The sequence below is a fragment of the Pinus tabuliformis genome, chromosome 6, assembly GCF_031772625.1.
Source record: "Pinus tabuliformis cultivar Carrire ecotype Pingquan chromosome 6, CPIR1, whole genome shotgun sequence".
In the NCBI taxonomy this organism is placed as follows: domain Eukaryota; kingdom Viridiplantae; phylum Streptophyta; class Pinopsida; order Pinales; family Pinaceae; genus Pinus; species Pinus tabuliformis.
Genome location: NC_142292.1, coordinates 61,760,690 through 62,049,047, shown reverse-complemented (window position 1 = coordinate 62,049,047; position 288,358 = coordinate 61,760,690). Strand labels below are relative to the sequence as shown.

The window sequence follows — 288,358 nt, the reverse complement described above, 5'->3', positions numbered from 1 at the left end:
CTTAAAAATTGAATCATATTCAAGTTGTAATTCCACAACTTGATTTGTAATATTATCGCTCATTTCGCAGTGGGAATTCCACTGCGAAATCTTCTGGCATAATAGTTCTTTCTGTTGCAAGAGCTGGGAATTGAGACCAAGTGTCTCTGTGATAAACTCTTCAATTTTGGGATCATCTTTATGCAGTTCTATTATATTCTGTAACTATTTTTCTTTACTAGCCAAACTGCTTTGATGTACCAACTGCATCTATTGAAATTCTTGTTGAAGTTTTGCCAACTATGTTTCCACTTGTTGGTTGATGCTGTCTTGTTGTAATTGTTGTTCCAAAAACAAAATCCTATCTTCTTTTTCTTTAAGTAGTAATTGAACCTCTGCTGCCTTATCAATAGTTGTTGAAGCGTATGCACCTGCGACCTGTGAGATCCTAGCGAGATTTGCGATGGATCTGTAGAGGGATCTTTCCAAACAACATCCAGAGGTTCATCCTCGAGAGCGAGCACAGAATCCAACTTTCTTTTCTTTCTTTGCCTTCTTACAACAGGTTTATGTTGAGGGCTGTAGAATACATCTAGAGGAGGAATTTCCTCTATTCTTAGTACAATCTCAGATGAGGGAGCAATGGGAATGTGCTCCATTTCCTGAGTGTTGACAACCCTTTCTATTACCATTTCCGTGGTCGCCTCTTTTGGATTTGTTGGTGGTTCTGCGCTTTGTTTTTTTGTGTTAAGTATCTTATTAAAATTTTCCCATTCCCCTTTTAGATCAATTATGGGCAAATTTGCTTGCTTTGTGAGGGGATTTGAGGCTTCAGCTTGTTTTACAGACAAAATCTGCTGATCAGACCTTGTTGTAGACTGAGTTGTGTCTTTTATTGACTCTTCTCTTTTACTGTGTTCATTCTCGGATTGATCGCCAGACTTTTCTGCTGATTCCTTTTCAAAACTTGTTTTGGACTTCTCTTTTGAATCCTCACTTATGCTAATGCTAGGAGTAGGATCTCTTATTGGTTCGATGAGTAATTGGTCCAATGGGACCTTAGATAACCTATTTTTTTGTAATTTTCAAAAGTTTGGAGACCTTCTTGTTCAAAAAGAATTCGGGTTGTATGTTGAACCTCTTTGAAGGTGTTTTTCTGCAGGAAAACATCATCAAAGGGATCTTTTTCATGAGTAAAAACTCATATTTTAACCATTGTGTTAAAATCACTTATAACACCAAAGGGATCATATTGCCTTCCTGGGAAATTGGGTAGTTGTAAAGATAATACATTATTAACTTCTTTGAAAGCATGACTTAAGTCATGCAATGCAAATGCTTCACATGTTACAGGAAATTGAGGCCAAATGGCCTTCTTGGAATCTTTCAGTATTTTGCTCATTCCTCCCTCTCCGCATGTCTGATAGGCTATCTCCCTATCCATCAGTTTGTCTGGGACGTAAAAAGGTAGCACATGGGGTGAAGCAATGTTGCCAAACACTCTGATATATGTAAACAATTCTTCCCCAAACCATCTCACCATGGGGAGAATATCTACTTCAACTTCTTGGGAAAACCTTGGGGCATCTCTGTTGTAGATATTTTTATGGATAAGGAGTATAACTCCGTGACAAATTTTGAAGAAATGTGGCACAAAATTTGATTCCCACATGCCTTTGTGATAAATTTGAATGGGAAGTGGATTTTGAACCATCCACTTCCATCCCATAACAGGAAATTTGGAAACAAAACAAATAGCGTCCATAACATAGGCGCTCATAAAAAATGGAGGGTAAACCCTCGAAGCAATGCTTTTTTTCTTCTGTATTCTAAAATTGCAGTGACTAAATTATCTGACAGGATTTGGGCCCAATTCATTATTGTGGCATTGATAGACGCATCCACTAGTGGTAACCATTCTGATGAAAATTTGTTGTTGTCTGGTTTACCAAACACTCTACATAACATAGCAGCAGCAAAACAGTAAGGGGAACAAAGAGAGCCAGTGGCATACATACCATTTTTATCTTTTTTGAGTTGTTCCTCATTGTTCGACCAACGCTTCGTGCATTCTGCCAAGTCTTCATTCTCCGTGGTGAACTTCTCGACAAATTGCTTGTTGTAGATGGTCTAGGGTTCTAGTAAGTGGTACATGAGCCTCAGATTTTCTGTAGTAAATGACCCCATGACTTCCTAGCTTGCCATCTTGAATTATTTTTCGGATATGTCTACATCATCTATAATCCATTTCACCATGTCGGTGTAGGGGAGTACCTTTGGCCTTGCAGCAATGCGGTGTAGAAATGAGCATGCAAGTTCAGTTAGGGATGCATCAAAAGAGCCGCATCCATCCACTGTAACTGTTACTTCCATAATTCTCAGTTGTTCCTCCTCCAACAACTGATACATAGTTTCCCATGTAGATGTCCCTGCATCCCGATTACAGGTAGTGTCTGTGAACAATGGGGTCATCTTTTACTTATCAGACATGGGAGTCTTGTCTTTCTTCACCATTTCTTCGTGTGTTATGCTCTGTGTGTTCTTCCTGAAAGTTGCAAGCAAAGAGAAAAATATGATAAAAATGATAGTGAATGCAGAAATAACCAACAGAAGGACGAAAATAAGGTGATGGGAGGTCTTTAATTCTGAATCACATCAAAAGATATCAACTTGCGTCAAATGGTCCTTTACACTGATTGATCTGAATTTGAAACTACTTGTAAATGGTTTGCAAGGTATTCAATTCAGATATATACATATTTAAAAGATGTCCATGTCTTGCAGAAAGAAAACAAATGAAAATTTCAGCTGTTCATGACCCATTTAAGCATAGCAGATTTATTTCCTTTTACTGTTTAACACACTAAAACGAATTTGTTCTGCAAAATAAATCAACCACAGATGCAAAAGAAGTTGATAAAGCAGTTCACCCCTCTTGGGCTACGTCTGCTGGGTCCAAAGCTCCCAAATGAGCCTGTCCTTGTTTTAATTAAATGCTCAAATTGAATATATAGCTGAATAGAAGCATCTATAGGTGGAATAGATGGTAGAAACGGATTCAAAACACTTGAATCCTTCAGGATTGACTACTGGTTCACCTCCAATGGATACCTGCAACCCTATACAGTCTTCCCAATACTGGGCCCTAGTGGCTCCTAGAACTTTCACGGCTCCAAAACCTCTGCAAATGACCTCAGATGGCTGTAAGACCTACACCAATGGCTTCATAAGGTCGAAAATACCCAAAATCAAAAAAAAAAATGTCCAAAACCGCCTTTCCTAGCCAAAGTTATGGCCAATTAAAGTTTCTCCAGTCTGCCCCTAGAAAAACTCCAGCTAACTGTAGTTGGAGGCCAGATAAGCCCGCCAATTTTGGAGGTCCGCCAATTCCGCCACCAAATCTGGCCTGACCACCGGATTTAACTATCTGTCTTTAATGCGCATGTGAACGGTTTACCTCGGATTGCGCGCTGGTGGTTAGTGTGCTGGCGGTTGGGGCTTAAGCCCTAGGTTCTGGGCCCGAGGTCATATGGAATGGGGGCTGGCCCCCTTCAGGCCCCGCCCAAACTCATTTTAAACTTTAAATACTGTTTGTTCCACCCATGTAATAAGAGCTGCTCCCGTGGCCTAACGGTAAGGCGTGGGAGTGTTGTAATGTAGGTTGTGTGTTCAAACCACGGAACTCCCAAATTTTTAAACCATATGCACATACGCTTGCTGACGTCACCCAGGGCCACGTGGCAGCCTCTGGGCCTGCCACGTGGCAGCCTATGATTGGTTGCCGAAAAGGAATATTCCCTAGAATATTCCAAGGAATATTCTATGGAATATTCCTTTTTTAAATTTTTTTTTTTTTTTTTAAATTCAAATTTCCAATGTTACTGAGAAATTCTTCTTTTTGCCATAACTTTCTCATACGGCGACTGTTGTTCGAACCGTTCGTGGCGCCAGAATTAGGAGGACGAGCACTTTTCATTCATTTCACTTTGAACCAGTTCTGAGCATTTTAAATTTTGAGCATTTTACGACACTTAGGACATGAGCACCTGATCACGCCTCCCCATTGGGAAGCTTTTGGACCCCAAAAGCCTTCAACTACCTGTTAAAGAGGTGACGGTACAGCTCCCTCACTCTGTCCACCTCCATCCACTTTGCCTTGTTCGGTTTGCTGCCTTTGAAACCAACCCGAACATAATCTACACTGCCCCTCCTTGAAGTGTGTGTCCTTCTGTCAAGGATTGTATCTTCTTTCAGCTCATCTAAGAATTCTGGCGAGAAATCTTCTATAGATGGCAGCTGAATAGCACTTTCATGATCAGCAATCAAAGGAGGTTCATACAAACGTAAGTTCTCCACATTGACAACATAATACATTTGCATGTAGGAAGGCAAATCTAATTGAAAAGCATTATTTCCAACCTTCTTGAGGATTTTGAATGGACCATAACGAATAGGCTTCAGCTTTTTACCTTCTCCTTGCATCCCTTCCTTACTAATGTACAGCCATACCTCATCCCCTTCTTGAAACTTGTGATCGACTCTATGCTTGTCGTGTATTTCCTTGTACTTGCCTTGACTCTTCTCAAGTTGTTCTTGAATTTGCTGATGTATTTGCTGAATTCTTTCAATGAATGAACAAGCTTTGTCAATATCACTATGTCCCTCAATGGCAACATCTTTCTCAAGAATGAAATCAAGAGGTGATTTTGGCAAGTAACCAAAACAAGCTTCAAACGGTGAGGTGTTTGTGGAAGAGTGCTTGGCACGATTGTAAGCATGTTGTATGTAGTGCAAATGTTCATCCCAAAGCTTGGGATGCTTGCTGCAATAACCTCTCAAGAGGTGCACAATGGTTCTGTTCACAACTTCTGTTTGTCCATCTGTTTGCGGATGGAAAGCAGTACTTTTCTTCAACTTTGTGTCCATCATCTCCCATAGGTTGGACCAAAAATTCCCCACAAATCTGGAATCCCTGTCACTAATAATGGAAGTAGGCAAACCAAAGTGAATCCATACATGATGAAAAAATAATTCAGCAGTTTGTTCAACAGTTATAGTTTTCTTACAAGGCATAAGTATACACATTTTGCTGAAACAATCAACTACTACATATAAATAATCATGCTGCTTTCTAGATTTTGGCAAACCTCCTACAAAATCCATAGAGATGCTCTCCCATGGTCTAGAAGGTACCGGAAAAGGAGTATACAAACCAAGCTTCCTATTACTAGGCTTGCTTGTAGCACATAATGAACATCCTCTTATGAACCTTGAAAAAGAATCTACCATGCGAGGCCAATAGCAATACCTCTGTAGATGTGCAACTGTTTTGCTTACCCCAAAATGGCCAGCAATAAGAGAAGAATGAGCTTCTCTTATGACATTTATTCTCTCCCCCTGTGGTATACACAACTTGCCCAAATGAAACAGCAAATTGTTATGCATGTGATAGTCATTTTCCTCTACATGATTCCCTTTACTCAAGTTAGCATACACATCTTTAAAGTCATCATCAGATGCATATTGTTCTATATAACTATCATGTACAATGGAATCATTCTTAAGTAAAGTAACAACACCAATAATAGGCCTTGAAAGCATATCAACAACTTTATTCAGAGTACCTTTCTTGTACCTTATTACCAAATGGAACTGTTGCAAGAAACCCATCCATCTGAAGTGTCGTGACTGTTGTAACTTGCTTTGTGATTGCAAGTACTGTAAGGGCTGATGGTCGGTATGTATAACAGTTTCTTTGCCCATCAAATAGTGTTTCCACTTTTTGACGCTTTGTACCAACACATACAACTCCTTATCATATGTAGGATAATTTACAACGGCACCATTAAAAGTTTCAGAATGAAAAGCAATAGGCTTACCATGCTGTAGAAGAACTGCACCCATGGCATAATCACTAGCATCGGTTTGTATCTCAAATGGTTGTCTCAAATCCGGTAATGCAAGGACCGGAGCTGAACTAATCTTCTCTTTCAAAGATTCGAAAGCTTTTTGCTGCTTGCCTCCCCATTGGAAAGCATGCTTCACACTTGTCACTGCATGCATAGGAGCTGCTATAGAAGAGAAGTTAGAGATAAACTTCCTCCAATATTGAGCTGCACCCAAAAAACTTCTTACCTCTGTTATGGATTTGGGAGTAGGCCAATTCACAATAGCCTCTATTTTAGCAGGATCTATTCTCAAAGCACCTCCTCCTACTATGTGTCCCAAATAAACCAAAGAAGTCTTTCCAAATTCACAATTTGACATTTTAAGAAATAACTGATTCTTCTTCAAAACATCAAGTACTTTCCTAACATGCATGACATGATCTTCTCTAGACTTGCTGAAAATTAAGATGTCATCTAAGTAGACAATAACGAAATCATCAAGAAAATGACGCAAGACATCATCCATTACCCACATGAAAGTTGCAGGTGCATTGCACAAACCAAATGGCATCACAAGCCACTCAAAGAGTCCTTGTTTGGTTTTAAAGGCTGCCTTCCAAATGTCACTTTCTTCAATTCTTACTTGATGATATCCACTACGCAAGTCTAACTTAGTGAAATATCGAGCATCTTTCAACTGGTCTAGCAAATCATCTATTCTTGGGAGTGGGTAACGATTCTTTACCATTATCTTGTTCAAGGCCCTGAAATCAACACACGTACGCCAAGTGCCATCTTTCTTTGGAATCAATACAATCGGTGACCCACATGGCGAAGTACTTGGCCTTATGAAACCCTTGTCCAACAAGTCCTTGATTTGCTTCTTTATTTCAGAATTCTCCATAATAGACATGTGGTACATGCCTATGTTTGAAAGAGGACAATCTGGATGCAAATGGATTTCATGTTGAATCTCCCTCTTAGGAGGCAAACTTGTTGGCTCCTGAAACATCTCATGATATGCATCAACTACATCATACAGTTTTGACTTAAGTTTTGGATCACCATTGTCAAATGACTCATGATTCACACCAACCTTGGGCTTAATCATAAGAAGAACAAAATTCTTACTTGAATTGACCAGCCTTTTTACCTATCCTGCATTCACCATCGCTATATTTGTCTTCTTGCGATGAGCTCTAACAATGAACTCCTTGCCATCTTTGAAAAGATGATATTTGTTTTCATGGCGATGAAAGATAGCTTTCCTGTCAAACAAGTAAGGACTTCCCAAAACAATTCCTGCTATATCAAAAGGTACCACATCAAGTTCAACTGTGTCAATAAAATGTGCAGTAATTGCAAAGCGCAATGTGCACTTCCTTGAAACTTGTAAATTTGCATCCTTGCAAATCCATCCAAGTGGATATGGCTTCGGATGTGGAACGGTCTCAAGTTTAAGCTGCTTGACCAAGTCCTCTGATATAAGGTTTGCTTGTGACCCACTATTAAAAAGTGTGTCAATTTTAATATGTTTTGAAATCACCCTCACATGAAACAGTTCAATTCTTTCTTCCTCATTAGGAGCTTGTACATGGCAGTTTGAGGTACTAGTGCTGGCTTGAGTTTCAATTTCTTTTCCCTTCAAGTTTTTCAAACCCATGGCTGCAATTTTGGTTTCATCACCTAAATCATCCCCTAAATCTTGTGGTGTAGATGTAGTAGCAGCAGTTTTCTGTTTCCCTTTGGATTTGTTAGATTGAGGTCTTTTTTCAGGATGTAATTTCCAACAGTTTTTCTCCTCATGGCCTGGTTTAGAACAGTGTTTACAGATCACCTTCTCACTCTCCTGTTTGATAGATGCATTCTTTTTTCCCTTTCCCTTGGAGGTTTTCTCTTTGTTTTTCCCCTTGGGGGGCTTGTTTCTACCCTCTTCAAATGTGTTTTTTCCCCTTGCCTCTAAATGTGTAGCTTGGACACAAACCTCGTCCAGGCTAGTAGGGTTAAACATCAAGATGGTGTGTCTAAGGTAGCTATGCAAGCCACCAATGTATTTCAGCAAGGTTTCCTGGGTCTGTAAATCTACCCCTAACAAGAGAGCTCTTCTCCTGAATTCTTGGGTGTAGTCTTGGACACTCTGACCCTTAAGTTGTCTGAAATTTTGCCAATTCATAATGGCTTTCTGCATGTGAGCAAGAGGATAAAACTGTTTTTTAATGGCTAACATAAATTCAGGCCATGTTAAGGTAACCTTACCAAATTTCTTGATCTCCTCTTTAGTCTTGGCCTCCCACCAGACCAATGCTACTCCATCCATTCTCAAAGAAGCCAACTGAATCTTTGTGGCATCATCATGCATATTCTGGATCCTCAAGTAAACTTCCAACTGCCTAATCCAGTTGTCAAGCTTTTCTGCATTCACTTCTCCATTAAACATAGGTAATTCGAATTTTACATCAAGCTTCAAAAAAGGACTTTTTCCAAAGGATCTATGCTTATGCACAGAAGAAGAAGACGAGGATGAAGAGGAAGAAGGTGACGATGGGGGTGGTGGATCACCATTACCTCCATGTCCTTTCTTGGAATGATCATCATCCTTCTTACCTCCTGAAGAGCCCTCTCCTTCCTGTGGATGTTTGGACCCTTCTCCAGCCAATTTCTCATTTCTTTCTTGATACAATATCCTCACCATTTCAGTGAGGTCCAAGAAAGCCTTTCTGAAGACTCTTTCTTCTTCTTTTGGATCCATATCTGCAGGAATTTCTCCTTCATGTGCAGACATTCTTGAAGCTTCTGCTGAGACTCTTGAGGGTGAAATTGAAGGTGGAGGTGATGGCTCTCTGGCCTTCCTTGACTGAGGATTCTCTCGTTCTCTAGTCAACTGTCCTTCCCCTCTTTTAAGTTTCAACCTGGTAAGCATCAATACTTGCAAGACAGTTAGAAGATCTTTGCACAAAACCCTGCTCTGATACCAACTTGATCTGAATTTGAAACTACTTGTAAATGGTTTGCAAGGTATTCAATTCAGATATATACATATTTAAAAGATGTCCATGTCTTGCAGAAAGAAAACAAATGAAAATTTCAGCTGTTCATGACCCATTTAAGCATAGCAGATTTATTTCCTTTTACTATTTAACACACTAAAACGAATTTGTTCTGCAAAATAAATCAACCACAGATGCAAAAGAAGTTGATAAAGCAGTTCACCCCTCCTGGGCTACGTCTGTTGGGTCCAAAGCTCCCAAATGGGCCTGTCCTTGTTTTAATTAAATGCTCAAATTGAATATACAGCTGAATAGAAGCATCTATATGTGGAATAGATGGTAAAAACGGATGCAGAACACTTGAATCCTTCAGGATTGACTACTGGTTCACCTCCAATGGATACCTGCAACCCTATACAGTCTTCCCAATACTGGGCCCTAGTGGCTCCTAGAACTTTCATGGCTCCAAAACCTCTGCAAATGACCTCAGATGGCTGTAAGACCTGCACCAATGACTTCAGAAGGTCAAAAATACCCAAAATCAAAAAAAAAAATGTCCAAAACCGCATTTCCTAGCCAAAGTTATGGCCAATTAAAGTTTCTCCAGTCTACCCCTAGAAAAACTCCAGCTAACTGTAGTTGGAGGCCAGATAAGCCCGCCAATTTTGGAGGTCCGCCAATTCCGCCACCAAATCTGGCCTGACCGCCGGATTTAACTGTCTGTCTTTAATGCGCATGTGAATGGTTTACCTCGGATTGTGCGCTAGTGGTTAGTGTGCTGGCGGTTGGGGCTTAAGCCCTAGGTTCTGGGCCCGAGGTCATATGGAATGGGGGCTGGCCCCCTTCGAGCCCCGCCCAAACTCATTTTAAACTTTAAATACTGTTTGTTCCGCCCATGTAATAAGAGCTGCTCCCGTGGCCTAACGGTAAGGCGTGGGAGTGTTGTATTGTAGGTTGTGTTCAAACCACGGAACTCCCAAATTTTTAAACCATATGCACATATGCTTGCTGATGTCACCCAGGGCCACGTGGCAGCCTCTGGGCCTGCCACGTGGCAACCTGTGATTGGTTGCCGAAAAGGAATATTCTGTGGAATATTCTTTTTTTAATTTTTTTTTGAAAAATTCAAATTTCCAATGTTACTGAGAAATTATTCTTTTTTCCATAACTTTCTCATACGTCGACCGTTTTTCGAACCGTTCACGGCGCCGGAATCAGGAGGACGAGCACTTTTCAGTCATTCCACTTTGAACTAGTTCTGAGCATTTTAAATTTTAAGCATTTTACGTCACTTAGGAAATGAGCACCTGATCACTGATCTTAATCGTTGTTTTAATAATTGACCACTAATGAACTGTTATGCTTAACTTTTATGTTCATAAATTTGCATCGAATGTCAGAAAGTATTTTCCTAGAACCCTGAGCCCTTTGAGTTGTGATAAAAACGATTTGCGATTTGCTTCGCAATATCGCAGATCGTTATGTCGCAAAAATCGTTTTTGTTTAAACCCACTGCTACATGAGCTGCTGCGATATGTGATTTGCGAGAAGCTATCGCATTTCACGATATTTGCTTATGCTTTATCAAGTAGCGCCACACGTTTGAAACTGCGATGCGATAAGGTTATAGGATTTTATGATCTCGCATTTTCACGGATCGCATTTTCAAGGGGTAAGTTTTATAAGGGATGTCTGCCGTAACTATTTTGCGATGCGAGAATAATCTTTTTCAAAGCGGGTTTTTCAAGGTTTACTTAAATATTCACGACTTTCCGTTATAAAGTTATTCTTAGGCCTTTTGATCATGTAACGCTTTTTATAAGAAACTCATCGTTTGTGAAATTTTATGCGCTTAAAGTATGAAAAGGTAAATTTCCATGTTTTAGCAAGTTCCACTTTGACATCTTATTTTATTCTAAAAACAAGAAAGGCATGATTAAATGCTAAGATTTGATTTTTTGGAAGGGTCCCCATTTATTAATGTTTTTACTAACACTAATAAAAAGGGGGGTTATTGATAGGCACAATAGCCAGGCGAATGATTTGAGAGGTTCATATATAGTTTAGTGGGCAGATAAACCAACTCAAGGTCGTTGGCCTGTTGGTAGGTTGGCAAATTAATTGGAAATTGGGTGGGGTTCAAAACTTGCCCACCCTTATATTGGCATGTGTTTACATAATTTTGAACCGAAGGAATCAATGTTTATAATATATATTTTGTTTTTGTTGTGTGGGTGCCTGGGGGGCGGGTTGACCAAGCGGGTTCGAGCCTCGCTGCCCACGCAATAAGTGACAAGTGGATGGTGGGGGCCGAGTCCACCGGTGAGCAGCCCACCCCTTATATAACATACAATATATATATATATGGTGGGGTTCGACAAGGGTGGTGAACCACCGACCCTTTTTGGTTTTTTTGTTTTGTTATATATTTAATATAATATGACCTCCGGCGAGGGTGGCATTCTGCCACCCCTATTTTATAATTTTTTTTGTTTTTATAACAAAAATGGATCATTTTTAAATTTGTTGAAAATAAGGTTATTGGGAAAATTAACCATTCGAAGATTTCACTCATCCGGTGGTCAGATTTTGTGTGCCATGTCTCGACCAATTTGTTCCCTCCTTCAGCATGCCACTTGTCCAACTTTGACCGCAAATATATGGAGCATACGAACTCGGTTTTGAGTGTCATTCACACCATTAAAATTAGGGCGACAAGCACTACGATCTGGTCTTGGTTGCACTTCAATATGAGGACTTTTATTTTTGAGCTTTTCCATAGCCACTGCTGAATCTGAGCGTCTCTGGAGCCACCTAGATCAGTTTGAGAGGAAAATGTGAAAGAACATGAGAAATTGACAAAATGAATTGTTGAATAATGTTGACTCCGGCCACTTACGAGCCCAAGAAAGTATTTGGTACTGCAAATGTCTTTGTTTTTGTTCTTATCCATTAACATATTCAAATACTGCTTGGTCGGTTGTATAAGTGAAAATAGCTTCTTTCGTTTATCTGGTACTTATTTTTTCTCGCAATCTCGCCTAAATTTTCAATTTGCCACTCGATTCCCAATTACCGATTGTTACTATTTCTCATGTGGAAACTACTACATACGACACTCTTAATAAATAGTAATTGAAAATATCAAAGCCAACGTTTACTAGAATTAATGGAAACAAAAAAAAAACATCAATACTCCAAAACCATCTTGTCTACTTACTGTGCATTTTGTTCTTGGTTTAATATCATTGAAATACGTGTCATTACAAACAAAATTTTGCAATACAATATAAGACCATTGTCTATTTATTCTACGTTTTGAAAGGTTTTTCGATGCATTTTCAATTTAAATTGCTCAAAATCTACTAAGGATTTCTTGGAACCAAGAATTTGGGTTGAAATTTCTACACAATGTGAGTCTCGCATAGGTTTTCGAAACGACTAAATCCATATATGTGGCAAAAAATCTTATTTTAAACAACATATATAAGATTTGTGACTATGATAATTAGCTTTGCAACTGACAACTATAAATGTAAACAATGGCAAATAAATATTCTACGCAGGCATGCTCAACTACCTCTACCACGATCTGATTTGGTATCTGAATTAGTCCCCGCCACTAAATCGTTTTCGATTCATTTTACTTTGATATTGGATTGCGAAAAACACTGAAGGGAAGTTGATTTACAAACAATCTGATAGATCACTGTACAAAGCTAATTGTCATAACGTGTTCCAACTAGCTGCCTACACATTTTCCCATGATTTTTGACAAAGGTTTTTGTCTACTAATTCTATTATTCATGACTTAGGAGTCCAACTCTAGTAGTTCTTACCACCATTTTTCTTATCTGTTACAGGATGTAGATCCAATTTAAATACTTTTTAACATGTTTAACACTTTCAATGAATAGAAATTGAGAGTACCAAAGTGAACCTTAATAGTAAGTGGTAAAATAAATCTCGAAAATCGAAAACTATTTTGTTCTTCTATCTTGCTAACCATTATTGTTTTAATATTGTCAATATATGTGTACTAAGTACTAGGTATTTATGAAATAAAATAAATCTAAATTCATTGTAATGATGCGCACTTTTATATGGCTCATACTACTGTTGATTCATAAGAAAAATGCCTAATTGATCAGGTCAAAAAATGCCAAAACTTTTTACATTTAATCTCGTAATTAAAGCATTTAGTTATCTATTTTATTGACGTTAAAGCGTATCGACAAACATTGGCATCAATTTTTGCAATCGAGAAATGTATACGAAGCTATGAAATGCATGGCGTAAATGTTCTTCCGCACAATAAATGACTCGCATAAGTAAATCTAATAATACAAATTGGAGATTTGTTTAGCCGCATTTCCCATCCTAACCGCGCATACCAAAAATGTAAATTTGGTTAACCAATATCTATTAGCATAAAAATGTTGTGTGGAACAAATTTGCAAATAGCTTAACGTCTATGAAACATGCAAAAGTTAATTGTATTCGTAATTTTTACTTTGCGGAAAACAAATGTATTGAAAATGTCTATGACGATATAGATTCATTAGAGGACACAAAACTTTTTGTCACTAGTATAGATACTCAGAAGTGCACACAACTGGAAAAGATTCACAGTCTGCACACAATTATTATTATGGTTATTAAGTAGATTATGCGGAGTGTGGTGGTCCACACAATGAAAACTTCAAAGCTTCATTCACATGTCGACACAAGACCATTGGTTATTTTATAATTAATAGATTGTGAAAAATGCAAAGGTTCTTAGAATAAAATGTTGAAAGCTTCTCTCGCACAATGGATTTCCTCTGCAATCCTACACATATGCATTTGTGTTATTTTAAAACTATACATTAGTATACATATTTTAATTCTTTGAAAATCATGTTTCTAGATTTGATATTTTCATGTCTGTGTGGTTTTTTTGTTCAGTCCACACGTCGGTACATTGAGTTGACACATGCGCAGGGTGCATAGTCGGCGGATTGAATACTAAGAGGACTGATATTTAATCGCAACAATGTTTTCTACTAATTAAAAGACATACACGGAGCATTTAAAACATCAATACTAGCAATGATTTCCCTATTTAAGACGCTTTAGAAATCGATACGAGCATAGTATTTTATTAATATCCTAAAACCCATTCTATTTTAGTTATACAAAATCTCTTCTACGAATACAATGTTAATGTTAATGTTAATATTGGAAAGTTTGGGTTTATTGAATGATCAAAATTTAGTTTAATGCAATAATTTGCAACTGCGAATGTATGGAAATGCACAGTAGTGATTTATCTCGGGGTATGTATGGGAGAACTAAGATGTAAAGAGAACTTTATTTAATTTAACTATCAAAAAATTTCAAAATCGTATTATTAGTTGTAGATCTCTCATTTTATAGAGTTGTGAATGTTTGCAGACTAAATGATGTGCAGATGAATGTTATTATTTTTCATTATGCGAAGCTTTGACTGTGCTGAGGATGAAATTAATGTTAATTTATTATTATAACTTTGCTTGTGTAGAGATTTTGCTATGCAGAGAAGGAATGTGCAATAGAACGAGAGTGAAAATGGAATTTTATCCCGCATAGATGAAATTAATTTTAAACTATTTTGTATTACAAATTTTGAATTAATATTATTATGTTTCATTGTACAAAAGTTTTTTTGTGCGAACTGTTGGGTATTTTTAAATGGAGAATACCAAAAACCAAAATTCAAACAAACACCACAGAGGTAATGCTCTGTTTCTCTGCCTCAGGATCTTTATGCACAGGGAAGCTTTTAAATAAAATTACTCAGAACAGAGTATTACACAGCCAGAAAAACATTTTCTATTGCTTTTAAAAAAAAACTGTTACAAACTTCATCCTCTTTTACTGTGAGGGATTTTCCAAAAACAACATTCAACCAAAACTCTGTTTTCACCTGAGAAATTACTGTGCTGGGTTTACTGCTGTAAAACCCCTTTTTACATACACAGTAAAAATTTCATTACATTCACTTATATAAAGAAGGACACACTCCATGCGCTCTTTCACTTCTTGTTTTCCACTGCTGTGGATATTACAAAATCAACTTCTAAACATTCCTCTGTTTTTCAATGTCAGACAAACATTACATCCTTGTTCCAATACATCGCACTGCTGTGCACAAAATTTTCATGCGCTACCGCGCGCAGTCACAATACACACAAAACTTGCTGGAGCTCTGCGCAGCCACTACTCCATTACATTCTTTTCCCTTGCTCTCTCTTGCGCATACCGTACGCAGCCTCAATGAGCATCACAAAAAAAATACAACTCGCGCAGCAACTACTCTAACACAGCCACAATATATTGTTATATATTAAAACATACAAAATGCATAGTGCGTATGCACAATGCACAAAAACTACCTACCGTAGACTCTTTTCTACGACATATATATATAACATACATAAAAATATATATAAAACTATACGCCCATACCCATATTAATGGGTCTCCACCAAAACTACGTATATAAAAAATATATGATAATGTGCCCATAACCATTTAAAGGGCGTTCACCAAAAAAACTACGTCAAGCATTAAAATCATTAACTCTTCCATTCTCGGCGGTCAACCAATAGCCTTTTACTCCACGCAAAATTAATTCGCTGCATGCCCGTATGCACCTTCAGAGATCGACGGTGGAGATCGATGGAACTGATCGAACGGCTGACAAGAATATCGGGTGGCCTTACCTGACTAAACGATAGCACCTGAGAAATGACATTTGCTTATGTCATGTAGGTGACACGCGTCGCCTCCATAGTTTATCGGAGCCCTTGTGTACGAAAACTGCCTGCTGCTGAAAGCGGTCCGATACGCACCGAGGTGGTTTGCTGGTTTGGCTCCGGCGGTTTTGGGTGCTGCCGTATTGTCCACGTCCGCCTGCATGGTGTTGCGACCTGCAGTTGGAATTACCGTTCCAACACTCCCCTTTAATTTCAACTGCTGGGCATTCAATCTTACCCAAACACTTCCTCACATCGAGGGATTCTCCAACTGCTGTTACAATAACATCTTCCTCACATAGAGGGATTCACCAACTGCTTCTGATGCAGTTCCACAAACAACAAAGTTGTCTTCCTCTTAATAGAGGGATTTACCTGAGACTGTGCTTAAGAGCACCTTCCTCATGACAGAGGGATTCACCATAACAATGTGCTGAAGAGCACCTTCCTCATGACAGAGGGGTTCACTATTACAATGTGCTGAAGAGCACCTTCCTCATGACAGAGGGATTCACCTGTTATATAAAAAAACATCTTCCTCTTAACAGAGGGATTTACCAAACAATGCTAAAGAGCATCTTCCTTTCAACAAAGGGATTCACCAAATGACTGCTTCAAATGCAGTTCCAAAACAAACAATCATTGCACTGCTGTGTGTGCAAACTCATTACAATGTTCTCCTATGCTGATGCATATTCTCTGCTGCACTGTTGTGCCATCTTCTTTACTGTGTCTACCCCACACTGTTGTGTCTACACTTGCACTGCTTCTGCACTTTTCAAAGACAAAATACTCTGTCTTTTCTGGAACAATTACACTGTCCCAATTTACAAATTTACACTGTTGTGTGTAAACATTTCTTACACTCACTGTTGTTGCATATATTGCATTTCAATTCAATGAACAACAAATTCATTACATTTACCTTTACTGCTGTAAGGAAAATTTCTTTTGCATGTGCTGCTGTTCAAAACTTCTTGCTGCTGCATTTTTCACATTTGCATTTCTGTGTGCTTCTCCTTCTTGCTATCATGCTGATGTCCATAACTTCTTGCTGCTGCATTTTTCATATTCACTGTTGTCCATACCCATAACCATAGACTGTCATCCCTAGGTTTTTATTTGCTGCTGCGCTGCCTCTGCAATTTGCACTGTCGCTGCCTTTTGTTTCATCATACTGTTGTGCCCATACACTAACTCCTGTTAACACGGGCTGCCCCTGTTCCTTTTTACACCCTTGCTTCACACAATCTTCATCTTCATTTTTTTTATTTACACAATGCACTGCTGTGCAATTCCTTTCATTTTTCTGCTGCCACACATTATCATTCACCCATGTGCATTAAAAATCTGTTGTCCCTGTTTTTCTTTATGCGTTTCTTTGCATGCTGCATTGCATATGAAGAAAAAACATTACATTTTTTTACTGCTGTGTAAAAAAAAATTCATTGCATTCTCAGCCACTGGGCATTTATGCTCTGCTGCGTTTTGCCTTCTTCTCATTTTCTTCTCACTGCTTTGCATTTTCATTCCCAATACAAAACATTTCATCTGCTGTGCATTACACTCACTCTGCTGTGAGTATATTCTCTCACATTATATAGAAGGAAACTACCTTCCATTGCTATGCATTTCAATGCATGTACTCCATAAAAAAAAATTCAAAACTGTTGTTCATTCTAATCCATGTGCTCCAAAAAAAATTTCCAAACTACTGTTTTATGTTCTGTCTTCCCACTGCTGTGAGGGTCTTCTTGCTTTGCATACTCCTTATTGTGCTGCTGCACTTTACATTTGAGCGCTGCCCCTTTTCTTCTCTGCTCTTATGGCAGATTTGATTTCATGTCTTTCCTTTATAAAAAGAAGTCTTCATTAAAGAATGACTGTTAAGACAGTTCAATTACAAGCTCCCCTTTATTGTGTGCTTGTCTTCTTTTGGCAGATTCTTCTCAAAATAAATTTAGATCCACTGGGGAGTTCAAGGGGTTTTCAAATTGCCTTTCCTTCCTTCTCCATACTTGTGTAACTTTCTTCTTTTGTGTGGGTCTAGCTTGCATAGGAGCCCATCTTAAGTTACAGTCACGTGCCATATGCCCAATGTTATGACACTTGAAGCATTCAACGTTGTTTATGAATAACATTTCATGATTTCTTCTAAAATTGTTTCTTGGAGGTTGTCGTAGACCACAACATCTATCTCCATGAAATGCTCTACAATCTTTTGCCATATGACCAAAGTTTGAGCAAGCATAACAATAACCATAAAATGAACTTTGGTACCTGTGAGATGGAGGTTTCCTTGATGCACTTCTGAAGCCTTGCTGCCTTGAGATCCTTTGATGATCACCATTGCCTCTTGCCTTCTTGCCATCAGCTACATTTCTTCTTGGAGCTGGTTTTCTACTTGGAGCAGGATCTCTTCTATTGCAGCCTTCATTTTTCTCCTTGCCTTTGCTGGAACTAGGAGCATCACCATCTCTCTCTGGCTTCTTCACATCTCCTTTGCTTAAAGCATCCTCATCCTTGTTTGAGGGTTCAGCTACATACCCAAGTCCTGATTTATCAGATGGAGATCTGTGATAGCTGAGCATGTCATCCAAGGCTTGAGAGCTCTTCATGATTTTGTTCATCCCTTCAACCTTTTTCCTGAGGAGGACAATCTCTTCTTCCAACTGTTCACATTCATTACTTTTCTTTGCTAGTTGTCCCTCAGTTTCCTCCTTGCTACGAGTAGCTTCAGCTGCTACTATTTTGAAGGAGATAAAGTCTGTCTTCATTTTGGAGATTTCTGCTTGACTGCTCTCCATTTTCTTCTCAGCTTCTTGTGCCTGCTTCCTGGCCTCTAGTAGTTCGGACTTAAGGGAGGAGACCTCTACCTTGTATTGTCCAATCTCTTCTACAAGCTTATTCACTCTCTTGTGTCTTTCTTCAAGTTGACTTGTCAAGGCATCTGCCTGCTTCTTTGCTTTGTTCAACTGATTTGTCATGGATATGACTTCTTCATGATGTTTCCTCTTGCATTGGTCAAGCTCCTTCTTCAGCTTGGCAAGTTCTTCATTCCTTTCTTTTACTTGAAGCTTGACGAGTTCAAGCTTTTCATTCTCAACTTCTATGATGGGTTCTTCTTGACTCATTGTCATGGTCAGTGCTCCCTTTGCATGAAGGTCATGCAGTCTGTCCCATATATCCTTTGCTGATGAATATTTTCCTAGATTCTTCTTCACAGAATCAGGCAGTCCATCCAAGATAGTCTTTGTTGCTTGTGCATCATACTCCATGGATTCTTTATCCATCTTGCTGTCATCAATCACTAACTCCCAGACTTCAATCCCCTCAAACATTAGGAAAGCCCTCATCTTTATTTCCCATACATCAAAGTTTCCATCAAACTTTGGGGTTTCAAATAGAATGTATTCTAATGGATTGCCTTCTAGTTTAGTAGAGGAGGAAGACACATTTTTAACAGGCTTGGAGGCTTTCTTCTTTGACCTTGCCATTCTTAACTATTTTTCAAATCCCTGACTATGTTTTTAAAATGCTGACTGTATCTTCAACAATAACTCAAAAACTTGAGAAATACCTGAATCCCTTTGGCTGAAACTTCACACTGTTGGAGAAGCTTTCTCTGCTGCAACAAGAATCTTTCCTTCAGCTTCTTTGAGCCTTCAAAGAGCCTGGACTAGCTCCGATACCACTGTTGGGTATTTTTAAATGGAGAATACCAAAAACCAAAATTCAAACAAACACCACAGAGGTAATGCTCTGTTTCTCTGCCTCGGGATCTTTATGCACAGGGAAGCTTTTAAATAAAATTACTCAGAACAGAGTATTACACAGCCATAAAAACATTTTCTATTGCTTTTAAAAAAAAACTGTTACAAACTTCATCCTCTTTTACTGTGAGGGATTTTCCAAAAACAACATTCAACCAAAACTTTGTTTTCACCTGAGAAATTACTGTGCTGGGTTTACTGCTGTAAAACCCCTTTTTACATACACAGTAAAAATTTCATTACATTCACTTATATAAAGAAGGACACACTCCATGCGCTCTTTCACTTCTTGTTTTCCACTGCTGTGGATATTACAAAATCAACTTCTAAACATTCCTCTGTTTTTCAATGTCAGACAAACATTACATCCCTGTTCCAATACATCGCACTGCTGTGCACAAAATTTTCATGCGCTACCGCGCGCAGTCACAATACACACAAAACTTGCTGGAGCTCTGCGCAGCCACTACTCCATTACATTCTTTTCCCTTGCTCTCTCTTGCGCATACCGTACGCAGCCTCAATGAGCATCACAAAAAAAATACAACTCGCGCAGCAACTACACTAACACAGCCACAATATATTGTTATATATTAAAACATACAAAATGCATAGTGCGTATGCACAATGCACAAAAACTACCCTCCGTAGACTCTTTTCTACGACATATATATAAAACATATATAAAAAAATATATAAAACTATACGCCCATACCCATATTAATGGGTCTCCACCAAAACTACGTATATAAAAAATATATGATAATGTGCCCATAACCATTTAAAGGGTGTTCACCAAAAAAACTACGTAAAGCATTAAAATCATTAACTCTTCCATTCTCGGCGGTCAACCAATAGTCTTTTACTCCACGCAAAATTAATTCGCTGCAGGCCCGTATGCACCTTCAGAGATCGATGGAACTGATCGAACGGCTGACAAGAATATCGGGTGGCCTTACCTGACTGAACGATAGCACCCGAGAAATGACGTTTGCTTATGTCATGCGGGTGACACGCGTCGCCTCCATAGTTTATCGGAGCCCTTGTGTACGAAAACTGTCTGCTGTTGAAAGCGGTCCGATACGCACCGAGGTGGTTTGCTGGTTTGGCTCCGGCGGTTTTGGGTGCTGCCGTATTGTCCACGTCCGCCTGCACGGTGTTGCGACCTGCAGTTGGAATTACCATTCCAACACTCCCCTTTAATTTCAATTGTTGGGCATTCAATCTTACCCAAACACTTCCTCACATCGAGGGATTCTCCAACTGCTGTTACAATAACATCTTCCTCACATAGAGGGATTCACCAACTGCTTCTGATGCAGTTCCACAAACAACAAAGTTGTCTTCCTCTTAATAGAGGGATTTACCTGAGACTGTGCTTAAGAGCACCTTCCTCATGACAGAGGGATTCACCATAACAATGTGCTGAAGAGCACCTTCCTCATGACAGAGGGGTTCACTATTACAATGTGCTGAAGAGCACCTTCCTCATGACAGAGGGATTCACCTGTTATATAAAAAAACATCTTCCTCTTAACAGAGGGATTTACCAAACAATGCTAAAGAGCATCTTCCTCTCAACAGAGGGATTCACCAAATGACTGCTTCAAATGCAGTTCCAAAACAAACAATCATTGCACTGCTGTGTGTGCAAACTCATTACAATGTTCTCCTATGCTGATGCATATTCTCTGCTGCACTGTTGTGCCATCTTCTTTACTGTGTCTACCCCACACTGCTGTGTCTACACTTGCACTGCTTCTGCACTTTTCAAAGACAAAATACTCTGTCTTTTCTGGAACAATTACATTGTCCCAATTTACAAATTTACACTGTTGTGTGTAAACATTTCTTACACTCACTGTTGTTGCATATATTGCATTTCAATTCAATGAACAACAAATTCATTACATTTACCTTTACTGCTGAAAGGAAAATTTCTTTTACATGTGCTGCTGTTCAAAACTTCTTGCTGCTGCATTTTTCACATTTGCATTTCTGTGTGCTTCTCCTTCTTGCTATCATGCTGCTGTCCATAACTTCTTGCTGCTGCATTTTTCATATTCACTGCTGTCCATACCCATAACCATAGACTGTGGTATCAGAGCATGAGTGCAAAGAGTGACTGCAGAAAGTTCAAAGCCATATCCAATCCCAGTTCTCACTTATCAATTTTTTATGTTGTATATTGCAGTTGCTTTTACCAGATTTCAATATTCGTGTTATAACATATTATATCACACAATCATTTTAATGATAACAAAGAACACATAAATTGTTGAAAAAAATAATCTAATATGAAAATGCAGAAACTTGGAATTCATACTTAGCATCCAAGAATTAAATAATGCTATGCAATACCGTTAATACTGATTCAGTAAATCCATACATAATCACTTTATCGCAAAAAAACGCTTAATATCATTTACTCTGATTTATTATGCAATAATTGTTGAATGCAAATATATCGATAAGGTTGTAGCTATCAATATTATAAAATACTCTTTACAACATTTATTCATTGAATTCAAGTATATATACTTATTCTAAAAAAGAGGCATTTAGCATTTGATGGAATCGTCCTGGAGTGGAGAAAAACCTATGGGTTTCAGCTAGAGATGCTCGTGATGTTGGTGGCAGTCCTGGTGCTAGTGTTTCTCATGCTGATGTAGTTGGTGTTGGTGTTTTTGGTGCTACTGATGAATAGATCGTATCTACATGTAACTAGTACGAAAAGTTAGTCATAGATTGAGGATATGTGTAGAAAGTATTGTCAACGAATTAGAGAGTAGGCCAGAGACCAAATGGTGCTTATGCAAATGGACTTGTTTTCATTACTTTCATCTTAGATTGAGAATATTTCCCATGCTATTTCTTGACTAAATACTTTGTGACTTATTTCTATTACATTGTGCTTATATGAAGATGCAATATCGAGATGGACGGTCAATTTAATTGAGTTATGGGTTGCGGAGAACTATTTGGTGTTAGCTTTCTGAAAATGGTTAATTGTTCTTGAAAGCAACACTGAAATGCACAAACAAATTCATAAACATAAATAGCTCCGCATATGCCACATTTGCAAACTTTGATAAACACACGTCAATTGCAATGTTCAGTGCAAAATTGCTAATGTTTAGACCATTTGAAATACTAACCTTTTGCAATTTTATTTTGATACTCGTGATTTTTTTATACTAAAGCTTCATTGTACAAAGATTTCATTGTACCCTTTGAAGAATGATACTATTATTATTTATTTGAAGAACTGAGTTCATTTAATATTTGATAATAGGAGTACAATTGACGAATTTGCAATCATCTAATCCTAAATTGGCCAATAGTAAGACAAGTTTACATAGTGAATGTCTTGAATATGCATTAGTTCAGTGAATAATTGACAAAAAAAATTGTATTTATTGATAAGATAACTTTAGTTAATCAAAATAGAACGTGACCTACGATATTAATAAAATAGTGTCTTGATATCGATTTCTAAAGCATGTGAAACCTATTAATCATGAAATGTAATTGTATCAATCAGACTATATCAAATTGGAATTTAAGTGAAATAAATATGATCTAAAATAACCAATTTCACACTAGTATTTTTTTACTAAAGATCAGGAAAATCAGTACTAGCAAAATTGATGATGATCACAAATTAATGATACCATTAAAATTGATAATAATTAAATGTCATTTTAGATTTTAGATGTCAATTTGTGATTTAATTCGCAATGATGTTAGGTCCTTTGTATGGTGGGGGGTGGTTGAAAAAATATCGATTTAATATCATTATGTTTCCTTTTGTGAAGCCTTACTATGCAGATGACAAAGGATGTGCGAGAGAATGGAGGCCATTTGAATAGGCGACGATGCTTTGACATTGACATTGTTATGTTACTTGCTCTTGCGTAGAGGTGGTGGTGCTCCGACTTTGGCATTGTTATCGTATTGTTCCTACTTTGGCCAATTATGGCATAATTAGCACGATTGGGGGAGGGCAGGGGGAGGGTTGGAAGCATATATTTTACTATACAGAGGATGGGATGATTCTAGACATTAGATGTCAATTCCTATTGTATGTGAAAGCAATTTGTTAATGTTCATTTTGTATAGTTAACATATTAAAGAACGAAGTAATTTGCAATGATTGGTCAATGCTACAAGACAATATTCAAACTAGAATTTGATTTTTTTATATTCATTTATCGAATAATGAGTGCATTAGTAATTTCACATTTGTCATTTGAGCTTGTACGCAATATTAAATAAATTATGTTTTCAATTCGTGTAATGAAAAAAAAATTGTAGTAAAAAAATTATGCAAACCATACTATGTATGAGTCAATTAAGCACTAATTTGTATCATGCAATGTTTAGTCTATGTGTGCATCGGATACGATTAATTTGTTTTTTTTTTTTTTTGTGGGGGAGGGTGGGGGGGGGGGGACATTATTACAGAGCACTCTACGAAAAGTCTTTAATAATAACGAAAAACAAAAAGCATATTCTTACGAAGTTTTGCAAAAATATCATTTAGCAGAATTGCAGATAAACAGTAAACAAATTCAGACTTAGAACAGAGTAATCATTATTTGTGCCTAAAAAGTCTTTAACAATAACGAAAATAGTTATATTAATAATAATTGTATCCAAATTCAAACGTTAATTACCATAGCTATGATTAAAATAAGCATCAAATATGGAATATATTTCTGACAACCAAAAACAATTCCCATCAACAAAAGAGAAACCATCTTCGAATTGTTCACAAAATAGGTAAACAGTGTCAGAATTTGAAAAAAACAATTAGTTTTTAACAATAAGGTACAAAATTGGAGTAACAATAACACTAGATAGCTACTCACGATAGTTATTCTATTCATAGTAATACTTTTTCTGATATCCTAGTTCACTAGCATATTCACGATGGTCATTTTGCTTTTTTTGTCTCTTCAACTTTTCGCATCTGCATTTCGAAAAAATAGCAAAATTGTTATGCAATCAATTAAACACACCTAATAAATGATAATGTAACTCTAAAAGAATGCTATTTGCAAAAACAAAGGCATGTGCAAATGAAATCCCATATGTAAACCACTTAAGAAATTTTGGGCACAAAAATAGCACTTGATTCCTAAAGAATTTATCAAAAAAATAAATTGCATCCAGAGATTGACTTAGTTCATAATAACATATACAAAACCTGAACATTTCATCGCTAGTAAACAAGAAAATGAATATTCCAATGTTTAAGAAGACTCATAATATGTAAAAGCATATATCTTGATTGTTTCACAGTTAACTATTTTTTGTGTTGTCGACTTCTTGAAACAACTTCTTTAGCTTTTCCTGTATGCAATATTTCATAGGAGTAGTTGTAGTTTCCAGTTAGACACGTTGATTGAATATCTCTTTCTCAATATCCCTTGCTTCTCCTTGCAATTTGACAACTAAAGAAAATTTATGTTTATTAACATTAACAAAGATAATTATCCATTCTCTAATGTCTTGCATACGAAAATTAGCTATATCATCGAATTATGTTTCCTTTGATTGTTTCAGCTTATCCAATTCAACTACTAATGTTTCTCTCGAAATTAATACAGGGACATATGTTATACATGGACCATTCAAATTCTGCACAATCTGTACAACCTTGACATATGCATTTTCTCTTCGAACATACTTAAGACATCGAAATTAGAAATGAACTTGCTCAACATAATCATAACTGTAATATAGAGGGTTATTCATTGTGCAGAATGCAGTAGTGTGGATCAACTATAATGAAAAGTTTCTTCAGATCCTCGTATTCCATGGAATGAAATCTGTGCAATTTTGAAGACATTGTACTAGTATTCTTTTATTAAGAGATGTATGTCTAATATCTGAAACTATTTTCAATTGTTCAATTTCATTTAAAGCAACAACACAACAATGAATATAATAGAAAATTCGAAAGCATATCTATTGAAATTTATAGAAAACAATATCATAACATTATATAGAATCTGATTCAGTAACAACTATATTAAAAATCAAATGTCAACGACCATAGCCTTAATTCAAATATCCACGATATGATATTCAAAACATAGTCATAAAAGACACAGTCACTGGTGCAGGAGCATCCTGCTTTAGAAAATAATTGTATATTTGGTTGACTTAAGGGGTGTGATGTTTTAATTTATTTGTATATTTTTTTAATAAATTGAGTGGAAAATTTGTGTGTGAGGTTTTAATTGTAAATACTCTCAATTATGAGAGAATATGACTGATAATAGACTTGTAAATATCTCATAGAGATCTTAGGGATTAGGGGATCCTTGAATAGAGGATTAGTTGAGTAAATTGTGGAGTTGGAGGATTTTTAGGATTTAGTTGAGAAATCTATGGAGAAGATTATTGATCTAGAATGATCCATAATCTTCTAGTTATTCTAGTTATCCTATAAGCCTGAGATCAATAAAAGATGTAGAGGGTGTGAGTGAATAAGGGGAGGAAAATAATTTCTATGCAAATATTTTATTAATGAATTATTTTCAGAATCTATGAGCAGATGTTTTGGTATTATCTTTTATTCTTTTTGTGTAACCTATGGCTAGATTTACAATTCCAAGAATAGTGTGAAAAGTTGCAGCTTTGCTGCATCAAAGTGGTATCAGAGCCATTGACTGTTATTATATTATTGAATTGTAAAAAAAATGTTGACTGACATCACTGCCTATACGTTGTTGATATTAGCGCTGCAATTGAGAGCGTCGTAATGACCTGCAACAATGAGATGAATTACTATAGAATAAATATGCAGGTATTGCGAAACCTGTAAGAAGACTGTGTTGAAGATCTGGCTGTGGAGAAACGCGTGGAAACCTGAACTGCGTTAAATATCTGATTGATGGTGGAGATCAAGCCGAAATATAATTTGTATTTCTTGTGCTTGTGGTGAGTGTGGAGCTGCAATGACCACATGTTTTTTTATGCAGCAAAGGAGTTGTGATGGCCGAACTGCGTTTTTGCAACTCGTGGAACTGTATTACGTTTGTTTGCTAGGTTTAGAATCGGGCTTCTGAAATTTTTCTGTTGGCTACCGCTGTTGTAAGGCACTACTAATGTGGAAACTGGTGAACCGCGACGAACTAGAGTCTCTTTCACGCTCATAATCCATGGCACGGACAGTGCTGAAGGTTGCTGAAATAGACCGAATGCTTATGAAGAACACATCTCTATTATCATGGCGCTGCCTAGATTTGAAAACTTCGAATCCTGTTAAGAAGAGAAGCTCAAAGGTTTAGGATTTGTAAGCACTTGTTTCTGCAATTGGCTGTGGATATTGTGTGTAAATGTGTTAGAAAACCTGCACAGATGAATCTAGCTAGTAAACGTTGAACACACAGCTTTGCAGAGCAAAAACACTAAAAGAAAATCGAAAGAAGAAAAGAATGATACATTCGAAAATATGTTACAGTGCTCACGATATAGCATCACTGGGTGAAGATCCCAAGGTAATGCACTATAGTGGTGATCAATGAGAAGACTCAACACCTACAACAAGTTCCGGAGATAACTAGTCAGTTGCGGAGTTAAAGAAGGAGCAAATCAAGGAGTAAATCATGCAAAAGGAATCTTGCATGCAATCCCATGCTCTAACTAAGAGTCCGCATGTAGGTGTGTAGTAGTTCCAACATGCAAAAGGAATCTTGCATGCAGTCCCATGCTCTAACTAAGAGTCTGCATGTAGGTGTGTAGTAGTTCCAACACCCCCCCTGAACACCACTATGGGGAAAAATAGAAAATGGGCCCTGGCAACTAAGGCCAAAGGTCACCCAAAATACAGTGCAACTTGTACTAAAATTGAGGAAAGAGGGAAAACCTCATGGGAAAAACCCCCCCTCAAAATAAAAGAGGAAGAAAAGAGGAAGAAAAATACAGTTGCTAAGCAATCGTGTCCTTCACTCCAAGACGATCGCGCAAAGAGCGAAACTTCTGCTCAGTGAATGTCTTGGTGAAGATGTCTGCAGTCTGTTCTGCTGAAGGACAGAACTGCAAATCAATGACCCGATCATGTACTAAGTCTCTGATGTAGTGCATATGGATCTCTATGTGCTTCGTCCGCTGCCGCTGTACTGGATCCCTGCAAAATTTGAGAGTGCTCTGGTTGTCACACCAGATGACAATGGGCTGGTGGAACTGGACGCCCAACTCAGTGAGGAAGTGTTGTAGCCACAGAGCCTGAATGGTGATGTTGACTACTCCTCGGTACTCAGCCTCAGCTGAAGAGAGAGCAATAGCAGCCTGCTTCTTGCTCGACCAACAGATAGGGCCAGATCCTAGACTGAGTGAATATCCGGATGTGGACTTGCGATCAATGTTGTCTCCCACCCAATCAGAATCTATGAAGCCAAGGAGATTCAATGCAGTGCCTGATGTATAGTGAATCCCGAAGGTGATGGTGCCCTGCACATATCGGAGGATGCGCTTGTTAGCATTCCAGTGTAGCTCATGCGGCTCCTGCATGTATCTGGAAACAGCCCCTACTGCATATGAGAGATCTGGTCTAGAGTGGGTGAGGTACAATAAGCTCCCCACTAGCTGTCGGTAGAGAGTGCTGTCAACTAATGGAGTGTCACCTCTATCCTCAAGGCGGACCCCAGACAGAAAAGGAGTCGGTGTTGGCTTGCAGTCAGTCATGCGAAATCTCTCAAGGAGATCCCGTGCATACTTAGCCTGAGAGAGTTTGATGCCGGTGGCTGATCTCAAGACCAAGAAAGAAGTGTAATGGACCCATGTCCATCATCAAGAACCTATCATGCAAGGCCCTCTTGACTGTAGCAATGGCTGAAGTCGAGCTACCAGTGATTAGGAGATCATCTACATACAAAACTAAGATAAGAAGAGAATCATGTGTCCTAAGCATGTAAACATTCGGATCAGACTTACATCTTTCAAAGTTTTGTGATAAGAGAAAAGAATCCATCTTCGCGTACCAAGCTCTCGGGGCCTGCTTAAGGTCGTAGAGAGATTTCTTCAGTCTACAGACCAAAGATGAATCCTGAATGAAACCATGTGGCTGCTCCATGTAGATCTCCTCAGATAGGTCTCCGTGAAGAAAGGCATTCTTCACATCCATCTGATGTACTTCCCACCGTTGGGCAGCCGCAATGGCAAGTGTAAGGCGTATGGAATCCATCTTTGCTACTGGAGCAAAGGTCTCGTCATAATCAATGCCATGCACTTGTTGGAAGCCTTTGGCTACTAGCCTTGCTTTCCATCTGGTGATTTGCCCATCTGCAGCACTCTTGGTCCTGTAGACCCATTTGCATCAGACAAGTTTCCTTCCTGAAGGAAGGGGGACCAGATCCCAAGTCTGGTTCTCGAGGAGGGAGTTATACTCCTCCTCCATGACGGACTCCCAAGATGGATGCCCAGCAGCCTCAGCATAAGACTGTGGATCATAACACTGAACCAAATGACAATGCCAGGAGGGCGATGGTTCAGTGACAGTGAGGACAAGAGGAGGCTCAATAAACTCTGAGTTAGTCCTCTGCATATTAGAATTATCCCCCACAAGACCATTTCTAGCAGCTGGTTGGTCTTGTGCATATATCTCACGTAAGCTCCTTGTTCTCTGATTTATGACAGGGGAATATGATTCACTGCTGGAAGCCCGATCTGGGCTTGGATGTGGATCATCATTTGCATGCACTAGATTTGTATCTGAAGACTCTGTCTTTGCATCTGCATGCTCTTCCTCGGCATCTGCATGATCTGTATCTGCATATGAGTGCACTGAGTCATCATCTTGGACATGAGGTAGATAAAAAGTGTCTGCATGCGGCGCTTGAGGTGCATGCAAGAGACTTTCCTCAAATTTGAAACTTCGCTCAATGATGAGCTTGTCCGTAGAGGGAATCAGGGGTCGATATCCCTTCACACCATCAGGGTATCCAACAAAGACTCAATGCTCTGTGGATCAAGAGATTTCTTCTTTTTAGAGGGGATCCGGGCCCATGCTCGAGAGCCAAAAACACGGAGGCGAGTGACCTCTGGTTTAGTGCCGCTCCAAGCCTCAAAGGGGGTCTGATCCTTGACAGACCTATGAGGAGATCTGTTCTGGATGTAGTTAGCACAATTAAGTGCTTCGGCCCAAAGCTTATGAGGCAGTGACTTGGCATGCAACATGCAGGAAGCCATCTCTTTGAGAGATCGGTTCTTTCTCTCAGCAACTCCGTTCTGCTGCGGAGTGTATGGAACTTTGTACTGCAACTGTATTCCGGACTGAAGGCAAAGGTTCTGAAGTGTTGTGTTAACATATTCCCCCCCCCCCCCATTGTCTGTACGGAGGGCTTTGATCTTTCTCTCTGACTGTGTCTCAACTAGTGCTTTGAAATCTTCAAAGTGCTCAAAAACTTCATATTTGTTCCTGAGAAGATACACCCAAGTATACCGTGAGAAATCATCAATAAATGTAAGCACATACCTTGCTTTGTTGATGGAAGGATGAGGAAAAGGCCCCATGAGATCACTATGGATCAGATCTAGAGGAGAGGATGCTCTGTGAGTCTTGCCGGTGTCAAACTTTTCTCTGGGATGTTTGCCAAGAACACACCCTTCACAAACTCCTTTGGAGAAACTGATATTTGGCAAGCCTTCCACCATCTCATTCTTGCTTAGCTGCTGCATATACCTGTAATTTAAGTGACCAAACCTCTCGTGCCAAAGCCTACTACTATCATCAACATGTGTAAGCAATAAGGGGGATTCAGATTCAATAAATTCAGAAAATGTGTACAGTCTGGCTCCATTGTTTACCTCACCAGTTGCAATTTTGGCGCTGCTATGTAGATCATATATGTTCACTACATCTGGAGTGAATTTCACTCTCTTTCCGGTGCCGGAATGAGTGATCTGATAAACTGAAAGCAAGTTTACCGAAAGTTTTGGAACATGAAGCACATCTTCAAAGCTTCCGTGTAAAAGTTCCACTCTACCTTTTCCGGTGACCTCAATAGGTGAGTCATCTCCCATGAGGATGGGAGGTCCTTTGCATGCATCCAAAGAGGAATAGACTTCCTTTGCAGCAGCCATATGATGTGATGCACCAGAATCTATAATCCATGCATCAGGAGAAGAATTAATTGCAACTAAAGCATGAAAATTGTTACCTTTCCCATGTGGTGGATCCTCAGTTTTCTTCTTGGCGCCCTGAGGGATGTGGTCCCCAAGGTTGTGCTTCTGAAGGATTTCTGCCATTTGGTCAATTTGTTTCTTCATGCAAGAGGATTCTGGATGGAATCCTCTTTGACAGTAGGTGCATCTGTTTCCTTTCTTCCCTTTCTCATTTCTCGAGCCGGAGGAGTCATTGAAGGGCTTGGTGTACCCTTCCTTCTTTGGATGGGAATGTGCTTTTCCGTTGTCTTTTTGCTGCTGATTTTTCTGATTTGAATCAGATCTGTGATTTTTATTGTGGCTGCCATCACGCACAGCAAGTGCATGTGCTTTTGGAGGTTTGATTTTCCCCATGCCAATGAGTTTATCTTGCTCAAAAATAAGGGACTCCATAAATTCTTTGAGAGAAGGCATAGTGTAGGATTTACCTGTTGTGAACCTTATTGAATGAAATGTAGACACAAAGACGGAGTATTCCGGTCCGAGCTTTGACATAATAGAGAGAACTTGGCGACTCTCCTCCTTGGATTTGTCAATTCCACAACCCTTGAGTTGCAGCAATAGATCATTATATTTGGTGAAGAAGTCTTGAATTCTATCATAGTTCCGTGGATCCAATGATAGCAGCTCCACTTCGAGCAGATGTCCTTTCATCTCATCCTGTTTCCCGTAGAGATCTTCAACCTTTTTCCAAATCTCATTGGGAGTATTGCAGGCAAATAGATGAAACTGCAACTCTGGAGAGATGCACATGCATATGGATCCGTGGGCCTCATCCATACGGTTGAGGTACTTGGATTTCTCTATGGCTGAAGTGGGTTCCACTTATGTAGCCATGGTAATCCTGTACAACGCTTTATGACGAAGGTATCGAGCCATTTGGTCCTTCCATTCATGATAGTTGTACGGTGTTAGGATCGATGCTTTGGAAAACTCCATTTTTCTGTCAATCTTCGATCTCCAAGCTGTAATACTTGCAAAATAAAGTACTGGTGCGCCTTTTATCTAGCAACTTGTGGGATCTGATACCATGTAAATGTGTTAGAAAACCTGCACAGATGAATCTAGCTACTAAAGGTTGAACACACAGATTTGCAGAGCAAAAACACTAAAAGAAAATTGAAAGAAGAAAAGAATGATACATTCGAAAATATGTTACAATGCTCATGATATAGCATCACTGGGTGAAGATCCCAAGGTAATGCACTATAGTGGTGATCAATGAGAAGACTCAACACCTACAACAAGTTCCGGAGATAACTAGTCAGTTGCGGAGTTAAAGAAGGAGCAAATTAAGGAGTAAATCATGCAAAAGGAATCTTGCATGCAATCCCATGCTCTAACTAAGAGTCCGCATGTAGGTGTGTAGTAGTTCCAACATGCAAAAGGAAGCTTGCATGCAGTCCCATGCTCTAACTAAGAGTCTACATGTAGGTGTGTAGTAGTTCCAACATTGTGAACCAAGCTTCGGAAGCGTCATCAATCTAACACCTCTTGCATCAGAGCATTACAATACTTTTCTTCGACATCACAATCAGTTAATTTGGTGGAAATCATTCCAAATTTGGTCGGACTGAGTTCACAATGTGAAGTTTTGCGTCGTTGTCAAAATGATTGGGTTTATGTTTGCATATCTGGTAGTGGGCTTGGTCACGGTCCAAATCAAGGCTTGTGCTCCTTGTTGATTTGAGCAACTTGCCAAATATAATCAGCACTTACATAATTGAAGAGTGCAATGAGATTGAAATGGTCTTATTCCTTTGGTTTCCATAGCAATCTAACAAATTGAAATCAAATACGGATTAGGAAAAGACCATATCTCCAGTTTTCAATTTGGGAGTTATATCGTTATCCATGGAGAACCTCTTATTCTATGCTTTGATAATCCAAATTGTGTGGATGTGATAAGAGTATGAGATTATTGCTGCAAAATATTTTGAGAATATTTTGCGTGTAATGTGTAGAGGTATGCGTTGGTGTTTATATTATGTGCAACATAGTTAAAGGTTTTTTTGGAAAAAATGGAATAGAATTTGCAGAGAAGTGAAGAAAGTAAGGATTAGATCTTAAAATTAGTGGCGCAGTGGAAGCGTGGATGAAATCATGGAGGATCATAGAAAAGGTTCTAAAGGTAAGATGAGTAATGAGGAGCGTGAGCATGAGGTTGCAGTGATAAAAGTATAGTTGGATGTACTAACGAAATGGCTACAAGAGAGAATGAATGAAGACCAAAGATATGGATGGAGAATAAGAAAACACATCAAATGGAACCTATTGCAAAAGAGATGGAATGCCAAGTTGATAAACGAGTTCAGAAAACTTGAACAAAGACATATTGCTTTGTTGGAGAAGGAGAGACTCAAAGGAATTGAGTCACAACAAAAAGGATTTGTTGAAACCAAGAAAGTCCATTGTGAAGGATTGGTGCTTGAAGCATCAAATGTGACCGAAAAGTCTTGTATTGTTCAAACTGATAACTTGTTTATGTATGCAGGCATGGTATCAAATGAGGAGTTTGTTGCTAAACCAAACTCAGATCAAAGGATCAATGAATGGGAAAAAGAATTGCAGCTGCTGGAGGAATGGTTGAAAGCACTAGCAGGGAAGAAAAATCTTGATGAAGGCTGCAAAGAATCTGCAACAGAGGAAGAGAAGGAAGAAGTTCTTCGTGAGCCTGAAGTAAATGTTTATTCTTCATTCCATGAAATTGAGTTTTCAGATAAGGAAGCAGAAGTAAAAATTGATTACATATTTGAACCGGAATAGGGAAGAATCTTTGGAGAAGATGCTGGAAGAGATTTGATGCCTGAAACATCAAATGAGGCGAGAAATCTTTATATTTTAAATTTTGATAATTTGTATAAAGATTTTGTTACAGGTGCAGAAAACCCGTCTACTGCTGATGTGAAGACAGAGGAAAGAAATATGACAATAGAACATCATGAAGGAAAAAGACTGAAGGATCAGCAGCAAAACAGAGTTTGGAATCCTGGAGGTAGCAAGTCATTGAGACTTGTAGCTGTCACATTATTACAAAAAAGTGACAAACCTCATAGAAAGAAGTCTATGAAATTTTCCTACATCATGTTGGGTTGTGTTATATTCTTTCCACGACTAAACGGAGGGTTAAAGGGGGTGTGGAGCCCCCTTTCGTTGCGTCAATTGTGGGGGCGGGGGGGTTCATAGGGGGTTTGAGGTGTACCTGTAACCCCACTTTACGGGGTCCGAGGAAACGCCCCAAAAAATTTTGGTTTTGGACCCTATGTTAGGATGGGCGGACCCACCTATGGTTTTGTGCATGTTTTTCGCACATGTTTTTGGACGCGATGGTTTTCGGTCCATGGTATTGGATGCTTTGGCATGTATAAATATGTATTATAACATTGAAAGGAACATAATGAAAAATCAAGCTGGTAGTCCCGATTTTGGGATTCAGGGGAAAATCTCTGTGTATATGTGTTCTATGTGTTATGCTCTCGCATTGTTTATTTTTTGTGTTTTAGAATTCGTATGCAAGTAATTTTTGCACGGGGTTAAAACCTACACATCGGGAGTCGGATGCAGGAGCATCCTGCTTCAGAAAATCATTGTATATTTGGTTGACTTAGGGGGTGTGATGTTTTAATTTATTTGTATATTTTTTAATAAATTGAGTGGAAAATTTGTGTGTGAGGTTTTAATTGTAAATATTCTCAATTATGAGAGAATATGAGTGATGATAGACTTGTAAAGATCTCATAGAGATCTTAGGGATTAGGGGATCCTAGAATAGAGGATTAGTTGAGTAAATTGTGGAGTTAGAGGATTTTTAGGATTTAGTTGAGAAATCTATGGAGAAGATCATGGATCTAGAATGATCCATAATCTTCTAATTATTCCTATAAGCCTGAGATCAATAAAAGATGTAGAGGGTGTGAGTGAAGGAGGGGAGGAGAATAATTTCTATGTAAATATTTTATTAATGAATTATTTTCAGAGTTTATGTGCAGATGTTTTGGTATTATCTTTTATTCTTTTTGTGTAACCTATGGCTAGATTTACAGCTCCAAGAATAGTGTGAAAAGTTGCAGCTTTGCTGCATCAGTTACTAAATAGAGTTGGAATTGTGTAATGAAAAATGTAAAGTAATGTTCTTGTTCTAGTGGAAACTTTGATTGCACTTCAATAAACCTAATACTAAATAACGCATCTGCAATAACAAAAAAAAACAATTTATATGTAGTAATTAGCAAAGATCATCATAACATATCAATAAAGCTAAATTAAATAGGTAATGTGAATAATTCTTATGCTAACAAGCAAAACACATAGTTCTCAGGAAATACTATCGATTCCGACAACCATTAGAAAAACCATTCCTAATAACAAGCCCCCAGACAAAATGGAATGTTGAAAATTTTGAAAATACTTACACTATGAAAAACCATTTTCCATGACTACAACTCTTCTAGATGTGTTACGAGTCAACGACTTGTTGAAAAAATGCCTCTAGCATAGTTTTAATATAATCTTTGTCAGGAGCAACTGTAATTTCCATTTTCACGTTTTTAGTGAAAATCTCTTTTTCAATTTTTCTTACTTCTTCTTGCACTTGAGAAACAAAGGCAGAGTTATCCTTACTAACTTTAGTAAAAGAAATTAACCATGTCTTAATGTGTTCTACGGTAAAATTAGTGATGTTATCAAAATCCGTTGTCATTTCCTATTTTTTCTGGTCCAATGTAGCTTTTAACACGTCGCTTGAAATTAATTCATAATCATGCAAGTTGCATGGACCATCTAAGCATTCTACAATTTATGTTTCCTCGAGGTAGGCGTCATTTCTCATCTTACCTAGCTTACCATAGTCAATAATGATATCCTCAAGTGTACGGGTCCTCTCCTCCCATCCAACTTCCAATTGCTTTATTCGATTAGCATCTATAAGTTGTTGGTTTTGCTTCTCGATATCAGAGAGTAGTGAAATTTTTAGCTAAAAGTAACTAAATCATTGTAATAAAATCTCGTCTTCCATAATATTAATGTTAACCAAATTCATAAATGTTAACGGCTATTATTGCAAAAGCGTTAAATCGAAAACTGCTTTCCATGCATCACTAATAACATCTAATATTTGACTTTTGTTATCGATGATATATTATTTCACTGCATTAAGGAGATTTGAAAATTTGTTAAATGCTTGTAGTGTTGTAGCAGTAGAACTTGACAATGAAGATGGTGGCATTGCCAGTGGATTCATTAACAAAGGAACTTGATTTATAGTGTCTTCTAGTTCTTTTAATTTCTTCTTTAGTCGTATATTTTCTGCAATCACTTTGATAATAGATTGAGAAAATGCATCACAACTATATTGTTGCAATATCATGAGTCCCGTCGTGTCAATGTCAAACAGATCAAGATCTACTTGTCCTTGACATATAATCTTTTTATTATCAACTTTTACCTTTTCAACTCTCAAGTTTTTGGTCACCTTGTCATATTTCCATTTTGCAATGTCACATGAATTTCATCGAAAATAATGTCATCTTCTTCAATTTGCTCCATTATCTTCTGATTCTCTGCTAAACAAGTAGTAACCCACTAAGGTGGTACATTGTTATCATTTTCCACGTCTATAGGTTATTGAATGATTTCTCTATTTACAGAAATCTTGGACTTGGAAATATGAGCCGTATGCACTTTGTCTAGAAAGTATTTGTGAATATTCTCTTCATCATCTTGATGATCTAATAGCTCACCATGAATCTATTTTCTAGTACCAGGGTATTTTTTTCCTAGACTCGAGGATGAGGTTGCACTGGTAACTAGTGTGGAAGTTGGAGATTGTTGTGTAAGATTTAGGGCTTTTGCCTTTGTTTTTATTCCTTGTTAATGTTGGTATCTTGAGCATCCATTTCCAATATCTGATATTTAATTCTCCACTAATTTTATAAATTATGTGGTGTGTAAACATATTTTGAATTAGGCAAAGATTTAGACAAATTGTTTTCTTGCATATTATGAGATGCGAAAATTGCATTGGTTCTTTGTTTGGATGAATTTAGGTTATTAAGGAAAAGTAAATCCAAATATAAAAGGGAAAAGAGAAATCAATAATAAATTGGTAAAATGAAATGTGTGTTGCATGTGATAAACTTGATAAGATCTAATGACTATTGCATGTGCTGAAACATTTGCTCGAGTTCCTGTGTTCATAAGATGTGAAAATAACAAATAGAAAACCTTAGACAATTATGTAAATAAAGAAATACATTTGTGATCCGAATCCCTTCAGCTACCAGAATTAACCAAGATCTTTTACTCTTGTGATGTTAGAAGAATTGCATATGAAAGAGTGTTGAACAACCACATGTGCATGCTTTAAGGAAGATAAAACATAACTACGACCATCAAATCAAAAACACATACACATTGATAACAGAGTTCACCCAGTGTGGGTGACGTCTCTGGGCCCTGGTGTCAAGAGTGGGGAGGCCACTTCATTAAATGTTGCAAATGATAATGATGTACATGGCATAGTCTTTGTCATTACAAGGATGAATACCCTCAACTAGAGTGGCATGTCTCTCCACGAGACGTTCTCCCTATAATAACTCTCACTCAAATGGATCTTCTTTCAGCATGACAAGCTATAAAATCTCACAAGATATGGCATACAAGTATCCCTCAACATAATGGTAATCAGGGATCTCAACAAGAAAAAAATCATCTCAGCAAATCAGAAGAAAAGCATGGTATAACTGCATCATATACCTCCACTCTCGAAGATGTCCCAAAAATTCAAATCTAAGCTACTGAAATGGATTGCACCACTAAATTCCTGGCGATGAATGGTGCAAAATGGAATGCAAAATTGTCTAATTCTGACACCGTCAAATTTTGGACCTTCGAGAATCTTAAAGATTCCCCCAAAGATTCCTTCATGAAGATGGCCAGAAAATTCGTTGCTCGAATGAAGATTCTGAGCACACCACTGTGCTCCTTGCGAAATTATGTGAAAAATGACTATAAAGTTGACAACATTATGCCTCGATAAAAACTTAGCCTCTCAGGGAATCTTTAAGATTCCACAATATTCTTTAAAGATTCCTTGCTGCTGGACCCATGCATTTATGTTGCTCAGATAGAGATTATAACTACACAGTTGGACTCCTGGAGAGAAACGTGCAAAAATGACTATAAGCCTGACAAATTTTGTCACTGGCACCTCTGGCCCTCTAAGGGAATCTATTTGGCATCTTAACATATTCTCTAGCTCATGGTTCCGCCCTCCTGCAACACATGGTTCTGCTCCTGGTTATGGTTCCATCGCTCAGCGTTCCATGGGTCAAAACTTCTCTGTTGGCTAGTGTTGAAGGCTCGAAAAATCAGGACTCCAACAAGGGGGATAACCACCTAGTCCGGACCTTAAGATAGCTTCTTTTCCGTATGGAATAGTGGCTCTGACTAGGGATGATGGGACCAGTTTCCCAATCTATTTATGATGTTTGTACTAACGGGATGATGTTTGTCTTTTTGGGGTTTTATGGGGTGAATACTTGTTCTAAATCTAATTTATCTTCTAACATATGCAATCTATCATAATCAAAGAAAGCATCTAACTTTAAAACTATCCCGGGAGTAATGTTTACATATGCGATCTAAAATGATTTCTAAAAGCGATTGATAATGAATATCATTCAATCACAATAAGAAGAGAATTCATTTGAAAATGATTGCTTCATATAAAATGTTAGCCGAAACAATATGAGAAATATATCGCATAAAGAGTCATTCACATATTAAGCATAAAGAGTAAGTCATCACCATACAAAAGTGCAATAATGATAACTAAACATTTAAACTTTTATACGTAAATAACTGAAAATGATTTATTGCTTGACACACAAGTAAAAAGGATTAAGAGATAAAAGTACCATTTGTAATACGTCCTACTCATGAGCTGCAGCAATATCGATCTATCTTCAAATCACTTAACATCCACTAAGAGTACAAAAGTGCAATTTTAGTAGCGGATATCAAACTCAAATAGAAAATAAATCTCGTTCCTTTAATTTTATCAAAACCTCCTCAGTGGGGGGCAAAATGCATGTTCTGAAGAATGTTTTTGATAAAACTCTGGACCCCTCTCTAAATGCATGAGAGGGGTTTAAATACTACTCTATGAAATCTAAAAATAAATATTACAAAAATAGATGAGGAGGTTTAAATGACCTGCCTCATTTTAAGCAAAAATAAACAAAAACAAAAACAAACTATCTCTATGACTAATCCTGCATTTGATTCTTTAGATCACAAATATCTAGCATCAGTTTTAAGAGTGTCGATTGGCCGACTTTAGATTTTAGATGTCCTGCAAATACGGCATTGGTGAGAGTTGGCACTATTTTCTCGGCGGAAGTCATCAAGCACTTCAGGGTCATCCATTGGCTGTGTGGCTTCACCAGGTACTACCAGTATGCTTCCCAATTCAATCTGTTTACCTGTTTAATTGCCTATGCCTTTTCCTCCACTACTTGTTTCCATACTACTTGAAGCTATTGTGCTTTTGGAAGAAAACCAGGGGTAGTTTCTGCCACCAAATTAGCCTTGTGTAGATTTTCATTTACGCATTCGATGACATTGTTCGTTGTTGCCGCCGCATCCTCCATTGCCTGTTTTGCCTCCTTTAGCCGAGAATCCCATTTCGTAAATAAAATCTCTTTGTGCGATTCATCAATTTTGGGCATGTCTTCTCTTTTCCCTTCTTCGGATTTCTGCCAGTTTAAGAAGTCTGAGACTTTCTTAAAAATTGAATCATATTCAAGTCGTAATTCCACAACTTGATTTGTAATATTATCGCTCATTTCGCAGTGGGAATTCCACTACGAAATCTTCTGGCATAATAGTTCTTTCTGTTGCAAGAGCTGGGAATTGAGACCAAGTGCCTCTGTGATAAACTCTTCAATTTTGGGATCATCTTTATGCAGTTCTATTATATTCTGTAACTGTTTTTCTTTACTAGCCAAACTGCTTTGATGTGCCAACTGCATTTGCTGAAATTCTTGTTGAAGTTTTGCCAACTGTGTTTTCGCTTGTTGGTTGATGCTGACTTGTTGTAACTGTTGTTCCAAAAACAAAATCCTATCTCATTTTTCTTTAAGTAGCAATTGAATCTCTACTACCTTATCAATAGTTGTTGAAGCGTATGCACCTGCGACCTGTGAGATCCTAGTGAGATTTGCTGATGGATCTGTAGAGGGGTCTTTCCAAAGAACATCCAGAGGTTCATCCTCGTGAGTGAGCACAGAATCCAACTTTCTTTTCTTTCTTTGCCTTCATACGACAGCTTTATGTTGAGGGCTGTAGAATACATCTAGAGGAGGAATTTCCTCTATTCTTAGTACAATCTCAGATGAGGGAGCAATGGGAATGTGCTCCATTTCCTGAGTGTTGACAACCCTTTCTATTACCATTTCTGTGGTTGCCTCTTTTGGATTTGTTGGTGGCTCTGCGCTTTGTTCTTCTGTGTTAAGTATCTTATTAAAATTTTCCCATTCCCCTTCTAGATCAATTATGGGCAACTTTGCTTGCTTTGTGAGGGGAGTTGAGGCTTCAGCTTGTTTTACAGACAAAATCTGTTGATCAGACTTTGCTGTAGACTGAGCTGTGTCTTTTATTGACTCCTCGCTTTTACTGTGTTCATTCTTGGATTGATCGCCAGACTTTTCTGCTGATTCTTTTTCAGAACTTGTTTTGGACTTCTCTTTTGAATCCTCACTTATGCTAATGCTGGGAGTAGGATCTCTTATTGGTTCGATGAGTAATTGGTCCAATGGGACCTTAGATAACCTCTGTTTTCTATAATTGTCAAAATTTTGGAGACCTTCTTGGTCAAAAAGAATTCATGTTGTATGTTGAACCTCTTTGAAGGTGTTTTTCTGCAGGAAAACATCATCAAAGGGATCTTTTTCATGAGTAAAAACTCTTATTTTAACCATTGTGTTAAAATCACTTACAACACCAAAGGGATCATATTTCCTTCCCAGGAACTTGGGTAGTTGTAAAGATAATACATTATTAACTTCTTTGAAAGCATGACCTAAGTCATGCAATGCAAATGCTCCGCATGTTATAGGAAATTGAGGCCAAATGGCCTTCTTGGAATCTTTCAGTATTTTGCTCATTCCTCCCTCACCGCATGTTTGATAGGCTATCTCCCTAGCCATCAGTTTGTCTGGGATGTAAAAAGGTAGCACATGGGGTGAAGCAATGCTGCCAAACACTCTGATATATGTGAACAATTCTTCCCCAAACCATCTCACCACAAGGAGAATATCTACTTCAGCTTCTTGGGAAAACCTTGGGGCATCTCTATTGTAGATCTTTTTATGGATCGGGAGTATAACTCCGTGACAAATTTTGAAGAAATGTGGCACAAAATTTGATTCCCACATGCCTTTGTGATAAATTTGAATGGGAAGTGGATTTTGAACCATCCACTTCCATCCCATAACAGGAAATTTAGAGACAAAACAAATAGTGTCCATAACATAGGCGCTCATAAAAAATGGAGGGTAAACCCTCGAAGCAATGCTTTTTTTCTTCTGTATTCTAAAATTGCAGTGGCTAAATTATCTTACAGGATTTGGGCCCAATTCATTATTGTGGCATTGATAGCCGCATCCACTAGTGGTAACCATTTTGATGAAAATTTGTTGTTGTCTGGTTTACCAAATAGTCTACACAACATAGTAGCAGCAAAACAATAAGGGGAACAAAGAGAACCAGTGGCATACATACCATTTTTATATTTTTTGAGTTGTTCCTCATTGTTCTACCAATGCTTCGTGCATTTTGCCAAGTCTTCATTCTCCTTGGCGAACTTCTCGACAAATTGCTTGTTGTAGATGGCCTAGGGTTCTGGTAAGTGGTACATGAGCCTCAGATTTTTTGGAGTAAATGACCCCATGACTTCCTGGCTTGCCGTCTTGAATTCTTTGTCGGATATGTCTGCATCATCTATAATCCATTTCACCATGTCGGTGTAGGGGAGTACATTTGGCCTTGCAGCAATGCGGTGTAGAAATGAGCATGCAAGTTCAGTTAGGGATGCATCAAAAGAGCCACATCCATCTGCTGTAACTGTTACTTCCATAATTCTCGGTTGTTCCTCCTCCAACAACTGATACATAGTTTCCCATGTAGATGTCCCTGCATCCCGATTACAGGTAGTGTTTGTGAACAATGGGGTCATTTCTGACTTCTCAGACACGGGAGTCTTGCCTTTCTTCACCATTTATTCATGTGTTATGCTCTGTGTGTTCTTCCTGAAAGTTGCAAGTAGAGAACAAAATATGATAAAAATGATAGTGAATGCAGAAATAATCAATAGAAGGACGAAAATAAGGTGATGGGAGGTATTTAATTCTGAATCACATCAAAAGATATCAACTTGTGTCAAATGGTCCTTTACACTGATCTTAATTGTTCTTTTAATAAATGACCACTAATGAACCGTTATGCTTAGCTTTAATGTTCATAACTTTGCATCTAAAGTCGGAAAGTATTTTCCTAGAACCTTGAGCCCTTTGAGTTGTGATAAAAACGAAATTTCGATTTGCTTTGCAATATCGCAGATCGCTATATTGCAAAAATTGTTTTCGTTAAAACCCACTGCTACATGAGTTGCTGCGATATGTGATTTGCGAAAAGCTATCGCATTTTGGGATATTTGCTTATGCTTTATCAAGTAGCGCCGTGCGTTTGAAACTGTGATGCGATAAGGTTATAGGATTTTATGATCTCGCATTTTCGCGGATCGCATTTTCAAGGGGTAAGTTTTATAAGGGATGTCCACCATAACTATTTTGCGATGCGAGAATAATCTTTTTCAAAGCGGGTTTTCCAAAGTTTACATAAATATTCACGATTTTCCGTTGTAAAGTTTTTCTTAGGCCTTTTGATCATGTAGCGGTTTTTATAAGAAACTCTTCATTTGTAAAATTTTGTACGCTTAAAGTATGAAAAGGTAAATTTCCATGTTTTAGCAAGTTCCACTTTGACATCTTATTTTATTCTAAAAACAAGAAAGGCATGATTAAATGCTAAGATTTTATTTTTTGGAAGGGTCCCCATTTATTAATGTTATTACTAACACTAATAAAAAGGGGGGTTTTTGATAGGCACAACAGCCGGGCGAATGATTTGAGAGGTTCATATATAGTTTAGTGGGCAGATAAACCATCCCAAGGTCGTTGGCCTGTTGGTAGGTTGGCGAATTAATTGGAAATTGGGTCGGGTTCAAAACTTGCCCACCTCTATATTGGCATGTGGTTACATAATTTTGAACCGAAGGAATCATTGCTTATAATATATATTTTGTTTTTGTTGTGTGGGTGCCTAGGAGGCAGGCTGACCAAGCGGGTCCGAGCCCCGCTGCCCACGAAATACGTGAAAAGTGGATGGTGGGGGCCGAGTCCGCCGATGAGCAGCCCACCCCTTATATAACATTCAATATATATATATGGTGGGATTCGACAAGGGTGGTGAACTGCCGACCCTTTTTGGTTTTTTTTTTTGTTATATATTTAATATAATATGACCTCCAGCGGGGGTGGCAATCTGCCACCCCTATTTTATAATTTTTTTTGTTTTTATAACAAAAATGGATCTTTTTTAAATTTGTCGAAAATAAGGTTATTAGGAAAATTAACCATTCGAAGATTTCACTCATTCGGTGGTCAGATTTTGTGTGCCATGTCTCGACCAATTTGTTGCCTCCTTGAGGATGCCACTTGTCCAACTTTGACCGCAAATATATGGAGCATATGAACTCGGTTTTGAGTGTCATTCACACCATTGGAATTAGGGCGACAAGCACTACGATCTGGTCCTGGTTGCACTTCAATATGAGGACTTTTATTTTTGAGCTTTTCCATAGCCACTGCTAAATCTGAGCGTGCCTGGAGCCACCTAGATCAGTTTGAGAGGAAAATGTGAAAGAACATGAGAAATTGACAAAATGAATTGTTGAATAATGTTGACTCTAGCCACTTACAAGCCCAAGAAAGTATTTGGTACTGCAAATGTCTTTGTTTTTGTTCTCATCCATTAACATATTCAAATACTACTTGGTCGGTTGTATAAGTGAAAATAGCTTCTTTCTTTTATTTGGTACTTATTTTTTCTCGCAATCTCGCCTAAATTTTCAATTTGCCACTCGAGTCCCAATTACCGATTGTTACCATTTCTAATGTGGAAACTACTACATACAACACTCTTAATAAATAGTAATTGAAAATATCAAAGCCAACGTTTACTAGAATTAATGGAAAAAAAAACATCAATATTCCAAAACCATCTTGTCTACTTACTGTGCATTTTGTTCTTGGTTTAATATCATTGAAATATGTGCCATTACAAACAAAATTTTGCGATACAATATAAGACCATTGTCTATTTATGCTACGTTTTGAAAGGTTTTTTTGATGCATTTTCAATTTAAATTGCTCAAAAAGATTTCTTGGAACCAAGAATTTGGGTTGAAATTTCTACACAATGTGAGTCTCGCATAGGTTTTCGAAATGACTAAATCCATATATGTGGCAAAAAATTTTATTTTAAACAACAAAATATAAGATTTGTGACTATGATAATTAGCTTTGAAACTGTCAACTATAAATGTAAACAATGGCAAATAAATATTCTACGCAGGCATGCTCAACTACCTCTACCACGATTTGATTTGGTATCTGAATTAGTCCCCGCCACTAAATCGTTTTCAATTCATTTTACTTTGATATTGGATTATGAAAAACACTGAAGGGAAGTTGATTTACGAACAATCTGATACATGAATTTCTAGATCACTGTACAACGCTAGTTGTCATAACGTGTTCCAACTAGCTACCTACACATTTTCCCATGATTTTTGACAAAGGTTTTTGTCTACTAATTCTATTATTCATGACTTAACAATCCAACTCTAGTAGTTCTTACCGCCATTTTTCTTATCTGTTACAGGATGTAGATCCAATTTAAATATTTTTTCACACGTTTAACACTTTCAATGATTAGAAATTGAGAGTACCAAAGTGAACGTTAATAGTAAGTGGTAAAATAAATCTCGAAAATCGAAAATTATTTTGTTCTTCTATCTTGCTAACCGTTATTGTTTTAATATTGTCGATATATGTGTACTAAGTATCAGGGATTTATGAAATAAATTAAATCTGAATTCATTGTAATGATGTGCACTTTTATGTGGCTCATACTATTGTTGATTCATAAGAAAAATGCCTAATCGATCAGGTGAAAAAATGCCAAAACTTTTTACATTTATTCTCGTAATTAAAGCATTTAGTTATTTATTTTATTGACGTTAAAGCGTATCGATAAACATTGGCATCAATTTGTGCGATGGAGAAATGTATACGAAGCTATGAAATGCATGGCGTAAATGTTCTTCCGCACAGTAAATGACTCACATAAGGAAATATAATAATACCAATTGGAGATTTGTTTAGCCGCATTTCCCATCCTGACCGCACATAACAAAAATGTAAATTCGGTTAACCAATATCTATTAGCATAAAAATGTTGTGTGGAGCAAATTTGCAAATAGCTTAACGTCTATGAAACATGCAAAAGTTAATTGTATTCGTAATTTTTACTTTGCGGAAAACAAATGTATTGAAAATGTCTATGACGATATAGATTCATTAGAGGACACAAAACTTTTTGTCACTAGTATAGATACTCAGAAGTGCACACAACTGGAAAAGCTTCACAGTCTGCACACAATTATTATTATGGTTATTAAGTAGGTTATGCGGAGTGTGGTGGTCCACACAATGAAAACTTCAAAGCTTCATTCACATGTCGACACAAGACCATTGGTTATTTTATAATTAATAGATTGTGCAAAATGCAAAGGTTCTTAGAATAAAATGTTGAAAGCTTCTCTCGCACAATCGATTTCCTCTGCAACCCTACACATATGCATTTGTGTTATTTTGAAACTATACATTAGTATACCTATTTTAATTCTTTGAAAATCATGTTTCTAGATTTGATATTTTCATGTCTGTGTGGTTTTTTTGTTCCATCCACGCGTCAGTACATTGAGTTGACACATGTGCAGGGTGCATAGTCGGCGGATTGAATACTAAGACGACTGATATTTAATCGCTACAGTGTTTTCTATTAATTAAAAGACATACACGGAGCATTTAAAACATCAATACTAGCAATGATTTCCCTATTTAAGACGCTTTAGAAATCGATACGAGCATAGTATTTTATTAATATCCTAAAACCCATTCTATTTTAGTTAACTAAATCTCTTCTACCAATACGATGTTAATGTTAATATTGGAAAGTTTTGGGTTTATTGAATGATCAAAATCTAGTTTAATGCAATAATTTGCAACTGCGAATGTATGGAAATGCACAATAGTGATTTATCTCGGGGTATGTATGGGAGAACTAAGATGCAAAGAGAACTTTATTTAATTTAACTATCAACAAATTTCAAAATCATATTATTAGTTGTAGATCTCTGATATTATAGAGTTGTGAACGTTTGCAGACTAAACGATGTGCAGATGAATGTTATTATTTTTCATTATGCGAAGCTTTGAATGTGCTGAGGATGAAATTAATGTTAATTTATTATTATAACTTTGCTTGTGTAGAGATTTTGCTATGCAAAGGAATGTGCAATAGAACGAGAGTGCAAATGGAACTTTATCCCGCATAGATGAAATTAATTTTAAACTATTTTGTATTACAAATTTTGAATTAACATTATTATGTTTCATTGTACAGAGGTTTTGTTGTGCGAACGATGGGGTATGCGCGGGAGAAGATGAGTGCAAAGAGTAACTGCAGAAAGTTCAAAGCCATATACAATACCAGTTCAAAGCCATATACAATACCAGTTCTCACTTATCAATTTTTTATGTTGTATATTGCAGTTGCTTTTACCACATTTCAATATTTGTGTTATAACATATTATATCACACAATCATTTTAATGATAACAAAGAACACATAAATTGTTGAAAAAATAATAATCTAATATGAAAATGCAGAAACTTGGAATTCATACTTAGCATCCAAGAATTAAATAATGCTACGCAATACCATTAATACCGATTCAGTAAATCGATACATAATCACTTTATCGCAAAAAAACGCTTAATATCATTTACTCTGATTTATTATGCAATAATTGTTGATTGCAAAGATATCGATAAGGTTGTATCTATCGATATTATAAAATACTCTTTACGACATTTATTCATTGAATTCAAGTATATATACTTATTCTAAAAAAGAGGCATTTAGCATTTGATGGAATCATCCTGGAGTGGAGAAAAACCTATGGGTTTCGACTAGAGATGCTTGTGATGTTGGTGGCAGTCCAGGTGCTAGTGCTTCTCATGCTGATGTACTTGGTGTTGGTGTTTTTGGTGCTACTGATGAATAGATTGTATCTACATGTAACTAGTACGAGAAGTTAGTCATATATTGAGGATATGTGTAGAAAGTATTGTCAACGAATTAGAGAGTAGGCCAGAGACCAAATGGTGCTTATGCAAATGGACTTGTTTTCATTACTTTCATCTTAGATTGAGAATATTTCCCATACTATTTCTTGACTAAATAGTTTGTGACTTATTTCTATTACATTGTGCTTATATGAAGATGCAATATCGAGATGGACGGTCAATTTAATTGAGTTGTGGGTTGCAGAGTACTATTTGGTGTTAGCTTTCTGAAAATGTTCAGAGAAAAATGATTTTGTGGCAATGTGGAGATGTTGAAAGTTTTTGGCATTGTGAAACATTTTCTAAGTTGTTATCAATATTGTAATCTTTCCTTTTTGTGGCATATACTTATATTGTCTTTCATTTACAAATGCTTCCAACATTGTTAATTGTTCTTGAAAGCAACACTGAAATGCACAAACAAATTCATAAACATAAATAGCTCTGCATATGCCACATTTGCAAACTTTGATAAACACACGTCAATTGCAATGTTAATTACAATTGCAATGTTCAGTTCAAAATTGCTAATGTTTAAACCATTTGAAATACTAACCTTTTGCAATTTTATTTTGATACTCGTGATTTTTTTATACTAAAGCTTCATTGTACAAAGATTTCATTGTAACCTTTGAAGAATGATATTATTATTATTTATCTGAAGAACTGAGTTCATTTAATATTTAATAATACGAGTACAATTGACGGATTTGCAATCACCTAATCCTAAATTGGCCAATAGTAAGACAAGTTTACATAGTGAATGTCTTGAATACGCATTAGTTCAGTGAATAATTGACAAAAACACTTTTATTTATTGATAAGATCAATTTAGTTAATCAAAATAGAACATGACCTACGATATTAATAAAATAGTGTCTTGATATCGATTTATAAAGCATGTGAAACCTATTAATCATGAAATGTAATTGTATCAATCAGACTATATCAAATTGGAATTTAAGTGAAATAAATATGATTTAAAATAACCAATTTCACACTAGTATTTTTTGATTAAAGATCAGGAAATCAGTACTAGCAAACTTGATGATGATCCCTAATTAATGATACCATTAAAATTGATAATAATTAAATGTCATTTTAGATTTTAGATGTCAATTTTTTATTTAATTCGCAATGATGTTAGGTCCTTTGTATACGGGGGGAGGGGTCGAAAAAATCTCGAATTAATATCATTATGTTTCCTTTTGTGAAGCCTTACTATGTAGATGACAAAGGATGTGTGAGAGAATGGAGGCCATTTGAATAGGTGACGATGCTTTGACATTGACATTGTTATGTTACTTGCTCTTGGGTAGAGGTGGTGATGCTCCGACTTTGGCATTGTTATCGTATTGTTCCTACTTTGGCCAATAATGGCATAATTAGCACAATTGGGGGAGGGTTGGAAGCATATATTTTACTATACAGAGGATGGGATGATTCCAGACATTAGATGTCAATTCCTATTGTATGTGAAAGAAATTTGTTAATGTTCATTTTGTATAGTTAACAGATTAAAGAACAAAGTAATTTGCAATGATTGGCCAAAGCTACAAGACAATATTCAAACTAGAATTTGATTTTTTTATATGAATTTATCGAATAATGAGTGCATTAGTAATTTCACGTTTGTCATTTGAGCTTGTACGCAATATTAAATAAATTATTTTTTCAATTTGTGTAATGAAAAAAAAATTGTGGTAAAAAAATTATGCAAACCATACTACGTATGAGTCAATTAAGCACTAATTTGTATCATGCAATGTTTAGTCTATGTGTGCATCGGATACGATTAATTTGTTTTTGGGGCTGGGGCGGCGGTGGGGTGACATTATTACAGAGCACTCTACGAAAAGTCTTTAATAATAACGAAAAACAAAAATCATATTCTTACGAATTTTTGCAAAAATATCATTTAGCAAAATTGCAGATAAACAGTAAACAGATTCAGACTTAGAACAGAGTAATCATTATTTTTGCCTAAAAAGTCTTTAACAATAACGAAAATAGTTACATTAATAATAATTGTATCCAAATTCAAACGTTAATTACCATAGCTATGATTAAAATAAGCATCAAAGATGGAATATATTTCTAACAACCAAAAACAATTCCCATCAACAAAAGAGAAACCATCTTCGAATTGTTCACAAATTAGGTAAACAGTGTCAGAATTTGAAAAAAATAATTAGTTTTTAACAATAAGGTACAAAATTGGAGTAACAATAATACTAGATAGCTACTCACGATATTTATTCTATTCATAGCAATACTTTTTCTGATATCCTAGTTCACTAGCATATTCACGATGGTCATTTCGCTTTTTTTTGTCTCTTCAACTTTTCGCATCTGCATTTCGAAAAAATAGCAAAATTGTTATGCAATCAATTAAATACACCTAATAAATGATAATGTAACTCTAAAAAAATGCTATTTGCAAAAACAAAGGCATGTGCAAATGAAATCCCATATGTAAACCACTTAAGAAATTTTGGGCACAAAAATAGCACTTGATTCCTAAAGAATTTATCAAAAAAATAAATTGCATCCAGAGATTGACTTAGTTCATAATAACATATACAAAACCTGAACATTTCATGCTAGTAAACAAGAAAATGAATATTCCAATGTTTAAGAAGACTCACAATATGTAAAAGCATATATCTTGATTGTTTCACAATTAACTATTTTTTGTGTTGTCGACTTCTTGAAACAACTTCTTTAGCTTTTCCTGTATGCAATATTTCATAGGAGTTGTAGTTTCCAGTTAGACACGTTGATTGAATATCTCTTTCTCGATCTCCCTTGCTTCTCCTTACAATTTGACAACTAAAGCAAATTTATGTTTATTAACATTAACAAAGATAATTATCCAGTCTCTAATGTCTTGCGTACGAAAATTAGCTATATCACCGAATTATGTTTCCTTTGATTGTTTCAGCTTATCCAATTCAACTACTAATGTTTCTCTTGAAATTAATCCAGGGACATATGTTATACGCTGACCGTTCAAATTCTACACAATCTGTACAACCTTGACATATGCATTTTCTCTTCGATTCTCAATGTTTTCATATTCATATATAATGTTGTCCATTCTTTTGATTCTCTGAGACCATGCAACTTTGAGTTGCTTCATTCGAATAGAATTTGGCAGTTCCTGTGTTTTTCTCTCTGCATTAGAAAGTAAATTAAGTCTCTGTCTAAAAACAAACATGTCATTCTTCATAAAATACCTGTTCTTTTTTAGATCACATTGAATGCACTCATCAAATTACTTAGTTTTTTGTACCAAATGCTCCAAATCAGAAGTTTTTTTCCATTCATGTTCAATGATTTGCAATCATTTGCATATATCATTGATAATATGTGTTTCCACCACATTAAGGAGATTGATAGATTTAGAAAATTTGTGTGATGTACCACAAGTAGAACTCGCCAGCAGTGTTGTCTATATTGCCAATGGAGACATCAACGAAGAACATGGATTTAAAGCATATTCTAGGTCCTTTATTTTTATTTTTAGTCTCAAGTTTGTTGCTTCCTATTTACTAAGTGACTTTGTAAGCAAGTCACTAGTAACTTGATGCAGCTTCATGACCAATGTGGTTGCAAGTCTAGACAGATCGATGTGCATTTATGTTTGGTCTAAAACCTTTTTTCTTTGAAGCTTTATTTTCTCAATATTAAATTTTTTACTACCACTCTCATAATTTGCATTTTGCAACATGATAGAACCGTCATAAAAAATAATAAATTCCTCCACAATTTGCGCTATTTTTTTTCTTATTTTGTGCAAAACAAACACCAACCCAATCACGTATCACAATGCCATCAACTCCTACATTTATAGGTCCTTCAAAGCCTCTTGTTTTCATATAACTTTTGGAATTGGTTGATTCACGAGTATACATTTCTTCTGAGATAAAACTTCGATCAGGCTCTTTGTCCTTCTTTCTAGTTGATAGATTATTGTGAATCAATTTCGTATTTTGTAGTATATTTTGTCCTTTTTTCACTTGAGCATGAACTCATATTAGTATCGTTTATGCAATGTACAAATTTCTATGTAGAAGTACTGATACTTGATTCTTTGGTAATTTCTTTAGCCTCTATGATTAGCTTTTGATTTCCAAGAGTATCGTTTATGCAACGTAAATATTGCTCTGTAGAAGTACCGATACTTGATTCTTCTGTGATCTCTCCAAAATTTATGATCAGCCCATGATTCTTTGTTGATTCATTTTGACTTTTATTGCTCTGCTCTCTAATTTCTAGAAACGTGTTTCTGTATCCAATTGTTTCCAAGTGCATGCCAAATAGACCCTCCTCATCAAAGGCTTTAATTGCTTCAACTTTACTTAAGGATAAAGGATGCAAAGTATATGCGAGCTTTGTAGCATGAGACACATTATTCGTTGTGATTTCTCTAATAGTAAACAACAAAGGGATGGATTCTTTTGTCTTTTTCTTTTGAAATATAGTTAGCCAGTCAAGGTATTTCCTACAAACTTCGACAACAAAATACCTGTCTATAACAAATTTCGGCAATAGCGACGACTTACCTTGAAATCCATAAATTCTAATTAGTGTATTACTTTCTTGTTCTTCATGAATACCTTTTCCCCATAGAAAACATGTGCCTATGCATATATTCGATGAGGCTCTTGTCTAGTTATCATGTAATTGACTTATTTCACGAAAAAATATCGAATTAGACAAAATTTAAAGAAGCATTATGCTTCCACAGTATAGGATACCAAAAATGCATTGGTTATTAATTACATTGAATTTAGGATTACATGGAAAACCACAAAAGCCATCACTAGGAATCAAAGCTACTATGAGATACGCCATCATGAAGAACTTTTTGGTCTTGGATAAATTGGCCAAATGAGAAGCTAATTCATTAGAAATGATACCAGCCTAGTCAAATACACAATCCTTTTTGTATGTGTGATAAAGCATGTAGAGAATACATATATGACATTTGTTGTAGTTTCTTGGCCCATGACACGTGCACAAAGCCAATAGAAGTTCCTAAACAATCGTTTAAACAAAGAGATATATAGAACAAAAAAATCGTAAGGAAATTGGTAAATTTGTGAAAATAAATCTCCAACAGCTTTAGCCTTATCTGCTTCTGACATTAGAAAACTATTTACTTCAGACAATATTAAGCGCATAATAGGTTCTGGTAACTTGAATATCCATTTGAATGTGTTCACATTCAAAGAAATCCTTTTTATTGGTAGCATAATTGTTCTTTTTTTAATCAAAATAATTTGTGCACAAATGAACAATTTCCCTAAAATTAAAAACTTTTGGCACACATGCAACATTCGCTAATCCACTAGTCAAAATCTTGTTATTGTTCTTTTCTTTCATTGGTAGATTCACATGACGCTCATATGCAATCGACCAATGAAATTATCATTGATATGACCAAGTTAATGGTATCAGTGCAAATAGATTCTTTGCTTTGTTTGCTAACCATATTTGTTATCTAGCTTAAAACACTTTCTCAATCAATAACGCTTTCAATACTGCTGAGATGTACAATTTTTTTGACTCTGTATATAATCACTAGCTCTTACTACTGCAAATGTGAAATCGGCTCTGACTATTACAACTGTGAAATCTGTTATACAGTACATTTATCAATAAATAATGATAGAATATATCAATGCCAATGTTTACGGAAACCAGTGAAAATATATCTCGAAATTCCAAAACCATCACATCCATTTATCACACATTTTGCTTCTGCATTAATAGAATTTCTTTGTAATAATGATAAATAGCTTATAGGTTATTGATAATATTTATCTCCAAAAAAATGTGCTAAGTTATCCCTACTACGAAACGATTAGGTCGTGTGACTAGTTCCCACTACTTTATCATTGCCAACTTTGAATTACAAATAACCTGACACACTGACTTGAAAAAGCTCAGACATGCATGCATTTTGATTAATCATTGCAAATTGCCTCGCTCTATTATTTGTCAACCTAAATAAAGGTTAGTTCAAAAATTAATCGCATTTTTAAAAATTCCATGAATGTATGGGAAAAGTGTCACGCAAGATGGAAATATGTTGAAAAGATATGCAAAGTGGCTAGTATGTACGGAGAAAGGAAGATGCAAAAAAGACAACAACACTTCCGAACAATGCTTATGCATTTTTCCTATCTTTTGCAATTGTGCAACCAGTAATTAGCATAAGTTATAATGATATAATTAACAAATCTAAACTATAAAATATTGAAAAAAACTAAACGAGTAAAAAAAAACAAATAAAGATGTAAGAATATTTATACTTCGAGAGTACATACAAGTTTTGCAATCTACGATTATTATTTCCTTGCAACAGAAAAATTAATTACTTATTCATTTTGGACTATGTGTGAGAATAAACAAACCAATCTACTGTTACAACTTATACGAAAATAGCTAAATTTTAGAAAAATCTATTTTATCATTTATAGTTTCTTATGAATTTTACTGCTTCGAAACAAAAAAACATATAGTTTGTTGATTCTTACAATCAATCAAAAAAGTGTAATGAAGCATGAACTGCATCATGATCACTCTAGTACGAATATGAAATATGAACATGACATTGTTGAAGAGGGAAATTTTTCTAAATGTGATCAATAATTATCTTATTCCAAGAAACAAAGTTCCTTGTTAGTTCTTGTAACTGTTCGCATTGCATATACTATAATTATTGTTTACTTCATTTGCTATTTGAATTGATGTCAATATTGAAGTATCCAATAAGTACAAAAATGTAATCACTAGGTGCGAATTGTGCCCTTGCTAATCTCTTCAATGATTGCCGAAACAGTTACAAGTAGTGCAATATATACATGTATTATGCATATCCGACATTGGAAAAAAAATTTGGACAAAACAAGTTCAATTTTGTTATTGTAAACGTTTTTTGTTGATACAATTTCTATGTTTTCTTGTATTCAAGTAAGGACTCCATGAAGACAATTTGATATGTTGAAATTGAATTTGTGAAATTCAATATTAGATGGTGGAAATTTAAATGTGTTTCTTGGATACAAAGAATCATAATATTCATTAAGCCTTCATTGCACACAATGTCATTCACATGAACATGTACACTTAGTGTATTCAAACTTGCAATTGTTAAAGTATTTGCATTTGCTATTGGCTTCTCTATATACCCTAATTTCCATGATGCTTCAGTTTTTAAGCGTTTCGTTTCTTCCATAACTTTTATTCACACAAAAGTTCTTTTGTGTTAGTTTTTGAACAAGATATAATGATTCCATCATTCTAACATGTGACATTGTTGTGTAAACTAGTCCATGTGTGGTTATGCCAATTGAGTCAAATGAAAGTCCATTCAACGTTAAACCCTATGATCGATGAATTGTTCTAGGACAAGCTAGTTGTATAAAAAATTGTTCGCGCGCTATAGTTGTAAATCTCTTGCTATGACATGTTAGTGGTTTTGAGACATGTAATATCAGAGTCCAAGTAGATGAAAATTTTTCGTCATACAATTCACGATACTTGTTTCTTTAAATTTTACCGATATATATATTTACAAAATCTATCCATAACACATCAACATTCTTGTTGCTTCTCGTGTATTTTTTGCATATTTCATCCCCGCCATTAACGATGCCATCTTCTATATTATAGTTCCCTACATATAGCTCAACAAGAACATTGCATTTGATAAGGATTCTTGATGGTATTCTCATTTTTTCTTATATGATACAAAGCATATTTCTTTACTGTGAGATTCATCAATTGCATCAAGAACTATTATCTCTTCACTTACATGTGACAACATGTTTTGTTATGATTTTGTACATCTTTGTTTCTGTAAAATAGGTATGGAAACAATGGGTCCAGTGGAGCAGGTCTATGGCAATTATCATTTATATATTTTATGTCTTCATCAAATTGTTGATTTACTCACATTTTATTAATGATTTTAACAAATTTGTTATATTTTTTACGCAATTTGTAGCATTTGACTTTGTCTTTGCAAAAATCATAAACTGGTTTTTCGCCTCTTAAAATTGGTTTCTAAAAAAATAGAGAATCTTTGATCGGTTGTGCTTGGAACAAGTCACCCAAAAATATTACATCAATATTTCAAAAACAAGCCAACAAAGTATGCATATTTCCCATAAACATTTGTCAACTTTGTATAATAATGTTGAACCTATCAAAGATGCCTCATTAATCAACATAACACGCAGTTGTTTGTAATGTTTTTTTAATGTGTCTAATTTTTCACCTTTAAGCAGAAGATATTCCAATTTGTTAAATGGTAAATGGAATGAAAAATGCAACATTACACCACCTGCATTGAATGTTGCCATTCCTTTATAGGTTATTACGATTCCTTTTAATTGAGTTGGGTCATACTCAAACATGTTATTGTACAAGCGAATTAGAGACTAGAATATTGCTATAACAATAAATGTTTTTCCAACACCCACACCACTTGTTACAAGTACATACAATGGGTCATTTGGATTTTTTATTTTCTCATTCATTATTTCTTTCACTATCTTTTCGTGTTTTGGGTTAATTATTCTCGTTCATAGAATTATGTTTCTTCTCGTACTTGTCGCTATTTTACAAGTTGATAAGGTCTCTCAACAATTGATATTGCATTTCTAGCCTTTTGCAAATATTGAAAATCTCATTCGATGTCGTATTCTTGATAACGTTTTTCATTGTCTATTTCTTCATATGGGGGTACATTTGTTTCAAACAACTCTCTCTCTTTATTTTCAAGCTTAGTTTTTACCGTATCAATATCACTCCAAGTTATCATTGCTCCATTCATGAATTTTCATTCGTTGCATTTTATCATTTTTTCAAATAACAAATATGCATTCTCCCAACTCAAATATTGTTCCTTAAAGATATTTTTCTTTTCAATACGATATGGTACATACAACATTAATTGTTCTCTGTAATAGTTATCATCATTAATATGTTTATTTATTATACTTTACGTACCTTATAAAACATGGTCTCTTAGTGTTTCCTCCTTTTTTCCTTGTAGTGTATAGCAGGATATGAATTCCGCTAAATATACACATTCAATGTTTTTTTGTCGTTCCACATAGTGATATAAAATTGATAAACATGCTATATTTTCTTAATCATCCGGTTCAGGCTTTAGGTCTCTTGGTTTCTTTAGTAAAAATGTTTAATCATCTATTGTTGAAGCATTAATAAATATACATTTCCTTGAACTAGTATTAAGTGACATTGACAACACTATATATACAACTTGTTGTGTAGACATTTGTTGTAAGTTCAATAAGCTCTTCCAAGTCTTTCAATTGCTTCTATGATATCTCCATCATTTTTTTGGCATTCACTTTGCAAGTGTTTAAACATCGATGCCATTGTTTTATCTAGCTTTGTCATATATGAACTACAATAAGTAGTTGTAGCATATAAGTCAAGTACAAATTGAGCATCGATATTTTCACCCAAGATTAATGGAATATGTCGAGTAAAGCTATTATTCCATATGTTTGTTGGTTCTCTTTTCAACAAAATTGTTCTTCGTTCCAGAGTACATGAATTCCATGGATATAATCAGATTCGGTCATAACTATTTTCTCCAGAAAATTATCAAATATATATGTCTCATCATGTTCTATATTCTCTAGTGCATCAAATATCATTCTTGCATTCACCTTTGTCTTTTTGTTATCGAATTCCATAGGCTCAAGTATTTGCGTCCTTGGCATTGGTGGGATTGGAAAAATGAACTTGCAATGCATCTATTTGCCTTTCCTACAAGTGCTTGTGTGATGATGATGTTAAACATTTTTCAAATTCCCAGGTAGCTTAGTTGAATCACAGGACATGTGCTTGTCAATGAAATTTTTTATTTTAGTATTCATGCTTATTCCATAGATGGGAGCATTTTTTATCCATAATAATCCATGTTCATGTTGGCTTCCTTGATTTTGGAATTTTGTTACAAAGAAATAATCAATGACCTCACCAAAGTACTTGGACTCATGTAAAATTAACTAACATAGAGCATTCATTATACTTTTGTAACATTGTACACGGGTAACGTGGCCATTCCTTATCAATGTATAGATATCATCTTCCTCTATTTCGTTTTCAATTGATAGTTTTTTTTCAAGATGTCTTTGTTGCAAAACCTTTACTAAGGGCTCCCAAATATGTTCAACACTACTAAATGAAAAAAAGAAATTCGGTGGACCTAATTGTGGAATCATTGCATATAAGTTCTTGTGCAAATTTGAAAAATAGTCCGGCGATGTCCGTATTCATCTAAGATCCATATAGGCAATGTTCGATTCAAGAATGTGTTTCAAATTTATTTTTGTTTTAACATATTCAGCTATTGGTTTTTTTTCCTTTTAACTATCCTTTTCTTATACGAACCAAAATACAACAGAATACTTGATTGAGGATAATTCATACTATTTTGTAAAACGAATTCATTATATGATACACAAAATCATGATCTTAATGCAAAACTTCACATCAAGCAATATCGTGATATGTAAAGTTTCTCATAACATTGTCTAATCATTTTTTGCCATAAAAAATGTGGGAAAATCTCATCACTTTTGAATACCTATCTCTAAATATGCCCAGGGGCTTATAGCCTTCACCTAGAGCAATGCTTATTTGATTATTAAAAAGTTCATAAATACTATACAAGTAGCTAAATACATGTAATAGTTTTTTTGTTACCAACTCTTGATCACAGTAATCACTATCATCATTTCTTTTTGTATCCACTTTTATCTCACATGCATATGCATCTTTGTTTTGATCAAATACTTGTTTCCAATTTTCATTTATTCTGACATTCTCTAGTTTATAGAGTTGAGTTTTACACAATCGTCTCAATGCCTTAATGATTTTATGAACATGTATTCGGCCAAAAATAAATATGCTCTTAAACACTACACATCTTTTAATTTCCACAACCACTATACCACATTCATTTATGTCACCCGGAAGTGAAATTTGAATTCGAGATATGTCAGAAGGTACATTGACTAGCTCACTAGTCAATGTCAATTGTGGTTTTCTAAAACGTTGTCCAAGTACCCATATTTGCAAAAAGGGTAATCTTAATGATATCAGTATTCCTCCAAATCATAAAGTTATTTCACAGTGGAAATTTGTCTACTACATATAATTTTCTCTGGAACTGAAAAATTGATAACTTTGTCATTGTCTAGTGTTTTTTTGAATTTTTTGCACATACACTTGATTTTGGGCATATTGTTGATTTTTGTTTCTATGACATCTCCTTTAAACCAGGTTTGATTGCATATTGCACAGTCATAAATAGGAACATCTTGTATTTTCTTAAAATATCGTTGTTCAACCACTGTATCAAATGTATAATCAAACATTTGTAACAATTATTTATGTTTGTTCTAAAATACGCTATTCTATATTGACTTTCACTGCTTCGATTGTCTTGTAATTCGACTTTTTTCCGTAACATTATTGTTTCTTATGTATTTTTTGAGTTCATGCAATGAAGAACATGGTCTCTTGCTTACATTGATAGGCTTTGTGTTACATTCCTTAGTATCCTCATCAATGTCCATGTTCTTCGAACTAGAATTTATTGGCTTGCATAGTTTTTTAAAAACACTTGTGTCGAGAAAATCCTTGTTTCTTATATGTTTTTTGAGTCGATCCAATGATAGTCGTGATATCTTGTTTGCATTGATAAACTTTGTGTCAATTTGTATGCCATTTTCATTCACTTCCATGGTTTCAAATTCATTTATATTAACGTCACTATGTTTTTTTGGGTTATTCTATACATTGCTCTTTGTTAATTATTTCAATAGGACATGCACTGTTTTTTTCTTGCACTATCTCTTTTAGAGGTTCATAATGCAAATGACCTATACTCGTTCCAAATTGCATAACATGTAATATCGTTGTGTCTTTATCAAACCTGCAAAATTCAACTACAACAACTAGAGTCTCAACAAACCATATGCATATAGTTATGTTCAAGATATACTGTATCCAATCATAAACAAAAAGGCCATTGTCTATCTTCCATTTTTCATATGGCAGTGCTAATTATATAATGTATCATTTCCAATGTACTATTCCAGGAAATTGTATTATTGCATGTTTGTTTATGTATTTTTCCATGCAGTTTAATGTAAATGAATCATTATGCCAGATTCCATTGCAGAAAGTTTGCACAATTATGCATCTTAAATAGGCAATATCATATTCATTCTCCATCAATTGGCATATTGTTACAAAATAGATTTCACCGTAAATACTCTTAAACTTGGAAAATCTCTTAAACATATGTCTACCCATGTTTTTTTCTATGTGCATGCATTCATGTCCAGTTTTTGCGTACATTGTTGTATTTATTATATGTTCATGATCAGTTCCTATTGAACAATTTTTATTACACATAGGTGGTTCGAAATGTCCATCAATTGAACTTTTGTCGTGGAACAATATCTCATAACTTTCTTTGCATAATTTTGAATTAAAATGCAAATAGTTTTTCATTGTTTCCTTTGACCAAAGTCTTGTGGGAATTTTTAGTCAGTTTGATAACCAATGTATACAAAATATGTCCTTCCAAAGTCCTCGTTCTTCCCCAACAATAGTATTTGAAGTTGATTTTGTCTTCCTTTCCAAGTAAACAACGAAGGGTATTTAGACCGTGCATTTATATTAATGCATATATATTCAATTCACGTTCATAAGATAATATGGATTCAGTTTTCCCTTCATGTAAACAATTTTTAAAATGTTATATTGTTCCTTCACACAACTCTGTTGACATGTATCTAAAATACAATAGAGTTCACATAGAAGTGGCATAGTATCGAATAGGCAATCCCCCACAAGATATGCAATATTTTTTAAACGAAATAGATTATGTTGCCTTAGTATTGCATCCATAACATTTATTTCTATAATAGAAAAATGCTTGTCAATTGATGCTTTAGCAATCACACTTAAAACATGCTTGTTCATTGATCCTTTAGCAATCACGCTTCAATTTTTTTCTAAATTCATTATGAACTAATGCTCAATTATAAGAACAACATAAACAATGCACAAAAAAATGAACAAAATGATATAGAGAACCAATTAGCATAAAAAAATTGTTTATGAATGAGATATAGAATCACAATACAAATGAACCACAATGTACCTGATACAGATATCGTAAAATCTATACTTGTTTCCAGAAATAGATAATGTGAATATTTTTTATGCTAATGAGAAAAATTAAAGTTCTTAGAACATACCATCTATTCTGAAAATCATGAGATAAACCCTTCCTAATAACAAGCCCCCCAGAACTATTCAAATGTGTAAATTGGCAATATGCATGCCAAAAAAGAATGCATAATCAACATCTGGCCAATGCAATTATCGACACATTACTTCCAAAAAATAATGCATGATCAAAACTTAGGTAATACAAATACCGACACATTACTTGTTAAAGTTACGCCAAAAAACCTTCATAAAACTTAGACCTTTTGATTTATCATTTGCACCGGAGAACAAGTGTGAGCAATAACAAAGACAATCTTTCTATGACAACATTCTACACCTTCGCATTCATTCTCCCACCACATAGTTCTATGACACAATTTCCTTTCACATAATACTGATTTTTAAACAACTGAAGTCATCGTCAAACAAATCTCCAATTAATATTATTATGTGCTAGAGTCGAGATTTTGTAGAAATATGGCACAAGTGCATGGGATACTTACACCATGGGGCCTTAAAAATCATGCAGCAGATTACCACTGGTCTCTCGAAATGCACCCTTGACCAACATGATGTATGCAAGGGATGCACACTAGGGAAATATGTCAAATCCACTTTCCAGGCCCGAGATAACAGAGTTAGAGCAATCATCGAGTGAGTCCACTTTGATGTTTGTGGACCATGTTCTACAACCTCTACAACAAAGAACAAGTACTGTGTGATTTTTGTTAATGACTTTTCTCAAAAATGTTGGATCTTCTTCATAAGATAAAAGGATGAAGTTTTTTTCCAAATTTATTGAATTCAAAGCATTGGTTGAAAAGGAGTCTGGTCAGAAATTGAAAGCCCTGGGAAGTGACACTGGAAGAGAATTTGTATCTATCACCTTCAAGATTTTGTGCCAAAGAGGGTACTAGAAGAGAAATAATAACACCTCATAACCCACAAAAAAATGGGGTGGCTAAAAGGAAAAACAAAAGCATAGTGGAAGCATCAAGAATCATGTTACATGGTCAAGGGTTGTTGTTACATCTATGGGAAAAAGCATGCAACACAACAATTTATTTGCAAAATAGGAGCCCTCAAAAAATACTTAGCATGATCACACCCAAAGGAGTTTTATCTGGGAGAAAGCCACATGTATCCCATTTTCAAATTTTTGGAGCTACTGTGTATTGTCATGTATCCAAGGATAACAGGAAGAAATTGGAGTCTACGACAGGGATGGGAGTCTTTGTAGGATACACAAAGACACCACATAATTACTAAGTGTATTTTCCCTCACTCAAGGTGACAATGGTGAGGAGAATAGTCAGATTTGACGAGGAGAAGGCTTTGAGATGCTCTCTAGAGTGAGCGTTGAGTATTCCACCAGAGGAGGAGCTTCTTTGTAGGATACACAAAGACACCACATAATTACTAAGTGTATTTTCCCTCACTCAAGGTGACAATGGTGAGGAGAATAGTCAGATTTGACAAGGAGAAGGCTTTGAGATGCTCTCTAGAGTGAGCGTTGAGTATTCCACCAGAGGAGGAGCTTCTAACTCCAAAGGAGGAGCCTCATACAGAGCTTCAGGATGTTGTGGAGTAGCCACATGTGGAGGAGCAGACAGGAGGCCGAGTGGAGGCACCCACTCAACCAGAATCTTCTAGAGAGGGGAGGAAGAGAACCAAATAACAAATTGGTGCAGGATGCACGGGAGCATATGGGAGCTCCTACATCTTTGCATAGGCAGAGGAGGTAACTAGACAAATACACTAGTTATATGGCTCTCATCACAAAACTCGTTGAGTTAGAGCATTCCATTTGAGGAAGTGGTTTCTCAATTAGTGTGGTTGATTCCATGGTGGAGGAGTATGATTCCATCATGAAGAATAGTGTATGGGAGGTGGTGCCAAGACCATAGAACAAGTTAGCGGTTGGTTCCAGATGGATTTACAAAGTGAAGCATGCAGTTGATGGCAATATTGAGAAGTATAAGGCCAGATTTGTCGCCAAAGGCTTCTCTCAAGTAGATGGTGTTTAAATATGGTGATATAATTGCAATTGCTCAAGAAATTTAATCTAAATCAAGAGACACAATTCTACTCTATTATGTGTAGATTAATTCACAATTTAGAACAACATTTGCAAACATGCATCAATCACATATATAAGTATACAGATGTATCTACGGGAAACCAACTAGTAAAAACCCCTTAAGCCTACTTGCATTGATTAGATGAATAGAGAATATATTACAATTGCTAGCTCTAGCTCTGAGATCAACATTCAAAAAAATAATTGTACTTCTCTCTGCTCAATGAGAAGCTCTGACCTAGACTTAGTCAATTTTTGCCCCCACCTGAGCTCCTATTTCCTTATGCAAATCCTGAGGAAATTATCCCCTATTCTTTAGGAATTTCCTCCAAAATTATTGCACAATTCCCAAGGATTGATCATTGATTGAATGCAACACCTGTACACTCAAGACTAGTCTACAATTGATGTTACACTACCTTGGAATCTCCACCGCGGCTGAGAAATTTGAATTCCTTGCATGCATGAGCTATTTTTCATTGATTTATCAGTTAGCTAGATGATCTATGAGTTAGACTGTTGTCCCACTTCACAACTGACCTCCAACTAGTTCTATTAACTATTAGCACTAGTTTAACTGAGTGCAACTATAAATAATTGAACTAGATTACTACAAATTAGTAATCAACACATGCAAACTGAACTCCAAGCCCACTCAATCGAATTTACTGAGCTAGTTGAGTGACAAGAGCCATGTAAACTCAGTTAACTACCTCCAAGTTGTTTGCTAATGTGGAAATTTCAAATTTTCTCAATTGGACAAAGGTTAAGTCAAATTGAGCCTTTCTTGCTACACTTCTCAACACTCCCTCTTAGCAAGAAAGGGATTATCAACCACCCCTATCCTACACCTGCGGAATTCGAACTTCCCTCTTGACAGAGTTTTTGTTAAGATGTCAACATTTGTTCCTCTATCAGAATATATTGTAGTAACATTATCCTCCTCTGCACACAATCCCGTAAATGATGATACCAGATATCTATATGCTTGGATTGATCATGAAATGCCAAATTCTTAGAGATCTTGATGCAAATATAATTGTCATAATAGATCACCGTTGGATCCATATCCTAACCAAACAGTCCCACAAGTATCTTTCTCATCCAAATTTCCCCACATGCTGCTTGACTTGTAACCATGTATTCAGCTTCTACTGAGTTGAGCGCCACATACCTCTACTTCCTACTATACCAGGAAATTGTTGTGAACCCAAAACTGAAAATTCCACCTGATGTACTCTTTTGGTTGGATGGACTCCCTACCCAATCTGCATCTGTGTAGCCACACAACTTCACTACCTCTATTCGTCTTTACCATAATCCATACTATGTTATGAAACCAGCTCACAAAAATATAGAAAAGATAGATGAACACCTTAGAAATAAGCCTCTTCGAGGGGGAAACCTCCTTTACATTACACAAATGAACAATTCTTAGATGATACAAAAGACAAGAGCTCCTTTCTATATATAGGAGTCTAAGGGGTCATAATATAATCAAAGTCGACATAACAATAATAATGTAAGGGCACGATAATAACAATAGTGGGCTTCTATGGGGCACATTAATAACAATATGGGGACTACATGGGCACAACAATACAATAAGGGGGTTGTACTAATAACAATAAGGGGTTACACTAGTAGTATAGGGACCTAACATGTCCCTCTCCTTCAAAAAATGTTGTCCTCAACGCTTGAGTAGTTCTTGATGATTCTGTATAAATTCTTGTCCTCCCATGTGGAATCTTCAGCATGTAAGTTCTTCCACTTGATGAGATACTCTGAAATTTATCTATTTCATAGCTTTCGATTTCTTGGTTCTGTGACTGCTTCAGGTTCCAATATGATTTTTCCTTCCTTGTCAAGTTCTCGCAATACTGTTTGAACTGGGACCTTCTGCAACTTTTGAATGAGTTCCCACTCCTTTGGGCATATGGATATCTGTAAGGCCTGATGTTTGGAGGAACACTTCCTAGAATCAAATGAATAGCATGATCATGATCACGAATAGGTGGGAGGCCTTTGGGAGTGTCAAATACCTTGGAATTATTGTCCAAAACGTTTTGGAGATCTCGAGAAATACATGATTTCGATGTGGGATCCTCTAGTGAACATAATTGTGCAATTACGCCCCATTGTTCTTTATTTAGAAGCTTTGTCATGCTGTTAGAGTTTATTATCTTTCCCAGTTTCCCTTTGATGCCCCTCAATTCAACTTCCTTTCCTTCCCAAAAAAATTTCAAGAAAAGTTCTTGAAAATTAAACGTTATCGTACCCAAAGATTGTAGCCATTGGACACCTAGTAAAACATCAGCACCACCCAATGGAATGGAAATCATTGGGCTATTCAATACATATTCTCCCATGGATAGCTTGATATTATGGCACTTTCCAAAGCAATTTATGGTTCCTCCACTTGCAACCATCACTTGACACTCTGGTGATGGATATAGGAAGCAATTCAATTCCTTGGCTATCTTACAATGAATAAAATTATAGGTACTGCCCGAATCAATCAACACTATTACCTTTTTCTTCTTGATATGTCCTTCTATATTGATAGCTTGAGGAGTGTCAATTTCTTCCAATGCATTACAAGATATGGTCAGGTTCATTTCTTGATGCTCGATGTGATCTTTCACTTCTTGAACATTTTTCTTCTTGACATGTCCTTCTATCTTGATAGTTTGAGGAGTGGTAATTCCGGCCAATGCATTACAAGATATGGTTGGATTCATTTCTTCTTTCCCGATGTGATCTTTCACTTCTTGAACCTTTTTCTTCTTGATATGTCCTTCTATATTGAGAGTTTGAGGAGTGGTAATTCTTGCCAATGCTTTACAAGATATGGTCGGATTCATTTCTTTTTTCTCTAGGGTTGGTTCCTGCTGTATATCCTCTTCTTTTGATGTTTCTTGATCCTTTTCTTCCTCTTCTTCATAATCTATGTAAAATAATTTCTTCTCATCACACTTATGACCTTTAGTGCATTTGCTATCACAATTGTAACAAAGCCCTTTTTCTTTTTTTTTCTTGTGGTGTAAACCTTGTAGGCTATGGAAGGCTAGGAGAAAAGACAATTCCATAATTATAGACGTGAGTGGTGGGATTCCTTATTTCCATAATTTCGCTTTCAATTTTTCTTGCCCACCTAAATGCCTTCTCCAATGAATCAGGTTCCCAAAAACGAACCTCATGTTGAATGTTATCCTTTAAAGTACCTATGAAGACATCAATCCTTTGCTTCTCTGAAATATCATTTACCCTTATATTCAATTTTTGAAAATCCTCAATGTGCTTTACCATTGAACACTTTTGTTTGAGATTTATCAATTGGCTAAAGAAGGTGTTTCTCTTTGTATCCTCATAATGTGCTATCATTTCCTCCATGAAAATTGACCACGTAACAAGTGGTTTACGAGAACAAAGCCCCTTATACCATAAAAATTGATCCAGTTCTAAATATGAAGATGCAATATGTACCTTTTGTAACAATGGTACACCATGTAGATCAAAATATTTCTCCATATGTAGTATCCAATTTAGTGGATCCTTGCCATCAAACTTCCTCATCTCGTGTTTTCTTGATTTTAGGAGCTCGAACTTGAAACTACTGTAACTCTTTAATTTCAGATCTTCCAGTTCTAAAATTGCGATCAGCAGTAGCCCTCTGCGTCCTCTTTCCAGTGCCACCAGTCTGATCGAAATTGGATTCTCCAAGAAAGAGTTATGCACAATCTCCCAAGATGACCTGATTATATACCTTTTCAGAAGAGTGAACTTGTATGAAGTTCCAAGTGTCACTATTTTGACCTTCAAATATGAAAAATATATACAGGAAACTATAGTCCGTCCTCTTTCTGTAACTTCTTACGAAATTTCAATCTGATGCTCAAAGAGAACGTTATGACGATTTTCCCAAGGTCACATGTTTGGGACGTAATTCGGGAGTCTACAAAAACCCTAAATTCCTCAGATCATATGTTCGAAAATATAGTGAGATAAGATCTAAAATTTGGACCCAAGGTTCAGACAGAGTTCTTCTCAAATGGGTTTTTTTCAGGTGCTGAAACTTCGTAGAGAGAGAGTTATAATGAAAATTCTACGATGACCTGTTTTATATGAAATTCTGGAGCTTGCAAAAACCCTAACTTCCTCAGATAATATATCCTAAAATATAGCGAGATAAGATCTAAAATTCGGACCTGAGGTTCAGCATGATTTCGTCTCAAATGGGTTTTTTTTTAGCTTCTGAAACTTTGTAGTGAAGACGTTATAGCGAAAATTCCACACTGACCTGTTTGAAGAAGCGAAACCCTAGAATCCAAAGCTTTGATACCAAATGCTATGAAATCAGCTCACAAAAAAATAGAAAAGATAGATGAACGCCTTAGAAATAAGCCTCTTCGAGGGGGCAACCTCCTTTACATTACACAAATGAACAATTCTTGGATGATACAAAAGACAAGACCTCTTTTCTATATATAGGAGTCTAAGGGGTCATAATATAATCAAAGCTGACATAACAATAATAATGTAAGGGCATAATAATAACAATAGTGAGCTTCTATGGGGCACATTAATAACAATATGGGGACTACATGGGCACAACAATATAATAAGGGGGTTGTACTAATAACAATAAGTGGTTACACTAGTAGTATAGGGACCTAACATACTAGGTAGTGTCTCTCAGGTACCATAAAACATGCTTAGCTGCCTTCCAATACAATTTGGTCACCCTAACCATAACTTGGCTCAACTGGTTGACTGCATAGCACATATCTAGTCGTGTGTTCACAATATACATCAGTGAACCCACTAGTTGTCGGTAAATGGTAGCATCAACCTCTTCACCTGAAGTGGCATTCTCCTTCTTCTAGTTGGTCGCTAGAGGCATCTCCATGGGCTTACAATTGTCCATGTGAAATCTCTGCAGTATCTCAGTGGCATACTTGCCTTGAGACACAAACAATTCCCCATCACCTTGCCATACTTCTAGCCCGAGGAAGTAGTGCATGAGACTCATGTCTTTCATCTCAAATTCCCTTGCAAGGTCCTCCTTGCAAGAGCTGATCAACTGCTCATCACCTGTCAATATTAAATCATCAACATATAAAACAATGATAAGCAATTTACCTTCTACCAAAATATGATATAGGTTCGCATCCGCTTCACTTTTGGTGAAGCCCAATCTAGTGAGATAACTATCGATTTGAGTGTACTGAGCTCGTGATGCTTGTTTGAGACTGTATAATGCTCGCCTGAGTTTGCACACATGAGACTCCAGACAAAATGTCTCAAAACCTTCTGGATTCTCAAGGTACACTTCCTCCTCAATAACACCATTGAGAAATGTTGTTTTTACATCCATCTGGAGGATCTTCCACCCCATCTGCGCAGCCAATGCAAGAATTGATATAATGGATGAATACCTTGTTACACGAGAAAATGTTTTCTCATAGTCAATTCCCTCAACTTGAGAGAATCCTTTGGCCACAGATATGGCTTTATACTTCTCTATGCTTCCCTTTGCTACTTGCTTAACCTTGAAGATCCATCTCGAACCCACAACTGATTATCTACTGGTCTTGGGACCACTTCCTAAACATTTTTCTTTATGATGGATTCATATTCTTCCACCATTACATCAACCCAAACTAGTTTCTCAACTTCTTCTCGAAAATAGGATGACTCAATCTCTACAAGCTCAGTCATTAGAGCCATGTAGCTAGTGTACCTCTCAGGTGACCTCCTTTTCCTACGAAAATTTCAAGGAGCTCCCATATTCTCCCTCTCGTCCTATACCAATCTGTCAACTTCCCTGATTCTCTTTCTACCTTCTCTAGATGGTTCTGCTTGAGTGAATGTCTCCACTTTGCCTCCTCTCTGCTCATCCATTGTGGCTGCTCCATAAATTCCTGAGGCTCCTCCTTTGGAGCTAAAAGCTTCTCTTCTAGTGGGATTTGAAGCTCCCTCTCAAGAGAGAATCTCATTTCTTTCTCCTTATCAAAATTTACATCCCTTTGCACAACTGTCATTCTAAGGGAAGGTAAGTACACCCAGTAATTATGTGGAGTTTCAGTGTAACCCACAAAAATTCCCAACTCCATTGTCAGCTCAAGTTTCTTCTTCAAATATTTGGAGACATGGAAGTAAGAAGAGGCTCCAATTTTTTTGAAATGAGACACATCTGAGCTTCTCCCCGAGGAAGCCTCCTCCGGTGTAATCATACCAAAAATCTAATGAGGACAACGATTATGCAAGTATACTTTTGTGTTACATGCCTCTGCCCACAAATATAGTGGCAAGCCTTGGTCATCTAGCATATCTCTTGCAACTCCGACATTGCTCTGGTTCTTTCTCTCAGCTACCCCATTCTGTTGTGTGTTGTGGGGACCTGTCAGTTCTCTTTAAATTCCTTCTTTGGCACAAAATTCCTTGAATTCATTTGAAGCATACTCACCTCCATTGTCGCTCCTGGGAGCCTTCCCCTTCTTGTCGGTCTCTTTCTCAACTATTTCCTTGAATTCTACAAATTTTGAGAGTATCTCATCCTTCTTTCGCATGAAGAAGATCCAACACTTTCTTGAGAAATCATAAATAAAAATAATATAGTATTTATGTCTGGTCGTGGAGGCTTTCAAGAAGGATACACAAACATTAGAGTGGACTCTCTCCAAGAATGCATTTTCTTTGTTGTCTCGATCATGGAATATGGATTTTACATACTTCCCCAAGGTACAGCCCTTGTAGATATCTTGTTTCTCAAGTGATCCTTTAGGGAGGCTAGTGGTTGTTTGCTGCATAATTTTAAGGGCACCATGGTGAAAATTACCAAGTCTTTTGTCCCTGTTGGACACCTAATCCTCTATGGGTTGGTGTGGAATGTGAACAGCCACCGGAGTCCAAGAGACCTTCGGATATGGAATCCAGTGGTCACACAAATGTACTATAAATGTATATCATGTCAATAAAAATGCATCCAATGCTTATCATTCACACTTTGTGTTTAACATGGTATCAGAGCGGGCAATATCCTGCCCTGCTCATATTTGAGCCACTTATGGCCTTTCTGTGCAGGTCAATTCTTCCATCTATTATTTTGCTTCCATTCTCAGCCTGGCATGCAAAACGTTCCTCCTTCCATTGCTTTGTTGAATGAAATAACTAGAGATTTCTAATCCTTCTGCAACTGGTGTTGTTATCCCACAATAGAAGTGTTTTCTTTGCTTAATTTGGTCATCCCTTTGTTCAGAAAATAAACCGTTCTGATAGGTCTGTGGATTCTTTGTCTACCTCTCTATTCCTCTTCTTTGTTTCTGCAATAGTAACGTTGGTAATTTCATTGTGGTTACTCTCTGTGCATGAATGAATGGCTACATTGAATATTTATGTTGCTCGGTTGCCGCTCTTACCACTGTTTGTTGTCTAAACGCTTGTGAAGGCCGCTTGTGAGACGGACGAATGGAAAAGAAATTAAGCTAAATCACCATCATTCTCCACTGCCATGGTGTGGCATTGAGGGAGACGAAACTGCATTTGAAGCAGCTGAAGTTCTCAGTGGAATCCATTAATGTCCAACAGACCAGGAAAAAGAATCTCAAGCTTCTTGAACTATGGATTTTCACCACCTCGTCGGATTTCCTGTTTGTAGTGTATGCAGAAGTATCTGTATGGTTGAGCATGTTGTGGTAAATCAAATTATTCCCAAGACTTTGGTTGCATCCTATGATCCCACAGAGAATTACATTTGTCGTTACTTTTGTTAGGGTTCACATTTAAACCTTCTGGATAACAGAGTTGTATGCAGTCACCACATTGCGCTAATTTTATTTGAAAAAAAAATAAAATTAATATTCACAGATTTTCTAGCGCTGAAATAAATTCACCAGGTATTTGATTCTCTAGCACGATGGACTATCGAAACGCACTACTAACAAGGGCTTGAGTAATCCATTTCCCATATGTTTCTCCCATACTCCTCTTGCTGCTCCCATACGATTGCTCGTCGATACCTCCCAGTTTTGAACGCTGCTCGCAAGTTATATTCCATGACCCTCCTCTATACTCTGTTAGATCCCATCGCCTCCCTTCACCTGCATTCACACGCAGTCCATACCTTGGCCCTCGACATATGCATTGCATACTCAACCTCGAGATACATAATGATATATGCCTATAAATCTATTGGGTTATTGCTAAATGTGTCTATTTATATGTCAAAACATTGGTGTTTGAATACTTCTTTTTTCCAGATGCATGTCCTCGTCGAGTTTGTGTATAGGATCCGATGTTAGGATTGAAGACAATGGGGAAGCCATGCTTGAGCTCTTTCACTGTGCTTCGACGTTATTGTGCGATCCCCTACTTACCACACCATACTTAGTGTGCATACAACCAGGATCAAACATCTTACTGTGTATATTTACTCATCATACTTCCGACAACATCTTACCTCCTCTGCCTTTTTTCCATACTCTGCCTCCGCCATCGACTCCAGAAACCAATTATAACCCGCCTTCCCTAATGCGAGAACCACGTTGAGACGAGAGTTTTTATATTTCAATGAGATTATTTTCAGGAAGGTGTGTTGGAATTAGCAGAGCAGCCAACCTGGGTAGCATATGGGACAACGTATAATACAGAGTTGAATTTTATATGCGTGTTACTTCATTCTTCATGAGTTGTTTATATTGTTGCTATTGTTTATAAAGTTGTGTTGTTTATAGAGTTTGCATATACCAATATAATTGATCTGTTTGGCACTAGTTGTTAAGATGTTTATAGAGCTGCCATATACCAATATAATTGATCTGCTAGCCACTAGTTTTTAAGAAGAGATGTGAAGGTTTTCATAAGAGGAATGTGCGCTTCAGTGTTAAAAGGTATCTTTGCAAGAATCAGAAGAAGATTATTTACTAGTTTGTTGGCCAACATTTCCCTTATCAGCATTAGCATTATCACATGTAATGAGTTATGTTCAATATATGCACCATTGAGAAGTTGAGACTCCTCATTTCATAAGCTTGAGCTATTGAGAAAATGACCAAAATTACTGAGGTATTAGAGTTCTTGAAAATTCTAATACATTCCACTAATCATGATACAATGAAAATCAACAAGAACACTCTTTGTGATATTAAAACCTGTCTACTGAATACATAGGAAAAATAGATTTTTTGGAGCTTGAATCTCAGCTTCAGTGAGAAGATTTACAGCGGTGGAGTCATCATTCTCAACTTGTTTCTGTTCAGAACATCAAAACAGACTCCCATAAATAGTAGGTCAATAATGTTATAGTTGATTCAAATCCAGTACCCAATGAAGTAGCAGAGTTACATGCAGATGCAGAAGTTCAATTTTCACTTTCTAAGCCCATAATCAAACCTTGGGAAGAACTTTTCCATAACAAGCATAGAACTGGTCTTGGATATGACAAGGATGTGTCCTTTCATATTCCAGACTATTCCAAGCCTGTCAAATTTCAGAGAGCATGATTTCTTCATGAAACTTCACCTTCACCTGTTCCAAATTCGGCTCCTTCACATTCGCAGTCAAAGTTGTTAAATGCCAACACTGTGACCAAGTTGGCCATATGAAAGATCACTGCTTTGATCTTCATCCATGTGAGCACTATCATAAAACCACTCATTCTTCAAATAGATGCTTCAAAAACAAGCCTCCAGCAAGAACAAAGATTCATCTTGGATGGATCGCTTCTTGGCAATGGACATCAACAACCAAGAATATATTTCAGTCATATGTCAGAACTTGTTCTAGAATATTGAATAGTCTTGTAGTTGAGTTTTCTCCATCATCTCGCCTTGTATCTAATAGGGGGGAGTGATCGTCATCTACAAGCTTCAAAGCCACATCAAGCAAGCTTGAGCCATAACCTGCCATACCAGATTCAGAGTTGTAGCCAGAGACAAAGATGCCCCTGAGCGTGCCTTTAGTTGGTGATGCCTCTTCAAAGAATTATGGACACTTCCTCTAGCAGAAGACTTCAGCTTCTTGCCAGTTTTGGAAGAGTTCCAGGAATTGCATTCAGCATTCCAGAGTTGTTGGTCATCCTTAAACCATCACAGGTTGAGACCTCCCTTTTCAAGTTGAGATTCTCCCTTTTATGCAGGGTAAGACCTCCCTTTCATGGTTGAAGGTTTCCCTCTTCAAAACATCAGGAGCACTTCCTCTAGCAAAATATCTTAGCTTCATGCCAAATTTGGAAGAGTTCCAGGAACTGCACTAAGCATTCGAGTGTTGGTGGTCATCCTTAAACCACCTCCCTTATACCAACATTTCAGAGAGCACATTCAGCCTAGTGTTGTCATGTATTTTTGCATATTTTGTATTATATATATCTTCTTGGACTCATACATACCCCTTCGGATTAAGGGGGGGAATGTTGGACACCTAATCCTCTATGGGTTGGTGTCGAATGTGAACAGCCACCGGAGTCCAAGAGACCTTGGGATATGGAATCCAACGGTCACACATATGTACTATAAATGTATATCATGTCAATAACAATGCATCCAATGCATATCATTCACACTTTGTGTTTGCCATGTATGTGTTTAACAGTGCCAAAGTTCATCAACATCTCAACTCTACACTTTCTCTGCCTTACAGTTTAATGCAACACAATCTTCCACACTAAGTTTGTACAAGTTCTTCACATGAACCTTGATCTACTTCACCTTCTTGTAGCTATGTTTCTCATAAATATTTTCTCTTTATTGAAGATCACATCATAGCCATGGTCTTCCAAAACTGCTCCAAAGATGAGGTTCTTCTTTAGGCCTAATACAAACATGAAATCTTTGAGACGAAGAGGGGACCTCAAATCCCTCTTAAAGGTTGTTCTACCAATATTCGTAGCATTGTACCTTCCATCATCGGCAAGCTCAACATGAATTTGGAGATCTTTCTTCTCTAAGCCACTAGAAAAATCTCTACACCATGTCATGTGGAACAAGGCACTTGAGCCCAAGTACCACAAACTCCCCATCGCAGTGTTGTCCATGCATGCGATCAGGGTGAAGTTTAACTCAAATTGTGAAGCCAATCCTTCACCTGCTACTCCTCCTTAGTTCTTCTTTCTAGACTTTTTGTGTGGACACTTCGTTGCATAGTGCCCGAATTCATGACAATTGAAGCATTTCATTTTGGACAAGTCTTTCTTCTTGATTTTTTTGATATTTCTTTCCTTTTCCATTCTTTCCCTTTCCAACCAATGCAATTTTTTCTTCATCCTCTCCCTTGGATGAACTTCCATCTCTGGTATTTTGCCTGATTTCTTCTTGTACCAAATTAGACCATATGCGTTCCCAATTCAGTAATTTATCCCTTCCATTCACAAAGTCCTGGTAGCTATGCTAGGATTTTGGAAGGCCTAGAAGAACTAGGCTCACTACATCATCTTCTGCAACATTCACACCAATCCCTCCAAGCTCATCCCAAAATTGTGTAAATCTGGTAAGACACTGCAGAAAAATACCATTCTTTTGCATCTTAATGTTTCGAAATTTGTCTTTGAGGGCCCAGTTTTCTATGGTCATTGTTATTCTCGAATAGCTCAGTCAGTGCCTTCCACATTGCGAAAGGAGTTTCTTTCCCATGGATATTTGAGACAATGTGATCTCTCACTCCCTCTAGGATTATTCTCCTCGCCTTGGCTACATCTTTCTTCCATTGTGCTAGGTTATGGGCATCAACTAATCTTGGTTTTGGAATGCCTGTCTTGACATATTCCAACAATCCATTATCATCAAGCACTGCCTCCATGCAATCCTTTTAGGAAATGAAATTTGAGTTGCCTTCTATTGAGGCCTCGAAAATTGTTGCATCAACACAGGGGGAAAACGACCCGATCTGGACCTTAAGCCAACTCCTTTTCCATTTAGATAGTGGCTCCAACTAGGGATAATGGGACCAGTTTCCCTATGAAAGGTTATTGAATGAAAATGTAATGCATATAGTGAAGTGAAATAGATGGATTTGCAGTAATGAATTAAATGGAAAACATATGCATTAATCTACTCTATAACCTGGGATTGTTTAACATTTATCTGGATGCGATCTATAATGATTTTCCTTAGTAATGACAATATAAATTGCTCAAACACTAATGGAAATAAAAATATTTCAAGATTATTACTTTGATTAAATAGTTAATGTGATATGTGTATAACTCATATCGCATTCAGAATATCAATGCAAATTGCTTAACATGTAAAAAAAAAGCAGTGGCAGCATGATAAAAAATGAATACATGTAACATTGTTTTTTAAATACCATGTAATAAGCAATCTGAAAAGATAAATTCATTATCTACTTATGAACAAAATAGAGGTACAACGATACAAATACTAGATGCATGTTGCTTAGCTCATAAAAGAAATAGCAGTAGTTTAGTCCTTCTCACAAAGATGACTTCGGGAGTACAAAAATGCAACTTCTCAAAATTCTTTATGAAAATTCCTAAAACAATGTTAAAGTCTGTTTGTGAAAAGTATGAAAGTACAGTAGTGAGAGCTTTCGTAAGCCTTTCTTCATAAAATTACGGACCTTAATTTCATACAAGAAGTAAGCTTAAATAGTAGAAAAACAACTGAATCTACTGTTCAGAGCGTTTAGGGCATTTAAACAGATCCCTTCAATGCACTTAAAGAAAAACAGTTTTTTGGTAGCAATTTTCTGAAAGTGATTTGTTGTCTTCATCACTTTGCTTGTTCCATGGGATTGTTTGGATGCTTGTCTGTATGTTTCAATTGAACTGACACTTATCAACACAGTTGTCCTCTTCTGTCATGAACCTGAACAAGGAAAATAGGAATCGATAAGCTAGAAATAAATGAGATTAATAAGCAAGTTTTATTTGAAACAAATCACTTTTGCAGGAAATCAGGAAAAATGTAGAGTCGTAATAAATTCTGAACATAACCATCATGGAGAGGAATGCAGAGTGATGTGTGTGATAAGAGAGGTAGACTTTACTATTTTATTGTAAATCGCAATCGCTTTTAGACTAGGGGTAGAACTTAGAATAATCTAAAAGGGGGCTTTCTTAAAACATATCGCAATCGCAACATCGGGAAGGTGGATGGCTTGTTATAAACCGTGTCCTTTTAAAATTTGTGATTGTGAAATCCTATGGTGACGTGGAAGATGTTGTGGCAGTGGAAACGGTCTTATTTCATATTGCAATCGACTTGAGCAGGAGTCTTTGGAACATGCAACATGGCTTAGTGAATTTTTTTCAGAGGGGGTTCGAAGTGGTAAGTGGTTTGTGAAGAGGGGAGTCCGAAAGAACGGAGGAGTAACACGTAGATATAGGGCTTGGATGGAAAAACCACTTTTCGGACCCCCCCTTGAGAAACTTACAATTGAGTGCAGGGGGGTCCGAAATCTTATCTATCGTTGATCTGGGCGAATTAGATCTGAGCCGTTTGTTTTATAAGATATGTCTAGATTTTTTGTTTTATCACAATTCGCATTCGGAGTAGAGACAAACATGACATATGGTTTAAGTCCAAAAAGACTTGCGATTCGCGATGTACGGGATGACGTGGAAGATGATGTCACATGTGATGTGGATATGACGTCAATGATCGCAATCACAATAGATGGTGTGGAGCGGGGTAGAACCTTTAGACTCTTTACGTTGGATTTTAATGAATCGCAGTGAATAATCCCCACGGGTCTGGCTATATCGCATACCGCAAATCGGTTAAGGCAGGAGACAAGAGGCAAGATGTTTGGAAACTGTGATAACCGTGAATGTGAGATTGTTTATGAATTGCAGTGTATAATCCCATCGGGTCCGGGCTTAATCGCAATCACAATCGGTTAAGACTAAGACTTAAGTTCTTTGGAACCTTTTGCAATAGTCATGGACGTGGGGAATTTATGAATTGACATGTATATTTTCCCATCGGGTCCAGTCTAATCACAATCGCAATGGAGTTTGGCAAAGGGGTCTTGAGCCTTTGGAACTTTGTTTATTATGGGATGTGTGATGCAGGGTATGGCAGAGAGTCAGAGTTTATAAATATTTTGACCTTTGGGAATTAAAAAAACTCCGACTATTTTGTTTTTTATTTAAATAACCCATATTGTTTAATACTTAAGGTTTTTTTTAAGCCTAAGTATAGTTTTAGTCTCAGGGGCTATTAAAATTTGGTTTTTTGGATAATCAAGGTTTAATACTTGGGTTTTAATTAAAAATCCTAAGTATTAAACTTTGATTATAGGATTTTATTAACATTTTTTTATGTTGATTTTTTATTTTTATTTTTATTTTTTGGCTTTTTAAGAAAATAAAATCAAAGGCTTTTTAAAACTAAAGGGTCCCTATTTTAATATAATAAATTTCAAAGGAAATTTATAATATATTAAAATGAGGGTTGTTCAACAATACAACAATTGGCGATTCACTGGAAGAACCAATTCTCTGATAAATGAAATTTTCCAAAAATTCAGTAAAAATAATTTAAGAAGTGGAAACTACTTTTCGAAACATCTAGATAAATAAAATTACTCTGACTATAAAACTCATTAAATTGTAATTTCTTTTTTAAAAACCTTTTGTGAATGAAAAACACATATTTACTTGTATCAGTCATTAATCAGTTTATAGAAATAAAGTAGGGGGCCTTTTACGACTTAGTTTGTAGTGTACCAGTTTGTCATAGGTAGAGCTACAATTGCCAGCAGGCATTCATAGCCTCGACACGGTTACCTTTTAACCAACAATGATCTAGTGTCCCATCCATTTTATTACAGGTAAATTTTATTTTTCTTTTATTTATTTATTCATTTTTTATGTTAAAAAGCCATTGTCATGGTTTGGTGGCCATATAACAACAATGCCATTCACCAATAATAATCAAATTGAACAAGTTGGCTCATGATGAGACCCCTTGCCTTACAATTAAAAATCGTAAGCCATTACCTTGATTTGGTGTTCAATTGGTTGAAGTCAGTTTAATTGGTTCCATATGAATATGGTAAGAAGGTTCGTGATGAGACCTCTTATCTTTTTTAGATTTTTTATATTTTAGAATTACACTCTAAAAATTCTTCTTTTTTAATGGATGGGGAGGATCATTGACTCTTTAAGAGTTTTGGATGACAAATCCGAGTTGAAAGTGTTTTAGTCGTAAGACGGTCTTTACTTTTTTAAGCATAACCTTTTTTGACTGAAACTAGAGTAGACGGATATAATTTGTGATGTTTTTAAAAGATTTTACAACTTAATGGAAAAGATTTCCAGAGTTCTATAATTTTTATCTAATTTTCAATTTTGGTAACCACCTCTTAAAAAATTCCTACCTTCAAATTGAAAAAATTAAAATAAATTCAAGAGATGTTTGAAAAGTCAATAGAGTACTATTTAACATTTTATTACAAAATCTATAAAAGGAAAAATAAAATGCAGCGGGATGTACAATGGAAGTGATTTTACAATTTTTTTCTTTTTTTTAATTCCTAAGAAAATAATTTCTTTAAGATGAGCACATTTACAGGAAGTGAATCTCTCTTTCCTGATAAATCTTGAAATATAAATGTAGATGGGCTTATCTATTCAACAATCTGAAATGGACCAAGCCATAATTTCTTAAATTTGGTATGCTTTCCTTTTTCTTCGTGTGCTTTGTTCCATTTGAAAACTAGATCTCCAACTTGGAAGGATATTTGTGTGACTAAACTTGCATCAAAAGAAGCTTTCTCCATCTATTGATGTTTGGTGTGTGTGAGTTTTCCTTTTCCCTTTCTTCTTCTAGTTTTAGGATTTGTGAATTTCTTAATTGCAAGGAAGAAGAAGGTGTTTCTTCAATAAATTGAACTATGGCTAATGAAGGAAGAGCTAAATGTGATGGAATGATGACTTCCTTCCTATATACTAAGTTGAATGGAGAAGTGCCTATAGAGGCCTTTTGAGTTATCCTATCATCCAATAGAGCAAATATTAAATCTTTGTGCCAATTTCTTCGATTTTGATATACAGTTCTTTTGATTATTCTGAGGAGATTTTAATTAGTGGATTCTACCAAACCATTTCCCCGGGGATAGTAATTAGAAGAATATTTGAGTTTAAAACCTCTCCTAATTGCAAATTCAATCATACTATTACCCGAAAAATAAGATGCATTATCAAATATAAGTGCAGAAGGCAAATCAAATCTTGTAATGATAAATTGATCAATAAATTCAATAACAAATTTAGAATTGACTACCTTAGCGGAATTTCTTCCAACCACTTAGTGAAGTAATATGTAGCAGTCGTATTATATTTATGTTGTTTAGAAGAATGAGGAACGATCTCACCTATGATATCCAGTCCCCATTGTTCGAAAGGTTGTTCGATGTTGACTGGCTATAGAGGCAAGGCTGGTTTTCATTGTCTTCCAGAAGCATTTTGGCATGTTTTACATTTCCTCACATATGCGTGGGTATCTTTGAAGAGAGTGGGCTAGTAGTATCCAACATGTAATATTTTGTGTGCAATAGTATCTCCTCCAAAGTGTCCACCTGCTGGTCCATCGTGAAGTTCCTGCAAAATTGTTTGTGCTTTAGACTTTTCAAGGCATCTTAACAATATGGAATCATAGTTTCTCCTAAATAACATGTTATCAACAATCTCATAATGACTTGCTTTTAATCGTAAAGCTCTTTTTCTTTTATAATTGAGTTCGGGAGGAGCATATCCATTTTTAAAATAAAAAATTAAATCAGCGTATTGGGACTCAACATCAATTACACTTACCTCATAAATACGTTCATTATTACTTATGTCTCCTTTGGCTGGTATGTTGGATTCTCCTGTAAGAAACTTGCAGAAACCTTGCCCTATGACAATTTTGGCTGGTTTTATTTCAATATCGTACTCCTGTAGAGTTGTTACCCAATTTGCTCTCTTTTCTCTCAAGTCTTTCTACATTAGTAATTGTCTCACTGCTAGGAATGGAACTATTACTTTCATGTGTGTTTTTAAAAGAAAAGGCCTAAAATGCTTCACAGATTTATATACAACAAATGCTTGTTTTTCTACTTTTGAATAATTCAATTCAGCACCCTGAAAATTTGAACTGAAAAAAGATATGGGTTCTTCAATTTTTTGATTATTAATTTGTGTCAAAACAACGGCATAAGATGTTGAAGAAGCAAAGGTATATAAGATGAAATGATTGGAGAAATTCAGAGTATTTAAAGAAGGAGCATTGATAATTGTGTGTTTGATTAAATCGAATGCTTGCTTTTCATGATGACCCCAGTTAAAAATTGTGTCTTTCTTAATCACTTATTGTAACGGAAAGATAATTTGTGAGAAATTAGAGACGAACCTTTTGACAAAATTGATCTATCCAAAAAATGATTGCATGCTTTTTTTGTTATATGGTGGAGAAATTTCTTTTATTCTATCAAGGTCAATGTAAATTCCATTTTTTGACACAATGAATCCTAAAATTTTCCCTTCACTAAGAGGGAAAAAAAAAGAAGACTTTTTCAGTTTCAATGAAATCCCATATTTTCTACACCGTTAAAAAATTTGTCTTAAGTCCTGCAAATGATTACTTATGTTCTTTGAATAAACAGTAATGTCATCTAGGTAAACAACAACTGTTTTGTTTAACAGACCTTTGAAATCTATATCCATGGCTTGTTGGAAAGTGGCCCCTGTGTTTACTAAACCGAATGGCATTTTTTGGTAGGCATAAGTTCCCCATTTAGTTCTGAAAGTAGTCTTTAGCCTATCATCTGGGTGGACCATGATTTGATTATATCCTGAGAAACCATTAAGGAAAGACATAAGTTCGAAACCAACCACTAGTCGTAAAATTTGTTCCATAGTGGGTAGCAAGAAATTATCCTTTCAAATGACCTTATTGAGATTCCTAAAATCTATACAAATGCAGATATCACCATTTTTCTTCCTAACAGGTACCAAGTTGGAAACCCATCTTGAATGCCTAACAGGAAAAATGATTTTAGCCTTAAGGAGTTTATTCAATTCTGTTTTGATTTGATTTTCTAAGTTCAGATGAATTTTCCTTAATTTTTGTTGGACAGGTTTATCATTAGATGTCATCGGAATTGTGTGTTGAATGATGGAGGTGTCAAATGTTTTGAGATCTTCGTAACTCCAAGCAAAGATATCCTTATACTTTTTCAACAAATGAATGAAGATAATATTTCTTCAGACGAGAGACCAAGTCCTAAATTGATCTCCTGAGGTTTAAGATCTGTCCCAAGATTTGTTAATTCAAATCTAAAAGTTGAACTCTGTAGTTTTGAATTAGTAACTCTTTTAAATCTGAATTTCAAATCATAAAGATCCTCAAGTTTTACTATAGATTTGGATATAGTATTATCATCGATTTTCTGTTTTAATTGATTGTCGTGTTCATCCTCATCAATTATTTGGTCATCGTATGAATTTTCAGAAGTTAAGAAGCTTAAAATGTCTTCATCGTCATTGAATACCCGCAAGTTGGTGATATTATCAGGAATGGATGGCCTAACGGTTAACTCTACATGAAATCTACCGGGACTGTAATCTTCGGATGGGATCAGTTTTGATGCAACATTAGCAAGAAGGTTAGCGCTGACATTCTGAATCCTAGGAATAGCAGAAATGTTAAACGCTAAAAAATGTGAAGTGAGAGACTGAACCAATGATTGATAATGCTTCAAGTGTGTAGAGATACAATGCATCATGTTTCTTACTTGTTTAACTACAATTTCTGAATCTCCAAAAACTTGAAGGTATTTAACGTCAAGGCTAATTGCTTTATACATACCTTGGACCAATGCCTCATATTCTGCAATATTATTTGTGCATTCGAATTCCAATCTGCAAGTCAGCATTGTCTTCACACCTTCAGGATTAATCAATATGCAACCTGCTCCTGCACCATCACTTGATTTTGACCCATCAAAATACAATGTCCAGAATAAAGAATTAACTAGTGGTTTTTCTAGCATATTTACACATCTAGAAAATTTCGTCTCTGAAAAATTTTCAATTTCAGAAGTTACATAATTATTCAGAAATGGTGACGTTTGTGCTTTAAAATTCTCAAAAAATGATTCAGTAGAGTAGTTTCCAAGAATGTTGTTATTAAATGCTACTGCTTCATTTTCATCTTCGAAATCTATTACTGAATGTTTCATGTGTTTTCTTCGGTTGATTCTAATTTGATTCAGATTTCCATTAAATGGGAGGCATAGGTGAGACCAATCAATGGAAAATTAACCGTGTAGTTTTTCTGACCAATCTCTACTAAGAATTAAACTGTAGAAATCTGGGATATCAACAATAAGTATATCAATTATTTGGTAAACTTTAGGATTCGAAGATAATCTAATAAGAACTGAATTCATTTCTCCTATGACTTTGACTTTTGTCCTATCAAGTTGCACAATGTGAACTGCAGTTTTCTCGGGTGACATGTTCAATTTTAAAAAAATTGAATACGACATTATATTCGAAGAAGCCGCTGAATCTACCAAGTAGTTATGTACATTTTTATTAAATATTTCAAAAGTCAAAAGAAAAAGAGGGGTATGTGAATTAGATTTATCACCTATAAGAATAGCATCATAGGAATCGAATAATGAATGACCAGGAGGTTTACCCATTCTTTTTAGCTTTGGATACCACAGTAGCAGGAACAGTCAATTATTTGAGTAAAAATTTATGTTGTTGTTTGAGTTTAGTGAGTTCATGAAGGAAAATGTTTGCTTTTATTTTCTTCATATCCTCAACTATATTATACTCAATAGTATCTGAAACTACTAAGGTTCTAGGTGAATATGGAGAATTGGATGAAGACGGAATTACTTGGGGAGAAGTGGAAGCGGATTTTTTAATAGAAACTTTATCTTTAGCATTTGAAGTTGAAGATTTCTATTTTTGGATTGGTTGTATAGGATCAACTAGGCCTTTACTTCTTGTGCTAACAGGTAAAGCTTCATATTCATTTTCACTATCATAAATAGGAAGAATAAAATCCCACATTCCATTTAACTCAGCTATTTATTCATCTTGGGATTCATCAGCAGAAAATGCTATCTCCTCCTCATCTTCATCATCAGTTTCTACATTAGAAATGGTGTTTGGAGGTTGTGGATTAGGTGGCTGATTTCTTATGAATGTTCTAAAAGGTTTTTTGGAAAAAGATTCAACTACTTGTTTTTTGATCTCTACCATCTCGTTAGACAAAGTTTTAAGGACTTGTTGCAAGCCTTCAAGATAAAAGGGATCTTTAAGTGCTTTCTTTTTAGATTCATCCTTAAATGTAAATCTTTTTAATTTTTTGTCTTCCTAATCCTTTTTCTTTTCTAGTGCATTTATCCCCTTCTCTACAAACACAACTTCTTCCATAATTTCCACCAAGGTATTTTTATTAGCTCTATCTACAAAAATTGCTATATTAGAAGGAAGAGATGAAATATACCATTTAATTTGTACATCGAAACTAGGTCTAGAAGTAGCTGGGATTTTATTTAACAATTTATTAAATTTGGAATTGAAATCTTTTATCTTTTCCCCTGAATTCGTTTTTAAACTGGAAAGGTCATTGATAAGAGACGTGTTTGAGTGATCATCACCAAATTTAGTCAAAAAAAGTTCTTCAAAAATATCCCAACTAGTAATAGAATTGGCTAGTAATGAAAAGTACCAAGGCCCTGCTCATCCTGTAAGAGTGCACGGGAATAATATAACAAAAATGTCTTCTTCATATACCTCATTAATATTGATGGCTAACATATAATTATGAAGGTGCTCTTAAGCAGGCAACCCACATCATGATTGAATTTGGGAAGCCATCTTTCAGGATGTTTTGGCAGAGGATGAAGTGGTACTGGCATTTGAACAGCTCCCGGATTGGACCAGGGTCTAGCTGCCATTATAACAGTTGGGGAGGTGGATGTGATGAAAGAAGAACTGGCAGCTGTGATAGTACTGCTTGAGGCAACACTAGTCATTTGTGTAGAGGAAATGGAAATAGATGAAGTGATCGGTAGAGAAAAAGGAAATGTAAAAGGAATAAATGGAGATGTTTGTGAATGAGAGAATGAGGTAATCTCACTAGTAGGTGTTTAGGAATCTGATGCAGCAGTTTTCATTTGTTGAGATTGAAGTGGAAATTCAAATGACGAGATGCCAAGTTTTGCACTTTGGGACTGAGTCAAAACACCAGTTCCGTGAAAAATAGAAGTAATACTTCCTTCAGAAACTTCGGATGATTCAGGATTTTCTGCTGAAATGGAGATGTCTTCCAATTTCTTTATCAAAGTTGTAATTTCTGGTGATTCTGGAGTATAATCCACAAGGATTACCTCAGGAATTATTCTAGGAGACTTGGGATGAGATTGTACAACTTCTAATCTAAAAGTAGGAGATTCTAGAGGGATTTGGAAGTTGTAGGAGATTTGGAAGGGGAATGACTCTTGGAATGGCCTTCTGTTTTTGGATTGGAATTTATTGTTATTCATAGTATGCAGGCCCTCCTTCTAGCACCAAAAAGTGTTGAGGCCTCGAAAATTGCTGCATCAACACAGGGGGAAAACCACTCGGTCCGGAATTTTATGAAGAAAGGCTTACGTAAGCTCACACTACTGTACTTTCATACTTTTCTCAATAGAACGACTGGAACATTGTTTTAGGAATTTTCATAAAGAATTTTGAGAAGTTGCATTTTTGTACTCCCGAAGTCATCTTTGTGAGAAGAACTAAACTGCTGCTATTTCTTTTATGAACTGAGCAACGTGCATCTAGTACTTCTATCGTTGTACCTCTATTTTGTTCATAAGAAAATAGTGAATTTATCTTTTCAGATTGCTTATTACATGGTATTTAAATAACAATGTTACATGTATTTATTTTTGTTCATGCTGCCATTGATTTTTTTTAAATGTTAAGCAATTTGCTTTGATATTATTAATGCGATATGAGTTATACACATTATTTTGATTAACTATTTAACCAAAGTAATCATATTGAAATACTTTTATTTCCATTAATGTTTGAGCAATCTATATTGTCATTTACTAAGGAAAATCATTATAGATCGCATCCAGATAAATGTTAAACAATCTCGGGTTATAGAGTAGATTAACGCATATGTTTTCCATTTAATTCATTACTGCAAATCCATCTATTTCACTTCATTATAAGCATAACGCATTCATTCAATAACCTTTCATTGGGAAACTGGTCCCATTATCCCCAGTCAAAGCCACTGCCTAAATGGAAAAGGAGTTGTCTTAAGGTCCAAACCGAGTGGGTTTCCCCTTGTGTTGACGCAGCGATTTTTGAGGCCTCAACACCTTCCAAGGAATATTCTAATCTTAGTCCATTAAAGGCCATTCTCCCAACTCTAAGGAAATCTTCCTACATTGAAGCTGCAAATTCGAACCTCTTGAGAAACAAATTCGAAATTCTTGTTCTAATGTGAATCCCACTCTGATACCATGTAGAAATATGGTGATAGAATTGGAAATGCTCAATGTTGAGTTTTTGGGTAGCATCGGATGTGCTCTAGCTCCGAAATTTTGTGGAGGGGCTAGAACACATGAGATCTCCAAGACCCAGAAATCGTTTGGTGAAATTTCACACAGATTGTATTTTATTAAAATAGTTAATATTTTTAATGACGTTCCTAAGTCTAAACTAAGGAAAATAAAAATATTAATGGGTATTAATGAAAATATGGGTGAGAAGCTTCAAAGAGATGAGGATCAATTCTAATTTCATCTTAGCAGTTCATTAGAGATTAGATCGCGACCTTTGATTCATCAATAGGAAAAGTATAAGAGTTGGCTTGAGGATCAGTTGGAGATACACTGGGTGAGCATATTGATCAGTTAGTTCGCTTTTATGGGGTGTGGTTTGTTGAGAGAATCGAACCAGTGATCTATTGCAGTGAGAGGAGTAAAAGTAGAGAATTGGATCAGAGAGTAAGTTCCAAGCCAAACATTACATAGAAGAGAGGCAGCTTGAGCAGGAAGACAGCGTAGAGGCCTACGCAGCCCAGGAGGGGCTCACGGTGCAGAGTATTCATCATTAGTCCAAGATTTTGTTGGGGAAGCAAGGTTCTGAGTCAAGAGGGCTGAACAACAGACTTTGCTTAGCAAATCGATCCAGCATAAGGGGTGACCTAGTCCTCTAGAGGCGAGACGCAGGCCCACACAGTGATTGCGTAGAGACTGCGCAATGTTTGCCGGGAGGGTGTCAAATCACTCATTGGATCAACTGTGACTTGGGGAGAGAGGTAAACCCTCGTATTTATTTCTTGCTACCATGATTTTTCTATAATGTTAGCCGGTGTGAGAGGCAACCTGTTGTACTCAGATTCTGCTTGCTTAATAATACAAAACCCTCTATTTGTTGCACCAATTTTCCCAAGTTGGGTTTTTCCAGGGACGTGTTGTCCAAAAATAATGGTGTCCCTTGTGTGTTTGTCTCATCTATTGTTTTAGTTTATGATCTGTATGTAAGTGTGGTTTGCAGTAGCGTTTTCATCACTGTTTATGAAATTAAATAACTTGTTGAATGAAATAACAAGTAGGAGATGCTAAACCAATGACTGTAATAGGATTTATGTTTGTAAGATTCAGAAATTTTCACATGGTATCATAGTGATTGCAAATCACAGGACACTGAAGCCATCAGTTGAGTGACAACGTTGTTCCAAAGCTTGAAACACAGAGGAAGGGTGATGCAGTGCAAAAGAAGTGACGTAGAGGCTCACGTAGTGCCTGCGTTAGCATTCTAAGCTAGGAGAGGGTGATGCAGTAGCCGGGAGGAGCCCACGCAGTAACTGCGTCAGCTCTCTGGGCAAGCGCAGAAGCAAAGAGGCGAAGATCAGGCTCACGTAAAGCCACGTCATCTTTCTGGACGGAAAGGAGTGACGCAGTGGCCATGAGGAGATGATCTAGCTCACACAGTGACTGTGTAGAGCCTAAGGAGCTCAGATTCTTCAGTTGCTAGGGTAGAGGGTGTTTAGTCAGTTTAGTGTCCTAAATTGCTTGCATAAATTATCAACCGAGGTTTGTAAGCTGATGAAGTGTAGTGCACTATATGTGCTTAGTTAACCCTTCTTACTTCGTTGTTTTGTATTTTTATATTGTTTTGGGGGTTTATGTTCTCTGATTCCTAATGATGTACAATCTAAACTATGAGAAACTAAATCTAAACTTCCTAAAGGTGAACCAAGAGTTGAAACTAGTCAAAATATAATTTAAAGAAAGGAAAAATAAAGCATCTGTCCTATCTCGTCATTAATCCTAAATCATGAATCTAATTCTTAAAATTAAGGGTGAAGTTGTAATGCATGTTGAAATAAATACAGAGAATGAAATCAACTGAAGTACTTCTAGTTACTCTAACCTTCAATTTTGAAGGATAACCTTCTTGAGATGGGATACAAGCAACTTTCTGTACTTTATGATCTAGAGAACTAAATGAAACATGCAAAAGGTAACTGATTGATTTCAACCATTGTATGGAGTGAATGTTTAACCATTTAGTTTAGGATGAGTATCAACTTGAAATGGTGATAAAAAACATTCATTAACGCAGTGGATTGACAAATTTGTCCTAGAAAATAAATAACAAAATAGTGAGTAAGCTAGACAACAGTGTGTTCTCATTACTTCAACCTTACTATGTTTAGAAACAGAATCGTTTCCTTTCATGAAATGTGTTGGAAGAACAAGACTGCACAATTGAGTTTTAACATTATGCTATTGATCAAAACTAAAATAAATCAACCTAAGTTAGAAATATTGCTAAAAGAAAATAATGAAATTAAAACTAAACAGAAAACAAATGGAAAGAAAACCTCCTTCAGTGCAGGGGCCCTCTGCAACTGACTGGGTTGAACTGCTAACTAATTTAAAATTCTCTCTTAAACGATCATTGTTCAACACAGGACTTATATTATATAAAAGAACGAAGTCCCAAAATACAGAGCTAGAAGTCTGAACCTAATAAATAAAATTCTCTGCACCCCCCTTGGTTCTGTACAACCAGTATTTAAAAGGAAATAATCATAACTGTCTTTGAGGAAAACTAGCTACAGGTGGCTCATACGTATTACAACAAAACTGTGTAAATGTCTGATCAGCTACAGGTGACTTAAATTCGAGCGAGATGTTTGCAACAGAATTGTTAACACAGGTGGTTGATCCAAGTTAATGCTTGCAACATAACTGTTAGATTTATTGATTAACCACGAAAGAACAAATGAAGAGTCTTATTGCTTCCGGGTATCATATGTTTGACTCCACCTTTGACTACGATCTTGAGCTTGCTTTCTTGTCGATCTGGGCTGAGTGAATAGGATAGAATCCATGTGGAGACGATTCTAGAGATGCCCATGTGGCCAGATTCTTCATTTGACACCTGGAACCTGCCAGACCATGGAAGTAGCTACATAATACATAGTTAGTTGCAGAATAGGCTGTGTATAGTAGCTAATTTGCAAAAATTTATTCAAATAGCAAAAACATAAAAATATAACATGTCAATCATTTAACGCCTTCCTTAAGACAAAACCTATAATTTATCATTGATGGGGATCTGTAATATTATGGAAAAGCAAGGGAAAGAGGTGAGAAAAATTGTCAAGGAGAGGGTAATTCTGAGGTTCAACAAAGGGAGCAGCGAATATCATATCTGAGGTGCTGGTGGGATGTTGTTGATGTTGGTGCATAATAGTGTCTGAGGAGACTAAAACAAGGTAGAGGGAGTCACTGCCTTAACATATTTCTTGCGAAAGAAATATAGATCCGAGTTGTTGAGCAACAGTAAAGGAGGCTCGGAGAGGGGTGATTCAACATTATTTGGCGAAAGGGTTTCCGTGAAGGAAATCAGGACTCAGAGGGAGTTTAGAGGGAACTTGTTCCTTAGAGGATTTCTTGCACCAAAGAAATCCATATCTGAGTTTTGCTGGGGCAGTAGTGAAATAAGGAGAAGAGAACCTGTTTGACACTCATTTGAGCAGAGATGGCAGTAAATGGACTGAGGAATCAGGAAATATTGGATGGAGCATCCAACTTTGTCATCTAGAAGGCCATGATCCTAAATAAATTGGACAAAAATCGCATCAAGGATTATGCCTTGAGGACATTTGTTGTTCTGGTCGATGTTGATCCTCTCAAGAAATATGAGGAGGCTCAAGTAAAGGCGAAGTGCATGATCTTGGACGGGGTCAAGGATCATGTGGTCCCACATATTGCTAAAAAGGACACAACAAGAGAAATGTGGGAGGCCTTGACCACTTTGTATGAAGGAACTTTCGTTCAACAGAAGATGTTGCTTGAGAACTAGCTGAGACAGTATCAGATGCAGAATGGAGAAGAAACCGATCCCTTCCTTCTTAGGTTGCAAGGGATCTGAGACTAACTAACTTTCGTAGGGTCCACACCAGATCTTGAATTCATGGTCAGGACTAACCCGAATGTAGTCACTGAAGACAGGGAGACCTTTGTCTAAAGCATATTCGGCAGGGATTCTCTCCCCATTTGGGAGGAGATGTGAGCAACTCTTCGACAGGAAGAGATTGGATGGTTAACCAGGACAGGAAGTAGCGACAAAGGAATCAAAGAAAAGGAGGAAGAGGAGGATACAGCTCTCGCATCAGCATGATATAAAGAGCAGCAGAAGAGGAAAAAGAAAGACATATCCAGAGTCAAATGCTTCAGATGTGGGGAACTAGGACGTTTCGCCACTCAGTGCCCTCAGAATAAGGGCAAGGAAGAGAAGTTTGACTCAAAGGTTGCTCCAACAAAAGTTGACAAGGAAGACAATGACGAGGATGGCACCATGAGTGCTCATGCACCTCTAGAGAAGAGGTGGGACGATATTGAGCTGTAGTTAGGAGGAATACACTAAGGTTAAGATCCTTGAGGTGCCCAAACTCTTGGATCACATACGGCTACGAGAGCCCTTAATGACAGTAGCAGAATGACAGGAGTCAGTTAGTTCGAGGGATGATGGAGCAATAGCAGTAGAGCTAGAGTGCCAAAGTTTGAAGCATCGCAGTATAGTCTTGTAGTAGTGTGGGAGGCATAGAGGATATACAACGACAACGCAGTAGCATCAGAGGGTCAGCACAGATTAGCAGCAGAGGTAGCTTCATCATCCAAGGACATCCTAACTCACCAACATGTCAGCCTTTGGGTAGCTTTTCAGTTTCTTACTTCTCAGCAACTGAGTTGCTGATCTAGGTGGATATTGGTGGCCACCTGCGAAGTCCACTTGGACCCCCACCATGGTTTCTTTCAGCTTTTCAGTTTCCTTAATTGTAGCACAATTTACTATTTTTAGCAGTTTTTCGGGTCCTGAACTTTCGGAGCCGTTTTGAGGCCCTAAACGATGTTTTTTGGGAAATTTGGGAGAAACATGGGTCCATGGACCGATGTTGCTCTTCCCAAAGTTATATTTCTCGGATAAATCTTTCTAACGAGATATTGTACGCGTCAAGCAAAGATCATATGCCAAAGTTACGACCCCGGGAAGTTGATATACCAATTTACCCAAATGGGGCCCACAGTTTGGTGTTTCATCTTCTAGGGTTAGGTTTTTGGATGTTTAGGGTTTTCCATTGTTTCTCAACAATAAATAGGCCTTCGAGCCTCATTGTAACACAGTTCAAAGGCATGTAGCCACCACATTCTCAGAGATAAGCTACCATCGCCCTAGCCGTTTATTTCCATTTTCTGTTTGTAAGCATATCTCATTATTTTACATTAATGAAATGAAGTATTATTTCCACTACATCTTTGTGTTTATGGTTATCTCTATAATTTGTTGTGTTCCTATTTAAATCTGGATCAGTGGTATCAGAGCGGTCGGCATTTTCTCTGTTTTTCTTTGCATGTCCCCAATGAGGTCGGGATATAAGGAGTTAGGGCTTGAACTGGTCGAACCTTTGCAAGACCAGCCTCGCAAAACCCGACGGCCTCCCATGGTGGATGAAAAGAAAGATGAGGGGGCAGGAGATCCTATCAAAATATTTCTCAAAGAAGCCCTCGAGTGACAAAGGAACGCGATGATGGACAACTTTTCCCAGATCCTTCAGCGGCTACCTAGGGGCGACGCATCGGCTTCCCACAGCTACTCTGGAAACACCACACCATTTAAGGTACAAGTTAATTTTGAAATTCCCATATTTGAGGGTCAGATATATGCAAGTGTCGTCGATAAATGGTTAAATCTGCTAGAGGGTTATTTTTCTGTTCATGATTTTTCCAGTTGGGAAAAGATTATTTTCTCTCTTCTCAAAGCAGCCCCCCACGTCAAGGACTGGTGGGAAACCTACTACGAGCAGAAGGATGAAAATACCGACTCACTATTTTCAGTGGCACCCACTTAGAATTCATTCCGGGATGCCATCAAGGAGCAATACTACCCTGTCGGAAGCTATGAGGATCAATACATAAAGTGGACCACGATGCGGCAGGGAAGGGACCAAGATGTGCCGGAGTTTACCAATATTTTCCATACCCTTCGCACAAAGCTGGGTATCAAGGATTCAGAGCAGCATTTGATACTCAAATACCGCGGCTGCTTGCACAAGTACATCCAGGAAGAAATAGAATTCCTGAACATCTCCTCGCTCGGCATGGCATATCGATATGCCGTCAAGGTCGAGCAAAAGTTTAAACAGAAGAAGCGAGACTTTGGATCTGTGAATCTGAAGCAAGGGAAAGGTGCCCCCAAACCGCAAAACAAAGGATAAAACCAAGGCGGGGTGGCCCAAGACAACCTGCCAAAGCTACAAGCAAAGAACAGTGTCGCGAAGCCGAAAAAAGACACGAGAAAATGGTGTGAGTTCCATAAGAGCTCTACTCACAACATAAGTGAGTGTTGGGCCAAGCAGTCACTGGTGGCTAAGCTAAAGGTTTCATAATCAGATGCATGTTCCGACTTTGAGTCAGAACCTGACAAGGGGAATGACAAAGGGAAGTAGATTATCGATGCGGAGCCCAATGCCACCGTTGCCACCACGAAGATCCAGAAAGAGGAACCCGAAGATCCAAAGGAGGAGGAGCATCTCTTCCACTCCCAGATGTGGGTAAAGGGATCCCCGCTGCAGTTCATTTTCGACAACGGGAGCCAAAAGAACCTCATTTCGGTAGAGGTTGTGAAGCAGCTAGGCTTACCGACCACAGCACATCCACAACCGTACACAATTGGTGGCTTCACCAATGACGAGATCTTCACGTGAGCCAATAGTGTCGCCTTCCATACAACATCAAGACCTTCACGGATCAGGTATTGTGTGACATTGCTCCCCTTGAAGTTTGTGATGTATTATTAGGACAACCATACTTGTGGAAGCGACATGCTGTGTATGAATCAAGGCCCCATGCTGTTATTATTACTTTGGGAAATAAGTTATACAGGATACCAGAGGTAGCACTACCTACTGCCATCTCTTTGGTTACTACAAAACAATGCAGTAAGCTCATTTCCAAAACCAGGAAATTTGTTTTCCTGATGATACGCCCTCAAGAAAAGAAGAAGACAGTGGCCACGACCTCCAGACAGGGCCCCTCCGCATGACAACTACAAATGGACAAGGTCGTGGAGGAGTACGAGGACATCTTCACCTCCCCCACAGGGGTTCCTCTGCACTGTCAGGTCAAGCACTCCATCGATCTGACCCCAGGTGCGTCGCTGCCCAATGGACCAATCTATTGGCACTCCATTCTGGAGAATGATGAAATCAAGAGGTAGATTCAGGAGCTGCTACAGAAAGGTCACATCCGTCCAAGTTCATCACCCTGTGGGAGCCCGATCGTGTTGGTACAGAAGAAGGATGGGACTTGGAGACTCTGTATTGACTATTGGGCACTGACCAAGATCACTGTACGTAACAGGTACCTGATCCCACGGATTGATGACATCTTGGACCAATTAAAGGGGGCAAAATATTTCAGCAAGATCGATTTGAAGTCAGGATATCACCAGGTACCAATTGAACCCTCCGATGTGTGGCAGACTGCCTTCAAAGCCAAGGAGGACCTTTTCGAATTGTTGGTTATGCCTTTCGGATTGATGAATGCTCCTGCAACCTTCATGAGGCTAATGGATGACATCTTGCGGCCATTCACCAACTCATTTGTAGTGGTATACTTGGATGACATCCTAATCTTCAACCAGAGTTGGGAAGAGCACCTCCACCACATCCGACAGGTTCTCTGAACACTGCGGCAACACAAGTTATGTGCCAATTTGGAGAAATGCACTTTTGGCATGACCCAGGTTCAGTATCTAGGATACATTATTGATGAATAGGGGGTGCATGTGGATCCAGCCAAGATCCAAATCATTCAGGATTGGCCCTCTCCAACCACTCTAACGGAGCTCCACAACTTTCTAGGTCTTGCCAACTTCTACCGCAGGTTCGTGTTGGGATTTTCTCATATCACTTGGCCCTTGAGTCAAGTTACCAAGGGGGGAGCGAAAGAAAAATTCTTTTGGTCTGAATCTCAACAGAAGGCATTCACAGAGTTGAAAGATCGCCTATGCTCGGCACCAATGCTCGCATTGCCAGACTTGCAACAACCATTTGAGGTCGAGACAGATGCCTCTGACTATGCTATTGGGGCAGTCCTTACTCAACACGGGCATCTAGTGGCATATCATAGTGAGACACTTTCTGACACAGTCCGGAAGTTTCCCATTTATGACAAAGAAATGTATTCCATTGTGCAGGCCTGTCGACAATGGAAACATTACATTTTGGGGAAGGAAACGGTCATCCACACAGACCACCAACCCCTCCAGTTCATGCAGACCTAAGGGAAATTGCAAAATGATCTTCATCAGAAGTGGTCCACATACCTGCAACAGTTCCATTTGAATATCAAGTATAAGAAGGGAAGCACCAATAATGTTGCAGATTTCCTCAGTCAGCCACCGATCATGTCATTAACCATCGTGCTCAACTCTTGTGGGCACGAGACTGCTGATTGGCCACTTCTCTACAAAAGCGACCCAGAATTCGGCCACACATACCAGAAACTCTTGGAGGGTCAGCATGTTCTAGATTTTCACCTCCAGGATGCCCTGTTATGCCACCTGGGTCACCTTTGTATTTCTTCAAGCGAGCGTGCCAAGATGATTTGGGAAGCACACTACAGTCGAGCTGCTAGACATTTCGGTGTCGAGAAAACGGTGGCAGTACTGCAGAAATATTTCTATTGGCCGAATCTTCGACAGGATGTCGGGAAGTACATCAGATCATGCACTACCTGTGCCATTGCCAAACCGACAGTCAAGAAGAAAGGCCTCTATACCCCGCTTTCTACCCCTAGTCAACCTTGGGAATCCATCTCCATGGATTACATGTCAGGCCTTCCTTCCACTAAGCATAGAAACGACTGTGTTTTTGTGGTCGTCGACAGGTTCTCGAAGATGGCCATTCTAGCGGCCTGCGAGAAGAAATCACCGCAGAAGCCACTGCTAAACTCTTCTTTGAATGAGTGTGGGTACACTTTGGGATGCCACAGTCTATCATCTCAGATCGGGATAGCAGGTTCCTCAGTACATTTGGTCCAGTCTCTGGTCGATGCTGGACACCAAACTCACTAAGTCCACAGCCTTCCATCCTCAAACTGATGGCCAGACAGAGGTTGTTAACATGATGATTGTACACATTCTGTGCATGTACAACTCAAAGCATCCACGCACATGGGACAAGAGCCTCCCCTATGTTCAGCACAGCTACAACCGGGGTCTCCACAGCTTGACTAGCCATAGCGCTTTCCAGGTGGGCTTGGGATTCCAGCCACTATGTCCCATTGATGTGGCCATGCCATTTGCAGCTACTCACCCAGGTTCGGCTCATGTCCAGTCCAAAAAAGATAAGGCAAACAACTTCATTGAGCACATCCAACATATTTTCCAGCAAGTTCATGACATTCTAGAGAAATCAAATGCCACGTACAAGCAACGACATGATCAACATCGGTTGCCACACAAGTTTCAGGTGGGTGACAAAGTCTGGTTGCATTTGCAAAAGGAATGCCTTACCGGAGCCTATCGAAAACTCAGACCACTCCGATATGGTCCTTACACCATTACCAAGGCTGTGGGATACAATGCATTTGAGCTCATCATTCCCTCATTCCTTGGTCTGCACCCAATGTTCAATGTGGACCACCTTCGGCCATACTTTCCACCATTACTAGACACATCCGACATTGCAAAACAGCTCACACCCACAGAGTTAAATCCAGATTGCATGGAACAAGCTACAACTGATTGGATCATGGACACACATATCAAGCACACTCGCCGGTAGAACATCCAACTGTCTTGAGTTGTCAAAGCAGGCCAACTCCTTCACCAGGGCAAGTGGCTCACCAAGGACCAAGTTCAGCAGAAGTTTCCTCATCTCATCGAGGAACTCAACGCAATGGGGACCATTACTTCCTAAGGGGGGAGGAATGATCCAGGTGGATATTGGTGGCCACCCGCCAAGTCCACTTGGACCCCCACCATGGTTTCTTTCAGCTTTTCAGTTTCCTTAATTGTAGCACAGTTTACTATTTTTAGCAGTTTTTCAGGTCCTAAACTTCCGGAGCCGTTTTGAGGCCCTAAACGACGTTTTTTGGGAAATCTGGGAGCAACATGGGTCCATGGACCGATGTTGCTCTTCCCAAAGTTGTATTTCTCGGATAGATCTTTCTAACGAGATATTGTACGCGTCAAATGGAGATCGTATGCCAAAGTTACGACCCCGGGAAGTTGATATACCAATTTACCCAAACGGGGCCCACAGTTTGGCGTTTCATCTTCTAGGGTTAGGTTTTTGGATGTTTAGGGTTTTCCATTGTTTCTCAACAATAAATAGGCCTTCGAGCCTCATTGTAACACAGTTCAGAGGCATGTAGCCACCACATCTCTTCTCAGAGATAAGCTACCATCGCCCTAGCTGTTTATTTCCATTTTCTGTTTGTAAGCATATCTCAGTATTTTACATTAATGAAATGAAGTATTATTTCCGCTACATCTTTGTGTTTATGGTTATCTCTATAATTTGTTGCGTTCCTGTTTAAATCCGGATCAGTTGCAATGTAGCAGTTAACAGTGGCAGTGCTATGGGTAGCATGATGCAACATATTGAGAGGGAGTTGCAGTACAGATGTAGCAGTGACAGTGGCAGTGTCATGGGCAACAGTATAGGTTGCAATAGCACAGTGGATGAAGCGCAGTAGGCCGAGCATCAGTAGCGCAGAGGACCGATTCCATGGATCAGTGTGATACTTCTACAGGTAAATATTGCTAGAGCACATTCCTCGCTAAAAGGGAGTGTTGATTTTTTTGGGTAGCATCGGATGTGCTCTAGCTCCGAAATTTTGTGGAGGGGCTAGAACACATGAGATCTCCAAGATCCAAAAATCGTTTGGTGAAATTCCACCAGGATTGTATTTTATTAAAATAATTAATATTTTTAATGGGGTTCCTAAGTCTAAACTTAGGAAAATAAAAATGTTAATGGGTATTAATGAAAATATGGGTGAGAATATTCTAAGAGACGAGAATCAAGTCTAATTTAATCTTAGTCGTTGATTAGAGATTATATCACGATCGTTGATTCATCAACAGGAAAAGTATAAAAGGAGGCTTGAGGGTCAATTGGAGATACACCGAGTGACCATATTGATCAGTGAGTTCAATTTTCTGGGGCGTGGTTTGCTGAGCGGCAGAAGCAGAGATTTGGATCGGAGAGTAAGTTCTGAGCCAAAGAGTATGTAGCAGAGAGGCATCTTCAGCAGGAAGACAACGCAAAGGCCTACACAGCCTAGGAGGGGCTCACGCAGAGCTGACATAGACCAGGAAGGGCTCACGCAGAGCTGACACAGTCTAGGAGGGGCTCACGCAGAGCTGACGCAACCCAAGAGGAGCTCTTGCAGTGGTAGTGCAGAGTATTCGTCAGTGGTCTAAGATTTTGCTGGGGAAGCAAGGTTCTGAGCTGGGAGAGCTGAACGCTAGACTTCACTCAGTAAATAGATCCAGTAGAAGGGGTGACAGAATCCTCTAGAGGTAAGACGCAAGCCCACACAGTGATTGCATAGGGACTGCACAATGTTTGTCGAGAGGGTGTTAGATCACTCATTGGATTAACTGTGACTTGGGGAGCGAGGTAAACCCTCGTATTTATTTCTTGCTGCCGTGATTTATCTGTAAGGTTAGCCGATGTGAGAAGCAACCTGTTGTACTCAGATTCTGCTTGCTTAATAATACAAAACCCTCTATCTGCTGCACCAGTTTTCCCAAGTTAGGTTTTTCCGGGGATGTGTTGTCCAAAAATAACGATGTCCCTTGTGTGTTTGTCTCATCTATTGTTTTAGTTTATGATATGTATGTCAGTGTGGTTTGCAGTAGTGTTTTCATCACTATTTATGAAATTAAATAACTTGTTGAATGAAATAATAAGTAGGAGATTCTAAACCAGTGACTGCAGTAGGATTTTGTTTGTAAGATTCAGAAATTTTCACACTCAAGAAATTTAATCTAAATCAAGAGACACAATTCTACTCTACTTCTTTGCGGAAATTAATTCACAATTTATAACAACATTCGCAAACATGCATCAATCACATACACAAATACACAGATGTATCTAGGGGAAACCAACTGGTGAAAACCCCTTAAGCCTGCTTGCTTTAATCAGATGAATAGATAATCTATTACAATTGTTAGCTCCAACTTTGAGCTTAATTTGCAAAAGAATAACTATTCCCTTGGCTCAATGAGAAGTTTTGACCTAGACTTAGTCAATTTCTACCCCCACCTGAGCTCCTATTTCCTTGTGAAAATCCTGAGGAAATTAGCTCCTATTCTTTAGGAATTTCCTCCAAAATGATTGTGCAATTCCTAATGATTGATCACTGATTGCATGCAACACTTGTACACTCAAGACTAGTCTACAAGTGATGTTACACTACCTTGGAACCTCCACCACAACTGAGCAATTCAAATTCCTTGCATGGATGAGCTATTTTTGGTTAATTTATGAGCTAACTAGATGATCTCTAAGTTAGACTATTGTCCCATTGCACCACTGATCTCCAACTAGTTCTATTAACTGTTAGAACTAGTTTACCTGAGTACAACTAGAAATAACTAAACTGGATTGCTACAAATTAGCAATCAACACATGCAGACTAAACTCCAATCCCACTAACTCAAATTTACTAAGTTAATTGAGTGGCAAGAGCCATGTCACCTCCGTTAATTGCCTCCAAGTTATCTGCTAATGTGGAAATTTCAAATTTTCTCAATTTGACCAAGGCTAAGTCAAATGGAGCCTTTCTTGCTACACTTCTCAATAGAGGGAGTGGACTATGAGGAAACATTTTCCCCTGTGGCAAGATATTCCTCGATCAAAACCATTCTAGCATTAGTTGTGCAGATGGGGTGGAAGATCCACCAGATGGATGTGAAGACCGCCTTCCTCAATGGTGTTGTTGAGGAAGAAATTTACATAGAGTAGCCAAAGGGATTTGAGACATATGATAAGGAGACACATGTGTGTAGACTCAGGAGATCCCTTTATGGTCTCAAATAGGCACCCCGAGCATGGTACACTTGGATTGACACATATCTCAGTGGATTGGACTTCACCAAAAGTGAAGCATATGTTAATCTCTATCACATTGTGGTAGATGGAAAATTGCTTATCTTGGTATTGTATTTTGATGACTTGATACTTATAGGGGATGAGAAGTTGATCCACTCTTGCAAGGAGGACCTTGCAAGAGAATTCAAGATGAAAGACATTGGCTTGATGCATTACTTCCTTGGGTTGGAAATATGGCAGGGTGATTGCGAGTTGTTTGTGACTCAGGGGAAGTATTCCTCCAAAATGCTTTAGAGATTTCACATGGAGAACTGCAAGCCTATGGACACTCCTCTTGCGACAATTGGAGGAAGGAGTATGGCTCTTCAGGAGAGGCAGTAGATGCTACCATCTATAGGCAACTTGTGGGATCCTTGATGTATCTAGTGAACACAAGGCCCAACATATGCTATGTGGTCAATTAGTTGAGTCAAGCCATGGTGAAGCCTAGCAAACTATATTTGAAGGCAACAAAGCATGTGTTAAGATACCTTAGAGGCATAACCGAGTATGGGTTATGGTACAAGAGGATAGAGGGAGTGAAGCTCCAAGGATTCAATGATGCAGATTGGGGAGGGAGTCCATCAAACATGGACAATTACTTTAGGTGCAATCTTCAGTGTTGGGCTTGCAACTATTTCTTGGTATAGCATGAAACATAGGTATGTAGCACTCAACTCAATAGAGGCTGAATACATGGTTGCAAGTCAAGCAACATGTGAGGCCATATGTATGAGGAAAATACTTGTGGGCCGTTTAGTCAGGAGATAAATCCTACAATGATTTATTGTGATAAGAAGATTTGTATTAAACTCTCTGAGAATATAGTATTTCATGACATGTCCAAGCACATTGATATCAGGTACCATCACTTGTGGGATTCTGTGCAGAGGAGAATTATGATGTTACAATACATTCCAAATGAGGACCAGGATGCATATATCTTGACAAAGGAATTGTCAAGAGGAAAATTCAAATTCTACAGGTGCGAGATAAGGGTGATGCAAAATCCCTTTCTTGATAAGAGGGAGTGTTAGCAATTGTAGCAAGAAAGGATCAATTTGACTTGGGCCTTAGTCAAATTGAGTAATTCAATTTTCCACATTAGCAGGATGACTTATATGGCAGTTAACTTGTGTGACATGGCCTTGTCTCCTAGTTATATCAACTAAGTCGACTTTGTAGGCTTGGAGTAGAGTTGTACGTGTAGTGATTACTAAAATTTAGCAATCTAGTTAAGTTATTTTTAGTTGAACTCAATTAATTGAGCTCAAGTAATTAATTGAGTTAGCTGAAGGCCAGTTGAATAGTAGAATCATTGTTAAGTCCCTGATCTCTCAGTTAAACTAGTCAATCGACTAAAAATAGCCCAGACATGCATGGAATTTGAATTGTCTAGTTGGAGTGGATGAAAATGCACATTGTAATAATCAATTGTATACTAGTTGAGTGTACCAATTTTGCACTTGAGGTTGGTGATCAATTCCTTGGAATTTGCACAAGGAAATAGGGATTTCCCCTGTTGTTTAGGAGCTCAATTTCTCCAAAATTGCACAAAAGTAAATAGGAGGAAGTTGGGGGATTGAATAGGCTAAGTGTTGGCTAGAGATAGTCATTCAATAGGAGAATAGGTTTACAGTGCAGGGTGTGCTTCAGAGTTGAAGCAAGTCATTGTAATAGCTTCTCATTTCATCTGAATTAATGCAAAGCAGTGGAGGGGTTTTTCCCAGTTGGGTTCCCTTATAAATAATTGTGTTCTTGTGGTTTTGATGGTTGCATTTCATTGCATGTGTTTCTAAATTGTGATTTCCATTCCGCAAATTTGTAGAGGAAATTTGTAATCACTTTTTTTTTTTTTTTTTTTTTTTTTTTTTTTTTATTGATCGGAGAATCCACAGTTTCAACATCTTTATACCAACGTTTCAAATCCCAAGTGGGATCCATCATCAGGGTTGAAGAATGATGATACAAGAAGAGCAGAAAACTTTTAATAAATACTAATGAGGAGGAATAATAATAGAGAACATAGAGTCGGCTTGGGAATTTTTAATTTTATTTTATATATTTTTATTTTATTTTATATATTTATATATTTTATTTATATTTTATTCTTATTAATTATTATAAATAATTAATTTTTATAATAAATATTTAATTAATATTAATAATATTGTTGTTATACATGTAAATCATTATAAATAATTAATATGTTTACAAAAAATTAATTATTAAACCTAATGATCATAATCATAATTTCTGTTATTCATATTAGTTACTAATTCCTTAAACAAAGATGATATTAATAATTAAAATATTAATTAATCAAATTAAATTAGAATGAAACTACATTCATAGAAATCAATTATTATAAATAATTAATTAATATTGTATAATAAATAATTAATTATTATTAAATATTATTAATAATTAAATATAATAATAATTAATTAATTAATTAATTAATAAACTAATTAATATATTAATATAATTATTATAAAAAATTTTAATTAATATTAGAAAATTTTTTAGGTGATTAGGCTTAGGGTTGACTAATATAATAATTAATTAATTAATATGTTTAAGTCATATTAACTAATTAATATAACAAACAAATTAATAATTATTATTAATGATTAATAATTAATTAATTTTATAGTTATAATAATTCATAATAATGACCAAATTGTTATTGATTAATTGTCCCATAAAATGATGATTAAAATATAATAATAATTATTAATTGATTAATTAATATATTGATTAGGAATTAATAAAATTATAATTATTAAATAGATTAAATTATAGGAGATTAGAATCTAAAGATGACAAAAATAATGATGATTAACTAAATAATATTTAATCATATTAATTACTTAATAAATTAATACAAATTAATAATTAATATTTATGGCTAACTAATATTCAAAAAATTATTTAATATAATAGCTAATAAAATAATATAAGACTAATCAAATGTTAAATAATAATTTATTAATAATTAGAATAAATGATAATACATAAATATTTTAATAATTAATTAATTAGTATAATAATAAATATGTTAAATAATATAATAATTATAAATTTATTAAGTAAATTAATTAAATTTTAATTTTAATTTTAATTTTATTTTATATATTTGAATAATATTAGTAATTATAAATGGTTAATATCTATGGTAAATTAATATAATAAAATATATTCATTAAATTATTAAAGAAGACTTAATGATGAAATTAGAATAGGAGAAGGAGGGGGACAACATACCTGCATTACCTGCATTACCTGGGGATGGGTTGGCGACTTCTGATTTCTTTTATCACGGGGAGCCAGCTTCTGCTAATTTCCAAACCATTGTCTCTGTTCAGATTCTCAGGATGCTTAATAATCTCAAGAGCTTCTCTGATCTTTCGTCTTTGATGATGCTCCTCTCTTGCGATAATGGATGCGTTTTCTAGGCAAATATGGTGATTAGTCTTCAAGGAGTGTTCAGCCAATGCTGAGGTACGAGATCTTCCATTTCTGATATCAGCGCCATGTTCTTTGAGCCTTGTCTGGAGGGACCGACCAGTTTCACCTATGTAGCTTTTTCCACAAGAACAGTCTATTTTATAGACTCCTTTCAGTTGAAGGTTGTCTTTTTCCACAAGAACAGTCTATTTTATAGACTCCTTTCAGTTGAAGGTTGTCTTTTTCCACAAGAACAGTCTATTTTATAGACTCCTTGTAATCACTTGTTTTTAGTTTGAATTCATCAATAGTAGCAAATTTCTATTAATTTCTACAATTTACACATGTCATGAGGTAGGGGTAACTTAAAAAAAAGAAGCTAACTTTATTTCAAAACACAAGAGAGAGATTTTGTGATATCATATTTTAGTATTAATGCCCATAACAATGTATGCATGATAAGTGCATTTTCAAGACCTATTTGTCATTATTTTCTTTTAAATAAATAACTTTAAATTAATTTAAGATTGTGATTCACCTTAATAATTCCCTTTGCAATTATTGGCATGTTCACAACTTCTAACTCCTCCCCAAGTGTTGATCATAAGAATAAACACCCTTTGTACATTAATGTTACAATTTTGATTAAACTTGGATGCCATGAGCTCAATTATAAACTTTAGTTCACTTAGACAAATCTTCAAAGTATTCTATTTCAAAGAAATACTTCAATTTATTATTATTATTATTATTGTGAATGTGTGAAATTGGCAACTAATCTAGGCTCGTACTCATGTGGCATGGTGTCAATTCTGACCATTACTACTATAATTTATGGGTGTACCAACTCAACCTCTCACATGACACATAGGGCTACTCGAGGGTTTGAACCAACGGCATTACAAGCAGTGCCGTAACAATACACTATATCACCAACTGATCCACACCCTACGGGCTAAGTTAACACTCCACATTAAACCCTACTCAACCATTTTATTTTTTTTAGGAGTTTCCCTTCCATCGAACCTTTTTTTTTAACTCTAGTTGACCTTTTAAAAAAATTTAAAAGCCTTCCCAAGTTTTCATCACTATAATTGTCATATTTTATTTTTGAAGAATGTTTGCTTATTATGTAGCAATGATAGCTATCCCTTATCTATCAAGAGGTGGAACAATGTTTATGTCAAACAAACGCTTAACTTAAATGATTCTTTGATAACTTAATGCCCTCATTGCAAGTATATTTTCAACCACTTGTGAGAATTGAAAATTTGGCGTGGCTTATCAAAGCGCCACACTTTCATCAACCCAACCCACTTCTTACGACTTTTCAATTCTATTTTTAAAATGTATGATATCATCAATAAAAAAATGCATTTATTTGTCAAAAAAGATAATATAATTATGCAAAGAGGATGACTTGAAGATCATACACTAACACGAAAGGAGAATAACCAAAACCTCTACTAAAATGACAAGAGAATATCCTATATCTAACTTAAATGTAGTCTTGTATACATAAATTTCTTTAAACAAATTTAGGTGCTTACATCCTTTGCTATGTTTAATGATTCTCTTAAGGATAAAAATCAACTTATGATAAGTTGTTGTTGTCTCCGACTAGACTATTCCCCTAAGAGTTGGTAGATTGATGTAACTACATGTTGTATAATTCATATAAAGTAGATATAAATATAGTTGTTGTTGGCGTTATGACACAGGTGTTGTCCTTGATGGCAACTCACTCAGATGACAGATCACAGTACAACAGGTTAATAGCACAGAGTTTCAAATCAGACTTCACAGAATGAAGAAAGAGAGGTATACACAGGTTCACCATTGGCCAAGCCGCGTATACACGCGGGTTAACTGTATACCAGTTGTGTATATGTACACACACACTTTCACAAAAGGAAAAGTGCGTATACCTTGGAAAACTAAGTTTTTGGTCCGAAGTATTTGGTCCATGGTATTGGTCCAAGGTACCGGGTCCGAGGTATTGACCCTAGGTATTTGAACCAAGGTATTGGTCCTAAGTGGTTTTGGTCCATGGTATTGAGAAATGCATACAAACTATAAAAGGAGGAGAAGATCATTAGGCCAAGCGTGCAAGTATCGAATATCTGATGAAGTGTGAGATCTAATATGCAGGTTATTAGGTTATGGTGCATAGCTAGATCTGAACCAAGGATGAACCTTAGCTAATGATGAGGAATCAGATCTAATGATGAATTGAGATCTTAAGGTGTAAAATGTACTATCTTTTGTGTTGAGACTCATGTATATTCTAGATCTGAACACTGACACATATATTATTCTGTAAATGATATGAACTGGGTATAACTAAAGTCTGGAATAGCTGTAGAACTCTGAATTTATATTTGTAGATGTATACGTTGGTTAGCTTTGAGTAAAGCGCGTGTACACGCAGGTTCGACACATGGAAGTAGAGTATACCTTATAAAATACATTTTAGTTGCTTCTGTTTGCTGTTGTAGTGTTCTGAGTTCTGGCTTGGGTTCTAGTTATGGTATTCTGGTGATAGCATTCTAAAAGATCAGATTGATGGGTTGTCAAAGTGATTGATTGATTCGGTTGTGGTTGGTTCAAAAGGAGATTGGTTGATGCAGATATATTTAATGATTGAACGATGTTGTTGATGGATCTAGTCTGAAAATTTATGAAACGTGGTCCCTGGAAGAAAAGAGAAGGTTGTAGCCTTCTATAGGCCGACACCTACATACTAGTATACCTATCAGCTAGTACAAGAGCTAGGGGGTTGTAGCTCCCTTCCAGTAGAAGCTTGCGTACTGGTATAAGACTGCACCAGTACAAAAAAAAATTGTAAACAAGATTTTCTTATTATTAAAAGAAGACAGAGACGATAGCAGCAGGTGGTTTTCACCCAAATTGGGTTTCCACCTTATATCTTATATCTTGGTGTTCATGTGTGTTGCTTGTGTGTGATGCTTTATTCTGCTTTTACTGCACTATCTAATGGATTCCTGATACATTGGTTAAAGTTCAATATATGATAATTTGGGTAAATCAAAAGATCTCTGCATATATGCTAGTTGCATTAAGTATAGTTGCGTATACATGCTAGTTCATTAAGCTGAAGTAGCGTATATAAATCAGTTTTGAAAAATAAATTATTGATCTGATAATACTGATTCACCCCCCCTCTCAGTATTATTTCCAACAATTGGTATCAGAGCAAGTCCTTTAGAAGAAGCTTGATCGCTTGAAGGAAGATCCATCATCATGAGTAATCAAGAAAGCGGGGGAATCCATCAGACCACCAATCTTTGATGGGAGCAACCTTGTTTATTGGAAGGTAAGAACCACAACCTATCTTCAATCACTTGGAACAGATGTGTTGTAGATCTAACCCGGAAATATATGATAATGGAAATAAACCCAGAAATATTATAGATCTGATATGAAAAGATAAGACAATGCAAATAAACCCAGAAATAATATGAAATGATTCTTTATTGATCAAACCCTTAAGGTAGGGCAACACCATACATTCACTCCTTAAGGAAGGAGAGCACTCCACAAGCCATATGCCTGCTCATACAATAATCCTTTACGATCTTCCATGTGGAGTCTCTAGCCTCTATATAGGCCTCATACATACAATACCATGTATCATTACCATGGTTCCCTCATACCATCAACTAATACCATGGGCCCATTACATTATTATTAACTACTTGTGGTCCCTTACATGATATGGGTTAACCACCTTATTTATTACTATGGCCCATCCCATTATTACATTATTACCTTGGGTACCTCCCTTGGTACCCCATATTATCCCCCTTAGGTATATAACATTCCACCCCCCTAAGCATGTTTCGTCCCCGAAACATGGGAAGAACACAAATAATAAGATCTACTCAAAAGAGTAGTCCACTGATACCATGCACGTGCATCTAGCCATCCAAGAGAAAGGTGAACCCTCAATCTCACTGGTGCCTCGCTCGCTTGAGATGGAAGTTGACCGTGGCAGCTCTTCTGTGTTGATGTGTAGTGGGTGGATCTTCTCTCCTCGCTATCTGTCATGTGACTACTTGGTTTCCATCTTGATGGTTGTCTTGCGGGGTGATGTGGGTGATGTGGGTGATGATATGTTGAAGTTTTAACCCACGATGTCTTTTTCTTTAATTCACCCTGTTGTGGTGCCTGTTGTGGTGTCTTCTTTTCCAATATGACTTCAACCACTGAACCCTCATCAGATGTGTCAGCACCTGTTACCTTTTCAGCTTCAGCCTCTGTTTGTGTTTGATTGTCGACCATCAACTGCTCATCATCTGATATGTCAGTCCCTGTAACATCTTCTGCTTCAACCTCCTTGGACTCTACCTGCTTATTAATGGAAATATCCTGTAATGTAATTTTCTTCTTTTTATACCAGAACTTCAGGAATTTCTTCTGCACATTAATATTTATAGTACCCACTAATTCCATCCAAGGGTATCCCAAAACAACATCCATGTTATCCATATCTGAAGCATAAAAATCACCATGAAACACATACTTATCCATAGAAAGTTTCAAATCCTTATAAATTTGAACATCCTTATCATCAACCTGTGTATTTTCAATATGTTTTGCTGGGAGTTGCAATTTTTTTGCCAAATTAACATTGATAAAATTATGTTTACCACTAGGATTGATAGAAACAACGATCTTCTCTTTTTGAATCAATCCATGAACCTGCAGTAAGGAGACACCCATAGCAATTAACCCCTTATGTGTCTCATTCTCCTTTTTTCTAGCCCGAGACCATTTGTCCAAAAAGATTTTTTCAAATTATGCATCTGAAAGTGTGATCAACTGTTGGTAGTCAAGTGATGAATTCCATTTTTGAGCCTCATCTCTCATATTAAACAGCATTGGAAGCTTCCAATATGTCCCATATGTGGACTTGTATCTTTGTATGAATTCTTCAATAGTAGGACCATCATCTTTTCCTGTAAAATATAGAGTCGTCATGAAGAGGGTTTTGAGAAAAAATTCGCTGACTTGGCGAAAATTTGAAATTGTCACAGTTTCGTCAATATTGCTCAGAATCCTTATTATGACCTGTTTTCAGAAATGGAACAATCATTCTGCATCTGCCCATGTGATAGAAATCCTGATCCAGGCACTAGAATTCCAGATCTGCGCTGCTACTCTCCCGCCGTCACCCAAAATTTCTGAAAAAAGAGCTGATTTTAAATCAGCGATATCTCCCTCATCCGGACTCCGATTCGACTGATTTTTTTTTTGAAATCGGCTATTTTTTCACATAAAATCCAGATCTACAAGTATATTTTGCAGATCTTGCACCAGGACGTCTAGATATGTGCCGCAAACTCGCTGCCCTGAAAAATTGTCTACAACCCCGTTGATTTTTAGATCAGCGATATCTCCTTCATCCGAACTCCGATTCAACCGATTTTTTTTTTGAAATTGGCTATTTTTCACAAAGAATACAGATCTACAAATATATTTTGCAGATCTTGCACCAAAACGTATAGATCTGATCTGCAACTCGCCACCAAAAAATCCCTGCAAAAAAATAAAAATTCTCCACTTTTGTGCCCAAGAAAGTACTCTGATACCACTTGTTGTAGATCTAACCCGGAAATATATGATAATGGAAATAAACCCAGAAATATTATAGATCTGATATGAAAAGATAAGACAATGCAAATAAACCCGGAAATAATATGAAATGATTCTTTATTGATCAAACCCTTAAGGTAGGGCAACACCATACATTCACTCCTTAAGGAAGGAGAGAACTCCACAAGCCATATGCCTGTTCATACAATAATCCTTTACTATCTTCCATGTGGAGTCTCTAGCCTCTATATAGGCCTCATACATACAATACCATGTATCATTACCATGGTTCCCTCATACCATCAACTAATACCATGGGCCCATTACATTATTATTAACTACTTGTGGTCCCTTACATGATATGGGTTAACCACCTTATTTATTACTATGGCCCATCCCATTATTACATTATTACCTTGGGTACCTCCCTTGGTACCCCATATTATCCCCCCTAGGTATATAACAAGATATCTGGGAAATCGTGGAAGGAGGATATACATTTCCATAAGCAATTCCTTTAGATACGGTAGGTAAAAAGCAATATGAAACCAATGCCAAGGCTGTCAATACATTATTGGGAATTCTATCACAATCAGAGTTTGTCAAAGTTATGCAAATCAAATCTGCCAAAGAAATATGGGACAAAATCGTTCTAAGCTACGAAGGAGACTCTCAGGTAAAATGTGCTAAACTGCAAACTCTCAGAATTCAATATGAAACTCTAAAGATGCATAATGATGAAAGTATATCTAGTTACTTCTTACGTATAGATGAGATTGTTAATTGCATGAAGAATCTGGGTGAAGAGATAAAGGAAGTTACCTTAGTTGAAAAAGTTTTAAGATCCTTGTCTGCTAAGTTTGAATCAAAAGTATCTGCCATAGAAGAAAAGCAGGATCTACAGACTATTACTATGACACAGCTACACGAAATCTTAACTGCTTTTTAGATGAGAAAAGGAGGTCCATCAAATATGAGAGAAGCCGCATTTAAAGCTTCAACAAAAGGAAAAGAAGAACTTAATGAATCAGGACATCTTTCAAAAGAAGAAGAGGAAGTAAACTTTGTCAAGAAGCTTCAACGGGGTTCCAGAAGATTCAGAGGTAAACTACCTTTCAAATGTTTTGCTTGTGGTAAAGTTGGTCATTATGCTGCCAAATGTCCTCATAAAGATAAATATGATAAAGGGAAGGAATCTGCAAAATGGAATAGAAAACAAAGTGTAAGTAAGAAGAGCTACTATACTCATGAAGATAGTGATGGTTTATCAATTAGTGATGAAGATGAAAATAGTAATGACTATAGACTTCTGATGGCTTATGAGGATGATGATTTTTTGGATGCTTTAGATGAAGATGACCTTTATGAAGAAATCTCTAAACTCAAAATCTGTTTAGAAAAAAAGAATATGATTATAGATACCTTGACATTCCAACTTGCTGAAAGAGAAAAACAAAATGAAAAACTAGAATGTGAAATTGTGGGTCTAAGAAAGGATCTTGAGAAAACAAAAGCTCTCAATCTTAGATTTGCTAAAGGATCAGAAACCTTAAAATGAAATTATCAAAGTGCAGCGTTCTCCTCTAATAAAGACGGGTCTTGGATATACTGAAGAAGCATCTCAAGCATAGAAGTCGTCAACCTCCACTAAAAGCTATCTTGATGCAGCAAAGAGCAGTGAACATTTTGACAATCGTCAACAAAGGCATAAAGCAGATCACCAAGTAAATCAGGCTCAATTTACTTCAAGGATGAACATAAGCCAAAACCAACCTCATGTAAATCATACTCAATATGCTTCAAGGATGAATATCAATAGAAACTACAATCACCAGGTTAGTAGATTCAATAATTACAGGAAATTCTTTAATGGCCAATGTTTTTCATGTCATAACTTTGGACACAAAGCTGCTCAATGTGTTGCTTACAAGACCATCATGACTAGAGAAGCACGAAATCAAAGGAATGTGACAGGGATCATGAAAAGGTCCTACAATAACTTTTCTCTTCTTGAAAATGAAATAGAATGCTCTATCTACAACAACTTCGGTCATGAAGAATCTGAATGCAGGAGTAAATTTCGGCAAATATCTCAAAAGGAGCAAACTCCATTAATACCCAAAATATGGAGAAAGAAAGAACTGCAAACAGAAAGATGTGGCATAGCCTTGTATGCAGAAGGACAAGAAAATCAGTGGTACATTGACAGTGGATGCTCAAAACACATGACAAGTGACAAAGAAAAACTTCACTCATATAATGCCTTAGAAAAGGAAAAGAATGTCTCATTTGGAAACAACACTCCTGCTGTCATAAAAGGTAAAGGCTTTGTTTTCTTAAAAGAAAAGGTTAAAGCTGGGAATGTTATGTATGTTGATGGTCTAAAGCATAACCTGTTGAGTGTCAGTCAAATGTGTGATCAAGGAAATGAAGTAGTATTTCGATCAAACAGATGTGTTGTTCGTGAGCTTGATACAGGAGAAATCGTGATCAAAGGTACAAGAACTCCAAACAACTTATACATACTCAAGGGAGGACAACAACAGTGCTATCTAAGCAAAAATGATGAAAATTGGCTATGGCACAGAAGATTGGGGCATCTAAGCTTTTCTCAAATAAGAAAAGCATGCAGATTCCAGGTTGTTTGTGATCTTCCTAATATCAGCATTCCTGAAAATACAATATGCAAATCATGTCAATTCGGTAAGAAAACCATATCGCACTTCCCTAAAAAGGAAGGATCAGCTAGTAAGCCTCTTGAACTTGTTCATACTAATTTTTGTGGACCATCAAGGAAAAATTCACCTCGTGGTGAAGAATACTTTATATTATTCATTGATGATTTTTCCAGAATGTGTTGGATAGGTCTTCTAAAGCATAAAGATGAAGCATTTGAAAAATTCAAAGCCTTCAAAGCTTTGGTTGAAAATGAATCAAATCACAAAATCAAATGCCTCAGGTCTGATCGAGGAGGGGAATTTACCTTGGATGAGTTCTTTGACTTTCGTGAACAACATGGAATAAAAGGACAGTTCTCCACCGCAAGGACTCCTCAGCAAAATGGAGTGGTAGAAATAATGAACAAAACTTTTCAACAAATGGCTCGAGCTATGCTAGATGAATCTGGAACTCCTGCAACCTTCTGGGGTGAAGTTGCATTCGCCGCTGTCACCATTCTCAACCAAGCAAATGTTCGGGTAAACAACATTCAAACTCCACATGAACTTTGGTATGGTAAGACTCCTATTGTAAAATACTTCAAAGTTTTTGGAAGCAAGTGTTACATCAAAAGGATTGATGAAAAACTTGGTAAGTTTGAACCCAGAGCAGATGAAGGTATTCTTCTTGGTTACTCTTCCCGAAGTAAAGGATATAAATGTTATAATAAAAGACTTGGGAAAATTATTGAAAGTATTGATGTTGTGGTTGATGAAGCATGCAAAAATCCAAAACAGATAAAAACCGAAGATTATGAAGAAGATGAGGATTATCTTCCCACATCAAATCACACTAATTCTGAAGAAGAAACCAATGAAGCACCAGAAGAAGAGATAACGATAGAAGAAAAGACTCCGTCCAGGTATGTTCAGAAAAATCATCCAGAAACTCAAATTTTAGGACAGAAAGAGGCAGGTGTGCAGACAAGAAGAACTATTACAGAAGCTTCAAGCTATCTAGCATTACTATCTTCCACCGAACCTCAAAATGTAAATGAAGCATGCAAATATGAATGTTGGGTCAAGGCCATGAATGAAGAACTTGAGCAAATTGAAAATAATAATACTTGGGAATTAGTTCCTAGACCTCATGATAAGAACATCATAGGAACTAAATGGATATTCAAAAACAAGTTGAATGAAAATGGAGAAGTTATTAGAAACAAGGGTAGACTTGTTTGTAAAGGATATGCTCAACAAGAAGGTATAGGTTTTGAAGAAACTTTTGCACCTGTTGCTAGACTTGAAGCCATAAGAATGTTTCTTGTTCTTTCTAGTTTTCAGAAATTGAAAGTATGCCAAATGGATGTAAAATCTGCCTTTCTTAATGGAGACTTAGAAGAAGAAGTCTATATTGAGCAACCAGACAGATTCATTCTTGGAAATGATGCAAAACTTGTATGCAGACTCAGAAAGGCTCTCTATGGTCTAAAACAAGCTCCAAGGGCCTGGTATTACCATCTTGACAAATATCTCCACCAACAAGGTTTTTCAAAGGGATCAGCTGATAGCAATCTATATACAAAGATTGACAATAATAAATTGCTAATAATTGTTGTTTATGTTGATGATATCATTTTTGGTAGCAATGAAGAATCCATGAGTCAAAATTTTTCTTCAGTAATGCAGCAAGAATTTGAAATGTCCCTGCTTGGTGAGCTTACATATTTTCTTGGTCTACAAGTTCAACAAAATAAATATGGTATTTTTCTGTCACAAACCAAATATCTCAAACAGATCTTGAAAAAGTACGGCATGGAAGATTCTAAACCAGTATGTACCCCTATGGTAACAGGATGTAGTCTCTGTTCAAATGATGAATCAACAGTAGTACATCAACCAACTTATAGGTCCATGATTAGCAGTTTGCTTTATCAAACAGGTATCCGACTGGACATCATGCATGCAGTAGGAATAGTTGGAAGATTCCAAGCAAATCCAAAGGAATCACACCTTCAGGAAGTCAAAAGGATTTTCAAATATCTTCAAGGAACACAGAACTTTGGTTTATGGTATCCTAGAGATACAGATCTTACACTTCATGCATATACAGATGCAGATTGGGCAGGAAACGTTGATGACAGAAAAAGCACTAGTGGTGGTGCATTCTATATGGGTTCCAGGTTAGTGTCTTGGTTTAGCAAGAAACAAAGTTCAATTGCATTATCTACAACTAAAGCAGAATATGTGGCTGTTGCATCTTGCTGCACACAACTACTTTGGATGATGCAAACCTTGCAAGACATTTAGATCACATGTACTCCACCCATCTCCATTCTATGTGATAATACAAGTGCCATCAGTATTTCAAAGAATCCAGTCATGCACTCCAAGACCAAACACATACCCATCAAATATCATTTTCTACGTGAACAAGTGCTTGAACAAAAGGTCAAATTGGAGTATGTTCCCTCCAAAGAACAGGTTGCTAATATATTCACTAAACAATTGCCCAGAGAGACATTTGAATATCTCAAACAGAAGCTGGGAGTAGTTGTTGCATCATCCTGTTGTTAAAATCCTTTTTTTTGAGAAAAGTTGGTATATGTGAGTTTCATGAAGTGTAGTCGCGTACATACGTTGGTTTCTATGAGCACAGTCGCGTATATGTTGGTTTGAGGACAAGCAGTGGGCCAGACTCAGGAGAAAGGGGTCCGATATGGTTCAGTGAATTATCTGCTTTGCTTGATCATGGTTACAGTCTGTTGATGACATGTGGAAATATTTTGGTTTTCATAAGTTGTTGATAACTTGATGTATATCTTATTGATGATGATGCCTTCATAACTCTTTTGAATATGAAATGATCAAATCTGACAGTGAACATTTGGCACAGGTTCAGGGGGAGCATATGCTTCTAATAATACATTGTTGGCATTATCTTAGAAGATCTTGGTACAGATTCACATAGTTGTTTTAGATTCAGGTGGAGAACATGGTTGCTGGTCTGGATGCTGATTGACAGATGCTGCTGATGATAGTTGTTGATGACTATCATGGTCTTGTTTAAGATATTTGGTCTCTGTTATATATGTCATGTATATCATTTAATGTAAAGGTCATGAAAAGACCTAATTTGTAACCCCACTATGCATGGGACGGATGATGTAATGTTTCTTGTATAAACAATTGGTATATCCCCACTTGGTTGGGTGGATGAGTCAAATTTGGTATATCCCCATTTGATTGGGAGATGGATGTATGTATGAGTCTTTGGTGATAGGAAGGTCATTGGTGATGTATGTATAGAGTCATGTTATCTTTTTGCAGACCTTGCTTGTGCTCAGGGGGAGCATGGACTCGATCATAGGAGCTCAATCAACACACTTCAACATATCAGAGAATTTAGTAGGTACTCAGGGGGAGCATGACCCTTTGCCCTTGATGACAAAGGGGGAGAGTGACTTGGTGTTGCCATCAAGTCCAAAGGGGGAGATTGTTGGCATTATGACACAGGTGTTGTCCTTGATGGCAACTCACTCAGATGACAAATCACAGTACAACAGGTTAATAGCATAGAGTTTCATATCAGACTTCACAGAATGAAGAAAGAGAGGTATACGCAGGTTCACCATTGGCTAAGCCACGTATACACGCAAGTTAACTGTATACAAGTTGCGTATACGTACACATGCACTTTCACAAAAGGAAAAGCACATATACCTTGGAAAACTAAGTTTTTGGTCCAAAGCATTTGGTCCATGGTATTTTGATCCATGGTATTGGTCCAAGGTATCAGGTTCGAGGTATTGACCCTAGGTATTTGGTCCAAGGTATCAGGTCCGAGGTATTGACCCTAGGTATTTGGTCCAACGTATTGGTCCTAAGTGGTTTTGATCCATGGTATTGAGAAAGACATACAGACTATAAAAGGAGGAGAAGATCATTAGGCCAAGTGTGCAAGTATCGAATATCTGATGAAGTGTGAGATCTAGTATGCAAGTTATTGGGTTATGGTGCATAGCTGGATCTGAACCAAGGATGAACCTTAGCTAATGATGAGGAATCAGATCTAATGATGAATCAGGATCTTAAGGTGTAAAATGTACTATCTTTTGTGTTGACGCTCATGTATATTCTAGATCTGAACACTGACGCATATATTATTTTGTAAATGATATGATCTGGGTATAACTAAAGTCTGGAATAGCTGCAAAACTCTGAATTTATATTTGCAGATGTATACATTGGTTGGCTTTGAGTAAAGCGCGTGTACATGCAGGTTCGACACATGGAAGTAGCGTATACCTTATAAAATATGTTTTAGTTGCTTCTGTTTGCTGTTGCAGTGTTCTGAGTTCTGGCTTGGGTTCTGGTTACTGTATTCTGGTGACAACATTCTGAAAGATCAGATTGATGGGTTGTCAAAGTGATTGATTGATTCGGTTGTGGTTGGTTCAAAAGGAGATTGGTTGATGCAGATATATTTGATGATTGAACGATGTTGTTGATGGATCCAGTCTGAAAATTTATGAAACGTGGTCCCTGGAAGAAAAGAGAAGGTTGTAGCCTTCTGTAGGTCGGCACCTACGTACTAGTATACATATCAGCTAGTACAATGGCTAGGGGTTGTAGCTCCCTTCCAGTAGAAGCTGGAGCATGAGAGAAGGTTGTAGCCTTTTGCAGGTAGAAGCCTGCATACTTGTATAAGACTGCACTAGTACAAAAAAAATTGTAAACAAAATTTTCTTATTATTAAAAGAAGACAGAGATGATAGCAGCAGGTGGTTTTCACCCACATTGGGTTTCCACCTTATATCTTGGTGTTCATGTGTGTTGCTTGTGTGTGATGCTTTATTCTACTTTTACTGCACTATCTAATGAATTCCTGATACACTGGTTAAAGTTCAATATATGATAATTTGGGTAAATCAAAAGATCTTTGCATATACGCTGGTTGCATTAAGTACAGTTGCGTATACACGCTAGTTCATTAAGCTGAAGTAGCGTATATAAATCGGTTTTGAAAATTAAATTATTGATTTGATAATATTGATTCACCCCCCCTCTCAGTATTATTTCCAACAGTTGTTTGTGGTAAATACATAAACAATATTATTACTAGCATGGCCCCAAAGTGGGGGAAGGGGAAGACTGGATTTTTTTTTAATAGCTATGTTTCTCTAACCATCATATTTAGCGAGAGAACAAATGATGAAACACGAATAAGATAGAGAAGTGAATGAAGTAATAAAAATTTCAAAGTATATAGTAGAGGCAAAAAGATGTTACATGCGTATCCTTTTTAATTATAGATATCATCTAGAGCTATTCGTTACCCACACATGAAAACATATGTAGCTATTAAAAATGAAATCAAGCAGAAGGTAACTTATATTATCATCACCATGTCATTGATGTCATTTGGAGTTTAATCTACATCAATTATTGTCAAGATAAACTCAAAATCCTTAAAATTCCTTGGTAAAGAACAATCTGCAGCAAACTTAAACTAATGGACAAACTGAAAAATTGTAAGTATAAAAATAACGCTATCAAAACTTTATGCCAATCAAACCAAGAAGACAAGTCAACTCATGATTATGATCTTCAAGTCTATATGGAGATTGAAGGATTTTGATTCCTTGTCTTATGGTCAATTTTGGATCTAAAGTCAATGGGGATACCTAACTTAGTTAGGCTAAGAAGCTTCTTAAAGTTGACATACCAAAGAATTGTAAAGCCCATTGGGTTGCTTAAAGGCATAGAAATAAACATAATGGGAATACCAACATTTGTTGACTTTGAAGTCATTGACTTGGTTGAAGGAACTATAACATATATGGGGTTGGTCAAAACATTATGGGAAAGGAAAATGAAAGGAACAATATCCTTGAAGAAAGATAGAATAAAATTAAAGGGAAATGATAGAATAATAATACCTCTCGACCATAAGGAAGGAAGCCTTGGTTGGAACCTTGCAATGAAGAAGTCGACATTAGGAAGCTATACCGAATAATGTAAGAAAATAAGAATATATTGAACCAAATGCCAGAGGATAACTACACCTAGGATCACCCTTGTCTATGGGGAAAATTAGGACACTGAATTATATGTTTGACAAATGGAAAAAAATGAGTAGAGAGCAAGGGATTGTTGGAATATTGAACCCATAACAAGAGATAGCATCTATACCTACTTCTTAATAAGAGTGACACCAAATGTCTATGAAATGCTTTTCAAAATTAGAGTCTTTTGGGGTTGTTTAATAGTCTTGGCTCCTCCCTAATTTCCCTTGTTTGTATATGATTTAAAATGCTCAAATTCACCCTGATTGACTTGGATTTGCACAAATCTACCTTATTATTACATTAATGTCTTCTTGTTGTTTGTAATATGGCAACATGTTAAGGTTATGATCTTTGATATTTTTGTCAATATGTTGAGGTCATGATTTAACGTTTATTTCAAATAAACACTCAACTCACCTTAATTATTCTTTAATAATTTAATGCTCTCATTGCAAGTAAAGTATTGACCACTTGTGAGAAATGAAATTTTGATATAGCTTATCATGGTGCTTCACTTTCATCAACTTAACCCACCTCTTGTACATATATGTATGTATATGCAAAGATGATGCCTCAAAAACTATACATAAATTGGAAAGAAAAATAAATTGCAACCATTTTAAAATGAGAAGAAAATATCCTATACCTAACTTAAATGTGATCTTATATTTCTAAATTGCTTTAAGCAAATTCTAAGTGCTTACATCCTTTATTATGTTCAAGAGGATAACTCAAAAACCATTTATTAATTGGAAAGGAGAATACATTGCAACTATTTTAAAATGAAAATAAAATATCTTATACCTAAATGTGATCTTATATACCTAAATTGCTTTAAACAAATTCTAGGTGCTTACATTCTTTATTATGTTCAATGATTTTCTTAAGGTAAAAATCAATTTCTGGTTAGTGGTTTTAACTAGACTATTCCTCTCAAATTAATAATTAGTAAACTGATGTAATTAAATATATGGTTTACCTAAAGTAGATATAAATATAGTTTCTTGTCATAAATTTATAAATAATAATATTATTATTATTTTAAGGTAGCAAAATTTATTTTAATTTAATGCTCAATTAGTAATGAAGACACTCGTTATGAGTTATAATTCATGAATGTGGATTGACTCATCACTATTATTTAAGGAAAATTATACCACCTAAAATAACTATCAGTAGTATAAAACTATCTATCGTTGATTTAATGAACCACTAGTAATTTCACACTCTAAATTAGTTCATATTTAGATAAGCATAAGTTAATTCTTAAGAGAAGCATATGATTACTTGCAATCAACTAAGTATATCTAATAAATGCACCCTTATGAAGAGTTGGGACTTGGTGCACATATTAGCTTTAGAGCTATGATATGTAAGGGGTACAATTTCACTCATACCAAGTGCTTTGGCGTTTTGAACTATTAACTTGTTTCTTTAAATTTGAAAAAAAAAAAAAAAACTCTGGTTGATTAAAAACAATTTTAAATGTTATTAAAAAGTGTAAATATTTTTTCCTTTTTTATGAGAATCTAACAATAGAATTTTTTGTAAAATCATAAATTTAAATTGTTTAAAATGTGTTTTTTTTTGTAAAATCATAAATTTAAGATTAAAATGTGTTTTTGAGTGTATAAATAGATTTAATGCCCTGAAAAATCCTATGGAGTACTCAATTTATGTAGATTAGATCACTGAAACTTAAAGTTCCAACAAATTCCCACTAAAAATTGCTCTATAAAAAACAAGAAATCTAACAATTATTATTAAAATCATGTTTTTTTAAATGTAAATAATAATATTAAAATGCATTTTCTGGAAAACTAAAATGTTTCCCCAAAAAAATAAAAATAAATTATTTGGTTGGAAAAGCAAAAGACTTAGCTGAACTCCAAGTAGAATATCTAAAGTGGGGCTCAAAGATCCTTGCACCTCACATTACAAAAATTTTCAACAACATCATACAATAGGGACTCCCCACAGATTGGACAACTAGTCTGGCAATACCTCTTTTCAAGAGTGGTGACGTCAATAATCCCTCCAATTATAGGACCATCATGATAAACCCTTTGTTTGCAAAGCTATTTGGAAGCATGCTAGAAAATAAAATTAGCAAGTGGGCAAAAGAAAGAGATAAACGTGCTAAAGGCAAGCAGGTTTTAGACCTAAACATTCCACAATTGATCATTGTAAAACTTTAAGACACATCAATGAAAATGTTTGGGAGAAAAAGGAAGAAGTCTATTGTTGCTTTGTTGATTTCAGAAAAGCGTTTGACTCGGTTCCTAGGGATAAGCTTTGGCACGAATGGAGGAACTTGGGGTTCTTAAACATTTGAGAGCAGCTGTGCATAGGTTGTATGAAGAGGTGAAATTCAAAATTAGAACTTCAGTAGGCATTTCTGAAAGTTTTAGAAGCAATATTGGGGTCAAGCAAGGTTTCCCACTGTCTCCTACCCTTTTTGATTTATATATCGACAAGCTTGAGGAGTGGTTAAATTCACAAGGGGGTGAAGGTATCTATTTGGGCAAGTTTGTTATAAGACTTCTTTTGCATGTAGATGACCTTATTCTGATTGCTAAATCTACTCTTGGTTTGCAGGAGCACTTACTATCCTTTGAGCATTTTTGTAGAAGAATGGGGATGCAAGTTAATATCAACAAAACGAAAGTAGTGGTTTTCTCTAAGAAAAGAAAACATAACCAGAATAAGTTCTACTTTGAAGGCAACATTTTGGAAGAATTTGCGGATTACAAATAACTCAGAATTGACTTCAACAAAAATCTAAGTTGGGATGGTTGTAGAAAGAAAAGAACTTTGGGGGGTTGGAAAGCATTTTATGCTTTTCAAAATAGATGTAGAGAGACATAGTTATGGCACTGGAAAACCACTCAAACTCTTTTTGGGCTTCTAGTGATTCCGATGATTTTTTATGGTTGTGAACTATGGGCCAACAATACATTTGACATGCAGTGGAGACAAATTGAGAAAATTCAGAAGCATGTGATTACAAACAAATTCAAGATTAAAAGTGCAGTTTCTTATGCTATCTTGTTAAGTGAAACAAGGGTTGCTCCTATTGAAGCAATTGCTATGGTGTGAGTCATAAGGTATTTAAAAAAATTGAGCAAATGGAAGAGGGTAGATGGCCTAAGGTTGTCTTTAATGACAGATTGTGCAAGAGAAAAAAAAAACTTGGATGCAACAAAATAACAAATGGTTTAGTAAATGGGGTATTTTCTTGACCCCATAAACAACAAAGAGATAAAAGCTTTTGTTATGAATAAGTTCCACAAGCTTACTTGGGATAAGGAGCTAGGAAGAAAGAAAAAGTACTATATTGAAGTGTTTAATCCCACTCATAGTCATCAACCAAAAGCATACATAGAGGACAATATCTCTTGGACAGTGAAAATTCTTATTGCTTAGTTAAGGACTAATTCTCATCAACTTCGTTGTGAAACAGGGCATTGGAAAAGGCCAAAAGAAGTGTAGGAGGAAAGAGTTTGCATTTTTTGTTCTTCCGAAAAAGTGGAAACAAAAATTTTAGAATGTGAGGCCTTTAAAGACAACATGGAAAGTTATGCACATACGCTGACAACTAGCTTTTGGGAATATCTATTTAGTGAGGGGTTTGTCGAGACGCTGGAAGCATTTATTGTGAAGCTTCACAGGAAAAAAGGCTAAATACATCAAGCAGATAAAGAAGCAATCTGTCCCATAGACTATCTTTACCCATAAACATTAAAATAATTCTTTCTTTCTTTCTATCTAAACATTAAATTATCTTGTTAACTAAATAAATATGTAACGAAGTGAATTTTTGCAATTTTATCTTGTTAACTAAATAAATATGTAACGAAGTGACTTTTTCCAATAAAATTGCGTAAACAAAAACAAAACCAATTTGATTGAGAAAAAATGAAAATTTCCTCTTTTTTAAAAAATCACTGTTACAAACGAACGTTTTCGTGGGTAGGTGTGAACCATTGACACTTATCTTTGTCAGCCATCAAAAACCGCGGCACAATAAATATCTTGTGAACTAAACACAAACAACCTCAATTTATTCTATATATTTTAATAAATGAATGTTTGTGGTTAGGGGTGGACCGTTGATACTGATCTTTGTCAGCCTTGAAAACCGCGGCACCTTTTAAGCCTATTGGGCAGGGATTTGAAGTAGAATGGAACGATGAGCGCCTACTGCGCGCTGAGTCGGCTCTCACCCTTGACATGGCCACGCCATGCTGCAGGGCAGCAGTTACAATCGAACTCCTGCAGCAGTTACAATCGAACTCAAGGGGTTGCCTTCCGGCCATTTGGCATATCACAGGTGGAAGACGGATATTACGTGGACATGTTGTCGGTGCTGGCATCAATATCAATAGGAGGAATTACTTCGACCAATTACTTCAGAGGCAACGGGTACCCTGCTTTTTCCAAAATTCAGCTTCAATTTTACTGCTGCTTCCCATCCAAATGCAGCTTCAATTTTACTGTCCTGCTTGCATTCCTTAAAAAAATCTTCCCCTTCATTATTGGGTGTTTCTGCTTTTACATGTGGATAGAGTTTATATGATCTCTTCATTTATTTAAAAATTTTGAATATCAGGAAGCAGAGGTACTCGAAGCAGAGGCGGAAGTTACCTGTCCTGTTCATTGTGTGCGGGAGGTGCATAACTACAGGGAATTTGAGAAAGTAGTTAATGATGCCCAACAACAGAAGAAACTGGTATGGTGCTATTCACACTCTTGTACTATTTCATTCAAGGTTTCAATAGATTCCACCAGTTTGCAGAGATGGGAACTCGAGAAACCCAGCAATTCTGCTTTCCAATTTATCAAAGACTAGCTCTTTTAATCCAACATTAGACAGGCCAGCACCCATTAACACAATGTGTTATTATTGTTGACTTCCGTTTAATGTAATATCAAATGTTATGCACTATGTAGTAGTTAGAAAATGATGTGCCATTTGAATGTTTGGTGTCACTTGTTAACAGTTTTTGGCAACCAGTTGTTGGTGAGGTCAAATTTCAACCACCTAAGGATTGTGACTTCCGAGAGAACTTACGAGACAACTTAGAATAAAGTTAGGTTTAAAGGTCAGACCACATTTGTTAACAGATATTTCCACACTGGTCCAACAATGCATCACAAGAGAACCATTTTGGGTATAAACACAGGCTCGTCTTGCATTTCATGTCATCTAGATCTTGTATCCTTAATCTTTCCTACTTAGAGGAGAGCTCTTAATCTTTCCTACTTAGAGGAGAGCTCTTGGAGAGCTTCCTTCTTGAATAAGGTAAGTTGTCATTCTTGAATCTTTCTCAAATTTTTGAACACTGTAAGAGACATTTTGCATTAATTACCATTATCATTTGGCAGCACCTTTGGAATTTATTCTCCAGTGCTTTTTATTACTCCCCATAGTGTAGATTACCCATTATGATGAATCTCTATTACACAATTATGCACAAGGTTGACCTTGCCTAGAGCTGTTTAAATTAGCACCATATCGTGAGTCTTGGTTCATCTAATGTTAAATTGGCAACTAGGGCCAAACTCCATGTGGGTCATCTTATTTATGACAGCTGATATTTTTCTTGGATTCCTCTCGTCCAGAGGTGTAGGATTGATCTAACGATCATCCGATTCCAACTTGTATTTATGAAGATATGAATTTATTTGTAATTCTTGACAATTTGTCAAGGTCAGCCAGCGAGATAAAGTGTGTGGCACATCTCCAGCTTAACCGTAACGATTCATATAAAATGAAGTTACCTTGTGGCATTATTTCACTCATCTCACCACACATCTTCTCTCTCCTACGCATTAGAAGAGTCTCTCTCTCACACATGTGGCTGAAGGAGGAGGACGTAGATCAGGTTTAGGGCAGCAAAGTGGAGGACGCAGATCTGTTTATGCATGCATTGACCAGCATAGTGGAAGGTTTGACTGCGTTTTTGGGTTGGGCAGCCTCTCCTTGGCTAGCCGCATTTCTGGGCAGCCAAACGCTGGCTTGTTTGACCACGGATTTGACCAGCGTTGACTGGTTAGGGCTGACTGCAGGGCTGCAGTGCGTTGACTGCTGTTTGACCACATTTTGTGGACTGTTTTGGGCTGCTTACTATTGCTGTTGGAGGCCGAGTTCTCTTAGGTTGACTTGAGGTCAAATTGGAGCTGTTTTGACTAGGTTTGACTTTGCTAGTTGCTGTTATATTCTTGCTGATATAAAATCACAGATCTGTGATATTGTACTCTCTCTCTCTTTGCTGAATTATTGAAGAATATAGAAGAATTGATCAAAGGGTTTCCCCAAATTGGGGTTTTTCCCTGACTAGCCGCCACATCTAGTGTTTCTTGTCTTGGCTTGTCTTCTGTCGATTTATTTATGTTCTATCAACATTTTACTCTATGTTAATGTGATTGCTAAATTGTGAATTGACATTGGGCTAATAAGAAGAAATTGAAGTAAATTGCTCTAAGCATAGAACATACCATAATTTAGCATGGTATCAGCGCTGAGGCGAAGACAAATCCCAAGCAAGAGCAAGAACAAAAGCAATCACCAAAGACTGTTGGAAATGTCTTAAGGTTTCATGGGTTCCTCATCACACTTCCCTGCCGAAGACAAGCTCCGTGAGAAGTTTGACTATCACGGATGGAAGATGTCTCTTGATCTGACATTGGAAGAGCAGGAAGTATTGGACTATGTGAGAGGCAGAATTACAGAGCATCCATCAAATGCACCAGCTGCTACAAGGAACAAGTACACTAAGGGTGAAGTCAAAGTGAAGAAGATCATCCGGGACTCTATTAACAAGCGCCTGGTGGCCTACGTTTCCGAGCTGAACACCTCCAAGGAGATCTACGATAGACTGGTAAGCTTGTTTAAAGTTAATGATGCAAATCAAGTTTTGTTCCTCAAAAATAAGCTGAAGGAAATTAAGAAGGGTAAAGACGAGGATATGCAATCCTACTTCTTAAGGATCATTGAGATCAAGAATGACCTCCTATCAATTGGAGAAGTCATTGCTGACAGGGAACTGACTATCACAACTCTTGGAGGGCTCCCATCCGAATGGTATGAATTTATAACCACTCTTCTTAACAATAATCGAATTGCGGGATTTGAGGAATTGATGGCGAGATGCATTCAAGAAGAGACAAGGATGGAAGCAGGAAATGCCTTCATTCAAAGGCAACCCCACTGCTTTCTCCTCTCCTGCTAAAAGGAGAAATAATTCTGGGTCTAAATTCAAAGGAAAGGCCGGACCGAAGGGAAGATGCTTCGCTTGCAATAAATTTGGCCACTATGTGAGGGAGTGTCCAAATAGGAAGGAAACATCTCACGACGATGATTAAAATCACTCTCGGGGCAATTCCAACCACAATCAAAGGAATGGCAGGTTCAATGGCAAAGGAAAGAGGAATGCCGGAAATCAAGGAAGTGGTCAACCCTCCAAGAAGGCAAGGAACTCTAGGTATGAATCTAATGTTGTTAACAATAAGCAAGATGAATATTATCTGATATCGGCCCTCTCCACTACCTCTCCTCCGGACTCGTTGGGCAATTGGCTTATTGATAGTGGTGCCTCAAGGCACTTCACTGGTTACAAGGAAGCTCTCTCTAATCTGATAGAGAAGGAGACCAACTTGGAGATTATTCTTGGAGATAACTCCACCTATCCTGTAAAGGGTGTAGGGAATGTTACTCTTCAATTAAATCAGGGTAACACAATTCATTTGCAAGAAGTCCTATATGTACCTGATCTCAAGAAGAACCTGGTGTCCATTTCGGCAATGGAAGACAAAGGCTACAAGGTGGCCTTCATCGATGGCAAGGTATGTGTGTGGAAAAAGAATTTTAAAGATGCTTTCACTCTTGGGTTTTGAGTTGACTCTTTATATCAAGTTGGAGGAAGTCCGTTGGGAGTCATGTCTTGTGACACATCTCTTCAGTCTGAACTATGGCACCGGAGGTTTGCCCACCTTCATTACAAGGCTCTACCCGATGTGAGACAAATGGTGACAGGGATGCCCGAGTTCAAAATAGAGCATGAAGGTGTATGTCTGGGATGTGCCGAAGGAAAGCTCAAAAGGGGACCATTCCCCTCAAGCCATAGCAAGGCCTCCGATATTTTGCAGTTGGTTCACTCCAACATATCTGGTATGATGCTCGTGAACTCTTTAGGAGATATTTATATTATCTCACTTTTACAGATGACTATTCTCGCAAGACTTGGATATACTTATTGAAAAAGAAGGATGAAGTGTTCTCCTGGTTCCGTCACTTCAAAGCCTTGATTAAGAATCAAACCGAGAAGAAGATCAAGATCTTAAGGACTGATAATGGGACCGAGTATGAATCCAATGAGTTCCATGACTTTTGCAAAGAGGTTGGCATTAAGAGGGAGACCACAACACCATACACTCCTGAGCAGAATGGTGTGGCGGAAAGGAAGAATCGTACGATTGTGGAAGCTGTTCGTGCTATGCTCCATGATCAAAGGCTTCCAAAGTTTCTATGGGCCGAAGCTGCAAATACCGCCGTATATGTTCAAAACCAATGCCCTCATCAAGCATTGGATTCCAAGACTCCCGAAGAGATGTTCACTGGTAAGAAACCTAATGTCTCTCATTTTAGAATTTTTGGAAGTCCCGTATATTTTCATGTGCCGAAAGAGAAAAGGAGTAAATTGGGTGCATCTGGAAAGAAGGGAATCTTCGTGGGCTATAGCGAAAATTATAAGGGCTATAGAATCTATGTGGCTGGTCAAAGGGAAGTCGAGATTAGTCATGATGTCACCTTTGATGAAGATATGGCTCTTAGCAAGGTTGACAATCTTCCTATTCTAAGGAAAACTAAAGAAGCTGACACCAAGAAACCGGATGAGAAGGAAGATGAGACGATGCCCGATGTGGAAGAACCTATGGATCCTATTGACCCCCCTCCGCAAGAGCCTTCCTCTTCTAGGAAGAGGCCTTCGTGGCTTAGGGGAACACTTGATGATGTTGAAGGTCACATTGCACCTAGAGGGACTTTCTGTGAAAGTAAGAAGCCGACTAGGTATCAAGGATACTTGACCATTATGAGTACCATAATTCAAAATGAGCCTTCATCGTTCGAAGAAGCCATGAAGCATCAAGTACGGAAGGATGCTATGAATGAGGAATACGAGTCCATCACGAAGAACAATGTCTGGGATGTGGTCCCCAGACCCCAGGACAAAACAATTGTGACCTCAAAATGGCTTTACAAAATAAAGCATGGAGTTGATGGGAGTGTTGAAAAGTACAAGGCTCACTTTGTTGCTCGAGGCTTCTCTCAAAAGGAAGGTATAGACTATGACAAGATATTTGCACCTGTTGCCCGATACACCACCATCCGCTCGATCATAGCCCTTGTTGCTTCGCAAGGATGGAACCTACATCAGATGGATGTCAAGACCGCGTTCTTGCATGGTTTGATTAAAGAGGAAGTCTATGTGGAACAACCCGAGGGGTTTGAGATTCATAATCGGGAATCTCATGTATGTAGGTTGAAGAAAGCCCTTTATGGGCTGAAGCAAGCACCCCAAGCTTGGTATGAGAGGATCGATAGCTACTTGATGAAGTTGGGATTCACTAGGAGTGAAGCCGATCCAAACCTTTACTTTAAGGTTGAGGATGATAAGCCTCTCATATTGGTGCTGTATTTTGACGACCTCTTTCTAACAGGTGCAGACCCTCTCATTCACAAATGTAAGAGTGAGTTGGCTTCCGAATTTGAAATGAAGGACCTAGGATTGATGCACTATTTCCTAGGGCTGGAGGTCTAGCAGAAGCCAAGAGAGATTTTCCTATCTCAAGGAAAATACGTGGTGAAGATATTGGAGAGATTTGGTATGGTGGACTGCAAGCCCGTGACTACCTCGATGGAGCTTAACTTCAAGAAGTTATGCGGTAGTGCTGCCGGACTTGCTTTGGGAAATGCTACTGATTATCGTCAACTCATAGGAGCATTGATGTTCTTGGTGAACTCCCGTCCGGATATATGTTTTGCAGTAAACACGTTGAGCCAATATATTGTTGAGCCTCATCACTCACATTGGATTGGTGCCAAGAATCTTTTGAGATATCTTCGGGGCACAATCATTGATGGGTTGAGATACACTGCCAAAGATGTGAGGCTACATGGATATACCGATGCTAATTGGGCATTCAGTGTGGTGGACTGAAAGAGCACTTCTGGGTGTTGTTTCTCTTTGGGTTTTGCCTTGATATCCTGGATGAGCAGGAAGCAGAAGTCGGTGGCTTTGAGCACCGCTAAGGCAGAATACATTGCTGCGAGTATGGCCTCCTGTGAGGCTGTCTGGTTGAGGAAGCTCTTCAGTGAGCTGTTTGGACATACATTGGATACTACCGTGATCCTTTGCGACAACCAGAGTGGGATTCGTTTATCCGAGAATCTCGTATTTCATGATCGCTCCAAGCATATCGATATCAGGTACCACTTTATCCGGGATATGGTACAACGAGGAGCAATAAGGCTCCATCATATCGGTACAGATGAGCAGGTCGTCGACATTCTGACGAAGCCCCTGGGAAAGGTCAAATTCTTGACTTTCCGAGAATGACTAGGAGTCGTTGAGAGACCCTCTTATGAGGGTCCTGTATGATGCATGCATTGAGCTCTGGGAGCTCCGGGGGGCTTGGGGTACTTCTTGGAGCAACGAGCGACCATATGGCGACTCACCCTCCCCTAGTGGTGCACTGTGTACAGGGTGAATGGTTCAACCTTCCCCTGTGATACCCCGTGGCAACTTGTAGGCAGGATGAGTGGTTCATCCTTCTCCTGCCGAGGCATCCTACCCATGTAGTCTGGGACTCATGGGAAGTACCTCTCATTTGGCCAATGAGTAGGGAAATGAGGATATGGACCATAGTAGTACCGATGGACGCATCATGTATCTACCGTACTCCCTATGCTAGGATGACATTGATCTGGGATCAATTGGAACTGACTTTGGGTCAGTAAGAGCGCTATTGAGCACTCTCTTTTATCTGGGACTGACTTCGGGTCAGTAGAGGATGGTATGATACATCCTCGATCATTTCTTCTTCTTCATAGTTCAACAGAGCAGAGCCGAGCAGTGCATTTGATTGTAGAGATAGTACCAACAGATAGATGGATTAGCAGATGGAGTTCTCCCTAGTTGAGAGGGAGTGTTAAAATTGGAAACTAGGGCCAAACTCCATGTGGGTCATCTTATTTATGGCAGCTGATATTTTTCTTGGATTCCTCTCATCGAGAGGTGCAGGATTGATCTAACGGTCATTCGATTCCGACATGTATTTATGAAGATATGAATTTATTTGTAATTCTTGACAATTTGTCAAGGTCAGCCAGCAAGATAAAGTGTGTGGCACACCCCTAGCTTAAACTCAACGATTCATATAAAAGGAAGTTACCTTGTTGCATTATTTCACTTATCTCACCACACATCTTCTCTCTCTCCTATGCATTAGAAGAGACTCTCTCTCACACGTGTGACTGAAGAAGGAGGATGCAAATAAGGTTTAGGGCAGCAACGTGGAGGACACAGATCTGTTTATGCATGCGTTGACCAACATATTGGAAGGTTTGACTGCGTTTTTGGGTTGGGCAGCCTCTCCTAGGCTAGCCGCATTTCTGGGCAGCCAAACGCTGGCCTGTTTGACCATGGATTTGACCAGCGTTGACTAGCTTTGACTTTGCTAGTTGCTGTTATATTCTTGCTGATATAAAATCACAGATTTGTGATGTTGTACTATCTCTCTCTCTTTGTTGAATTATTGAAGAATATAGAAGAATTGATCAAAGGGTTTCTCCACATTGGGGTTTGTCCCTGGCCAGCCGCCACATCTGGTGTCTCTTGTCTTGGCTTGTCTTCTGTCGATTTATTTATGTTAATGTGATTGCTAAACTGTGAATTGACATTGGGCTAATAAGAAGAAATTGAAGTAAATTGCTCTAAGCATAGAACATACCATAATTTAACATCTAAAGACTATTGAAAGACGTTTGAAATGGTATAATGCCTTTATGAATAAAGGCATAAGAGACTTTGAGAGCACCCACATGGTATGAGAATAAAGCTATTGATTGATAATTTCCATTAATATTCTTTTTTCCCTAAGGAAAACCTCATGGGAAAACCCAAGGTATGCTTTCCCAAATCATGGATGGCATCCCTAGTAAAATTGTTGGTGTAGACTAGTGAACCTCACCAAGGGGGATTTGCACTGGACACTTGTTGGCATGGAACTTGCCAAATGTCAAGCAACATTGGTATCAAACAGTTGATCTAACCCCTTGGGCTAATTTCCATGGTACTTGATGACAAGTTAGAACATATCCTTAAAATGGTTACCTTCATGATGTTATGGACCAACTTTCCTTTCTCCTTGCAAACTTGACTTTATATATGTACTAGAGAGGGAGCATTAGCATGCAATGGAATGCAGATGCACCTACTCAAGCTCTAGGGATGATTGGTGAATTATCCTTGCCATTTGGGTATCTTAAGTGAGTTGCTAGGGTATGAGCATCAACAAACCTCCATGCAGCTAAAATACACATAGTCAAATCCATTTGACATCCATTTCACTGACAAATTTGCCATGATCAACTGGTTTTCCATGCCTCTTATCCCACATCAAAAAAATGTCTCATTCTTTGAATGACTTCATCTGAGACTTATTGTCAAAATGCTTCTTGATTTTGCCTTGAGTATCTGTGGGTTTTTCAAAAGCCTTCCTCCTTTGCTCATCCAATTCAACCAGTTGTTTTATCCAAAGAGAAATACTGCAACAATTTGTATAGAGGAATCTTCAAATTGATGGGCAGGGTCATCTTCATTTCGTAGACTAGCTCAAAAGGATTTTTACTTGTAGTTCTTTTCCTGGTGGTGCAATCTTCCCAAAGGGAAAACTTAAGTTTGTTGTCCCAACATTCCTTATTGTCTCTGAGGGTCTTCTTTACAATCTTAATCAGGTTCTTGTTGCTACATTTGGCTAAGCTATTCCCTTGGGGATAATAATTTGATGAGTGGGAGAATTTTCCATAATTCAAACAAATCCTCACCAATTTAATGGATATGAATGCTTTGGCATTGTCTGTAGTGATTTTAGTAGGAACTCCAAGTCTTGTGATGATCTTTTCTTTTATGAAGTCAATTATCATTTTGTTGGTTGCCTTCTTTGTAGGGGATTCTTCAACCCACCTGGAGAAATAATCAGTGGCTCATTTACACTTATTACTTGAATTCTCATGGAATTTATCAATAAATTCCAACCCCCATTGTTGGAAAGGTGCTTCAACCAACATAGGCTACAACGACAAGGTTGCCACCTTCTGTTTTCTTGTAAATTGTTGACAAGACTGACGTGATCTCACAAATGTATGCATATCAGAAAATATAGTAGGTGAATAGTAACATGCTCTCAAAATTTGTGCAGAGTCATCTTTGCTAAATAGTGTCCACCATAGAACCGACTGTGCATTTCTATCTTTTTTTTGTACTTCCAGAGGATACATATATCTTGAGGATTATCATTATACCATCTAGATTCTTCCATCCTAATCCTATATGCATTAGGCAATATTTTGTTGCAGCTAACCTCAATTATCTGTCTGTCCCTAGGGAACTGACTGTGAAAATTCGGAAACCCGAATCCTATTGTAACAACTGGAAATAATTCTCCTAATTGTTAAATTATTTTTTAACAATTTATTTACTGTTTGCTACAACAAATACTGAATCAATCACACTGAAACCTACACAAATAAACTGCAGAAGAAATAAACGCTGGAAGAAATACTAGCACACACACATAAAATGACACAGTTATTTTTGGACCAATGTCCCCGGAAAAACCCAACTTGGGAAAACCAATGCAGTAGTTGAGGGTTTTATTATTATGCAGCAGTGAAATAATCTGAGTACAACTAGATGCCAAAACTGGCAAGAAAAATTTAGTGAGGAATTTCCTCACTCCATAGGCAAATCCGGGCTCTAACCTCAACTCAAATTGAGCTGTCCAAACTGGGTCTGCGTAGCTACTGTGTCACCCTAGCACAGTCACTTTTGCACTTAGCTCGAACCAGCTTCTCCTCAAGCCGTTTGGTCTGCTGTTGTCTGGGAAAATGTCTCTCCTGGCCTCCGGAACCTCTGCCTAGCTTCTGGAAACTCTGCTTTTCCCCAACAGTTTTGAAATTGCCTCTAGACGCTACTGCGCTGCTCTGCGTTAGCCCTCACTATGGCTCACTTGCCTCTCTACAAATGCACCCACTGGAATTGGAATTCTTCCTCCGACTTCACTGTCCCTGCCCCTCTCTCATTGCTTGGATCTCACTGGCTCTCTATTCGGCAACTGATTTCTGCTACTCTGGAAATCGATCTGCTCATGAAATCGAACTACTCAAGTAATTTCTCCAAGCCCCATCGACTTCTTCTTATAATCCTCTGTTGAGACTTCAACGGCCAAGATTAGATTTTAATCGATGGCTAGGATTAACTTGAAGTCGATCCGTGTGAGTTTCTAGAACATTCACACCTTAACTTAATTAATTTTGATTAATTAGTCATATTCCCTAAGTTTAGACTTAGGAAATATTTAAAAACTGACTAATAATCTAATTAAGTCATTTCTAGGCGGAATTTCTAGAAACGATTTATGGGTTTTGGAGATCTCATGCATTCTAACCTCTCCACAAAATTTCAAGGCTAGAACACATCCAATGCTACAAAAACTAACACTCCCTTTTAGCAAGAAATGTGTTCTAGAGTTGCTTCTTCCTGTAGCAACACCCTCTCTCTGCATCATCTCCTATCACGTTGCTGATCTCTGGCTGCTGCTACCCACCAACTACTGCGCAACTCTGATATGAGTTGCATCTGTGCTGCTACTGACCCTGTTGAACTACTGCCAACACTGCATCTGCATTGCAACTCTCTCTTCATCTGTTGCTGTTGCAACTGCAACAACTGCAACTGAGAAGCATCCTAAATACTGAATCATCTATGATCAGTATGATGCATCTGTCTCCCGAGTCTCTATTTGTTGCTAGTATCTGCACTGCCACTGAGGAATCTGCGCTGCTGCTGACTCTGCACTTTGCTAAATCCACTGCTTCCAACTTTGCACTGCGCTCCCCAACATCTGACTGCTACTAGTATCTGCATTTGTCACTCTGGCATCTGATTGCATCAATTGTCACTGACCCATCCTGCTATTGAATATTGTGGACCCTCGTAGAAAGGTATTGATCCATGAGGTGGACCTCCTCAAGAATCCTGCCCATCTGTAGCACCCTGGGGCTATAACACCAAATCACCCCACTTAAATCCTGGGGGTATGTCAGTAAACATGGCGAAGTCTTCCTCCAGCCTGGAGGACAACCTATTATTGATCTCCGTTGATGCTGTCTGCTGGTCCAACCTCTCCTCTTTGTCTTTCTTCCTGAGAGGACACTGGGCGTTTTAGTGACCAAGCTCACCACATCTGAAACACTTGATCTTTGACAGATCCTTCTTCTTCTTTTGCTGCTCCCTCTGTCCCTGACTGGGACCCTTCGATGCGAGGGCCAAATTCTCCTCCTCCTTCACCTACTTCGATCTACTGCTACTGCCAGTAATGGAGCTCTTCACTAGCTCTTGTCTCAACTCCTCCCACTGCAAATCAGTCCACATCCTGTCCCACCTTGGCAAGGTATCTCTGCCCAAAATACTTTGGACGAATACCTGCCACTCCTCGGAGACACTATTTAGTGCCAATCGCACTAGCTCTGTGGGTTGAGGTGCTGCCCCAACAACTGCAAGCTGGTCCCAGATCTCCTGAATCCTGGTGAGGAAGGGGTCTATGCCTTCCCCCTTCTGCATCCTGGTGCATCTCAGCTTCTCCTCTAAGTACATCTTCCGCTGCTCGGAAGTGCCCTGGTACAACGTGGTGAGAGTCTCCCACATTTCTCTAGCAGTCCCTTTGCTAGCTATGTGTGAAACAATGTGATCTCAAACACCATCAAGGATCAACCTCTTCACCCGTGCCATCTCCTTTTTGTACTCCTTCAACTGATCTGCATCTGTGGGGATAACTACCACTACATCTATGAATGTCTTCAGGCCATATTCATCCAGAAGGAAGGACATCCTTGCCTTCCAGATGACATAGTTGGAAGCACCATCCAACTTGTCCTGATCTTGAAGTCCAGCAGTGGCCATCTCAAACAATGTTGAAAATCTCCTCTTCCCTTCTGCTCAACTGTTGCTAGGCTATTCACACTCCCTTATGGAGTGAGAAACTATGCTCATAATGACTGCTGATTTGCAAGGGAAATCAAACTTCTTGAGATTAGAAGTTTCCTGAGGAAAATTTTCTTTCATTGTGTGCTATTCTTCCACCTGATGCTAGTTCTGCTCTAGCAAACTGCTGCAAAACTATTGTGTCGAGCTAGAGATCTGCTCTGGGAAAAATATTGGCTGCTCCCTTTGCCTTTGGAATCCCTCGATCTAGAGAGATTGAATTTTTTGTTCCTCTCTCAGAAAAATCGATTTTCCTCAAGAATTCGACCTCTTGGCCAAGGTGAATGCACTGCCTCTGGGGTTTCGATCTGCTACCCCTCAATGAACAACGAAACTACCCCTTCCTTCGCTACTGAGCTCTCTGGATGATCATCTGTGCTCTGATACCATGTGAAAATTCGGAAACCCGAATCCTATTGCAGCAATTGGAAATAATTCTCCTAATTGTTAAATTAATTTTTAACAATTTATTTACTGTTTGCTACAACAAACACTGAATCAATCACACTGCAACCTACACAAATAAACTGTGGAAGAAATAAACGCTGGAAGAAATACTAGCACACACATAAAATGACACAGTTATATTTGGACCAATGTCCCTGGAAAAACCAACTTGGGAAAACCGGTGCAGCAGTTGAGGGTTTTATTATTATGCAACAACGAAATAATCTGAGTACAACTGGATGCCGAAATTGGAAAGAAAAATCTAGTGAGGAATTTCCTCACTCCACAGGCAAATCCGGGCTCTGACGTCAACTCAAATTGAGCCGTCCAAATTGGCTTTGCGCAGCTACTGTGTCACCCTAGCGCAGTCACTTCTGCACTCAGTTCGAACTAGCTTCTCCTCAAGCTGTTTGGTCTGTTGCTATCTGGGAAAATGTCTCTCCTGGCCTTCAGAACCTCTGCCCAGCTTCTGGCACTGAAACTCTGCTTTTCCCCAGCAGTTTCGAAATTGCCTCTAGAGGCTACTGCGCTGCTCTGCGTTAGCCTCACTGTGGCTCACTTGCCTCTCTGCAAATGCACTCACCGGAACTGGAATCCTTCCTCCGGCTTCACTGTCCCTGCCCCTCTCTCACTGCTTCGATCTCACTGGCTCTCTCTCCGACAATTGATTGTTGTTACTCTGGAAATCGATCTGTTCATGAAATCGAACTGCTCAAGTAATTTCTCCAAGCCCCATCGACTTCTTTCTATAATCCTCTGTTGAGACTTCAACGACCAAGATTAGATCTTAATCGATGGCTAGGATTAACTTGAAGTCGATCCGTCTGAGTTTCTAAAACATTCACACCATAACTTAATTAACTGTGATTAATTAGTCATATTCCCTAACTTTAGACTTAGAAAATATTTAAAAACTGACTAATAATCTAATTAAGACATTTCTAGGCGGAATTTCCAGAAACGATTTCTGGGTTTTGGAGATCTCATGCATTCTAGCCTCTCCACAAAATGTCAAGGTTAGAACACATCCGATGCTACAAATACTAGCACTGACTAGGGCATGATAAATTTCACAAAAGAGAAAATTTAAAAGCATATTTAGGACTCATCAAGACGGTTGCTGAAGACATTTCCTCTCCGTAATTTCTTGAAAAGCTTGCGTGGTTTCTTTATTCTATTTGACCTCTTGATCTTTCTTCAACATGGCTGAAATGGGTTTGGTAATTTTAGCAATTTTGGTATGAACCTCTTAATGAAGTTGATTTTAATTTTTACCGAAATCAACTTGACTCCTTCACTGTCCCTGCCCCTCTCTCACTGCTTGGATCTCACTGGCTCTCTCTCCGGCAACTGATTGCTGCTACTCTGAAAATCGATCTGCTCATGAAATCGAACTGCTCAAGTAATTTCTCCAAGCCCCATCGACTTCTTCTTATAATCCTCTGTTGAGACTTCAACGACCAAGATTAGATCTTAATCGATAGCTAGGATTAACTTGAAGTCGATCCATTTGAGTTTCTAGAACATTCACACTTTGACTTAATTAATTCTGATTAATTAGTCATATTCCCTAAGTTTAGACTTAGGAAATATTTAAAAACTAGCTAATAATCTAATTAAGACATTTCTAGGCGGAATTACCAGAAACGATTTCTGGGTTTTGGAGATATCATGCATTCTAGCCTCTCTACAAAATTTCAAGGCTAGAACACATCCGATGCTACAAAAGCTAACACTGGCTAGGGCATGATAAATTCCACAAAAGAGAAAATCTAAAAGCATATTTAGGACTTATCAATGCTGTTGCTGAATACATTTCCTCTCCGTAATTTCTTGAAAAGCCTGCTTGGTTTCTTTATTCTATTTGACCTCTTGATCTTTCTTCAACATGGCTGAAATGGGTTTGGTAATTTCAGCAATTTTGGTATGAACCTCTTAATGAAGTTGATTTTACCAAGGAATGATTGAATTTCCATCTTATTGGGTGGCAAGGTTAGATGCTGAATACCTTCCACCCTTGTTGGATAACTCCTCACACCATCTTTGGATGCAGTATGGCCCAAGAGTTTTACTTCATTCAGACCAAAAACTGATTTCTTTGGATTAAGTGAGATCACAAATTATCTACATCTTCCATAACACCTGCTTGAGATGCCAGACATGTGCATTCCTATATTTAGAGAAAATTGTCAGGTTTCTTGATAAATGACAATAATCTTGTCGATGATGTCCTTCAATGCATAATCCATACCTCTTTCAAATGTAGAACCAATGTTCAACAATCTGAATGTCATCCTCAAGTGCATGAAGGTTTTCCATGGTGTAGTGAAAGCAGTCTTATGTTGAATTTCCTGTTCTACCAGAACCTGATTATATCCTCAAAATGAATCCAAGGTAGACATGACAGTTTCCCCATGACTTTTTGCAGCAAATGGTCCATGTTTGGCAGTGGGTAGTTGTGTTTGAGAGACAATTGATTCAATTTTCTGAAGTCAACACACACACACACCTGATTTCACCATTCTTTTTTCTGGCCCCAAATTATTACCCATGATGAATACCTTGTGGGAATAATGATCTTAGCCTCTAACTTCCTCTGTAGTTCACTTTATATAATTGGAGCTAGCTTCTGATTTGTAGGCCTATGTTTTTGTCTCAAAAGGCTTAGCTCTCTCCTTCACTGGAATAGCGTGTTGATGATTTCTCCTTTCTAATATTTGAGATCATCGTAAATCCAAGCAAATATATCCTTGTATTCTCTGATGAGGGCTTCAATTTCTCTTTTCTCTTTGGCACTACAATGCCTCCCAAGTCGGAAGACCTTTGGACTTTCTTCTAAACCAATGTTGCTCTGAATGCTGCCTTCAGCTTTGCTTGATAAATTAGGCTTCTTGAATCTGCCATGCATATCAAAAATCTTCTCCAATGGAGTGATACCCTTGGGAAGCTATTTTCCCTCAGCTGCATGATTGGCTGCCCCAAGAGTGTGTTACCTTCCCATTGCTAGTTGATATGACAAGAAGAGAAATTCTGCAGGTTAGCCATAAATCTCAAATCTGTGCATCATCATGAAACACCTGCTAGTGGTCAAAATTGTCGGGGACTCAAGGTGTTAAGACAACTTCTATTTTACACTTGCCTTGTAACATCTTGTCACAAGGTTGGAGAGTTTCTGCTGCCACAACCATCACATCAGCCTGCACAGTCATTTTCCTTTGGACAATGGCAATGGAAAAGGCATCAAACATCTCAACAGTAATCTATGCAACATTTCTTTACCTTTTTATCCTGTCATCTTTTTGCTGTAAACTGATTTTTTACTTGCTGCACTATTAAGTCAAAATTTTGAACAACTTTTAGTATGTTCACACTTGTATCTCTCACTAATTCCAATCCCAATAATTATTAATAATGACACACACTTGACAACACTGTTAGTACGATCAAACTCTAACCTATTAGAAAATGCGAAGGCTTCACCTTTTGGTGATGTGAAGGTGATGCTGGCTCCTGCCCCTGTTCTTGACTTAGCTTTGTCAAAATGCATCTCCCAAATAGCTCCATTAGGCTTGCTACTGAAGTCTGGGGTTGAAGATTGAGCCATGATAGCATTACTCCTGAAGTCTTCTTCAACATGGGATCCTTTGAGTCTTCAACATGATACCTCATCATCTGCTCTCTGTATGGCTTGACATATGTTGTCTTTAGTAGGTATAGTGGCATATGATAAATCCAGCTGAATACTTTGTCCTAAGTTTGCTGCCCATTTTCTTGACAGCAACATACCCCAAGCATTTGATACATCAACAACCACTACCACCGCATTCATTAAAATGCTGGTATCTGGCTACTGAGCAAGTCTAACCTGCATGTCTTTGATCAATCTATGCACTTTGATTTCCCTCGAATCCATGGCACACACATTCCTGTAGGGTCTTGTGATTTGAAGTCCTAGATGGGTCATGACTTTTAGGGACATTACATTGCTGGATGTCCTTGAGTCAAGCGTACAATTATGCAACAACAGACATAAAGGGTGAGTGGTTACCATTTCTCCCTCCTTGGTTCATGCCTTGGTGCACCACGACACTTTCTTTCTGAACATTAACATTTTCAAGACTCAAGAACTTCTTAAGTTTTCCCTTTCAGTTTAAATTTTTCATTAGTTATACCAAGGTAGCTAGATTTTAACTTTTGACGATTCATTTGCCAAATCTAAAGTTTAAACTGAATAACTCAACATTCTGCATACCTTCATTTCGCTGAAATGGCATATTTAACTGCGGATTTGACTGATTTGTAACAACTCTTGTTGCTGGATGGGTGTTGGAAACACTGGGGGGGGGGGTGAATCAGTATTCCTTTCAATTAGTATTTTATTAATCTTTCATAGCATTAGTTAATATTCAATTATTATCAGTGTTTGTACAATGATAGCAGTAAACAAAAGGAACACAAATGCACAGTTTTTAAGGTGGAAACCTCCTCCGGGACAAAAACCACCTGAACGCTTTTCTAATAATTCTTTAATCTTCAACTCCAATTGAAAAGAAAGCTCCAACTTCCTAGAATCTAGAAAAACATTCTTCTCCAACTCCCATTGGATGGACGCTCCAACGCCCAAGATTTTTCAGTAGTCAACTGAACGGATGCCCCAACATCCAATGAGCTACAATTCACCCTGTTGTCGCGCAGATTGACACGACAACGCTCAGACCGGGCGCTGTCACTCTGATCCCCGATCCCTCCGTTTAAGCCTGTCTCCCGCGGCTAAGGGGGGTAGTCCCTGTGAGATGATGAGACCAACTGTCGACTAGTTGGTCTCATCATCTCACAGGGTCTACCCCCCTTAGCCGCGGGAGACAGGCTTAAAGGGAGGGATCGGGGATCAGAGTGACAGCCCCCGGTCTGAGCGTTGTCGTGTCAATCTGCGCGACAACACACCCTAGCACCACCCTACCACCCTGAAGTTTTCACAGGCTTGAACCTATTGGTGACTTCATGCACCAGCCTAGCACCACCCTACCACCCTATAGAAGAATAAAAGAAGAATGGACTCCCATACCAGGGAAAATGGTCCACTTTACAATGATATAGAATGATGTAGAAGAAGAAGACACACTAGACCATAACCCCAACTATGACACAACCACTTAATGATGATCCTAGACCTCCCTACACTGCGTCTTCAACTCTTGGCAGATAGACACTTGTACAACTTTTGACTCTCTACAATGATACTCTTACAATGACTGTATGCAGTGCTACCCACTTGAAGACTTCATGTGGTGAACTTCTTGCTGTTATTCTGCACCTTGATTGCTGCTCTTATCATGCTACCCTTTCTCACTTTTCAAAACATTAGATTATGCATTGAGTCTTCTCTTGATGAATTTATGATACCTACAAAAAGTCTTCAAGGAAATACCCATGACATGATAATAGCAAAACTTACCTCATCCTGTAGAGCATATGTCAGTGCTAAACAAAAACAACAAATTAGAATACAAAGAACCTAATGAAATTAAGAGATGAACATGCATATACAGAAGATACTTACCTGGAGCTTACCTCTGCTGCATCATTTTGTTGCACCTTGCTCTTTGCTGCCCTAGAAAGTCTGGTCCTTTGCACCCCTTGACAGCACTTGATCTAGTTTTTTTTCTTGCCTTCTAGGAGCACGATATTGAATCTGATGTATCTCTGTGATTTCAGATCCCCAATATGTCTGACCCAATTTGGATTCTTCAAGGCAAAGTTATGCCCAATCTCTCACAATGACCTAATTATGGACTAGTTCAGTAGAGAGAAATTGTACGACGTGCCACGTGTCACTGTTTCCTCCTTCGGCTCTGAAATTGATACACAGAAAACTACAGTCCGTGCACTATCCGCCACTTTTTATAGAATTCCAATCCGCTTCTCAAAGAGAGAGTTATGACGATTTTCCCAAGGTCACCTCTTTGAGATGAAATTCAGAAGCTTGCAAAAACCTTAACTTCCACAAATCATATCTCTGAAAATATAGCGAACCAAGATCTGAAATTCGGTCACGACATTTATCAAGATTTCGGCTCAAATGGGTTTTAATTTCGGCATCTAAGACTTCGCAGACATAAAGTTATAGCGAAAATGCTACGATCGTTCCTTTTGGAGGATATATGAGATTTCTTTTTATAGAGTTGAGAGGGGTTTCTATAGATAATGTTGGAGGGATTTTAGGAGCTTAAAAATTTATTAATTATTGACTATTCAATGACCAAAATCAATGATAAATGCCATGCCACAACCCCATGGGGTTTTAGCCCACTAATTGGGGTTACTAACTTCAATCTTGAATAACTTACAAACCGTGAGGAATTACGAGAGCTATATACTGATAGAAAGATATTTTTGAGTAGAGTATTCCTATAATGGTTATGAGACGAGAAACCATGAATGATGATGCCCAATGTGCCATGGAAGTTCAGGGTCATCCTTGGTGCTGCTTGGGTTGACATCAATGACAACCTCAGATCATCTTTAGATTAACAGATGAGATCTCCTTTTAACCAGATTGCTTGCATTAAGAAATCTTCTCTTTAAGCCAAAATTCTGCAGGAAAGCCTTGCTAATTTCTTGATTGACTAACTGATTTCTGTGGCTGTAAGTTTTCTAGGCTAATGTGATAGCTTTTCTGATTTGGTGAAAGGTTCTTCAACATTTCAGTCTCTATACGTCACCTCCTAACTTCATCCATGTGATCTTCAGGAAGGGTAACATATTTTGCCTTGGATGTGTTGCCTCAAACTCTAGCAAGTCTTGTGGGAGTCCTCACAAGACAAGGTGTAGACTAAGATACAACAATTGTTGATCAGTGGTTGTCATTGATGTCAACCCAAGCAGCACCACGGGCTACCCAGATCTTGCATGGGCATTTTGACTTGACAACATACTCTATTATGAGTCAAGGATATTCTAGATGGATTCTACTCATCGATATGTTTCTGTTGATATATGGCACGCCACGTAGTTCTTCACAGTTTGAGAGATATTCGTGTTTGAAGTTAGTAACCACAGTTAGTGGGCTAAAACCCTACGGGGTTGTGGCATGGCACTCATAATTGGTTGTGGTCATTGAATAGTAAATAATTAATAATGTTTTTTTTCCTAAAATCCCTCCAACGTTCACTTGTTGAGGACCCTTTCAACTCAAGACTTTCATATAAATAGTGACCCTCATATCCTCCTCTAGTAGGGATTTTGTGGCTTCAAACAGGTCATCGTGGAATTTTCGCTATAACTTTTTTCTGTGAAGCTTCAGAAGCTAAAATTAAAACCAATTTGAGCCGAAATCTTGATGAACCTCGTGACTGAATTTCAGATCTTGGTTTGCTATATTTTTGGAGATATGATCTGAGGAAGTTAGGGTTTTTGTAGGCTCCCGAATTCCATGTCAAACAGGTGACATTGGGAAAATCGTCATAACTTTTTCTCTGAGCATTGGATTCCAATTTCGTAAATAGTGACAGAAAGAGGACGGACTGTAGTTTGTTGGATATTGTTTTCAGGGCCGAAGGTTGCAACAGTGACACGTGGCACTTTGTACAAGTTCGCTCTATTGAACTAGGCTATAATCAAGTCATCGTGGGAGATTGGGCATAACTCTTTCTTGAAGAATCCAATCTTGATCAGACCTGTGGGGTTGGAAAGAGAACTCAGAGGGCTATCATAGGACGAAATTTCAGACCCTGGAGATCCGAAATTACATAGATACAACAGATTCAATATCGAGCTCTTAGAAGGCAAAAAAAACATGCATTCAAGGATGACTGTAGTAAGGACCACACATCAACAGTCAAGGGTAAGTCTCCTACAGCAAGGTATGTATGATTAGTGTTTACATTTGAATTTGAGTATCATCTCTGACATATGTTTTTGCAGGACAACATAAGTATATACAATGTCTTGGTTATATCTCTATGTCTCTATATGTCATAATTAGTTTTTCGGATGTCCTATTCTTGATACTACACATTTTATGCTACATATTCTTGATGCTACACCAAGTTTGCTAAATCTATATGATGTTGTAAGTTCATGTTACTTGTCTTGTCATAGTTGATAGAATGGTCTCTGTTGTTGTACTTAGAACTTGGTCCATCACAAGTCTAGGGTCTGTCATCAATTTTTATTGTATATATCTTTAGGTTAGTTTTGGATATAGTCTTGCATAGAGTCCAGACCTATATCAAGAGTGGGAGTCTTTGTCTACTGCTGCAGCAAGTCAACAACAAAATTGACAAGCACACTTCAGGTATGCATTGTAATTTTTAATTTGTATTTATTCATTATTATGCACTTACATGTGTTTTGCAGGCAGAGGTAAGTTGAAGGGTATTTTGTTTTGTTTTGGGATTGGTTTCGCCGGGCAAATTTTGCATGCAAGTAGAAGAATATTCAAGTACAACATCAAGCAAGAATTCAAGAGCAGAAGTATCAAATCAAAGGAAGCATTGTAGCGGGACATCCTTGAAGATATGACAACCATTCAGATATTGTGAAGTATTGTTAAGGCCAAGAGTCATTATTGTAAAGTTGTAAAAGAGTCATTTGTAAAAGAGTCATCATTGTAAAATTGTAAAAGAGTCATTTGTAAAAGAGTCATCATTGTAAAGATTGTAAAAGAGTCATTTGTGAAAGAGTCATTCTGCCTAGAGTCGAAGAGGCAGTGTTGGGAGGTATAGGAGTCACTATTGGGATGATGTCATGGTTGGGTTGTAGGTCATATAGTGATTGGGTATTTGGTAAAGTACATGGAAATCATTGTACATCTTATTGTATCGTGGATTATTGTCCCTGGTTTGGGAATCCACAGTCTTGTCTTATTTCAGTCATTATATGGTGGCAGGGAGGTGCTAGGTAGGTGTATGAAGTCGCCTACAGGTTGGGGTCTGTGAACACTTCAGGGTGGTAGGGTGGTGCTAGGGTGAGTTGTGGCTTGCTAGGGTGTTGGGGCATCCATTCAATTGATTACCGAAGAAACCAGGGCATTGGGGCGTCCTTCCAGTGGGAGCTGGAGAAGAATTCTTTTCTAGAATTCTAGGAAGTTGTTGCTTTCATTTTAGTTTGGGATTGAAGATTAAAGAATTTTTTAGAAAAGCGTTCGGTGGTTTTTGACCCAGAGGGGGTTTTCCACCAAATTTTTTTGTTCCTATTGTGTTCTTTTATTTACTATTATTACTGCATAAACATTAATAATAATTGAAGATTAACTAATGCTCTGAAAAGATTTAAAAGTGCTAATTGCTAAGGAATACTGATTCACCCCCCCTCTCAATATTTCTAGCAACAATGGGGTGGAGACCACTGTCACCTTAGCACTCCACCTCCTATTCTTTAGTGGAATTTCACCACAAGGGATAAGTCATCTAATAGATATTCTTGTTGGAAAATCAAAGTAGTTATATTAGGGTTTGAATCTCCTTTCTTGATAATTACTTGTGAGTGTGTTGGCTTCTTTGACTTCTTTATTATCTTATCTTTTATCAAGCAATTACCATATTATGTGTATGAAGATTACAAAACAAGAGACACAAGATATAGGCACTATGCCAAGGCAAACCCCCCTCGAGGGGAAAACCCAGTCAAGATAATTCTTCCTTTCAATAATATGTGAAAATTCCTCAACTGGAATCCCTACTGCAGCAACTGATAATGTTTCTTCTATTTGTTAAATTAATCAACCAAATTATTTGTAGTTTCCTACGGCAAATATCGAAACATATACATTGCAACCTTCACTTAAATAAATATTATGCGGAAACAAGAAACTGAGCAAGAAAGAAAATACAACACAAATAACACTGTTATTTTTGGACAAATGTCCCTGGAAAAACCCAATGCGGGAAAACCGATGCAGCAGATTCGAGGGTTTATTATTATTAAGTAGTAGCAAATTCTGAATACATCTCTGAATACCTCTCGGGTTATTCAGTTACAGAGAGAGAAATATTGGTAGAAAGATTTGTGAGATTATCTCACACAATCACTAAGAAAAATCCTAGCTGATCTGGACACTGGATGAAGTGCCTCTGGCAGGCCTTGCACTGCCTTTGCGCAATCCTCACGCAGTCCCTGCGTCAACCCCTCTAGACACTGCGTCACCCAGCCAACTGATCGATTTGCTGCCTGGAGTCACTGCTCTCAGCCTCCCGGTCTCACACCTTGGTTCTCGACTTTTGAGCATAATCATCACATGGAACAGAGCAAGGGGGAGCTTGGTTCTCATCTCTAGGAGTTTCTTCTGGAGGAGCCTTGACTTCCTCTGTGACCACATTATTCTGAATTGGTCTTTTGATCATCTAAGTGATAGGCACACATATTTTTATTTGGCTGATCCATTCTCCTAATTTGAAACTAGGATTAGCTTTAAGAAAATCAGAGATCGATTTTCTCATGTCTTGGATAGATGACTCCTCAAGCCAATCTTCATTTTCATTCTCAATATTGCCTAAGTTAAGAGTTTCAACATCACAACTATTTTCAATAACTTCCATCCAATCTTCTAAAGGCAAATGAAACTCTTTTCCGAACATATTAATTTGAGGATCAGGAGGCCTTTGCTCAACAGGAGGATTCCTTCTTGGCCATGGGTAATTATCACCTCTAGGCTGTATGTTTAGCATCTGAATCATTTTGGACCGCATGTCACTCATTTGTTTGGTATGCTCAATGTTCATTTCTTTCACTAATCGGGTCAATTCTTTAACTGTCTCATATTCTTCTTCTTTGACTTCTTCCCCTAGACTTGATTTGGACTCTTTCAAAACCAGGGATTTCTGACTTTCCTAAGGCCTTCTTATCCTTTTCTAATTCCTCAGCTGTGCTTTGGGCAATAGCTAAAGTGTTGGGATGAGCACGTCTTATCTCATACTGCGTCTCTGCAGGATAGGCCTCAAGATATTGTTCCAGAATTGTCTTGTCAGGAGGCTTGTAATCTTGAGTCATATCCCTTAATAATTTATTAAATCTTTGGTTAAATTCTTCAACTGTTTCATTTTCCTTTTTCTTGATAGTGTTGAATTCCTTAACCAAATATTTCCCTTCCCTCTTATCTCCATACTTGTCTCTGAATGCATTAAGAAGAGATCTCAAAGAATCGAAGGCATTGTCAACTTTATCTTGGAACCAATCCAGAGCATCATCTTCTAGAGAAAGCACAAATAATTTCATTCGAACATCCTCGTGATTATAATCAGTAGCATGAGCGTATCTCTGGACAAAAGCAGTTGAACTTCTGAATGTGACTTTCAACATTTATAACATTGTTTCCTTGGAAAAGCAACAACTCGCTCATAGTGGATTCATTCGACAAATCATGTGGATATCCCCGAATGTTGGTGAAGTTGTAAGGCCCGTAGAAGTCACCCATGATGTCTTGATTTATAGCATGGTTGATGAAAAGCAAATGAAGATCGAGGAGAGCTTCCTGTTCGAGAAAATTTAAACGATCTCTAGATTGTAATTTTTTTAACCGGGCTCTTAGAACCTCTTCAGGGTTGGGAGCGGGGTTAACCAAGCTACTAGGATTTCTTCTAGAGTACATTCTTGTGAATGGATGAGAAAGTGGAATCGCCACCCAAACAGGAAACCAACCTAAATGTCCAGGTGATAATGGTGTGAATGCACAAGGTGAGAAGATTAGTGAGAGAACAAAAGATAAGGTGATGAGAAGATGAAGAATGGTGAAAGATAAGCTCCAAAAAATGTTGTGTTACTTAACGGGTGAATGAATGACGAAAGATGGAAAGATTGGGAAATTGTCGTAAACACCAAGGTCCAATAAATTGGTCCCTGACAACGGTGTCAAAAATTGTTGTCGCCTGGATTGTATAGGCACCGCGACAACCGCTAAGGGCGGGTGCTGTCACTCTGATCCTCGCCCATTCTGTTCTAGCTGTCTCCCAACAACAGGCTATGGGGGATAGTCCCTATGGAAAGAGGTGAAGGAAAACAAGTTGGGAACCGACTTGCTTGGGAGACACGAATGAGTGGCCTAGCTACTCGGTAGAATTTAGCAAGATTAATGATTAGATTAGATTTTAAGATGAGACCAGTGCCTTATGGAGTCACACTTTTTGCTTATTATAAATTGAAACCAAGTAACTGGATGGAGACCCGCTGTTTAAAATGATAGACTATCTTATAGGATATGCAATTCCTACGAGTTAGATGTGATGCAAGGATGTTATTTATTTTTAATTTAAATGCCTAGTTTAAGTTGAACCTCCCCCTTAACTGTTTTGAGAAATAGTCATCAGAGTGGGTTGTGAAATGGAAGCCAACGGAAAGCAAGTAGTGGACTAATTAACGATACCTCCCCCTATGTTCCACCCACCCAGTGCCTCCGACAGTGCAGAAATTGTGGCTCTGACGACTGCAAGGTCACTGTGTTAACCACTAAGAAGAGTTGAATCCCTCAAGATGATTGGAAAAGGGTTGCCCTAGGAATCTATCAACCAAGCTAACGCTTGTAGGTAAAATTATTAATGCAAACAAAGTCCTAGGATGCTTGTGTAACGATTATGAGTGAAATTTTTCTTGAGTTAAGATTAGTTTATGTTATTTAAGTACTTAGTGTAAATTACCGTATAGCAAGAGTACCTAACAATGATTAGATAACAATCTTAAGACACAATAGGTGCTTAAAGACACAAGTGCCAATGTTCAACAATATTCCACAAGGTGTTTAACCAATGAAACTTAAGATGCCAAGTGCTTAAGATAGACAACCAAGATATTAAAACCTCTTAAGATTATGATCTCTAACTTAGAGCAGTTATCCAATGATTTCTTAACAATGCCTCAATTAGATGTCAAACACAATGATGCCAATTAGATCTCAAGTGTTAAAGCAACTTATACCAATCACAAGATCAGAGATTTAGAGCTTAAGTGTAGGAGTGTTTTTAGTGCAAAATTCAGATTTTTTTTGTAAACTTAGAATGAGACAAGCAAGTGTTAGATCTCAAAAATCAAATCAGCAGTAATACTTCAGAAAATTTCAGCACTTTATTAGACTTATGACAGCAACAATGAAGTCACTTTAGATCATAGCATTTACCCAACATATAAAGCATAAAATTTTCCAATGGCTAGCAAATGTAAATTTATGTATTTAGCCCACTTTATGATGATGTATTTAGTAATATATCAGATCTGAAACAACTTATTACAACAGTAAACAAACCAACATATCAGCAAGCTAATGATGCTAAAACCAATGCCCAATATGCTAAAAAATAGGAAAAAATTCACCAAAACTAAAAAAATCAAATTTTGAGCCCTCTTTAGATGTGTGATTAAGAATATTGCAGACTTGATTTAGTAATTTATGCAGTAAATTCTAGCAAACAAATTTTTTAGATCTAGGCTAGATGTAAGATGCCCAAATGGCCAAAATCTAGGAAAATTTAAAATTTGCAATTTTAAGTGATTTTGACCAATTCAAATGTGATTTTAGGGCTATTATATCATTGTTATTACTATTGTAAAAAAACAAAGGCAAAATGAGGGTTTAGAGATCAAACCCTAGGCCCAAGGCCTTGAAGATAAACTTGCCCAAGTTGCCTAAAATTTCTCTAATGATTTTGTACTTGAAAACACAAGCTTTTGAACAAATTTCTCCTGCAAAACCATCAAGAAATCAGTCTTGAAAATTTCAGAGATGGAATTAGGGCAAACTAGGGTGAAATATGCCAAGGAGGGCCAACGCTAGGCCCAATAAGACTAGCATTGAGGGCTAAGGAGGCTAGAAGAGCAGATTAGGGGTCAAAATGGCAAGAGAAGGCCAAAACGGGGCAACGTTGGAGGGATAAGGACTCAAAGGCTGGATGCTGAGGCTTGTAGGGTAAGATGACTAGGGTTTAGGGGCTTGAAGGGAGGGCTGAGGCCCTTGGAGGCTACGACATGCCTCAAAGAGGCCAAAAAGGTTGATGCATGGGGTTATTACGCTGATGCGAGGGGCTTAGAGGCTGACGTTGGGCTAGAGGAGGATGGATCTCGGCTCGCGAGGCCTAAAAGGTGAAACCCTAGCTTTAGAGAAAATTTTCTCCTCTAAATTTGAATTTCGCTGCAAAATCTTTCTAGAGACTATGTCTTACCTTCAAGGGCCTAGATCTAGCTCTACTTTAACCTCTTCTCTTGATTTCAATAGATCTCACCTGCAAAATTGAAAATAAAACACCCAAACCCCAAATACAAAATTCTAAAAATCCCAAAACCCTATTAACAAAAAATAATTTACAAATTTATTTACAAAATTATTTTATAAATATACAAATAAACAAGGGTTTTGAAAATTTATTTTTTTGAGAAATAAAATTTTTATGGCTATTTTCTTTGATAAATGGCTAAAAACGCTTTAGAAACCCCATGCACACTATAGCCTTAGCGAAGATTTAATCCACCACATAAATATTCAAGATCCAAGCAAAGTTGAATCGCTGTCCACAGTTTGTGAACTTGGATACCAAGGACTGAAGTACCTGCAAACACTATGTATTTATCTTAAGACAATCTATTAATCATATGGCGAATCAAATAAAATGATTTTATCTCCATCTAATGAAAAACAGATCTTACCATTTATCAGCGCAACACAGGAAAACCCATAGTCAGTACATACTACATACCACAAATCAATGAACATGGACATCTCGAGTTGCACCCCAAAGTCTTTATTATGATAGAAAAAATAGTTCCCAATGGGACAATAGTTTACACAAATGCTTCAACAACAATTTCTTAGCCAAAAATCAGATGGCTAGAGACTCAAATGACTTTCTAATTTATAAATAAATCCTCCAAGTGAAAAATAACGGCTAGTTTTCTAGATCCTTGTAAAACTAATCTTGGCAGTCGAAAAATACTTGATTATCTTTTAATCTTAGCCGTTGATTTTATTTTTTATTTTTGAGGAGTTTTCGAATTTATCATTTAATTAGCTTAAAATTAATTATTTTGAGCTATTTTCCTCAAAAAATTGACTTTGATTTAACCACCAAGGCTCAAGGGTCCAATATTTCTTGAAATATCCAATATATTCCCTTGGTGGAGGACCTCTAAAATTTAATTCTTTTAAGACCCGCAATTTTTTCACTTGGGGAATTTAATTTTCCTAAGACATTTTAATTTGACTCTAATTAATTAAATTTCTAGCTTAAGATTTTAATTTAATTTTGCCAGAAAATTTAATTAATTGACACATTAGGGGATTAATTATTTTTTCCACCCTCTAATATTTTAACTATGAAGGAACTTGCATTAAAATATTTTTTACATAAGATTTACAGTTTCAACCTTCAAAAGGGGAATACTCGTTCGACTTAGACCCTCAAAAAAATACCCAATCAGCGACACAATATGAGCTAGTAGACCACATGATTTGTAATAAAATAATTTAGACAAATAGATTAAATTATTCCCAATCACTTTTACATAAGACTCGACTAGAACACTAGGACTCATCTAAGACTTTGACGAAGAATTCCACCCTAGCTTTGGGGTGAGGTTGGAGGGAAAAACTCTACCGACCATCCGTGTTTAGAAACACAAATGAATCAGTGAGACGAAAAACCTCCTAGGATGAAACTCTCGCCAAAATAATAGGCTTACCTAGGTTGTTACATACATTCACGGTCTTACTAGCATCATTTACATTACATAACTTGCAGAATGGGTTTACAATGACATATGAACTGCTGATAGATGATTCGATCTTGTTGAAAAAATTGGTACTTCTACTTTCTTCGAACTTTGACAAAATCTGTGTAACAAGGCCAAAATTTGGTTTAGGGGAGTCCGAAATAGGTCGAAAATCGCCACAGAAAGAATCTCAAAAAGATGCCGAAGTTTGCTTCAGGACAAGCAGAAAACCCTTGGATCAAGGCCAGAGTAGCCTTGGACTAATCTTCAAACTGCCTTAAAAAATGACCTCAGAAAGATAACACAATCATTGCAATCATCAACAAAAAGATAACATAGTAAGCCCAAATGATCTTAGAAAAACTCGATGTAATTCACAGATCAACGTGACTACACAAGCCTTAAAATATCAGAGAGAATAATCCAATGTTAAGCTTGATTTGATGCATTTGAAGGGTTTTAAGCTCCCTTATTTCTAGTGAACGAGGGGGCTCTAGAGGGGGGGATGCCATGGCCATAAAACCACGGGGCCGTCTTGACAAGAACTTCAATAATTTCAATTTTTGTAGGTTGACTTGATCTCCAACAAAAAAACCTTTTAGGGAGCTTACTTGATTCTTTATTTGAGGCCGGTTTCATTATGAAAGTCATCACATTTGGAGAGCCGAATTAGACAACTCAAAACCAATATAAATTATCCAAGATTCTCTTGAATATTAATACCAAATTTAACCAATCATCAAGCTGCCTTTAGCATCTCATTTTGTGGCACCTTGACCACACAATGTGGCTTCAACTTTGACAAAACATATCTTTTCAACTGTGAGGAATTATAAGGCATGCCTCTTGTCGTTAGAAATGCCATGACGAGTATTATCATCCTATCATGGTCTTGCTTTCAAATCCATTGATCTTCCCATTCAATTTCCTCATCAAATGCGGGGCTTCTTCTAGTCGCTGCTTGGGTTAACATCAAAGACAACCAATTTCCAACAGGTACAACGACCTATTGAGTGTTGCTAAAAGGTATCAAGCTCATCTCAAGGGGTCTCTGCTATTGTGACAACACCACTTGATAAAAACCTCTCAAGATCAGGTAAGGTCAATAATGATTAGGGACAATAATCATTAAAGCGTCATGGTGGACCATATCCAATGCTAAGGGCACGAGAATATTTTACAGAAAATTCACCTTCAAATGTCTAACTAGATCAAGACTTGTAAACAATTTGCCTCACTTATAGTAGGGATGATTAGGTCAAAAACCCTTTTAGGTGTTTCCAACAGCTTATCAACTCATAGGTATGTGTGATAATGATAGTTATAGAGTGGGAAAGACTTTAGTGAAGGGGTCACAACCATGTGACCATGTAATGAAATGTCCCACATTCTAAGGAGTTGTGGAGGCATGATTTACCCCTTTCCTCGACTCGCTTCTTCCACCCCTTTGGTGTGGCTTTTATTTTAATGATTTATCTCTGTTCGGGTGCATAACTTAGGATCCCAAGATTGCTTTTTATTTTTCCAATACCCCTTTTATGTGTAGCAATTTCTTGCTCATTAGGGTTGGGACTTTCAAGAGTTCCTTTCTTTAGATGAATCATAAATGCTTGGAGAACTGGGTGATGGCTAATGAGGGAGGTAGAGCTCAAGGTAGGCTTTTTCCCATGTGCTAAATAATGTACCAACCATCTTTTGCATTTTACATTTTCTTTCATTATGGCTTTATATGCTTTTAACCTTATTTTAGTTGCATCAACCTCTAGGGCCAAGTTCCGGGCTTTGACTCAAGGATTTGGATGAAAGGTGATAATCCCAATGAATTATGACTACCAACCCGGAGATTGGAGATAGACAACAAGGAGAGATGGAAAGTGGTAAGTATGGATGAACTTAGACATGCTACTTCAATTAGTGCTTCCCCAGTAGTGCCCTTCCTAGACCCTAAGGTCTTAGAGGAGTTCCCACTAGACTAGGGTCAAAGACTAATCTCCTAGGTGAGCTATGGGAACAAGACAATCATCCGGTTTTCCTCGTGATTCATATTAGTATGCCCATTACATTAAATGAAATCACATGATTCCAAAAAATAGTTAAAGTACTTGCTGACGGTTGACCCGCCTTCCTTTAAGAAGAAAATGCTAGAAGGGAGAGAGATCTGACCAGAGCAATATTTGGAGAATCTTGGCATAATGTTATGTGTTGATAATCATAGGCGTATTGTGGCTGGCTGCCCAAAGAGGATTTTTTTTTCCCTGGGGGTTATCCACTTTTTGCTGTATGAAACCCCCTTGTTTTATGAGTCAAGGGATCCCCCTCCATGCTGTGATTTGACTACTAAAGTCTATGGAGGTGTACATACTCTACCCTCCTTTGGCTTTGAGCCTGTGACCTCTTATGAGGAAATGCATGTTATTAACCATTAAGCCTCTTTCCTCTTTAAGAGTTGTGTCATTTTACTTATTTATTAATTTTTTATATATATTTACTATCGTATTTACTTATCCTTCTTCTTTATACATAACAGAAAGTGATGGTAAGTGGGGGAAAGTCCAAGATAAGATCTTCTAAAAGGTATTAAGGGAATTTCTCAATTGTTTCAGTGTATATAGCCTTTTATAATATTTGAAATTTTGAACTGTGACCACTTCCCAAAAAATGGTTACGTCATTTTTTTCTAAATGAATAACGAGAATTTATATGTTGTTCGCTAGATTCTAAACCAATAATGCAAAGGCAAATTTGTTGGACATTGCATGAATGTAATTCTTTCCATCCTTAAAGGAAAGTTGAGAAGCAATTTGCTAAGGGACACAACCATTCATAAATAATATTGATTATATATATTTCATTATGTTCCACTTTCTTCCTCTGTGCATCTAGACTGTCATCAGTTTAATCCAATTTTATGACCAATTCCAACTGCATTGTTGTTTTTGCTTGGTGCTCTTGGTAGCTTGATTTACTATGTTTTTGTCTTTCTTTCCTTTTTGAAGAAGATGCGTCTCATATCACCATGTTGGATCTTCACTTTCCATATATCTTATTTTTTTTGCTTACAAAAGATGATAATAGAGTCTATTCTCAAATTGTTAGCTTTCTTCTTCAAATTTTCAAGAATTACAAGGTTGGATTTGAATATTTTCAGTCACTTTGTGAGGGAATCGATCTGCATTCTTTTTCTGCTTTTCCACTTAGTCTAAAAGCACATTTACTTGTTCTCTTTTTCCTTTTTCTATTTTAGAAAATGTAAAGCAGAACTTGAAATTTTTAGATGCTTTATTTTAATATATTGTATGATTTTCAGCCTAACTTTAAAGTTTTTCCTGATGCGTTAGGTAATTCGGGAGTTGTTCTATATGACAAATTTGCTTGCTCTTGAGATACCTTCTTCTGGCGTCTGTCAGATCCTTATAAAAATAGAAAACTGTCTTGTTTTGTTATATGTTGTTTGGCTATGGAAACTCTCTTTTGACGTATTAATCTCGCATTGTTAAGAAAATGCATTTCTTGATTTTTATGTAACTTTCTTCGTCTTCCAATTGATGTTTAGAAACATTTTATTTCTCCCAATCTGACTTATGTATATTTTTCTCTATTTGATTCAATCATTGCTATTCATAGTTTTTCAATTTGATTACATCGGTTCTTGAGTTTTGTTTCATAGGTCGTAATGGACTTTTACGATACATCATGTGATGCATGCAAATATATTCTCCATCAAGTCATCAAGCTCTGCAAAAAGGTATGAAATTTGCATCGATTTAGTGTGTGAGTTCACTATTTTCTCTTGCTAAAAACAACAGAAGAAACAAAGTAGGAAAGGATACCAGATCAAAGAATAGTCTTTAGGTTTGCGATTTACAACCTCATATCATATGACATAATGCAAGCTATGCAATGCCAATTAAAGATTGCATTTACATTGTTCATCATTTCATCACTAAAGAACCCAAAATACGTAAAGAAACCAAAATTAAGTTTCAAAATAAGTCCCAACTACACAAAATAATATAGTTAAGTATCGACAATGTACACCATATGTTTTCATATTCCAACTGATCCAAACAACTTTTTGAATCATTTTGGTTGTTTGGGTGGTATCCAGTCAAGCATCCTCTAGAACATTTTTGTTGGGGTAAAGATCACCTGAATCAGATTCAGAATGTTTTCATGCTGTGTTCTCCTCATTTCAAGATTTCGGATGAGTTATTGAATACTCAATTTCTATTTTAGGGTGAGAAATTATGGCCCTTATTATCACAAACTCTAGCACCTTAGTACAAAGCCTTTTACAAGGTTCTAAGACTAGTGGAACATGGAAGTATTATCACTGTCACCTAGGCAACAACTTCCCTCTCTTTAGTGAAATATGGATCTTACATAATGGAGGCTTCCCTAGTAGCTTCAAGGGTTCCTAAGGCAAGAGGAAATCAAGTCTAAGGACACTTATCTAATTACTCAAAATACCACCAGTAAGAATATTCAAGGCAAGGATAAGGTGGTTTATTAGTGCAATTTCCAGATTTGAGTGGATGAGGTTTTAGGACAATTCATAAAGTTTAGCAAGTCAATATTTATCAAAGGAAAATTTCCATACATTTCAAAAAGGGAAAAAGCTTTTGGTTGTTCCAAAACATGAATGATGATAAATTGCAACAATAAGACGAGTTATAACAGCAGCAAATAAAACAGTCCTTGAACAAGTTATTATCAGTGAAAAAAAGGGCTTAAACAATAGATTAAACGAGGGTTTAATCAGATTAATCAAATCTGAAAATTTAGATGTGTTAGGATATTCCGACACATAGGAAATAGTTAAGTACAACTTGGTCTAGTATAGAGTTAGGTAAAGTGTGTTTCTTTACTATGTACATTTTGTAACTTACAATCCGACGGTCACGTTATGTAGTGATCCGACGGTTCATTCTCTCCTCGGTATTACCGACACTTGATCCGTGGCTTAACACCCGATTGGTCCATGATCTCTATTTAAAGAGCATGGAGGGTCATTTGTAGGGTAATCCGTCTATGAGAGAAGCATATGTAAATTTTCATTCTTTTATTAATAAATTGCCTGAAGTGGCCGCGTTGGCTCAGGCCGTGGACTGTTTCCCTCTTTGAGGGTTTTAACCAGTGTTGATAATATCGGTATCGGGAAAATATCGGCGAGGGTCCGGAAAATATCTTATCGGCAATATCGGCGAAAATATCGGCAAGCATAAAAAATGCATAATATATTCATTTTTTTCAAATTTCTAAACATATAAAGCAATAACAACATGAACTAAACACATTGGCACATAAATATGAAGAAGGCATTGATATATATGATGTCAAATAGAAATGATACATCAAACTTCAAAGGCGATACCAAATCCTGCTGATCCCTGATAATTGTCCAATCAAGGACTCAAACAAAATAACATCACATATCCTACTGATCCCTGATAGTGATAAATTGATAATTGTCCAATCAAGGACTCAAACAAAATAACATCACATATCTTGCTGATCCCTGATAGTGATAATTGTCCAATCAAGGACTCAAACAAAACAACATTACATATATAAAACTTTAAAAGTATTTCATCATCATGAGTTATAAACTTATATGTAGCAAAAGTTGCAAAACAAATAAAACTAGCAGCTATCTATCTGAGACCATTGGCCTCTCCCTAGCAGCTTTCTTTCTGTCTTGTTCAGCAATTGCTTCACGAGCTTTTTGTATAACCTCTGCACTAGAAACCATATAAGGCATCACATCTGCATCATATGCAGAGAATTTAACCAGATGGTATTTCAATCGTGTAATCCCTCCTGACATCTTGGTCCCACACAAGTTGCATGATATATATGCCTGATTTGCCCCACCAACAGCCTCCCCATACTCCCAAAATGGGTCCAAGGTTTTTGGCATATTTGACATTTGTAGTGAACTAATTCAAACCTAGGGCACAAAAAAACAAAAAATTGGCATTAAACCCCCAACACAAAATGAAAAAATAATAAGTAATAACAACCTCATTCAAAAAAAATTACTACATTATTTGCATTTTGCAATGTGAATGAAAAATGGCAATAAGAGGGTGCATAAGAAAGTTGAAAAAAAAAAATGAAGCTTGCTGTCCAAATATGGAGAAAACCCTTGCATTGGTTCATGGGCATGAAAATCATAGCAAATGGAAAAAAACAAAGAAACAAAATGTTGGTAGGCAAAGAAGCAAGCATGCATAACCCTAAATCTATGAAAAAATCATTAACATAGGGGTTTTTAAGAACATACCTGCTAATGGAAGAAATGAAGTTTGTCTCACTATTCTTCAATCTTTGATCCACAAAAAAATCTTAATTGGTGGTGATAATCGTCGTTTGATCTTCAAACCCTCCTTGACAAGCACCACAAAACTCTTTCCCTTTCTTCTCCAACACTCAGAAACAGAAATGAAGAAAAAAAAAAATCAATTTTCGTTTTTTGTAGCCGCAGAAAAACACGCCCGGCGATATTTTAGATCGTCGCGCGATATTTTCGAAAATATCGCCGATATTTCAGAAATCGCGCGATATTTTCGGGGCGATATATCGGCTCGCCGAAAATATTGCGATATTTCCGATATTCAGCGATATATCGCCGATATTATCAACAGTGGTTTTAACCACGTCAAAATACTGGTGTATTGATCTGTGATTTGTTTGTGAGCGGTGTCCTTTGGTGTTCTGTCTGAGGAACTTACCCTGTAAATTCCTACATGGTATCAGAGCTATTTGAGGGCCGCGTCCGTTGGTGATCCAAATCTGAAGCCGGTAGAACTGCATCCAACAACTGTTTCCTAGATCTACTGTTTCTGACTGCTTTCGGGCCGAGAGGACTGCTCTGTTGTGTTGGGAGCATCTGTTCCAGTGAGGAACCCCTTTCGTTTCACGCGAAAAGGTTTCCGGTAGCCCTAGCTGCGTCATTTTTAAGATCTGGAGGTATACAGTGTTTATTTGCAGTTTACAGTCATTTTCTCTCTGTTTATTTCGGTTTCGGTTTATTTAGCCTTTTTTATTACCGGATCTATACCTTTCATTTCTGCGTATGCTCTTTGCCCTGCGACTCTATGCGATCTGGGCAAATCAGAAACAGAAAGGAAGGATTTTTCTCATGCGTATCCTCTTTTCCGCTGCGCCTTAGTGTGATCTCGGAAAATCAAGAACATTGAGGAAAATATTTAGTTTCCGGCTAAAGCTAACTTCGAGCCGCAAGGTTCGTTTTTTGTGTATGTCCGTGTTGGGTTTTGTGTTTTTTGTTTTGTAGGGAAAAAGGGCTTTCTCAAAGCAAGCACGCAACCCAAAGCATCAACCCCCCGTCTCTCTCTCTCTCAAACTTTTTGTATAGCTCACTTGGTGCAAAGCTAATTTATGAGAGTAGAGGTCTTGGGTTCAAGTCTCCATTTTGTGGGGGCGGATTTTTCATTTCCGCACATTCCCGCACTTCGTCGACGACTTCATCAAATTTTCTTCAAAAAGCCATAACTTTTTCATCCGGAAGCCGTTTTCAGAACCGTTTTTTTTGAAACAGCCTAATTTTTCGAGATCTTTCCATTGAAACACTTAGTTTCAGCATCTATAGCTTCAATTTAAAAAAAAAATGGAAAGTCCATGCCAAGTTATTCTTGACAGCACCAACTACTTCCAATGGTGGTCCTACATTGTGGATTTACTTAGAAGTAAAGGTCTTTACAGAATAGCCACAGGCCAAGAGACCAAACCGAAAGATGAAGACAAGGCAGCTAAATGGGAAAATAGGCAAGACCAAGCACGTGGGTTGATAGGAATGTCTATTTCTCCAGATCTTAGATTCCATATTGCAGAACTTGATACTCCTGATGAAGCACTGCAACAGATTACTAAAGTCTTTGGAATTAAAAATGAACTTAAAGCCCATCAACTTGAAAATGAATTGCTTACATTGGACCGCAATAATTTTTCTTGCATTGAAGATTTTTTGTTCAAAATTCAAGACCCTTAGACTTCTCTTGGAAGGTGTTAAGGTTAAGAAAGAAGATAGTAGCCTTATCTACTCCATTCTTACTAAGTTGGGACTAGCCTATTCTGTGTTTGTTTCCACCTTCCATTCTACAAGAGAAGCCTTCATTTCTCAAGGACAAACCTACAAGTCCCCTTCCTTTGATTCCTTTTGTGATTCTTTAATAAGAGAGCAAGAAAAACTCTTACACCTTGGTCTTCTTCATCTTGGAAACTCTTCTAAGAAAGCGTTAGCCGCCCAGCAGCAACCAAATCCAAAGAATCCTAAGAAGTTGTATCCTAAAAAGAATGGTCCTAAACCAAACAAGGGTCCTAAGCAATTTCAGCCTCAAAATGAAAAATCATTTCAACAAAATGATAAGACAAATAAAAACAAAGGGAAGAAGACTGATAGACATTGCAACTTTTGTAATCGAGATGGCCACTTAGAATCCAAATGCTTTAAGAAGATGGAAGCCTTGGAAGCAGCAATGAAGAAGCATAACATCCATTTGGAGCAATCTTCAACTTCAACTTCGTCTTCAGGAATGGCATTTTCTGCATGTGGTTGTCAAGCATCTCGGTCTGGCCATGCACTAAATGTGTCTTCTTCTTCTCATTCTCATGAGTGGCTCATTGATTCTGGAGCTTCTTATCACATGGCCAAAAACAAAGCCATGTTTTCTTCTTTAAATGATTGTAACACCAAAAATATATATGTTGGTGATGACAGATCTCTTAGTGTTGTAGGGACTGGAACTGTTCATCTAGACAATGGTCAGTTTAATGATGTATTATGTGTTCCAACCTTATCCTGCAACCTTCTATCTGTATATCAGATAACCCATTCAGGTGAAGGTAAAATCGTTGAATTTTCACCTCACGATGTTGTAATTAAGGACCTAAGAGATCCTAGACAGATTTTGGCTACTGGCATTGCTGATGATTCTACAAGGTTGTATAAGTTTCACAACTTTGGGTCATCAAATCTTCCCTCAATATTTGTTGCTCATAATGATGAAGTGAGCAAACTTTGGCATGAGCGATTTGGTCACTTAAACTATCGCTCTCTTCAGAATCTATGTAAAGAAAATATGGTGACAGGTCTTCCAATGGTATCTTGCAGAGATGGTGTTTGTTCCGGATGTGTACTCGGAAAACATCATCGGGACAGTTTTGAAAAACGTGCCTCTTGGCACGCCTCAGCCCCTTTACAGCTCGTGCATAGTGATTTATGTGGTCCACTTCCAGTTGCTTCATTCTCTGGCTACAAGTATTTCTTAACTTTCATTGATGATTTCTCCAGACGCACTTGGGTATACTTCTTAAAACTCAAGAGTGAAGTATTTAACATGTTCTTGGCCTTTAAGGCCTTTGTTGAAAAACAATCTGGACATCAAATTCTTAAGCTAAGATCTGATAATGGCGGAGAATATGTTAAAAACACATTCATCAACTTTTGCACTGAGAATGGAATTCAAATGCAACATACTGTTCCATATACTCCACAACAAAATGGTGTAGCTGAAAGGAAGAATCGCACCTTAAAGGAAATGGCTAATTGTATGCTTCAATCTAAAGGACTTAGTCTTAGTTATTGGGCAGAAGCAATTAACTGTGCAAATTACATAATAAATCGCACTCCTACTAAGGTTTTAAAGAATATCACTCCAGAAGAAGCATGGAGCTCAATCAAACCAGATGTAAGTCACTTTCGTGTTTTTGGAAGTGAAGCATGGGCCCATATTCCAGATGAGAAACATAAAGCTTTAGAACCTAAGAGTGAAAAATGTATTTTTGTTGGATATTCTGAAGATGTCAAAGGATATAGACTTATTCCACTTAAGTCCAAAAATGTTATCATTAGAAGAGATGTAAAGTTTGCTGAAAATATATCGGCCTGTGAGCCTAGTTCGGCGGATGTGCCACCTCTCCCTATCTCTTCTACTTTTGAAAATACTTCTTCTTCAGATGATGAAAGCGAGGATGAAAATCCTCCCCCACCTTCTCAGGATCCTCCTTCAGCTCCTCAGCTTCCAAAATGGGTCAGTGCTACTCGGGATGCAGCAGGTGATCTTGTCGGTGATCCTACAGATCGGCGACGTACACGTTCTCAGTTCGAGAGAGCCTCTTCTTTACTGGCTCAAGCTTCAGTGAATTATGATCCTGACACCTTTGCAGAAGCTTCAGGCCATCCAGATTGGGAAGCAGCTATGAATGAAGAATATCATTCATTATTGGCAAATGATACATGGGATCTTGTTCTTCTACCAAAGGGACGAAAACTTGTTAGATGCAAATGGGTTTACAGAACCAAGTATGGACCAGATGGGAAAGTTGATAAACATAAAGCTCGTCTTGTTGCTAAGGGTTTTTCACAAGTTGAAGGCATTGACTACACTGAAACCTTCTCCCCTGTTGCCAAAATGAACTCTATCCGCCTTGTTCTTTCCCTTGCTGCTTCTTTCAAATGGGAAGTCCATCAGATGGATGTTAAATCCGCCTTCTTGCATGGGGACTTGCATGAAGAAATCTATATGGAACAACCTATTGGCTTTATACAAACAGACTCCAGCCTTGTATGTCAGCTTAAGAAATCCCTTTATGGTCTCAAGCAAGCTCCTCGAGCTTGGTATGCCAAAATGGATAACTTTCTTTTAGAAAATGGCTTTTCTAGGTGTCATTCTGACAATACTGTCTACACCAAGAAAGTGGGCAAGTCTCTTATCATTCTTGTTCTTTATGTTGATGATCTTATCCTGAATGGTAGTGATCCCAACCTTATAAACCATGTGAAGTCTAGCCTTAAAAGGAAGTTTGAAATGACAGACTTAGGACACTTACATTATTTTCTTGGTCTTCAAGTCTTGCAATCCAAGGAAGGTATTTCCCTTTCCCAATCCAAGTATGCCTGTGATATTCTACGCCATTTTCACATGGAAGACTGTAAGCTAGCCCCTTCTCCCTTTCAGTCTGGAGTCAAACTTTCAGTCACTTGTACTTCTCCTGAAGTTGATGCTACCTTATACCGTCAACTTGTAGGATAACTTTTGTATCTAACCCATACTCGTCCTGACCTTTCCTTTGCTGTTGGCCTTGTTGCTCGGTTTATGCAAAACCCACGTGAAAGTCATTGGAAAGCAGCTAAAAGAATACTTCGTTATGTTCGAGGTACAGTTCAGTTTGGGATTCATTACAGTGCTGAAGCATCTCCTCTATTGGTTGGTTTCACTGATTCCGATTGGGCTGTGACCCTGATGATCGGAAGTCTACTGCAGGTTATGTGTTCACTCTTGGTTCAGGACCTATTACATGGGCTTGCAAGAAACAAGGTGCCATTTCTCTTTCTTCAACAGAAGCAGAGTATCGTGGTGTCGTAGAAGCTAGTAAGGAAGCCTGTCAGAGTTTGGCTTTCAGTAGCAGCATCCGACTACACTTCCTACAAGATGCATATAACAGCCCTAAATAACAAGATGCCCAGCCCTTATAGGGCTGTAAATGAAATCGGCAAGAGAAAATATGGTTATACAATTAATTCTAAGTCTTTTAGATGCCCAAATACCCAACACGTTTAACTTCTTTATGGCTCAAAATTTATGTAATGCTGTTGTAAGCCGTAATGTAGCTCTAAAATAATGAAACAAAAGTTAAAGTTTTGGATTTTATGATTGATTATTAGGAGAAAGGCTAGTGCCTACTAATTTTTTGAGGTGTATGGGGTGAAATAAGGGCTCCCTTGAAGAAATGTACGTAGTTCTAGGGTATCAACTAGGGTTGTTCACTACAAACCATATAAAATCCACCCAATACTTTTACAAGGCTTGAGATAAATTTAGGGGATTATTCTCAACTAGACATCTTCTTAAGGTTTACAAGAAAGGATCAATTCAAAAACAATATAAAGGGAATGCACCCTTACCACTAGATAACTACATTTGCACTTAATGATCATTCATTAACAAATCTAACAAGAGTTAGAGACACCACTCACTCAATAAATCATGTGTGTCTATAAACCCTAGCCATGAAAAATCCATAGAAGTTGCAAGTGTTGAAAAGTGTAACTAGGTTTGGTCTTCATAATTAGAAGTTGCAAAGTGTTGAAAAGTGTAACTAGGTTTGGTCTCCATAATTATCATTGTACTTGTATCAATATGTATTTCATGTAAAAACAAAAACAAGAAAAATAAATTATAGTTTGTTGGAAATACTAAGAGGTGGGGTGAATCAGTAATTCCTAGCAGTTAGCACTTTATTAATCCTTTTCAGAACATTAGTTAATCTTCAATTCTTTATTGTTGATTTGAGGTAGCATCAGATGTGCTCTAGCCACGAAAATTGGTGGAGAGGCTAAGGCACATGGGATCTCCAATACCTAGAAAGGGTTTGGGCAGATTCTAAACAGTTTGGGAGATATTAAAATAATTAATATTTTAATGAAGTCCCTAAGTCTAAACTTAGGGGAAATAAAATATTAATGTGAATTAATATAAAACTGTGTTAGAATGGTCCAAAAGTCATGGATCAAGCCAGATCTAATCTTAGCCGTTGATTAGGGACTTAATCTCGGCCGTTGATTTGTCAACCAGAAAAGTATAAGAGGAGGCTTGAGGGTCACTTGGAGAACACACTGAGGGAGACCAGTCAGTTCAATTTCTGGAGCGGGGTTAGCTGAGAAATTGAACCAATGGTCTGGTGAGCAGTCAGGAGATAGAAAGTACATAGCAAAGAGGCAGGATCAACCACTGGAGATCAGTGCTGAAGCATGAGAGGCAGACGCAGGGATTGTCAAGCAGATGTAGAGGCAGCAGAAGACTGTGCAGTCACTAGGTGGGCCTGCATGGGTGACGCAGAGAGGCCCAGGGCTGACGCAGAGGGTTTGAGACCCACGCAGAGGTTAGCGGGCTAACGTTGGGATTGGGAGAAGTGTTGGAGAATTATTTCTCTCTATGGGTAAGCCAATTTGGCACCCTATTGTACTGAAAAATTGCTGAATAATAAAATCCTCCCTTGCTGCACCGGTTTTCCCACACTGGGTTTTCCCGGGGATTATTGTCCAAAAATATCTGTGTCAATGTGTTAATGCTTGTGCATATGTTTGTTTCTGTATTATGGTGTGATTTCTGTAGCAATATTTATTTTAATGTTTATTGAAGTAATTTCATAAATAACTTATGGCGGAATAAGTAGGAAAAATAAATCAGTTTCTGCAGTGATAGAATTTTCACAATTATTATCATTGTTCAGTAAGAGCAGTAAACAACAATGCAAAATGGGGATAGTAGGTACAAGATTTTTAGGTGGAAACCCCCCTTCCGGGTCAAAAACCACCGAATTTTTTTCTAGTAAATTCTTTAATCTTCAGCCCCAACTGAAGTGAAAGTTACAACTTCCTAGAATTCTAGAAAAACATTCTTCTCCAGATCCCACTGGAAGGACACCCCAGTGCCCTGGTTTTATGAACAGTCAGCTGAAAGGATGCCCCAACACCCTAGCGAGCCACAACTCGCCCTAGCACCACCTTAACACCTTGAAGCGTTTACAGGCCCCAACCTAAACGTGACTTCATTCACCTGCCTAACACCACCCTACCACCCTAAAAATACAAAATAAAATAAAAGATGTGGACTCCCGTAACAGGGACAAATGATCCATGTTACAATGATTTTCAATACATGATAGATAACACTAGGACCATACCCTTTATCCCGACATACTTTGACAATAAAACTAACTTTCCCCAACAATATATTTTACAACTCTTAGGCAATTCGACCCTTTTACAAATATGGGCTCTCGTACCAGAGATAATGGCCTAGTTACAATGATTTGACTGTCGACTTTAATAATGCTTCTTAATACATAGACAACTGTTGATGATGTGACAAGATAATTGTTCTGTCTTCAAGAATTATTCTATTGTAATGCTTCATTCAAGAGATGATAATTTGTCACTTCAAGTTCTTGGATGTCCTCGAGTCTTCTTCTACCTGCATACAAATTTTCCCAAATGAGACCAAATCCCAAAAGAAAAACAAAATACCCTTCAACAAAACTTACCTTGGCTTGCAAAAGGATTAGTCCAGTAATAACAATTTTACAATGATGATATTGCTATAACAACCTAAAAGAAATACTCAAAATTTAATGCAACAACAAAATAGGACAGTCATACTTACCCGGACCTTCCTTGAAAGTATTTAAACCAAGTTGCTGTAGATTTACTTAAGATCTCAAATATTGTAATGATAGTGAATGGTACTTCCTTTTGTTTCAATGAAAGACACTGAAAAGTCCAACCTTCACTGTAGATAATCAAAGGTATTTTTGATGAACATAACCCTGTCCTTATAGTTTCAAACATCCACACTATACTATCTTCAATTGAGCTGCTATTGCACTGGATTAGTGTTATGAACATAATTTATATAAAAATAAATATAGACAAATGCAAATAATCATAACGATCAATTAAATATTCATTAGTTAAATGAAAAGGCATGTCTAAAAGACATGGCCATTCATGAAATGGCACCTGCCTAGGTATATAAGTGGGACCTCATTGTAACATTCATCATTTTTGTACATTTCATATTATTAATAAAATATTATTTATAAATACCCCTGTGTATTTTATATTAAAAGCACAAAGACTCTTAAGTTTTGTCGCTTCAGTGGTATCAATGCTATGTGAACCCTTGGACGTTATCTGTTGCACAGAATGCCATTACGTTTACCCCCTGAAATCATTGAGCAGTTATGTGAAATTCAAGAAATGTTTCAGCAGTTAAAAAAATCGTGTGCAAAAATTACAACATGTCTAAAGGAAGAATACATTGACATGAAAGGGACTAACATTAAAGAATGTTCGAACCAAGGAAATGTTGTTGAACATGTTCCTCAAGGTGACTTAGATAAGATTGTTGAAGAAGATAACAAAACTGATGTTGCAAGCAAGGAAATCGTGGGTTCTGATATGGTTAAGTCAAATTCCAATACAATTGATTTGCAGCAGACAAGGGGGGATGAAGAACAAAATTACAAGGATTTTAATGACCCAGTGATTGATTAAGAGAATCCTGAAACTAACAGCAATGTAGATACCAAATCTTGTGAACTTGATGATTCCCCTAAGGAAGTTGGAGCATGTGAAACTAATTTTATCGAAAACAGGGCAATAGCTTTTATTACCAATGACAATCCTACTCTGGTATCATCTGTGGATGATAATGAGAGACTCCAATTCAATATAAAGAGAACCACAGAGGTGGGAGCAGGAATGGTGATAGTAACACTAGAGCAACCAATTCGTGAGGAAGAAAGAGACATCATCAATGCATATAGTGTTGGAAAATGTAACTATGTTCGGTTTTTATTAATGTACTTGAGTCATCATGTAATGCAATAGTCAAAAGCATAAAGAAAATAATTATTATTATTATTATTGTGACTTATTAAAGCATGGGTTTCATGCTTGGGTCACCATGTTTTAGGTCAAAGTCCCCATTGAGGACTTCTAGGATTTATTCTAAGTCAATAGAGTAATTGTACTTTTAAACAGAACCTTCTTGGGCTTTTGAATCATGTAAAAAGGTTAAGTATTGAGTCAAATATGATTTATGTAACCTCCACACCATGTTGGCCTAGAAGAAGATCAAGTCGGCCTAAGGACCCTATTCGACCCCACATGAAGCCTATAAAAGCAAGCTCATCGAATTCATTTGGATCATCATTCTCACACACAAGTTCGAATTCTATTGTAGCTGGGAAGAAGTGCGAAATTCTCTTGTAGTTGGGAAGAAGTGCGAAGTTCTCTTGTAGCTGGGAAGAAGTGCGAAGTTCTCTTGTAGCTAGGAAAAGGTGCGAAGTCTGTTGCCGGGAAGCTGAAGTGAATGCGAGTTTGGGGAAGTCTAAGGAGAGAAGGAAAATCAAAATTTTGGTGTTTCTCTCTCTCTGTTTCGTGTCTTGGATTGGGAGATCGAAGTCTTCCAAGTTTCACTGTTGCCGAAAGCTGCCAGTTGCCATAAGCTGCTGCCTAGTTGAAGTTGCTGGAAAGAGGTCGAAATTTTGGGACGCTGACTTGGTGTGGAGGGAAGGTCTTGTCTTGGTCTAGGGTGAAGAGTCTCAAAGAATACTATTGAAAGGAAGAATTTCTTGACTGGGTTTTCCCCTTGAGGGGGGTTTTTCCCTGGCACTGTGCCTACATCTGGTGTCTATTGTTTTATGTGCTACTGCTTTGGTAATTGCTTGATGAACTAAAAGAAAGAAGATATAAAGAATCGTAATAATAAGAAACATCACAAGTAATTATCAAGAATAAGAAAATCTTTCTGCTTTTCTGATTTTCTAACATGGTTTTAGAGCTTTGGTGAAGAAGGAAGTAAAAGGCAGTCTCAAGCACTTGATCAAGGAACCATTCAAAGGGTCTATCTCAGGGAAGGAGTCTACTATATTCAAGGAAGATGTCTAACACAATCAAGGGAGAGAACAAAATTGAAGGAGCCTCTAACTTTAGGTCCTAGAAGAAGAGGATTGACCTAATCCTTGAAAAGAACAAAGTATTGGACTTGGTAAGAGAAAAAGTAAAGAAGCCTATGGAGGAATCCAGTGATGTCGACAAAGTGAAATACAAGGAATTGGAATTGGTGGCCATGACTCTGATGGTAGAAGGAATAAAGGACAATCTTGTCCCATTCATAGGTAAGATCGATCATGCTCAGGAAATGCATGAAGGCTTGTCGAAGTTATTTACTATTAAGAACATTGGTCAAGTAGCAAGTTTAAGGAATGAACTAAGAACCACGAAGATGACTAAAGAAGACACTGTGGCAACCTTCTTTGTGAAAATAGCTAGACTTAGGGATGATCTCTTGGCTATTGATAAAATTGTTCCAGACAAAGAATTTGTGATGACTGATCATTAGGATTGCCACCCTCTTGGGGTGCATTTGCTGCAGATCTCAACAGTTCGAAGGTAGCTCCCACCTTTGAAGAACTATGGACCACCTGTAGTCAAGAAGAACTAAGGATTGGTAACCATCTCAATGGTTACCAATCCTTAAGGAGTATCAAATGCTTACGTTGCTCAACATAAAGGAAATAGATCGAAGGGACCAAGGAAGAAAGTTGACATGTCCAAGATAGAATGCTATCAATGTCATAAGAAGGGTCACTACAAGAGTGACTGTCCTGACAATCCAAAGAATAAGAAGAGAGGAAGGGATCAAGCCAACTTTGCTGAAGAAGGAGACTCAAAGAAAGTCAAGCCCGAAGAATCTGACATTAGGGACTTACACTACTAAGTCCTTTGCTTGTAGCTTTATATATCTTGTTTTATATGTTTTAGAATTTATAGGTTTTAACATATTTTTGGAAGAGGAATTTTTATAAGTTTGTAGGTATCCCTCAAGCTTTGGAGGGAGCCCCCAACAACTCCCAAAGATAAGTATCTCATGTCCTTTCAGTTTTGGGTTCATGTATTCATTTAGTTTTGATTATATTAAATACTAATCACCATTCTCCCTCTATTGTCTTGATTAGGAAAAACATCTGCAAGAAGTATGAAGGAGGATTTCTCAAGACAAGGTTTTTCAAGGAACAAAGGTATGCTTTAATACATTGTTTGAAAGGATTATTCATTTGATAATCTATTACTAGCATTGTTATGTCTATCTATATTGAATCATAATGATTCTTGCTTTGGGTGATTCATCTCTTGATAAATCTACCCACTCCACTCATATTCTTGACTGATTGTGTAGAACCGTAGACATGTTCTGGAAAACCCTAACCTAATGGTATGCTTATGTGAATGTTTGAAACCCTAAGCTGCTTAGGGATATTGTGAAATGCTATTTGAAGTTTTATTGATTATGTCATGTTTGGGATTTTGGTATAATCAGGAAAACCTAACTTGTTAGGGTTGAATGATATGGTCTAAACTCTCGAACCTTTGAAGTTTTGGTAATGTTGGGTTTTCTATGTTTCTACATTGGAACCCTAACTCATTAGGGTTTAGTGGAATGTGTGAGCAAGACCCTTATATTGTTTTAGAAATGTTTTCCTTGATATGGGTATGTTTGTCTGATCAAACCCTAGTATGATCAAGATGTTGGGAATACTGAGAGGGGGGTGAATCAATATTTTTTTTTCAATTGTTAAATTTACCAGTTAAGATTCTTCTCAATTGCACACAAATAAGTAAATAATAAGGATTTTATTATAAATAATTGAGGACACCAATCCTCTTTTACAAAATTTGTGTACAATGATAATTGCGGGCATCAACCCTTTTATCTTTCAGGCTCCAACCTGTTTCCAAGCACCAACTTGGACTTTCGTGAGGTTTCGACCTCTAGGGCTCCAACCCTATCTTTTTCTGTTTTAGAGGCTCCAACCCCTAGGGCACCAACCCCTTAGATTTCTCAAGATAGATTATTCACAACTTTGTTCTGCTCTTCACATGTCTGTTTGCTTCAACTTAGTACAGCCAGATCCATCTCCTGATGCTGCAATACCTTCCCTTAATGACGATCTGACGCTTCCTTCACACCTTAATGCGCTAGTTCTTCCACCGAGCTCCTTCACATAACTGATCTTATGGTTTGCACTTTGCACTTCTGCTGAGCTACAAAAGGTCTGCTCCTTTGCACATTCGTTGTAACTCTGAGTTACTCACTGATGCCTGCTTCACCTGGTCTGATCCTTTCGAACGTGCTTGTCCACAGAACAAGACTTTACCCAAACTGGACAAATGTCTCACAGGTCCGAGCTTTTACGATTTCATCTGTTTCAGATATCCAATGATTGGCCTCTCCGTCTTTTGTCCTCCTTTTTTAAGTTCACGAGCTGTGAACTATATCTTATTTTCTGTAATAATCCCCAAGACACACACACACATGAAATGAAGCGTTTAACTTGTATATTTATATGAGTTTCGCCAATAAACAAAAAGACTCGTTCATTGGAGGAGAGGCTGACTTGTGCATGAGGTGGCACATTAAAAATATATTGAAGGGGCGTTTTGATGATATTCAACCATAGACTTGTTATTTACGGAAGCCACATAGTAACATAGCTAAAGCCACATGATGCTAGATGATGGGTGGTCCCACTTGCCACATCATCACCTTAATCCCGAAATTGCAACCTCATGAATATCAGAGGTTTTTTCAAGTTTTGCACATTTTCTTTCTTCCGATTCAACATCGTTGATGCCCCTACTTCCGACGGATGTGATATTCCATTAATCTCTTTTTATACTTCTAATCGAGTCTGCATCAAGCCCTGACCATTGACGGATGCGACATTATATTAAATTTATTTTGATAAAACACTGGGTCCACAATACATATCGCAATCAGAGGTTTTGGCGTGACAAGGCTTCAAGACTTGCGATGCAGCGGATGCGATATTGCATTAAGGTGTGTTATAATGGAACAATCGGGTCCGCATCTCATATTGCAATTGAAGATTTTAATGTGGCAAGGCTTCAAAACTTGCAATGTAAGCAGATGCTATATTACGTTAGAGCCGTTATAATAAAATCAATCAGGGCTGCATATCGAAGGTCCCATTAAATTAGAGATCGGAGATCAGGGTTTCTGAGTGGTAACACATAATAAAGCGCCGATATGATTTCTCCAATGTTCCTTCGTTATCTCTGTTTTCTTCCTGGTATCACTTCTTGGCTTGGCTTTCCTGTGGGTTATCGTTCTTGTGATTTCTGATGGCTACTCTTTGATTCCCGATGGCTTCCGATAGCTTTCTGATGGCTTCTTCTCTTTACTCTTTCTCTTTCTCTTTCAATGGCTTCTGATATCTTTCCTCCTTGGGTCCACTGCTTCTATTCTGTCTGTATATATATTCAATTCATATGTTGTATTCAATCCTTATGGCCATCAATGAAAACACTGATATCTCAACAATCTCCCCCGTTGTCATTGATGGAAATATGCTTCTTTTCATGGATCCTTTCCTTGCTGTAATCTCCTTTTCCTGGATCCTCTCCTTACTATAATCTCTCCCCCTTTGGCATCAATGGCAAATGGGGTGCCGAAATACTTCCCTATCACGCTGCTCCCCCTGTCATGGCGCTTCCTTCATCCACAATATTTGTGTAAAGCAATTTGCAACAACTATATATTCAGCTTTAGTTGTGGAGAGAGATATAGAAGATTGTTTTTTGCTGAGCCAAGATAATAGCAATAGACATATCCTTGGGCCTGTAACAATTTTATTTTGAACTTGTGCTTAGATCTGTGGTAGAATAATATCCTTGACCCTTGTAACCTAAAGGAATTTCGGATTTGTAAACAAAGAGCTCGGACCTAGGGCTAGTTTCAGGATTGTGAACTAACATTCTTGGATCTATGTCACATTTGTTGAAGCTCAAACCTGTGTTATTTGTTGAGTTTGAATTTGAGGTTGTTTTGGATTGAACCTATGCCTCTCTCAGCGCTTTGGACTGGAGGTTTAACTCAGAACTGTGAAGAAATATTCAGACTTGTGACAATACATTTTAGACCTGTGGTTTAGCTCAGGATCGTGCAAAGACTTTCGACCTGTGATTTTTGAAGTTCAGATTTGGCAGTGGAGCTTGGACTTGGGCTAGGGCAGAGGAGCTCAAGACAGTCTCTCAAACCTGAGGTTTGTTGACAGTGGGGGTGTTGGAAATAATACTGAGAGGGGGGGTGAATCAGTATTATATAGTTCTTTTTAATAAATCTTCCTTATTTATACTTTGAATTATTCTTGTATGTCAGTACCATAAAACAATGAGCATGAACAAGAAAAATAGATAGTCACACCAAAGAACACCAGATGTAAGGTGGAAACCCAATGTGGGTGAAAACCACCTGCTGCAATATGTCTCTATCTTCTTTCAATTAGAAACAACTTTTACAATGATTTTGTACTGGTGCAGTCCTTTACCAGTACGCAGGCTGCAACCTGCAGAGAGCTACAACTCTCTCTCGTTTTCCAGTCTCTCCTGGAAGGGAGCTACAACCCCCTACTTCTTTTCTTTCAAGGACCACTTTTCATAAATTTTCAAACTGGATCCATGAACATCAAATGATCATCAAGTACAAGTAAATCACCCAGTCAACTGCAGTAACCAGATCAATAGTAACAGTAAACTAAACCCAGAACACCTTATCAACAGAGAAAAGTCAGTCAAATGAATGCCTTAAGACAGATACGCAATTTTTCTTTATCTGGCATGCGTTGCTACGCACTTCACCTTCTGCACCTCTACGTATCCCCGCAGAGAGCCTTGAGCTGCACTGTGTATCCCCCCACCGTTCCTTTAAACGCGCCGCGTACCTTCACTGTGCCCACGCACCCACTGCTTCTATCGCGCCGCGTACTACTACTGTGGCCACGCACTCTCAGATGTTATCGCGCCGCGTATCTACGCACCTGCGGCTTCTGTAGCGCCGCGTACTTTCACTGTGCCTCCGCACCTGAACCTCTGTCGCGCTGCGTACCCACGCACTGCGCCTTCTTCTGCTGTGCGTACCCACGCACTGCGCCTTCTTCTGCTGTGCGTACCCACGCACTTGCACTGTTAATCACCTGCGTACCTCTGATTAGGGCCGAATTGGCAGTCCCCCAGTGTGCCACAGATAGTCAGATGCCCAGATCTGATCATGCGCCCGAGAGATCACACTTCATAGATTCACTTTCAACTTCACTTTTATATAGATCAAGCTTTTAAACCAATAACCCAATATTTCAGATCTTAAGATATTCAATTTGCAAAAGATACATTAGCCAAGTGATCTCCTTCCCTATTTATAGTCAAGCCCTTATTCACACCATGGGACAAAACCATCAATAACCAATACAAGGGATCCAAACCGGGGCAAAATTAGATCCTATACCACGGGCCAAAACCATAGAATCAAGAATGGCGGGCTAAATACCACGGGCCAAACATAAGAAACCCCACGTGAGCGCGCTTCTCTGCCTTGAAGTGAGTGAACTAGGGGTACGCACCTCATGAACGGGTAACCTGCGGGTATGAACGCACTTCCTGGCCGGCGTACCTGCGGGTATACACCTTTTGAACCATTCACCTGCGTACCTCTTAATTTCCAACATTTTGAGAGCCTGATCAGAGCATTGCCACTTGAGGGTGTTGCCATCAAGTACAACATATGTAACATAGAGCCATACCAGAATCATAATGCCAACAATCTCCCCCTTTGGACTTGATGGCAACCTCAAGATCCTCAACGTCATTCTCCCCCTTTGACATCAAGGGCAAAGGGTTATGCTCCCCCTAAGAACATGCTCCCCCTGACTATAAACCAGATCTGCAAAGAAGAACCATAATCCACCAAACACCATAAATGACCATGAAAGAGATAGAGACATATTGCAGCAATATTCAGACCAGCATCCATGATCTCCTTCTGTACTTCCTCCATAATGCCAACAATGCATTATATGCTCCCCCTGAACCTGTGCCATTCGATCTTCGACCAATCCGCAACCCAGCACATGTACGCATATACCCCAGATGAGCCTTGCGTACAACCAACCATCAGAAGAGATTCAACAACAAGATGATGCATCAACAACCCCCAGCTTTTGCCTGAGGTATTCAAAGGTCTCCCTGGGCAATGGTTTGGTGAGTATATCAGCAACTTGTTCCTTAGAAGGAACATACTCCAACTTGACCTTTTGTTCAAGTACTTGTTCCCGGAGAAAATGATACTTGATCGGTATGTGCTTGGTCTTTGAATGCATGACTGGGTTCTTTGAAATGCTGATTGCACTTGTATTATCACATAAGATGGAGATGGGTGGTATACAAGTGATTTGAAAATCCTGCAAGGTCTGCATCATCCAAAGGAGTTGAGTGCAGCAAGATGCAGCAGCAACATATTCCGCTTCAGCTGTAGACAAGGCAATCGAACTCTGTTTCTTGCTGAACCAAGATACTAATCTGGAACCCATAAAGAATGCACCACCACTTGTGCTCTTCCTGTCATCCACGCTTCCGGCCCAATCTGCATCTGTATAAGCATGAAGTGTGAGATCTGTATCTCTAGGATACCATAAGCCATAGTTTTGAGTTCCTTGAAGATATTTGAAGATTCTCTTTACTGCCTGAAGATGAGTTTCCTTTGGATTTGCCTGAAATCTTCCAACTATTCCTACTGCATGCATTATGTCTGGTCGGGTACCTGTCAAATAAAGTAGACTTCCAATCATAGATCTGTAGGTTGGTTGATGCACTGCTGCTGATTCATCATTTGCACTGAGGCTACATCCTGTGACCATGGGTGTACATACTGGTTTTGCATCTTCCATGCCATATTTCTTCAAAATCTGCTTGAGATACTTGGTTTGAGACAAAAAGATCCCTCCTTTTTGTTGGATTTGCAAACCAAGAAAATATGTCAGTTCTCCCAGCAAGGACATTTCGAATTCTTTCTGCATTACCAAGGCAAAGCTTTGACTCATAGCTTCTTCATTGCTGCCAAAGATAATGTCATCTACATACACAACAAGTATTAGCAATTTGTCGTTTTCAACTTTTATATAAAGATTGCTATCTGCTGATCCTTTTGAAAAACCTTGTTGATGAAGATATTTGTCCAAACGATAGTACCAAGCCCTTGGAGCTTGTTTGAGACCATAGAGAGCCTTTTTCAATCTGCATACAAGATTTGGATCATTTCCAAGAATGAAACCATCTGGCTGCTCAATGTATACTTCTTCTTCCAAGTCTCCATTCAGAAAGGCTGATTTCACGTCCATTTGAAATACTTTGAAGTTTTGAAAGCTTGAGAGAGCAAGGAACATTCGGATGGCCTCAAGTCTTGCAACAGGAGCAAAAGTTTCTTCAAAATCTATTCCTTCTTGCTGCGCATACCCTTTACAAACAAGTCTGGCCTTGTTTCTAATTACTTCTCCATTTTCATTCAATTTATTTTTGAAGACCCATTTTGTCCCTATAACATTCTTATCCTTTGGTCTAGGAACCAACTCCCAAGTGTTGTTCTTTTCGATCTGCTCAAGTTCTTCATCCATTGCTTTGACCCAACATTCATCTTTGCATGCCTCTTTCACATTTTGTGGTTCAGTGGAAGAGAGTAATGCCAAATAGCTTGAAGCTTCTGCAATTGTTCTTCTTGTTTGTACACCTGCTTCTTTCTGCCCCAAAATCTGAGATTCTGGATGATTCTTCTGAACATATCTGGATGGAGTCTTCTCTTCTATCCTTATCTGCTCCTCTGGTTCTTCTTGAGGTTCTTCTTCTTCATCATTCTGTCTTTGAGGGTAGTCTTCATCTTCTTCGATATCTTCATGATTTACTTGCCTAGGAATGTATCCCTTCTCATCAACCACTACATCAATGCTGTCAACAATTCTTCCAAGTCTTTTATTGTAGCACTTGTATGCTTTGCTGTGTGGAGAATAACCAAGAAGAATGCCTTCATCTGCTCTAGGTTCAAGTTTGCCAAGTTGCTCATCAGTATTCTTAATATAGCATTTGCTCCCAAAGATTTTGAAGTGCTTTACCGAAGGAGTCTCACCATACCAGAGCTCATGAGGGGTTTGAGTGCTGTTCACCCGGACATTTGTTTTGTTGAGAATAACAACCGCAGCATATGCAGCTTCACCCCAGAAAGTTGCGGGAGTTCCAGACTCATCAAGCATAGCACGAGCCATTTGTTGGACTGTTCTGTTCATTCTTTCCACCACTCCATTTTGCTGAGGAGTTCTAGCTGTAGAGAATTCTCTTCTTATCCCATGTTCTTCACAGAAATCGAAAAATTCATTTGAGGTAAACTCCCCACCTCTGTCGGATCTGAGGCACTTAATTTTGTATCCTGATTCATTTTCAACCAAGGCTTTAAAGGATTTGAATTTTTCGAATGCTTCATCTTTGTGCTTCATAAGTCCTAACCAGACAAACCTGGAGAAATCGTCAATGAATAATATCAAGTATTCTTCTCCTCGAGGTGTCCTTTTCCTGAATGGACCACATACATCTGTATGTACTAGCTCAAGAGGCATGCTAGCTGATCCTTCCTTCTCTGGAAAGTTAGTTCTGGTTTGCTTTCCAAACTGACATGATTTGCATATGGTGTTGTCTGGAATTTTGATATCTGGAAGACCGCGAACTGCCTGATATTTGCATGCTTTCCTTATTTGTGAAAAGCTTAGATGCCCCAACCTCCGGTGCCATAACCAGTGTTCATCATCCTTGCTTAGATAGCATTGTTGTTGTCCTTCTTCAAATATGTATAGATTATTTGGAGTTCTTTCACCTTTGATCACTGTTTTACCTGTATCAAGATCACGAACAAGACATCCATTTGATCTAAATATCACCTCGGTTCCTTGATCACACATCTGGCTGACACTCAGAAGATTATGCTTCAATCCATCAACATACAAAACATTTCCAGCTTTGACCTTTTCTTTTAACTGAGCAGTGCCTTTTCCTTTTATAGCTGCAGGAGTATCATTTCCAAAAGAAACTTTCTTTCCCTTTTCTAAAGCAGAATATGATTCAAGTTTTTCTTTATCACCTGTCATATGCTTCGAACATCCACTGTCAATGTACCATAGATTTTCCTGTCCCTCTGCATAAAATGCTATCCCACATCTTTCTGTTTGTGGTTCCTTTATTCTCCATGTTTTGGTGCTTGAGGCTTGTTCCTTTGTCTGCTGAAACCTGCTCCTGCATTCAGAATCTTCATGACCAAAGTTATTGCAAATAGAACATTCAACTTCATTTTCAAGAGCCGAAAAGTTGTTATAGGTCCTTTTTGTAATCCCGGTCATACTTCTTTGTTTTTGAGCTTCTCTAGTCATGATTGTTTTATATGCAACACATTGAGCTGCTTTGTGACCAAAGTTATGGCAAGAGAAGCATTGTCCATTGAAGAAACTTCTGCGGTTATCAAATCTTCCGGCCAAATGATTGTAATTTCTATTGTCATCCATTCTTGAAGCAAATTGAGAGGATTTTACCTGTGGCTGGTTGTAGCTTTTGTTCATCCTTAAGACGGATTGCCCCTGATAGTCTTTGTTTGATGTAATTCGTCCCTGCTTTACCTGGTGATCTCCATTGTGCTTTTGCTCATTCCTTCTTGCTGCATCAAGATAACTCTTTGAGGTGGATGCTTGAGAAGTTTCTCCATTATACCCCAGACCTGTCTTGTTTAGAGGAGAACGCTGTACATTGATGATCTCATCCAGAGTTTCAGATCCTTTGACAAACTTAAGATTAATAGCCTTTGTTTTCTCAATCTCTTTTCTAAGACCAACAATTTCACCTTCTAACTTTTCAAGATATTTTTCTTTTTCATCAATTTGAAATTGTAGAGTATCAATGATCATATTCTTTTCTTCTATACATGTCTTGAGTCTAGAAATTTCTTCATAAAAGCTATCCACATCTATAGCATCCATGTAATCATCATCTTCAAATGCCATTAAAAGTTTATAGTCATTACCTCGTTCATCTTCATCACTATTTGATAGACCATCACTATCTTCATGAGTGTAGTAGCTTTTCTTATTTGCATTCTGTTTCTTGTTCCATCTAGCAGGTTCCTTTCCTTTGTCAATCTTATCCTTATGAGGACATTTCGCAGCATAATGACCTACTCTTCCACAAGCAAAACATTTAAAAGGTAACTTACCTCTGAACCTTCCAGTACCCCGTTGAAGATTTCTGACAAAATTTGATTCTTCTTCTTCTTCTGGCACGTGACTTGCTTCATAGTAGTCTCCTTTGCCTGAAGCCTTGAAAGCAGCTTCTCTCCTGTCTGATGGACCTCCCTTTCTCATTTCATAAGCAGTTAGAATTCCGTGTAGCTGAGACATAGTAAGAGTTCGTAGATTTTCCTTTTCTTCTATTGCAGACACTTTAGATTCAAACTTGGGGGACAATGATCTTAAAACTTTTTCAACCACAATAGCCTCTTTTATTTCTTCACCCAAGTTTTTCATGCAATTAACAATCTCGTCTACCCGAAGAAAATAGTTAGCCACACTTTCATCATTATACATTCTGAGATTCTCATACTGAATCCTGAGGGTTTGAAGTTTAGCACGCTTTACCTGTTCATCTCCTTCGTAGCTCAAGACAATCTTGTCCCATATTTCCTTTGCGGATTTATATTGCATAACCTTTACGAATTCTGTTTGAGATAAGCATCCTAGCAGAGTATTGACTGCTTTAGCATTTGTTTCATATTTCTTCTTCTCAGCCGAATCTGTAGGAGTAGCTGAAGGAAAAGTGTAGCCTGTATCTATGATATCCCAAACTTCTGTACCAAGAGATTGAAGATAGGCAGTAACTCTTACCTTCCAATAATTGAAGTTTGTCCCATCAAAAATTGGTGGCCTGATTGATGCTTCCCTCTCGTAGTTGCTCATGATGAATGATCTTCCTTCAAGCGATCAAGCTTCTCTGAAGGACCTGCTCTGATACCAATTGTTGGAAATAATACTGAGAGGGGGGGTGAATCAGTATTATCAAGTTCTTTTTAATAAATCTTCCTTATTTATACTTTGAATTATTCTTGTATGTCAGTACCATAAAATAATGAGCATGAACAAGAAAAATAGATAGTCACACCAAAGAACACCAGATGTAAGGTGGAAACCCAATGTGGGTGAAAACCACCTGCTGCAATATGTCTCTATCTTCTTTCAATTAGAAACTCCTTTTACAATGATTTTGTACTGGTGCAGTCCTTTACCAGTACGCAGGCTGCAACCTGCAGAGAGCTACAACTCTCTCTCGTTTTCCAGTCTCTCCTGGAAGGGAGCTACAACCCCCTACTTCTTTTCTTTCAAGGACCACTTTTCATAAATTTTCAAACTGGATCCATGAACATCAAATGATCATCAAGTACAAGTAAATCACCCAGTCAACTGCAGTAACCAGATCAATAGTAACAGTAAACTAAACCCAGAACACCTTATCAACAGAGAAAAGTCAGTCAAATAAATGCCTTAAGACAGATATGCAATTTTTCTTTATCTGGCATGCGTTGCTACGCACTTCACCTTCTGCACCTCTGCGTATCCCCGCAGAGAGCCTTGAGCTGCACTGCGTATCCACGCACTGTTCCTTTAAACGCGCCGCGTACCTTCACTGTGCCCACGCACCCACTGCTTCTATCGCGCCGCGTACTACTACTGTGGCCACGCACTCTCAGATGCTATCGCGCCGCGTATCTACGCACCTGCGGCTTCTGTAGCGCCGCGTACTTTCACTGTGCCTCCGCACCTGAACCTCTGTCGCGCTGCGTACCCACGCACTGCGCCTTCTTCTGCTCTGCGTACCCACGCACTGCGCCTTCTTCTGCTGTGCGTACCCACGCACTTGCACTGTTAATCACCTACGTACCTCTGATTAGGGCCGAATTGGCAGTCCCCCAGTGTGCCACAGATAGTCAGATGCCCAGATCTGATCATGCGCCTGAGAGATCACACTTCATAGATTCACTTTCAACTTCACTTTTATATAGATCAAGCTTTTAAACCGACAACCTAATATTTCAGATCTTAAGATATTCAATTTGCAAAAGATACCTTAGCCAAGTGATCTCCTTCCCTATTTATAGTCAAGCCCTTATTCACACCATGGGACAAAACCATCAATAACCAATACAAGGGATCCAAACCGGGGCAAAATTAGATCCTATACCACGGGCCAAAACCATAGAATCAAGAATGGCGGGCTAAATACCATGGGCCAAACATAAGAAACCCCACGTGAGCGCGCTTCTCTGCCTTGAAGTGAGTGAACTGGGGGTACGCACCTCATGAACGGGTAACCTGCGGGTATGAACGCACTTCCTGGCCGGCGTACCTGCGGGTACGCACCTTTTGAACCATTCACCTGCGTACCTCTTAATTTCCAACATTTTGAGAGCCTGATCAGAGCATTGCCACTTGAGGGTGTTGCCATCAAGTACAACATCTGTAACATAGAGCCATACCAGAATCATAATGCCAACAGGGGGCTCCAATTTGGGGAGGATTTTAGACTTAAACTTGTGACCTATGTATTGACCAACATCTTGAACCCATGAGAAAACTTGTAGACGTTTCTATGGCAGATTCTTAACCTCTTTTTGAATGTTTTGTTGGAGACCTCTAGAAGCACTTTCGAAGCAGTTGTGTTAAAACACCATTAAATACAATCTTGAAGTGGTAGAAGACATATTGGACCACTTGTGAAGTAAGTCTTTGTGTAAAATTTTTGTTTTGACCAAGTTGGTGCTTAGAGGGATCAGAGTCTTGTTTGGACCAAGTTGGAGCTTGGGTTTGAAGGAGGATTGGAGTCCTCACTCAAGGTTGGAGCCTTGAGAAGAATTGAAAAAATTGTTGTACAAGTTGGACCCTGATTCATTGTAAAGGAGGATTAGAGTCCTCATCATCTTATTAATATTAAATATTTTTTATGTTCTTATTCATTTTGTGATAAAAATCTTAACTGACATAAATAACAATTGAAAGAAATACCGATTCATTGCCCCTCTCAGTGTTTCCAACATGTATTTAATATAAAAACAAAAAGAAGAAAAATAAATTACCATTATTATTATTATTTTCTAGTTAAAGCATGTTCTACATGTTTCTAGGGTTTATTGAGTCAAAAGAAATTTTTTTGATGAGTTAAAGTCTCATTTGGACTATTTGTAAGAAAAATAATTTTTTTTATTTTGTGTCAAGAGAGTCAATTTTGTCATCACAAGACCAAGTCTTCCCTCCAAATGGACAAGTTGGCCAACCCATAGGTTGTGTCTCTTCATATGGTCGAACAACTATGTATTGGCAATTGTACTCCACATTTTGGAAACCAATTCGATTTCTGTGTGAGCAAGAAGAAGAAAATCAACAAAGGGAAGGAGAATAAGATCTGAGAGAACAAGCGAACTGTTTTGCCCTAATTCTGTCCACACATGTGAAGTACCTGCGATATTTCAGAAGCTGTTACAGGGTTGAAATTTCAGGGCCTGAAATTTGTGGGGCCAGATTTTTAGGGGATGGCCAAAATTCAAACTTTTGAACAACATTGACTTTGATGACTTTTGATCTTCACTCTTGTGAGCCTTGTGGAAAACATACTCATCATTCAAACAAATGTTCTAGACATAAGACTCTTGCAAGAGAAAAGATTTACCTTGGATGGATCGCTTCTTGGCATTGGTCTTCAACAACCAAGAAGATATATTGGTCATACCTCAAAGTTCATTCTCGAATATTAACATGTCTTGCAGTGGCGAGATGTTCATCTTCTCACCTTGTATTTGATATGGGCAGAAATGATGGTCAGCTACTAGCTTCAAAGATATATCAAGTGAGCTTGAGCCACAACTTGAACTAGAGCCAACAACCATAACCTAGAGTTAGAGTTATCTAGTGCCAAAGTCATAGCTCTAGCTTGAGATAGACTCATGTTCGATGAGCATGATTTGGTTGGTGGCTAGCCTTAAACCACAATTGACAGAAGACTTCGATTTTTGCTGCCCATTTCATTAGTTTTGGTCATCTTTAAACCATCATCAGTGAGCACTTCCACTAAGTAGAAGACTTCAACTTCTAGCCAGATTTAGAATTATTCCAGGAACTGCTTTGAGCCAAGTTCTAGAGTTGGTGGTCAACCTTAAACCACCACCGATAAAAAACTTCAATTGTTGCTACTTTATTTGGTTTGTAGTTTTCCTTAAACCACCATTTCATAGCGCACATCCAACCATTGACTGCCATAATCTTTTGTATTTTAGCTTTGTTGGAAACACCGAGAGGGGGGGTGAATCAATATTTCTCTTACAATTGCTATTTTTATGCTAGTTAAGAATCAAGATCTCTTAGATAACTAGAGCACAAAATGAACAATGATATAAATAATTTTATTAATCAATGATGAGGACTCCAATCCTCTTTTTACAATAAATCAAGTACAACAATAATTTAGGGCTCCAACCCTAGATGAAGACTCCAATCTTTAATCAACCAGGCTCCGACCTGCACTATGCCAAGCTCCAAATTGGACTTCAATGAGGGCACCAAGCTCTAGGGCTCCGACCATATCCACTTGTCCAGGTTCCAACCTAGTCTTAGGGCTCCAACCTTATCCACTGGTCCAACTCCAACCTAGTATTTATGAGGCTCCAACCTCTAGGTCTCTAAACCACTGCTTCAATTCTTCATAATGAGTACAAGCAGTTCTTTAAGGCTTCCCAAACATTTCTGCAACAAGCCTTGACAATTTCTTTTCTAAGGTATCTTCAACAATCTACAAATTCATCAATGACAACTTTGAAGATGTCTCCACAGCTCTTCATGTCACACAAACAATTTTCTTCTGTTGGAAAATCAGAAAGGCAAAAAGATTTTCTTTATATTGATAATTACTTGTGATATTCTTATGTTCTTATTAAGTTTCTTGTGCTCTTCTTTTATCTTAGTTCATCAAGCAATTACCAAAACCATAACACGAAGAACAAGACACCAAATGTAGGCAGACAACTAGGGAAAAACCCCTATCTAGGGGAAAACCCAGTCAACAACTCTTCCTTTAATAGTTTCACAAGATGATCCAAGACTCCTTGACCTAGACACAGATTTCCTCCAATCACCAAGTCAACCCTTCCTTTCTTCTGCAGATGATGACCTTCCAACAACAACTTTGACCTTGCACTTCGATCTTGCAGCAACAGAGTTTCAACCTCCCCAGCAGTAGAACTTTGACCTGTAGAATTTTGACCCCAGTAGTAGCCCTATAACTTTGTGTGAATGAGAGAGAGAGATAGCCCAAAACTTAGACTTTTATCCTTCTTCTGTAATCCTCCTCCTTCTCTTGGAGTTTCACATTTTTTTGCTTCTACTGCTTGTATATCAAACTTGTGAGTGATGCTCCAAATGAATTGAACTGCAATTCTATATATACCCTTTTATGTGGGTTGAATTACCCTCATGTAGGCTGACTTGGTGTGGAGGTGACAAATGACTTATTTTACTCAATAATAATTCTTTCTACATGATTCAAAAGCCAAAGAAGGGTCTCTTTAAATGGACAATGACTAATGACTTAATATAAAACCTATAAGTCCTCAATGGGGACTTTGACCTAAAAAATGATGACCCAAGCATGAAACCTGTTGTTCCTTAAGGAACTAATTTCATGGTTGTGGAGAAATTGTGCTTAAGACATTAATAAATATTATTTACTGTCACTTATTGTTTGTTGTGTTCTCAAATGAAGGACCTGGAAAACTTGGTATTTAACTCTTAATACATGTATGACTAGAACATCTCAGAATGCCATTTGTTGCTAGATATAAATGATGAATGAAGAAAGTTTGAAGGAGATGTTAAAGATAATATGCTGATCTTTCACAGAAACTACTATCTGTAACTTAGAGGAACTATGATAATGAGAACTGAATCATAGACAATGTGATCTTTCACAGAAACTATTATTCATAACTTAGAAAGGAAATGAGGACTTCAAGTATAGGAGTGCTTTTAAGGAATTTTAACTTTATCTACATAAGAAAATAAAGACCTACAACTTCATCACTATACTTGAAAAGAAGAAAACATAGCATGACACATGACAGAGAAGCTTACAAAATTATATGCAACAACTCATGGAAACTTTTGATTCTTTCATTAATCAACGATGATATCAGGAATACAGTGGCCTAGTCTCCGGGTTCTCCAAAGTTCGAACCCTTTCTTAGTAAATCTCCCTCTTTTTATGCATTGTGGAACAGGTGTCGATTTCTGAAACTGTCCAAACTATCTAACTGCGTTTCTAACTATATGAAGTAAAAAGTTAAAACTATTACAGAATTTTACAGAGGGTAAAAGACACCTCAAAGAACATGAAATAACGAGAACATAACTGAATTTAGAAGGGGATGATAATCGCTGGCTTGCTCTATTAAGCTGCTGCCAAATTTCTCTGTTAATGCCCTAATGATGCTTAATTCATCTTAGCTGTAATGAAATGCGTTTAGTTTGTGTAATTCTGGGCTTACATGGGCATTCTGATTGGCCAAAATGCCAAGAAACATATCGGATTGTCTTCCTCTTCAGCTTTCGGCTTTAACCCTGATTTTCCACTTTACACAGTGAAATTAATGCGAACTTTTGATTAATTTGGAACTCAAAAGAGTTAATTCTGCTTTATAAACCTGTCAAATCCGCCCGTACAGCACTCCGTTGACTTTCGACGCAAATTGCAATCGGCCCCTTTCCAGTGGTGCATTAACGTAATGTTGGACTTATGTATAATTCCTTCATATTTGCGCTTTTCTATTATATACCTTTAACAATGAAAATATACCATAAAGCATGCCTTCTCCGCTTCTAACGCGGGCTTTGCACAACTGTTGAGGTATATCCTTCCGTCACCGTAGATCTGCGGTTTTCATATCGGATGGCCTATAAAGATTTCGGGTGGGACATAAGCCCGGAGAATACTCGCCCGAAATGGGCGGTTTTCTCTCTCCACCCAGCTGCTATGTGTTGAACAATAAGTGGAATTGGGTGAGTTCCACTAAAACTGCTTACCTCTTTGAATCTGCTTGAAATTCCGTCTTTTAATACGCCTTGCCGACCCGTTGGGGCTTTTAAATATAATATATATATGCTTTGAGTCCGACCTTTCTATTATAATCCTTTATAATAGAAATATATATAAAACTGCGTAAACAAATATATATGAAGGGTCTTTGATATATCAATAAAAACCTTTATAACCTGCGATAAGACGGACTCGCTGAGTTATAAAATATAGCATATAAACTTATCGGGTCCGGAATCCCCATCGCTCATCGCAATCGGCGCTTTCCATATATATATATAATATGTTATGCGATATGATGGACCCGCTGCAACTACAAAACATAATATATATTATATCGGGTCCGGTCCGCCATCGCTCATTGCAATCGGCAAAAGAACCTGCATAAAGGCTTTTCGGACCCGTCGTCATTATAAAATATGGCATATATAATATCGGGTCCGGAACCCAATCGCAAATTGCAATCGGCGCTTGTTAGCGGAACCAACCGTCCATACTCATTGCGGACCCGCCGAACTTTTAAACGCAACATATATTATTTCGGGTCTCGTGTTAATGCTTTAAAACTTGTTTCCTTTGTAAAATCCGATATATTTCTTCATTTCTTTTATATTTTGATTCCGATATACTTGGCTTATCTTTTTTCATAATATTTTTCAATTGATTTTTGAATGAAACAATGAATGAAACAAACAACAAAATACATGTTACAACATCTGGCTCCACTTGGGGATAGTGCTTTTGCCACAGAAGCACTAAGAACCGCAGATTAGTGCCTTCACTTCGGGCATGGAGTCATATATTGCCTTGCATAAATTGAAATATTATGGCATTTGTACAATTATTTCACTCCGGTATTCACAATGAAATGATGCTTATTCTTTAGGACTGGAAGTATTGCTTTAAGTATTGCCCATTTACAGGCCGCTGTAGAGTTTCACCATCAAGATTCTCAAGAATGAAGGTATTATTGGATCTCACTTCAGAAATTCTGAAAGGACCTGTTGACCTCTACTGGTCAACTACCCATGCAGTACACCCCCCTTTTCTTTGCAAAAAGGGGCAGCACCTGATCAGCGTGTCCGTGCCATCCTGCAGTCATCAACAGCTTGATCAATCTAATTGTAAACTTAGTCTGCATGTATTAATTGTAAATAATCTTAGCAGATATGAGTCGTGTATGTGAATTGCCTAGGTGGACCTAACTTTCTAGTGGTAATCTACGTCCCGGAAGGTTTTTCGTCTCACCGATCCATGGATCGGCAGAGTTTTCCTTCAAACCTGACCCCAAAGCCGGGATGGATTTTGTCATTGGAATTTTAGGAGAATCCTAGTGTGTTAATCTGCTAGATTATAGTTGTGTCGCAGAACTGGGTGATTTGTGAGGGTCTGTATTAAAGGGGTTCTCCCCTTTAAGATGTAAATTTGTAAAAGTCATCATGAAATGTGTCTTGAGGGTCGAAAAATGTTTTAAATCCCCTCATGAGTCCTAAGTCCTAGGTCCTAGGTGATGTTTCCGAAGGCTTAGTTCGATGATCCATTTTAAAATGAATTAAGAAATTAAAAAATGAATAAAAATAATAAAATAATAAAATAAATAAAAATTAAAAAATGAAATAAATAAAAAATAATTAAAAAATAAAAAAAATAAAGCAAAAACCCTAACTAATAAAATAATAATATTTTAAGTGAATAAATCGACGGATGAGATCAAGAGATGTCTTGATCCTCATCAACGGTTGAGATCATTTCTACATGGATCACTCGAACTAGCCGTTGGGATCATTTCCTTTAAATAGGGTGCTAGGGGTCATTTTCAGATCATCTGATCTGTGAGTCTAAGACTGAGGAAGCTCTCTTGTAAATCTGTTTCTGGTTAATAAAAGAAGACTTTGGGGTCCATATCTTGCTGGTGTTACTCTCTTGGAATGCTGTGAGATCATTTCATTTTCTGCATATGTTATTTTCAGCCATTAATAATAGCTTTTCGTAGAGTATTGTGAGCACATGTATCTTGTTCACTTGCTGGGGTTTGAGTGCTGTTAGGGTTTCTAAAGTAGTGGCAGGTATCTCCATTACTTTCTGAGATCTAGCAGCATTTTTGCCTTCTTTATTGACGGTTGTTTTGAGCTGTGCAGAAAACATTTTCTGAAGGAAATTTGTGGGCGTTCGGGGAAGTTCTCGGCTGAACCAGCCAACTCCCGCAAGCATTTTTTGTTGAGCCCAGTTGGATTTGATCCTGGGTCTATCATTCGGTTTATTTATCTGATTTGCATGAGAGATTTTCTGAAGTTCTTCACAGTGAAAACCTAAAATTTCTGTTTCTTCAAAATATTTCCGTGCTTATTGTTGAATCTGGCTGTTAAGGGGCCAAAACTGTAAACTAATTAAACTGTTCTAGGGTTCTAAATTTCTGCTTTGCACAGATTTTTTCATGTGAGTTTGTTTCATTTTTGCAGGTATAGGGTTTTGTCTTTTCGCAATTGCAGGACCGCCGTCAGAAGCCTTTGCCGTCCCCTTAAACCATAAACGCATATCAAATAACAATATGAGGGTCAAGCAGCAAAGCATTTACCGCCATAGGGCCAGAGGAAGCTCGCTTGAAATTTTCACTTGATATAATTCTGCGTTGAGGGTGCAATCAGTTTTCAAATCAATTTACTGGAAAGATCATCCAATGCTGGATTCCTCAGCACCAGATGCCAGCCGCTGACAGTCTGTTATCTAATGCGGTGGTCCATCATCTCTTTCTCACAGGATTTATCTGCATAAAAAACGGAGGACCGACCCATAAACGCAGCCGTCATTTGTCACTCACGTTTCATGAACATTTCGTGAGATCTCCTCTCTGTATGCGCAAGCAATCGTTCTCAATTTTCAAGCGTAACTGCAGCATCGTGTTTCCAATATCTTGTGGGAATCATTCCGAGCCAGGTAAGCATTTTTCTGTTGTCGCCGTCTGCATATTAAAACTGTCCCGGGTTAAAAAGATCCTTCCGCGCGGGTGCTGCCTCAATACTGCTCTGTCTGTTGACTGTGGGAGGTGTCATTTTGGTTGTTTAAAGTGCCACAGCTCCATCGAGCCCGTCGTGCGTATCTGCGTGGGCATCAAATTTTTTTTTGTTTTACGCCGGTCAGCAGAAATAAATTCAGAGCCGCAGGTATTCTCTAAATCGTTTGTTTCTGCCGGCATTAGCTGTTCATGGTTTCCGCATTTAGTTTCTCTGGTTCAAATCGAGGTCACGATTTTGATAACATAAGCTGCCGTCACATTTTTGCTGGGGTCACGTATCAGGTAAATCGCCTTTTTTTTGATATGGATATATAATCAGTCCTGTGTGGTAACGTAACTTTGGATTATGTTTTGATTTAGCTTTGCGTAGGTTCTGACTTTTGGTTATTCGTAGGCTAGCATAGGTTTTCATATAGGCCGTTTGAAATGGTTTCATTTAGTTAGAATTAAATTTATGAAAATCAAAAAGTTTCACTATAGTTTTGTGTTATATTAAAAAAAAAAAAATTATGTTAGTTTTTTTTATTTATTTTTTAGATTTGATGATTTTAGATTTTATTTTTAGATTTGTATTTTAATGTTTTAGCTTTAGTTTAAAATTTGCATAGTTTTGTTTAGATTTAAAATAGTTTTTTAATATTTAGTCCTTAGATTTAATTTTAGTTAGACTTTAGTTTAATTTTTTTTTTAAGTTTTTAAATTTTAAATTTTTAATAAATCGTTTTGTTTTTTTTTTTTATAGATTTTTATTATATAAAATTAAAAATAAAAAAAATAAAAAGATTTTAGACTTAGTTTTATTTTTAATATAGTTTAGTTTTAGAATAGATTTTAAATTTTAAATTTTTTTAGATTTTTAATTTTCATTTTTATAATATTGAAAAATAAAAAATTTGAAAAAAGATATAATTTTTTTTTAAAAAAATATTAAAATTTTGTGGAAAATTAGTTTTGCCAGTTTCAGTGGTTTTTTCATGTTATATCTTTCGTGCTGAGATCTGATTTTTTTTTAGTCGAGATGCGAATATGATATCTGGTTAATAATTCATTATTCTCGTGATGGTTTAAGGCTTTCATCTTTTCAAAATTCTCAATTGCTGGATATCGTTTTGGTCATTCTAAGAGCATTATGATTTAAGCTGATGATAGATGATTGTTGTTCATGGTCCATTTTTTTTATATCATTTAACAAGTAATCGTTTTAACCACAATCTCTTAAGGCACTGGTCTGCTAAGTTAATCAAATCCATCGAGTGCTTTTCATATCGTGTCTCGTGTCTCCCAACCAATTGGTCGACAGTTGGTCGCATCATCTCACAGGGACTACCCCCCTTAGCCGCGGGAGACAGGCTTAAACGGAGGGATCGGGGATCAGAGTGACAGCCCCCGGTCTGAGCGTTGTCGTGTCAATCTGCGCGACAACAGGACCATACCAGAGAGGATCAAACTTCCCATGTTTACCCTTCTCTTCTCTTTTGGTATCCCATCTCAATACTAAATCTGCAACTTTGAAATCAATTTCCTTGGCTTTCCTGTCAAAAATATTTTTCATCTTGGATTGGTACATAATCTAGCGGTCTCTTACCTTGTCCCTGTTCTCGCTTAGCTCCACCACTTTGTTCATTCTTCTTATCAAAGCATTTGGTTCTTCTTTCGCCTCTTGAATCATTGCAATCACTGGCTTCACAAATTGACTTGGAAATAGAGCCTAAGTTCCATATACTAATTCAAAAGGTGATTTCCCTGTAGATCTTCTTGTAGTTACTCTAGCAACTCACAGAGCAAACTTTAACTTAGAATCCCAATCTCTTTGATTCTCTGCAATGGTTTTCTTAAGGATCTTCATCAAAATTTTGTTAGTAGATTTAGCTAATCCATTTCCCTGAGGATGATAAGCTGTTGAATGGGACAAAATAACATTATACTTGTGACATGAAGCAATGAACTTACTTGAGTTGAAGACTTGAGCATTGTCTGTTATAATTTTAATGGGACATCTGAATCTGCTGAAAATATTTTCTTCCAGGAACTTCATTACTATCTGATCATTTGCTCTCTTAGAAGGAATTGCCTCTACACATTTGGTGAAGTAATCAGTTGCTGTGAGAACCCACCTGTGTTGTCTACTTGGAGGTGGATTGATTTCTCCAACAAAGTCCAATCCCCATTGCCTAAATGGCTCCTCTATGAAAATTGGAGTCAAAGGTAATGGAGCTAATCTCTCCTTCTCAGCAAAAAGTTGACACTTCTGACAAATTCTAACAAACTTATATGTATCACCAAATAAAGTAGGCCAATAAAATCCTGCCTGAAGGATCTTATGTGCAGTTACTTTCCAATTGTAATGTCCTCTACAAAACCCCTCATGATATCTTTGATTGTTTCTGTAAATTCATCTTCTGTTAAACATAGCAATAAAATTCCAGCAGGATCCTTCCAGTACAATCTGCCTTCCACAATTACATATAGCTGTGCCTTGATCTTTAGTGCCCTAGACTTTGTTCTATCTAAGGATTGAGGACAAGCAAGAAAGCACAAATAATGAATTATATGCCTATACCATTCTAAACCAATGTTTTAAAACTCTGACTCGGCCAATGATCGACTCCGACTCCGACTTCGACTCGGTATCGACTTGGTTGAGGATCGACTCTGACTTCGACTCCGACTCGGTATCGATTCGGCCGGCTCGATTTCAATGACTCGGTCGTTGTAAAAAATACATTAAATATTTTTTTTATTTTATAAAAAACATAATTTTAAAGATTTTCATTCATTTTTCGAAACACACGGCATTATAATATAGATGGAAGACAACATATGATCAAAGCAGGCTCATGAATATATCCATTATATCAAAATGGCACCCAGTGCATTGTCCAATGGCAATACATACATGATCAAAGATTCAAAACAAAAAACACATAACCAAGGAGGCTAGAAATGGCCTCTACAACAAAAGTAAACTGTGACCAGACTCTAGTACTACTGGCTAGTAGCTACTGCCAGAGGAGTCAAGATCATGTCGATCAATCTCTGGATCATCATCAGAGTCAGACAGGGAGCCTCCTCCTCCTCCTCATCATCTCCAACTGCAACCGTAAAAGTGGTACCACTAGCAGGATGTGCAACTGCAACAGATGCAAGCTGAGATAGAGAAGATATGCGGTTGTGCTTCTGTCATGGCTGAGCAGAGGAAGCGCCTGCAACTGGAGTCCTTGCTGGCTGTGAGACTGAGGCTGGTAGTACAGGTGGATCGGGATCTACATTCAACTGAACATCATGTTCGACTGTTGCCTCGATATCTAAATCTAAATCAAGATCCTCATCAGGATCAAACTCTACTGGATGACTCTCCACTACCCAATCTGATGTTGGATCAATGTCTTCCAACACAATGGGATCTGAATCAGGTCTTTTGTTCAACAATTGGTTTCGTCTGAGCCGGAGGTTGTATTGGACATAGACTAGATCATTTAACCATTTTTGATCCAAACAATTTCTCTTCTTTGTGTGAATCCTCTCAAAGACAGACCAATTGCGCTCACACCCAGTAGCACTGCAAGTTTGACTCAAAATACGAATTGCAAACTTCTACAATTCAAGACAATGGCCACCAAAAGCCTCCCACCATTGTGCTGCAAAAAACAGAGGAGTGTAATGAGTTAGCTCAACAAAATTACAAATTATATCCAACTTTCAAATTATAAATGATTTAACAAAATTTAAAAAAAAAGTAAAACTATTAAGAATTTGAAAATTGAAATTTTTCTTTACCTGGCTCATCTGCTTCTCTTGCAATCTTTGCTAGGTTCTTCCCAAAGGTACCCGAGGCATTGCTGAAGGTCGTGACCTGTCGGTGTATCTCCAGCTGATCAGACTCCAATGGGATCATGCGATCAATGCAGTCAATCAGTCCATCTCTGACCTCCCCCCTCAAAGCTCCTGTCTCCTTAGCTTTATAATGATACCGTGGGTTCAAAAAATACCCAGCTGCATGTATAGGGTGATGGAGTTGATTGTTCCATCTTTTATCAATGATTGCTCAAATGGGCCCATACTTAGCCACTCTATCCTTGTATGCCCTCTTTATGTGCTCCTTTGCTTGATCCATAGCCTCATAAATGAAGCCCATAGCCAACCTTTCCCCATCCACCAACCACAACACCTTAACCAGTGGCTCAGCAAGCTTCACAATCTCTGCTGCCTTTCTCCAAAAAGTTTCTTCATTAACTTTCTTTTTCAATTCTTTGCCTTCCGGTTTGTTAGACCAATTGCTTTGATTCCATTCATCACTGGAAAACATCTTTTGCAAGTTTCTATTTTGGGAAAGCATAGATTGCAATGTCAAAAAATGAGTAGCAAATCTAGTGATGGCAGGCCTAATAATATCCCTGCCCCTAGTGTGTTTCCTCATGAGGCTCAAAATCAATGAATGATTGTAGATAAATTTTGTTATGCTTTTGGCATGATCTACAATGTTTTTGACCCAATCTATTTTTCCAATATCCTCAAGCATGAGGTCTATGCAATGTGCAGCACATGGGGTCCAAAAGATGGTCTTGTGTTTTTCCTCTAACAGTTTACCAGCAAGAACATAGTTAGAGGCATTATCTGTGATGACTTGAACAACATTAGCCACCCCCACCTCCTCAACAACCTGATCCAATAGCTGAAACAACAACTGCCCATCTTTTACCTTATCAGATGCATCAACTGATTTTAAAAACATGGTTCCCTGTGGGTAGAAGACAAGAAAGTTTATGATGGTACGGTTTCTTTGATCAGTCCATCCATCTGACATGATGGTACATCCTGTTCTTGCCCATGAGTCCTTGAAATCTTTCAAATACTCATTAATGGAGTCAATTTATTTCTGCAAACGATATCCCCTTAGCTCATGCATAGTAGGGCCTTTGAAGCTTTTTCTAGCAGCGTGTATGGCATCAAACATAGGCTCATAATATGGTGAACGGGAAGCATTGAAGGGGATATCAGCATCATACCACCATCTAGCTATGTAATCACAAGCAGTCTCCCTCAATTCTTTCTTCCAATGGTCATCTAAAGTGGGCTGCATTTGAATTTTACTAGCTTGAAGACCATGTGCATCTGATGGAGAGGAGGGAGTGAAATAACTTTTGATAGTCATATCACCCTTTTTCATTCTACCCTTTCCCTTATCTTGAACAGAACCAAAAGAGGGAGGAACATATTGGAAAGGGTTGGATGCATCAGTATGAGGGATAGAGGAAGAACCCTCAAAATCATAATGGGGGTTGGTAGCCATCATTTTTTGTATCTCCCTCTTCCTCCCAATTTCAGCCTCTAACTCTTTTTGCCTAACCTTATCTTCTTTAAACTTCTCAAAACTAGCTAACAATTGCTTCCTAATCTCCCCAATTTCTGGTGAGGTACATGGAGTAATTTGGCCTCTAATCTCCGCCAAGTGTTGTTTCAGCCTATTAATGCCCCCCAGATCTTCCTTAATTTTCCTTTGGCAAAATTTGCAATGCATTTGACTATCAACCATTTCAACATATGCCCAAGCAGGATCTCTCACTCTAGGTGCCATTTTTTGACTAGGAAAGGAAAGCAAACAATCTGAAAATGAAAAAAAAGAAAAAAAAAAACATTGATTCAATGTTCATTTCTTTTACAAAAAACACTCTCTAGGCTTTCTAGATATGCACCTAAAATTTAATAAGAAAAAATAGATTTGTACAAGTGAAAAAAAATACCTTCAGGCACAAATTGCCTCCTCAAGCTTGCTCCAAGAATCAACTCCTCAATGCTGCTCCAAATGGCTGCCCAAGAAGCTCCTCACTTCAGCTACAATGCTTGCCCAAGACTCCTCACTGCTGCTCCAAAAACAAACTCAAAAACTGCTCACTAACTCTCACTGAAGTTCTCACTCAAATGCATGAGATGGTTGTGAGAGAATGAGAGCATTTGAGTGGGTTAAATAGGGTTTGGGAGAGGGGAATGGACCCCAAATAGCATTTAACCAATTTATAAAACACCTTGGAGCCCCCAACAATCAGCTAAATATTAAAAATTAAAAAAAAATTAGAAAAATCACAGTTTTTTTTGGGTGACTGGCCGCATTTATTGACTCGGCCGAGTAGATGCGGATCCGGCCGCGTTGATCGAGTCATGACTGACTCGGTCGAGTCACTCAATAACTCGGCCGAGTCAGTCATGACTCGGCCTCCCGAACTGGTTTTTCTGCTGGGTCAAATTTTTTTCCGGCTTGGACCAACTCGGCCGAGTCGGATGAGAGCTGGCCGGATCTTAAAACAGTGTTCTGAACACAAATATTTGTACCTGATGTCCATACCTGGATCTTGCTCTCTTTCACTTTCTTCAACTGCTTTTTCATCCACAAGTGCCAACAAGTTAATTCCTAATGCCTGAAAGTTTGATTCTGTCAACATTTTTGCCAATCCTTGTCCTTTCACCAACTTTGTAGGTTTTATGTCCAAATCGTATTCTTGGATCTTGGCAATCCACTTTCCTCTTCTGCCTTCTACATCTCCCTGTACTAATACATCTTTCACTACAGCATTTGGCACATAAGCAATGATTTGGGACTGCAGCACATAAGTTCTAAAAGCTTTCAGGTCTTTTACCAAAGCATATACCTTTTTCTCAAGAATATTATATTTCAGCTCAAAATCCCTAAGAATCTTACTAAAGAATGCAACTGGCTGCTCTCTCTCTTCATCATTCTTTTGCAGTAAGACAACAACTATTGAACTTGATGATGCAAATGAAAAAAATTGGAAAGGCTTTTGGTAATTAGGACTGATTAAGGCTGGAGCCGCCTGTAATGCCTCCTTAATCCTGGAAAATGATTCTCTAGCTTCTTTGGTCCAATTCACTTCGTTCTCCTTCTTTAGCATATCAATGATTTCTTTTAGGATTTCTGCATAGTTGGATACAAATCTTCTCAGGAAGTTTATCTTTCCCAAAAACTTTTGAATATCCTTTTTACTCCTGGGCAATGGTATTTTCTGCACAACTTGTACTCTGGCTGGATCTGTCTTCACTCCTTCTCTGGAAACAATGTGTCCTAATATTTTTCCTTCTACCAGAGCAAAAATGGATTTCTTGGGATTTAAGGAAAGTCCAAATCTTCTACATTTATCAAAATTCCTCTTCAAATGATCCAAATGTTCTTCATCAGACTTTGAGAAAACAACAATATCATCGAAATATATTACTACAAACTTATCTCCAACAAAAGCAATGTCCATAGCCCTTTGAAATGTAGCACCTGCATTCATCAATCCGAAAGGCATTCTAGCATACATAAATGTTCCCCAGGGGGTTGTGAACGCTGTTTTCTTCTGATCCTCCTTATCCACAGCCACCTGGTTATAACCAGAAAATCCATCTAGCATTGACATTCTAAAAGATCCCGTTACCTTTTGCAGCACATGATCCATCTTAGGCAATGGATAGTTATCTTTCAAAGAAGCCCTGTTGAGATTTCTGAAGTCCACACACAACCTTATTTCTCCATTTTTCTTTCTCATAGGTACTAGATTAGCCACCCAATCAGAATACCTGAGTGGGACTATGATTTTGGCATCAAGCAACTTCTTGACCTCCTTTTCAATTGATGGTAGAAGTAGAGGATTTATCTGTCTAAGCTTTTGCTTGTAGGGTTTAACCCCCTCCTTCAAAGGAATCTTATGCTGAATAATATTTACATCATAGGTTTTGAGATCTTCATAGGACAATGCAAAGACATCAACATAACTCTTGAAAAGTTTAATATATCTTTCTCAAAAATTAGGTGAAACTCCAGCATATAATTTGACTAACCTGGGATTCTCCTGAGTTCCAATGTTATGATCTTGAATATGTTCATCCTGTGAGATTTTCCCTGAGTCCACAACTACACAATTGGAATTAAAAATCCTTTCAAGAGGAACAAGTCCCTTTGGTAGAATATTATCTTTCAATTGAAAGATCTTCTGATTTGCTATTGAATCTTTTAAACCACTGGCTCCTGCAATTTCTGTTGTCTCTTCTTCGTCTTGATCAATTTCTGTGCCCTGGAACTCTTCAACCATAGTCAAAAACTCCTTAATCTGTTGGTCATCTTCAAAAACTTGCCAGTTCTTAACATTATCAGGAACAGAAGGTCTGTGTCTCATTTCTACCTCATATCTTAGTCTTGGATTAATAGGAGGCTTGAAAGTGCTAGCAGCCACAACCAATGAATCTGCCAATCTATTCTCATCTCTTGGAATGAATTGAATGTTAAAAGCTTCAAAGAAGTTTTCAATCAAATCCCATACCTCATTTCTATATGCCCGGAGCCTAGGATGCTTTGTTTGGCAGTGATCTTTTATCTGCTTAATAATTAGCTCCGAATCTCCAAAAGCAGAAATTGACTTGACTCCCATCTGTTTGGCTGTTTGTAGAGCAATAATCAAGGACTCATATTCTGCCACATTGTTAGTTGCCTCGAACTCTAATTTGAAAGAAAAAGGGAACATATTACCTCCAGGTGCAATTAGAAGAAAACCAGCACATGTTCCTTCCTTGGAATAAGCTCCATCAAAGAAACATTTCCACACTTCTTCCGTTTGCAGCTCTGTAATTACATTGGCTGAAGCAAGCTGCTTCTGATTATCTTCAGCCAGCTCTGCATTATCATGCAGTGTGAAACAAGCAAAGTCATCCTTCTCCTGACTATATACAGGTGAATTGCTTGCTCTGTTTTTTGTAATTGTCTTTACAAACCTAGTTTCTCTGTACAATCTCCTCTCCTCCCCACCAAAAATCGGTATAACAACATATGTAAAATCTAGTTTCAAAACACCTCCCAATTTAGCCCCCCAGGACCTAGATAGAAGCATTCCAAATCTAGCAGGAATATCTGCTACTACAACATCCATGACCAAGCTTCTAGCTGGAATTTGGGCTAGTGACACTACTAGATCCTTAATAACCCCCAGACACTTGACCTTGTTTGAATCAAAAGAATACAAATCCCTGTAAGGTTTGGTCACTTGTAGATTTAGTTGCTTCATCACTGACAGAGGCATAAGATTATGTGAAGCTCCCGAATCAAACATACAATTATGTAGGAGGAAATCATGAACCAATAGGGAAATATAAAAAGGAGGTATTGAAGAATCTACTTCCTCTACATGTGGACCAAAAACTACTACTAGTTTATCTTCCTGCAGATTTACAGTGTCACTCTCATTTTCTTTTAACTTAATAAACTCAACAATCTCCTTTTGATAAGTAGGTATTTTTGCCAATTCTGTAAGGGGAACTTGTATTCTTACCTTTTCCAACTCCTTGGTAAGACTAAACAAGTGACCTTGTTTAGCAGTCTTTTCATTCTCATCTTCACCTTTCTTCATGACTGGAATTATTTGAGGAATTGAAACAAGTTTCTACAAAGGAATTTTTCTAGTTTGATCTTGATAAGACTCACCTTGAAGTATTTGTGTCTTGCCATTTGAATTTTGTTGTTGCTTTACTTTATTTACTTGTTTTGCAGGCTGAGATTCTTGTGGAGTTTCCTTTGTTGAGGAAGTTGAAACTTGCTGCTCACTTCCATTTTTTTGATTTCTTGATCTTTTCCTAGATCTCAGGTCATATTTCTTATGTAGTTCAGCCTGCATAAAATCAGAGAATTGTTTCCAATATTCATCAATTTCATTCCATCATGAATAGCATCTGCTTCATCATACACATACTCTTCTCCTTCAATGCCGAGTTCATCTTCATCAACTGCATATAATGTAGAAATTTGATCTTCAGGTTGTTCTTCACCAAGATCTGCTTCTATATATAATGGTGCTTGAATTTGATTTTGATCTTTTCTTTCCTTTTGCAAGATTTGCAAAGGTTGTCTTCTGAATTGGGGATTAAAGTTCTTATTATACTGTGTTTGTCTCTGAGAGTTCTTATTCTCTAACTCTAACCTATTTAACTTATCTGACATAGTTTTAATTACATTACACATATCCTCCAATGATTGACTTTGAGAGGATTCTATCTTTGCCTTTCCCTTGTCTTGGGTAGGCTGTGTTTCTGGTGCTTTTCCAGCAGCCACCAGATTCAATTCTATCTCTAAAGCATATGTTTGGATTTGATCAAGGGTTGGAGCTCTTCTTTCCTTTATTGTGAATCCAAAATTTGATTCAAAAGCCCCTGCAAAAGTTATTTTTGCACCAGCAGGAGGAGGCTTAATCTCTGCTGGGAGACTATTGTACAATTTGTTAAATCTTCTGACAAATTCGGCCACAATTTCATCAGACTTCTTCTTTATGGCATTAAACTCTGTTAATGAATACCCATGGTCTCTTTTTTCTCCCCATCTCTGAATAAACACACGTTCCATCTCTTCCCAAGAAGGAATGGTATTATTGGGAAGATCTTTGAACCATTTCCTTGCTTCTCCATCCAAGGACTGAACAAAGAGTCTTAGAACAACGTCTAAATGTTCAACATTGAGGCTTTCTGCAAAATTACAAAATACTACTACATGATTCTCTGCTATTTGTTCATCTTCTCCTGAAAAACGTGGAAGAGTTTTAAGGTAATCCTGTGGCATTTGATTGAAAGGTTGTGGTAGTTGAAGAGGTGCATACCTATTCACTAAGAATGCAGGTGCTGCCATGTTTACTGAACTTTGATTACCACCAGATGTAGAACTTGATTGAGAGGTAAATGGAATGTGCAAAGGAGGTAATGTGGTTATTGGTTGAGGTTGAATAATGACTGCAGGTAAATGAAAAGTAACAGACTCAAAAGATTGGTCTTGACAGCTAGGTTCCTAAAATGAAGATAATGAAAAAGATGACTCTCTATTAGATGAATGTTCAAGTGAATTGCTGCCTGATGCAGACAATGTAGGAAAATCTGAGTGAGTTTTACCTCACATCACCCGGCAAAATTTCGGCTGATCTGGCAGCAAGACTGGCTAACCCCCGCTACTTCTGCGCTGGTCCTGCGTCAGCCTTTCAGGGTCTTCGTCAGCCCTGCGTCAGCTATCCCGGCTGTTTCCGCAGTTCCCGGCTTCTGTGTGACAGGTGGCTTTAACCTCTGCGTTGGCCTTTTTGCCTTTGTGTCAATGCTGTGTGGGCCCACACTAGCCCAGCGTCAGCTCTCCCGGTTGCTACGTTGCCTCTCTGCAAGCTCTCTCCGCCTCTCTGTCAGTGTTCTCTGGAAAGTCCTTCTCACTGCCCCTCTGCTGCTGAATGATCACTTAGTTTGAATTTCTCAGCTTCCTAGCCCCAGATGTCGAACTCCAGATCAATTCGTTCTCTCCGTGTGTGTTTCCAAATGAACCCCAAGCCTCCATGTTAATTTTAGGTATGTTCTATGCTTAGAGAAATTTATTTCAATTTTCACAGTTAGCTCAATATCTTTTCCAGATTAGCAATCACATCAGCATAATAGTAAATTGCACATAGAACATAAACATAAATCGCAAAAGACAAGCCAAGACAAGAGGATACAAGATGTGGCGCTAGCCAGGGACAAACCCCAATGTGGGGAGACCCTTGATCAATTCTTCTTATATGTTCTTCAATTGTTCAACAGAGAGAGAGAGAGAGAGAGAGAGAGTACATCTACAACAAAAGTCAACACTTTGACTTATCTAAATAAGAGCATAGATCATATTTAAGAAGATGATACATGAGGTTGTTGAACTCAGTTGAAGACATGCTTCTTCAACTGATTCTCCAAGCTGACTCCATCACCATGATGCACCCATCATTGTGCTGCTCCTCATGATCATATTGCACCTCACTGCGTTGCACCATGCTACACCCATCATCACTATGTTGCATCTCATCATGCTTCACTAATCATAATTGTACCGATCATTGTCTTGCTGTACTATGCATTGCCGCTCCTATGTGCACTATGCTGCACTGTACAACATGTACTTGTTGCAGCTCCCATTGCTGTACCAATGCTGCACCATGTACCATTGCTCCACCATGAACCATTGTTGCACCATGTACTTGCTGCACCAAGTATCATTAGTGTCCGAAGTACCATTGCTGCACCATGATTGTTGCACCATGTACTTGCTGTCCCATGTACCATTGATCCGGATTTACACAGGAACGCAATAAAATACAGAGATAACCATAAAGACAGATATGCAGCGGAAATAATACTTCATTTCATTACTGTAAAATACTGAAATATGCTTACAAATAGAAATGGAAACAACCCAGCTAGGGCGATGGTAGCTTATCTCTGAGAAGAGATGTGTCGGCTACATGCCTCTGAACTGTCTTACAATGAGGCTCGAAGGCCTATTTATTGTTGAGAAACAATGGAAAACCCTTAACATTCCAAAACCTAACCCTAGAAGATGAAACGCCAAACTATGGGCCCCGTTTGGGTAAATTGGTACATCAACTTCCCGGGGTCGTAACTTTGGCATATGATCTCCGTTTGACGCGCATGATAGCCCGTTGGAAAGATCTCTCCGAGGACTACGATGGAAAAGATGATTTTTTACCTAAAAAATCGCGGAGCTAGATTTCCCAAAAAACGTCGTTTAGGGCCTCAAAACGGCTCCGGAAGTTTAGGACCCGAAAACTGCTAAAAATAGTAAACTGCGCTATAATTAAGGAAACTGAAAACGCTGCGAGAAACAATGGTGGGGGTCCAGGTGGACTTGGCAGGTGGTCACCAATATCCACCTGGATCATTCCTCCCCCCTTAGGAAGCAATGGTCCCCATTGCGTTGAGTTCCTCCATGAGATGAGGAAACTTTTGCTGAACTTGATCCCTGGTGAGCCACTTGCCCTGGTGAAGAAGTTGGCTTGCTTTGACAACTCGATACAATTGGATATTCTGTTGGCGAGTGTTCTTGATCTGTGTGTCCACGATCCGATCAGTTGCAGCTTGTTCCATGCAATCTGGATTTAATTCTGTGGGTGTGAGCTGTTTTGCAATGTCGGATGTGTCTAGCAATGGTGGAAAGTATGGCCGAAGGCGGTCCACATTGAACACTGGGTGCAGGCCAAGGAATGGGGGAATGCTGAGCTCAAATGCATTGTCTCCCACAGCCTTAGTAATGGTGTAAGGACCATATCGGAGTGGTCTCAGTTTCCGATAGGCTCCAGTAAGGCGTTCCTTTTGCAAATGCAACCAGACTTTGTCGCCCACCTGAAACTTGTGTGGCACCCGATGTTGATCATGTCGCTGCTTGTACTTGGCATTTGATTTCTCCAGAATGTCATGAACCTGCTGGCGAATATGTTGGATGTGCTCAATGAAGCTGGTTGCCTTGTCTGTTTCGGACTGGACATGAGCTGAATCTGTGTGAGTAGCTGCAAGTGGCATGGCCACATCAATGGGGCATAGTGGCTGGAATCCCAAGCCCACCTGAAAAGGGCTGTGGCCAGTCGAGCTGTGAAGAACTCGGTTGTAGCTATGCTGAACATAGGGGAGGCTCTCGTCCCATGTCCGTGGATGCTTTGAGTTGTACATGCGCAGAATGTGTACAATCATCCTATTGACAACCTCTGTCTGGCTATCAGTTTGAGGGTGGAAGGCTGTGGACTTAGTGAGTTTGGTGTCTAGCATTGACCAGAGACTAGACCAAAATGTACTAAGGAGCCGACTGTCCCGATCTGAGATGATAGACTGTGGGATCCCAAAGTGCACCCACACTTGTTCAAAGAAGAGTTTAGCAGTGGCTTCTGCTGTGATATTCTTCTTGCAGGCTGCCATAATGGCCATCTTCGAGAACCTGTCGACGACCACAAAAACACAGTCATTTCCATGCTTAGTGGAAGGAAGGCCTGACATGTAATCCATGGAGATGGATTCCCAAGGTCGACTAGGGGTTGGCAGCGGGTTATAGAGGCCTTGCTTCTTGATGGTCGGTTTGGCAATGGCACAAGCAGTACATGATCTGATATACTTCCCGACATCTTGTCGAAGATTCGGCCAATAGAAATACGTTTGCAGTACTGCCACCGTTTTCTCGACCCCGAAATGCCCAGCAGTCCGACTATAGTGTGCTTCCCAAATCATCTTGGCACACTCGCTTGAAGGAACACAAAGGTGACCCAGGTGGCATAACAGGGCATCCTGGAGGTGAAAATCTGGAACATGCCGATCCTCCAAGAGTGTCTGGTATGTGTGGCCAAATTCTGGGTCGCTTTTGTAGAGAAGTGGCCAATCAGAAGTCTCGTGCCCACAAGAGTTGAGCACGGTGGTTAATACCATGATCGGTGGTCGACTGAGGCAATCTGCAACATTATTGGTGCTACCCTTCTTATACTTGATATTCAAATGGAACTGCTGCAGGTATGTAGACCACTTCTGATGGCGATCATTCTGCAATTTCCCTTGGGTCTGTGTGAACTGGAGGGGTCGGTGGTCTGTGTGGATGACCGTTTCCTTCCCCAAAATGTAATGCTTCCATTGTCGGCAGGCCTGCACAATGGAATACATTTCTTTATCATAAGTGGGATACTTCCGGACTGTGTCTGAAAGTGTTTCACTGTGATATGCCACTGGATGCCCATGTTGAGTAAGGACTGCCCCAATAGCATAGTCAGAGGCATCTGTCTCGACCTCAAATGGTTGTTGTAAATCTGGTAACGCGAGCACTAGTGCCGTGCAGAGGCGATCTTTGAACTCTATGAATGCCTTCTGTTGAGATTCAGACCAAAAGAATTTGGCTTTCGCTCCACCCTTGGTGACTTGACTCAAGGGCCAAGTGATATGAGAGAACCCCAACACGAATCTGCGGTAGAAGTTGGCAAGACCTAGAAAGCTGCGGAGCTTTGTCAGAGTGGTTGGAGATGGCCAATCCCGAATGACTTGGATCTTGGCTGGATCCACATGCACCCCCTGTTCATCAATAATGTATCCCAGATACTGAACCTGGGTCATGCCAAAAGTGCATTTCTCCAAATTGGCACATAGCTTGTGTTGCCGCAGTGTTTGGAGAACCTGTCGGATGTGGTGGAGGTGCTCTTCCCAACTCTGGCTGAAGATCAGAATGTCATCCAAGTATACCACTACAAATGAGTTGGTGAATGGCCGCAAGATGTCATCCATTAGCCTCATGAAGGTTGCAGGAGCATTCGTCAATCCAAAAGGCATAACCAACCATTCCAACCATTCGAAAAGGCCCTCCTTGGCTTTGAAGGCAGTCTTCCACACATCAGAGGGTTCGATTGGTACCTGGTGATATCCTGACTTTAGATCGATCTTGCTAAAATATTTTGCCCCCTTTAGTTGGTCTAGGAGGTCATCAATCCGTGGGATCGGGTACCTATTATGGACAGTGATCTTGTTCAGCGCCCGATAGTCAATACAAAGTCTCCAAGTCCCATCCTTCTTTTGTACCAACACGATCGGGCTCCCACAAGGCGATGAACTCGGACGGATGTGACCTTTCTGCAGCAGCTCCTGAATCTGCCTCTTGATTTCATCGTTCTCCAGAACGGAGCGCCGATAAATTGGTCCATTGGGTAGCGGCGCACCTGGGGTCAGATCGATGGAGTGCTTGACCTGACAGTGCAGAGGGACCCCTACGGGGGAGGTGAAGATGTCCTCGTATTCCTCCACGACCTTGTCCATCTGTAGTTGTCGTGTAGAGGGGCCCTGTCTGGAGGCTGTGGCCACCGTCTTCTTCTTTCCTTGAGGGCGTATCATCAGGAAAACAAATTTCCCAGTTTTGGAAATGAGCTTACTGCATTGTTTTGCAGTAATCAAAGAGATGGCGGTAGATGGTGCTACCTCTGGTATCCTGTACAACTTGTTTCCCAGTGTAATAATAACAGCACGGGGCCTTGATTCATACACAGCATGTCGCTTCCACAAGTATGGTTGCCCTAATAATACATCACAAACTTCAAGGGGAGCAATGTCACACAATACCTCATCCGTGAAGGGCTTGATGTTGTATGGAAGGCGACACTGCTGGCTCACACGAAGATCCCGTCCTTGGTGAAGCCACCCGATGGTGTACGATTGTGGATGTGCTGTGGTCGGTAAGCCCAACCGCTTCACGACCTCTGCCGAAATGAGGTTCTTTTGGCTCCCGCTATCGACAATGAACTGTAGCGGTGAGCCCTTTACCCACATTTGGGAGTGGAAGAGACGCTCCTCCTCCTCTGGATCTTCGGGTTCATTTTTCTAGACCTTGGCGGTAGCAACAGTGGCATTGGGATCTGCATCAATGATCTGCTTCCCTTTGTCATTCCCCTTGTCGGGTTTTGACTCAGAGTCGGAACATGCATCTGATTCTGAAACCTTTAGCTCAGCCACTAGTGACTGCTTGGCCCGACACTCACTTGTGTTGTGAGTGGAGCTCTTATGGAACTCACACCATTTTCCCGTGTCCTTTTTCGGCTTCGCGGCACTGTTCTTTGCTTGCAGCTTTGGCGGGTTGTCTTGGGATGCCCCGCCTTGGCTTTGTCCTTTGTTCTGTGGTTTAGGGGCACCTTTCCCTTGCTTCTGATTCGCAGATCCAAAGCCTCGCTTCTTTTGTTTAAACTTCTGCTCGATCTTGACGGCATATCGATATGCTGTGCCAAGCGAAGAGATGTTCAGGAATTCTATTTCTTCCTGGATGTACTTATGCAGGCAGCCGCGGTATTTGAGTATCAAATGCTGCTCCGTATCCTTGATTCCCAACTTTGTGCGAAGAGTATGGAAAAGATTGGTGAACTCCGGCACGTCTTGGTCCCTTCCCTGGCGCAGCGTGGTCCACTTTATGTATTCATCCTCATAGCTTCCGACAGGGTAGTACTGCTCCTTGATGGCATCCCGGAATGAATTCCAGGTGGGTGCGGCTGAAAATAGTGAGCCGGTATTTTCATCCTTCTGCTTGCAGTAGGTTTCCCACCAATCTTTGACGTGGGGGGCTGCTTTGAGAAGGGAAAAAACAATCTTTTCCCTACTCGAAAATTCATGAACAGAAAAATAACCCTCTAGCAGATTTAACCAGTTATCTACGGCATCCGCGTCTATCTGACCCTCGAATATGGGGATTTCAAAATTAACTTGTACCTTAAAGGGCGTGGCGTTTCCAGAGTAGCTGCTGGAAGCCGATGCGTCGCCTCTAGGTAGCCGCTGAAGGATCTGGGCAAAACTATCCATCATCGCGTTCCGTTGTCGCTCGAGGGCTTCTTCGAGCAAGATTTTGATAGGATCTCATGCCCCCTCGTCTTTCTTCTCATCCGCCATGGGAGGCCGTCGAGATTTGCGAGGCTGGTCTCGCAAAGGTTCGACCAGTTCAAGCCCTAACTTCTTATATCCCGACCTCGTTGGGGACATGCAAAGAAAAACAGAGAAAAAGCAGACCGCTCTGATACCACTGATCCGGATTGACACAGGAACGCAATAAAATACAGAGATAACCATAAAGACAGATATGCAGCGGAAATAATACTTCATTTCATTACTGTAAAATACTGAAATATGCTTACAAATAGAAATGGAAACAGCCCAGCTAGGGCGATGGTAGCTTATCTCTGAGAAGAGATGTGTCGGCTACATGCCTCTGAACTGTCTTACAATGAGGCTCGAAGGCCTATTTATTGTTGAGAAACAATGGAAAACCCTTAACATTCCAAAACCTAACCCTAGAAGATGAAACGCCAAACTATGGGCCCCGTTTGGGTAAATTGGTACATCAACTTCCCGGGGTCGTAACTTTGGCATACGATCTCCGTTTGACGCGCATGATAGCCCGTTGGAAAGATCTCTCCGAGGACTATGATGGAAAAGACGATTTTTTATCTAAACAATCGCGCTAGATTTCCCAAAAAACGTCGTTTAGGGCCTCAAAACGGCTCCAGAAGTTTAGGACCCGAAAACTGCTAAAAATAGTAAACTGCGCTATAATTAAGGAAACTGAAAACGCTGCGAGAAACAATGGTGGGGGTCCAGGTGGACTTGGCAGGTGGTCACCAATATCCACCTGGATCAACCATGCTATCCCAAGTACTATTGCTGCACCATGATTGCTGCACCGTGTACTTGCTGTCCCATGTACCATGCTGCTATGTCAAGCCACCAATTTTGGCTCCCATAGACTGCCCAACAATTTGATCCAAACTGACCCAAAGAACGGATCCAACACATCACAATTGCTGCTCCAAGTCTGAGTTACTACTGTAATTTCTTTGACTGGTTGGGGCATATTTGCCTGCTGTAATAACCCTTGATCATCCACCAAAACAACCCTCTTTGACTGCGGCCTACTCTTGAAGAGGTGTTGGCACCCTTGTTTGCTGTGTTGGGCATAGCTAGCCCCTAAACAGCTCCATGCTGCCCTCCAAAGAGAGTTAGGACCTGCAGCCCACCTACATCATCATACACTACCCTTCCTTGCGCCCAAGACACCTCAACGCGGGCTGAACCAACCTCTCCTTGCCTCGGCCCTCTAGGGAGTTGTCTCGGCCTCCCCTCACAACAATTTGGCCCTCAAACATACCCTAGAAACAACCCTAAAACACCACGTTGTTCTGTCCCTCTTTGCTGGTTAGGGCATCCTTAAAACAACGAGTTAGGGAGCCTCTTTACTGCGGTTAGGGTCACCCTTGGGACAACGTATAGATGAGGGCAGTCTTCCTTGATAGCGTAGAGGATTAGGGCATCTCTTCTTCACAACATGACTACGTCTTCCTTGCTAGGGCATCATCTAGGACTGCGTTTAGACTTCAAGCTTTAGGCTCCTTCCTTACTGCGTCTAGGGCTTCCTCCTCTTAGACTTCTCTTCCACTAAAACCCAAAACAAGTGGAGAGAAATCAAGAGTGAAGTGTGTGTTCAAATGACTATCAAGTCACCTCCTTTTATACTAAAACGTTGAGCACACGTGGGGGTTATTTGGTTGCTGGCCGACCTTGACGAATTGTCCCATAACACAAATAAATTCATATCTCCATGAATACTTATCAGAATCGGATGATCTTTAGATCAATCCTACACCTCTCGATGAGAGGGATCCAAGAAAAATATCATCTGCCATAAATAAGATGACCCACATGGAGTTTGGCCCTAGTTGCCAATTTTAACACTCCCTCTCAACTAGGGAGAACTCCATCCGTTGATCCATTTGCCAGACTGTACTATCTTTACCATCAGTGCCTTGCACTGCTCTGCTCTGTTGAACCATGAAGAAGAAGAATTGATCGAGAATGTCTCATACCATTTTCTATTGACCTGAAGTTAGTCCCATATGAAGAGAGTGTGTCATACCACTCTTACTGATCCTAGATCAGTTCCAAAAGAGAGTGAGTTATGTCACTCTTACTGACCCGAAGTCAGTTTCATTGATCCCAGATCAATATCACAAGAGAGTGTCTCAAACCACTCATACTGATCCCAGATCACTTTCATTGATCCTAGATCAATATCAAAAGAGAGTGTCTCAAACCACTCATACTGATCCCAGATCAGTTCCAAGAGAGAGTGAGCTATATCACTCTTACTGATCCCAGATCAGTGCCAAAAGAGAGTGAGCTATATCACTCTTATTGACTCGAAGTCAGTTCCAATTGATCCCAGATCAATGTTGGTCATCCTAGCATAGGGAGTATGGTAGATACACGATGCGTCCATCAGTACTACTATGGTCCCTAACCCCATTTCCCTACTCATTGGCCAAATGAGAGGTACTTCCCATGAGACCCGGACTGCATGGGTAGGATGCCTCAACATGAGAACCACTTATCCTGATCCTGTCCATAAGTCGCCACGGGGTATCACAGGGGAAGGCTGAACCATTCACCCTGTACACAGCCACCACTAGGGGAGGGTGAGTCGCCTTATGGTTGCTTGTTGCTCCGAGAAGTACCCCAAGCCGCCTGGAGCTCCTAGAGCTCAATGCATGCATCATACAGGACCCTCATAAGAGGGTCTCTCAACGACTCCAAGTTGTTTTCGGGAAGTCACAAATTTGACCTTTCCCCGGGGCTTCGATAGAATGTCTGCGACCTGCACATCAGTCCCAATGTGATGGAGCCTTCTTGCTCATCGATGTACCATATCCCAGATAAAGTTGTACCTGATGTCTATATGCTGGAGCGATCATAGAATATGGGATTCATCAATAATCGAATCCCCCTTTGGTTAACACAGAAGATCACGGTGGTATCCATCATGTGTACAAACAACTCACTGAAGAGCTTCCACAACTAGGTAGCTTCACACGAGATCATACTCGTAGCTATGTATTCGGTCTCAGTGGTGCTCAAAGCAACCGTCTTCTGCTTCCTGCTCATCCAGGATATCGAGCAGAACCCAAAGAAAACCAACACCCAAAAGTGCTCTAATGATCCTCCACACTTCCTGCCTAATCAGCATCAGAATAATCATGCAGCTTCACATTTTTGGCAGTGTATCTCAATCCATGAGAGATTGTGCCCTGAAGATATCTCAAATGATTCTTGGCATCAATCCAGTGAGGCTCAACCAAATATGAGCTCAACATGCTAACTGCAAAACATATATCCAGACAAGAGTTCACCGAGAACATCAATGCTAGAATGAGTTTATGAAACTTAGAGGTATTTCCCAAATCAGGTTCGGCATCCCTACCACATAACTTTTGAAAGTTAAGCTCCATCAAGGTAGTTGCGGGCTTGTAGTTCACCATTCCAAATCCAGAATCCAACTCCCTCTTACTTTTGCAAGTGAGAGGGTCTGCACCTATTAGAAAGAGGTCGTCCTCATAACATGCCATTATGAGAGGTCTATCATCCACAACCTTTAAGTAATGGTTTGGATCGGCTTCACTCCTAGTGAATCTCAGCTTCATCAGACAACTATCAATTCTCTCATATTAAGCCCGGGGTGTTTTTCTTCAAGCCATAGAGGGATTTCTTCTACCTGTATACATGAGATTCCCGATCATGAATGTCAAACCCCTCGGGTTGTTCCCAACCTGTGGGCCTGCTACATGAGGAGAATGGTCCCCTTGTAAGATTTTCCTTCGGTACATCTTGGACATGTACCTTTATGCTCTTCTTGAATTCAAGCATCCCTATTACCATTTGACTCGCATCGGGTGGGGCCCCATAATAAGCAGACCTCCGGTGCTATAGATGAGATGTGTTGATTGACAGGTCCCCAATGGACCATCCTGCAATTTGATACAAATTACCAATCCTGAACTCATGAGTAAAAGCATCTTTGAAAATTGTATTTTCAAACACGTACCTTTCCATCGATGAATGCCACCCTGAAACCTTTGACTTCCATTGCTGAAATGGACACCAGGTTCTTCTTGTGATCAGGTACATAAAAGAGATTCTTGTAAATGAATCGAGTTACCCTCATTCAATTGAGGGGTAACATTCCCTACACCCTTTCCGGGATAGGTGGCATTGACTCCAAGTATAATCCCACGATTGTTTCCATCTCTACCAAATTAGAGAGAGCACCCTTCTATCCGATGAAGTGCCTTGAAGCACTACAATCAATAAGCCAGATTCCTAAAGAGTTTGAAGGAGAGGGCCAATATAAGATAACACTTCTTTATCTTATCAGAAACAACATTTGATTCTTCATACCTGGGGTTCCTTGCTTTCTTTGAAGAGTTGACTATTTCCTTGATGACCTGCATTCCTTCGATCATTGAAGATGTCCCTGGAATGATTGTTATCATCGTCAAGCTAAGTCACCTGACACGGGGATTCGGGACACGTAGGATTCGGGATTCGTGGTGTCAGATTCGGGACACGCTGACCCCCCGGAACAGGACACGTTAGGACACGTTATATATTATTTTATTAAAAAATATATATATATATATATATATATATATATATATATTAAAAATTAGATATTATCATATTTCTTACACAAATTTTAATTAATGATACAAATTTATTGATTTCAAACATAGATCTTCATCTATAGCTATTAGCATGCATAGTACATACAAAATTCAAATAAATGTCAGTGGTACTGGTCACATAAATGATAAATCTATTAAAAATTTAAATCATGATTCATAATTCATAACTGAAAGACAACTTACAACTACAAGATAGTAAGATAAACACACTGACAACTGTAGTTTTCTCATTAAGTCATCAAATCAAAATGTGTTACATAGGTAGTGTTGGTGCAATGCCAATGGCAAATAGAAATAGAAAATATAAAACAACTACAGGTATACAAGCCTCAAGGCATCAATTAGCATCAGAATCAACATCACTGTCCCCATCATCATGGTCCCCACTGCTCTCCTCTACATCCTCCTCCTCCCCTGTATCCATAGTCGCCTTTGCATCTGCTGGTATGGAGGCTGACCCCTCTAAGTCATCAAATCTAACAGGCTCTAGCACTGGATCATTGAGATCCATGTTGGCCAATGCCAACTCAACAATGGTATCCAGACCCATATCATCAGGAACAGTGTTACTTGGGAGCGGGAGCGAAAACGGGAGCGGGAGCGACATATTTAGAAGCTCTTGGTTTGGTGCTCTTGATTAAATACGAGTTCCATACCCTAATACATGAAAAAATTCAATGGAAACATTGCAATCCCCCAATCCTAAAATCCTGAAAAACTGATAAGTCTGCTGGATTTTGAATGAAATCTAAAATTCTACTTTCTCCATATGAAATCCAATGAGGCCGGAACCACTCTCAAACATCCTGAGTCATTTCATGGTAATGTTAAAAATTTAAGTAAAAGGATGAAAATAAAGATTAAGGAGAATGTCACTTTTACTTTAAGAATTTAACATTACCATTAATAGCATATCAATACTAGGGCCTAGACTTGATTATGAAGCTGCCAAAATGCTCTACTCCTTGCTGCAACAGCACAAATCACTTACCAAATGAAAATATTAATGAGCAAACACGCCCTTTTCATACCCGCGTTGAGCTTAGCAAGTCCTGGAAACCGGACACGTGTCCTAAAATCGCGACACGCCCCTGAAAATCGCGACACGCCCTCGGACACGACATGTCCGAAACGGACATGACGTGTCCTGTGATTTGGACACGAATCCAGACCGAATCGTGTCGGATTCGCCGGATTCGGGATTCGCAGGGGGTTTAGGACGAATCCGGTTTCCTAGTCGTCAAGTGATGTGTCCTTACCATTCAGACACTCCTTCGCATAATGGCCGAACTTATTGCAAACAAGGCATCTGCCTTTCCTTCCACCCTTAGATCCAGACTTCTCATTGAAGTGATCTTTAGGTAGGCCATCAGAAGCTTCTACTGCACCATTATGATAATGTTCTCTGTTTCGACTTCACCCTTGGGGAATTTGAAGAGGGATGAGGAATCCATTGAGCCTTTTGTCATTTCCCAATTATCTTCGGTGATTGTGTTAGGAAACCAACTCACAAAAAGATAGAAAAGATAAATCAACGCCTTAGAAATAAGCCTCTTTGAGGGCTTTACATTACACAAATGAACAATTCTTGGATGATACAAATGACAAGACCTCCTTTCTATATATAGGAGTCTAAGGGTTCATAATAATCAGAGCCGACATAACAATAATAATGTAAGGGCACAATAATAACAATAGTGGGCTTCTATGGGGTACAATAATAACAATATGGGGACTACATGGGCACAACAATATAATAAGGGGGTTGTCCTAATAACAATAAGGGTTGACACTAGTAGTATAGGGACCTAACATGCTCCTCTCCTTCAAAAAGTGTTGTCTTCGACGCTTGAGTAGTTCTTGATGCTTCTGTATAAATTCTTGTCCTCCCATGTGGAATCTTCAGCATGTAAGTTCTTCCACTCGATGAGATACTCTGAAATTGATCTATTTTGTAGCTTTCGATTTCTCAGTTCTGTGACTGCTTCAGGTTCTAATATGATTTTTCCTTCCTTGTCAAGTTCTCGCAATACTGTTTGAACTAGGATCTTCTGCAACTTTTGAATGAGTTCCCACTCCTTTGGGCATATGAATATATGTAAGGCCTGATGTTTGGAGGAACACTTCGTGGAATCAAATGAATAGCATGGTCATGATCACGAATAGGTGGGAGGCCTTTGGAAGTCTCAAATACCTTGGAATGATTGTCCAAAACGTTTTGGAGATCTGGAGAAATACATGATTTTGATGTGGGATCCTCTAGTGAACATAATTGTGCAATTACACCTCGTTGTTTTTTATTTAGAAGCTTTGTCATGCTGTTAGAGTTGATTATCTTTCCAGGTTTTCCTTCGATACCACTCAATTCAACTTCCTTTCTTTCCCAAAAAAATTTCAAGAAATGTTCTTGAAAATTAAAAGCTATCGTACCTAAAGATTGTAGCCATTGGACTCCTAGTAAAACATCAACACCACCCATTGGAATGGAAAGCAGTGGGCTATTAATTACATATTCTCCCATGGATAGCTTGATATTATGGCACTTTCTAGAGCAATTTATGGTTCCTCCACTTGCAACCATCACTTGACACTCTGGTGCTGGATATAGGAAGCAATTCAATTCCTTGGCTATCTTACAATCAATAAAATTATGGGTACTGCCCGAATCAATCAACACTCTTACCTTTTTCTTCTTGATATGTCCTTCTATCTTGATAGTTTGAGGAGTGGTAATTTCTTCCAATGCATTACAAGATATGGTCAGATTGATTTCTTGAGACTCGATGTGATCTTTCAATTCTTGAACATTTTTCTTCTTGATATGTCCTTCTATATTGATAGTTTGAGGAGTGGTAATTCCGTCCAATGCATTACAAGATATGTTCAGATTCATTTCTTCTTTCTTGATGTGATATTTCTCTTCTTGAACCTTTTTCTTCTTGGTATGTCCTTCTATCTTGAGAGTTTTAGGAGTGGTAATTCTTTCCAATGCTTTACAAGATATGGTCGGATTCATTTCTTTTTTCTCTAGGGTTGGTTCCTGGTGTATATACTCTTATTTTGACGTTTCTTGATCCTTTTCTTCCTCCTCTCCACAATCAATGTAAAATAATTTCTTCTCAGCACACTTATGACCTTTAATGTATTTCTTATCGCAATTGTAACAAAGACTTTTTCTCTTTTTTCTTCCAATTGTTGTGGTGTAACCCTTGTAGGTTGTGGAAGGCTAGGAGAAACAACACTTCCATCTTTATAGTTGTGAGGGGTAGACTTCCTTGTTGCCATAATTTTGCTTTCCACTTTGTAACAAAGCCCTTTTTTTCTTTTTTCTTCCAATTGTTGTGGTGTTGCTCTAAAGAAGGTGTTGCTTTTTGTATCCTCATAATGTGCTATCATTTCTTCCGTGAAAATTGACCACGTAACAAGTTGTTTATGAGAACAAAGCCCTTTATACCATAAAAGATGATCTGGTTCTAAATATGAAGATGTAATACATACATTTTGTAATAGTGGTACACCATGTAGATCAAAATATTGCTCCATCTGTAGTATCCAATTTACTAGATCCTTTCCATCAAACTAACACATATCGCCTTTTCTTGATTTTAGGAGCTCGATCTTGAAATGACTATAACTCTGTACTTTCAAATCTCAAAGTTATGAAATTGTCTCCTACAGTAGCCCTCTGAGTCCTCTTTCTAACCCAGAAAGTCTGATTAGAATTTGATTCTCCAAGAAAGAGTTATGCCCAATCTCCTAAGATGACCTGATTATATAATGTTTCAGTAGAACGAACTTGTACGACGTGCCATGTGTCACTGTTTCGACCTTCGGATCTGAAAACCATGCATAGAAAACTACAGTCTGTCCTCTTTCTGTAACTTCTTACGAAATTTCAATTTGTTGCTCAAAGAGAGAGTTATGATGATTTTCCCAAGGTCACTTGTTTAAGATGTAATTTGGGAGTCTGCAAAAACCCTAAATTCCTCAGATCATATATCCGAAAATATAGCGAGACAAGATCTGAAATTCGGACCGAGATTCAGAACGATTTCTTCTCAAATGGGTTTCTTCTTTAGCTTTTGAAACTTTCTAGCGAAAAGATTAGAGCGAAAATATCATGATGACCTGTTTTAGATGAAATTTTGGAGCTTGCAAAAACCCTAACTTCCTCATAGTGATACAAGATCTGAAATTCGGATGCGCGGTTCAAAAAGATTTCTTCTCAAATGGGGTTTTTTTTTTAGCTTCTGAAACGTCGCAGAAAAAAAGGTATAGCGAAAATACCACGATGCCTTGTTTGGAGCAGCGAAATCCTAGAATCCAAAGCTCTGATACCAAATGTTAGGAAACCAACTCACAAAAAGATAGAAAAGATAGATCAACACCTTAGAAATAAGCCTCTTCGAGGGGGCAACCTCCTTTACATTACACAAATGAACAATTCTTGGATGATACAAATGACAAGACCTCCTTTTTATATATAGGAGTCTAAGGGGTCATAATATAATCAGAGCAGACATAACAATAATAATGTAAGGGCACAATAATAACAATAGTGGGCTTCTATGGGGCACAATAATAACAATATGGGGACTACATGGGCACAACAATATAATAAGGGGGTTGTACTAATAACAATAAGGGGTTACACTAGTAGTATAGGGACCTAACAGATTGCTCTTTCACTCTTGCTTGGGCTTTGTCTTCACCTTACCTCTGATACCATGTTAATTTTAGGTATGTTCTATGCTTAGAGCAATTTATTTCAATTTTCACAGTTAGCTCAATATCTTTTCCAGATTAACAATCACATTAGAATAATAGTAAATTGCAGATAGAACATAAACATAAATCGCAGAACATAAGCCAAGACAAGAGGACACAAGATGTGGCGCCATCCTGGGACAAACCCCAATGTGGGGAAACCCTTGATCAATTCTTCTTATATGTTCTTCAATAGTTCAACAGAGAGAGAGAGAGAGAGAGGGAGATAGTACATATACAACAGAAGTCAACACTTTGACTTATCTAAATAAGAGCATAGATCATCTTTAAGAAGATGATACATGAGGTAGCTGAACTCAGTTGAAGACACGCTGCTTCAACTAATTCTCCAAGGTGACTCCATCACCATGTTGCACCCATCATTGTGTTGCTCCTCATCATCATGCTGCACCTCACTGTGCTGCACCATGTTGCACCCATCATCACTATGCTGCATCTCATCATGCTTCACTAATCATGACTGTACCCATCATTGTACTGTTGTACTATGCTGAGCTATGCTATGCATTGTTGCTCCTATGTGCACTATGCTGCACTGTACAACATGTACTCGTTGCAGCTCCCATTGCTGTACCAATGTTGCACCATGTACCATTGCTCCACCATGAACCATTGCTGCACCAAGTATCATTGTTGTCCCAAGTACCATTGCTGCACCATGATTGCTGCACCATGTACTTGTTGTCCCATGTACCATGCTGTCCCAAGTACCATTGTTGCACCATGTACTTGTTGTCCCATGTACCATGCTGCTATGTCAAGCCACCAATTTGGCTCCCACAGACTGCCCAACAATCTGATCCAAACTGACCCAAAGAACGGATCCAACACACATCACAATTGCTGCTCCAAGTCTGAGTTACTGTTGTAATGTCTGTGACTGGTTAGGGCATATTTGCCTGCTGTAATAACCCTTGATCAGCCACCAAAACAACCCTCCTTGACTGCGGCCTACTCTTGAAGAGGTGCTGGCACCCTTGGCTGTTGTCCTGGGCATAGATAGCCCCTAAACAACTCCACGCTGCCCTCCAAAGAGAGTTAGGACCTGCGGCCCACCTACAACATCATACGCTGCCCTTCCTTGCACCCAAGACACCTCCACGCAGGCTGAACCAGCCTCTCCTTGCCTTGGCCCTCTAGGGAGTTGTCTCGGCCTCCCCTCACAGCAATTCGGCCCTCAAACATACCCTAGAAACAACCCTAAAACACCACGTTGTTCTGTCCCTCTTTGCTGGTTAGGGCATCCTTAAAACAACGAGTTAGGGAGCCTCTTTACTGCGGTTAGGGTCACCCTTGGGACAACGTATAGATGAGGGCAGTCTTCCTTGATAGCGTAGAGGATTAGGGCATCTCTTCTTCACAACATGACTGTGTCTTCCTTGCTAGGGCATCATCTAGGACTGCGTTTAGACTTCAAGCTTTAGGCTCCTTCCTTACTGTGTCTAGGGCTTCCTCCTCTTAGACTTCTCTTCCACTAAAACCCAAAACAAGTGGAGAGAAATCAAGAGTGAAGTGTGCGTTCAAATGACTATCAAGTCACCTCCTTTTATGCTAAAATGTTGAGCACACGTGGGGGTTATTTGGTTGTTGGCCGACCTTGGCGAATTGTCCCATAACACAAATAAATTCATATCTCCATGAATACTTATCAGAATCGGATGATCTTTAGATCAATCCTACACCTCTCCATGAGAGGGATCCAAGAAAACTATCAGCTTCCATAAATAAGATGACCCACACGGAGTTTGGCCCTAGTTGCCAATTTTAACACTCCATCTTATACTTTTCGTGTTGAGTCTTCAACGACCGAGATTAAGTCTCTAATCAACGGCTAAGATTAAAACATGACTTGATCCGCCTTCTAGATCATTCTCACCCATATTTTGATTAATACCCATTAATATTTTAATTTCCTTAAGTTTAGACTTAGGAACTCCATTAAAAATATTAATTATTTTAATAAAATACTATCCGGGTGGAATTTCACCAAACGGTTTCTGGGTTCTTTAGAACTCATGTGCCTTAACCTCTCCACCAATTTTCCATGCTAGAGCATTTTCGATGCTACCAAAAAATAACACCATGACCATGACAAAGACCCTTGACACTAGAGTCCTCCCAAGACCAAGTCACAAGCCTCCTCTTTAACACTGCTCTTCCTCTTCCTCTTCTCGTCTTCCTTCAGATTCTTGACCTCTTCTTTTAGGACTGCAACCCTTTATCCTCGCAAAAGAAACCCTAGATCTGATTTGGCTCCTCAAAGTCTCCTCCTTGAGAGAGGCTCTTTTCTTTCTAACTCAACTTCCTTAAGCGAAGACTTCCACCCAAACAAGATCAATTTTAGGTGACTGCAATCTTCGATCCTCCCTTGCTAACTTCAGACCTGCAACCTTCGCACGTGTGAGGGTATACTTAGCCCAAAACAGTCCTCAATGATGCCACTCTCCTTCGCTATCCTTCCTTCGTTCCTCGCTGGCTTTAAGGCTCTTTCTAGGATGAATTGTGCACTTGTTATGAGAGACTTGCTTCACCGAATTGATTTCCTCCAAATGAGGCCGAGCACTGCTATATATAGTCGTTTGTCCATGACAGTTAGGCCGACATGATCCCTTGGAGTAGGCCGACTTCATCTTCTAGATTTATCCTTTCATTGTAGGCCGACTTGAGTGAGGGCTAGTGACAAGGTCTTGGAGGGTGACTTACAAAGACAAATATGACTCTTTACAATGTGTAACATGCCTTCATTACATGACAATTACTCTTTAGACTTTTATGACTAGATGACAATATCCCAAGGGCTCTCAATGGGAGCCTTCAACTAAAAATAAAATCTCTTGCTCATGAAACCCATGATGCAAGCATTACAATAATTTTATTTTTCTTCTTTACACCTTTTACATAAATCACAATTACATGTCATTATGAAGACCGAACCTAGTTACACTTTTCAACACTAGGGTTATCCAAGTTATGCTCCAACTAGGGTATGCCATTCAGTCATTCTTGGGGTTTCACGCACAATTAGGGTTTTCACTTATGATCTTATAGTTTCATCAATCATACTTACAACATTTTTAGGGCATCTTGTAGGCAAGAGTTTCATCATTAGATCAATGCTAGATTAGGGCTTTCAGGGAACTAGGGTTAGGACATTATTAGGGTTTTAGCCATCTTCAACAATGGCATATTGACATCAATGACAACTTTGATCAGCACACTAAACAACTCAAATTTAAATTTATGTGATTCACTTAATTTCTCGAAATATATGTCCATGATTTCAGAACCTAAGCTTAATGGTAGCCATAACATGCATAACATGCCTCTGGTGTAGCGGTTGAGTAGCTAGAGGTCGAACAACTCTAATACCACAATAACAAACAAACGTTGTAGTTGTTTCTACTTCAAACGTAAGATACACATATGTATTGTAAATAATATATATTGATAGAATGAATGGTTGAATGTTACAATGAGGGGCCCCGTTATAAATACTAGATGAGGTGCCCTTTCATATGAAGAGATGAGTCTCTTTGATAAAACACATCACATTTCATTAATTATTATCTATGTTTGTTATATCGGAATTATCGGACTATTGGGTATGTCAAGAATATTGAGTATCGAGGATTTTGGATATCAGAGGTATCAAATGTCGAGAATGTCGAGTATCAAGGATATTGGGTATTAGGAGACCATTAAAATACTTTTTAATTAAAATCCTTGGTTCATCTCCGTCTCAGTACTATCAAAATGTTAGGTGATGGACATATTTCTCATCAGTTGTCACTTTGGGTGTTGGGTGTTGGGGTATTAGGAGATCTAAATGAGACTAACATAAGGTGAGGCTTTACTTGATATGGGGAACTTCATTCTTGTAACCGTGAAGTATTGCAAAAAACTTCCACTTTGGTAATTGATCAGTGACACACTATTGGAAATACTAAGGGGGGGGTGAATCAATATTTTGTAAATTTCAACAAATTAAGTATCAAAACAATTAACCAATAACATCACATCAAAAGAATACAAGATATATATGAATAATACTTTTATATTACAAGGGAAACTACAACTTCCAGTTTTCCAACTACAACTGGAAGGGCTACAACCCCAAGATTTACTAGCTTCCACTGGAAGAAGGCAAAAACCTCCTAAAGGAAGGTATAACTTCCTTCCCTAGCACCACCCTGCCACACTATATAATAAAAGATAAAACAAATCTTCTTGGGCTCTTGTACCAGGGAGTCGGGACAATGGCCCAATTACAAGAACATCCAAATATTACAACAGTAAGCCTTTTCCAACTTCAGATTTTCCACTTGTCATGTCCCAGTGTAATCTAAAGACAGTTCGATAATAAATTGCATACCTTAGATCATCAAAACCACAAGTGCTCTTACCCCAACCAGCTTCAAGACTCCTACTTCAAAATAACAAAAGTCTACTACAAATCATATATCAAGGTCTGCTTCAGATTATCATAAGTTTGCCACAAATCACATGTCAAGGTCTACTCTCAAGGTCTGCTTCAAATTAAGTATTAGAGTTTGCTCCAAGATCTTCAATAGAGGGCTGCTTCAAGACTTATCAAGACATCAATCTTTGCTTCCAAGGATTCCTTTAGACTTCAAGGTCTGCTCCAAAGATATGCTTCAAAACAAGTGTCAAAGTCTGCTCCAGGAAAGGTCTGCTACAAATATCAAGGTCTGCAACAAATCATGTCTCAAGGTCTGCTTTCAAATCATCAAGGGTCTGCCACAAGTCATCAAGGGTCTGCCACAAATCATTAAGGGTCTGCCACATATTACATGTCAAGATCTACCTCAAAACAAGTCCCAAGGTCTGTTCCACATCTCAGAAAGTTTCCTAATGGACAAATATGAATTCTGCCACAGGAAAACCCAAACGAAACAACAGAGTTGCGAAGTTAGCCTCAGAAAGGGGCCGAAATTCGACTTCTAAGGCAGCCACAGATCGAGTAAAAATGTCACAGAAAGGAGGCCGGGATAAGCCCTAGGCCTAATGCTGGTCTGAGCCTTATAGCAGGCTCACAAAGTAGCCTTAACCAATATGAATAAATGCCACAGATACCTGTCAGGAAGAGGGCCAAGTGGGGCTTAAGGAGTTGAATATACAAACCTCTGATTGTCCTTCAAAAATGGGTTTGTTCAGCCACCGAATTGCCTCAGACTTGATCTTGTTGCACAAAATAATGAGACAAAAAACACCTTTGATTTTCGGCCTTCCCTTTTGGATATTCAATTTTCTCATGGCCTGCATTGTTCCTTAGTTATTTTTGCTCACATAATGCTTCAAATTGATGTACAATAATGCTTGTGAGTTGGGTGTATATATAGTTTTGGAGGTCCCCTTAACTGGAGCTGACCTGAGCAAAAATGATATATATATATATCTATATATATATATATCATTTGAAAATCCATGACAACATTGGAGTCGACCTGACAGAGGAAGGCCGACCTAAACAAGGAGGATTAGACACACTAAAAACATAATTTTTTGTCTTCCATAAAACCTTCATTCAAGGTTGACTTGGACAAATGGTACTAGGACAATTTGAATTTCAGTTTGACCTCCTTCTAAGGCAGAAATACAATATTAAAGCCATGAATATAATGGGGCATGATCTGGTGAAAAACCCATTCATTTGGGGCATCTATCTTTAAAAATTAATATCCCTCCAACCAGGATGACTCACAAAGAGTGCCACCTATCAAACGAAATGGCATGGTTGGGGCTATCATTCTAGGAGGTCCTTGTAACCAAATTCACTTGAATTGTGCATGCAAATCATCAAATGAATGCTGGCCCATTCACCCTTTGACATCAATAACATTTTTTCCAACACACAGTTACCTTCTATTGAACTAGTTAACTCGGCTTTGAAATTACACAATAACATAAATACACAAAGACCAATCTTACATTGAAATAAACGTACAATTTCAAACTAGGATATGGTTCAATCATGTAATATTTAAATACATAAAGAACACAAGATTCACTTACAAGTTTGCTTTGTATCAACATAGAAATAAACACATCAATCAGAAAGGGACATACTGTCATACACTACTCAGAGGCATAAACACACTTAACTTATTACAACCAAACTCTATACATAATCTCCCTTATCGAGACTAAATTCATTGGTTTATATTTGATCACTCTCTTAACATGATTTCACATAGTTTATGCGCTCCTTATTGCCCCCCTTACCAATCCATGTATGAAGGCTTACATAAATACTTGGAAGATGAAACTACTCAATTGTTTCAGATCCAACCACTCTACATAATGTTGGACAAAGTTGTCAAAGTTGTCATTGATGTCAATACAATGACATCATTATATTGAAGATGATGAAAACCCTATGTATGAAGTTGATCAAACTCTAGAATCTAAGTGCTAACCCTAGGATGAAAATGATAATTAAAAAAACCCTAAATTTCTAAACCCTAATTCTAATCCTATTCGCATATTATAAAAATCTCAAACATATTTTAAATTATTGCCATAAAAAAAAAGAACCTTAACAAACAATATAAAACACTTTATGTATATGGGACTTGCAAACCTTAGACGATATCGATCCATGGGATGTCGAAGTTCCTCAACGTCGATCATAACCATGTGTGGGTTTGTCATTATCTATCATGGCCATGGAAATAAACCACAATGCGGAGGAAGGCAACAGTGAGGCTGGATTGTTGAGTTTTGATGGCAAACTCTTCGAAGTGGTGAAAGCAGCGGCGATGCTATCAGAGCTCTTAAAGAAAAAGTGATTCTCGACTTGAGCGAAAAAGTCATGAGGAACACTAATTAAACTCACACTAATTAAATTCGTTGGGCATAATGCATTGCCATACACTCAGGACGACTTGAATCCAACAGATGTGACTGTTCTAACAATAAACTTTATGACCACTCTATGCAAAACGGCGCGATGGTCCGATCCATATGCAAATTTATATATACCAACGCAAATTATTCGATGAAAATGGGGTTCGATTACCAAAGAGATAGACAAAATAGTACAGATAGCGCAACATTGTGACCTCTTTTCAGACCTTTGGAGGCACATTTCTGAAGACAATTTCGGACCTGAAGTGACATTTTCTTTCAACCCCGTGGAAAGATAGAAACACTGTATCCAAAGCTCAGACTTGTAAAACAAACATTAGAGAATTCGAGCCTATCTACAAATAGCTCAAATCTGTGGAACCTATATAGCTCAGACCTATGAAAAGAATCTCGAGTTCGGACCTGTTACAAACATCATTTCTGCCTAGTGTTCTTCTGACTCATTATAGATCTTTGATGGACCTGTTGTAGAACTATTACAAAGTGTAGTGGACCTGATTAAGTTTGTGGTGAAGAGTAGTAAAAGCATTCATTGACAACTTTTGAAGCCTACATTGTGAAGCACTTTGAACCTATGAAACTATGAAACAAAAATCTTTAAAGACATTTTCATCATTGATGATTTAAAGGTTTGGAGTCCTCAAGGTAGGAGCCTTGGAACAATTTTTCAAGTAGGAGCTTGAACTTTTAGAGGATTGGTGTCCTCATCAAGATTTAAGTCTTGGGGGGTTGCTCAAGGTTGGAGCCTTGGAACAATTTTTCAAGTAGGAGCTTGAACTTTTAGAGGATTGGTGTCCTCGTCAAGATTTGAGTCTTGGGGGGTTGCTCAAGGTTGGAGCCTTGAAATATTTTTACAAGTTGGAGCTTGTCATCATTGTATTACAGGATTGGTGTCCTCGACACTTTTATTAATAAATCTTTATTTCTTTCCTATCTTCTGGTTGATAAATAGTGAAAAATCTTAACTGGTATTAATAACAATTGTAAAAGAAATATTGATTCACCCTGCCCCCTCTCCTCCTTCCCGCCCCTCAATATTTCCAACACATAAATCTATAACTAAGTACCCAAATTAACACTCCTATCTACTTGACGGTTTCATGCATCAAATATCTTAACTATCTCCATATTCTATGCGAAGTAGTAAATTAACTCCTAAATGAAGACTTTGTTGGAAAACATTAATTCCAACCACTGTCTGCATTAAATTTGCTAAGTCTAGTTTTATTTGGAGAGTTTAGGAGGAAGTTTCGAGAGTTCAGTTAGCTTCCTGAGGAAGCCATCACCACCGACATTTGAGAACCTTCATCACCGTGTATAAAATCATTCTTTGGCAATGTGAAATCCAAGTTGTGTTCAATATGTGTGTTCTTAGATTTGGTATCAAAGCGAGGTGAGAGTGTAAGTTTCTGAGAGTGTGAGGTCTCTTCTCTGTGAGCAATTAGTGTGCTGAAGGTGTGTTGCAGTCTCATAGAAACCGTTGTGTGAGTTTGTGAGACTGTTGTGTTGCAGAGAGGGTGTGTTGTAGAGAAGTCGGTGTGCTGTGTTTGTGACACTGTTGTGTTCCAGAGAAGTCGATGTGCTTTGTGAGTTGTGAGACTGCTGTGTTGCAGAGTGATGCAGGAGCATCTGGACTTAGCCAGCAATGTGATGGTTTGTTCACATGTTGTGGCTAAATGAGTTGAATTTCATTGACTTGAGTGGTCAAAAGTCAGTTTTGGTAGAGAGGGTTGGATCTTTCGAAGATGAGCTTTACTTCATTATTGTAATAGGTAGGAAAATTGTCTTATTTTAGACTAAGGGCTAAGTTGTTAGTGTAGGTGTGTAATAGAGCTTAAAAATATAGATTTTATTGTTAGATTGATTAAAATAGAGATTGAGTTGTTAGTGTAGTTAGAATAGGATTTGACTCATAAAAGAGAAGAAACATAATGGAAAGAGATTAGCTGAGATGATTGAGAATTGAGTGAGAGGCGAGAGTTTGAGTGATAGATAGGGTTTTGAGATCAAGATAGAGGTCAGATAAATCACTGTAATTGAGCTGAGAGGGCCAAGACTCTGTAACCGCTATTATATTGAATAAATTGATTTAGTGTGCATCTGTGTGTTAATTCTGGTGTAGAATCTCGTTTACCTCTGTGTATCCGCATTCTGAACGTAACCAGGTATTTTCTCTATTCTCACACTTTAAACGTAAATCTCAGTGTTTATGTGTTTTCTCATAAATCGCGATCATTAGTGTTAAGGGGTAATCTTGCGGTTAAGCGTTAAAACATTGATTAAGCGCTTTAATTAAGTTTGAGTTAATGCATGTGGCTATATTGGAAAAGCGGGTTTTAAACAACAAAGGTGGTTATCGGGCGGAGGAAAAGTGGTAAGTGGTAAATTGGGGTAGTCACCCGATTCCATTAACCAAGCGACACGTAGCACTTAGGTGGAGAGAGAACACTGTTTTATCGGGCGGGTAATCTTCGTGCAAGTGTCTCACTCGATATCGTCGTGAACCGTTGGATCAAATGCGCGTTGATCAACGGTGGAGGATCAACGGATTGCTTTATTGATCGGGTTGAATGATGACCGGGTGTAAAGCGATCACCGAATTGTGTTGTTGATGAGGTTTAACATCAACCGTCGGATTTGATGGAGTGAGATCTACGACGTAGAGTGAAGTGCTGTTTATAAAGGGAAAGTCAACGTGGGACCGACGTATTTAGAAAAAAAGTGGGACCCTCAGTGTAAAGTAAGCCACGTACAGAATCCGCTATAACGCCTCTGATTGGTTATAAAGTAAGCAATAGTCTATTTTGAAGACTCCACCTTGTTTTCATCAGCCTCCTGTGTCATTTTGGTATTAGAGCACAGAGATTGAGTTGACTGCAGTAAACATGCCGCCGAGGAGAGGAGCTAGCATAGGTCGAGGAAGACCTGAAGCAAATGCAGTTCCGCTGGAAGAGATCCGGTTTGCGTACAAGGATGGACACAATAGAGACTTCTCAGAGGAGAACACCTGATGAAGGAGTTGACAGTGCTGCAAAAGAATCTTCTGAGGAAGAAAAAGAGGAGGAAATTGAAACTACCAAAGTTATCAAGATGTTGGCTAAAGTAGGTGGAAAACCAAAGGTGGAAATTCATGCGTATGAAGGGAGTCTCAACGCAGAAGAGCTAATGGATTGGATCAGTGCATTAGACAAATATTTTGACTATGAAGAGGTTGATGACAAAAAGAAGGTGAAATTTGCAGTTACCAGATTGAAGGGTCATGCAACGTTTTTGTGAGATGAACTACAAACATCCAGAATAAGAAAAGGAAAGTCCAAGATCAAGCAATGGGACAAAATGGTGAGTAAAATGAAGGCTAAATTTATGTCAAAAGATTATCAGTTAAATCTTTTCAAACAGTTACAAAATTTAAGGCAAAAAGGAATGTTTGTTAAAGAATATACATGAGAGTTTTATAGATTGATTATTAGAGCAAGACATGCAGAGGATGACATGGAGAAGGTAGCTAGATATATCAATGGCTTAAGATATGACATACAGGATGAGATTAGCTTGCTGAGTCTGAAGACCATTGAAGATGCCTATCAAGCAAGTTTGAAGGCAGAAGAGAAGATGTTGAGGAAACAAAATCAGAGGAATAGAGGGAAAATTTCAATAAGAGGTAGAGGAACTACCAAACCAAGGGTTCAGCAACATCAGCATGAAGCAGGAAGTTCAAGTAGTAGACCACCATAGAGGGGAGATTTTAATAGAGGAAGATTTGCACCCAGAGGAAGAGGTCAAGGAAGAGATATTCAATGTTACACATGTGGAGAATGGGGACATGGATCATGGGACTGTCCTCATAATAAGACAACAAGTCAGAGGAATGTGAATGTGGCTAAGGCAAAGGAAGAAAAACCTCAAATTACAGACAAGGAAGAATCCCCTGAAGTAGGAGAATCCCTGTTGTTGAAAAGGGCATTGCTTAAGGCAGAGAAAGAGATTGGAGAACCAAGTTAGAGGAAGATTTTATTCAGGCCTACATGCAAATCCAAAGGTAAATGTTGTAAAGTGATAATTGACAATGGAAGCACTGATAACCTTGTTGCTACAGAGATGGTGGACCAGCTAGGATTAGTGAAGACATTACACCCTACTCCTTACAAAGTGTCATGCTTGCAGAAAGTGATGCAAGAGCATCTGACCCCCTTCATCAAAAGAGGAATCCAAAGCAGAGAATGAGAGGACGTGGACCATCGGAGCTAAACAGGGGACAAATCTGTTTAAAACAGAGTAAATGATGGAATGGATAAAAGTCTCGAGAGGACTTGATTTAATGTAATCTGCAACATATGTACGCATTGAGAGAGATTTAGGGGTTGTTAGAGGATTGATGGGATCTAGAGTTGCGGGGGAGCGCCTCCCCCCCCTGAACCCGCTCCCAATCCGCGCTCTGGGCGGGAGCGGCTCGGGAGCGGGTCGGGAGCGCGCTCCCGATAAAAAAATTTCCGCTCCCTGCCAAAATCGGGATCGATTTCGGGAGCGTTGCTCCCGTCGCTCCCGGAGCGAAAATTAAAGCTCAGGAGCGATCACTCCCGATCGCTCCCGGAGCGAAAATTAAAGCTCAGGAGCGATCACTCCCGATCGCTCCCGAGCTTTTAATTTCCACTCCGAGAGCGATGTGCGCGACGCCGGGAGTGAATTGTGCGAAAAAAAATCTGCGGACGCCAAAAAAAATTTAATTTAAAAAAAAAATTGTTTTAAAAGGGCTTGGGGGGCAAAAAATATTTCATTGTGACTTGAATGAGTTGAGGAGAGCAAAGGAGCGAGGAGAAGCGAGGAGCGAGCGCCGAGGAGCAAGGAGCAAGCCTGCAAGGAGGTTAGTAACTTAGTAATTTAGTAGTTTAAACTTTAGTTACTTAGTAATTTAGTAATTTAGTTTAGTTTAGTTAGTTTAGTAAATAAATCATGAATCTAAATAAATTAAATAAATTAATCTAAATAAATTAAATTAATTTTCTCATTCCTATTCCCATTCTCATTCCCGTTTAATTTTGCAGATTCAAAAGCCTACAAATATCAAACATCATGGACCTGGCTATATTTCTTGGCATTTTCCTCTTCTTGGTCCCTTTTCTGGTTATTATGGTGCTGGAGAGTAGGAAACGGAGGGGCCAAAATGAAGAGGGGGATGAAGAAGCTGGAGAAAGTGACGGGTGCTGGAGGAGGGTGAACATGACTCTCAAAAAACTAAACAAGACCAAACCCCATTGTGGAAATATGTTAACAGGCCTGAAGCAGGGAAAGGGGGTGGAACCACTAAATTTCATTGCCCCCATTGCAACAATAGTTACACAGGTTCATACACCCGTGCCAGAAAACACCTCTGCGGGAAAAGGCCATGGGAGGGAGATAAACAAATAGGAATCAAAACTTGTGCAGCTGTGTCAGCAGCAGATAGAGCCAAATACATAAGGGAAGAGGAGGAAGCCCAATACAAATCTAAAAAATCAAGGGGTTTCTTTGAACCAAGCTCACAATCACAAGCACAAAGAACTCCTTCAGCATCCTCCCAAGGCAGTGGATATGGAGGCACAGGGTCAACAGCTTTAAGGCGTAGAACCATATCAGATTTCCTTGATGAGGGGTGTAGGAATGATGTGGATTCAAAAGTTTACATGTTTCTCTATGCATGTGGGATACCATTCAATGTTCTTCGCTCACCTTATTGGCACGAAATGGTTTCTGCCATAAATGATGCCCCTAAAGGATACAAGAGCCCTGGGTATGACAAGGCAAGAACCGTTGGACTTGACCATGAAGAAGCAAAAATATCACATTCTTTGAATAGAATGACAAGTTCTTGGACTGACCATGGGGTGTCCATTGTATCTGATGGATGGACAAATGTAAAAGGCAAGCCATTGATAAGTGTTCTTGCTGTGTCTGTTAGTGGTTCCATCTTTCTAAATGTGTATGATTACTCAGACAAGTTCAAGACCGCCATCAACATTGCAGAAGCATTACTTGAAACAATTGACCGTATTGGGCCATACAATGTCATCCAAGTCATCACTGATAATGCTCCTAATTGTAAGGCAGTGGGAGCAATTATTGAGGATAAATACCCCAACATATTTTGGTTTGGGTGTTTGGTTCACACATTGAACCTTCTGATGCATGATGTTGTCAAGAACAAAAATGCACAATACAAATGGATTGGTGATTTGTACAAGAAAGGCAAACAAATGATAAAATTTATTACAAATCATAGCAATACCCATGGCCTTTTCTGCAGTCACTCAAGATTGGAGTTGTTGAAGATTGCAAAGACTAGATTTGGTAGCTATTACCTCACCTTCAGACGCCTTTTGAAGGTAAGAGAGTCATTGGCTAGCATGGTATCAAGTCCACACTGGCAGGTATTAAAGGAAAGGGCTACAAATGCAGCTGACAGGCGAGGTTTTGAACTGGTGGAGGAGGCCGCTCTTGATGGTATGTTTTGGTCAAGTGTGAGGCAAGTATTGGATTTCACCAAGCCCATTTATCACATGATTCGGTTTGCAGATACAGATAAACCAGTGATTGGCGAGGTGTATGAGCAGATGGATACCATGTTGGGGCAAATAAAAGATACTGTTCATAACAGAGATCCCGACTTGTACAAACTGATTCACGATTGTGTGTGTGTACAGTGGAATAAACTTAATCTTCCACTACATTGCTTGGCGTATATCCTTACGCCAAAATACTACTTTACATCTTGGTTGGGCCAACTTGCATCGGGGGGTGGGATGAGGACCAAACCCCATTTAGATGCAGAGGTAACTAGAGGATATTTGGAAGCATTAGAAAAGTTGATACCTGACAGGGAGGAATGTGCAGCTGTGCGCCTTGAAATAGGCAGATACTTTAGTGGCATTGGTTTGTTTGGTACCTTCCATGCAATGGAAGACAGAGACAAATTTGATTCTCTCACATGGTGGGAAACATATGGCGGCTATGGACTTTTGCCAAAATTGGCAAAAAAAGTTCTACCACAGGTTGTAAATACTTCTTCTGCAGAGAGGTGTTGGAGCACCTATAGCTTCATACATAATGTGAAAAGAAACTGACTCAATGAAAACCAGGCAGAAAGCTTGGTTTATGTGCACTACAACTTGAGGTTGTTGAGTCATTACTGCGATCGGGCTTTTGAGGATCCCACATATAAAATTTGGGACAACCACCCAGAGGATGACAATTTGGAGGATGGCACTATACATCTTGAAGAACTGGAAGAGGAACTTATAAGGGATGAAGATGAAGCAGCTGTAGCAGCCATGCCACCTCCACCATCCAGTAGCAGTGCTTGAGTTCTGAGTCTTGTTCCTTTGTTGTCGCCACCTCCATATACACCCTCACGTGGAGGGCATGTGCCTTCTAGTTCTGGTCATCGGTCTGTGCGGGAGACTCCTAGAAGACCACCACGGCTTGCTTATACCGGAGACTCTTGTGGCAAGGGCCACATGTAGATTTACAGTTTACTTGTCTTTTCTAGTTTCTATTAGTTTTCATAACTTTTGAGTCTTGAGTCCTTGACTCTTTCATATCATAATGATATTTTTTGTAAACAATATATGACTGTGACAATGAAAGTTTGAAGTTTGAAGTTGCCAAGTTGGCAATTATAACTCATTGATAATGATTATGAATTATGAATATGATGCTTCGTGAAAGACTAAAGTTGTTTCATTTCATTTCATTATTCATATTTCATTTTATAACATTTCATTTCATGTTAACAGTTAGAAGTTAGAACTTAGAAATATATAAGGTATTATTTCTTGTAATGGTTAAACTTAGCTTACAAGTACAACTTTGGTGATCAATGATGATAAATGTTATATATTGAATTTTCAATTTTGAAAGCTTGAAGTTGAAACTTTAAGATTGAATTTGATGAATCATGATTCACGAGACTCAATATGTTGCAATTGTAATATGTATGTTACTAACTTGTGGACATGGTTGATGAAGATTATAACTTCTAGATGATTGATGTGATATGGTTCAATGATCAATGTATGTTTGTTTATGTTTTTTATATCTAATTCATCATTCTACATGTTTTTGTTGAAATATATGTATCAAAAATTAAAAAATATATATATTTTTAAAAAATCGCTCCAAGATTCGCTCCCAAACTGGGAGCTTCTGAAAATGTCGCTCCCGCTCCCCGCTTTTGCTCCCGCTCCCAAGTAACATTGATCAGATCCTTCCATGATCCGATCCAATATTCCTATAATGACGAACCTGCGTGTTCTATATATACAGGAGAGACAAAGAGTAATAGAGGGAGATAGATATAGAGTATTTACAATGTAGTCGAGAGGAGAACCTGTTACTAAGGTTGAAATGCCTTATCTTGTAATCATATCGTATATAATAGAAAGGTGTGCTTTGTGTTGATTTATGCGGCTGTGTGTTACTACATAGATAGTGTGTGTGTATCTCATAAATGAGTTAAATCCAGTGTTGTAGGTTTGAGAGGATCGATGGTGATCTAAAGATATCGAGTTAATTATGTTGTGCATGTCGTAACAGAGCATGGCAGATAAATTGGGATTTTAGCGTAAACCCATCAATGTTGAATGAAATCAAGTCAAGGAGAAACAAATGGAGAATGCACAGGGACCGTTAGATCTGTAAGATCAATGGCTCGGATGGAATCACTGAGGAGCGTAGATCTGTTATAATCGCATCGACGGATTGTTATAAGAAGGCGGACCGTAGACCTTAAGGTATGATGATAAGCGATTGCGCAACCAAACGTCAATTATCGGATTGAGTCCAGATCGACAGTTAAGATTTGATCGGCAATCGCATTTCGGCAAAGTCAAATGGCAGCGGGCAATGGAATGGGACATAGCGATATGCCGATAGTGATGTCGCCGATAGGCCGACATGCGATGAAGCAATGCGTCGATAGCGGATGAATCGAAGATCGGAGATTGCAAAACTAGTGGAAGCGCCAATCGAAGATTGGAGTGATCGGAGACTAGAGCACAGCGCAGCGAAATGCTTTGATACTTCGGACCTGACGATTTATGGAGTCGAGTTTTTGAGATCCAACTATGTGAATTTTTCCTTTGTTCATGTGTATTTCGATTAATGTGTTGTCCCAGATTTTTAAAAGAAAATTCTGATATGTTGTTTGGTCCGAGTTAAAGGCTTAAGGCCTCAGTTAATTGCTTCTGATAGGGTTTGTGGGCCATAACCCACAGGCCTCAGGATCGAAAATTGATATGAAAGGGGGATTTGGCTTTACCCCAAAATCTCCTTTCATCATTTGGTATCAAAGCAGAAGAAGATTTTGCGTGCAAAAGCAGGGAAAGGTTAAGGGAAAGTTTTCCTGCGAGAAGGAAGGAGTGCAAGAAGAAGGAGAGGAGGTACATTTGTTGAAGTTGGAGAGTTATGGTCTTATTGTCGTGCAGCGAACAACAGTGGAAGGTGAGACGACTTGCAGCAACCTAGAGCAAGGTGTGCTCAATTGGTTCCAGAGGAGAGAACCAAAAGGATGCCAAAAGACTAAGCTCAGGAGAAAGCTTGGTGAGGTATCGTGTAGCAGAGGAAGATTGTTACTACAGAGGTTGGTTGCAGCTCACAGAAGATCATGAAGGCAGTTCCACTGAGAAGTGGGTAGAATTGCTAAGGATAAGGAGAAGCATATGATCAGGAGTTCATAAATTTTTGTGCCTCGGGAGTCTGATGCAGGAGCATCTGACCCCCTTAATCAAAAGAGGAATCCAAAGCGGAGAACGAGAGGATGTGGACCATCGGAGCTAAACAGGGGACAAATATGTTTAAAACATAGTAAATGATGGAATGGATAAAAGTTTCGAGAAGACTTGATTTAATGTAATCTGCCACATGTATATGCATATAGAGAGATTTAGGGGTTGTTAAAGGATTTATTGGATCCTTCCGTGATCCGAACCAATATTCCTATAACGATGAACCTGCGTGTTCTATATATATAGGAGAGACAGAGAGTAATAGAGGGAGACAGATATAGAGTATTCACAATGTAGTCGAGAGGAGAACCTGTTACTAAGGCTGAAATGCCTTAGCTTGTAATCATATCGTATATAATAGAAAGGTGTGCTTTGTGTTGATTTATGTGCCTGTGTGTTACTGCATAGATAGTGTGTGTGTATCTCATAAATGAGTTAAATCCAGTGTTGCAGGTTTGATCGACCATCGATCACTATGAGGATCGATGGCGATCCAAAGATATCGAGTTAATTATGTTGTGCGTGTCGTAACAGAGCATGGCAGATAAATTGGGATTTTAGCGTAAACCCATCAATGTTGAACGAAATCAAGTCAAGGAGAAACAAACGGAGAATGCACAGGGACCGTTAGATCTATAAGATCAACAGCCCGGATGGAATTGCTGAGGAGCAGAGATCTGTTATAAGAAGGCGGACCACAGACCTTAAGGTATGATGATAAGCGATTGCGTGACCAAACGTCAACCGTCGGATCGAGTCCAGATTGACGGTCAAGATTTGATCGGCGATCGCATTTCGGCAACGTCAAATGGCAGCGGGCAATGGAATGGGACATAGCAATATGCCGATAGCGATGTCGCCGATAGGCCGACATGCGATGAAGCAATGCGCTGATAGTTGATGAATTGGAGATCGCAGAACTAGTGGAAACGCCAATCGGAGATCAGAATTTGGAGCACAGTGCAGCGAAATGCTTTGATACTTCGGACTCGACAATTTATGGAGTCGGGTTTAATGGTTTTTGAGATCTGGATATGTGTTCGGAGCGGAATTTTTCCTTTGTTCCTGTGTATTTTGATTAATGTGTTGTCTCGGGTTTTTAAAAGAAAATTCCAATATGTTGTATGGTCCGAGTTAAAGGCTTAAGGCCTCAATTAATCACTTCTGATAGGGTTTGTGGGCCATAACCCACAGGCCTCAAGATCGAAAATTGATATGAAAGGGGGATTTGGCTTTACCCCGAAATCTCCTTTCATCAGAAAGAACATTAGATTATTGTGACAGAACAATGCAAGGTAGAGATACAGATTGGTACTTATAAAGATGTGATATTGTGTGATGTAATGTCAATGGATGTATGCCATGTATTGCTAGGAAGACCTTGGCAGTTTGATCGGAAAGCTATTCATGATGGGAGGAAAAATACTTATACTCTGGAGAAGGATGGAAATAAACATACATTGCTGCCATTGAAGGATGAAGCTGACAAAGGAGTACCTGGAAACAGTGTTATGCTGATGAGTGGAAAGGAGCTGTTGCAAGAGGTTGGAAAAGGTGAAAAAATGCATTTTGCTGTCATAGGGAGACCTAAGGTAATTTTGACTTCCACAAGCTTAGATGATTTACCTGAAGAAATCAAAACTTGTTGAATGATTTTGTTGATATTATTGTGGATGAGTTGCCAAATGCATTGACACCAATTAGGAGTATTAGTCATCATATTGATTTAATACCAGAAGCAAGTTTGCCAAACAAAGCAGCATACAGATTAACTCCTCAAGAGAATGCAGAAGTTGGAAAACAAGTGCAAGAACTGATGGATAAGGGACTAATCAGAGAGAGTCTTAGTCCATGTGCTGTACCAACAGTACTCAGTCCAAAGAAAGGAGGTGAATGGTGTATGTGTACAGATTCCAGAGCCATAAACAAGATCACTATCAGGTATAGATTTCCTTTACCACGCATGGATGATTTGATGGATTGTTTGAGTGGGTCAAAGTATTTTACTAAAATAGATCTGAAGAGTGGATATCATCAAATAAGAATTAGAGAAGGAGATGAATGGAAGACTGCATTTAAAACAAACAGTGGGTTGTATGAGTGGTTAGTGATGCCTTTTGGACTCACTAATGCACCTAGCACATTCATGAGATTGATGAATGAAGTCTTGAAGGAATATGCATGCAAGTTTGTTATTGTTTATCTTGATGATATTCTAGTTTTTAGTAGAAGTAAAGAAGAACATCTAGAGCATCTTAAATTGGTTTTAAGAACTCTGCAGAAAGAGAAACTACTGATAAATCTGAAGAAATGTAGTTTCATGAAAGAAGAATTAATTTACTTGGGATTTGTAGTTTCTAAAGAAGGGTTGAAAATGGATCCAGAGAAAGTCCAAGCAATTTGGAACTGGCCTATTCCAAGGAATATATTTGAGGTAAGAAGTTTTCATGGTCTTGCAAGTTTTTATAGGAAATTTATTAGAGGTTTTAGTTAGATTTGTGCACCAATTCTTGAAACAATCAAGGAGACTAATCAACCATTCAAGTGGATAGAAGCAGCAGATAGGAATTTTAAGTTGCTGAAGAGGAAAATCACAGAGAAACCTGTTTTAACTTTACTTGATTTTGAAAAAGCATTTCAAGTTGAAACCGATGCTAGTGGAGTTGCAATTGGAGCAGTTTTGAGTCAGGAACAAAGACCAATAGCATACTTTAGTGAGAAATTAAATGAAGCTAAGAAGAAGTATTCTTCTTATGATAAAGAATTTTATGCTATTGTACAAGCCTTAAAGAAATGGAGACATTATTTGCTACCAAAGGAGTTTATATTGTATTCTGACAATCATGCATTACAGTTCATAAACAACCAACCAAAATTGAACCAGAAACATGCCAAGTGAGTAGAGTTTTTGCAGAGCTTTACTTTTGTGATAAAACACATAAGTGGTAAGTTGAACAAAGTTGATGATGCTTTAAGCAGGGTAAATTTCATTGTGCAAGAATTAAAAGTTGGTGTTGTAGGATTTGAAGAAATGGTTGAAATGTATAAAGATTGTTATGAAACCAGCTCACAAAAAGATAGAAAAGATAGATCAACGCCTTAGCCTCTTTGAGGGGGCAACCTCCTTTACATTACACAAATGAACAATTCTTAGATGATACAAATGACAAGACCTCCTTTCTATATATAGGAGTCTAAGGGGTCATAATATAATCATAACCGACATAACAATAATAATGTAAGGGCACAATAATAACAATAGTGGGCTTCTATGGGGCACAATAATAACAATATGGGGACTACATGGACACAACAATATAATAAGGTGGTTGTACTAATAACAATAAGGGGTTACATTAGTAGTATAGGGACCTAACATGCCCCTCTCCTTCAAAAAGTGTTGTCCTCAACGCTTGAGTAGTTCTTGACGCTTCTCTACAAAATTCTTGTCCTCTCATGTGGAATCTTCAGTGGGTAAGTTCTTCCACTTTATGAGATACTCTGAAATTGATCGATTTCGTAGCTGTCGGGTTCTTGTTTCTGTGAATGCTCCAGGTTCCAATATGATTTTTCCTTCCTCATAAAGTTCTGGCAATATTGTTTGAACTAGGATCTTCTGCAACTTTTGAATGAGTGGCCACACTTCTTCGTCCTTTTTCCATTCATCCCTTGCTTCGTGTATCCAATCTGGTTGGATAATAGAAATAGCACAAAACAATGCTTCCACATCCTCATCCTTTCTTGAGAGTGCATCTGCAACAACATTTTGCTTCTCTTTTTTGTAGATGATTTCAAAGTCATAACCCAACATATTTGTGACCCATTTTTTCTGTTCTTCTAAAGATAATCTTTGTTCTAAAAAGTATTTAAGACTATCATGATCCATTTTTACCTTGAAGTGTCTTCCCATTAGGTAAGGTTGCCATTTCTTAAGTGCATGTAATATTGCCAACATTTCCTTCTCATAAATTGCTTGCTTGAGATGTAACTGTAAAAATCACCTACATCAAAACTTCTTTCACTGTGATGTTGATCTGCCTGTTGTTTCATTCGATTCTGCACCAAAGTGGCATTATCCTTTAAAAGTTGGAGAACTTGTTGTTGATGCTCGATGTGATCTTTCACTGCTTGAATATTTTTCTTCTTGATATGTCCTTCTATCTTTAGAGTTTGAAGAGTGGTAATTTCTTCGAATGCATTACAAGATATGGTCATATTCATTTCTTGATGCTCGATGTGATCTTTCACTTCTTGAACATTTTTCTTCTTGATATGTCTTTCTATCTTCATAGTTTGAGGAGTGGTAATTCCTGCTAACACATTACAAGATATTGTCAGATTCATTCCGTCTTTCTCGATGTGATCTTTCACTTCTTGAAACTTTCTCTTCTTGATGTGTCCTTCTATCTTGAGAGTTTGAGGAGTGGTAATTATTGCCAATTCTTTACAAGATATGGTCGGATTCATTTCTTCTTTCTCTGGGGTTGATTCTTGGTGTATATCCTCTTCTTTTGATGTTTCTTGATCCTTTTCTTCCTCCTCTTCATAATCTATGTAAAATAATTTCTTCTCAGCACACTTATGACTTTTAGTGTATTTTTTATCACAATTGTAACAAAGCCCTTTTGCTTTTTTTTCTTCCAATTGTTGTGGTGTCAACCTTGTAGGTTGTGGAAGGATAGGAGAAACAATATTTCCATCTTTATAGTTGTGAGGGGTAGACTTCCTTGTTTCCATAATTTTTCTTTGCACTTTTCTTGCCCTCTCCAATGAATCAGGTTCCCAATGACGAACCTCATGTTGAATGTTATCCTTTAAAGTCCCTATGGAGACATCAATCCTCTGCTTCTCTAGAATATCATTTTCCCTTATATTCAATTTTTGAAAGTCCTCAATGTTCTCTGCCATTGAACACTTTTGTTTGAGATTTATCAATAGGCTAAAGAAGGTGTTGTTCTTTGTATCCTCATAATGTGCTATCATTTCCTCCGTGAAAATTGACCACGTAACAAGTGGTTTACGAGAACAAAGCCCTTTATACCATAAAAATTGATTCGGTTCTAAATAATTAGATGCAATACGTACCTTTTGTAATAGTGGTACGCCATGTAGATCAAAATATTTCTCCATCTGTAGTATCCAATTTACTGGATCCTTGCCATCAAACTTCCTCATCTCACTTTTTCTTGATTTTAGGAGCTCGATCTTGAAACGATTGTAACTCTGTAATTTCAGATCTCCAAGTTCTGAAATTTCGTCCTGTAGTAGCCCTCTGAGTCCTCTTTCTAACCCCGAAAGTCTGATCAAGATTGGATTCTGTAAGGAAGCGTTATGTCAAATCTCCCATGATGACCCGATTATAGACTGGTTTAGTAGAGCGAACTTGTACGAAGTGCCACGTGTCACTGTTTCAACCTTAGGACCTGAAACCGATACACAGAAAACTACAGTCCGTCTTCTTTCTGCAACTTCTTATGAAATTTCAATTTGATGCTCAGAGAGAAAGTTATGACGATTTTCCCATGGTCACCTTTTTAGGACATAATTCGGGAGCCTGTAGAAACCCTAAATGTCTCAGATTATATCTTCGAAAATATAGCGATAAAAGATCTAAAATTCGGACCTGAGCTTCACCAAGATTTCGGTTCAAATGGGTTTTAATTTCAGAGTCTGAACCTTCGTAGAACAAATATTATAGCGAAAATTCCACGATGACCTGTTTGAGATGAAATTTTGGAGCTTGCAAAAACCCTAACTTCCTCAGATCATATCTCCAAAAATATAGCGAGACAAGATCTCAAATTTGGACGCGAGGTTCAGACCAATTTCTTCTCAAATGGGTTTTTTTTTAGCTTCTGAAACTTCGTAGCGAAAAAGTTATAGCGAAAATGCCACGATGACCTGTTTGGAGCAGCAAAACCCTAGAATCCAAAGCTCTGATACCAAATGTTATGAAACCAGCTCACAAAAAGATAGAAAAGATAGATCAACGCCTTAGAAATAAGCCTCTTTGATGGGGCAACTTCTTTTACATTACACAAATGAGCAATTCTTAGATGATACAAATGACAAGACCTCCTTTCTATATATAAGAGTCTAAGGGGTCATAATATAATCAGAGCCGACATAACAATAATAATGTAAAGGCACAATAATAACAATAGTGGGCTTCTATGGGGCACAATAATAACAATATGGGGACTACATGGGCACAACAATATAATAAGGGGGTTGTACTAATAACAATAAGGGTTGACACTAGTAGTATAGGGACTACATGGGCACAACAATATAATAAGGTGGTTGTACTAATAACAATAAAGGGTTACATTAGTAGTATAGGGACCTAACAAAGATGATGAAGATTTCAAAGATATTTATACAACAGTACAAAATCCAATAGTTCATAACAGAAGTCAGTGGTTAGATTATCTTATCCAAGGAGGTTTATTGTTTAAAGAAACAAGTTGTGCATTCCCAAATGTTCTATGAGGGAAAACATAATAAAGGAGAAACATAGTGGAGGATTATCTGGTCACTTTGGACAAGACAAAACATTTGCTCAAGTAAATGCTTTTTACTATTGGCCAAAGATGCAGACTGATGTTAAGAGATTTGTTGAGAAGTGCAGGATATGTCAGCATGCTAAAGGGAGAAGCCAGAATACAGGATTGTACCAGCCATTGCCAATACTAGACCGACCATGGGATGCAGTTAGCATGGATTTTGTTTTGGGGTTACCTAAAACTCAAAGGGGGAATGATTCCATTTATGTTGTGGTAGATAGATTTTCCAAGATGGCACATTTCATTGCATGTAAGAAGACTAGTGATGCAATGCATATTGCTAATTTATTTTTTTCAGAAATTGTAAGATTACATGGATTGCCTATAAGTATTGTGTCTGATAGAGATACAAATTTTGTAGGGCATTTCTGGAGAACTCTTTGGAAGAAACTAGGTACTAACCTCAGTTTCAATTCAGCATACCATCCTCAAACAGATGGACAGACCGAAGTGGTAAATAGAAGCTTGGGAAACATATTGAGAAGTTTAGTGTATCAAAATCCTAAGTAGTGGGATTTAGCACTAGCTCAGGTTGAGTTTGCTTATAATGACACTCCAAACCGAAGTAATGGAATGAGTCCATTTCAGATTGTTTTTGGGATGAATCCAAGAGGTGTGTATGAGCTCAGAAATTTGGGTAAACAGGAGACAAGAAGTGCAAAAGCTGAAGAGTTTGCAGAGCAGATGCAAAGACTACAAGATGTCAAAGGCAGATTGTAGGAAAGCAGTGGCAAATACAAATAGAGAGTAGATATGAAAAGAAGAGAGAAACAATTCCAACTGGGAGATTTACTGATGGTGTATTTGAGAAAATAAAGGTTTCCTGCTAAAACTTACAATAAACTAAAAATGAAAAAGATAGGACCATGTAGAATTGTAAGAAAGATTTCAACTAATGCTTATGAAATTGAATTGCCAGAAGGAATTGGAATATCACCTATCTTCAATGTTGTAGATTTGTATCCATACAAAGAGATAGAGACAGAGCTACAGGAGGAAACTACAAAAGATGAAGTTCAAACTTTGAACTGGGAAGAACAAATGCCAAAGACAATTAAGAAAGAGGTGGAAGTTGTTTTGGAGAAAAGAGTATCCAAAAGAACCAGAGGACAGGTTTATTTTCAATATCTAGTCAAATGGAAAGGATAGCCAGTGGAGGATGCTAGTTGGTTGACAACAGCAGAGTTGCAGAAGTATGGAGTAAACCCTGAAAGTCTGAGGGATGATTCTTTTCTTCCCCGGGAGTCTGATGCAGGAGCATCTGGACTTAGCCAACAATGTGATGGTTTGTTCACATGTTGTGGCTAAATGAGTTGAATTTCATTGACCTGAGTGGTCAAAAGTCAATTTTGGTAGAGAGGGTTGAATCTCTCGAAGATGAGCTTTACTTCATAATTGTAATAGTTAGGAAAATTGTCTTATTTTAGACTAAGGGCTAAGTTGTTAGCATAGGTGTGTAATAGAGCTTAAAAATAGAGATTTGATTGTTAGATTGATTAAAATAGAGATCGAGTTGTTAGTGCAGTTAGAATAGGATTTGACTCATAAAAGAGAAGAAATGTAATGGAAAGGGATTAGCTGAGATGATTGAGAATTGAGTGAGAGGCGAGAGTTTGAGTGATAAATAGGGTTTTGAGATTGAGACAGAGGTCAGATAAATCGCTGTAATTGAGCCGAGAGGGCCAAGACTTTGTAACCGCTATTATATTGAATAAATTGATTTAGTGTGCATCTGTGTGTTAATTCTGGTATAGACTCGCGTTTACCTCTGTGTATCTGCGTTTTGAACATAACCGAGTATTTTCTCTATTTTCACACTTTAAACGTAAATCTCAGTGTTTATGTGTTTTCTCATAAATCGTGGTTATTTAGTGTTAAGAGGTAATCTTGCAGTTAAGCGTTAAAACATTGATTAAGTGCTTTAATTAAGTTTGAGTTAATGCACGTGGTTATATTGGAAAAGCGGGTTTTAAACAACGAAGGTGGTTATTGGGCAGAGGAAAAGTGGTAAGTGGTAAATCGGGGTAGTCACCCGATTCCATTAACCAAGCGACACGTAGCACTCGGGTGGAGAGATAAAACCGCTTTATCGGGCGGGTAATCTCTGTGCAAGTGGCTCACCCAATATCGTCGTGAATGGTTGGATCAAATGCGCGTTGATCAACATTGGAGGATTAATGGATTGCTTTATTGATCGGGTTGAATGATGACCATTAGATCTGGAGAGAGCAGATCAACGGCGTAAAGCGATCACCGAATTGTGTTTTTGATCGGGTTCAACATCAATCGTCGGATCTGATGGAGTGAGATCTATGGCGTAGAGTGAAGCGCTGTTTATAAAGGGAAAGTCAACGTGGGACTGACATATTTACAAGAAAAGTGGGACCCTCAATGTAAAGTAAACCACATACAGAATCCGCTATACGCATCTGATTGGTTATAAAGTAACCAATAGTCTATTTTGAAGATTTCACCTTGTTTTCATCAGCCTCCTGCGTCACAGAGAAGTCGATGTGCTGTGTGAGTTGTGAGACTGTTGTGTTGCAGAGAGGGTTGAGAGTTTTGTTGTGTGAGCCTTTGAAAGACGGCTGTGTTGAACTTTGGAGAGAGTTTATGTGCAAAGCTTTTGGTGAAGGACGATCAACTGTAGTCTACTGGAAGGAGCCGAACTGCTGGAGGAAAGAGCTGTTGCGTATAGACTGTCGAACCGCTGGAGGAAAGAGATGTTGTAGTGACAGTGAGACAGAGTTGTTGCTTCTTGACCAAGATCACTATATGTTTCGGTCTGATTCAGTTTGAGGAGCGTTCACTGGTACAGGGAGTTGGTAAGGGTAAAACCATACTTTGAATATTTTTATAAATCGACCGCATCCATACCTAGTGATAAAGGAAGTTTCTAATTGGTTTTATTTCGAATTAAGCTAAAGATCCAGTAAAAGTGAGATATTTCATATATTGGAAATTCCAACTAAAAAAAAAAGAAAAAGTAGATGCCGTCCTTTTTTTTGTGATTTGGGAGAATATATATATATATATATATATATATATATATATATATATTTTAAGTTATGAAAATGGGTATATTGTGTTTTATATGAAGGTTCCATTTTAAAGAATTAATGAAGACAAGGAGCTACGATGGTGGTGAATGGTGAAATTTTGGTTTGCTTTTAATGGTGAAATCTTGGTTTGCTTTTGGATTAAGGAAAGAGGCAGTCATATCGTCTAATGATATTTGAGTTGTGAAGCTTAATAAAATTCTATGACTTGTGCTTGCGGTATTATTATTTGTGATTAAGGAGTGAGAAAATTAATTATTGAAGCTGTGAAAAATTAATATGTTTGTGGTTGGTACTTTAGGATTCATAAGCTTATTGATAATGGCGAATGTATGGGCATAATCTTATTTATCTGACTCTAACAAGCTAGATGGTGAAAACTATGCAAATTGTGTTAAAATTGGCAACTAGGGCCAAACTCCATGTGGGTCATCTTATTAATGGAAGCTAATATTTTTCTTGGATCCCTCTCATCGAGAGGTGTAGGGTTGATCTAAAGATCATCCGATTCCGATAAGTATTCATGGAGATATGAATTTATTTGTGTTATGGAACAATTCGTCAAGGGCGGCTAGCAACCAAATAAACCCCACTTGTGCTCAATGTTTTAGCATAAATAGAGGTGGCCTTCAAGTCATTTTCAACACACTTGGGATCTCTTCCTCTCTACTTGTCTTTGGGTTTTAGTAGGAGGAGAGATCCTAAGGGATAACGCTGCCCTAATCTAGAGGGCAGAAGCCGTAACTGCCAGGAATTGCCGAAAGAGCCGGAACTGCCAGGAACTGACGGGAACTGATGGAACTGCCGGGAATAGCCGGAACAGCGAAACTGCCGGAACTGCTGGAACTACCGGGAGCAGCCGGAACTGACGAAACCGCTGGGAACTGACAGGAACAACTGGAGTAGTTGGAACAGTCGAGTTGCTAGAACTGTCGAACTGTTGGAACTGTCGGAGCTGCCAAACTGCGGAACTGCCGGGAACTGCGGAATTGCCGGAATTGTTGGCACTGCCGGAACTGCCGGAACTGCTGGGAACAACCGGAATTGCCGGGAACTATCGAAGCATCTGTCTACAAAGGAGAGCATCATGCAAGGGACAACTAATTAACATTGGGACAGTTGTATGGTACTTAACAGCAAATACACCAAGCATGCAATGTTACAACTAGCATGCAAGGGACAGCTAGCATGCAACAGCAAGCATGCTAGGGACAACAAGCAAGCAAGGTGCAGCTAGAGCATAGGTCAGTACGATAACATGGTGTAGCAATGGCACATAATGCAGTACAGTGATGGGTACAATGATGATTAATGAAGCGTGATGAGATGCAACATAGTGATTATGGGTGTAGCATGGTGCAGTGCGGTGAGGTGTAGCATGATGACGACATGCAACACAACGATAGGTGAAGGAGTCACCTTGGAGAATCAGTTGAAGTAGCAGGTCTTCAACTGATCTCATGTATCATCTTCTTAGAGATGATCTACGCTCTTATCTAGATAAGTCAAAGTGTTGACTTCTGTTGTAAACGTACCATCTCTCTCTCTCTATTGAACTATTGAAGAACATATAAGAAGAATTGATCAAGGGTTTCCCCACATTGGGGTTTGTCCTTGGCTAGTGCCACATCTTGTGTTCTCTTGTCTTGGCTTGTCTTCTACGATTTATGTTCATGTTCTATCCGTAGTTTACTTTAATGCTGATGTGATTGCTAATCTGGAAAAGATATTGAGCTAAGTGTGAAAATTGAAATAAATTGCTCTAAGCATAGAGCATACCTAAAATTAACATGGTATCAGAGCTAAGGTGAAGGCAATGTCCAAGCAAGAGTGAAAGAGCAATCACCAAATATAGTTGGGAAAGAAAAAAAAAGGATCAGTGGATTCCTCATCCCTCTTCAAATTCACCGAGGGTGAAGTCGAAGCAGAGAATATTATCAGAATGGCGCAACGGAAGTTTCTGATGGCCTACCTAAAGATCACTTCATTAGGAAGTCTGGATCTAAGGGTGGAAGGAAAGGCAGATGCCTTGATTGCAATAAGTTCGGCCATTATGTGAAGGAGTGTCCGAATGACAGAGACACATCTTTTGATGAAGATAACAATCATTCCAAGGACATCTTCAATGATCAAAGGAATGACAGGTAATGCAGGTCATCAAAGAAATGGCCGACTCTTCAAAAAAAAAAAAGCAAGGAACCCCAGGTATGAAGAATCAAATGTTGTTTTTGATAAGATAAAGAAGCATTATCTTGTATTGGCCCTCTCCTTCAGATTCTTTGGAAATCTGGCTTATTGATTGTAGTGCTTCAAGGCATTTCATCGGATAGTAGGGTGCACTCTCTAATTTGGTAGAGATGGAAACAATCGTGGGATTATACTTGGAGCCGATGCCACCTATCCCGGAAAGGGTGTAGGGAATGTTACCCCTCAATTGAATGAGGGTAACTCGATTCATTTACAAAATCTCTTTTATGTACCTGATCGCAAGAAGAACTCCGTGCCCATTTCGGCAATGGAAGTCAAAGGTTACAGGGTGGTACTCATCGATGGAAAGGTACGTGTTTGAAAATAGAATTTTCAAAGATGTTTTTGAGTTCAGGGTTGTATCAAGTTGCAGGAAGTCCACGGGGGACCATGTCCATTGACACATAGCATCGGAGGTTGTAGACATTTTGTCAAAGCCTCCGGAAAGGTCAAATCTGCGACTTTCCCGAACGACTTGGAGTCGTTGAGAGACCTTCTTATAAGGGTCCTGCATGTTGCATGCATTGAGCTCTGAGAGCTCTGGGGGCTTGGGGTACTTACTAGAGCAACATATGACCACAGGGTGACTCACCCTCCCCTGGTGGTGCACTATGTACAGGATGATAGGTTCAACCTTCCCCTGTGATACCCCGTGGCGACTGTGGAAAAAGATGATTAGTTCTCCTGTGGGCCGGGATGATTAGTTCTCCCGTGGCAACTGTGAAATAGGATGATTAGTTCTCCTGTGGGCCGGGATGATTAGTTCTCTTGTGGCAACTGTGGAATAGGATGATTAGTTCTCCTGTGGGCCGGGATGATTAGTTCTCTCGTGGCAACTGTGAAACAGGATGATTAGTTCTCTTGTGGGCCGGGATGATTAGTTCTCCCGTGGCAACTATGGATTATGATGATTAGTTCTCCTATGGGCCGGGATGATTAGTTCTCCCGTGGCAACTGTGAAATAGGATGATTAGTTCTCCTGTGGGCCGGGATGATTAATTCTCCCGTGGCGACTGTGGGACAGGATGATTCATTCTCCTGTGGACAAGATGATTAGTTCCCCTGTCGAGGCATCCTACCCATGCAGTTTGGGACTCATGGGAAGTACCTCTCATCTGATCAATGAGAAGGGAAATGGGGTTAGGGACCATAGTAGTACTATCGATGGACACATCGTTGTATCTACCGTACTCCCTATGCTAGGATGACCTCCATTGATCTGGGATCAATGAAACTGATTTGGGATCAGTATGAGTGGTTTGAGACACTCTCTTGTGATATTGATCTGGGATCAATAAAACTGACTTCGGGTTAGTAAGAGTGATGTGACACACTCTCTTCAAATGAAATTGACTTCGGGTCAGTATAGAATGGTATGAGACATTCTCGATCAATTCTTCTTCTTCATGGTTCAGCAAAGTAGAGAAGAACAAAGCAAAGCTCAGAAGAGCAGAGCTCAAGAGAGCAGAGCAAAGCAAAGCTCAGCAGGGCAGAGCAGTGTAGGGCACTGATGGCAGAGATAGTACAGTCGGACATATGGATCAATGGATGGAGTTCTCCCTAGTTGAGAGGGAGTGTTAAAATTGGAAACTAGGGCCAAACTCCATGTGGGTCATCTTATTAATGGAAGCTAATATTTTTCTTGGATCCCTCTCATCGAGAAGTGTAGGATTGATCTAAAGATCATCCGATTCCGATAAGTATTCATGGAGATATGAATTTATTTGTGTTATGGGACAATTCGTCAAGGTCGGCCAACAACCAAATAAACCCCACTTGTGCTCAACGTTTTAATATAAATAGAGGTGGCCCTCAAGTCATTTTCAACACACTTGGGATCTCTTCCTCTCTACTTGTCTTTGGGTTTTAGTAGGAGGAGAGATCTTAAGGGATAACGCTGCCCTAATCTAGAGGGCAGAAGCCAAAAATGCCGGGAACTGCCAGAACAGTCGGAATTGCCGGAACTGCCAGGAATTGACGAAACTGTCGGGAACTGACGGAACTACTGGGAACAGCCGGAACAACCGAACTGTTGGAACTGTCGGAACCGCCGGGAACATCCGGAACTGCCAGAACTGCTAGGAATTGACGAAACTGCCAGGAACTGATGGAACTGGCAGGAATAGCCGGAACTGCCGGGAACAGCCGGCACTGCTGGAACTGCCGGGAATTGCCGGAACTGCCGGAACAGCCGAAACTGTCGGAACTGCCGGAACAGCCGAAACTGCCGGAACTGCCGGAACAGCCGAAACTGCCGGAACTGCCGGAACTGCTGGGAACAACCGGAACTTCCGGAACTGCCGGGAATTGTCGGAGCATCTGTCTCCGAAAGAGAGCAACATGCAAGGGACAACTAACTAACATTGGGACAATTGTATGGTACTTAGCAGCAAATACACCAAGCATGCAATGTTACAGCTAGCATGCAAGAGACAACTAGCGTGCAACAACAAGCATGCTAAGGACAACAAGCATGCTAGGGACAACAAGCAAGCAAGGTGCAACCAGAGCATAGGTCAGTACGACGACATGGTGTAGCAATGGCACATAATGCAATACAGTGATGGGTACAGTCATGATTAATGAAGCGTGATGAGATGCAACATGGTGTATCGCCGTGAGGTGCAGCATGATGACGACTTGCAACAAAACGATAGGTGAGGAGTCACCTTGGAGAATCAGTTGAAGCAGCATGTCTTCAATTGATCTCATGTATCATCTTCTTAGAGATGATCTATGCTCTTATCTAGATAAGTCAAAGTGTTGACTTTTGTTGTAAACGTACTATCTCTCTCTCTTTGTTGAACTATTGAAGAACATATAAGAAGAATTGATCAAGGGTTTCCCCACATTGGGGTTTGTCCCTGGCTAGCGCCACATCTTGTGTCCTCTTGTCTTGGCTTGTCTTCTACGATTTATGTTTATGTTCTATCTGCAGTTTACTTTAATGCTGATGTGATTGCTAATCTGGAAAAGATATTAAGTGTGAAAATTGAAATAAATTGCTCTAAGCATAGAACATACCTAAAATTAACAAATTGGAAGTTTAAGTTGCAGACTTTGATGGAAGGCTACAATATATGGATGATTGTGTCTGGAGGTGAAGTCAAGCCAGTGCCCATCAAGCCACAGATGTTGCATTTCAAGATTGGGAATGATGAGAAAACAAAGCGAAGGTGCTTTTGCAAATGTCCGTTAAGGACAATATTATTCCACACATTAGAGAGTGCAAAACATCCAAGGAGACATGGTACACTCTTAAAAAATTGTATGAGACAAAGACTACAAATCGAATATTGTATTTAAAGAGTAAGCTTCTTTCAGTTAAGATGGAAGAAAATGAAAGTGTCAGTAATTTTATTTCTAGAATTAAGGATCTAAAGGATAAATTAGGTGACATTGGTGAAACAATATCTAGTACAGACTTGGTTACTGCGACATTAAATGGAATTCTTGATGAATATCAAATGTTTATTACTAGTCTTTCAGCTAGAGAGAAGGCTCCTACTTTTGATGAGTTGGCAGGTATACTTATGCAGGAAGAAGAGCGGAGAAGTCTTAAACAAAAATCTCCCAATTCAGATTCAGCCTTGATGGCTAAAGGGAAGCAGTCCTTCAAACACAAACAGTGGGAGAAAAATAAAGGCAAAAAAGCCATAGGTAAAATCATTTCAAGATACACCTTTACCAAGGACAAATGCCAAATCAAGTAGAGATGATGTGTGTTATCACTGTGGAAAACCTGGTCATTTTGCTAAGAATTGCATGAAAAGGAGGTCTGATCAATTTAAACAAAGAAGGCATTCAGGAAATTATGTTGATAGAGATGAAACAATTAGTCATGATTTTAGAAATCTTAAATTATTTGTGTCCAATGTTGCTTTATCGGCAGAAACTGATGATGATAATGCTTGGTTTATAGATTCTGGTGCATCAATACACATGTCATGCAAAAGAGATTGGTTTGATACTTATCGTGAAGTTAATAATGTCGCACACATATATTTAGGAGATAATAGATCACATAAAATTAAAGGATATGGTGATATAAGTGTTATGATGCCTAATGGGCAAGAAAAACAAATTCAAAATGTGGTTTATGTTCCAGGATTAAAGAAGAACTTAATTTTCAGTCTCTACTATTATAGATCAGCATTTAAAAGTTGAATTTGTGAAATCACATTGTTTGATAAAGGATGTGCAAAACAACTACAAGGTTGTTGCAAAAGGAATGAGAGTTGGAGGATTATACAAGTTGGATGTAATGAAGAATGGGCATCAAGCTTTGGCATCAACAGGGATGTCAAATATAGAGCTTTGGCATCAAAGGTATGGACACTTAAATCATAATGACCTAATGTTACTACAAAATAAATTGATGGTAGAAGGCCTTCCAAATATTAAGGGTGAACACTTTGAATGTGAAGGTTGTGCACTAGGAAAACAACATAGGGAAGAATTTCCTGTGCATGAAAATAGAAGAAAACGTGAAATACTTGAACTAGTGCATATTGATGTATGTGGTCCAATGCAAACTAAGTCACTTGGTGGAGCATATTACTTTCTTATATTTATTGATGATAGCACTAGATACACCTGGGTGTACTTTATAAGAAATAAAAGTGACGTGTTTGAATACTTTAAAGAATTCAAGAGTATGGTTGAAAAGCAAACAGGAAAGAGCATTAAAATTCTTCGATCAGATAAAGGTGGTGAGTACACTTCAGGAGCTTTTGTCAAATACTGCAAACAAAATGGAATTATGCAACAATTTACAGTACCACATACACCTCAACAAAATGGAGTAGCTGAGAGAAAGAATAGAACATTAGTTGAATGTGCTCGTAGTATGTTAAAAAGTAAAGGACTTTCTAATAGTTTTTGGGTTGAAGCCATTAATACAACTATATATCTCAAAAATAGAAGCCCTACTAAGTATCTTGAGCACAAAACACCATTTGAAGCATTTTATGGTTTTAAACCTAAAGTTAGTCATTTAAGGATATTTGGATGCAAGGCCTTTGCTCATATTCCTAAAGAGGATAGGAGAAAATTAGATGCCAAAGCCATCAAATGCATTTTTATTGGATATTGTACTGATCAAAAAGCATATAAAATGTATGATCCAAGTACTCACAAGGTCTTTGCAAGTAGAGATGTTATATTTCATGAGCATGTAGATAAACAAATAAAAGAAGATGAACATAATGTATGGCAACCTCCTTATGACAACTTTAAGGAAGAATAAGTTGTGGAATCATCTTGGGCTCAAGAATGCATGGACATTCCAGAAGACATGTCAAGAAGTCAAAGTCCACAAAGAAGTGATGAAGGCACTCCATAGAGAAGAAGAAGAGGAGAAGGTACTCCACAGTGTAATGAACCTCTAAGAAGGTCAACACGACAGATTCAAACCCCTATCAGGTATAAAGATTATGCTTTAATGTCTCAAGTAATGACTGTTTTTGAGCCCTTAAATTATGAACAAGCTAAAAATCATAAAGAATGGATGGAAGCTATGAAAGAAGAATATGACTCTATAATGAAAAATGAAACTTGGGAATTAACAAAATTACCTGAAAATAAAGTTCCTATAGGATCAAAATGGTTGTACAAGACAAAATTTAATGCAGATGGTAGCATAGACAAGTATAAGGCAAGATTGGTTGCAAAAGGTTATTCATAAAAGGAAGGTATAGATTATGAAGATACCTTTGCTTCGGTTGCAAAAATGAATACAATCAGAATAATGATAGCATTGGCCACTAAATATGATTGGAAGCTACATCAATTAGATGTGAAGTCAACTTTTCTAAATGGGGACTTAAAAGAAGAGATTTATCTTGTTCAACCAGAAGGATTTGTAAAAAAGGGACAAGAACATCTTGTATGCAAGTTAAAAAAGACCTTATATGGACTAAAACAGGCACCCAGATCTTGGTATGAGAAAATAGATAAATTCTTCTTTCAGCAAGGATTTAACAAAAGTAAAAATGATCCTAATTTGTATGTCAAGACAGATAGAAATGGAGATATAGTATTACTCTTGATCCAAAATGGATCTTGGATAGAGTTCTAAGCCTAAAGTGTTCCTCATAGAGGAAAATGAAAGTCAAGGGCTGCTCTTGGAAATAGTCCCATTGCATAGATCATTTCATTCTGAATCCGATGCAATTTGAATGGACTAAAAGGGACTTCCGATGATGAAGTTATTACAAAAGGAACACTGCCTTTGTCCTTTGAAAAATGAAGCATTTCTTCTGAAAATGGGCTTAAGACCTTGTAAAGGAAAATCGCATCGGAGATGTTAAAAGGAGGACTTAAAGCAAAGGCGGAAGGACCCCCGATTAGCGATCTCTGACTTATCGCGTTGGAGATAGGCCCGCATGCGATATCGGGACCCCAGGCACTGCGATATGCCGATTGCGATTAGCGATTGGAGCTGTTAGCGATGATCGGAGATATCGGCGAGCAGGCGATCGGCGGATTAGCGATCGGCACACCCAAAAGGGAAGGACTGTCGCACTGCGATATGTCGATATGCCGATATGCGATCAGCGATGGCGCCGATACGTGATAGTGCCGCCTTGCGATTGCGATGATCGGATCGGCGTCGACGATATGAGATTGCATTGAAATATTCCATGGTATATGGAAAGAACCCCCGGGCTGTTGTGATTGCGATTATCGATCAGGACCCGTACCCGATGGGATTATGGATGCAATTCTATAAATTTTAAGTTCCGATATAAAAGTGTTTTCGGGCTTTTTCTGTGTATTAGCGCATTTCCGTATAAAAACCGAAATACAAAAGAAAATGCCCCGAAGCGATAAAGCCAGACCCGAAGGGAATTATAGATGCGATTTTATATTATTTGAGTTCCGTAATAAGTGGGATTTCGGGCGGGCCTCAGGTGGTAAGTGGTATTGGACAGGCTCTGCCCGATCCTATAGACTGGCTGACACGTGGCTTGGCGCAGGAGAGAGAAAACCGCCTTTTCGGGCGGGTAATCTTTGTGCACATAAGCTGCCCGAAATGAATATTAGCCGTCGGGTCAGAGATCACATAGATCAATGGTGGGCTTGTGATAGCGACCAAAGGTGGACTCGATGGGATTATAGGGTGGATGCAATATTATTTGAAGTTCGATAGAAAGCATTTTGTCGGGATTTTCAGTGTTTTCTGTGTATGTCTGTGTAGACAGAGAAACAACTTTTTTGGGATTTCATCCGCGCCAGTGGTCCTTTTCGTTACAAACAGGTGGCCACCATACCTTCAGTGTTTTACAATGATTGTTTAACGCTCGAAAGGGAGATGAATAGACAGAAAGCTCGAGAAAGGAATGCGTTATACGCAGAGAGCCATAGAGCCATAGAGCCAGATGGCTAGACATAGAGCCACAAAGCTGGTGAGCCAGAGGGCCAGTCAAAGAGCTGAAGAGCCGCAAGGAAATGATTCCTCATGATGAGAGACAGAGGAAAGACTGGGCGATAGAGTCGGAGGATTCCACAAAAACACAGAGAGCACAAATGTTGACGTTAGCTGAGAATGTGAGTGGAGACCGAGAGATAACACAGAGAGCGGCGTTGACAGAGGGTTTTTGGAGGTCGGGTGGACCCAGAAGCTTGTGAGAGCCAGAGCCGAGAGCCAAGAACCAGAGCTAGAGCCGAGAGCTAAGAGCCAGAGCCAGAGCCAGAAAGCCGGAGAGATTCAGAGCCAGGGATAAGATGGTGTTCTAAGCCCATTGTGTTCTGTGTAAACCAGTGGAGTTGAGCGTGGAGCTTGTAAAAGGACTTTGCCATAATCCCATAGAGCCTATTTGAGTTGACTAGAGCTCTAGGAGACGTAGCCCAAGAGTTTTCGGTGAACTCCATATTATATTGCTGTGTGTGTGATTGCTTGTTGCTGCATTGTATTTGCTGCTTTATTTGTTGTTATATGTTTTATATCAGTTCAAACAAATAAACTTAAAGCACATAAACAGTTTAAAACCAAACACAAGCATACACCTATTTCAAGCACTTTTTAATTCCGTAATTGGTTAATCATAAGATCTTCGGGATATTCAAGCTTTGGAAGTCGGAGAGGTTCTTGTAAGTTAGATAAGAAGCCTATAACGCCCCATTTTCAGATCAGGTGGTATCGGAGCTTGAGATTGATTAACCCACCTTCAAGAAGGTGATATCAAAGCTGGTTATACCAGAGCAAGTGATATCAGATCAGATTGCTTATTTGAAAGGTGTTTAAACAGTCAAAGGTTGATTGTATGCTTGGTTGCAGACTGACTATTGTTGAGTTTGCAGAGGTGAAGGGAAAGCTATTGATAGCTAAGTCCCAGGAGAGGACAAGAAGGAAGAAGGGTTGAAGGCATTCTTCTTATCCCAAAGGACCTCAAGGCAGTCCTTGAAGCACAAGAGGTTTGTTGCAAAAGGTTGTTGAATAAGCTCTTTATTAATCTTGTTTGAAGTTCTTTTGTTCATTGGCATAATGACAACTTTTATAACTGAGTCCTCAAAATCTTCTTTCTTCACAAGATTCTTTGATGAAGACATGAAGCAAGATTTGTTCATGTGGACAAGGTGAGAGAAATGTATGAGGATGGAAGGAAGAGCAGCATACTTGGAGAGAAGTTGAATTCTGTGGAGGAAGAGAAGCAGTTGCTTTCTGACAAATTGCAGGAAATGGAGAGGCAACTTCATATTGCAAATATGAACTTGAGAAGGATGCATGAGTTGGAGTCACAACGCTTTGTTGCCAAAGAAGCCTTAGTCAAGTATCAGCTTGAAGAAGAGGTAAACCATTCCTGTTTGTCTTCAAATTCTTCTAAGAATGCTTGTATTGGTTCTTTTGAAAAACATACCAGAGGCATAGGTTCCAAGCTAATGTCCAAGATGGGCTATGAAGGAAAGGGCTTGGGCAAACATGCACAAGGTATTGTTGAGCCAATAATAGTTGAGGAAAGGCCTAAGTATTTGGGTCTTGGCTATGGACAGTCTTATGGAGAGAGTTCCAAAGCTGCCATGAAGGCCATTGAAACAGCTCCAAGAAGGAGTTGCATTGTAGGTCTTCTACCTCAAGAGTGTGAAGATTGTATTCAAAAGGAATGAAATAGCTTGAAACATCATTTGCAGGATGCAGGTGTTCATAAGCATGCACTTGAACCAAAGAGTTGTGGAAACTCTGATAGCGTTGAAGAGATTGATGGTGTTCCAAAGGGAGCCACTTCTTCATTTGATTCACCTCCTCATGAAGACAATAAAGGTGAAAGAGAAAGGTATAAATCTAGTTCTAAACATTTTCCTTTTGATTATGTTCAGCATGATAAATTCCCATGTAAGCATTGGAAAAGAATTGCATGTTCCTTTTGTGGTTTGGATAACCATAATGTTTCTAGATGTTGGAAGAGAATGGCCACATACATGAAACTTTTGAAGCAAAGGAAGCAAGAAGCAAAAGGTCCATTGGACAAGGCAAGTAATGTTGTCAAGAGGATGCGCATGCAGTGCACTCACTGCCATAAGCAAGGACATCTTGCTGCAAAATGTTGGACTTTGAATCCAACAATGCTCCCACGAAACTTGAAGAAGGTGGAAGGAGAAAATGGCAGGCATGGAAAGCAAGATTCCATGAATGATGTGTTTCAAGATGATTCACATGTTGATGCTGATGTGCAGACAAAGGAAAGACCTTTGAAATGGATTGGTAAGAAATGGTTAGAGTTCTTATCCAATTAAGATTGCATGCCTATTGATGCATCTATTTGCATTTCTTTGTTAATGGGATGCAAGTTGCAGAATTCTACCAAGAAGGTGAATGGGAAAAGTAGAGTAGAAGACTCACTTTGTTGTTGCAACATTATATTTCAGTTTAGCTTTGAAAGTACAGTGTGCTTAAGCAAAAGTTGAAGGATGAAATGCATGCATGAGAATGATATGCATGAACATAGGGATGTTGATGATTTCCTTGTTTTTGAACATGTGTGTGATTAACTTGAAGGGTTGATTGCTTTGACATGCATGTGATGCAATGTTGACTTGGGAGAAGTTAACTTGGTCTCCAAGATGGAGATAATGATGAAGTGTTTCATCTTTTGAAAAGAATCTTTGAGATCTTTTCCTACATGCTTGACTTGAATGGTCAATTGTTTTAAAGGCATGTTTTGTGGGCTTGTTATCTAGTCCATCATTTGCATGCAGATGTAAAGACATGGAGGTGTTCACAAGATGTGAAATCTGTTTCTTTTGTTGAAGCAGGAGTTTTAGGCCATCCAGTTGTTGTTTGTATTTCTGTTGTTGTTAACAGTTGTTGTTGATAGCTTGTTAAATAGGTACAAATGAAAATTTTGTGAAGCAGATGTAACTTCACATTTGTTTGAGCCACCCTGGATCAATGATCAAGGCAGAGAAGTTCAAACTACCTTCTGTGACCATCTCAGCAAGAGTTCTGCATGAAGTCAAGGAGGAAAACAGTTCTTCCCAAGAGGACTAGCACATCCAGGAAGGAGAGTGGTCCAAGGCTTTGGTTCAGAGGCACTACGCAGAGGCAAGTGTATGGACGCTGAAAGAAGAGAGTGAGGTACTCTCATTTACTATTCAGATAAGTATGTTAGTGTTTTGGAGACCAAAAGCTCTTTAGTGGGAAGGCGTGATCCAAAATGGATCTTGGATAGACTTCTAAGCCTAAAATGTTCCTCACAGAGGAAAATGAAAGTCAAGGGCTGTTCCTGGAAATAGTCCCATTGCATAGATCGTTTCATTCTGAATCTGATGCAATTTGAATGGTCTAAAAGGGACTTCGGATGATGAAGTTATCGCAAAAGGAAGACTGCCTTTGTCCTTTGAAAAATGAGGCATTTCTTCTAAAAATGGGCTTTAGACCTTATAAAGGAAAATCACATCGGAGATGTTAAAAGGACGACTTAAAGCAAAGGCAGAAGGATCCCCGATTAGCGATCTCCGACTTATCGCATCGTAGATAGGCCCACATGTGATATCGAGACCCCAGGCACTGCGATATGCCGATTGCGATTAGCGATTGGAGCCGATTGCGATGATCGGAGATATCGGCGATCAAGCGATCGGTGGATCAACGATTGGCACACCCAAAAGGGAAGGATCGTAGCATTGCGATATGTCGATATGCGATCAGCGATGGCACCGATACGCGACAATGCCAACTTGCGACTGCGATGATCGGATCGGTGGATCGGTGTCGGCGATATGAGATCGCATCGTAATATTCCATGGTATATGGAAAGAACCCTCGGGTCGTTGTGATTGCGATTAGCGATCAGGCCCCGGATTCGGTGGGATTATGGATGCGATTCTATAAATTTTGAGTTCCGATATAAAAGTGTTTTCGGGCTTTTTCTGTGTATTAACGCATTTCCGTATAAAAACCGAAATACAAAAGAAAATGCCCCGAAGCGATAAAGCCGAACCCGAAGGGAATTATAGACGCAACTTTATATTATTTGAGTTCTGTAATAAGCGGGATTTCGGGCGGGCCTCAGGCGGTAAGTTGTATTGGATGGGCTCTGCCCGATCCCATACACCGGCTGACACATGGCTTGGCGCAGGAGAGAGAAAACCGCCTTTTCGGGCGAGTAATATCCATGCACATAAGTGCCCGGAATGAATATTAGCCGTTGGGTTGGAGATCACACAGATCAACGGTGGGCTTGCGATAGCGACCAAAGGCGGACCTGATAGGATTATAGGGTGGATGCAATATTATTTGAAGTCCGATAGAAAGCGTTTTGTCGGATTTTTCAGTGTTTTTTGTGTATTTGTCTGTGTAGACAGAGAAACGACTTTTTGGGATTTCACCCGTGCCAGTGGTCCTTTCCGTTACAAATAGGTGGCCACCATACCTTCAGCGTTTTACAATGATTGTTTAACGCTCGAAAGGGAGATGAACGGACAGAAAGCCCGAGAAAGGAATGCGTTATATGCAGAGAGCCACAGAGCCAGATGGCCAAACGCAGAGCCACAGAGCCGGTGAGCTAGAGGGCCAGTCGAAGAGCTGAAGAGCCGCAAGGGAATGATTCCTCATGATGAGAGACAAAGGAACGGCTGGGGGATCCGCAGAGTCGGAGGATTCCACAAAAACACAGAGAGCACAAATGCTGAGGTTAGCTGAGAATGCGAGCGGAGGTCGAGAGATAACATAGAGAGCGAAGTTGACAGAGGGTTTTTGGAGGTCGGGTGGACCCAGAAGCTTGTGAGAGCCAGAGCCGAGAGCTAAGAGCCAGAGCCAAGAGCTAGAGCCAGAGCCAGAGCCAGAAAGCCGAAGAGCTTTAGAGCCAGGGATAAGATGGTGTTCTAAGCCCATTGTGTTCTGTGTAAACCAGTTTAGTTGAGCGTGGAGCTTGTAAAAGGACTTTGCCATAATCCCAGAGAGCCTAGTTGAGTTGATTAGAGCTCTAGGAGATGTAGCCCAAGAGTTTTGGGTGAACTCCATATTATATTGCTGTGTGTGTGATTGCTTGTTGCTGCATTGTATTTGCTGTTATATGTTTTATATCAGTTCAAGCAAATAAACTTAAAGCACATAAACAGTTTAAAACCAAACACAAGCATACACCTATTTCAAGTTCTTTTTAATTCCGCAATTGGTTAATCATAAGATCTTGGGAATATTCAAGCTTTGGAAGTGGGAGAGGTTCTTGTAAGTTAAACAAGAAGCCTATAACGCCCCATTTTCATATCAACTCTCTATATATGTTGATGATCTACTAATAACAGGGAGTGTTGATAAATTGTTTAAGGATATAAAAAGGAAATTATCACAGGAATTTGGGATGAAGGATCTTGTACAGATGCACTTTTGGCTAGGTCTTGAAGTATGGAGAAATGATGGAAGCACTTTAATCACACAAAGAAAATATACAAATGAAGTACTAAAGAGATTTCATATGAATGGATGTAAAACAATGACTACTCCATTGGAACAAAATATCAAATTGAGAAGTGATGATAGAACAAAAGATGTGAATGGAACATTGTATCGACAATTAGTGGGAAGTTTGAATCAATGCTTTAAAACTCCGACTCGGCCGAGGGTCGACTCCGACTCCAACTCCGACTCGACTGAGGGTCGACTCCGACTTCGCCTCCTACTCGGTATCGACTCGGCCGGCTCAATTTCAATGACTCGGTCGTTGTAAAAAATACATTAAATATTTATTTTTTATAAAAACACATAATTTTAAAGATTTTCATTCATGTTTCCAAACACACAGCATTAGAATATAGATAGCAGACAACATATGATCAAAGTAGGATCATGAATATATCCATTATATTAAAATGGCATCCAGTGCACTGTCTAATACATACACGATGATGATATAGAGATCAAAACAAAAACACATAACCAAGGAGGCTAGAAATGGCCTCTACAACAAAAGTCTGTGACCAGTACTACTGGCTACTGCTAGAGTTGCCAACATCATCTGGCTCAGTGTTACTTGGGAGCGGGAGCGACATTTTCAGAAGCTCCCAGTTTGGGAGCGAATCCCGGAGGAGTTCGACAACCAATGTCACTAACATCAAGGTACATAGAGGGATTGGTGCTCTTGATTAAATACGAGTTCCATACCCTAATACATGACAAAATTCAATGGAAACATTGCAATCCCCCAATCCTGAAATCCTGAAAAACTGATAAGTCTACTGGATTTTGAATGAAATCTAAAATTCTACTTTCTCCATATGAAATCCAATGAGGCTGGAACGACTCTTAAACATCCTGAGTCATTTCATGGTAATGTTAAAAATTTAAGTATAAGGATGAAAATGAAGATTAAGGAGAATTTCACTTTTACTTTAAGAATTTAATATTACCATAAATAGCATAGCCTTAGTAGGGAAATATGATCAAATACTAGGGTTTGGGAGAGGGGAATGGACCCCAAAGACCAGCAAACTAATTCATAAACCCCTTTGGAGTCCCCCACACTTAGAAAAATAAAAATAAAAATAAAAAAAGGCGTGTTTTTATGGTTCACTGGCCACTGTCAGCTACCTGGCCGAGTAGTTACGGATCCGGCCGAGTCGGCCGAGTTATCACTGACTCGGCCGAGTCATGCTATGACTCGGCCGGGTCAGTCATAACTCGGCCAACCGAACCGAATTTTCTGCCGGGTTGAATTTTTTTTTTTTCCGGCTCGGACCAACTTGGCCGAGTCGGTTCTGCGCCGGCCGGATCTTAAAACAATAGTTTGAATTACCTCACTACTACTAGACCAGACATTGCTCATGCAGTAAGCATACTTAGTCAATGGACCGATGTTGCTCTTCCCAAAGTTGTAGTCCTCGGATAGATCTTTCTAACGAGCTATGGTGCGCGTCAAACGGAGATTGTATGCCAAAGTTACGACCCTGGAAGTTGATGTACCAATTTAACCAAAACGAGGCCCATAGTGTGGCGCTTCATCTCCTAGGGTTAGGTTTTTGGATGTTTAGGGTTTTCCATTATTTCTCAACAATAAATAGGCTGTCGAGCCTCATTGTAACACAGTTCAAAGGCATGTAGCCGCCACATCTCTTCTCAGAGATAAGCTACCATCGCCCTAGCTGGTTTATTTCCATTTATGTTTGTAAGCATATTTCAGTATTTTACATTAATGAAATGAAGTATTATTTCTGCTGCATCTATGTATTCATGGTTATGTCTGTACTTTATTGCGTTCTTGTTTAAATCCAGATCAGTGGTATCAGAGCGGTCTGCTTTTTCTCTGTTTTTATTTGCATGTCCCCAACGAGGTTGGGATATAAGGAGTTAGTATTAGAATAATGCTATTTAGTGTTTAATGCTCATTCTTATTAGTTGTTTCTATTTTTATCTTTTTAGTAGTTTCTTAGAAGAAACTGGTTGTTTCTATTTCCTAATAGAAACTTGATGTTTCTATTTTTGTAAATATCTCTGTATTCTTATTGAGCTTCATTTGCTCATGTAAAATCAATTCAATTCATTCATTGATTATGGCATCAGAGCCAAATGTCTCGAGTTCGAAACACACCTGGCTTGCGTTGAGGGGGGAGATTGTTGCGCTCCCCGTTAATGGCGGTGTTGATCCAACGCTCCCATGTGTTTCGTGGCATGTGCTTAAATCTAGCGATGTGTCTGTTTACTAACACCTGCGGGTTTTGGTGTAACGGCAATCGTGACTCCAACAAATGGTATCAGAGCATCTTGTAAGGTAGTTTGGCTTCGACGTATGCTTGCGGATATGCATGTTTTCCATACAGGCCCTACTCCCTTGTTCTGTGATAATCAAGGAGTGCTCAAACTTGCCAAGAATCCAGTCTTTCATGAACGAACAAAGCATGTAGAAACCCATTGTCACTACATTCGCCAACTTGTTGAAGATGGATCCGTTCAGTTGCGCTATCTTGCCACAACGGAGCAGCCCGTCGACATCTTCACTAAGCCTCTTGGTCCTGATTAGTTTGTAAAATTTAGAGGGTCTATCGGTGTTGTAAATAGATTGAGCATTAAGGGAGGGTATTAGAATAATGCTATTTAGTGTTTAATGCTCATTCTTATTCGCTGTTTCTATTTTTATCTTTTTAACAGTTTCTTAGAAGAAATTGGTTGTTTCTACTTCCTAATATAAACTTGATGTTTCTATTTTTGTAAATATCTCTGTATTCTTATTGAGCTTCATTTGCTCATGTAAAATCAATTCAATTCATTCATTGATTAGTTAGGGCTTGAACTGGTCGAACCTTTGCAAGACCAGCCTCGCAAACCCCAACGACCTCCCATGGCAGATGAAAACAAAGATAAGGGGGCAGGAGATCCTATTAAAATCTTGCTCGAAGAAGCCCTCGAGCGACAAAGGAACGCGATGATGGAAAACTTTGCCCAGATCCTTCAGCGGCTACCCAGAGGCGACACATCGGCTTCCAACAGCTACTCTGGAAATGCCACACCCTTTAAGGTACAAGTTAATTTTGAAATCCCCATATTCGAGGGTCAGATAGACGTAGATGCCGTAGATAAATGGTTAAATCTGCTAGATGGGTATTTTTCTGTTCATGATTTTTCCAGTCGAGAAAATATTATTTTTGCTCTTCTCAAAGCAACCCCCCACGTCAAGGACTAGTGGGAAACCTACTGCGAGCAGAAGGATGAAAGTACGGGCTCACTATTTTCAGCCGCACCCACTTGGAATTCATTCCGGGATGCCATCAAGGAGCAGTACTACCCTGTCAAAAGCTATGAGGACAAATACATAAAGTGGACCACGCTGCGGTAGGGAAGGGACCAAGATGTGCCGGAGTTCACAAACATTTTTCATACCCTTCGCACACAGTTGGGTATCAAGGACTCTGAGTTGCATTTACTACTCAAATACCGCGGTTGCCTACACAGATACATTCAGGACGAGATGGAGTTTTTGAACATCTCCTCGCTCGACACGATGTACTGATATGCTGTCAAAATCAAGCAAAAATTTAAACAAAAGAAGCGAGACTTTGGATCTGCAAATCCGAAGAACAAAGGACAAAGCCAAGGCGGGGTGACCCAAGACAACCCATCGAAGCCGCAAGAAAAGAACAACACCACGAAGCCAAAGAAGGACATAGGAAAGTGGTGTGAGTTCCATAAGAGTCCCACTCATAACACAAGCAAGTGTCGGACCAAGCAGTCACTGGTGGTCGAGTTGAAGGCTTCAGAATCAGATGCATGTTCTGATCCTGAGTCAGAACCCGACAAGGGCAATGGCAAAGGGAAGCAGATCATTGATGCGAAGCTTAGCGCCACTGTTGCCACCGCCAAGATCCAGAAGAATGAGCCCGAAGATCCAGAGGAGGGGGAGCGCCTTTTCCACTCACAAATGTGGGTGAAGGGGTCATCGCTACAATTCATTGTCGACAGTGGCAGCCAAAAGAACATCATTTCAGCACAGGTTGTGAAGCGGTTGGGCCTACTGACTACACCACACCCGCAGCCGTACAGTATCGAGTGGCTTCACCAAGGACGAGATCTCTGAGTTCGCCAACAGTGCCGCCTTCCCTACAACATCAAGCCCTTTACAGATGAGGTATTGTGTGATGTTGCACCTCTTGATGTTTGTGATGTACTATTAGGCCAACCATACTTATGGAGGCGACATGCTGTGTATGAGTCAAGGCCTCGCGTTGTTATTATTACTTTGGGTAATTCATTATACAAGATACCGGAGGTAGCCCCACCTACCACCACCTCTTTGATCACTGCTAAGAAAGGCAGCAAGCTCATCTCCCAGACTAGGAAATTCATTTTCTGTCTAGTTCGCTCCCAAAGTAAGGGGAAGATTGTCGCCACATCCATGACCCCTGCAAAGGGTTCCTCCACGCAGTAGCAGCAGTAGAAAGATACGGTCATGAAAGAACACAAGAACAACTTCTCCTCACACACAGGGGTACCACACAAGTTTCAGGTGGGCAACAAAGTCTGGTTGCATCTCCAGAAAGAATGCCTTACAAGAGCCCATCAAAATCTCTGACTACTTCGATATGGTCCTTACACCATTACCAAGGCGGTGGGAAACAATGCTTTGGAGCACAACATTCCCCCATTCCTTTGCTTGCATCGAGTGTTCAATGTGGACTGCCCTCTACCATGCTTCCCACCAGTACTGGACACATCAGAGATTGTAGAACAGCTCACCAGGGACCAAGTTCAACAGATGGAGGAACTCAACTCAATGGGGACCGTTGCTTCCTAAGGGGGGGGGAATGATCCAGGTGGATGTTGGTGGCCACCCACCTATCCCACTTGGACCCCCACAACTGTCTCTTTCAATTTTTCAGTTTCCTTATTTGTAGCACAATTTACTTTTTTTAGCACTTTTTCGGGTCCTAAACTTCCAAAGCCGTTTTGAGGCCCTAAACAACATTTTTTGGAAAACTAGGAGCAACATGGGTCCATGGACCGATGTTGCTCTTCCCAAAGTTGTAGTCCTCGGATAGATCTTTCTAACGAGCTATGGTGCGCGTCAAACGAAGATTGTATGCCAAAGTTACAACCCTGGGAAGTTGATGTACCAATTTACCCAAAACGAGGCCCATAGTGTGGTGCTTCATCTCCTAGGGTTAGGTTTTTGGATGTTTAGGGTTTTCCATTGTTTCTCAACAATAAATAGGCCTTCGAGCCTCATTGTAACACAGTTCAGAGGCATGTGGCCGCCACATCTCTTCTCAGAGATAAGCTACCATTGCCCTAGCTGGTTTATTTCCATTTCTATTTGTAAGCATATTTCAGTATTTTACATTAATGAAATGAGGTATTATTTCCGTTGCATCTATGTATTCATGGTTATGTATGTACTTTATTGCGTCCCTGTTTAAATCTGGATCAAGATGTTGGTGAAGGTCAACAAGAACCTATTGTGATCAAATGTGATAATCAAAGCACCATCAAATTGGCGAACAATCCTGTATGTCATTCAAGGTCAAAGCATATAGACACACATATCATTTTGTAAGAGAAAAGGTCTGATCAAAGGAAATGGACTTAATAATAAATATATTGTAATACAAATGAGAATGTAGCTAACATATTCACTAAGCCTCCTGGGAAGGGAAAATTTGAGTTTTGTAGAAGTAATGTGTTGTAGAAAATCCCGATTATGTTATAAGCCTAGCTGAGACTTAGACCAGCAGGCATGTCAATTAAGAGTATGTTTGTGTCTTATGTATTGTGCTATAGGGTATTTTGTGTGTTTATATTATGGTTGGAATTAAGGGGGAGTGTTGGAAAACATTAATTCCAACCACCGTCTGCATTAAATGCGCTAAGTCTAGTTTCTTTTGGAGAGTTTAAGAGGAAGCTTCAAGAGTTCAGTTAGCTTCCCAGGGAAGCCATCGCCACTGACAATTGAGAAGCTTCATCGCTGTGTATAAAAATCGTTCTTTAGCAATGTAAAATCCAAGTTGTGTTTAGTATATGCATTCTCTTATTGCCTTTGACTAAACCCTACTTTCTAGATGATTATTTACATGGTTATGCGGATCTTGTCCTCTTATGAAACTTTGCCTTATATCGAGTCAATTATAATTAGCTTACTATTTTAACTATCAATCTCACCTTTAAACAACAATTACACTATGAATTTTGGAAACAAACCCCTAATCTAAATTAAAAGAACCCACTCCCTTTGCTGAAGGCTTTTTTGACCTTGGAGAGATCAAAGATTAAGTTTAAAGATGCTCTTGCATCATAATGTATTTTCGCTAATCCCAACGACATCTTCCTTTTTCAATGCCATAACAAATATAACACAATTAGACCGTATCCTGATCATAGAAGTGTTTGCCATAACTAGTTAGCTCCGCCCCTAACTTCTCCTGATCGCATGCAAACCTGTTAAAATGACAAAATAACATGAGAAAAGACATTTGTACACAAACCCAACTTGATTTTCTTGAAAGAAAATTGCGCGAACAGATATATTATAAGATCATATAATGCTAGTTATAACACCATTGGAGTGAAAAAATTCCTGATTTTGGTTATGATTGAAATGTTGGCCAAAAAAAATTCAGAAAACACCATGTTTTGTGATCATCATTGTGTGGATACTGTGTCATTGTTTCTTTACCTGAATTAACCGTTAAACCCGCTGTTGTTGCTGTGCTGTCAAAACCCAATTTCAGACAGCCTTTCTTTATTGAGCACTCACAAGAAATGGTTGTTGAGTCTGCTATGATGGAGGTTGTTGTGGGAGGCCGCTGGAAGTTGGGGAAGGGAAGAATAGTGAGAAGGGTTTGGAGTAGCGGGTGAAAGGAGAGGAAGGGCTGCGAGTCTGTTGTTTGCAAGAGTGAAGGGCTCCAAAGGTGGGGATAAGGGAGATCGAAGGGCTCCGAAGGTGGGGATAAGGGAGATCAGGGGACAGAGGAAAGGGATGGCGGAGGAGGATACAAGGGAGGTAGCGGGCTCTAATGGCCCGTGGGAAGGCATGCATGTGGGTTGCGAATGCCACCTGAGGACCAAATGGATATGATGTCCGAGCAAGCAAAATTGTGGCATAGTTACACTACTCTTATGTACATTTGTTAGTCTGTTTGGTGTTCATTCCCCATCTTGGCGTCACGGATGTCCATGTAAAAGAACACGTCATTCCCCATCATGGCGTCATGGATGTCCATGTAAAAGAACACGTGGCGAGCTGTGGGGTGGCGTGAAAAGTCCCTAAATTTGGCAAGGAATGGGGTGGGTATGGTGGGGATGTTTCCAAAATTCTTCGTTTATGTTTCCATGGCTTTATATGAAGTGCATATTGTAGACACTTGAATATTGTATATGCAAGGGTTGGTCCAGTTTTCCCTCATAATGGCATTGTTCCCATTCTCAGTGAACTAGTCACAGAAGCTAGGAAAATGTACATCGGGTGGGTATGGTGGGGATGTTTCCAAAATTCTTCGTTTATGTTTCCATGGCTTTATATGAAGTGCATATTGTAGACATTTGAATATTGTATATGCAAGGGTTGGTCCAGTTTTCCCTCATAATGGCATTGTTCCCATTCTCAGTGAACTAGTCACAGAAGCTAGGAAAATGTACACATAGTAAGATAGGAGCCTTCATTTGGATCAGAATACAAGTGGAATTGTAGAGTACGATCATTTTTATTGATGTCTGTAATTTGTTTGTGTTTGACTGAAAGTTCTTTCAATGATATCAAGGGATGTGGAGAAGAATGCGGTGTTGGTGGTGAAGTGGTCTTTATAAAACATAATATTAAAGATCAGTACGATGAACTCACAGTAAGTACATTCTGGGTAGTTGCAAATGATTTTGTATGATTTCACAGTAAAAATTTCTTCCATGGGTTTATTTTTCTTTGTATGTCCTCATAAGCAACTTCATTTGTTCTAATCTTACAGGATTTGGCTAGATTCTACTCAATACGATCAGTCCCTATGTTTTCATTTTTTGTGGTAAGAAAACGAATGGTTGTGCAAAAGACCGATTCCCAAGCCTTTTAGTGTTTTTATTCTTGTGCAATACAGTTGCTTAACTATACTTGACTTGGTTGGATGTGTAAGGATGGTTGCAGAGTTCGACAATTTCCAACCAGAGATGGGCTTCAACTAGAGAATACAATTTGTCAACTGCTTGAGCAATATGTAGAAAACAACCTTTGAATTGAGCAAAGATATAGTAACCACTCTTTCAATTGAGAAAACATGTAAAAGCTTCCTTATGATAAGCTGATTAAGTAGAAAGTTATTCCTAAATTCTGAAGTTGCCATTGCGCTGATAAAGTAGAAAATTATTCATTGACTTAAAATTTTTCAATCAGCTGTAAGGTGGGGCTGTAGTGAATATAATTGGCTTTTCTTTCTGTTTGGGTCTGATTTGGATGTGGTATCTTGTATAGATCTACTCTACTATTGAAAATTTATTGGTAGCTCAAAAGAGCCAAGTTTATATAAATTCATTTTCTCAATACATAAAATTGAGAACTCTTGGTGTAGTTCCAAAAAAATATAGCATTTGCCCTTGTAAAATTAATGAAATGGTATTCAGCTTATCGAAAAAATCTTTCTGAAAATATACATGATAATTGCAGCACCTCAGTACTTAAAATGCTGTATATAAATGTACATCAACAATCTTTAGAAATGACGTGGAATGCATTTTGATATGTGTATATTTTCATGACATAATGTTCAAAAGGAATTTTCAAAAAATCGAAACGTTAAATAATTTCTTTTGGAGGATCGTTTTGAATTCTTGAAAATTGTACAAAATGAGTACAAGACAAAAAGTTTGCAAGGGGGCTTAACAAGAGAACACGCCTTTGGTTAGTGTAGGATGGCGAGGCTGATGGTTTTGGATCAAAAGTCGAGGCCATTTTTTCAGGAAAACATAGACCTATGACCAAGCAAAAACAACCCTTACCCAAAACAAACTTTGCTGGTCATACAGGGTCTGCTCACGACAAAAAAAACGCAACACAACTAATACAGGGACTTACCTTGGAGACCAAGTGGAAGAAGGATGCTTGGAGTAAATTTGCTACCCTAGCCACACCTTAAACAACCTCAAAAATCTTCGCTGCCCTATCCTTAGGTAGGACAAAAATTTCAGAGCTCAAACAAGTGTTCGTTGTGTAATTGTGTGACTTAGATGGTTAATGAATATGTTTCTTTTAAAGTGTATAGGTTAGGCTAGTTAGGGGCTATTTGAGGATAGGATGGATTCTTTAAGGTTATATGATTTAATTTTTTTTTATTAATTATTACATGACTTTTATTCTAAGGTGAGGGTTGCTGCCCTAATTTAGGATGTTATTTGGTTTAAATGAGTGTATATGGTCTTAAGGTTGGGAAGTCAATGATTGGTTTATTTCCTTTGGTTCTCGAAGCTATTTAATCTATAAAAAATGAGATCGTGGTTAAAATTATTGTCATATAGTGACAACCATAGCTGAATTAATGATAAGATGTCATGTCATAACCCTTTATGCTTTTAGCCCAGAAACCGGGGTCCCTAACTTCATACTTAATTTTCTCGCAAACTAGGAGGATTTATGTGGCGTTCCATATACCACTGGGAAGATATCGATAATGATAATCCAATGATTTGAATCTGTAAGTCAAACACAATATCTTGACCCTTCAAAAACCCTCAACAGAGTCGGGGTACACCCTTAGTCTAGGGAACCCAAACCCTAAGACTTGGTTTTTCAACCATCCATCAATGTAGCTACCAACTTGATGCAATCGGACAATTACTAAGAAGTGTTCATTAAACATTTGACATCAATGACTATTTTTTTAGTCAAAGTCAAACTCAATCAGCTATATTGGTTGACATCAATGACAACACCATCCAATAATCTCCCCCTTTGTCATTGATGGCAACACACGTACTCCTTCTACAAGTAAAAATCCCCTTGACTTCATGCTTTCATCTCCTTCTCATAATTTCAATCTTCTTCTCATGATTTCTCTCCCCCTTTGACATCAATGGCAAAGGGTGACTCCCCCTGACAATCTTCCTACTTCTTGTAGACTTGTCATCTTCCTGTGCTCCTCCTGACGAGAAGCCTTCTTGCAATAATCTGTCAATGATGATCCTCGTGGACATGTAACCTATATGCTCCCCATAATTTTTTTATTAATTTGACACATTTGTCCTAAAGCTGCCATTTTATCCATGTTGTTTGTCTATCAATGGTAGACTTGTGTCACATATTGCTGCATAGATTCCCCCTTTTCAAAATTCAAGGAGTCGACGAGCCGAATCGTTCAAAATAGTGTGTTACCCAATGAACCATCTTGTCTTGAGTCATTATCTGAAGCAACTTTTAATTCCTTACGACCTGTTACGAACCCTGAAAGCATAACTATTGAGACCTTCTTGCCTTCCTGCTCTTCTTGCTCATCTTGTACCTATTTTATTTTCCAAACCTTCTTATTCTCGTTTTCAATCTTTTCATTCATGATTGATTCCATCATCTTATACCTGGAGTAATAGTGATGAGCTATGTGTCCATAGTTATGACAGTTATAACATTCCTTATCAGGATTGTACCTACACTCTCTAGCTATGTGTCTATAATTATGACATTTGAAGCATTCACTATCATCTATAGAAGATTCCATCTGGTATCTGCATTTGCGAGCGATATGGCCATAGTTATGGAATTTGAAACATTCAATGTTTGGCCCATATGACATATACTCTTTGTTGACAAATTCATCGTGGAACTTGTCTCGTGATCTTGCAAACTTGTTTTGCGGATGATGGTGGTACCTGCCAAATACTTCACATTCCCTAGCCATATGTCCATAGTTAGTGCATATAAAGCAATAGATGATTCATTCAGATGCGGTGGTCCTTGACAATTGTAATTGTCAACAACTTTACGGTCCCTAAACATATGTCCAAAGTCAGTACATGAAAAACAATAACCATTAAATGAACGAACGTACCTGGATGATTTTCCATATTCATTCTTCTTCAGAAACAGTATCATAGTCCTCTGGCTTCCTTTGTCCTTGAATGCTTTGGAATCATTCTTTGGAGTTGCAAAATTCTTCTTTGGTTCATTACTTTAATGATTCTTCTTCTCAATCTCACTATGCAAAGATGTGGGGCTTGTACCTTCATCAATTGGAGTCTTACCTACTTTTTCTGCCTTCATCTTTAGCTGAGCCAATTCTTTGTCTTTCTTGTTAATAACTTGCAATTGTTCTTTTTTTCATTCCTTGAACTTGTTGATTTCCGTGAGAGTTCTGTCAAGTTCTTCTTGCTTTTGAGCAAGGTCTTCTTGAAACCTTCTTTTCAAGATCTCCTTTTCTTTTTTTTCCTCTTCAACTTGTAACTTTAGAAGAGTGGTCTTCTCTACTTCTTTGTTGAGTACCTTTATTGAGCCCATCGATAGATACTTGTCTGATATGGGATTTGTGAAGAGTGAGGCATATTCAAACCTCTACTAATTAGTGGCTAGGGGTGATGTTATCATTCTTGTCCTATATGTGGATGATTTGTTCTTAAGATGTTCATTGGGGCTCATCGAGGAGAGCAAGAGGGATCCTGCATATGAGTTTGAGATGAATGATTTGGGGCTCATGCACTTTTTTCTAGCATGGAGGCATGGAAGATAGATGGCGAGATTTTCCTTGGTCAATGGATTTACTGCATCGAGATTGTAAGGAGATTTGGGATGGAGGATTACATAGCCATGTCTACGCCCATGATCACCAATTGGAGGAAGATAGATGCATATAGGGAGAAAGATGTGGACCCCACCTTGTACAGGAAATTGATAGGTCCTCTCATGTATTTGGTCAACACGAGTGTAGACATACCCTATGTAGTAAACTCTCTTAGTCAGTTCATGGTGGAGCCAAAGAGAGTGCATTGAACAATGGAAAAACATGTGCTGAGGTACATTTGCACAACATATTCAAGTATGGGATCAAAAATGCTCGAGGTGGTGGTGTTAGGTTAGTGGGCTATACTGATGCAGACTAGGTAGGTAACACAGTGGATCAGAAAAGCACTTCAGGGTGCTGCTTCAACGTGGGATCAACAGTTTTTTCTTGGTACAACAAGAAGCAAAAGTCTATGGCACTGAGTTATGCAGAGGCACAATAGATAGCAGTCAGCATGGCTACTTGCGAGGCCCTATGGATTCATAATCTACTAGTAGTGTTGTTTGGTCAGAGGATAAAGACAACCATGATACATTGTGACAATCAGAGTTACATCATATTGTAAGAGAATCCAGTGTTTCATGACAGGTCCAAGCATATAGACATCATATACCACTTCATCAGGGATTGTATGCAGCGCAACATTGTCTAGCTATAGTATATACTTATAGAAGAGTAGGCATCAGATATAGTGACGAAGGCTTAGGGGAAGATGAAAAGGCTTAGGGGAAGGCGAGATTCATCTTCTTCATATACAAGTTGGGTGTTATGTAGAACACCTTCATTGCTAAGATGGAGTGTTAGTTGTGTAGCTTGGACATGGGTTCTAGTCTCAAATTGTCTACGAGGCTAGGGAACATATCTTCTCCAATACCCAGAAAATGTTTCACAAGAAAAGGCCTTAATTAGATTTAATTGGGTTAATTAATTTTCCTAAGTTCGACTAGGGAAATAAGCTTAAATAATCAATATTAGTTGGGGTAAATCAATTTTCCTTTAGAGACTTCTGAAAAAGTCACTTGATGGAGTCAAGATGATCTTAACCATTGATTGATATTAGATCATGGTTGTTGAATCATCAACAAGAGATTCTAAGAGGAGATTGATGGGTCATTTGGAGATCATATCGAACATATAGAGATACGAAGTTTCAGTGATAGCAAGGGCACATAGGTAGTGCAGGGACACCGGCAGAAAGGTTTCAGTAGGAGAAATCTAGGAGAGATTTGTTAGAGGAAATTCTTTGAAGGAATTCATAGTTACGAGAATTCGTATTTACGGGAATTCTCAGCGACAGGGATTCATAGTTACGAGAATTGGTAGTTGCAGTGATTCTCAATTACAGGGATTCACAACTATAGGAATTCACAGTTGTAAGAATTCACAGTGGCAGAAATTCACAACTACAAGAATTCAAAGTTATTGGAATTCATAGCCACACGAATTTGTAGCTACATGAATTTGCAGTCGCATGAATTCGTAATTACCAGATTCACAAAAGTAGGAGTTCATAGTTACGGGAATTCGTAGCCACTAAGAGTGAAGATCAAATAAATTTCTAGAGCTTTTCCAGTGTTAAGCAAGCAGTTGGTGTACTCCTTAATTTGCTGAAGAATAATAATAAAACCCTCATATGCAGTACTGGTTTTACCTTCAAGGTTTTTCCAGGGACATTTGTCCAAAAATACTGGTGTTCATTATGTGTGTGTGCATAATTTTTTGAGTTTCTTTGGTTAATTATTTTTCTGTGAAGTTGCAGTAGTGTTTTATTCAGTATTTTCCACAAGTATTTTGTAGAAGACAAATAATTTAAATAGATAGGAGAATAATAACCAATAATAATTGCAACAATAGTTAAAATTTCACAAATAGTTTGGTTGTTTTCCGTATTAAAGTCTCCTAGCAAGAGAATAATACTTTCATTTCTCAGACAATAAATTTAATGTTCTAAGCCATTGTAATGAATTTTTTTTTTCCTATAAAAGATAAAAGTAATAGACACTAAATAACATATAGTTATATAAATTTTCTTAGCATTAATATGCAACATCCCCATGCACTGATTGAAAGGGTCTTTTTAGTGTTTTTTGTGAAGCCTAATGTGAGGAAAATTATTCATTATGTAAGAGGTTATACCTCCAATTCAGGATTTCTCCCATGAGACACACCCTTATATGTTAGGGACTTATTCTTCATAATATGAAGTTTCAATAAACAATATAATCTAAATTTTATTGAGGATTTATTTTATGATGGACCCTTTGGTGAGACAATTCCAATGGAGAATCCACATTATTCCAAATTTCTATTTTTTTCTTTTCTAACAAGTGGAATCAACAACTGGGGTGGCAATGGTATTATACTTAGATGTTTGTTATCACTATAACCACTAGGTCGGTTTTATATTTGTGTTATCTTGGATATGATTTAATTAGGAATCAAACCAAAGACCTCATAATATTTTACATAACATATTTTGCCAAGTGAACTACAATCTTGTTGACCCATTTACATTATATTTTTAATATATACACTTAATAACTATATTTATATTCTTAATTATTATAATATTAATTAATCTATCAATTTTTAGCTTCAAAGACAATTCAACTAGAGATGGTCGTATAAATAAAGTATTATATGTGAGGAGGTTTATTGTTCAAATCCTCTTGATTCACCTATGTGTAGAAGGGGCTTATGTACAAACCTAAAATTTATAGTGATAGTGGTTAAAATCGACTTGTGTCACAAGAGTATAACACTAGCCCAATTACCAATTCATATATATATATATATATATATATATATATATATATATATATAAGTTGGAGTACTAGAAATTTATAAATAAATATTGATTTTGTAATGCAATATTGTGACCACAATATTGTAAACATAAAACAAAAAGAAAGAATTGATTCTTAATAGTGGTTTGAACTTCAATAACATCAAATGCTTTTAGTGTTAATGCTCGTGTGACTCTTAAAAAAGGAAGAAGGGGAGAAGAAATTTCCTTTTTCAATCGTGTAGTCTAACGAGGCGGAGGAGTTGCCCGGAAAGTTATGGAAATTCCGGTCATATTTAGAGAAAATTTGGCAAGGATTTTTGTAAATCCAAGTTATAGTTGTTAAACTTCAAAATTTTAGGTGTCCTAGATGTTTTTGATGGTTCTGAATCCATTTCCACCATCAAAAACATGATTCAAATATTGCCTCTACAAGATTTTTTGAAAATTTTTTACCCGGATTTTGGCCACTTTTGGCCGTTCGGGCAATTCCTCCGCTTCGTTAGACGACTCCTTTTTCAATTCGCAACAATGCTTTTGGATGATGTTTTGGTTAAAAAGGAGGAATGAAATAAACAGAACACAATGGTAACAATGACGTTGAAGAAAAAAAAATTAATAAAATGAGATTCATATGTATATATTATTATATAAGAGTTTTAGTAAAAAGACTGTTACAATATTTGTCGTACTATTTATTAATATCAAATGTTTAAAAAAATGTAAATCAAGTATGATTTTTTAATTAATCAATTTAATTTAATAATATATATATATATATATATATATATATATATATATATATATATATATATTATTATTATTATTATTATTTTGACATAAATTTCAATTATTGATTTATGAATATTATTAAGAATATTCTAAAATATTTTATGGAGGTTAAATTTCTACTCTTTACTTAATAATTATTGATAATTAAAATAAAATTCTGAAAAACTTTTTTAAAATAAACAAGCTTATCATGTAGTTAAGTCATATTAAACTAGCACAACCACATTAGTAAATGTGGTTGATATACATCAAAAGCATGTATCAACAAAACCACATTAAAGATTAATGTTAAAATTAAAATTTAATATTGATATTATTTATTTATTAATAGTAATGTTAATAATTTTATTATTTATTTATAATAATATAATTGTTTATTTATTAATAATATTATTTCTTTTATTTCTTTATAAATAATAATTATTTATTTTTAATACTTTTAAATAATTAATTAATAATAATAATAATAATAATAATTAATAATTAATAATATAAATATTTATATTAAAAATTATAATTACAATATTATTAATTATAATAATTATTAATAAATTAAATGGATTTATATTATAAACTCAAAGGGTGAATATTATAAATCCAAAACATTATTCATATTAAAAACTAAATGAATTAAAAACTCAAGAAATTAATATTAAAGATCCAAGAGATTAATATTATGAATCTTAGGAATTAAAAATGCAAGGGATTAATATTATAAACCCAATGGATTAATGAACCCAACTAATTATTAATATTATAAACCCTAAGGATTAAAAACCCAAGGGATTAATGCACTCAATTAATTATTAGTATTATAAACCAAAAGGATTAATAAACCCAATGAAATAATATTATAAAACCAATGAATTAACATTATGAACATCAGGGATTAATGTTATAAACCCTAACATTACAAATTATAAATCAAAGATATTAATATTACAAATTATAAACTCAATGGATTGGTAAACCCAAGGGATTAATATTAAAAATCCGAGGGATTAATATTGAAAACCCAAGATATTAATATTCTAAACCCAAAGGATTGATAAACCCAAGGAATTTGTATTATAAACCAAAGAGATTTAAATTACACCATAGAATTAATATTATAAACCTTATGAATAATATTAAACCATAGGAATATGAACCCTTATATTAATAAACTCAAGGGATTGATATCATAAAGGCAAGGGACTAATAAACCCAAGGGATTATAAACCCAAGGGAATAATATTAAACATAAAGAATTAATATTATAAACCCAAGTAATATAAACCCTAAGGTAAATATTTTAAACCCTAAAATAAACATTAAACCCTAAGATTAATATTATATAGCTTAGGATTAATATTATAGACCTAAGTGATTAGTAAACCCAAGGGATCAATATTAAAACCCCAAGGGATTTTAAACCCAAGTGAATAACATTAAACCATATGATTAATATTAAATCCTAGGAACATAAACCCTAAGATTAATAAACCCAAGGGATTAATATTAAACCCTAAAATTAATATTACAAATCATAGGCTTAATATTAAACCTCAGGAATATAAACCCTATAATTAATATTAGAAACCCTAGGATCAATAATCCCAAGGGATTAATAAACCCAGTGGATTAATATTAAAAACCCAAGGGAATAACATTAGACCCTAGGATTAATATTAAACCTTAAGATTAATATTATAAACCTTCCTTAGTAATATAAACCCTATAATTAATATTAGAAACCCTAGGATCAATAATCCCAAGGGATTAATAAACCCATTGGATTAATATTAAAAACCCGAGGGATTATAAACCCAAAGGAATAACATTAGACCCTAGGATTAATATTAAACCTTAAGATTAATATTATAAACCTTAGGATTGATATTATAAACCTAAGATATTAATACTATAAATCCAAGCAATTAATAAACCTAAGGGATTAATATTATAAACTTAATAGATTATAAACTGAGGGGAATAATTTTAAACCCAAGGGATTAATATTATAAACCTAAGGGGTTGATAAACCCAAGATATTACTATTAAAAACTCAAGGGATTAATATTGAACCCTAAGATTAATATTATAAACTCTAACAATACAAATTACAAACCCAATATTAAACTTTAATATTATAAATTGAATATTAAAAGGCCCTAATATTATAAACCTTGTATTAAACCCAAGTTTTGTAATGTAACAATGTGACATTGAATAAATTATAATATAATATAACATTGCGACAATGGATCATGGTTGACCATTGTTGATGATGGTTGACGATGGTTGATTTTCATATTGAGACAATCTTTGTGAAAATGTGACATTGGACCAAGGTTGACCATGATTAACCATAGTTGATTTCATATTGACCATGGTTTATTTTCATATTGACCATGATTGACCAAGATTGACCATCAGTGATTTTCATATTGAGACAATCTTTGTCACAATGCAACACTTGACCATGGTTGACCATGGTTTACCATGATTGAACATGGTTAGCCATGGTTGACCATTAATGACCATGGTTGATGATGGTTGATTTTCATATTGAGACAATATTTGTCACAATGTGTCATTGGACCATGGTTGACCATGATTAGAAACCCAAGGGATTTATATTAAACATTAAGATTAATATTTATAAACCCTATAAATAATATTATACCCTAGGAATATAAACCCTTAGATTAATAAACCCAAGGGATTGATATTATAAACGCAAGGGACTAATAAATGTAAGGGATTAATGCTAAAAACCCAAGGGATTATATACCCAAGGTATATAAAACCTAAGATAAATATTACAAACCCTAAAATTTACATGGTTGACCATCGTTGACCATGGTTATTTTTCATATTGACACAATCTTTGTCACAATGCGATGTTGGACTATGGTTGACCATGATTGATTTTCATATTGAGACAACATTTGTCACAATACGATGTTGGACCATGGTTGATTTTCATATTGAAACAATCTTTGTCACAATGTGACGTAGGACCGTGGTTGGCCATGATTGACCATGGTTGATTTTCATATTGACCATGATTGACCAGGATTGGCCATGGTTCATTATGATTTATTTTCATATTGAGACAATTTTTGTCACAATGCAACATTTGACCATGGTTCACCATGATTGAACATGGTTGACCATGGCTGATTTTCATATTGAGACAATCTTTGTCACAATATGACATTGGACCATGGTTGATGATAATTGACGATGGTTGAAGATGGTTGATTTTCATATTGAGACAATCTTTCTTAGAATGTGACATTGGACCATGGTTCACCGGGGTTGACCATGAATATAAACCCAAGGGATTTATATTACACCCTAGGATTAATATTATAAACACTATGAATAATATTATACACTAGGAATATGAACCCTTAGATTAATAAACCCAATGGATTGATATTATAAACCCAAGAGACTAATAAACATAAGGGATTAATACTAGAAACCCAAGGGATTATAAGCCCCAGGGAATAATATTAAACTCAAGGGTATATTATACACCTAAGGTATATAAACCCTAAAATAAACACGGTTGACCATTGTTGACCATGGTTGATTTTCATATTAACACAATCTTTGTCCAATGCGGCGTTGGACCATGGTTGACCATGATTTATTTTCATATTGAGACAATCTTTATCACAATGCGACGTTGGACCATGGTTGATTTTCATATTGAGACATTCTTTGTCACAATGCGACGTTGGACCATGGTTGACCATGATTAACCATGGTCGAGTTCCATATTGACAATCTTTATCACAATGTGACATTAGACCATGGTTGACCATGGATGACCATAGTTGTCATAATGTGTGATTGGACTAAGAGAATTTTTTTGTCACAATGTGATCATTGTTATTAATGATCATTGACCATGACTGACGACGGTTGACCATGATTGATTTTCATATTGAGACAATCTTTGTCATAATGCGAGTTGGACAATGGTTGACCATGGTAGACCATGGTTGATAATGATTGACCATGGTTGATTTTCATACTGAGACAATCTTTGTCACAATGTGACGCTGGACTATGGTTGACGATGGCTGATTTTCAAATTGACCATGATTGACCATGACTGATTTTCATATTGATATATTCTCGGTCATAATTCGATGTTTGACCATGAATGACCATGCATGACCAAGGGATTATATACCCAAGGGAATAATATTAACCCAAGGGTTTAATATTATATAACCCAAGGTATATAAACCCTAAGATAAATATTACAAACCCTAAAATAGACATGATTGACTATCATTGACCATGGTCAATTTTCATATTGACACAAACTTTGTCACAATGCGACATTGGACCATGATTTATTTTCATATTGAGACAAAATTTATCACAATGCAACATTGGACCATGGTTGATTTTCATATTGAAACAATCTTTGTCACAATGTGACGTAGGACCATGGTTGGCCATGATTGGCCATGGTTGATTTTCATATTGACCATGATTGACCATGGTTGATTTTCATATTGACCATGATTAACTATGGTTCACTATGATTTATTTTCATATTGAGACAATTTTTGTCACAATGCAACATTTGACCATGGTTTACCATGATTGAACATGGTTGACCATGGCTGATTTTCATATTGAGACAATCTTTGTCACAATATGACATTGGACCATGGTTGATGATAGTTGACGATGGTTGATTTTCATATTGAGACAATCTTTCTTAGAATGTGACATTGGACCATGGTTCACCAGGGTTGACCATGAATATAAACGCAAGGGATTTATATTACACCCTAGGATTAATATTATAAACACTATGAATAATATTATACCCTAGGAATATGAACCCTTAGATTAATAAACCCAATGGATTGATATTATAAACCCAAGAGACTAATAAACATAAGGGATTAATACTAAAAACCCAAGGGATTATAAACCCAAGGGTTTAATATTATACACCCAAGGTATATAAACCCTGAGATAAATACTACAAACCCTAAGATAAACATGGTTGACCGTTGTTGACCATGGTTGATTTTCATATTAACACAATCTTTGTCCAATGCGGCGTTGGACCATGGTTGACCATGATTTATTTTCATATTGAGACAATCTTTATCACAATGTGACGTTGGACCATGGTTGATTTTCATATTGAGATATTCTTTGTCATAATGCGACGTTGGACCATGGTTGACCATGATTAACCATGGTCGAGTTCCATATTGACAATCTTTGTCACAATGTGACGTTGGACCATGGTTGACCAAGGATGACCATAGTTGTCATAATGTGATGTTGGACTAAGATAATTTTTTTGTCACAATGTGATCATGGTTATTAATGATCATTGACCATGATTGATTTTCATATTGAGACAATCTTTGTCATAATGCGAGTTGGACAGTGGTTGACCATGGTAGACCATGGTTGATAATGATTGACCATGGTGACCATGGTTGATTTTCATACTGAGATAGTCTTTGTCGCAATGTGACGCTAGACCATGGTTGACCATGGCTGATTGTCATATTGACCATGATTGACAATGACTGATTTTCATATTGAGATAATCTCGGTCATAATGCGATGTTTGACCATGATTGACCATTCATGACCAAGGGATTATATACCCAAGGGAATAATATTAACCCAAGGGTTTAATATTATATAACCCAAGGTTTATAAACCCTAAGATAAATATTACAAACCTTAAAATAGACATGATTGACTATAATTGACCATGGTCAATTTTCATATTGACACAAACTTTGTCACAATGCGACATTGGACCATGATTGATTTTCATATTGAGGCAATCTTTGTCACAATGCAATGTTGGACCATGGTTGATTTTCATATTGACTATGATTGACTATGGTTGACCATGGTTCACTATGATTGATTTTCATATTGAGACAACCTTTGTCACAATGCGACATTTGACCACGGTTGACCATGGTTTACCATGATTGAACATGGTTGACCATGCTTAATTTTCATATTGAGATGATCTTTGTCACAATGTGACATTGGACCATGGTTGACCAGGGTTGACCATGATTATAAACCCAAGGGATTTGTATTAAACCCTATGATTAATATTATAAATACTATGAATAATGTTATAACCTAGGAATATGAACCCTTAGATTAATAAACCCAAGGGATTGATATTATAAATCTAAGGGACTAATAAACGCAAGGGATTAATACTAAAAACCCAAGGGATTATAAATCCTAGGGAATATTATTAAACCCAAGAGTTTAATATTATAAACCCATGGCATATAAACCCTAAGATAAATATTACAAACCCTAAAATAAATATGGTTGACCATTGTTGACCATGGTTGATTTTCATATTAACACAACATTTGTCACAATGTGGCATTGGGCCATGGTTAACCGTGATTATTTTTCATATTGAGACAATATTTGTCAAGATGCGATGTTGGACCATGGTTGACCATGGTTTATTTTCATATTGAGACAATATTTTTCACAATGCAACGTTGGCCCATGGTTGACCATAGATGACCATGGTTGTCATAATGTGACATTGGACCAAGAGATAATGATCGTCACAATGTGACCATGATTATTGACCATGGTTGTCATAATGTGACATTGGACCAAGAGATAATGATCGTCACAATGTGACCATGATTATTGACCATGGTTGACCATGATTGACCATGGTTAACCATGGTTGATTTTCATTTTGAGGCAATCTTTGTCACAATGCAACATTGGACCATGGTTGACCATGGTTGAGTTCCATATTGACAATCTTTGTCACAATGCGACGTTGGACCATGGTTGTCACAATGTGACATTGGACCAAGAGAAAATCTTTGTCACAATGTGGCCATGGTTATTAATTATCAATGACCATGATTGACCATGGTTGACCATGATTGATTTTCATATTGAGACAATCTTTGTCACAGTGCGAGTTGGACCATGGTTTACGATGGTTGACCATGACTGATTTTCATATCGACCATGATTGACTATGGTTTACCATGATTGATTTTAATATTGAGACAATCTTGGTCAAATGCGACATTTGACCATGCATGACCATGGTTTACCATGATTGAACATGGTTGACTTTCATATTGAGACAATGTTTGTCAGAATGTGAAATTGAACCATGGTTGACCATAAATAACCATGGTTGATGATGGTTGATTTTCATATTGAGACAATATTTGTTACAATGTGACGTTGGACCATGATTGACCATGATTATATATCCAAAGGATTGATATTAAACCCTAGGATTAATTTTATAAACCTTAAGAATAATATTATACCCTAGGAATATGAACCCTTAGATTAATAAACCCAAAGGATTGATATTATAAACCCAAGGGATTAATACGAAAACCCCAAGGGATTATGAACGGAAGGGAATAATATTAAAACTTGAGGGACTAATAAACACAATGGATTAATACTAAAAACCCAAGAGATTATAAACCCAAAGGAATAATATTAAACCCAAGGGTTAAATATTATAAACCCTAAGATAAATATTACAAACCCTAAAATAAACATGGTTGACCATTATTGACCATAGCTGATTTTCATATTGAGACAATCTTTGTCAAAATGGGACATTGGACCATGGTTGACTGCAGTTAACCATGATTTACCATGGTTAGCCATAATCATTTAATCGTATTAATAGAACTGATAGGTAAGGTTTTGTAAGTTCTTATTAATAAAAGTGGTGGATAAACTTTGATATTAATCAAATTGTTACATATTATTAATAGGTCATTGCTATTAAATTCATTGGTAATTTATGTTATCATCAACTTTATTATTAATAAATTTAATCCATCTTTCTTTTTATTTTAGCTCCTTATTTTTCTTTTTCACAATATAAGTTAATTTCCTTGCTTTTCCATCTTAAAATCAAAGCAAGTAGAAGTGTGCTACAATTAACTAAATTGAATTTTTTTTTATGATAATTTGATTTATTTTGCCTATAAATTATTTTGTTCTTTATTTATTTACTATAATATATTTATATTTTATACATTAACTACATATAAATATTTAATAATTTTAATTTTTAAACCATCAGTAATGTAAATAAATTCGAAATTATAAAAATTTGAATATAATTCCTTTAACATTTAATAAAATATATTTATAACCAAGCTTCACTTAGAGACGGTGGGAATGTTTTTGAAAGGTTCACAAATTTTTATTCAAACTTACATATCCATTTAGAATAGCTTTGAAAGAGAATTAAATAAGGTTGCATAGCTAGCGTTCTTGCCGCTTAGTTTAATTATTGAACTTTGAAAGGTATGAAATAGCTATTTATGACATATATTTAGATGGTTATGCTCAATTTTTTTTATTTGTTTTGTATTATTGATTATGTGTAGAAATAATAAAGACTTTTTTTTTTCTTCTTACACATATTATACAATACTTGACGGAAATCATTGAAGTCAGCACATATTATTTCATGTTCTTCATCAATCAGGGACAAAAATTTATAATAATGCATAATAACATTACCTACATTTAAAAAAAATAAAACTGCGATAATGGTAGCATTGCTATCATCAACCATGGTAAATTTTACTAATATTCACAAAATAAACTAAAAGCAATTTATCGTGTATAATATCAATTTTAATATGCAAATGTTCACTTCGTATTTAATATGTTTTGGTGAGATTTTAATCACAACTTTGTGATGAAAAGTAGAATTTCCTTTATAAAATAAAACAAGTATTACATGTAGCTACATCGCGACAGAATAAATTTAAATATAAAAATGCTTATATGAATTTTAAAATATAAAAATCCTTATATGATATAAATTTGTGTTATATATCTAATTTGATGACCACACACTTGACAACCCATTGAGCAAAATCTATATTTTCCTAGAACCAATAAAAACCAAAGTACTGGCTGAAGGTAAATATTGTGCTCAAGATAATGTCCACTTATTAAAGTATACATTTTCTCACGAGAAATAAAAAATGAAAGTAGCATATTCATATTCATCCGTCAATATAAATGTTGCGTTGAAGATAATGTTCTTTATTAGGACCTTCAATCGTATCTGGCAATCCACAATTATAGAACAAATACCATATATACATATGCATCAGTAAATTCTAGGGTCAAGATAATGTTGTTCATTAGAGGCTTCAATCAGTTACTAACAATAATTTTATTATTGACGATAAATGTTGTTGCTGATGCTTAATCAACCGTATGTTTTGACAATGATACACGTGTGACACCATAACATTCTGGGAAAATTGGAGAACATGATTTCATTCATACAATTATGCGTACTTTATAAGACCTTGAAATAAATTACCTAAACGTTACCTTAATAGTTGAGGCGTTTCGCTGCTTAAAATCCCTATTAGTACTCTTCGTCACATGAACAAACTGTAATTGAATACAAAGTTTAATTACATCATGGTCCCATTCAAGTGAAGTTTTGATTCACACTATATTTCGTACTGAGGGTCAATGCATATTGATTATTTTATTCCGTGATAGATACAAATCCTATAGGTTTCCTCCAATGATGAGACGAGTACCATGATATGGGGCAGATTTAGACAAAAAAAAAATGTATATATATATATATATATAAAATTAAAAATTATATTTGTATCTAACACAAAGCTAATATGCATACTAAATAGAAATAAAATTAGCAAATATTATATACATTCTCCACACAAAGCCAATATGCCAATCTATAAGTAAAAATCAGAAACTCAATCATATTATTATGGGAAATTAGGCAGAAATAGATATACCTAGCATAGATACATAGATATAAGTATTAATATGGGAAATGTGGGACGACAATATTCATATGGGAAATTAACCAAGGCCAAAGTAACCGTGTACATGAAAGAAGCAAGCAATTATCTGCCCTCCAGTTGATATAATGTTGGTTCAACATTATAGGGAAAATTTATATTATTATTTATGATTGTTTCATTAGTACTCAGTATCATTTGGATATGCATACTCATATTTATTTAGATGGTGTATTTTGAAATTTCTATTCGATAATGAAATGAAATTCTACAAATTAGATAAACTATTTAACTTGTTTCTATATGTTAAATTTCCAAAATATTAGTAAATATCAATATTACTCTCAGATTCATGATTATGATCAAGATGATTTCCGTGAATAAATCAACACCAAAGGAGTAGAAGCCCATTTGAGAACCAGTCGATGATGACCCACCAACTCTACTTTATAGAATCTGCAAGTTGTACTAATAATTGACTAAGCCATGTGAGAGGGAAGATTTAGACGAAATACAAATACAATGATACCATTGTCGTTTTTTATTTCACTACAAATACACGAACTATGGCGCAAACATCATTACACAATAAGAAGAAAACTAGATGAACCAATCAAACCGTCAATAAATAAAATTAATATATTTAATATATATATATATATATATATTTTTTTATAACGTAAATCTTATGTAATTTAGTTCAATTTTTGTTCAAAGAATAAGTTAATTAATCCTCAACGCAATATCAATTGTATTATACCTGTTGTGGGCAGAATAATAATGCAATCTATGAGATTTGATTCTCCATGCAATCTATTTTCATATTCATCTTGTAGAGACAACCTTTTTCTTCTCGCAACAATACATTGAAACTAAAGGATATCCGATAAATGATGGCCTGTTACGTGGAGCTATGAACACGTTTACAGTTCAAATAACAATATTATTATTATATCCCAGTAAACTATATTTTATATTTTATAATAATTATTTTAATAAATATAGTGTAGATTAAACTTAATAAATTGTATCATTGAACCTTATTAATAGAATCGATAAGTAGGCCCGTTTGCTAAGTTCTTATTACTAAAAGTAGTGGATAAGTTTTGGTATTAATAAAATTGTTATATTATTAATAATAGTAATAAGTTATTACTGTTAAATTTATTGATAATTTTTATTATTAATAAATTATAAAATTTATAAATTTAATCCATCTTTTATTTTATTTTAGCTCCTTATTTTTCTGTTTCAAATCTAAGATAGTTTTCTTGCTTTTCCATCTTAAAATCTAAGAAAGTAGAAGCTTTCTACATCTATCTAAATTGAAAATTTTATAATAATTTGATTTATTTTGGCTATAAATTATTTTATTCTTTATTTATTAATTACATATATATTTATATTTTATACATTAATTACATATACAAATTTAATAATAATATTTTTTAAACCATTAATAATGTAACTAAATTGGATTTTATAAAAGTTTGAATACAATTCCTTTAACATTTAATAAAATATATTTATAACGTGCTTCACTCACATAAGTGGGGAATGTTTTTAAAGTTTCACAATTTTTTTATTGAAACTTACATATCCATTTAGAATAGTTTTGAAAGAGAATTAAATAATGCAATCTATGAAATTTGGTTCTCCACTACAATCTGTTTGAAAGAGAATTAAATAATGCAATCTATGAAATTTGGTTCTCCACTACAATCTGTTTTCATATTCATCTTGTACATACTACCTCTATCTTCTCACAACAATACATTGAAACTAAAGGATATTCGTCGAATGATGCCTTATTACGTGGAGCTATGAACAAGTTTACAGTTCAAAAAATACTTAAGTTGCACGAGTACTACTCCCATCCCTTGGAGAGCACATACCCAAGCTCTGGTGCTCATGGGAGCTTGCGAGGTGGTATGAAACGCTAAAAAAAAAATCGAAGCTTATTCAGGGAAAACAAAGATTTTCGGGAGCTTGGCAATGAGGGAATTTGAGTTTTTAGTACGAGTGTCAATTGGGAACGTCGATCTGGAGCTTGTGGGAGCTTTGATCCATCGAGGAGCATATAGACACTCCTCAATGGATCAGAGCTCCCACACGCTCCAAATCAACGATTACCCGACATTAAGAGAAACCCAAGGAGAAAACCCTAGGAAAAAATGGGTGTGAAATCTTTGCAACAAAAATAAATCTTCATTTAGTGAGCAAATTTGTTTCTCTACGTTATTTTCCCTATATAATCACAAACCCTCTCAAGAGTAAATCAAATCATCTCTTCGAATTTCTCAGGAGTCAGTCTTCTTTCAACTTTGTGTTTTAAGTTTCAACATTTGGTATGTGTTCCTCATAGTTGGTTCATACACTGGAGAGAGGAGAGGGGGTTGTGTTCATTGGCATCTTGGCAAGACACGAAGAGATGCAAGCTCAATCATGCACTGCAACCTGCCACTGTTCAGATAAATTATTTATTATATATGCCCTCCATTAAATTGGCATCATATTTCTGGATTTAACTCATGAATAAATGGGTTGATTAAATTTTTAATTCTAATTTTTATCAAGTGAATTCCCCCACCAAGTTCCGTTGAATTCCCTCACTGCCACGCTCCTGAAAAGCTTTGTCATAAAATTTTGTGAAGTGGTTGTAAAATAACTTTAGAACTATAGATGAGTAAAAATATCTTAGGGGCATAGAAGTGAGGAGGTAGAGGGAATTAGTGACTTGCTATGTAAATTTAATAGCAATTTTTAGTGGCTACTATTCATGGATGAAAAAACTAATGTATATCGACAGTGAGCGAAGAGTTCATTTTGTTACTGAGTGCTTGCATTTGAAGTCTCAAGTCAAAGGATATTGTAAGAAAGTTAAAGAGTCATCTTGGCATCCTTTTTGGATCCTTTTTTCTAGCTATGCATTGTTTCATATTATAGTATTTGCTCATGAGGATGCTTGACACTGTCATCACAATATTTTGAAAACAAAATCTTCACTTCTTCTTTGGATTGCTCTACTTCCAAGCATGCCATTTCAACATTTGTATAGGCATGTGATGATATCTGTTGTATAATAATGTTGAGACCAAAAATGTCTCTTTCTTAATGCAAGTGCAGCTTATATTTTGTTAAAATTTAAATAAAATTAACATCAAATATCACCTCAAAGGGATAGAAACTTATTAATGTGGCTCCCTCTCTGTTGATCAGGAGCTCAGGACCAAGTGTCGTAAAATGCTCAAAAATGAAAGTTCTCAGAATTGGTTCGAACTTGAATGACCGGATAAAGCTCGTCCTCCTGATTCCGGCCCCATGAACGGTTCAAAAAATGGTCTCCGTATGCAGAAGTTATGCCAAAAACAAAATCACCCAATAACTCTTAATTTTTCAGTTTTTTTAAAAAAAAATTAAAAAAAAAATATTTCGCAGAATATTCCAAGGAATATTTTTAAGGAATATTCTTAGAATATTTAAGGGAATATTCCTTTTGGGCAGCGAATCAAAGGTGCCACGTGGCAGGCTCGGAGGCCGCCACATGGCCTGGATGACATCAGCAGAGGGCATCAGTCATATTAAAACTTTGGTGGCAGCAGAGAGGTTTGAACCCGCGACCTGCCATATAACAATTCCTCGTCTTACCGATAGACCATATGGTTGGAACTTGATATGTGGGCTGAACGAATTGGTTAAGAGTTTTGAATTCTGTTTGGGCGGGGCCCGAAGGGGGCCAGCCCCCTTACCATGTGTCTGCAGCGCCAAAGTCCAGGCGCTAAACTCCTAACAGCGCGGGGTATTACCTAACGGTCACCACCTGTATTGCAATGTGTTCACATATGCGGGTTAAACGGTGTGTTAAACAACTAGCTAAACAACTAGTCAGTGCGGAATCCGAGGCGCTTAACCACCGCCAGAATTCCGTTCACATGCACAGTAATTACAACCGGTTAAAGAGCGGTTAGACTGGTGGGAATTTTGTCGGACCGCCAAATTTGGGCGGTCCCGCCATAATTGGCGGCGTTAACTGGACTTTAACTAAAGTTAACTGGAGTCTTTCTAGGACCAACTGGTAGTAGACTTCAATGGGCCATAACTTTGGCTAGGAAAGTCTTTTTTAGACGAATTTTTTATTTTATTTTGGGTCTCTTCAACCTTCGAAAGCCATTGGAATAAGTTTCATAGCCATCTGAGGTATTTTTCAGGTGTTTTTGCTTCGTGGAAGTTCCAGGAGTCACTAGGGCCAAATCAGTTTGGGAGCTGCATTGGGATGTGTGCAGCCATTGAAAGTGGAATGAAGGTCCATTCTGAATGAATTCAGTGTTATGAATCCATATTTACAGTTTGTTTTGGCTTTGGAGGCATTCTTCTCACTGTTTAGCTTCAGGAAATCTTTTAGGGCCACTAGGGCCATTTCAGTGATTGAGCTTTGTTGGGCTAGGTTCATCTGTTTGAGGTGAAAAAAAGCCTATTTCTGTTGTAAGGAACCTTTTGAATCCAATGAAGGTATTTTCAGAAGCATTTGGAGACTTCTAAAAGCCGAGATGCTGAAGAGAAGTTTTAGGCAGCCTAGAGCCTTCCATGGGAGAAGGCCTAGATTGGGGATGCAGTGCTCGTTTTGAGAAAATGAACAGTCATTTGTTTATGTCAGATATGTGCTGGAGACAGTAGTAGAGGTTTTAGAGACATTTGAAGCATTCTGAAGGAGTTTGTGCAATTAAGAAGCTCAGGGAAGCTTAGTGCACCTACTGAAGAAATCAAGTCCAAGGGAGCCTAGATTTGCCTGCACAAAGGGGACAGCCATGACATAGATGTATATGGTTTTTCTAAACCCATAGGTTCAGTTAGTAACCTTTTGGAGTTGAGTGTGGAACTTTTAAAATAATTCAAGCCATAAACCTAAAGAGCCAAGTCTAGTTGACCTGAGCTCACAGGAGACGTAACCCACGAGATTGGGGTGAACTCCTTATTAAATTTGCTGTTATGTGTGATGTTTATTTGCTGCCTTATATGTCTGATATATATGTTTAATATCAGCTGAAACAAATCAAGTTAAAACACATAAACAAAAGAAAATACATACACCTCTTTCAAGCTAAAATTCCGCATAGCGTCAAGTTCAAGCAAGGTCTTGTTTTTAATTGAATCTGAGTGTTTACTTCCTTATTTCTTGAGGCAGAGTCTATAAAGGGCCAGGTAGCTTCTGGATCTCATCCTCTCTTTAGAGGTGACATATCCAGTAAATGCCCCTACAGTCTATTTCTGTATTAGAAATAAGAAGTACACATGTTTGCAGATTTAAACTTGGAGTATTTGTGCACTCATTTACATAAATGAAAATGGATACCTTGCACCCTTTATCAAGTACATTCCATTTTCAGATCAGGTTGGTATTAGAGCACTTGGTTTGCTTGATTGACATCATAATATCTTGATTGTATAGCTTAAAAGGTGTTTAAAGCAGTGTAGAAGATTGACTGCTTTACTATTTTGCAAACTGCATGTTGTTTGAGTTTGCTGAAGTTTGGGATAGCTACTGATCAGCTAAGTCTTGGAAGAAGACAAGAAGGAATAGAAGATATTTTCCTTACCCCAAAAGACCTCAAAACCACTCCAAGATGTTCACTTGATTTGTGTGTTGTTGGCTGCTTGAATGTAATGGCTGTAAAGACAGTTGTTTGAAAAAGCTTTATCATTTGTTTTGAAAAGCTTTAAGCACATTGTTGAAGTTAATTTGTTCATTGACATCATAATGACAACTTCATCAAGTGAATATTTCTCCTTCACAAGGTTCTTCAATGAGGATATGAAGCGTGAATTCCTTATCTTGAAGGATATGGTGCAGATCCTGTTTGAGGATAGGAGAGAAAGCATGGTGCTTCATGAGAAATTGTTGGCCATGAAGCAGGAGAAGGAAGAAATTCTTCAAAGATTGCATGATATGGAGTTGTAGCTTCATCAAGCCCAAGAAGCTTTGGCCAAGAACATGCTTGAGAAAGAGGAAATCCATTTTGATTTGTCTTCAGTTTCCTCTTTAGAAAGATGTGTAGGATCTTTCGAAAGCATACAAGGGGAATAGGATCCAAGCTCATGATTAAGATGGGTTATGAAGGCAAAGGATAAGGAAAGCATGGACAAGGCATGATTGAACCTATTTCCGTTGAAGAACGATCCAAGAATCTTGGATTGGGTTATGTGCAATCTAATGGCGAAGACTCAAAAGCCATGAAGGAATGTGAGGCTAATTCAAAGAGAACTTTTGTTCCAAGTTCTATGAGACAAATATGTCAAATTTGTTTCAAAGATGATTGCCATTGCTTTAAGCCTTTGTTGCAGCAAGAAGATGGTAGACATGTAGCTTATGGCAAGCATGCAATTTTAGACAGTTTTCAAGACAAGAACGATGATGTTAGTCTGTAATTGAAAGCTGGAGTCTCTACTAGTTCATCTCCTCATGGAGGCAAAAAGGATGAACATGCAAAGCAGCACAAGAGGTATAAATCTTCTCATGATCAATTTGATTGTGTTTCTGCAAGGCATGATAATTTTACATGCTTTAATGGAAGAAAGATTTCTTGTACATATTGTGGTCAATTTAACCATCATGTTTCGAGATGCTGGATGAGGAAGAAAGCACACAGGGAACAGATGAAGCAAAGACTACCTTCAAAGAAGGTGCATAAGATTTGCACGTTTTGCCAAAAGAGGGGACATGTTGTCTCTCAATGTTGGACTTTACATCCAACTCGTCGTCCCACACACATGCATCTTGAGGACAAGAAGATTGGCAAAGGTGGAACCACAGATTCCATTATTGATGTGGAAAGGGAAGTTTCACATGAGGAGAATTACAGTAGCAAAAATCGCCATTGAAATGGCTTGGTAAGAAGTGGATGAACTTCTTAACCCAGTAAGACATACTCCTTTGGTACATACAAACTTTGGATGTATGCATGTCTTTTATGTTGTTGCAAAATTTTGCCATGGAGGTAAAAGATGAGTATGGTACTCACTATTATTGCAACAATGTTTTTCATTTCAGCTCTTGTCAGCCACATGTGTTTTGATTGGGTTGATGTACCTGTTGGTCTTTGAAAAGAAGAGTTGAAAGTTGCACTTGTACATAGAGGTTGTAGGTGTATTTGTCAAACTATATATAGTTCATTGTACATGATACATGCATAGGTGTTTGTAAATGTATCTTGTTGTCAGTTGACTAGTGTCTCTTGTGAGCACACTTTTACATTGTCGATTGTGTCACAAAGTTCATTGACTTGTGTCGATTGTGCCACTTATGTTGTCGATTTGTGTCGATTGTGGTGCACATGTTTTGTCGACTTGTGTCGGTTGTGTACACACTTGCTATGTTGATGGTTGAGTCCATTGTTCAGCATATTTCAGGACAACTTGTTGTGGATGATTTTCTTGTTGCACAAGATACCTTTGGTGTCATTTGGTGCAGGGAAAGAATTTGGTGCAAAGCAGTGCACAATTCTATGAGCTGGAAAAGCATGCAAGCAAAGTTGGCAAGGCAGGACATTTTGGCATCAGTATGCTCATTTTGGCTGAACGGAAGAGGATGTTATTATTCTCTCATTTTCTATACAATTCAGTTCAGTGTTTCCAGTAAGCTTTTGGGGACCAAAAGCCTTCTCATTTGCGAGGTGTGATTAGGAGCTCAGGACCAAGTGTCGTAAAATGCTCAAAAATGAAAGTGCTCAGAACTAGTTCAAACTTAAATGAACAGATAGAGCTCGTCCTCCTGATTCCGACGCTGTGAACGGTTCGAAAAATGGTCTCCGTATGCAGAAGTTATGCCAAAAACAAAATCGCCCAATAACCCTTAATTTTTGAATTTTTTTCAAAAAATAAAAAAAAAAAGAATATTCTGTAGAATATTCTCAGAATATTCCTTTTGGGCAGCAAATCAAAGGCTGCCACGTGGCAGGCTCGGAGGCCACCACATGGCCTGGATGACATCAGCAGAGGGCATCGGTCATATTAAAATTTTGGTGCCAGCGGAGAGGTTTGAACTCGCGACCTGCCATGTAACAATTCCTCGTCTTACCAATAGACCATATGGTTGGGACTTGATATGTGGGCAGAAAAAATTGGTTAAGAGTTTTGAATTCTGTTTGGGCGGGGCCCGAAGGGGGCCAGCCCCCTTACCATGTGTCCGCAGCGCCAAAGTCCAGGCGCTAAACTCCTAACCACGCGGGGTATTACCTAACGGTCACCACCTGTATTGCAATGTGTTCACATATGCGGGCTAAACGGTGCATTAAACAACTAGTTAAACAACTAGTCAGCGTGGAATCTGAGGTGCTTAACCACCATCGGAATTCTGTTCACATGCACAGTAATTACAAATGGTTAAAGCGCGGTTAGACTGGCGGGAATTTGGTGGGGCGGTCCCGCCATAATTGGCAGCCTTAACTGGACTTTAACTAAAGTTAACTGGAGTCTTTCTAGGACCAACTGGCAGTAGACTTCAATGGGCCATAACTTTGGCTAGGAAATTCCTTTTTGGACGATTTTTTTATTTTTATTTTGGGTATCTTCGACCTTCTGAAGCCATTGGAATAGGTTTCACAACCATCTAAGGTCATTTGCAGGTTTTTTTGCTTCGTGGAAGTTCCAGGAGCCACTAGGGCCAAATTAGTTTGGGAGCTGCATTGGGATGTGTGCAGCCATTGAAAGTGGAACGAAGGTCCATTCTAAATTAATTCAGTGTTCTGAATCCATATCTACATCTCGTTTTTCCTGTGGAGGCATTCTTCTCACTGTTTAGCTTCAGGGAAGCTTTCAGGGCCACCAGGGCCATTTCAGTGATTTAGCTGTGTTGGGCTAGGTTCATCTGTTTGAGGTGAAACAAAAGCCTATTTCTACTGTAAGGAACCTTCTGAAACTAATGAAGGTGTTTTCAAAAGCATTTTGAGACTTCTAAAGGCTGAGATGCTGAAGAGAAGTTTCAGGCAGCCCAGAGCCTTCCATGGGAGAAGGCCTAGATTGGGGATGCAGTACTCGTTTTGAGCAAATGAACAATCATTTGTTTATGTCAGATATGTGCTGGAGACAATAGCAGAGGTTTTAGAGACATTTGAAGCATTCTGAAGGAGTTTGTGCCATTAAGAAGCTCAGGGAATCTTAGTGCACCTACTGAAGGAATCAAGTCCAAGGGAGCCTAGATCTGCCTGCACAAAGACGACAGCCATGACAGGGATGTATATGGTTTTTCTAAACCCATAGGTTCAGTTAGTAATATTTTGGAGTTGAGTGTGGAACTTGTAAAAGAATTCAAGCCATAATCCCAAAGAGCCAAGTCTAGTTGACTAGAGCTCACAAGAGACGTAGCCCACGAGATTGGGGTGAACTCCTTATTAAATTTGCTGTTATGTGTGATGTTTATTTGCTGCCTTATATGTCTGATATATATGTTTAATATCAGCTGAAACAAATCAAGTTAAAAAACATAAACAGAAGAAAAGACATACACCTCTTTCAAGCTAAAATTCGCATAGCGTCAAGTTCAAGCAAGGTCTTGTTTTTAATTGAATCTGAGTGTTTACTTCCTTATTTCTTTAGGCAGAGTCTGTAAAGGGCCAGGTAACTTCTGGATCTCATCCTCTCTTTAGAGGTGACATATCCAGTAAATGCCCCTACAATCAATCTCTATATTAGAAATAAGAAGTACACATGTTTGCAGATTTAAAGTTGGAGTATTTGTGCACTCATTTATATAAATGAAAATGGATACCTTGCACCCTTTATCAAGTACATTCCATTTTCAGATCATCTGTAAATGAACAATTTCCATTATCATTTATGTTAACCTTATTCTCATTTTCTTAAAGGATGTTTTTGTTAAAGAAATAATAAATAGACAGATAAGATTGAACTGACAATGGCGTTTAGTCTTTAGGGGTTCTTTCTTGCATTATGTTTCACTATTTAGGGAAATTTAAGAGTTAGAGAGTGTGTATGATGGATTATGAAACTTCTATGTGCCAATTGATGCTTACTTTTGATCATCTTCCCTTATATATCACCTCTAACATCTTGACTGCTTCCATTGGGTTGTTTTAAAT

The 288,358-nt window shown here is 38.0% G+C and overlaps 1 protein-coding gene across 3 annotated transcripts; it reads left to right on the top strand.

The window, feature by feature from the left end:
- Positions 1-120,050: 120,050 nt before the first annotated feature.
- LOC149257226 (uncharacterized) lies at positions 120,051-261,520 on the top strand. 3 transcript variants are annotated; one of them, XM_089413770.1, is made up of 6 exons: positions 120,051-120,389; positions 120,577-120,696; positions 152,094-152,171; positions 260,859-260,939; positions 261,060-261,113; positions 261,233-261,520. In XM_089413770.1, exons 1-6 carry the CDS (start codon positions 120,198-120,200, stop codon positions 261,293-261,295), a joined length of 588 nt encoding a protein of 195 aa, XP_089269896.1. In that variant the 5' UTR covers positions 120,051-120,197; the 3' UTR covers positions 261,296-261,520. The 3 variants fall into 3 exon arrangements, with proteins under 3 accessions (XP_089269896.1, XP_089269898.1, XP_089269894.1); XM_089413768.1 differs by having other exon boundaries at positions 120,053-120,389; positions 261,222-261,520; XM_089413772.1 differs by lacking the exon at positions 152,094-152,171 and having other exon boundaries at positions 261,222-261,520.
- The last annotated feature ends 26,838 nt before the right edge of the window (positions 261,521-288,358 follow it).

What these genes read in the sequence shown, in the direction of transcription:
- LOC149257226 (XM_089413768.1), top strand. Translation starts at nt 120,198, where the DNA reads ATGGCCACGCCATGCTGCAGGGCAGCAGTTACAATCGAACTCCTGCAG. An exon ending in CCCAACAACAGAAGAAACTG is followed by an intron (nt 120,697 to 152,093) that starts GTATGGTGCTAT and finishes TTTGTTTCATAG; the next exon opens with GTCGTAATGGACTTTTACGA. An exon ending in CTATGTTTTCATTTTTTGTG is followed by an intron (nt 261,114 to 261,221) that starts GTAAGAAAACGA and finishes TGGATGTGTAAG; the next exon opens with GATGGTTGCAGAGTTCGACA.